The sequence below is a fragment of the Balaenoptera physalus genome, assembly GCF_965194825.1.
Source record: "Balaenoptera physalus genome assembly, chromosome: 15".
Classification (NCBI taxonomy): domain Eukaryota; kingdom Metazoa; phylum Chordata; class Mammalia; order Artiodactyla; family Balaenopteridae; genus Balaenoptera; species Balaenoptera physalus.
The window spans coordinates 91953239-92241596 of record NC_138894.1 but is presented as its reverse complement, the minus strand read 5'-3'; the positions used below and the strand labels follow the sequence as shown (position 1 = coordinate 92241596).

The 288358-nt window shown below is 41.8% G+C and overlaps 3 protein-coding genes and 2 long non-coding RNA genes across 24 annotated transcripts; 1 reads left to right on the top strand and 4 right to left on the bottom strand.

Moving 5' to 3' along the window:
- Window positions 1–8270: 8270 nt before the first annotated feature.
- Window positions 8271–11627, bottom strand: LOC309643751. Its single transcript, XR_014254053.1, has 2 exons — window positions 10704–11627; window positions 8271–9976 (listed from the first exon to the last, which is right to left on the bottom strand). It is a non-coding gene; the product is annotated as an uncharacterized lncRNA (long non-coding RNA).
- A 999-nt stretch (window positions 11628–12626) lies between these two features.
- LOC309643750 lies at window positions 12627–30801 on the bottom strand. Its single transcript, XR_014254052.1, has 8 exons — window positions 30739–30801; window positions 30308–30521; window positions 27523–28011; window positions 24251–24385; window positions 23955–24165; window positions 19138–19362; window positions 16633–19030; window positions 12627–14786 (listed from the first exon to the last, which is right to left on the bottom strand). It is a non-coding gene; the product is annotated as an uncharacterized lncRNA (long non-coding RNA).
- Window positions 30802–30964: 163 nt separating this feature from the next.
- ID2 (inhibitor of DNA binding 2) lies at window positions 30965–33380 on the top strand. Its single transcript, XM_082426337.1, has 3 exons — window positions 30965–31450; window positions 31776–31839; window positions 32616–33380. Exons 1-2 carry the CDS (start codon window positions 31103–31105, stop codon window positions 31830–31832), a joined length of 405 nt encoding a protein of 134 aa, XP_082282463.1. The 5' UTR covers window positions 30965–31102; the 3' UTR covers window positions 31833–31839; window positions 32616–33380.
- Window positions 33381–48441: 15061 nt separating this feature from the next.
- Window positions 48442–154230, bottom strand: KIDINS220 (kinase D interacting substrate 220). Of its 16 annotated transcripts, none has more exons than XM_082425809.1 (33): window positions 153266–153429; window positions 147104–147232; window positions 140886–140984; window positions 139750–139848; window positions 135418–135516; window positions 134385–134486; window positions 131999–132097; window positions 130078–130275; window positions 128288–128386; window positions 126260–126358; window positions 124874–124972; window positions 121910–122087; window positions 118368–118532; window positions 116484–116663; window positions 115530–115695; window positions 113705–113856; window positions 113253–113542; window positions 112289–112429; window positions 111321–111564; window positions 111068–111156; window positions 109437–109581; window positions 102281–102443; window positions 80631–80809; window positions 79318–79544; window positions 77090–77203; window positions 76281–76337; window positions 70496–70528; window positions 66175–66303; window positions 64123–64221; window positions 62342–62572; window positions 59809–59889; window positions 55129–55186; window positions 48442–54219 (listed from the first exon to the last, which is right to left on the bottom strand). In XM_082425809.1, exons 2-32 carry the CDS (start codon window positions 147209–147211, stop codon window positions 55130–55132), a joined length of 4221 nt encoding a protein of 1406 aa, XP_082281935.1. In that variant the 5' UTR covers window positions 147212–147232; window positions 153266–153429; the 3' UTR covers window positions 48442–54219; window position 55129. The 16 variants fall into 16 exon arrangements, with proteins under 16 accessions (XP_082281935.1, XP_082281936.1, XP_082281938.1 ...); XM_082425810.1 differs by having other exon boundaries at window positions 48442–54146; XM_082425812.1 differs by lacking the exons at window positions 48442–54219; window positions 55129–55186; window positions 153266–153429 and adding an exon at window positions 153970–154108 and having other exon boundaries at window positions 56842–59889.
- Window positions 154231–168676: 14446 nt separating this feature from the next.
- Window positions 168677–285715, bottom strand: MBOAT2 (membrane bound glycerophospholipid O-acyltransferase 2). Of its 5 annotated transcripts, none has more exons than XM_082425852.1 (13): window positions 285433–285714; window positions 244417–244562; window positions 239472–239549; window positions 205093–205188; window positions 195414–195469; window positions 194126–194180; window positions 188512–188695; window positions 184597–184789; window positions 184125–184228; window positions 181453–181517; window positions 180027–180159; window positions 177124–177275; window positions 168677–174772 (listed from the first exon to the last, which is right to left on the bottom strand). In XM_082425852.1, the coding sequence occupies exons 1-13, from the start codon at window positions 285505–285507 to the stop codon at window positions 174547–174549; spliced, it is 1563 nt and encodes a 520-aa protein (XP_082281978.1). In that variant the 5' UTR covers window positions 285508–285714; the 3' UTR covers window positions 168677–174546. The 5 variants fall into 5 exon arrangements, with proteins under 5 accessions (XP_082281978.1, XP_082281980.1, XP_082281979.1 ...); XM_082425854.1 differs by lacking the exon at window positions 285433–285714 and adding an exon at window positions 241801–241915 and having other exon boundaries at window positions 244417–244524; XM_082425853.1 differs by lacking the exon at window positions 205093–205188 and having other exon boundaries at window positions 285433–285715.
- Between the last annotated feature and the right edge of the window lie 2643 nt (window positions 285716–288358).

The following is a 288358-nucleotide window of genomic DNA, read 5'->3' as shown; positions in this document are numbered from 1 at the left end:
GGAGAGCAGAGAAGGCCAGGGGCGCCTGCAAATACAGTGTGGCCCCAAATACCTTGTCTTCCTGGGGCACCGGGATCTTCTCCTGCAGTTTTGCTCCCTGGCCTCATTGCCAGTGGCCTTGCTAATTTCCAGCTCTTCGCTGCTTCAGAAGACCAGATTTTCTTGATTAATAACAAAAGGTTTTGTTGAGATCAGAGCTGTTTCCCACCATCTCTATGCAAACCCTGGCAACACAGACTGTGGACATTAGCATTTCAAGGCGCTTCCTATTACGAATGGCAAGAAAAGCCCCTCTTGGTGGGTAAAATCCATTTTGTCCTCTCTGGTGACATCTGTTCTAACTTTTAAAGCCAGAAAGGAAACTAGATAATGCCAGTCCTTTGATTTACAGCACTTGTCCTTGTCCTTGGATGCTGGCAAGCTCACACGGGAGAACCCAGAAGTAATGCTGAACTTGCCGTTCCAAAGTTTTCTTTTTTTTGTCTTTTTCATGATTTCTTTATTACATGTTCAATGACTTCTACACCTCACGCAATTGAGTATCTTAAACTTCCATTTTTTTGGAAAAAGAATGTAAATGTTTATTGCTGCAGATACTATTGTGTTTCATCTCCAGGTCCCCCAAAGCTAAATTTGCTTTCGTGGAGTGAGGAAATCGAAGCAGATTCGATTAAGCAACTGAAATATGTATACAAATATGGAAGAAAAACCCCGCGAGTGGTAGGATAAAAAGGGAAAGGAGAGAAACCCGCCAGATCGCCACCTCCTCCTACCATCTGGGCTGCAAGCTCCGGGGTCCCTTACCCTGGTCATCCCCGAACAAAGCTGAAGGCAGATTCCAGCCGGTTCTCCATTCACTATTCATTCAGGGGTCCATCCGCTCCTTATGCATTCAGCCAACTGCTGCGCTAAAGGGCCTCCTCCCAGGATTGACATGGTAATGAAGTGCCCGTGCGGCTCCTGAAAAGGTCGCCCTAGGTATGTGCCCCTCTGACAAACCCACCCTTTCACCCCGCGGAGGCCCCCAAATTATCTCATAACATGACAGCATCTGCGCAGAGGGCTCCCGTCTTTGGAGCTGGGCACGTTTATCACGCGGCCGGGCTTCCCTTCGCCGGGTGGGACGGCCAGCCTCCCGGGTCCCCTCCTCTCGCCCGTCCCGCAGCCTCTGTGCTCCAAAGCTGCTGTGCCCGCAAGTGCCAAGGCAGCGGGGATGCTGAGTGCCTGGAATTCCTGTTTGATCATCTTCAGGTGTAAAGGTCAACCGAAGAGTTAAACCATGTCAGATGAACTTGCTGTCGGAGGACCTTATAAGTAGCCCGGCAAGGAAGCCAGACAAAACCCGGGGTGTCCGGGCCGGCAGTGGGGTGCAGTTGGTGCTGAGAGGGAGGAGAAGTTAGCTAATGAATTTTGCTCAGATTCCAGCAAATGACATTCGCTTGACTAATAAGTGTATCTGAACTTTATTTAAACTGGCCCAGGTCAATAAAACCTAAGAGGAAGCAGTGGAGTTGGGGGAATTTATAGAAAGTCTGCACCATCTGCAACTTATATGTGTTCTGCCCCGATACCATGATTTCATTTAATTTAATTTGACATTTAAGAGCCTTTTTGGAAAGAAAAATGAATATTTCTATATTCTATTTGCAATAACCTCACCTGACTCTGCACATAACCAAGAAGAATAAATGTCACATTCATGGCACACAGTTGCGGGCGTCCTGGAGAGGGGACCTGGGGCAGGGGAGGCGAGCAGGGCCCTCAGCAGCTGTTCCCCTGCTGTATCTGAGGGCCCGATTGGGCTCTGAGTGCTCAGGCTTGCTTTGTTTTGCTTCCCCGTGTCCAAATTCAAGTGATGCTTTTGGATAAAATGTTCTTGACCGCATGCAAGATGGATCTGTGTCTGCCAACCGGAATACGCAGAGCAGCCCGTTCGGACGGGTCGTGAGGAAGCCGTGCTTTCCTTGAAGAGCAGCAGGGAGACAGGCCAGCGTGACCCCAGCTTTCTGCAGGTGCCCCATTCCCTCTTCAGAATCTTTCCAAAGCTTCTAGGCCGAGATTGAGCTGTCCCGCCATCGCAGGACTTGGAAATGCATCCCTGGCAGACACGTATCCTTCATTCATCCTTGAAAAAGAGCAGCCTCTGCCTGCTGACCTCCAGGGGCTACAGGCTCAGGGGACAAGAAAAAGCAGGAGGCGGGCTGGGTGCATCCTCCCGGGAGGGACCACACCCCTGCTGTGCACACCCCAAGGCCCGAGGACCAGCTTTCCGTGGGGTGTGGAAAGGACCTGGGGTTCTAGGGCTGGGGCGGCCACAGGCCACTTGCGAGGGCCTTCACGATGCTGGATAGACCCAGAGGTGGGAAGCAGAGGAGAGACTGGAGGCAGGCAAGCGCTGCTGCCCCTCTCCCTGGGCCCCCTGAATATCAGAAGTGCGCCCACTCCCCTTCTACCCTGTGCCCCCATCACTCAGTCACCCTCCTCCTCCTCTGGGGGGAGCAGAGAGGAGCGGGGACGGGGCCCTGACCCAGGCCTCAGGGGTTCTTGCCAGATAACAGAAAGCTGTGGATCTAGGAGAATATCCTCATTCCTTGATTCTCCCAACAATCTCTCCCCAGGTTTATCACTTAATCAAGACCCGCTCTCTCACAGTGGCCGCGCCCTCGGGCAAGTAACCCTTTCACAGCGTCCAGTGCGTGGTGAAGAGGCCTTCTGAGCACTGCTGGGCTGTCCCCTCCGCGTGTGACCCGGGCAAGCTCGAGCCTCGCGTGGGAACCCCATGCAGAGCCTTCAACGCCACGGTCCTGGGAGCTGAGTTCCCGCAGGGGAGGTGCCTCCGGGGCTGGGAGCTGAGAGCCGTCTGTCACCAGGCTCCGCCTCGTCCCAGACTCTGTCTGACAAGGGCGTTATGCAGGGCAGAGGACATCTCCCCTGGGGTCACGGGACCCTTGGGCCTCAGCCAACCGTGTGACTCCCTCAGGCTAGAACCCTGCTTTGCATCGTGCCCCAGGCTCCCCTTCCCCTGCATCCCCCGACCCCTGACCTGCAGGATTCACAGAAACCGCAGCGTGCGGGACCACCTGACGTTTCCAGAGCTGAGGGGGTCCCTCAGCGGAGGGACGGCTGGAGGGCCTTTGTGATGGGGGTCTCCTAGTGCCCCAGCCCCTCTCCCCGGTGATCAGTCAGTCCCTTGAACCCAGCTCCCTCCTCCCCTCGCTCTGCCTGACACCCACCGTCAGCGCCCAGCCCTCCCCCCGGAATCTCACGGCTTGTGTTTCTGCAGGCAAGGACCTCACCCACCGTGAGTCCACTGTCACCGCAGAAGCGACTTGCTGCCCCCAAGGAGGATGGGGGTCCATGGACCAGTAGACGGCCTGGAAAGAAACTCAGGGGAGATGACCAGAAGGTGAGGGGGAGAGGCCGCACTCGGGAGAGCCGAGTACCCCAGGGAGGGCGTCCCCAGCTCCCAATTCCAGGCCCACAGAACTGTACCCAATACAACGGCTGTCATTTCAGGCCATTATATTGGGGTCCTTTTTCGTACAGTCCTAGATAACTAAACCGCTTTTATTCAGGCCTGACTCATTCCTTGGATTCTAAGGTACCACTGTTTTTGTTTTTGTTTTTTGCTTTCCGTTTTATGACCTTCCTAAATCATTGCTGACTGCTTCTCCAGAAGTCCAGCTTATAATAGCCAAACAGTCTGTGCACTGTAGTCTCATTACAAAACCTATCTATCTTCCTTAAATATCCCAGAGCAGTAAAACTAAAAATATTATCGAGTTATTTTGGCTGGAGTTACCAATAGCCTTTCCACAGCATTTAACTTCCTCATTTCTCTGACCCGAGCCTACAGGAAAAATACATGTGCAGATCACCCTGAAGATCTACGTTTTGGAAAGATGTCACCTAGTCGCCTCTTTCTGTCAATACCGTCCAGCCTCGGGGCCATTCGATGCCCCTAGAGGCCGCCGCATTCCCTGAGTCCCCCGACGGCAGGGTCCCCTGTCCTTCCTGCCAGCCTCCCCACCCTGCGTCCAATTACACCTGTGGTTTGAAAGCACAGCTCGCTTACCTCTTAGTCACCCGAACCACATAGCTGGTCAGCAGATATTTACTGAATGAGCTTCCTGGAGTGAGTGTTCCCACAACTTCCCCTCTCCCCCTCTTCTCCCCTCCCCATCCCGCCACAAGGCTTCCTGTTAGGACATTCCTGACCTTCCAAATTCCTACACTCCCAGATGTAAACACCTTGCCCACCTTAGCCCCACAGGCCACTGACCAGACACTGCTGATCACCAGACCAGCGGAAGGGCCCCATGGTCGCAGGAACAGGGCAGAGGCCTCACACCTGGCCAGTTCCTTTTTTCAAACTAACAGTTTATTAACACTCAAAAAAACCATCTTAGCACCCCGTAATTCCATTTTAATCATTCAGGGGGATGCCCACCAACCAAATACTAAGAAAACCAAGCAAGGCATAAATAAATAAATCATGGTGCCCAACCTTGATGTCTGGTGAGGAACACAGACGCAGACCCGGATATGGGGGGAAACTTACATGCAGGGAGGTCAGGGCTAGAGCACAGGTGAACACAGGTGCTGTGGGAGCTTGGGGAAGGGTGGTTTTCCCAGCGTGGGAGGAACAAGAAAGACTTAATAATGAAGGGCACATTTGAGCAGGCCCTTGAAGGATGAGATTTCACCAGACAGAAAAGGGAGAAGGGAGGTCCATGCAGAGGGGCCAGGGAGGCCTGAGTGAGTCTATTTCTTTACCTCCATCAGTGAACCAATGGCTAATGACATAATGGGTCAGCCCAGGGCCAGGACTGGGGTGAAGGGATACAGGGAAATGAGGCCTTGCGTGTAAAATTGAAGATGTCAAAAAACTCAGTGATCAAGATAAAACCTATTCCAGGCAGTATTTAAGAAGTCAAAATTAATGCAAAATCCATGGCTAACAAAATACCACACTGTTAAATAAAAACCAGACCAGTATTACTGATTTTTCCTTTTGTTTCTGGCTCATTTTCAACGTTAGCCTGCCACTTTTAAAGTGTTCCCAGCTATGGGCATTTGTGCACTTGTCTTTACCCATAATTCCCTTTACTTTATTTCCAGGGAAAATGAGAGAGAGAGAAAATACACGAGAATAGTTTGAACCAAAAGCTCATTCATCCCTGTCTTGGCCTTCAGCAAATTCTTCCGTCTACAAATTCCCTCCTTCTTTTGGAAAAACTTGAGTCTGGGAGCTGGAAGCTTTCCTTCATACTGAATACTGTTCAACACCCTTTTCCTCTGTTAGCCAATGAACAAGGCAAACGTGCACGCCAAAGGCTTCAAGCTGGCCTGGGAGCCTGCGGATATGTGTGCATCCTGCCGGAAGCTGCAGAACCGGGCAGGAAGTTGCAATTATGAAGAGGATGGGCTTCTGCAGAAGCTGAGCTGTGCTGGCCTGAATAAACCCAGGCTTATCAAAAGAAGGGATATGGGAGTGAATCTGGTAATTAATAGGATTGCAGGTTTTCAAAGGAAAAGGGAGGAGGCCAGGCCAGCTTTGCGGCGCCCAGCACTTTCCCTAAAGGCACAGACAGAAACAGGATAAACAGCCACGGGGCAGGCGGGGATGGACCACGTCCAGTTGTGGGGCAGGCTCTCTCCTCCTTTATGTCCTCCCAACAGTCACCTGTTTGCTCAAGACCCTTTCTCTTCTATCATTACTGACTCTTTAGCTTTTCGAGATAATTATCATTGGGGCTGAAGTTTCTTACTCTTGGATCCTAGCCAAGTGACCTTATTTTTCAGAGTTTAAGGAAGATTTTCAAATTTCTCTTGTAGGTTCCAATTTCAACTCATTTTTAACAAAATTCACTAGAAGCCACTGAACGCTGAAATGTGTATTTCAGTAAAAGTGAATCCATTTCGTCCCGAAGGTCAGACAGTGGAACACAGGAGAGCCTGGGGGATGCAGAAAGCCACACTACCGGAGATCCGCCCAGAGCCCGTCTGCTGTGCACTGAGAGTTCTCTGGGGACCGGCGCACAGCCAGCGTGGCTGGCCACATGTGTGAGCTGCTTTGCTTTCAGAACCACCCGCCAACCCACATGAGCCAGGAGCCTGGGCTCTCCATTCAGAGCCTACAAGTGTCTACTGAAGCGCAACAGGAAGGGGAAAGCTCAGAGGAAAGGGTTTCTCCCTCCCGTGACCCTGAAAGAGACCCAATTGTAGCCTGCAGGGCTGGATGGGAAGACTTAGACAAAAATCACAGAACTGGGAGGACAAAAGGTCACACTGGGGGTTTCTATGGCTTGGTGGAAAGCCAGCTCACCTCGGAGTCAAGAGAGCTGCCCTGGAACCCTATGACACACCTGCTGTATTTCTGAGGTCCACCCTGACCCTCGGTGTCCTCACTGGGACGAGGGCTGGGGCTGATGGAGTAGGTGACACGCCCTCCCTCGAATCCCCTCTCACTCCAGTCCTGTTCCCTGACCTGTTCCTCCTCCTCCACTCCCTCTGTGCGGGCTCCAGGGATCTCTCTGAAGAGTGAGTCATACCTGGTGACCCACCTGCTTCAAAATCACCCCTGACCACCCACGTCAAGCATTTACCTGCAAGGAGCACCACCGCCTGCAGGGTCAGCTCCGCCCTCCTGAGTCCCCCAGGATGTGGCCTGGCCTGAGGTCCTGCTCCTCGCTGCCCCTCTTCTGGTGCCCCTCCCCACCTTGTTTCTGCTTGAATTCCCCACCCTGTGTTCAAATTCCAAAAGGAATTTGAGGTAGTGCCCACCTCAAATGGAGGAAGGAACATAGAAGGCAGACCATCTAAGGCCTTTCCCTCACTATCACCATCGCCCACCACACCTACCATCTTCTAAGCCCATCTCCCCAGGAAGTCTCGTCTCCCATGACCCAGGTTATAAGGCCCCTGCTCTGGGCTTCCCAGCACCCCAGTCTTGCCCTCTCCTAGAAATCACCATGTGGCATCACGACGTACACATTCATTCACCTGCTTCACCTCTCATCTTTGCTTCCTATGCTTCTATTCTGGTAGCTGCCATAGCACTGATGCTCAAGATGAATGAATGAATGAGTGAATGGGAGAAGGGACACATCTATCCCACTGTGAGCGCACAGAGGTTCTTTCATTGTTGAGCCTCTTCTCAAGGACATCTGACGATGACAGAGCTCTCCCTGCTCCCCTAGGCTCCAAGGCGCAGAGGGTCACGAGGGTTCCTGTCTGTCCAGCTGCACCCTCCCTGCCACAGCTGTTGCCCACCCACCTTCAACCAGACACAGAGCAGAGGGTCAAATCTGCGTGGCACCAGCTTTAGGCCTCCTTTCACCTGGAACACTGACTGTTCAGCACATCTTCGCCCTGGAGATTCCCGCCAGCTGGTTCACAAAACCGAAGGGCTGAGTTTTCTGTACAGAGAATGTCTTCTGCTTCCCCTTCAGAAAGGAGACTGGAGTCTGAAGTTCCCAGCACAGTTCAGCTTAGCCTCTCCGCCTTGGAACCTCGTTCGTTTCCTCTGGGGCTCTCAGGAATAGGGACCGGGCTGAAAGCTCTCATGATGCAGCAGTGCCCTCTGCCACTCCTCCTTCCTGGAACTGAAGCTGAGTAGCTCTGTGCAAAAAGGGAGACGAGTGGGCTGACACCTTTCCTAAGCCTTGATAGCCACTTGAGACGGTCCTCAACCATTCCTGACCTTCCCCCAATTAAATAACCTCAATTCCCTGAACTTTCTTCAAAAGGATCATCTACTCAGCAAGAGGAGAGAAATGCTCAGAGCCTTCAGAAGGCAAGGAAAGAACCAGGCTCTGTCCTGATTGAAGACACAACCAGTGAGATTGGTAAGCAGAGTTGCTTTCTATCGGCAAGATTCTTTTTAATATTTATTTTATTTATTATCATTTATTTTTGGCTGCTTTGGGTCTTCGTTTCTGCGTGCGGGCTTTCTCTAGTTGCGGCGAGTGGGGGCTACTCTTCGTTGCGGTGTGCAGGCTTCTCATTGCGGTGGCTTCTCTTGTTGTGGAGCATGGGCTCTAGGCACGCAGGCTTCAGTAGTTGTGGCACACGAGCTCAGTAGTTGTGGCTTGCAGGCTCTAGAGCTCAGGCTCAGTAGCTGTGGTGCATGGGCTTAGTTGCTCCGCAGCATGTGGGATCTTCCCAGGCCAGGGCTCGAACCCGTGTCCCCTGCATTGGCAGGCGGATTCTTAACCACGGTGCCACCAGGGAAGTCCCAGAATTGCTTTATAGGTGAAAGGAGGAGATAAACATGAAGATTTTTATTTTAGTGCAAATTTCAGTGGCACAGCCCTCCTGGGGCAAATTCCCAACTTCCTGATCCATCACGGACTAGCTCTGAAAATGTCAATTTTCTTTAGGTGACAAGTCAGAAATTTCAGGGCCTCATAAGGAGTGCTCCCCAGAAATAAATTTTAGAAGTGTATTATCTGACATCACTACTTTAGAGGAGTGACATTAAAACTAATGAAAAAGGGAACGTTTGTTTTCCCTCTCCCTTTTGAAATGGCAGCAATAACATTCCAAATTAAGGAGATTTCCAAAAGCATCATACCTTTGGGCAATGCAACAGGAAAAGATATTCTGCAGAAGCTGATCATCTAATAGGTCACACTGTACCTGCTTCCCATCAGGCTGTGGTTTTGCCTTGTCTTGGGAAATGAATAAATCAGAGGCGTGATGGCAAACTAACATCTTTACCCTTCAGGCTTAGAAAGTCAGTTAATTAAAGCAACAAGGCGCTAACGGATGTTTGCACTTTTCTCTCCCTGCTTTTTGTGCATCACGTGTGCAAGTGGCTGTGTGGACCCCCACTCAGACCTCCTATTGTCCAAATGCACCATTTAGCCAGCAAACCTGGTGGCTGAGTGCTGACTTTCTCAAGCCCGATGTAGAACCTTCTAGAGGTAGAAGGTGTGTCAATTAAGTTAAAGTAACTTAATGAAATAAGGCAGTCAAGCTCTGACTTCAGTATATACATCCATGTCCTTTACTTTCTCCCGATGTCATGGATACCTGTGAACTGGTTATGCGTCTTTCATCCATTGTCTTATCTGCTGAGAAAAAAATAAATTCATTCACTCCATGAACATTAATTGAGGACTTCTAGGTGCTTGGCAGGGGCAAGGTGCTGGGCACATGGAACAAGAAGTACCAAGCAGATCCCGAAGAAGCTGGCAGTGCCCTGGCGAGGCAGAATTAGCAAAAGCCACGTGCCATACGCTCACCCTGCTTGTTTCAGCTTCGGGGGCAATCTACCCCAGGTAGGATGGGACCTTGAGGGAGGCACAGCCCTCTTCTAACTGGAGGGCTGGGCCACAAAAAGGCTTTGCAGAGGCAAGTCTCAAATGAGAGATCTTGCAGGCTATCCTGGGGAGGGGGCACGGGGCTCTGCGGAAAGCTGACAAGCACCAGGGTGGCCCGCCCCGGCCTGTTCGGGGAGCAGGGACGGTTGTGAGTGACTGAACGTTGGATGCAGGGACCCAGGGACCAGGCCAGGGGATCGGGCTGAAGAGGGAGGCGGTGGGCGGCCCATGGAGCTGCTGCCTTGAAGGGCTGGGTCTTCTGTCCCCTGGGGGGGTCCACCGAATGTGAGAGTCTGAGAAACTCCTCTAGTGGCAGCTGAAGAAGAGAACTGAGCAGGTTCCTTCCATCCCCTGCTCACCGTTTATGACGGGGAGCGCGCTGTGCGCCGCGGATGAGATTCCCCGGCCCCGGGACGGACACGAGGGCCATGCGTGTGCCCTTGAGCAGTCACTTCACCCAAGGTGGACAGGCCATCCCTGGGATCCCGCCGAGTCTGAGATTCCCTCACGCTGATGCGTCGTGTCCCTGGAAGATGCTGGAGGTGGCACCAGGCGGAGGAGAAGGATCTCCTTTCCTCAAGATCTGCGGGCAGACGAAATCAACCGCCTCAGCAGCCTTCTGAGAATCGTCTGCTCGGTGACAGTCACTGCGGAGGACAAGAGATGAGTAAGAAAAGGCAGCTGAGGGACTTCCCTGGAGGTCCAGTGGCTAAGTTTCCGCGCTCCCAGTGCTGGGGGGCTAGGTTTGATCCCTGGTCGGGAAACTAGATCCCACGTGCATGCCGCACCTAAAGATCCAGCCAAATAAACAAATATTTTTTTAAAAATGCAGCTGATCTCCGAGGTGGCACTTCCGTGCAGTGGGGCATTTGAGAGCCCTCCCCGCAAGGGTCTGACACAGAACAGAGCGTGGCCAGGTGTGAGGGCAGTAGAGGGACCTGCACCCGCCTGAGGGCGACCAGGAAGGCCTTCCTGAAGCGGTGATTAGGCAATGGGCTGTAAAGACCTCCCAGGAAACCGTGGGGAAGAGGCATCGCTGGGCCTGTGAGCAGAGGCGCAGGGGTGAGAAAGCACGGAGGCCAGCTGGGCAGAGGCCTGTGCTTCCAGGACAGGGGACCCACAGAGGAAGCCCTGGATGCAGAAGTTCTGCTTCTTTCTATCAACCGTGGGCAGCTGTGAGAGGCTTGGAGCAGGGGAGTGGCGGGGTCCCAGTTTTGCTGGGAGAAAATGGCTCTGGTCTCATTTGTATAGAATAGGCTGGCTGGGAGGAGACCAGGAGCTCTCCAAAACTCGTAACCGGATACCCGCTGTGTCCTTCTGTAGCCAACTGCCACCTTCTGTGCCAAACTGTCATTTATGTCAAATTCCACTCACCCTTAACCACGGGGCCGTGGATATCACCTTTCTGCTGCACGTAGATACTGGTCAGCACGGAGACGTTTTACAGCGATTCTGCGTTGTGTTTTTGCTTGGTTGCAACACGACAGTGGCAATCCCTCATAACTGCCCTCAACCAGTTCTGAGTTAGGTGACCCTGCCGCTCGCTTGCCCAGGACGGTCAGGGTTCACGCCTGCTATGCTGGCATCCACGGCTCCTCTGACAAACGTCCTGCTTCGGAGAATGAGTTATACGGTGACCCCAGTCCTGGCACCACTGCTTGGAAACCTGAGTTGGGGGAGGGGGCTCTGCGATGTGCATCTGTCCCCCGGGCGGCCCTGCCTGTGACCTCTGGAGGAGGGCAGGGGCTGGGACCCGCCCCGTTTTTATTTCTCAGCATATGGCAAATGCTGGATTGAGTGGACACTGAGTGCGCCTCTCCCCTTTGCCCAAGAATTGGGTTGAAACCAAAGAATAAAAGAAGCTGCGTATCCCCCATTCTTAGAAAGCCTCCAGCGATTGGGGTGGACTTATCGGAGGTGGCATCACTGCTCGGATGACTCCCCACACCCGTTTCCCTCGCCCCCAGCAGCCTAGGGGACAAGGGCGCGGGGCAGTCAGCCTTGGGGACCACGCTGTGCCGGCTGAGAGGCCGTCCTCCCCTGCCGGCTCTGAGAGCATCCCTGCTCCCGGCACTGACGTCTGCTGAGGACACAGGGAGAAGGGAGTGGCTGAGACCTCTGTTCTCAGCTGCAACTTTAAAAACAGCACAAAGTGGCCTTCAGGCTCCCTTTTCGGCAATTACATTTTATGAGCCCACGAACACAACAAATTACACGTCCAGGCCTGATAAGAAACAAGCTCCGCCCCCGGGATTCCAGGCAGCGTCCGCTGCTCCAGTCTTGGACCTTCACCCGGCACTTCTGTCTCCTCTGCTTCCCCAACCCGATGCCCATTACCACCCCCTCCCAATCCAGGCAGGTGTGCTCGGCTAGCAGCCCAGGGGCCCAAGGCAGTAGCTGATGAGCCTTTAGCCGGACCCACTGATGGACACTCGGCCCCCTTTCTTCCCCTGGTCTCCCGTGGGTTTGCTAACACTTGGTTTTAAGCTATGGGTGACAAACTATATCCTCTGAGTGTGCCTTCAGGACACAGGGGTCCCCCTCTGGTGGCTTTGGATGCTTATGTGGAAACCTGAGTGCACAGGGGACAGGGGAGGCTGCCAGAGGAGCTGCAAGGTATCCTCACCTCTAACATTCCCTCCCTGGCCCAGGGACTCTCATACTTGGCGAGCATCAGAATCCCGCCGGGGGGGCTTGTCGGCACTGACCTCTGCCCTCTCCCCAGGGCTTCTGATTCATGGGTCTGGGGTGAGGTCGGAGAATTTGCATCCCTGATGCTCCCAGTGGGCCCATGTCAAGGGCCACACTTTGAGCCGCTGCCCTAGCGCCCCAATGAGACGGGGACAGTTCTGGCCCCTGGACATGGCTCCACCCGCCGGGTCTGTGATGAAAGCTCCCTGCCAGGGCCACGGCCACCACAGTCCCTCTGCTGAAGAGCTTATAGGACTCGGCCGGGAAGCAGCTCAGCCCAGCGCAGGGGGCTCTGAGGGTGAGGCTCCGGGTGAGGGGGCCCAGGTGGGCCAGGGAAGATTTGGGGAAAGTGACACTTGAGACTGAGGGACAAAGAAGGGCCAGGCCACGAAAGGGAGGGGATGAAGGGAGCCCCAGAGAGGGGGACTGACGCAGGTACCCGCACCTAGCACAGGAGAGAACCCGGTGTCCCAGAGAGCAGCAAGCAGGTCGGGCAGGAGCTCAGGCTGGACAGTGGGCCAGGGCACGACCCGCCGGGCCTTCAGGACAGTCAGAGTCTGGACATGACCCAGAAGGCAGGGGCGGCTGGGAGGGGTCAGAGGGGAGGACTGATGCTTGGACCTGGACCCTGGGCAGCTGTGACTTCCCAGAGGGAGCAGCCCTCCGAGGGGCCGGGGCCAGGGGGCCGGGGACCCAGGATTGAGTGGGGAGAGTTGAAGGGGTGGGTAGCTCAGGCTGCTACCACAACATACCACAGCCTGGGTGGCTTAAATGACAGACACTTATTTCTCACAGTTCTGGAGGCCGGAAGTCCAAGATCATGACCTTGGCAGAGTCAGTGTCCGGGGAGAGCCCTCCGCCCTCCGCAGGGCTGCAGCCAGCTCCACACACGGGGAAGGGGCGGCAGGCCCCCTGGCGTCTCCTCTCATACGGACACCCATCCCATCATGGTGGCCCCTCCCTCGTCTAACCTGACCACCACCCAAAGGGCCACCTTCAAACACCATCACCCTGGGGTTAAGGCTTCAACATATGAATCTGGGGGGCACACAAACATCCAGTCCACAGTGGGGTGGGGCGGACGTGAGAAATCAGAGCTGGCATTTACTTCCGTTTCCAAAGGGCTTCACGTGGGAAAAAACCAGTACTGTGGAAGAAAAATTGGGACATCTTTGAGAAGTCCCGTGCTATCTTCCCTATACTCTGGTAAACAGCAGGTCATCTCTAACTACAATTTTCTTTCCAGAAGCAAACTGAAAGGAGGTACTGTCAGTTAAAAATTAAACAACAAAACGAAACTCAGACCATGTGAGTGTCACGCTTTTTTAAAAAGCAGTCAATTACTGGTTTTCTCTTGATCCCGACAGGATCAAAAAAACATTTGGTAGCATTCCCTGACGGTCAAAATCCATTCGTAAATGGTTACACGGTCTGTGCCTCGCTGTGGATGTCCTGTACTTCCGTGTCGGCCCCGTGTTCTACAGCTCTTCTTCTCCCTGGGCTCCTTGCTCAGCAAACATTTTTCAGTACATACACGCGGGCCTTCTCATTGCCCCTTTCCCACTGATTTGGGGGCAACTGGAGACATTGATCTCTTGTTTTAAAATAAGAATCAGTGAATGGACTTTGATGTAGAGAATTTGTCGTTTTTTTTAAATTGAAGTAGAGTTGATTTACAATGTTGTGTTAGTTTCAGGTATACAGCAAAGTGATTCAGTTATACTATATGTATGTATGCGTATATATATATGTATGTAGATATATACATATGTATGTATGTGTAGTGTATATTCTTTTTCAGATTCTTTTCCCTTGTAGGTTATTACAAAATGTTGAGTATAGTTCCCTGTGCTATACAGTAGGTACTTGTTGGTTACCTATTTTATATATAGTAGTGTATACCTGTTCATCTCCAACTCCTGATTTATCCCTCCCCGCTTTCCCCTTAGAGAATTTTTCATTGCAGCCAACATTTCAAATGCAGCTTCCTCCATCCCTTCTCATGGCCTGTGCCACGCACTGTTGTAGGTATAGGAGTACAGGGGTGCAAAGGATGAACCAGGCCCTGCTCCCGGGGAGCTTATTCTCTGGGAACATTACAAGGGCATTAGGTGCCGTTCAAAGAACCAGAACAGGTCAGCGGGAGAGGGGACGCCTGCCTGAAAGCCACCTGACCCATCTGACCAGGGCTTAACCCTGAGCCCAAGGCTGACCCTTCAATGCCGCCCCCTTAGGACCAGCTGGACATCCTGCAAAACCTCTCCAAGCCAACCTCGGGTTCTCATCTCTTGCTCTCAGAAACTTCAAACATTCAACACAGAGTCAAGACATTAAAACAAAACAAAACACACGCACACACACAAAAAACCCTCTTCCAGTCTTCAAGCTCCACTTTATGACCTAAAAAGCAAAATCTTTCTAAAGCATAACAAGCTACTTCAGATGAAGAAAACAACGGACTCTAAAAGGCGAGGAATCCAGTGTATGTTCTCTGTCACGTGAGCACCAAATACCGAGAAACCATCCCGGGACGAGGAGGCCGGCCCAAACCAGCTGCTTCAAAGAGTCTGTTCTTTAGCCGAAGGCTTAACACAATGACCCTAGAAATGCCGAGGGGAAACAGTCCGAGAGCTCGCACTGGCTTTCCAAGGAGGGATGCCAGAAGGTCCCTCTTGGCAGGATTCACAGCATCAAAATCCCATTTGTAGAGAATGCCAAGTGTCAGCGGCTGCGATGGCCTTTTTAAAGAGCTGTGCTTTCACGCCACTAAGAAAGAAAAAGGAACGAAAAGAAGCTAAAGATTCACTAAGCTTAAAAATTTGGAATAAAGGGTACCTTTCCCCCCAGTAAATAAAGCTGATACCGCCATGGTGGCAGTTGCGTCAAACCATTTGTGCTGCTTCCTTCGTGGCCGGCTGTTTTCTTTTTCAAGCCAGGAGGAGACACTACCATGGGACCCCTCTCCACATGGACACGCAGGTGTTACTGCTTCTTCCTCCCCCGCCCACCTTCAGGGCGACAGCTCTGCACTTGGGGCCCAGGGGGAGGATGCTTCCTCAACTCGTCCTCTGCATCCTTGACGGATCTCTCCAGTTTGGGTGTGAGGAAATCTGGGCCTTTTTCTTTTTCCCTGGTGTGTTTCATTTACAATGATTTTGCTAAGCAGTGTGAGTGTTTACCATATGCTGGCCGTGTGGCAGAATATTTTGGCTCCCCTAAAAAGCCAGGTTGCTGAGTCACGCTGAGTCACTTGCCCCGAGAAATCCCCGGGGGCAGGGCATCCAAAACAGCTGGGGCAAACACGGGGCCCTGGCTGGCCCTCTTCGGAGGGACGGGGGTGTGGGCGTGGACGGCGGAGGGGGAAGAGTCAGGCCAAGCTTCCACAAGCGGCTGAAGCACCGCGGCTCTCACCAAACAGCAAAGTCCTGTAAACGTTGAATTTCTAGAACTATGCCTACAGAGGAGAATAGCTGAGATGGAGCCAGAGCAATGACCAGGACTAAAGACACTTGTAGACAGAAATAGTGTTAAATAAAAACCCGAAAAGCAGAACTTGATCACTAGCAAAACACAAAAAGATTGCTTACATTTGTTTGTTTGTTTTTAATTTGTCCTCTCTAATATTGTGTAGTGGACATTCAAAAGTCAATGAACTAATTGATTTTGACTCTGAATAATTGTGTTTTTAAATGGAACATGGGTAAATGTGGGTGGTTATTTCCTACAGTTCCTTCAATGCCCCCAAAAGTCAGACCCTTCATGGGATGATAAAATGGCCACTTCTAATCACCTTATGGCCATAAGAATCATCTTATCTAAAATGCAGGTTCCGTAGTCATCGTTCCACCTCTGCTAAGAAGCTGGGGGTCCCAGGAGTATATCTTAAAACATGATCCCAGGATTGCCCAGGAATCTTGTGAAAAAATGTAAAGGGCTCAGCCCTATTCCTCACCCTACCCTCAGATTCTTATGGGATAGGTAAAGGTGGGAGTCTATAAACCCATATATTCCAGAAGCTTCCAGATCATTCCACTTGGGTTTTCCCTGGCTCTGCTTACAAGAACAAAACAGCAAAGTCCCACCACTGCCTAGATGACCCTCAATTTCTGAGCAGACATGAAAATGTTGCCTATGGGCTTTCGTTACTCTGTTCCACCTGAGAAAAACTTTCCTCACTATTTCTCCCATACTTGACTGAAAGATGCAGATACAGTGTGTCCATCATCCCTGTTTTTACTCCCTAATCCTGACACTCAGTGGCTCTGCGACCTTAGACTTGTTACTTAGCCTCTCTAAGTCTCAGCTTCTGACTCACGCTAAAACAGAGCCCCTAAAGCTCCTCTTGGGTTGTTGCTGGGATCGGGTACACACCCTTGTGCAGGCTGAACGAGTACCCGGCCTTCTCCTCCTTCACTGTACTCAGGTTCCAGCCATGTAAGCAGGGAGACTGCTTTCTTCGTCTCTCATCCAACGTCACCTTCTCCATGCAGCCTTCCAGGACCACCCGATTCTAAACCATTACTCTCGTACCCTGCTGCTGGCACTGCTCATTTCCATCCCTGCTTTATTGCCAGTCTTCACCATCTTGTAATAACCTCTGTGATTTACTCACCAATTTCGTTTCTTTGTCTCTCCCGTCTAGAATGTAGCATCCTGGTGGTCAGAATTTTCGTCTGTTTTGTTCACTGATGATTCCTAATTTCCTAGAAGAGTGCCTGGTACACAGTAGGTGTTCAGTAAATACTGGACGGACGGATGGATGGATGGATAGATGGAAGGGTGGATGGGTGGGTGGATGGATGGACGAGTGGATGGAAGGGTACCTGCCTTTGAGCTCTATTTCATCTGTGCCACCATTCACACTGGCTGCATGTCTGAGCTTGGAAAACCTGTCTCCTTTTTCAGCTGAGGTAAGATATGATTACTCACAAGCCAGTGACTTCCCTCTTTAAAACCAGCTTTGTTGTTTTACTACTGACATGTTTTTGCCAGATCTGTTTGCATGCTCCTTAACTCATGTAAACGTTAATAAAGAAAACTATGAAAACAGCTTCCTACATGTTTCCTGTTCCAGGCATAATCACGTGAAAATGCAGTGTGCCGCGCATGTAATGGAGTAACCCCCTTTACTGGGCTTCCAAATGGCAATCCCTCCCGGGGGAGACACCAATCCTAGATTTCTACATCTCCCCTTCCAACCCCAGTCTGTTCTGCACTTTCCCTGCATCACACACTTCCGGCCACGGCCTCGGTACTGGGGCCCAAGGCAGGCTCACTCCAAGGGCTCGGGCGCTGCCCACGGGGTGTGCTGCTCCGAGGACCGCCCGCACTCAGGGACGTTCCATCCTCAGCATCAGTCCCTCAAACCCCACTGACAGCGGCACGGGCTTCTGTTCCTATCGGCAATCATCAGCCCATAAGGGGACCCTAAGGCTCGGTGAGGATGGTGCAGAATATTTTATTTCTAAATGTTATGTTTCGAAGTCTTGTAAAATACCCATTGTCAATGTTTCCTTTTTTAAAGCAAGCATTCCTCCGGAAGATAATTAAATGGATTTGATACACTTTCAGAAAGCCTTAGGAAGTAGCTCAGGACAGAGATGAGACTTTGACGTCAGACAGGCCAGTGTCCAGATTCTGGCTCCCGCCTCCTGGCTGTTTTGACAGGACGGGTGACAGGGCAGTCTCCTGGCAGGTGAGGCAGGAGAGCGCTGTGGCCTGACCCGGAGGGTCTTGCGGGGGTTTAGGGAGACCAGGCCGTGAAAGGGCTTGTGCCAGGCTTGCGCTGGAGTGAGGGGGGCTGCGGGATGCCCCCCGCCACGCGGGGAAGAGGGCCTGGGGGGTGGGAGTCCCAGCCCCGCAATTCCCAGGCTCTGTGGTCTCAGCCAGGGGACCTCCACCCCCAGCCCGGCCCCGGCCCGCGTCTGTGACGTGGGACTCACGGCCGCATCGCGGTGCCCAGCACATCCCAGGCCTGCTTCCCACACACACAGGCCCGCTCCCTCCCCGTCCACAGGTGCTCCCACTCCCCGTGGGACAGAGACTGGACGGGCACCTTGGGGTTCACCTGACACCCGGCCCCGCAGCCCGGCTCACCTCTGCACTCCATGCTTCCTCTGCAAAACGGGAAGCACAGTGCCTGCCCTGCTGGTCAACGTGAGAGTCAGAGAGGGCAGTGCTGTTAAGTCCGCCCTGTGATTCACATGCTAGGAGTTGCTCTGCAAAGATGCTATTTTAAAGTCAAAAGCGGGAGAGCTCACACACCTGTGCTCCTGGCTCCTTGCAGAGCCCCCGGGGGCGGCGGGGGGGGCTGTCACTGGCGCTGGCTGCAGGCCTTGCTGTGCAGAGTCACCAGCAGCTCTGGTTCCCTGCAAGTTCTGCCTCAGTGGGTCTGGACCGGAGGCCGGCTCTGCCCCCCTGGACCGGAGGCCAGCTCTCTCACTCTGAGAAGTAACGGTCAGAGTTGAAATGCTCCGTCCCAGCCCTCCATGTGATGTGAGCCTCTTCATGCAGGTGCAGGAGCCAGCGGGGCTCACGGTGACTCACTGAGGGCAGCGGCGACCGGGGAGAGATGCCCGCGGGGCAAAGGGAAATGAAGGGCGAGGTCGCAGCTGCCCTCAAGGCCACGGGCTCAGGCTCAGGCGCGGTAGGTGGCGGCAGCTGCTCTTGCCCTCTCTGTGCCCCGCCAGCCCCTCTTCCAAACACAACGACAGCAGCAGCCACGGAACCTAAACACTTTCTGGTAAGCGTTTTGCTCTTCTGGGTTTCCTCCTCCCTGGGGAAGCGGGGCTCAGGACTTCAGAGCAGGACGTCAGGAACTGGAGCTGCACCAGCACACTCCCGACCCCTGTCTCAGGACCAGGAACGGCGTCGTGGGAAGACGGACCTCGGCTTTCTAGCAGCTGCCGAGGGCCACAGCCTGGGGGCTCCCAGCCCGCTTCCCGGTACTCAAGCTTCGAGTCCTCGCCCCAGCAGGGTCTTCCTCGGGGAAAACGGTATCCCGGGGGCCCCTGGAAGTCAAATCGGCAAGACAATGGATAAAGAGCCTGCCCCAACCAGGAAGCCTGATGGCTCCACACTCAAAATCATGACATGTAAAGAAAAATGCCAAAATCACCTTAAAATCTTGATGCTGAGAAGTGAGGAGATGTTTCTAAGATGCGGTTTCTGGAACGTCCAGAGGCACCAGGCGCTCTTACCGCCTCACCAGGGAAGCTGAGGGGTCCACAGGTGGCCACTTCTTCCCGCGCTCAGCTTTCCCATCCTCTCCAGGGCCCGGAGCCAGTCAGGCCATTCTTCCTGCTTGGTTTGGGTTCACCACACATGGGTATAAATTTTATACCTTAGGGGAAAGTCAGTAGGGATTCTGATTGGTTAAAAATAGACCCACACTATGTACCTGAGTATATACGAGACACCACGATGTCAAATAAAACCATGCATTTTTTTTTAATTAAGGCATTTTTGTTGGACATGGAGATAACGTTTATTTTGTGCACTATAAATCATTTGTTGTTGTAAAACTTTCAGAAAGAAAAAAGCTGAAGTAAGTTATCCGTGATTACAACTGCAATGCATGTGTAAGATTATACTTCGAAACTCTGATTCACCAATCATCCCCCCGCCATCTGTAATTTCTCTTTTGGTGGCCATTTAGTCATCAGTGTAACAAACTACATCAAAGTTTAGTGGCTCCAGACCATAGTTTCTTCTCTCACAATCTTATTGCTTGGATTCAAAGGCTCTCAGGTGAATGTGGTCAGTTAGTGGTTGGAGTGAGGTCACCTTAAGGCCTTTCTAGGCTGGACATCCAAGTTGTCTCCTTAACTCACAGTCAAGTGCTTAAATGGGATGGCTAGAGGGCTGGGGCTGGCCCCTCCCTCCCGTAGCTCTTTCTGTGTGGCCTCTTCACGCAGTGAGCTTGGACTTCCTCACAGCATGGTGGAATCCAAGAGGCCTGGATTTCTTCCATGGTGACTGTAAGAGAAAAGCCAAGAAACCAAAATGGAAACTAAAAGGCTTCTTTGACCCTAACCTGGGAAATCACACAGCACCACGTCCACTGCAATCTGTTGGGTTCATGGGGCCTGCCCAGGTCCAGTCTGGGAAGGATGACATGCAGCGTGAATTCTGGGAAGCATGGTTCATCAGGGGGCATCTTTTGAGAGTAGTGACCTCAAAAGCCACCAGAGACCTGTAGGCCAAGGTGAAGCGCAAGATACATAAATTTCAGGGCCCACTGTGAAGTGAAAATGCAGGCCCCCCCCATTCAAAAAGCAGAAAAAAGGATTCTTCCTTTCTTCCACAGTCTCTCTCTACCTGTCATGGTGTTTGTTTGTTTTTTAAATACCACATACAAAATCTGTGTTTATTTATATTAAATAAAGATCTTTCCAACATGCAACAGCTATCTGTTTTGTTTTGTTTTTTTAATTAATTTATTTATTTATTTATTTTTGGCTATGTTGGGTTTTCGTTTCTGTGCCAGGGCTTTCTCTAGTTGGGGCAAGCGGGGGCCACTCTTCATCGCGGTGCGCGGGCCTCTCACTATCGTGGCCTCTCTTGATGCGGAGCACAGGCTCCAGCCGCGCAGGCTCAGTAGTTGTGGCTCACAGGCCTAGTTGCTCCGCGGCATGTGGGATCTTCCTGGACCAGGGGTCAAACCCGTATCCCCTGCATTGGCAGGCAGATTCTCAACCACTGCGCCACCAGGGAAGCCCATGTCATGGTGTTTTTAATTTGTGATTTAAAGGCATACCCTCTTGGTCAGAAGGATACTTACGCAAATAAAGACACAGGTGCCCAGAGCCCTGGCCTTCAACTCAGCATGCGGGGTGCGCTCACCCACTCTGACCTTTCCTGCCCCCCGTCCTAGGCCCTCATGGGGGACAGAAGAGCGGTGGTGGACCAGCCAGGGGCAGGGAGCAGGTGGAAGCACCCAGGGAAGCATGGAGGTGGGACCACATATGGTCCAGGCTGCCAGCCTCCAGTACATGATCCACTGTCCCAACAGATGTCACTCACAAAACACAACCGAAAGATTAGAATTATTAAGAATCTCAGGGACTTCCCTGGTGGTGCAGTGGCTAAGAATCCACCTGCCAATGCAGGGGACACAGGTTCGAGCCCTGGTCTGGGAAGATCCCACATGCCACGGAGCAACTAAGCCCGTGCGCCACAACTGCTGAGGCTGCGCTCTAGAGCCCCCAAGCCACAACTACTGAGCCCGCATGCCACAATTATGGAAGCCCACGTGCCTAGAGCCTGTGCTCCGCAACAAGAGAAGCCACCGCAACGAGAAGCCCGCACACCGCAGTGAATAACCCTCGCTCGCCGCAACTAGAGAAAGCCCGTGTGCAGCAACGAAGACCCAACGCAGCATACATAAATAAATTTATTAAAAAAAAAAAAAAAGAACCTCAGGATAACACCTGCAGAGCATCAAACCGCAAGCACGGGGCCCCTCTGAGCTAGGTGTCCAGGTGACACGCCCACGGAGCTGGACCCGCCCAGGAGTAATGACAGAGGAGAAGCAGGCAGTAGCACTAGCCACACGAGTAAGACCCCTGCCGCGGGACGACCCCTCCAGCTCCCCTAGCTAGCCAGGACCCAAACGGTGCTAGTGGAATGAATTAGACTCAGTCTAAAAGAATTCCAAGCAACCCCCGCAGCCAAGGGTGAGGACGATACTCGTCTAGGCCAGGGATTCTACAGCCATCAGGCTTAATGATGCCTCTACACACCTGCTGTCAGGGCCAGGCTGGGCCTGATAAAACAACAGGTAAACTGTATTTTTAAAATCCATGACTTGATGAAATATGGTACACGGCAAAGTACTTTGCAAATGCAAACAGTAAAGAAATGTGAATCGTTTTCTTTAAACAGATACCACTCCTCCATGTTTCCTATTTTTTTTTAATCATCAACATATAGGAACTGCTAGTTCCAGATAAGATGGAGTAGATGTACTTCTCCCTGTTCCTCCCGCCAAGGAGAGCTAAAAACTCTAGACACCAGACAGAAAACAGTCATCAGCAGACCCTGAGACGTGGAGAGAAGGCAGACCGGCTGGTGACTGTGGGGCCCAAGGAAGGACACGGCGGTGTTTTCCCTGGGTTTTCTTTGTGCCTCTTATATCCTGGACCACGTGCTTATCCTGGACCACGTGCCCTTATATCCTGGACCATCCTGCTGGGGAAGCAGGCACCCAGAAACACCAATGGACACGGACAAGAAAGAAAACAAGAAAAGCTTGCCCTCTCAACCAACGGACCAGGAACGAGGCAGCCTGGCAAGACAGAAAATGTCTAGACAATAACTATACTACTCTAAACAAGCACCACACATACAACTGGGGCACCAACTCCACCCCCATCAGCAAAGGCCAAGTGGAGAGCCTACATTTCCACCCTCACCCTGCTGTCATGAGGCACCCCCATCTCAGCCTCCCTCTACAATAGGGTGGTGTTACAGATGGTGGGGTGGGGAGCAGAGGAAGCCGCCCTGCTAGTCAGCCATGAGCCCCCTCAACAGTGTTAACAGAGATCACGTGTGAGCCTGGACTTTCACCCTCACCCAGCAGTAACCTGGCACTGTTTCCGCTCCCCACAGGGTGGTCTCAGAGCAGGCTGAATGAAAAACTGGGGCGTTCACTCCCTTCCAGAGGTAAGAGGTCTTCAGCCCCCAGAGTGTAGGTACAGGAGGAGGCATCTCTTCCCCTGCCAGCCAGGGTAGTGTCAGCAGAGACCTGCTCTAACAGAAGATGTAAGTAAGATCCAGAGTCTCATAACACCCAAAAAGTCTAGGGTTCAAACAAAAATCACTCTTCATACCAAGAACTGGGAAAAGCTCAACTTGAATGAGAAAAGACCACAAGTGCCAACACTGAGTTGACATGATGCTGGAATTAACTAATAAGGGTTTTACAACAGCCATCAAAGTCTTTCAAGAAGCAATTATGAATATGCTCCAAAAAAGGAAAAAATTGAAAACCTCAGTAAAGACGTGGAAGATACAGAGAAGAACCAAATGGAAACTTTAGAACTAAAAAATACAATAGCCAAAGCAAACAATGCACTGGATGGGTTCAAAAGCAAAATGGAGAGGACAGAGAAAAGAATCACTGAACTTGAAGATAGAAAAATAGAAATTACCCAATTTGAACAACAGAGAGAGAGAGTAGACAAAAGAAAAAAAAAAAAAACAGACATGGCCTCATAGACCTGTGGGACTATAGCAAAAAGATCTAACATTCTTGTCATCAGGGCCCCAGGAGAGGAGAAAGAGGGAGGGGTTGAAAAAGTATGTGAAGAAATAATGGCTGAAAATTTTCCTAATTTGGCAAAAGACTTAAACCTACAGAGTCAAGAAGCTGAGAGACCCTCAAACTGGAAAAAGAAAGAAAGCCATGCCAAGATGCATCATGGACAAATTTCTGAAAACCGAACATAAAAAGAGCAAGGAGAAATAACACCTTATCTACAGAGGAAAAAGCAACTTGAAAAACAGCAGATTTCTCATCAGAAACCATGGAAGCCAGAAGGAAGTGGCACAACATGTCAAATGCTGAAAGAACTCTACCCCAGAAGTCTAGATCCAGCAGAAACGTTCTCCAGGAATCGAGAGGATCACAAGACCTTCTCAGATGTAGGAAAACTAAGACAACTGGTCACCAGCAGACCTACCCTTAAAGAACGTCTAAAGGATGCCCTTGAAAAAGAAAGGAAATGACAAAAGAAAGAATACTGGAACATCAGGAAGGAAGAACGAACACGGGAGAACGTAAAAATGGGGGTAAGTATAATAAACTTCCCTTGTCCTCTTGGGTTTTCTAAAAACAAATGTATGGGTCCTCAAGAGGTCCAAGATGGCTTGTTCTCACCCATAGGCAAACCGCACCAACTGCAGGATTGATTTAAGAGGCCAGTTGCTTACCTGGAGTGTGGTGCCTGCACCACCTGCATCAGTGTCTCCTCAGGCTGTTTCCTGGGCTACTCACCAAACCCAATTAATCAGAATTTCTAGAGATGGGCTGCAGGACTCTGCTTGTAAAGGTGATTGTTACATACACTAAGGTGTAAAGTCCTCAGGTCTGAGTTGAACTTTTGTTAATGAAGAATCAGGCTCAGTCACTCAGTGTTAACTTCTGAGGAAGGTGAGAACAAAGTGTTTTATAAATTCCCTGCAAGACTGGAACAAATTTTCAGGTAAAAAAGTAATCAATATCCCACCTGGGGTCAAGGTCACACACCTCTGGATCATCACAGGGTACTGTTCTAGGAGTGTGGGCTCACAGACGGATCTGTTATTCTTCTGTGCTTCAGTTTCTTCCTCTGTCAAACGGGGACAGCATCTGCCTTTCCTAACTGATGGGGTCAAGTTGAAGAGTAAAACAAGTGAGCTAAGATGGGCCTGTAAATGATCATTCTTACCCAATGTGAATGATTAACCTCCCCTTCTTTATCTTTTTCTAAATTTTTTTCATAAAATTTAATTTCATCTGTGTTTTTCACTTTTTATTTTTCATTATTTTTTAAAATTTATTTATTTTTATTTTTGGCTGCGTTGGGTCTTCGTTGCTGCACACGGGCTTTCTCTAGTTGCGACGAGCAGGGGGCTACTCTTTGTTGCGGTGTGTGGGCTTCTTATCGCGGTGGCTTCTCTTGTTGCGGAGCATGGGCTCTAGGCGCACAGGCTTCAGTAGTTGCAGCACACAGGTTCAGTAGTTGTGGCTCACGGACTCAGTAGTTGAGCTACTTGGCTGAGCTAGCTTGGTTGCTCTGCGTCACGTGGGATCTTCCCAGACCAGGGCTCGAACCCGTGTCCCCTGCATTGGCAGGCAGATTCTTAACCACTGCGCCACCAGGGAAGTCCCAACCTCCCCTTCTTTAAAGAGGGCCTTCACGTTGCCCTTTTTTCTTTGAAATATGAGGTCTCTATGCTCTTCACAAAGACTCCGGGAAAGGCAGAGACGGTTAAGATAAAATGTACCACTTAATCCCACTGGCCTTTCCTCCAGGGTCCAGCTGATGGGCAGCCCCAGCACTGAAACATATGAGGGCCCCGGCATCAGTGGCGCCGGGGAAGACAGCATGATCCTGGCTGAGCTGAGAATGGGTGCCCAGGGACTGCTCCAGCCCTAGCAGGTCCCCCCTGCTGGCTGGGTCCCCGGCACTCACCTCCCTGAAAATGCAGCCCTAGGTCCTGTCACCTCCCACAGACAGGGGTAGCAGTGACAGGTGACAGGCATCAAGGGGCTTGCAGAACCCCTGTGCTGTTTCCAGCTGGGGAGAAGCGATATTGTAAATTGTCATTTTTAGGCAAGTGGGAGGGTAGACTCTGGGAGTGAAAGCCTCAAAGACGTGGGGATGGTGAGGGTGAGGGCGTGGAGAGAAGTGTGCCACTACTTGAAAAACAAATTCTCTCCACCAGCCGGCTTGAGCGGCCAGTGATCAGAAGTACCCGTACTGGCGCCTCCTGGGTGCCACCAGTGCCCCATCGGCGGCCTCTCGGGTCGGGAAAGGGCAGTGGCCGAAGCACCGCGGGCGCAGGACGCGTGTCCGCCGAGCGCGCCCCAGCCCCGGCCTGAGCCCCTGACCTGTCCTCGGGACAGGGCGGCGGGGCGCGGCGAGGCGGCCGCCGGGGCCGGGCGCGCACGCGGTGCGGGGCGGGCGGGTTCCTCCCCTCTGAAGTCATGGACTTGGCGCTCGGCATCGCGGCCGGCGCGCAAATGTGGCTTCGGCCAAAAAGGGGAAAGAAGGAAAAAAAAGCGCACAATGTGTTTTTTGTTAGGGACTCGCAAGCCGGGCCTCGGGTTTTACTTTTGGTGCCGCCTTATAATATTAAGATGCAGCCTGATTCCGGACAAGCCCGCCCTTGTCGCTGGCCCGAGAGGGCTGCTGCGGATTCCCACGGACGCCGGTGGGCAGCCGCGGCGGCCCGGGCGCCGCGTCCCAGGCGGGGGGAGCACGGTGGGCGGCGGCCCGGGGTCCCCGCGGTGACCCGGGCTCCCCGCGGGGGCCGGACCCCGCGACGCGCGCCCCGGGGCGACGCAGACTCGGCGACGCCAGCCCCGCGCCCGCCAGCTCGCGGGCGGCCCGGGATTGTTTTGCAAGACCTTATCTCTCGCTCAAGTTAATTTTCTTTTTTAATTTGGTGACCGGAACAAAAGCCACAGGAAAATCCTTTGTGAAAGCCAAACGCGCCCACAAATCGGGGCACTTCACAGCATTTGTAACTAAATATTTGCCGTGCTGGTAGTTAAATCGGCCCCTCCGCCAAACTTTCCAAACTTTGCTTTCTTTGAACGGGGCTGAAAGGTGATCTCCCTAGAAGGAGATCAGACGGTTGAAAGCAATTGGCTTTAGCAAGGCGTTTTTCCTGGTGCTCTTGAGATCTCTGGGCAAACAGGACCGCGCGCGAATCCTAGAAGGAATTAGGGCCGGGATAGGGATGGCGGCGGCGCGGGGGAGGAATGACCGCTAAGCCATTGTAGTAGCTGAAGCGCTTTGTTAGTGCAATTTATTAGCTGTGTGCGACAAGAACGAGAAGAGGTTAGGCAGGTCTTCAAAACTACCCAAAGGGAGAAAAATAAACATCCCCTTGTTTGCTTTTTGTGGTTTTGCTCATTTTTTTCCCCTCTCGTTGCCCCTCATCTAAGGCTGTTTTAAACCCAAATTCGGTTATCTGGTTTCAGGGTAAGGGCTCCCTCTTGCCAAGGTATTAAATAAACAAGTAAAGCAAAAACTTGAATCCTTATGTAATCCAGATGCTGTTTCCTCGAAAACCACAACAAACTCCGCTAAACCAGATAACAGGATCGGGAACAGCACTGGCCCACCCCCGCGGTTTCGGGGCCAGCAGAGGACATTCATGTTCAGGAACTCCTCTCCGGGACAGACGATAAATAATTGCTGCTAACACTCTAAACTGCAGATGCGCACCCTTGAGGGATCCGGATGCCATAAACTGTCCGGGAATGTTGGCATCTGGTTCTTAAAATGGAACTTTCCCTAGAGATAAAGCCGGGACCGAGGAGGCGTCTGCGTCCGCGGGCTGACTTGGAACTTTCTGGCCTCTTGATGTTCTCAGTTGAAAACGCAGCACTGGGAAGGGGCTAAGCCTGCCCGTCTTTGTAGTGGTAATGAGGACGCAGACGCGGGTCCGCTGCGCTCAGAGGCTGGGAGCCGCGGGACCAGGCTGCACATCCTCCCGCCTCCCGGGGGGCGGGGTGGGGGGGCCGTTCTGGAAAAATCTGAGGGTTTTTAGCGCAACCTTCAAGGGTTCCGAGGAGGAAGGCAGGGGACAGTAGGGGTGCGGGGCTGAGGGGTCCTTCAAAGGTATTTTGGGTAGTCCAACATCAAAGTCATCCACGCGAGGATCCAAAGAAACAAATAAATCTCGACATCCACTAAGACAGTCACCTTCTCCCCAGCCGCCCTAACCCTCGCGCCAGCCCCACCCTGAACGCCTCGGTTGCAAAAACAAATAAAATAAAGCAAACCCTTTTTTTGCTTTGGCAACCTCTAAGCCACATTACGCCTCCTTCTGCACAAGGAAGATTTCTTTCTTCTCCCTCTCCCGGCTTTTTTTTTCTTCTCTCCCCAACCCCCCTTTTCTTTTCTTCTCGGTCGTCCTTCCTTCCCCCAAATCGCTCGAAACTTAAGACGTGTTGCGGCTGCAGGTGCTCGCGGGCCGGGCGGCCCGGCCGGGGCGAGCCTGGGACGGCCGGGCCTCGCAGGCATTGATCAGCTGGGCGCGCGCGCTGAGTGACGGCGCGGTTGCCATGGCAGCCGCCTGAGCGGCGCCGCGAGGACAAGGCTGCAGGGCGGCGTGAATGGGCGGCGTCACGCGCCTGGCGCCAGAGAGTCTGCTCCGGGGCTCCGGCTCCGGCCCCGCCGCGGCCTGGCCCTCGCGCTGCCGCCGCCGCCGCCGCTGCCAATTCATCACCTGTCAGGGATCACTCGGGGGGTCACGGGCGGAATGGACACAGCTGTGAGAACAAAACCGGGGGAAAGAAAGGCGAGCGCTCCCAATTGTGCCAGATGTGCAGGGAGGACCTTGAGACCGCCCCCCCCGGCCCCCCGCAGGCTCCTCCCGCCCCCAGTTGCATCACGCGGGGATTGCAAAGGCGGCCCAGCCGGCCCGGTGCGCCCGGCCCGGAGCTGCTTCTGATCGCAGAGAGGGGCTGGACGCGCTGGGAGCCAGCGGCCGAGCCCGGGGTGGAGACCGAGGGAGTGAGCCCTGGAACCAGGTTAGGATAACTTTCAGGGCAGGCGTGTGGCTTTAAGTGGGTGTGTGTGTAGGGGGGGAAATTGCATCTCCACCCCCCCACCGGAAGCCATTCACACCGTCCCACCACCCACGGATCCAGCAAATCCAGGGCCCTTTCTGCAGCTTTAAGAGTCCTCAAATGCAAACCCACTGAGACACCAATTGACAGATTTTTCAATGCCTTGTAACCCACCCCGAAAATGCTCCAACACCGTTTTCCCGATGAAAGCATAATTTTAAAGGTAATTTCGTATTGGGCTTGCTGAGACAGACATACTAGTAACTCAAGCCTTTTTTTTTTTTTTAATCATTGACTTATACAGCCTCATAATCCCCTTAAAATGATCTTTAAATGAATGTAGAACTGGGTAGCGTGCCAATCGAATCGAATTCAACACAGTCAGGCTGACTGGACTCTGACATGGCCGCTAAAGAAAGAAACACCAGAAAACTTTAACCATATTTAGCCATTTTACCGCATCAGGGTACAAAAATGATCATGGGAGAAGGCAGTGCCTCAATCAGCTTTGCAAGTGTGTAAAGTAGTCCTGCACAACGCTCATCAGGAACCAGCCCAGAGCCTGACTGTAGGGATAATGAGGCTGGCACGGATGCTAACATACCGTGTGCTTGGAAAAAGCTGGGAACGCGTCAGTATCTCAGAGCTGCAATGTCCAAGAATCACAAGTAATAATCTGAGAATCCCAAAGATGTTTGTTTACGTTGGCTATTATTGTAAAATAGTCAAAGTATAACATCATGAACCAAAATAGTGTCAAAACAAAATCTGTTCCACTGTGGCACGTATGTGACAGAAACACATGCACACAAAGTACATCAGAAGGCTCGAACTGTCGGGGACTCGGGTATGAAGTCATTTCCAGACTTAATATCAGAGAAGTGGTTGTTAATCGAATACCGTCAGGAACAGAGTCGCAGGCAGCCTTTGCCCGGCCAGGCCCTGAGCGGATTTCTCTGCTGGTCAGGAAACCACCATCTCCACGCTCCAAACTGAAGTGGCTGGATTTTCTGAAAGTGACATCCACCCTAGCGCCACCAACTCTCCCTCCCTAAAGAGAAGCGGTGGGGCAGGCACATGGCTGCAATTGGTGTCCCAGACCAGACCAGCTGGCTCACCGGCGAGGAATTAATCATTCACTGAAGAAAAAATACTGTGTCCCCATTATTAAGCTTTGCTTTTTCTCCAGTTCTGCTCTCTTCCTCTTTCTTAAATGCAGAGGAGATGGATGGAGATTGAGACAAAAAAGTAAACTTACCAGTATAATCTTTTCTCAGATTTTCTAGCATATTCTAGAGAAATATGATTTTCAAAACACACATTTACTGTAGTCTTAAGCTAGAATTATGTGTGAATTTACTGAAAAGGATTTGAGTAAATAACTGCAAACTTTTTATTTAGACCGCAGGAATGAGGTCTTAAAATATGTCTAGAAAAAAAAAGGGCGGGGGAGACACAAACTGAAGCTGCCGCCAGTCCTAGTGCTGAAAAGATTCCCAACCTGGTACCTGACAGATTTTTTTTTTCTTAAATAGTGTGAAGATAGCGACCAATGGCTGGGGCCACCTACCTATACAAAAATTTAAAAATACAGCAGGCGCTGGAATGTGATACCAGAAATCACGATTTGTGCATAATTAATCACCTTACTTTGCCACCTACATTGCAGAACACAGATCGGCAGCCTCTCAAGGGCAGCGAATATAAATACAGCTTCAGTATACAAGTTTTCCTAATGATTTCCGATTACTAGGATCATTATAATAGCCTTCCCAGTTCCAGAAAAGGAACCCAGAGTCTTGCCTCTCAGAGCTCCTTAGCGATCAGCATGGTTTCCGATAAGTACTCATTTTACAGAATTTACAATAATGCCTCCTGCGTTGCTCCGGGTTGCACGATCCCACACTAAACCTGTCGCTGAATGCGCGCGTGGGTGTTTTTGGTTTTGGTTTTGTTTTTTACAAAGCTTTTCCTTATCTTATGAGACCGAACTCACGCTACAGAAGTCACTTGTCGATGGCAAACTTATTTGCGTTTTCACTTTCTTCAGAAATGCTTTCTATCTTGATGACATTCCGTGAGGCGCAGGGAACGGTGGTGACTTTCCCTCTGCTGTGCAGACCTAGCCTGTGTCGCTGTGATTTTAGGGATGCTGAAAGCTCCGAGGTGTAGAGGCTTCGTCGGGGGACACCTTAAAGGGAGGGTCCTGCCTAGCCATTGGGAGTAGAAATAAGATGCACATTTAGATTCCCGGGGTCTCCGTCTCCCCCTCCCCCACCCTGTCCGCGACCGCCTTCTCCCTTTTCTCCGCTCCTCTCCTCCCCTGTCCTCCCCTCCCCCTGTGCTCCCCTCCGCGCCCCTGCGCTCCCCTACGCGCCCCTCCGCGCCCCTCCGCGCCCCTCCGCTCCCCTCCGGCCCGGCGCTTACTGTACTCTATTTACCACCCGAGCTGGGCTCGCGCCCACCCCGCCCACCCCACGGGGATTGGCTGCGAACGCGGAAGGACCGAGCGCTCGCCTCGCGCCTGCGCCCGCCAATGAGGGAGCCCGCCAGGCCTGATGGACACGCTGCCTTCCACCAATGGGGACGCAGGGAAGCCGGATCGTGTTGCCCCGGCGAGCCCTAATAAAAGCCGCCGGGCCGGGCTCTCAGCTTCATTCTGAGCCGAGCCCGGTGCCGAGGGCAGGTAGATCCGCAGGCGGCGCGGCGGCGGCGGCGGCGGCGGCGGCGGCGGACTGAGCCCCGGGGCAGCCCGCTCCCTCCTCCCGGTCTCTCATTCCCCGCGATCAGCATGAAAGCCTTCAGTCCAGTGAGGTCCGTTAGGAAAAACAGCCTTTCGGACCACAGCCTGGGCATCTCCCGGAGCAAAACCCCGGTGGACGACCCGATGAGCCTACTGTATAACATGAACGACTGCTACTCCAAGCTCAAGGAGCTGGTGCCCAGCATCCCCCAGAACAAGAAGGTGAGCAAGATGGAAATCCTGCAGCACGTCATCGACTACATCTTGGACCTGCAGATCGCCCTGGACTCGCACCCCACTATTGTCAGCCTGCACCACCAGCGGCCCGGGCAGAGCCAGGCGTCCAGGACGCCGCTCACCACCCTAAACACGGACATCAGCATCCTGTCCTTTCAGGTAAGACCTGCTCCCGATGCCCCGCTCGCTGCCGCGCACCCCCAGCGATGCTTGGGCTGCCCCTGGCAGAGCCATTGTCCAGACGGCCGGCCGTAGTCGGTGATTTACAGATGAGCTAATAACTTTATTATTTACAAATATGGTGTAGATTGAGTCGTGCGTGAAATTACTGGTAAGTTCTGACCTGTTAATGCATCTGTCTTTGAGTCTGAATGTAGCATTAACGTATTTAATGGAACTTGCTGTTTAAAAAAAAGCTGTTTTAAAAAAGGCCCTTTCTCTTTAAGATTGTCTAACGTTGTGCCTCTTATCTCCTTTCTCGCAGGCTTCTGAATTCCCTTCTGAGTTAATGTCAAATGACAGCAAAGCGCTCTGTGGCTGAATAAATGGTGAGTGTTTGCTTGTGCCTCGCGTTGAACTGGCGCTTGGAGTGTGTGTTCGCGCGCGCGCGTGTGTACTTGCGTATCTGTAAAATTTTGGGCTTGGTAAATGAATGTGTACTTCGTTGTATTACACGTAGTACATTGTTTACACGTACTCTAGACATGAAGGGGCCTCTAGCTCCTGTTACTCAAAATCCCACGACATTTTCCTTAAAAAATAAAAAAACGTGATGCCAGTAACTTACTCTGAAGGTGGTGGAGACAAATGTGTACTGGCTTCTGTGGGCATGTAACATACTCCGGCTGTTTTCTGCTATCGCTCTGGTACTATGAGGTACTAACCTCCATATAATTAATCTTATCGCCGCAAATTCCATAGGGATCCTCCTTCCCAAAAACTGCGGCCCGCTGGGATTCAGCTAACCCGAGCATTGCTGCCCTGTGCCTCAGACCCTGTGATGTGGGATTCCGACTTCCCTATCTGTTAACGAAAGGGCTGTTTTCAATCAAATAATTGTTACAAGAAGCAGACTGGCGCCTGTGAGCACTGCCGTTGGAGATCCAAATAGGAGATGGCGTTGGGAAGCTTTTCCCCCGAGTCTCTGCTATTTTTAATGTTGAATTTGCGCTGTCCAGGCCGAGTGTGTGTGTTACATCTGGACGCCGGGGTTTGCCCAATGTTTGAGTGTTTGGTTAAGTGTTCAGACTGCGGCTTCCTCCTGGCACCAGTCTGCCGCCTCTGCCCTTAGGTTGAAATCTCCTAACACCCCCTTCTCTCCCAGTCTTTTGCAGGCGCTGACTTTTTGTCTCCTTTGCACAATAACAACAACAACCCCACAGGCTCTTTTAAGGCGCTGAACTCACTTTTCAACCCTTTCCCAAGGAGGACAAGTCAAAGGGACCTTTTTTTAAAAATGGAAGGAAAACTAAGAATGATCAACTTCCCCAGGGTGTTTTCTGACATGGACTGTGGTATTAGTTATTTATGAAAAAGACTTTTAAATGCCCTTTCTGCAGTTGGAAGGTTTTCTTTATATACTATTCCCACCATGGGGAGCGACAACGTTAAAGTCACAAGGAATTGCCCAATTTAAGCAGACTTTGCCTTTTTTCAAAGGTGGAGCGTGACCCAGAAGGATCCAGTATTCAGTTACTTAAATGAAGTCTTTCGCTCAGAAATTACCTTTTTGACGCAAGCCTACTGAATGCTGTGTGTATATTTATATATAATTATATATATATTGAGTGAAACCTTGTGAACTCTTTAATTAGAGTTTTCTTGTACAGTGGCAGAAATGTATATTTCTGCATACAAAGTGTAACGATGTACTTATTCATGCTAAACTTTTTATAAAAGTTTAGTTGTAAACTTAACCCTTTTATACAAAATAAATCAAGTGTGTTTATTGAATGGTGATTGCCTGCTTTATTTCAGAGGACCAGTGCTTTGATTTTTATTATGCTATGTTATATAACTGAACCCAAATAAATACAAGTTCAAATTTATGTAGACTGTATAAGATTATAATAAACATGTCTGAAGTCAATACCTGAATCTGAATGATTTTTAAGATTCTCTTTCTGTCTCTATCGCGCCATTTTATTTAACCCCTCCTCCTTCATCCCTTCTATCACCCCCTAAGTGTTGGAACCTGTGTGCTGAGAAATGCCTTATCGGATGTGTGGTCAGGGCTATCGCTTAGGGGCAAAGGGCTGCTGCTGCTTTTTAGGAGATCTGACAGGGGCTGGGAAGTCTATAAACCCAGAAGTTTCTCTTAGTCCGTCAAGGAAAAATTGGTTCTATGCTTTGGGGTTGGGTTTCAAACCAAGAATTGCTGTGGTGGTGACCCTGAGAGTTTAGACCATTCAAATAAATGTGGACTCTGGAGGCCTACCTGTCTGTAGATGTCAAGACACTTCTGGAGTAAATGAAACTGCTGTGAATCAGAAGACAAAAGCCTCCATACAATTCAGAACATGATTTTAAGACTTAGAGGAAGGGCCAAAAAAAACCCTCAGTGCCCCTCTCTCCTCCTTATGACCCTTTGCCCCGGGAATTCCGCTGTAACCGGCCCTGAGCGCCAGCCTCTGCGTGCTGCCCCTGTGCCGAGAAGGACGGGGCCCACGTTCCAAGACAGGTGGCTATTAAACCGCCCTTCACCCTTGGCTGCGCCGCCGGACTGCCCGGCGAGGACGGAGAGCGGAGTATCAGCGGCTGTTTCCCCCGCAGCCCTCACGTGGCAACCTTTGGACCCGGCTCTGAAGTATATAGTTAGTATAGATACGGGTTTAAAATTCATATGTGTACGTATATTTATGTTCTCAAATTGGAAGACACTCCCGCAGGGGTGTGGGGGGAGCGGGGGAGGTTCTGGAAGCCCGGTCCGGGGAGGACCGGAACTGGAGACGGACGCTGGAGGGCAGGCAGGCGAGGATAGGTGTCTCATCTGTGGCCACTTTCTCAGGCCCAGCCGAGCAGGTGCTGGGTGGCGCCACCGAGTCTGACCTGGCGGCTGCGGTGTTTCCGGCCCTGACACGGAATCCATCACCAGTGAGCGGTGAGCGCGGGGTAGGGGTGGAGGATGGGGGGAGAGGCAGCCTGGGGATCTCAGCTCGAACCCTGCCACGTTCCCGCATCCTTGGCAGCGGTCCCGGCCCTGGAGCCTCCTTCCTCCTGGGCTGGGGCCCTGCAGCCGGCCAGGGCAGCTCTGGACACCACCCGCGCCCTGCCCGTCATCCCCGTCCTGGACCTCATCCTAGTCCGCAGGTGGGCCCGTCCTTTGATCCGGGCACAGTACCAGGGCCGTCGTTGTTGTTGATAATCATACCCCCAGGGAAGCAGGCTCTGGCTGTGGCACCTGGGCGCAGCCGGTCACCCGACCCACGCCTCCCTTCAGGCCTGTCGCCTGACCTGTCGTCAGCCCCTCCGGCGCCCTGCACGACAGGCCACCCTGCGTGGGGCTGGACCCGGGTGGGGCAAGGGCGGGAAGAGGGAGGACAGGTCGCTGCCCACCCCCGTCCTTTCCTCTGGGCGGGGAGGCGGGGGGACTGCGCAGACGCCAGCCCCGGGTCGCCCCCAGCCTCGGTGACCCTCGTGGGGTCGGTTCGGATGGCGAGGGGATCTGACCCGGCGGAGGGTCTCGTGCACGGGCTCCCTGGCTTTGCGGGGGAAGCTGTGTGGCCGGGGCGGGGCCTTTCGACAGCTGCACTGTCACTGGGAGCGGGGGACCGTTTGCAAGTTTTGGACGACGACCTAGAGTAGCAGCAGCGTCAAGGGAAAGAGGCACCCTTCGGAAGGGACTTTTCGCGGCGGAGCCCGGGCGGCCCTTTGGAGTCCGGCCGGTGGAGGCCGAGCGCCACCTGCTGGCCGGCGCGAGGAAGGCAGTTCGCGAGCGGGGTCTTTGGGGCCCGGGGCTTGGGGGCTTGGAACCCGAGTTAATCAGCGGGAGAGTAAGGGGAGAAATCACCGGGGAGACACAAGCTTTTGAAAATGAATGATGATGTCATGAAAGCCGACTTCTCTAGCATGTGTACAGTCGTTTCCACATGGGACTCTTATTTCATGTTTACTACTTCATAACTTGGATACGATCCCCTTTTGCAAACTAGTATCTACCACCAACTCTGCAGTAGGTGCTGTCCCGGATTTTAATAAAAGTATCAGACATGATCCCGGGCCTCAAGGAGCTTATAACCAGATTGTGGAGAAGAAAGAAATGTGAAGTCCAAGGAAAGCCGGAACGTTTTCCCATCTCTTTCCTCAAGTTTCTGTTTAATTTAATTTTATTGTTTCTGAATTGCTTAATAACCTTAGCCAGGATCTCCTATGTTATGTTAAAGGAATAGGGGTGAGTGAGGGTGGACATCCTTGTCTTATTCCAGACCTTAATGAGAACAGGTCAAACTCTGTCTGTTATGTGTGACCTGGCTCTAGGATTTTGCTGTAATATATAGTCTTTATCAGTTTTAGGAAGAACCCTTCAACTGTTACGGGTTTTTTATTTTGAGAATTTTAAATCATAATTTGGGGGTGAATTTGGTAAAATAGTTTTACTGTATTTATTGATATAATTTCTCTAATGTATGACACTAATTTTTCTGATGGTAACTACCTTTACATTTCTGCACTAAATCCTACCTGAACATGATGTATTATTACTTTTTATAGACACTGTTGGGTTCTGTTAGGCAACATTTTACTTGGAATTTTTGAGAATGAAATTGAGCTGTGGTATCTTATGCAGTTCTTACCTAATTTTGGAATCAAGGTCACGCTGACCTCAAACAATAAATGTGCGGGTCAGATTGCATTTACTTTTAGTCCTCAAAGCCATGGATAAATCCTCAGAGCTGGGCAGACATGTGGTCTCTCAATCCTACAGAAACTGGACTCAGAGATGTGACCTGAGTGAACAAGGGTACACAGCAGTCAGTGGACAGAGCAATTCAGCCCAGTGTTTTACTGGAATGGAGAAGGGGCTTCTGAATTTAATAGGAAATAGCATTCTTGTTAATAAAAAGCTGTGCCATGGAGCTTTTTTAAAAAAATTCAAGGATCATTATTTATGAGGCTCGCTCTCCACAGTGTGGGCACATAGCTCCAGGACCACCCAAATAGTCAAATAGCCTGACTCACCGCCCACCCTTCCCTTTGTGTCGCTCTCTGCTGGTGGAGGAGCGCCTCCAGGCTCTGAGTGTCCTTCTGGAGATGGTTCTGACAAGGCTTTGAATGTCCTTCTATTTCATCATAAAGATAATTTGGGACAGAGGCAGCAAGATCTGCTGAGAAGCTTAGCAGCAGGTGTTGTATTCAGTGCCAACTACTGACGTAGGCACTCTGAGGGGTACCATCCTGAGGTCACAAGAACATCAGGGAACCCTGCAGAGGACACGTGGAGCGAGCTGATTCAGAGTGAGGGGCGTGCACACATCTGTGGCCGTCCTGGGTGAGGGTGCCAGGCTCAGCAAGTTAGGGGCATGGGCCCAATAGGAATGGAAAACAAGGTTTTGAACCATGTGAAGCAGGACATTGCAACCGAGACCACCATGCAGAACCCTTGAAGGCCTGCAATCTCAGCTAAGGTATAGACTAAAAAAAATATTACTCACTAACCCAGGAAGATGGTAAGAAAGTCTGTCTGTCAGCCTGAGCGCAGGCGGGGAAAGAAATATCGCCCTTGAAAATTCATAGCCGTAGATCTGCCCTCATGGGGAATGGGGGTTCAAATATATACTACCCAGTTAGTTTCAGAAATTCTAATGCTGATAAATTAACATAAAAATGGATCCTGGCTGGTGATGCTTCTGGGGTGTTTGGCAGTAGCAAATACAAAACTTCTCGAGAGAAAAGCCCTCCATACAGACCGCACAAAATTCTCATATTTAATGGCTTGCTGAAAGTAAGTTTACAATTAAAAAATTTTTAAACCACTGGAAAACAATTTACCATGTGAGAAAGAGTCAGTAGATAGAATGAAGAGAAAGATTAGGAACAAGAGAACTATAAAGGATGAAAGTGACTAAAATGATTAAAGAAATCAAAGAACTAATTGAAAACATAAGACAATCCCAAGATATAGTTATTGAAATTGAAAACAATGCAAAAGTTAAAACCCAGGTGAAAAACCACTGGAGCATTTCTATACACAAACAATGAACAATCTGAAAAGGAAATTAAGAAAACAGTTCCATTTACAATAACATCAAAAAGGGATAAATACTTAGGAATTAACATAACCAAGGAGGCAAAAGACTAGTACAATTAAAAGTACAAAACATTGCTGAAGAAATTAAAGAAGACATTAAAAAATGGAAAGATATCCCATGCTCATGAATTGGAGAACTTAATATTGTTAAAATGACAATACCACCTAAAGCAATCTACAGATTGAGGCAATCCCTGACAAATCACAATGGTGTTTTTTGCAGAAAAAGAAAAATCCATCCTAAAATTCATATGGAATCTGAAGGGACCCTTAAGCTAAAACAATCTTGAGAAAGAAGAACAAAGTTGGAGAACTTACAGTTTCTGATTTCAAAACACTATAAAGCTCCAGTCATCAAAACAGTGTGGTATTGGCATGAGCACAAGCATAATGATCGATGGCATAGGCTAGAGAACCCAGAAATAAACTCTCACATATGTGGTCAAATGATCAACAAGGATGCCAAGACCATTCAATAGGGAAAGGACAGGCTTTACAACAAACGGTGCTGGGGAAATTGGATAGCCATATGCAAAAGAACGAAGTTGGACCCTTACCTAACACCATATACAAAAATTAACTCAAAATGCACTAAAGATGATAAACATAAGAGCTAAAACTATAAAACTCTTAGAAGAAAACATATGGCATAAGCTTCACAAAACTGGAGGTAGCAGTGATTTCTTGGACATGACACCAAAGGCACAGGCAAAAATAAAATAAAATAAAAATAGACAAATTGGACTTCATGAAAATTTAAAACTTTGTGTATCAATGGAGGCTATCAACCGAGTGAAAAAGCAACCTATGGAATGGGAGAAAATATTTGCAAGTCATATATCTGTTAAGGGATTAATATCCAAAATATATAAAAGGGATTAATATCCAAAATATATAAAAGGCTCCCAAAACTCAACAACAGCAACAACAACAGCAAAAACAGCCCAATTCAAAAATGGGCAAAGGACTTGGATAGACATTTGTCCAAAGAAAATATGTGAATAGCCAATAAACCTTGAAAAGATGATCAATATCACTAATCATTAGGGAAATGCAAATCAGAATCACAGTGAGCTATCACTTCACATCCATTAGGATGGCAGCTATCAAAAAAAAAAATGCACCAAACCCGACCCCCCCCCCGAAAAGAGCAAGCATTGGGGAAGATGTAGAGAAGTTGGAATTCTTATGCACTGTTGGTGAGAATGTAAATGATACAGCTGCTGTGAAAAACAGTATGGCAGCTCCTCCAAAACTGAACAATAGAATTACCGTACGTTCCGGCAATTCCACTTCTGGGTATACACCCAAAAAACTTGAAGCAAGGTCTCAAAGAGATATTGCATGCCTGTATTCATAGCAGCATTATTTACAATAGCTAAAATGTGGAAGCAACCCATGTGTCCATCAACAGATGAAGAGAAGGCAAAATGTGGTCTATACATACAAAGGAATGTTATTCAGCCTTAAGAAGGAAGGAAATTCTGACACATGCTACAACATGGGTGAATCTTGAGGACATCATGCTAAGTGAAATAAGCCAGTCACAGAAAGACAAATGCTGTATCATTCCATTTATGTGCAGTACTTAGAGTAATCAAAATCATAGAGACAGAAAGTAAGGAGGGTGGGTGCCAGGGGCTTGGGGGAGTGGAAAAGAGGGAGTTATTGTTTAATGGGTATAAAGTTTCCATTTTGCAAGATGAAAAGAGTTCTGAAGATGGATGGTGGTGATGGTTGCACAACAATATGAATGTACTTAGTACCACTGAACTATACACTTAAATGTAGTTAAGATGGTAAATTTTATGTTATGTGGGAGATAGATCTGAGGAAATATCCCAGAACGTAACACAAAGAGATAAAGATATCACAAATATGAAATCAAGGCCGGAGACACAGAGGATAGAATGAGAAGATCCAACACAGGACAGACTTTACTGAGGGTCGTGGCAATGGAGGGGAGTGAGCAAGCAACTTGAACTTGAACATTAGACATGTCTAAATAGTAGACAAGCCTTTAGTCAAGCTGGCAGGCCACACATATATCCGTCCTAAAACTTGAGAAGAAAAAGTTCAGCAACACGAGACAAAGAGTTCACAGATGAAGTAATAGAGTGGTCTTTAAACGTACGAAGATAGTCAGCTTCATTCATAATAAGTGCACATGGATACGACATGAGATATCAGTTCTCACCTAGCAGATGGACAAAAGTCCAAAAGTGGTCACGTACTGTGTTGACAAATCCTGTACATTGTTGATAATAAAGTGGTACAACCCCTATGCAGAGGAATTGGATGATATCTAGCAAAATTATATATGCATTTACACTTTGACCCTGCCATCCCACTCCTAGGAATCTATCCCAAAATCACAATGCAAAAGTATGAAATAATAGATGCTCCAGCTTAATAGATTTGGCATTATTTTTTTTTAATTTTAGTTAGTTAGTTAGTTAGTTGCGCTGGGTCTTAGTTGCGGCACGTGGGCTCCTTAGTTGTGGCATGCGAACTCTTAGTTGCAGCACGCATACCCTGGGTCCAGTGTGCAGATTTCCAAGCACTCCCCTCCCTGGGACCCCGGGAACCCTCCCCTGCGCCAGTGAGCAGCGTCCCCTCCTCAAGGCTTCTGGGTCTTAACCATTCCAACCATTCCAGCCTTCCTCCCTGTGCCCTCAGCCAGGGAGGGACATGCTTCCTGCAGTCACTACCTCCCTGCTACCTCCTTAGAGTTCTTTTTTTGCTTTTTCGGTTACCTAGTTAACCCTTGACCCTGGGTTGACAATTGTATTCTCTCTGTGGACGTTCCTGCCTGGACTCTGGCTGGTCCACTGGGCCCAACCCCTCAACCTCCCCGTACAATGTGGAGCCTGTACTGCTCAGAGGAGAACCTCCCATGGCTCACCAGCTCTTGGTTCGAAAGGGTACGCGCACCGCGATGTTCACTGCAGTGCTCTTTACAGTAGCCAAGACGTGGAAGCAACCTGAGTGTCCATCGACAGATGAAGGGATAAAGAAGATGTGAGATAGATAGATAGATAGACAGATATACACACACACACACAATAGAATATTACTCAACCATAGAAAAAAATGAAATAATGCCATTTTCAGCAACATGGATAGACCTAGAGATGATCATACTAAGTGAAGTAAGCCAGACAAAGACAAATATCATATGATATCAATTATATGTGGAATCTTAAAAAATGATACAAATGAACTGATTAACAAAACAGAAACAGACTCATAGACTTACAGAATGAACATATGGTTACTGCGGGGGGAAGGATGGGGGAGAGGGATAGATTGGGAGTTTGAGATTCACATGTACACACTACTATATGTAAAATAGATAACCAACAAGGACCTACTGTATAGCACAGGGAACTCGACTCAATATTCTGTAATAACATAAATGGGAAAAGAATTTGAAAAAGAATAAATACATGTATACGTATAACTGAATCACTTTGCTGTACACCTGAAACTAACACAACGTTGTTAATCAACTACACTCCAATATGAAATAAAAATTTAAAAATAAATTAATAAACGGCAAAAAATAAATAAAATAGAATTTTAGTGATATATTGGTCCTATATTGCTGCATAAGTAGGCCCCCCAAAACTTAGCAGCTTAAGACAGCAAGTGTTTCTCACCTTGTATGGTTTCTGAGGGTCGGGAATCAGGAGTGGCTTTGTTCGGTGGCTCTGGACCAAGACTCTTGACTCAAGGCTGACAACGCTGGAGAATCAGCTTCCAGACTCCCTTGTGTGGTTGCCTCTGTTCCTCACCGGCTTTTGGCCAGAGACCCCGGGGCCTCTCCGTAGGACTGCTCACAACAGGGCAGCTGGCTTTCCCCAGGGCGAGGCAGGGAGAGAACGTCCAAGACAGAAGCTGCAGCCTTGACTCACCAAATCTCGGCAGTGACGGACCACCACCTTCGGTCACACAGACCAACCCGGGTACAAAGAGGGGGGACCAGCAGGGTGTGGGTGTGAACAGCAGAAGGCGGGGTCCCTGGGGCCATCTTGGAGGGTGGCTGCAAGGTCTTTTTATTAAGAATGTTGGCTGGGGGGGTGGGGTAGGATCAGGGCCAGCCTGGGGGTCCTGATTCCTTTGCTGCCGCTGACAGTGGAGAGGACGCACCGTCTGAGCAGGAGCTGGAATCCAGAGGTCCCACAAGGAGGAAATGGCCAACTTCCTACCACAGGCACCATTTTAGAAGGTCTTTGGAAACATTTGGTGGAAATGGCAGTGATAATTTTGGCCGTGTGACTCCTCCAGTCTATCTTGCTGTGTCACTAAAACTCTCAATTTAGGAACTACGCTGGCATTTCCTCCAGCTGATAAGATGTCTAGATGTCAATGGACTACATGTGTATTTTTTAGTTGCAGCCAATACATTTTAAACTTATTAACAAGACCACAATTAACTTGGTTTTTTGAACTCAAGAAAAAATAACATATTAAGTAACCACATATCGTAGAGCATCATAACGCATTGGATCATTTTACTTTTCCCAAATATTATTCCCACCTGATTCAATACCTGGCTATAAGCAGAACCTTGAAGTGAGGTAAATAATATCTTCACTTCTACAACGGGAGGGATAATTTTGGCATATCTAAAAGACTAGATAGATGATAGATAGATAGATAGATAGATAGATAGATAGATAGATAGATAGATAGATAGACAGAGATAGGAAACCATACTATTAAATACTTTGGACTTGAGATGATTATTCTATTGATAAATGGAATGGCAAGGTATAACAGCCAAGGATAAAATTCAGTTCTTCCTTCCCCCTGCCCAGCTATCATATGTATTTTAATTACTGGAAACATATTATACACAATTGATAGTGTTCTTCAATCTCACCATTGAAAGTGACACCCTTCAAGTCCAAGTGATCGGTTGAAGTAGATAAAAGGACCAAAGTTCTGGAAATGTTGAAAGTGGCCCTTGGGCCATTTCCACACCTTTATACCCAGGAAGGGGGTAGCTTTTGTGAGGCATCTAGATAAAGACAAGGGACTTGAATTCTAAGTCTTATGTTGATATGCAATCTAAAAATAGTATATATTGATTCTTATACACTTCAACATTTTCTGTGTAAGGCCTTTACATTCTTAGTTATAGGCAAGAGCCCAAGTTTTCTGAGATTCCATAGCCAAACCATGAGTGAAATAGGAGGAAAAAAAGAAAAAAAAAAAAGCAACGCTTACTGGAAGCCATATGCAAGAGAGAGATAGTGACAATGTCTGAAAAGAAAGCCATTTCTATTTTTTACATCTTTTTCACTACAGTAAGGGTGTAAATTTTAACTGACATTTCCCAACGAAGAAAATCATTCTGCGGGGGGGAAAAATGGAGGCAATTACACACCAAAAGTATGTTGAAGGCTTCAATGTTAAGGGAAAATATCTACTTGATTTCAAATATTTTCAACCAAGACAGTTTCTTGCCCCAGACTAATCCTCACAGGCGCTGCGTGGAACACAGAGCTTCTGGGCAGCCCGTGGGAGAAGATGGGGCTGCAAGCATTCGACCCTTGGTGCTGGCGCCCCCCAGCCCCGGGAGGTGTGGGCAAGCACGTGCACTAACTAGGTCTCAGTCTCACTAGAAGCAAAGCGAGCGATCCTTTCAGCTCCATCATGCTCCCTGTAAGTCTCCTGCCCTGGGAAATGAACGGCTCTCTAAAATCAGGCTGGACGCAACCAGCATGTAACAGAGCTCTTTTTCCATCAGTTTTTCTGCCGTGATGGAATCATAGGAGAAGATTTATTTGTCTTCCTTATCCCTTTGGTGATCCGTGACAGTTTGTATTTTCCGAAAATGACTGCAAAAACATTTCTGGACCCACGTGCTCTTCTAGAACTTTGTCACTCCTGCATCAAGAGGTGGAGTCTGCCTTCTGGCCCTGAGCCTGGGCTGGACTTTGTGAATGCGACGGGGGAGGAGCTCTGTGAATTCCAGGGCCAGGTCATAAGAGGTGATATACCTTCTGCCTGATACTCTCTCTCTCTCAGTCTCAGGACATTCACCCTGGGTATGTAGCTGCCATTTTGTGAGGAAGCCCAAGCTGCAGAGAGAGAGCCTGTGTAGGGGTTGCACCTAGAGCTGCCACCCCAGCTGACACCATGTCACCCATCAGACCTGTGAGCAAGAAAGCCTTTGAGAGGCCTCCGGCCCTGCCACCATCTGACCACAGCTGCATGGGAGACCCTAAGTAGGAACACCTGGCTGAGCTAGTCAATCCCAGGACTGTGATAAAAATATTTATAAAATATATATATATATATATATATATATATATATAAAATATATATAATTGTTGCAGTTTTTGCCAATCAGTTTGGGGTGATTCCTTACATAGCAACTGATAACCTGAACATGATCTGAAGAGGTAAAACATCACACAGTTTAAGAATTATAATGTCCAAATTTTTTTTTGGTATAACCTCCTTCAAGGATTTTGAAAAACCATCTATGTGCTCACACAGTTTTTAGTTGTCACTTAAATTTTTGTTATAAGTTTGCAAAATAAATTTTCACACAAATTCATTGCACTACTCTCTTAAGTGTGTCTCCTGGAGTATCGGTGCAATTTGATAGCTGTGATTACCCATATTTAAAATACAAGAACCATTTCTTCTTTAGAAGTCAAAAATTTCACAGTTTCTTTTTCTCCCTGAACTAGTATTTCTAGTCTACTTCTCCCACAAAATTTTGTCCTAATGTAATTTATGTTTGCATTTTAAAATCATTTATTTATTACCCTATTATGCCTTTCTGCAAAAGAACATATATATATGCACATATATATATTGAAATTATAAACATTTTTGTTTCCAGTTATCACAAATCCTTCTTCATGTTTAAATCCTTTAAACATTTTTATAAACATTAAATAATATTTTACAGGAAATACATTTCTTAATGATATTTTCAATTATTTTAAGTATCCATGGATGAATGTTACTTTTGTATAGAACGAGCCAGAGTTCAGCATGAATTTTAATCCCGGTATTTTTGTTTGAATAGATTTAAGTGCCAAGAAACCTCACTCACACAAAGAAGTAGATGGAATTGGAAGCTGTTTTGATAGAACAACGTCATTGATTCTTTCAACTTCTTCCAAGTTATATGCTAGAAACTATGTAGCAATTCATTACCAAACTTTATTTTTAGTATTCTACCCCATGACAACTCGATTACATCTAGCTTCCATTTTATTGGTAACAAAGAACTGGGAATCACTGGGCTTGAACATTTCCCCAAAGATGTTCTAGGGAACAAAAGGAGGAGGGGGTTTGGATGGCCTTGGAAGACTTTCAGCCAACCTTCCATTTTTCATCCCACTTTCACCTCTGCCTCTAGGGGGCGTCCCTGGGCTCCCAGAGCCTTTCAGGGCGTTTGAGGGCCCCGCACATCACTTCTCTTCTCTTTAGGGGCCCGTTGGCAGGTACCCAGGATATAGATTGTTTCTCTGATAAGTATCCTCACCTCTCTGGCCTTTCTGGATTACAATATTTGTTGAAACTTCTCCCCTGCTGTCATCTTCCTTCCTGAGCTCTTTGACTTTACAGGTTGATACGTCAGGATGGAGAAGAAAGAGGTGCATGTGTTCATTCTCCCATTCCTGACTGGTAGTGAAGTAACTAGTAAACAGAAAGCGCGAGTACTGAGACTTAACCCAATGAGTGTCTTCGCCCTGAAGACCAGCCTCGGGTGGCTCTCCTCCTCTGGAATCATTTAAACAGGAACCCCATCGTTTTTTTTAATGTGCTCAATGGTGGATTTGCTTTATTGATATTTCCAGAAGTCCTTTGGAGGAAAGGCCTTAATTAAGCAAGGCCCTTTACAGGATGGAATACTGTCCTACACATTGCTTGGGGTAAAAAGGATTCGGGGTGGGATATATTTGGAAGAGATTGCACATCATTTTCTCTTCTTGGAGTTTCAAAATATACATTGAAAGCTCTAAGAAATTGTGTAACAAAAAAACCTAAAGACTGTCATACAGAATGAAGTCAGAAAAACAAATATCATATATTAATGCATATATGTGGAATCTAGAAAAATGGTACAGATGAACCTGTTTGCAGGGCAGAAATAGAGACACAGATGCAGAGAACAAACGTATGGACACCAAGGGGGGAAAGCAGTGGGGGTGGTGGTGGTGGGATGAACTGGGAGATTGGGATTGACATGTAGACACTAATATGTATAAAATGGATAACTAATAAGAACCTGCTGTATAAAATAAAATAAAATTTTTAAAAAAACTATTTGATTGGACTTTCTAAACTTATTGGACCACGAATCCAGTTTTTCGTGTAATACCTGCCAACATCCTCACCTAACCAGCCTTCCACAAACATCCCAAGGGAAAGGCTGAACTAAGTGATACATCTGGTAACCGATTTTGGCCGGAAACTGTTTCTCAGAAAGCCCGCTTTCAGCTGGATCCTGGATGTGGTGAGGCCGCAGGCCCTGTGCAACTCTCTGCTTTGTGAGCATCCTATGGACCGTCAGCACATGTGTGTGACGAGCTGGATTGACTCTCGACCTCCGGGTTTGAAGGCTCCACAGATGGCAGAGGGACAAAGCAACGGGCCTTTTATTTGTGACTTTGACATGTGCGCTTTTGGGGATATTGGGAATGTTGTAATTTTCCAGTGCAAACTTTGACACTTTGTTTCTGGGTCACAGAGAAAACACCACCTTTCATCACCAATTACTGTTTTCCTCAAATCCATGCTATTTTTGTCCAGTTTCCTTTGAAAGACCAGAACAAATGCTAAGCCTTTGATTTCTCCACTTGTCATTCGAATTCATGGTACAGATTTTAAAGTCTTATTACCTTATGTTCAAGTTGTCCTTCAGAATACGTGACTTGCTCCCCAAAGTTACTTCTTTTCTCAGCCCTTGTCACACTGCTGTAGTCACAGCTCTGACCTTTTTCATGATCGTGTAAGTGACTGATGCTTACTTGGATGGTCATCAATATCTCCTATACATTGTTTAATTTTCAAGGCCACACTCTCACTTTTGATGTCATTCCATTCCAATCAAATCCCTCTTTATCTATTTAAATTTTACATGAAAATTTGACTTCACATAATCTTTGATAGTCTTTGCTCCAAATAATGGTAATTCCTTTTAAGCCAGTGCATAATAATACATTCTTCTATTTTTTTCAAGGCTGCTAGAACAAGATTAATTTAGACAATGTTGAGATTAATGCTGCTGCAAGTCCAAACAAGTTGCAACATGCTGGAAAACACTCTGAGTCCCATTTTTAATTTACAAATTAAGGGTGTTAAGACTTGAATCTTTTAAGGTCTCTTTGGAGAGCTTTATACTTCTGTATGTTGCTAAAGCTCAAGACTCTTGGGCGTCCATAAGTTATGCAATAACATTCTTAATCGCTTATCAGTCATTAACTTTTTCTAAAATTCTTGAGATTCAATTATCTTTCAACTTATTGCAGCTCTTTCAGTAATAAATTCCATTAACTTGCTACACACCAAGTTCAAGTTTGACCTTTGGCCCAGTGTCTTGCATATGGCAGTGGCTGCATGCACGAAGGTACAAGTGGACACTCCCTTGGGTTGTGATAAGCTTTAAAGGATACCCCAGGCAATTATACTTCAATAGAAGATATTGGGCCAAGAAAGTATAGCATGTGAGGAAGAAGAGAGCACGCACCTGGGCATGGGAGGAAGTGAGGACAAACTCACAAAAATAAGGACCATCTGTGAATTTAGTTTCCTGAAGATCCTTGTAGTATTCAGGAAAAACGACGTAAATGGACAACTTTAGCTTAGAAATCAATTTGCACAGGAATAAATTGGGACCATACTTTGAAGGGCCTTGAACGTCCATCCAAGATTACTAGAATTGAATGACGGGGGTGGTCATCGCCACTCATGAGCAGGAGATGAACTCTGCATTTTCAGAGGCTCCACTGGCGTTTGTGGGCAGGAATGAAGAGGGGAGAGGTGAGAGGCAGGTGATGGTGGTGGCTAGATTCAAGGTGGAGGGACCCTAAGGGGATGGTCTGGAGAGACACTACCGAGAGGAGCTAAGAGCCTGGTGACTGATGGGACGAGGGGATGGGAGAGAGAGAGGAAGCGAAGGTTAACTCCATTTCTGAGCCTGAGTAATGGAGAGAATTATGGCACCAGTGACAAGGAGGAAAACACAGCGGGGAGAGTTGGTTTGGGGGATGGTCTTGAGCTCTGTTTTAGACAAGCTGTACGTGAGGTGATGGCCGACATCTGGGTGGAAACATTCAGCTGGCGCCGGAGGAGAGGGAGGTCAGAATTCTAGGGCTTGCTGGGCACGGGCACGTTCTCCCCGTCACACCCATCAGGGTGCCAGGGCCTCCACCACAGCTGTTTTCTCCTTGCATCATCCCAAGATAAAAGGTCCCGATTTTAGTCTGTTTCCAAATGACAACCTCTTGTGTTCACTCACTCCCGGCTCCTGATACCTTGGTTAAGGTTTCACGATTGCTGCAGCAGTCCAGACATAGAGGTACCCCCAGGGAGGTTTAGAGATATGATAAACCAAAAGAGTCTTTTCTTTCTGCAGTTTTCTTCTGATTGCAGAAATACGTGTTTTTAAAAATAACGCAAATCCAGAAATTTGTAATAAAAACTCCAAACTCTTGCACATGTACAACAGGAGACATGTAACGCATATTCATACAAACCTTGCAATAAAAATTGGAAACAACCCAATATCCAATAAGGTAAATAGATACGTTATACATGTTTATATAATAGAATACTATTCTGCAGTGAAAAGTAATGAATGGCAACTATGTACATCACCGGGGATAAACCTCACAGACAGTGTTTAATGAAAGAAGCAAGTCAAGGATAAACACTAACAGTATGATTTTATTGATATGAGCTCAAAACCAGGTAAAATTGTTCAAGGATACATACATAAGTGGTAAAAGCATAAAGGTAAGCAAGGAAATGATTATCACAAAGGCAAGAGAGTGGTATTTGAGGGGTACTTCCAGAAGAGACACACACGAGAGACTTCTAAGATGAGGTCATGGGGTGGAGCCCCCAGGGATTAGTGCCCTGATAAAAGTCACAGGAGAGCTCACTTCCTACCCTACCCCTGCTCTCTGCCACACCACGATACAAGGAGCAGTCAGCGGTCTGTAACTTGGAAGAGGGTTCTCACCAGAACCCGGCCGTGCTGGCACCCTGATCTTGGACTTCCAAACTCCAGCACAATGAGACTTAAATTTCTGTTGTTTATAAGCCTATGGTTAAGTCTATGTTTGTTTGTTACAGAAGCCTGAGCTAAGACAAAGATAAAATGAAGCTAAAAGTGGGGTGAGAGCAAACCATCCTATGTAGCACCAAAATATTTGTAATAATACGACCACTTTATAATTTCCTCATCTGTAAACTTGAGGGGCTGGACTAAATGACCAGAAAGATTTCTTCTCACTCTATGTGCTCATGTTCATCCCTTCAATACCTCCTAAATGGCTGCAAACTGAGCTCACATACATCACTGGAGGGGCAAAAAGGCACAGCTGGGGATACATTAACTCAGTGTTAGACCTGGCTTCCAATTTCCGCTCTAACCCATAATGGCTGTGAGCCACTGGGCAAGGTTTTTCACTTCTCTCAGCTTTAGTTCCCCATTTGTAAGACAGGAAAAGTATCTGCTTCTCAATATTATTGCAGAGATTAGGGAGCTAGTGACTAACATATAACAAGTAGCGGGGAAGTAGTACCCATTATCAAGGGAGGAAGCCCTCTTTCCTCCATCACATACTTTTAATAGATGAAGAAACTAGAGCCGACAAGTACATGGCCATCGGATAGACAGCAGAGGCAGGCCGTCCATAACTCCAGCCTTGTGACTCACTTTTGTGTTCTTTCACCTGCGACGTACTGACCAACCGACCCACCATTTCAGTGATGGGTCAAATCAGCTATCTGGCAAGGTCACATTTAAATACACACGTGCACGGGCACACGTGCACACACTCCCCCCTTCGCCAGCACCCGTTTAAACACGCTGCACTGGTTATGTTTATACCAAATGGACAGAGTTCAGTTCAGGAGATCTGGTCAGTGAGGACAGCAGAGCCAGACAGAGGGTTCGTTTCAAGATACACAAGGATTTAAAGGCCCAGATGGCCTGCAGATCTGGACTCCTTTACTGCCTGGCACTGCGGCTGCAGGGTTCACGGGGAGAGGACAGAAGAAGGTGATAGAGCTTCCGTGGGAAAACCCAGGACACATTCTCAGAGCCTGAAGACTCAGACGTGTTTAGTACTCTCCACTAACATTTTCTACAACAATGGAATATGGAAAACAGAAGCACCACAGACCCACGTAGGACAGAGTGATGAGTACTGGCGGAAATGAAGTCGGCACCGTGGTGGAAAAATCATCAGATTTGGAGTCAGAAAACCAGGGTTGGTGTCTTTGTTCTGTTTACTAGCTGAGTGACCTTGGGGGAGGGAGGGAAAGAGGGCTCTCAAACTCCCAAATCTTCAGTTTTCTCAAAATTAAGATAATGACAATAATGCCAGTAGTTTAGGGAACAGCTATAAAAATCTAACGCATTGTCGTCATGTAAAAGTTAAACGTCTGCGTCTCAGTCTCCTTATCTGTAAACTAGGGACAATGATAGCACTTACTTTATAGGCTCGTTAGGATTTAATCAGTTAATCCATGTGAAGTGCTTATAACAGCGTCTGGCTCAAGTAAGCACGCAAATTATTAGGCAGGTGATTATATTAAACGAAACTGTCACCTACCACCATCTCGATGCACTGTCTATCCACTATTCCAAATGTGTCTATTGGTTTCTTGCCGTTAGTGACTAGTTGTCATTATGAAAGACAAAGAGTTCCATTTTGCCTATTTTCTTTTCTTTTCTTCTTAGGAGACAGTGACCAGAATCATTAAAAAAAACAAAAACAAAAACAAAAAACCCAAAAAACCTCTACTGCAATAATGATTTTTTAAATAGACATATATTACTTATCTATTAACATTATTAAGCATTAATACTATTTAATAATAGAATATAAAGAAAAATACACATAGTGGTATTTAAGATTATAATCTAACACAGAATACTGACAATAGACATACAGAAGAGCAAGTGTTTGTATACGAAAGCCATATAACAATAAGACTGCAAGTAAAATGAATATATCCAACACTATGTACAAACTTTAATGTAATGGTCTAATTCATGAATAATAATGGGATAAAGGATGTTAAACACAAAAAGTAGATTTTTAACCAAAAATTGAACATCATTCCAAAATAACTAGTAGGAACAAAGATGTTTGATGTTTAAAAAAATGATTTTTCCCTATAAATACAGTTTACATGGATATAGATTTTTTTTTTAAAGACTTTTATCTTTCTTAAACCCCAAACCCTGGTTTAAAACAAGTAAGACAATGGTGATGGTACAGCAAATAAAGCTATAATTAAAGTGCATCTTGGAAAAAAATGTAAGAATTGACGTTAGCTAACGTCCCCAATTAGCTAAAGAACAATGAAGATAAATGTAATATAAAGAGTGGGCATTCTGGACCCCCACTGCCTGGGCTTGAATCCTGGCTCTGCCACTTCGTAGCTGTGTGACCATGGGAAATTACTTAATCTCTCTGTCTCTCAGTTTCTCATTCGTAAATTGAGGATAGTAGTAATTAAGTCATGACGTTGTTGTGAAGATTAGTTAATACATGTAGAGATCTTGGGAAAATGTCAGGCACATTGTGTTCAGTAAATGTAAACTTTTAAATTATAACAAATGCATAATGATACTTTAAATATCCAAAATGAATATTGAATAATAACTGATAAAATAGTCAACACAAAATGTTGAATTTGGGGGGTCAGTTGAACATAAATCATCACTAGTCCATTACTATTGCTAAAGATCACAACTCAACGTGACCATGGCATATATAATATTAAAGTAGTATCACGTTTCATCAATCCAAGCAAGACTCCATCAACCGCAGGATCTGTCGTTACTTTAGGAAACATTGAGGGGAAAATGCTGCCATTGATGCTGTGGCTTATATTTCAGAAAAATCAAAGTGTGAAAAAATGTGCACTTTGGAATTGATGAAATACCAGTTGGAAAAAAACTGGAAAGTGGTCAACAGCGTTAGATGGCAGACAGGTTTCTTTAAAAACAAAATGGTAGACATACAGTCTAGTTTTCCCGTTGCCTTCTAAGGGAGGGAGCTGTATTTCCTGGACGGGAGTGGCCACTAACATAAGCTTAGCTTCTCTTCAACTACCAATCCCTGCAGTGGGAGCAGGGGCCTCCCAGGGACTGCGTCCTGCCCCGCCTGCCAGGTACGAGGAGGAGGAACCAGGAGCCCCTGCGTCGCTCTAGGAGGAAGAAAGCTGAAAGGGTTGGTGGTGACGGCAGGTCTGTACTTACCATCAGATCCCAAGAGTCAGGGAGTCTGGGTGGCCTGAGTCTTTGGATTACAAAAAGGGTTCTAGAGAAGTTGTGAAACTTTCTTTTCCCCATTCCCAACCTTGCTTCATTCTTCCTGCAACCTGCTCCATATTAGAAATTTGTGAAGTTTCTGGAGATGTAAGGAAAGAACTGGCTAATTGAAAACTACCTTACTCTAAAACCCTGAAATCCTAAAAATCTTCCAGGTTAGGTGTTATGATTTTAACAGACTTCCCTACCAGAATGAAAAGCAAAATGTTAAAGAGATGTCTTCAAAAAACACTGCTACTAAGTTGAAAACAAGATGAGTCGCAGTGTTGAGTCTGCCATAGATCATCCACGTCAAGCACCTAAGTGGCCAGATGCCCACGAACTACAAAAATGTTTGCTCCTCCTCCGGGGCATGCAGTTCACCCAATTCCCCAGCCTCCCCTGCCCCTCAGCACGACCAGGGGACTTAGGAAGGCCGATGGAATGGGCAGACACCACTTCCGTGCCGGGACGATACAAACTTCCCACGCATGGTCCTCCACCCTCTCTCCTCCCCTGTGTATCAACAGGACACAGAAGATGGGGCAGAGGACTCTGAAGCCTTGGAGGCTGGTGGAGCCACAGAATGAAGGAATCACCTGGGTCCCTGAATCTTTGTCAACTTAGGTAACACTGAACTGTTACGGGAACAAGAAATAAACTTCAAATGTGTTAAGTCGATGAGATTTTGAGGTTGTTGTTACAGTGTTTAGCCTACCTTAATAAAGAAATTTTCAATGAACCCACAATGGCCCACTCATGTATAAAGGTCAGTATAGAATCCTAGTATAACACATGAATTCTAGTTCAAATTTATCAGAGTGGTCAACCTGAGATAAGGAATGAGAGACAGCAATGAGAGCTGGTCAATGAAAATAATAACTAACTAAAAAAAGAAAAGGTTGAAAAGCTGAGCCAGAGAAAGGGTAAACCTACCTACCGGATTCGGGGGCAGCCCTGACGCTACGTGCGCTCACTGTAACGGTTTACCCCGATTCGGGCTCAGAGAAAACAGGCTCACCATAGCCAAGTCATACCTAAAAACATTCTCAGTGTTCTGAAGTTAAATGCAGGACTGAACCATTAATTTGATTCTATAACCATATTAATTTATAAGATGGGCATCTCCACAAAGGACTAAACAAAGGGCTTAAGGCGCACAGCGGGTTTTAAAATACATCCATGTAGAGCAGAGAGCCCAGCACTTAGCAAGATGGGCTGTGGGTATTCTTCCCTGAGAGCTTTAAACAAAGCATGGTATTGTGTCCTGAGAGATTCCCAGAGTCATAAGCTGAGAAGCTTACAGGGCCAGACAGGTAGCAGGTGGGCATAAAGTGATAGGGAAGGGCGGGGCCTGTAAGGAACTACAGCACACACACACACAGTATGAAGGCATTCAAATTCCGCATTTTTACAATGTGTGGGCAGACTCTCCTAGTTTAGGTATACCTTATTCACTCATCAAGTACTGACTGAATGTCCACTGGCTATCTGAAATCCAGGATTTGGCCTTTCTTGAGGTTTCTTTCCCATTCTAATGCTCTGAAGAATGTTTTATGGTAAAACGGATGAATACATGACAACCAATACAAAACTGAAGACACAAAAAGAGAGAAAAGAACCCAGGTAAAAGATAGAGGGAAAAAAACACAAAGAACTCAAAAAGCAAATAAATTCTTTAAAAATAAAAAGAGTTAAATTCACATTAAGTATAACAACATACAGTCTACAAATTCTCAGAAACACAGCTAAAAAGTGCAAGTGTCAGGAACTATGGTAATTTGAAAATAACAATCTAAATACTTATTAGACATTTGACCAAGAAGATGCTATAAGATATGAAATGTCAGGTTATGTAGAGTTTGTTTACATGCATTTTGCTATACATTTGGGCTTCTATCTAAAATTTTATAAAAGGAACACTTCATTAAAACGAATTCAAAGTTTACAACTACTTGGAACAAAGAAAACTGGCCGAGGTGCTCAAGTCTCTCTTCTTCAATCGACTGGATAGCAGGATTACTGAGTGGCAGATAGAATCTTCATTGCCCCCTTGTGTCTGGTGAGGAAGCCAGCAACTGGGAGAAGGTAACCGAATTGTCAGGAGGAATGGTCTATGGGCGGGGAACTAAGATCTAGAGCCCTTCTTGCCTTGAAAGAAAATGAGGTAAATAAGTATAAAATGTATGTTACAATTAGAAAGTGATAGCGGGTAATCAAGACAATCTTAACTATTTCAAACAACTCCTTAATTTGAATAATATGGAGCATGTAGTTCTACACTCTTTTTTAAAGTAAAATTTTATTTATTCAAGTTCTAATAATTGTTTGATAGACTGTTTTGTGTTTTGTTAAATCCCGGCAAAACTAAGGGCTCGTAATATATATCACTGGTGTAAGTAACCCTACACCAAGCACATCAACCTCAGGAGATTAAGGACCTAAGCATACTCTTTGTAAACAGATGACTGCGGATCATCCTGTATAGACACTGTCAGAATATTCTGTGGACTTTAAAACAGTCACACTGCCTTTCTTGTACAGTATTATTGTAATTCACATTCTTGGCCAATCTTGGTTGGTCCTCACTCCAGCTAGGTCAAATCACTGGCATTTTTATTGACTTTTAAGGAATCATCCTACTAATAGTCTGGAAAGAATTGCTCTTCCTTCTTGACTGATCCTTTTATTCTTACAAATTCTTTGTTTTCTTAATGCCTCACTGTAACTGGAAACTCAGGATACAGCTCGCCACATAGCCAGCCAGGCCTATTCAAAGAGTTTTCTGCTCCAAGTGCTGGGAAGCCCCTTTAGGAAACCTCTCACCCACAGACCTGGGCACAGCAGACTTGGTGTTAACCAAGGTGGTGCTTTACCAGTAATTTTACTTAAAAAGCTTTGACCATGTAGGTGACCGTGGTTGATTTCTAGCAATTGTTTTCGATATTTCTTACTTAACTCTACTTCTTAAAGTGGTGAGAATGTAAATTCTCTAATTGGTGAGAACTGTTTCAACGGCGGCTTAAAACTAATTACTTGGAAAACTAATTTTTTACATACCTTAGCTTAAACTGGATCCCTCTGAAGATCTATCTATCTCAAGGGCAGCATTTTCTTCCTAGGCATGAAAGGGTTTAAAATACGTAAGGTTTTAAATTCTCTTTCTAGTTAATCAGTCTCAACCAAGGATTCTCAACCTTTCTCAAGTGATGGGCCACTCAAAGACCATCCAAGCGCAGGCTCTCACTTATAGATCGATTTCTTTCTATTTTTCAGTTCATTTGCATAATTATAGTCTATGCTCAGAATTCTGAGGTAGGGAGGGGTAAGGGGCACCACAACCTGGAAATTAAAAATGCAGTCATTTCAGACAGCCCACCCAGGCTGGTCCAGCCCCACCCCTACCCCAAGCAAAAAAGGCTCCCCGGCTGTTCGGCTGTTTCTTCCCTTCTGCCAAGTGTCAGCACGGTTCTAGAAGGGCAGGCGGCGAAGGAGCCTAGATGTTCAGTGTCAAGTGTTTGTTAAAGAAGTTAATTTCATTGCTCCTTCCCTTTTACCTGCTTCTTCCCTCAATGTCACTCATTCGTAGAGGGCACAGTGCCCTCTGGTTCTCTTTTCCTGGTAGTTACGTTGATTTACTCAAGGGTTAACCAGGAATTCAGGGATTTTTAAGCTCTAGGATACCTCTAAACAGGCTGAGAATTCCTGGTACAGCCAAAATCTATGTAGTTTTAAAACCTTTTAAATTTAGTATTTTATCCAGAAAGATAAAGGACGTAATTTCATTTGAAAGTATTTTCTAATGGTTAGTATTTGTAAGAAAAGAAATCATGATTACAAGTATATTTCACTCAGAACTATAACATGCAAGTGATCCAAAGAGTCCTCAATTTAAGAATTTTAGCAAATAAGTTCCTAAAATTATTTGGCTAGGCAATTAAAATTATTCTGACTGCTACAGAAAACTCACATAAATCAAATATAAGACAAAAACAAGTTTTCCTGTTAATACTGAAAACGTGGGTTATTATGAATTTCACATTTCTCCAGATGTGAGAGCTGGTCCTTCAACGCTCAGCATCCTGAAAGCTGGATCAGCTGAGAGAGAGCAACAGCTTCCACGGTGAATGGACCTGGCTTAACGTTATGGCACAGGAACAGAACTATCGGTGGCTTAAAGTAAAGGCAAAACGGTTTATAAAACATGGCAAGACTCTGAGGCAGAATCTAAGGGACTAGCAAATTTAGAGCACCAATTCTCTTTTCTATCATTTTTCACCCAGCTTAAAGCAGAGTTTTGCATATGTGAGAGTCAGGCTGAGCTATGGATTATAAATAGATACAGATACACATACACATAGACACACAGATTCAAAGGGATGATGGTGTGACTCAATAACCCATCTGGTTTGTCAATTTCTAAAACACTATGAAAAAGCAAACTTTTCCAGAATGTTCATACAACAATTAAATTGATACCCTCCCAGGATCTGGAAAACCTACTGCTTATAGTTACAGAAATGCACGCTACAGAGCTGTGCCGTGGGCACTAATGCTTCACAAAGGCACCATTCAGGCACTGAGCCCCGCTCTCTCGGAAAGACTAGAGAGGGCAGCTCAGAACACTCCTGCCAGCTGCACGACTGCTACATGCACCTGAACATCTTTAATGAACTTTAGACCTCTGACAAAACAAACACACAAATTATCTTTTATTTTTAATTGAATTGTGAATCATCGTCACTATAGTGAATAAAAATTCATGACTCAGAATAGCATGCAACTTTTTTTATTGTTTTCTAAATCTATCTGTACACTTAATACTCTGGTATTAACTTTACAAACAGAATAAAGAATACACTACAGTGATATTAAGCTGCATCTACTCACCTGAAAAGGAACAAAGTATCACCCCTGAAATAATTACTAATTACACAATACTGCAGGCTAATAAACACTGTAAGTACTAAAATGTTAACATTTCAACATACAATGTCAACAACATCCTGCCTTCTTTTTTAATTGGTTAAAACATTTGTTAAGGTCATGCAAAATAAACACTTTATGAAAATGTTAGATTACACTCAAACATCAAGGCAATGAAACCCAGAGGAGCAACTTCTTAATGCAACGACTGGTCAAGTAGATAAACTGCTCAGCATATTAATAAAAATCCAGTAAGTGAAAAACATCAAAAATATAAACACTAAATTTAGGTAACTGCTCGTCTACGATCTCACCACCTACAATCTTATCTGTGACTGAAGGTATACTGCCAAAATTGTTCTACATAAGAAAGCTATGTTAAAATGACCAAAAAAATGTCAGTGCATGATGCCAGGGTAAATGTCTAGTCCACACGATACTTAAACGTGATCACTCTCTTAACTCTGCCAACAGTAAATGAAAAGTCACACCCAGATTTATCTTCTTTTTACTCTTGCTTTGTTACATGTTTTTAAACTTCCGTCTACAAGTATTTCTTATGATCCTCCCCAAGAATTAACATGCTGATTTAGGAATAGGTGAAGCAGATAAACCCTGCCCTGGTATAGAAGGCAGTGATTTCGTTTTCCCTAACTAAATATTTCCTTGTCACTTGTCAACTGTCACTGACCTTTCTGCTATAGTTATGTCCTCAGTCTCCCATTCCAAAAAGATTTTTAGTGCCTATTATTATCCACGTCTCCCTGATTCTCCCAGAGGAAGAACTCATGTTTTTCCTCTCATCGCTCGGCTCACTAAGGAAAGCTGAGCACACAATTTAACGGAGTTACAGAGTAGACCAGGGCGGGTTCTCGGGCAGGTGGATGGTGCTTGAAGCCAGGTCTGGGATCTGGAGAGAAGAGCATCCAGGTCATAGGAAGGTGATCAGCCTCTCTCCACAGGCCACTCCCCTAGCAGCTCACAATGACCCAGTTACTGGGGCTCTACTTTGGGCACTGTTGACTCACTTTCTTACCAATTTTTAAAGCCCTCTTTATATTTTCTACTTAAAATTTAAAAACTCTTTGATAAGCGGATTTGTCTATTATAAAGAACACCGGTTCGCAACTTACAGAGCATTAACCTTTAGTCTCTAGGTTATTCCATAAGCTGTAAGTTCTTATCTTTCACCCCTTAAGAGCAGAATGTGCTTCTGGTTCATTTAACATCATGTCTTCCCTCAAATATTTAATGAATGAATGTTCTACGAAAGGGGTCTCTAGCTTTTAATTTTTGTTGGCGAATTAAGCCCTTTATACTTAATAAACTATTTCTGACCTATCTTTATACTCAGATCTTGTCTTGCAGTTATATGCCAACGAAAGGTGCAATAACAATATTGGGTTTTTAAGCTTCTACGTACAAAGACAACGGGGGCTGACAGATGAACCAGGCTATCTTATACTTCCCTCTGTTGTATAGTGTATGTCTCTTTTACCAAAGACCTTCTCATCCGTTAATTATTTGTGAGTGAAATGTACAGGTGATGTGCGTGGATGGATTCACGATAAAACTCAGGTCAGTCTTGTCACAGGGATTATAGTAACACTATTCTACTTTTGCTTGTTTTTCTTAAAGAATGCTTTCTCTTTCTTCTCCAAAGCCTGTACTATCAGAAGAGGCTACTGCGTGCAGCTCTGAAGAATCTTTTGAGAGCCTCGTATAACTTGAACGCTGGCTTCTCTTATGTGTCATGCTTTTTAGATTTTCGTTCTGAATGGCAGTTGAGTGGGAACCGGAACCAGACCTCAGAATGACTTGGGGCGTCTCCCGAATCCCCTCCACTTCATCAGAACTCTGGTTGGCTCTGTTCGCCGGAGCACTGTTGTTGTTCAGAGTCACCGTGCTGGGTGTGCGATTCAGGTTGTAGGCTTTGTGGCACGCTGGCCAGTTTTCTTCAGGGCTGCTGGCTATCAAGCTGCATTCGGAAGGGCTTTTCTTGTCTTCTGAACAAATGGACATCCGAGCTACAAGTGGGTCTTGCAGGCCACTCAAGCTGTGTGGTATTCCCCGTTTTCCACTGTGGCTGTCATCTTCGAGCTCTATGAGATTTGCCTTTTCAAGCTGGGAGTCATCAGCCGCTTCATTGTGAAGGGAGTGATTGGGAGAGCTCTCATTGGATCTCACTCCCGAATCAGATGAGTCCTTTTTGTCAAGGAGGGCGTCTGATAAATACTCTTTTGCCTTAATGAAGGTTCTAATAGGCTCTGCGCTGTGTTCTGGAGACTTCAACACTCTCTCTACTTTCCCTTCAGCTTTTTTGTCTCTGTCATCTTTGAGCAGCGGAGTATTGTCTGATTCTTCTGTCCCAGACTCATCTTCATCACTTGGAAGTTTCTGATAGCGCAGCCCACCTCCCTTCAGCTTCAAATCTGTCTGGAAGAGACTTGACCTTTCTGAGGACTTCTTGCTTGGGAGAAGCTTGCTGCCTGACTGATCAGATTTTTCATCTTCTTCAGTGATGGGATCCAGGGGTGAGGCATCGTTAGTGGAAACTCCTGATGAGGAATAATCTATAACATCTCCCCTCTTCATTAAAAATGACTTCCTTCCATCATCTGGCTTTGGTTCACTATCCCTCCCTTTCTCTGGTTCTAGAGTAGAGTGGATGGAGCCCCCGGATGAACTCTGGCCCACATAATACGTGCTGTGTGGAGAAGACCTGCCACTCATTGTTGTGGAACCCGTGCCCCCTTCTAACTGAGACATCTGGGCAATATATTCTCTATAGGCATCTCTATACTCAGCCTGCACCTTATCAGTAAGCTTTGAAATTTCAATACTGGAATCCTGGGAAGTGAGACTCGATAGACTTGGGGTTCTGCGAGTTTGTGACTGTGAAGACAAAAAAATAATAATAATTTAAGAATTCAAATAAACCCAAAAAAAGGCACAATAAACATCAGCTTAGGAAATTTTATATATATATATATATATATATATATATATAAATTAAAATATATAAATATATATATATGGACAATAAGAATTTTTAAAGTCCTTAAAATACCAAATTCTTTTAGAAGAATTCTGCATAACACAGCTTAACAAAAGCTGTGAACTTATGAATAATTTTACTGTTATTAGAAAGCTTTACACAAATTTTAATAAAATTCGTTTATTGTTAATATTTAAAAGTATAATTTAAGGTTATAGTGACAAATAACCTTAGGACTTGTTTTTATCATTTCAAACTTTTAAACTTATTTACGGAAAAAGTCACCTTCATTGATAAAATATAAAAGTTCCCCTTAGAAAAGAGAAAGAAGATGAGAGGTAAGGTATATCTCAAAAACAAAATACTCAAGTCTTTAAATGTATGTTAAATAGAACCTTTCTCAACTTGCACGACATGAAGTTTCTGTCAAATTCCAATTCAGAGAAAAAAAATGTACTCAAATGCAAAAAAAAAAAGAAAAAAACAGATTTTAAAAGGAAAAGTATAAAGTGCAATGGAAAAGATAAAAAGATAAATACAGGATCCAAATGAACAAAAATGGAAGCCTTGAGGTCAACAGTCAGGTCCAAGTAAACAGAAATAAAATATTTTTAAAAGTTTCCAATGTGAAGTTTTAGGACGAGAATTGCTATAGACCCAGAAAAGGTTAATAACGTGAGGAATAAAAAGTAAAGATTAGGAAAAACAGGAAGGAAATGGAAGAAAAAGAATCAAGGAAGTTTAAGAAAGGGCAAAAGCAAAGGTTGAAACGAAGCAGAAATAAAGCAGAGTCTTCCTTCCACCGGGAGAAAATGACCCAGCTCCCTGAGAAGGTTCCCTGAGATCCAGTTCAGGACAGTGCTGCCCTCACTCTCAAATGCAGTATGTGGACCCCTTCTCAGGGGATCCACGCGGTCTAAACTATTTTCCTAAGAATATGAAGATGACCTTTGCCTTTCCACTCTCATTCTCACAATAGTGTACAGTGGAGTCTCCAGAGGTTGCATCATGTGTGATCTCCCAGGAGATTCAATGCAGAAGCAGATATGGGAATCTAGCTGTCTTCTATAAAGCCAGGCATTAAAGAGATTTGTAACACAATATCATTTTCAGTAAATATGTTTTGTTTTGGAAAATAGTCATTTTTCATAAAAATGTTATTTATGTTAATATATAATTGGTTTAAGTTTCTCAGTTTTTATTTCTAATATAGTAAATACTGACAGATAAAACTTACATAAACGAAGACTCTTTGGGGGTCTTCGATAATTTTTAAGAGTGTAAAAGGATTCTGAGATTTAAAACAAGTTTGAGAACTGCTGCATTGATAGGAAGGCCGTGAGAGTTTCCAGGTCACGGTGGTAAATACCAAGTATGGAAAAGCAGAGGATGAGGATTTCTTAAGAAATGTTAAAAGGAATTCCAGGGAAAAGAAAGGAATTACTGTTGTTGAAACAGGGAGATAAACGGGTCAAGGGCGGACTTATCGTAAAATAAGGAAATTTTTATCTTAGCTAACACACAATAAAATGGCTTCTCAACTTAAAGAAATAAGATTGATAGTATGTAGGAAAAGATAATAACAACCAAAAAATATTTTTACTACCAAATCAAACACAACACCCTTAAAAATGGTAGACCTAACAGGTACTCCTTTCTCTAAATACGGCTCCGTTTCAGTAGAGAGTTCTTGGCAGCTACTTACTATGCTTCCTCCCTTGCTTGTCTTCTCTCTGTTCTGTACCCTGCTCTAGGTTTTTTCCTAGTTTATTTTTCTTCTTGTCCAGCCCTTACTCCTCACGTTCTCTCACTTTTGTTTTTATTCCTGAGCCTCGCCCCTCCTCCCTCTTCTAAGAACATCCAAAGAAAGAACTCACCCATATCTAACATCAGATAATAAAAAGAAAACGAATATCCATGAACAGCGTGCAACATACGAACTGAAAAACCAGGTTATGGTGCTCAAAGGGATAACACGGCAGGTTATCCAATAAAGATGTGTTTTAGCCGATGATTACTGAATTTAACAAGGAAACAGCAAGTGAAAGATGAACTCAGCTAACCACCTAAGTAGGCCAGTTCCTGTTCACCCTCGATGCCATGACTCTATTTCATTATTTTCTCAATTCTTATCAATTTCTGAAATCACGTTATTTTCTTTGTGTTTTACTGACCGTCCTCTCCAGAAGAACACAGCTCCTGGAGAACAGGAACTCCTCCCTCCATCCTCTTCACTCAGGGACTCACTAAAGATTTTCTGAATGACTATACAAACGCACCGACACAATCTCGGAGAATTAAATACCACCCTCTTCTTCGGTAATATGAAGAATGGCATTTAATAAATACCTGCCAGCTTAGGTTACTGTGGCGTGGAGCGCCTTCATCCAGGCCGAGTGTGTTGAGCTCCTCAAAGCTGAAGTTCAGGGTGTAGGGAGCCTGAGTGGAGAGCTCGGTGTGAGGCAGCTCGTGGGCCGAGCGGAGCGCAGATTCACCGTGAGCAACTGCGCTGCTGTTTTCACTCAGCAAACGTGGGTCCTCAGGGACCACCTGGTTTTCGGCATTTCTCATTTCTAGTACCTTAAGAGAGAGAGAAAAAAAAGTCATCAGTATCCGCACTGACAAATCCCATTTTAGAAGCTTTAGAAATTATCTTAAAAATTAAACATAAAGTTACTCTAATGGAAATGAGAAAGCATACTTCCTGTAAGTGAATTTCAAATAATTTGTCCTTATCTGCTTATCTTTCTATATTAATAATACAACTGACCCTTGAACAACACAGGTTTGAACTGCACAGGTCTGCTTACACGCAGATATTTTTCACTAGTGAAGACGGCAGTATTTTCTACATGGTCCAGGGTAGGTTGAATCCGCAGATGCGGAGGAACCTTGGATACGGAAGGCTGACTCTGTTATCAGTGGATTAATCTCTGAGTTGTTCAAGGATCATCTGTACTAAAAGAAGTACAGTCGGCCCTCAGAATCTAGTGGTTTTGCACCTGCAGATTCAACCAATCACAGATTGAAAATATTCGGAAAAAAAAATTCCAGAAAGTTCCAAAACTCAACACTTGAATTTGTCACACACTGGCAACTATTTACACAGCATTTACATTGTATGAGGCATCATAAGTAATCTAGAGGTGATTTAAAGTATACAGGAGGATGTGTGTAGTATGCAAATATTACTATGCCATTTTATATACGGGACGTAAGCATCTGAAGATTTTGGTATCCACGGGAGTCCTGGAACCACCCACCCACAGATACTGACAGATAACCGTAATGACCACAACCAGCACACATATACTATACTCTAATCTGACCACTGTGTTACTACTTTAATTTAAAATTTAACTTAAGAACAAAACAAAATGCAACTGGAGTGTGTCAAAGAGAACCAGAGCTGGACAGTAGCTAAAGCAGTAAAAACAGATTTTAACCAGGAACTATCACAATGGGGAAAAACGGACCTCAGGATAGAACTGGGCTCAACTCCAAAAGCAGCGTGGACACGTGGGCATTTACAGCCCAGGAACGAGGCGGGGATGAGTGGATGGAAAGTTGCTAAGAGGAAGCATCAGGGGTAAGGGGTGGGAGGGGGATTCTGGTTGAATTGACCTGACAGGATTCCTTCTGGAGGCAGGCCTGGGGTCTAGGACCTCACGGGGAGCGGAGGAGGGGTGGGGGATGAGGAATGTAATCGGATAGCGAGGGTGATCAGACACTGAGGGTGAGGTTCTTTCTCAACTGACTTAGCAGGATTCTTCCTACAACTGGGCGATGCAGGCCCAACGAGGACAGACACCAAGGTCGAGGCCTAGAGGCTTCGGGAAGCCTGACTGAGTGAGGTCAAGGAGAGTGTCCTGGTCAATGAAAGCAGGGAGAATTGGCAGGTGGCCTCTCTCCCAGATTTCCAAGTGAAATGCCCAAAAGGCAAATATTGCTAAGTGCTGCTGTGTATATTCTACATAACAGGATATACAAGAGTTGTACACGTAAATGTAAAATGTAATTTTTACATATTTTTTTTAAAATATAGGAAAATATCAGTTCAGACCAGTACTTACTGGCACTTGTTTTATAAAATGTTGTAAATAATTCTACAAATATTAAAAATATCTTACTGTGCTCCTAAAAAGATGCCAGTCTCCAAAATTCATATTCATTTCCTTCTTCAGTTCATCAATGTTACACTGAGCTAACACACGGCCATTTATGTTTGCCTGAATAAAAAAAAACACAAATACAAAGATAAACAAAATGTGAGAGATTCTGAACTTCTAGTGATCAAAAAGTACATTTATATTAGAGACTAGAAAATATTGACCTAAAGAAGGTTATCACCCCATGTAATAATTAATAAGCAAGTAGACTCTGAATAACATAAGCCACTCCATACTCTTGCAAGTGTCCTAGGCGCTCAAGTAAAATAAATCATTCTTCAGGGACCAACCCAAGAGCTAACCCTCCAACTATTTCCAAAACTACCTATTCTGCCATGAGCAATAACAAAACTGTTAGCTTTTTCCCTCTAATCATAAAACATGAACACGACGGCAAGCTGCTGGGAGGGGACAAAGACATCTGTCAGCATGTTGGTCACTGATGAACTTCTAAATGAAGTGAAGCGCAGACAAACTTGTTTATCAACTATACGAGATAACTTCAGCCACCAAGAACGTCCACCCACAAATTTCCCAGTCTATTAAATTCACAGAAAATGATCTTGTCACTATTGGGTCTCTGTAATTCTAGTCCCTTCCAAGTAAGAAATGATAGAATTTTCTTTATTAATAACAGGTAACTTACTTATTTTACAAAATACAAAACCTGACTTTATTAACTGTGGTAAAATTATGGAATACCTGGGTTTAAAACCGGCAGAATGCTCAGTTTCCAAGTTAATTCTGAAGAAAAGAATGTCCAGAGCAAGCCTACGGCAGAGGTCCTGCTGTAGAAATGCAAGGAGCTTAGCAGCACTTAAGAGACCAGTTGCTACAATCGGCTTCAAACAGCCAAGGCCTGAGAGTAAAGAGCTGAGTGGGGAGAGAACCACTGTCCTGAGGGAACCAAAATCGCCACAAAGGATCCATGTGGAGACCTCCCTCTTTCCTGACGCTCACCAAGCTGCCTTGAGGAGAGTCAGGTTTGTACCTTGGAAAGGCAGTGCTTGACACTTTCGCAAATGGGCATTAACACTAACTAGATCTGTGAGAAAACTAACATTATCCGAACCTTTCTGACCAAACATAGTTTAAGATTAGTGAAATGGTATATGTGCTCATAATTCTTTTAAAAACTTTTTAGATGCCAATCTTTAAAGTATGTAAATATTACAGGCTTGTGGTTAATGTTCTCCTTCACTGTATCTCTGATAGAAAAAGTATAACTTAGTGGAAGTATCTATTAAAACTGGGACTGGGTTAGCCTTGTATATGGGAAGCCTCCTCAAAATCCCAGGTTCGTGGTAGTTACTGGAATTGCAAGAAAAGATCTAGGAAGAAATAAACTTCCTCAAATGCATTAGCCTTGCAAACCCAAACCTCTGAGGTATTATCAAACGGGACATGATCAGAAATCCTCTAAGACATGAAAGTGAGAATTTGAGGAAAATGAAGCAAGTATGGTTTACTTGGATAATTATTAAGTCACAAATAAATACTATAATTAAAGAAAATGTAACATAAAAGAAAAGGCCTTCAAATGTTCTATGTTGCATATTGGAAATATAAGTTATTTTTCATCTTAATGTGAAATCCTTTAGAGCTTTGTACTTCTCATCAAAGCATTTTTGACTTACATTAGATATTTTTTTTTTTTTTTTGGCCATGCCACGTGGCTTGTGGGATATTAGTTCCCTGACCAGGGATGGAACCCAGGCAGTGAAAGCACCATGGCCTAACCACTGGACCGCCAGGGAATCCCCCCTTATATTAGATCATTTTACAGGAACGTTGTAATACAACACTTTATTTTCTTTTATCCGTTTCTAAACTAAGGGATAAAGGGGCAATTTTAGGATACAAATAGTAGGAAACCTGTTTCCACCTAGAGCTTTCCCATTTCAACAGAGAACTCGTCTTTGAGAAGCTAAATACAAAGTGCTCGCCATGCACTGAGCCCGCCACTGGTGCCCTCAGCCCTGTCTCGAGTCAGCGGGGAAACATGCTGGTCACCTTCTTGATGGTCGCACAATACTGAGGCAGCATGCTCTGGTCCAGCCCTTCTATTTGTTTCAGCTTCTCACAAACCGCATCCACATTCATTGAATTCAGTGATATTGTTCCTGAGGCTGGGCCTGATCCCTAGATAAGTCGTGGAAAAATACACGTATGAATAGCATTTAATGTCAGATATACGCAGTCACGTGACACAGAAACTTGTGACGTTACACTATAAGTACTTTGATTAACAATACATTTTCAAACTAAAGTAAAGACAGTGAATGTGTGCAGTATGGGGAAATGCCATTAGGGAACAGATTTAGCTACTGTTATACCTTAAGAAGTATCTTTTATTATAGCAGATAAAGCCTGATCAGAACCACTTTTCTAAGAAGACAGAACATTCCACGAGCCAAGCCGAGGCCAACTGCAAGAGAGCCTAACTTCAAACCGCAAGAGAGAAGGGTGTAGCCCTTAATAACAGAAGGACAGGGGGTTAAAAAAAGAAAAGGAACGGGGGGAATTACTGATGCCTACACTACAAAAATACAAAAAGTAAATGTATGAAATAATTTTAAAAGTGCCTATACCAAACAGCTTTAAATGTCTTTACAGACTACCTTAACAGTCTACGACTCTTAACTATCTGAAGTTTTCAGATCGTGACCACATTTTATACCCAAGGGATCTAAAACTTCCCCTTAAGAATCTATACAATAATCATGTCAATATGAAACAATAGTACTACTTCTTAACACATGTGGAAGTAAATATGATCCATTAAAATTTGTTCTCATTTAAAAGAAAAGTCAAAATAATAAATCTAGTATTTACTTAGAAGAAAAACATTTTCTGAATATGGTGACATACTAAAGAAGTATTCGCCTGTGGCCAACTGTATATGAAGCTCCTCAATTACAGATGTGGACACTGGCTTACAGAGAGGTAAGTTCTGGCTTCAAAGTCAAAGAATAAATAGCTAGTTAGTGGTAGGTTTGGATGGGAACCCTAACTTATCAGGTCTTATAACTTCCTATTTTCTTTGTTGCAACTGTCTATTTTTAAAGAGTTTATAGAAACTATAACCAAAATAAAGAGAAGACAAACCAACTAGTATAGAGGAAAACGCTCCAAATGACCTGTCTTGTTTACCAGTCAATCTAGTCTTAAAATAAATACAATTTATCCTATCCTCAAGTACGTGTAAACTTATATTTTCTACTGCCTCTTTTATCATTACCAAGGTAGACTATGACAGCCAAAACTGCCTGTTAGCTACCTGTTAAACATGATTTGTAACATGAAAGCATAACATAATACTCTATTATGAACTGATAAATAAATATACACACATAGTATATAAACAAAATATACCTATATTACATATAAATGTAAATACAGCTAGGAGATGAGACCATATTGAACAGACAGTGAGGCAGTAATTTTATGAGAGGGAGTCTTAGCAAGTTTACAAGTGTGAGACAGTCCCATAAAAATTTGTAAATTAATGCCTTGGAATATACTGCACAAAACACATTTATTTATAGTTTGTTTTCAATTAAATATAAATTTAAAATATGCCATATATTATACGGTCTGAGGTTCAATTACTTCAAAAATACTAAGAGCAAAACACTAGTTATTTCCAGAATTTAGTTTTCATATTTTTATACATAGTTCTGTTTTCTGCCTGGATGAGTATAGCCAATATTCAAAGTGTTAATTATCCAGTATCTACTATGGAAACTTAAACTGCTTTCTATGAATTTTTAATAACCATATTTGTTTTGTTTTTCTTTCTTTCTTTTAAACAGGTTTATTTGAGATATAATTCACATACAATTCTCCCATTAAAAGTATACAATTCAATGATTTTTAGTATATTCACATAGTTGTGAAACCATCACCACAATCAACTTTAGGACATTTTCGTATCCCTAAAAAGAAATCCTGTACCATTAGCAGTCATTCTTTATCCCTTCCAACACCTAGTCCCAATTCCCTAGCAACCACTAATCTACTGTCTCTGTGGATTTGCCTATTTTGGACATTTCATATAAATGGAACCACACAATATGTGACCTTTTGTAACTAGCTTCTTTCACTTAGTATGTTTTCAAGGTTCATCCCTGTTATAGCATGGATCAGTACTTCATTCTTTTTTATTGCTGAACAATACTTATCTTTCAAATGATCTTTAATACTGTCTTTCGTATGTTTTTATTCCTCAACCTAGCTCTTCTTTCTGGGTACATTTACACTTGTTTCCATTTTCTTGATTAGAAAAATCACAAACAAACAGTTTGATCACCAAAATAAATAATGATCATACTGGATTATAATTCATAGAAAAAAATATCCATGAATCCATACTGATATAAATAAAAAGTTGAATAAGTAAATAAATGAGGAAGAAGAGACAGCTTTTACTTATAGGATTCCAATTAATAAATGCAGAAGAAGGGAGCGGAAAATCCCCATCAGGAAACACACCACAAGTGGCTGTTCACAAGATGCGCCGGTGGACATGAAAGTTAATGGGCAAAAGTATGAGGAGAAACAGGATATTTGCAGAGTTTTAGAGTATCTCCCCCTAAATATTTACTCACTACAAAGGGAAAAATAAAACTTCACAGTGTTGAAATCTGGCAGATGCCACCTCAACCACACGACTGAGGTTAGCATGACCAGTGGGAAGATTCAGGCCCTCACAGATGCTCAACTATGATGCACTGAGAAGGACACGGCATCACTTCTGTGGGTCTCTTGCCAAAGATGTACAATCTTCTAATCATTAGGAAACAGCAAACAAACCCAAATAGAAGGACAGTCTACAAAATATCTGACCAGTTCTCTGCAAAAGTTTTAAGGTCATAAGAGACAAGGAAAGACTGAGGAATTGTCACAGATTAGGGAACTCTAAGGAGAAATAACAAAATACAACCGGATTGGATCCTGGACCAGAAAAATGACACTAGTGGAAAAACTGGTAAGATTCAAATAAAGTCTGTATTAAGAGTATTGTACAAATTTTCACTTCTGCTCTTGAGAAATACACTACAGTTAGGAAAGATGTTAACATTAAGGGAATGTTATTTTTGTACCTTTGAAGTCGAAAATTATTTTAAAGTAAAAAAAATTTTTTTAATCACAAAAAAACTCTATTTCTGATTGTGCTAAAAAAAAGCAAGTATAACAGACATGGAACAGATTAACCCTGTCTGCATGGGGTTGAGGGGGGGAATGTAAAATGTTAAAGAGTACCTTAAAGGAATCTGAGAATTCAGCAATGGAGACACATTAATAAAGATACTACCCTTTTCCTTTAAAACAAAAAACTCCACATTATTTTACTTTCATGATCCTTCAAAACTTTTACATTTTATCACTTGAAAACATATTTTGTCCCTCATTGGGGATTATGTAGAAAATATATATTATCTCTGAATGGCTTTGAGACGCTATAAGAAAAGACACAATGGATATCCCTGTAATTCCATGAAAGCTATAGTCTGACTATTAATTATTTGTGAGTTGGGTTTTATCAAGAAAAGGGGTAAATTATCAATAAATTAAAATACATTACAGTATGCTTCTTTGAATAAAAGAGAAATAGTGATTACTTGCCAGGTCTTTTCTAAAATAATCATATATAATAAAATTATTTTGAAACCAAATGAATCTTAGTAGCCAAAATAATGATCTTTAGATAGAACTCTCATAAAAAGAAGGAGAAAGAGTATAAAAGTGATAAGGAAAAAGCATATTCAATAACTCAATATGTAAATTCTTAATAGGAAACTAATTACATTACTTTGGCAATACAAAGAATGGTAACACTTTAAAGTTTATCATGCATTCTTACTTGAAATTTACTTGTTACAAGTCAAGAAAAGATCACTTCAGTATACATCACAATTCATTAAAACAATTTTTTTTCTAATACAGAAAACTGAATGCAGAAGATGTTAGTCTGTTTAAACTGTTAAATATAAACTTCAAAATACATACAAATCAGAATTCCTCCGGGTCAAAGTAAAGCTAGTAACTAGACAGATTTAAATTACTTTGATATAACTATATGATTTTATTTTATAAGTAGATTAAAGCTACACTCTGAAACATTATCATCTTTGGTAAATTTATTAAACAAGCACAGAATTGATTAGCCAGAAATGAGAGCCATGCAAAGGCTGAAAGCAGCTATTAAAATAAACCCAAGGCACCGAAATGAGCACAGATTTATAAACAGCCCAGCGTGAAGCTGCCAATGATTGCTTCTAATAGTCTAAAACAAGAAAAGTGAGTAAGATTTCACTGAAAGTTTCTGTACCTGTCTCTGTTTGTTAAACCCAGAGTCACACGGCTTTAAGGAAGGAATAAAACAGAATGAAGGACACGAGCTTAAAGTAAAACATCAAATACACATATGTAATAAAAACAGGCAGCACTTTTGTCACCCCTCTTACTTGCCCATGACTTCGAACACACCACCTCTACAGCAACACAAAGCAAGGAACACTCGCATACACACACACACAGTAGTTTCATTTCATTAACATGTGCTTGGTAATTTTAAAATTGTACCCTCAAATTTTATATTCTTTCTCTTAAAAGAATAAATCATGGGCCATACATTCAACAAGAAAACCAGGTAAATAAAATTTGCTACAAAAAGTCAATATTCCTACTATGCACAAGTTTAAAATTAATTTTTAAATATTCTGATAAAAAAACTGCCACTAGTAACTGCAGGCCAATTTAATAAGGTTTAAATACTTGGAATTCACATGCTCACTTCATAAAATAAAATATTATCTAGCCACACTACAGTTAACATTCAGAGATATACTTTTCAAGTTTGGGTTTTGTTTCACTGGGCATGTGGCACGTAATAGATGCACTAAAATACCATTTGAAAAGAAAGGCCCTAAGAGCCTTTCAGCTCAAGAAATCGTAAATATAACAGTGAAAAATATCTGCATACTGTGAGTAATGTAACTATTTTACTGATGTAGTTCTTTAAAACTCTAATTCAAAGCAGACACACTGCTACTAATTATTCTTCTGTACAAATTAGGTTGGTCATAAACATTCTTAAAATAGTTAAAATAATCTATAGATAACTGACAATATTGAGTCAAAGTTAATTTACAATGTTTTTCTTTTACTATGTCATTTTCTGGAGTACCTTACGGGAACCCTGTTTTCTAGTTTACATATCAACCTTATTATAAGTAGGTTTTTTAGAAAGTTACTATGTATATCTGTGGAGACTTGAACTACATGAGAAGTTTTGGGTTGGCCAAAAAGTTCATAACATCTTATGGAAAAACCCAAACGAACATTTTGGCCAATCCAGTAATAATTAGGTCAAAGTTGACAGATGAGGTTTAACACCACATGTAAGGGGGCAATCTTTAAGAAAACACAAGTTCAGGACACAATTTTGTTATTTTTTAACTTTTAACTGTACTCTAGGATTTCAATGATATCATTACTGCAGTATCCTACTTCTTCGATAATATCTCAATCAATTTAGTTGCAGTTTATTGTTTAGGAGAAAAGCTTTCTTGAGCTGAAGTCTGCCACAAAGACTTTGAAGCTGGAAGTGAATATAATTTCTCACTACATTACTAGAGAAAAAATATGTTAAAACTTTTCCAAATTGAAACAGATCAATAAAAAAGTGCACTCCTAAAATGCTTTAGAAAGTGTGAGTGAACCTCCTGAGAAAAGGTGCTGACTGCTGGCAGAGAGCACCTGCCCTAAGCCTGCATCTGCATGAAACCTGAAACGCGCCCTGCCTTACCCACGGCGTCTTTAGCTTTCTCATCCAAGTCTGCTCCTGAGCGATGAGAGACAGCTTGATTTGGACATATATTTGTTTAATAGGTTATGAGTTCTAAACCAGTGGTGGAAATAAAAATGATCTACAGTTGAGTCCCATCTTTTTTTCCCTTTTAACTTGGTCACGCCACCAACTGGGTCCGGTTTAATGAAAACCAAGACCTTCATTTTTAAGACTTTTATTAATTCAGTAAATTTCATCAATCTCTAAAAGTAAAAGTAACAGCACACTGGAAGGCAGGATAACTGTTATTAACACTGCCTCTGCAACTCTGAAGTTCTCTGCAATTAAACGTTGTGCTAATTATTTTCATGGCTTTTCAGTGAGGTAGCTGACCTAAATGAAGCTATCTAAAGGTATCTAGTAGACCCTGCGGCACAGAAGGTCGAGGAAGAATGACTTGGTAGCAACACTGATCGTTCCCGCTTGGCGGTCTCAAACCCATCACCTCCGTGAAGGCAGGATTTCCATCAGTTTTGTTCACTGCCACATCCCACTGTAACGGTGAACCAGTGGATGATCACACAGGCATCTGAAGGACTCAGTGCTAAATAATTCAAGGAAGGATAAGCGGGTAAAGAAATGCTCTATCACTCCTTCCTTCGAAAAAATGCTTTTCAAGGAAACACAGTTACCACCATGAGCAGCACACCCTAAATAAAAACACACTGAATACAACACTCATAAGAACAACTCTTTGAAAGACCACAACAAAATGCCACTGAGGAGACCTGGCTCAAGACAGGCCCTCCTTGGTGGGTCCTTCCCTTCATGGTCACAGAATGGTCTGAATGCCACTACTTCCTAGGGGGACCTGGACTGAAAGAAGGTAAAGGCACCAAGTAAACTTCTCCTGGGAAGCTTTCAAAACTGTAAAATATTTGGAGCATTCAGATAAGCTGGAAATCCTTCTAAATTCTAGGAAGACAAACCGACTCTAGGAAATCAATCCACCTTGTGGGCCAGAGAAGCATCACCAGATAAAAGGCGGAGTTAATCTAAACTGACTGGAGTGTTTATACACTACTCCCACCACTGAGAAGAGGTTATTTAACACAAAACAGTTTTAGTTTCTGAGTCTTTTTAAAGCTCCATGGAATTTGGTCTTTGGGACAGTAGTAATAATAACGATGATTAAGTAATTAAAGCATGCAAAGGCTGAGTAATCCTTAAATCAGACCTAGGAGGTAGGTCTGCTTTCTCCAGATGAGGAAGTTGAGTATCAGAGAGGTTAAGTAATTTCTCCAAGGCAAAGAGCTAATCACCAGGGCCTATTTAACTTGAATGACCAAGTACCTGACCAAGTCATGCTTAGCATTAACAGGGGCAAAGAGGGCAGCACGGTGGTGACAAACGGTCCACGGTAACAGCCACACGGATTCCAGGTCGGCACCTGGTGCTCCCCTCCTGGGAGCCTCAGGTAAGTCTGCACCGTGGCACTGGACTAGACCACGGGTACTAGCGTCCTCTGAGGATCCCCCAGAGGGAAGGCAAGTCCAAGGTGGGGGGCCAGAGTTCTTCTTTCACTGGTTTTGTAAACTAGAATTCTCATTAAGATTTCATTTCTAAAAAAGGCTTCTCTGCTTTGAAAGTTTGAAAAACACTAGTCCTTTCTTGCTCTAATATCCTGGGGATCATATCTTGGGCCCAATGTTAATACTATTTTTTTCAGTTTTATAAGATTTGGCATATATTTTCTCTATTGTAAAATCACAGTGGAAAAAAGCCAGCACAGAGGCTTGTATTTTACGTCTTCGCCTTAGTGAGACACTCGGACATCTCTATAATTTATCTGATAAGTCCCTGGCTGGTCTTCACAAGTCACGATCATTACAACGTTCCTTAATGTGAGAAAACTCAACTATTTTCATAAGGCTCTGCTTTATGAAGGTTTATGAGAAATTCCTTGAGGTAAAAAAAGATGGGACCACCTATATTGAAAAGACCACAGAGAGCTGGTTAACTCTCTATGATCTGGTTTTTTGGTGTGTTTTTTTTTTAACGCATTATTGTGTGTCCATAATGACAAGACAATTTGTCCAAAAATGTTTGCGTAGCTCCTGACTTATCTATAAGCAGCTCTTGTCATCAAGTGTTGCATACAGGAGACAGGTGAATGAGCGGAGATGAACTCACCTGCAGTCTTCTTATCTCAGAAAGCACATCGTTTTCTACTACAGGACTGGAAAACTATAGGAGCCATGAAAGGCTAAAAAAATTTTTGTATTATACTAACTACTTCTTTGTTGGTTCAGCTATAAAAATCCCATACAATGTTCTCATGTATAGATACTTCTCCACATTTCCACCACTGTTTTTAACACGGCTTTGAACTGTCTACTTGAACTAGTCTACTTCTAAATAAATTTTACATGCTATTGTCATTGTTAATTTCTTAAAAGCAAAGAAGGCTTGGGAAGCAACTATTATTCACTAAGCAGATTACAAAACTACCTTTTAATATTAAACGAACAGCAAATAGTATGGTTATTTTACTAAACAAAGGCACTAATATATTCAGAGCATTTTTACTCTTTGTTATTGCGCTTGTAAACACTTCTTAAGAATTGCATTATTTCCCCTTCCCCAAAAACTCATTTTAAAATTTGCCCAATGCTCCTTCACTGGTCCCTGAAATTACAGACACCTTTTACTCACAAGTGTTTGTCCTTAAGCATGGGAATAGCTACTACTTCAGCATGTCTCTGTCAGTAAGACCATCAAATTCTTCACAGGATCTAACTTTCATCAAAAGTTTGCGGAGGAATTTCAGCTCAGAGAAGTGCACTGCATGCACGAAACTATGTATTAAAGGCTCTCTGACTAAACTAAAAGTCATCCGTGCACACAGTGGCAGTGATCCATGGATCACATGTTCCCTCAACACCCAAACGGAATTACTATGGTTTATTGTGTCTACCATTCGTGGATAACTGAAGTCTCTCAAACACTTCAGCTAAAATGTTAATGCCTTAAAAAGAATCTTCAGCTCCTCAATGAAAACACCAAAATGGCTCTCTTCCTATTTCACTAATATTACCTCAAAGAAAATTAAAGTTAAAAAAAACTACTGCCTATTCAAATGTATGTTTTAAGTTAAAAATTATGCATAAATTCAGGATGCAATATTTCACCAAAGTCATTCTAACTGCTATGCTACATTTCTTTAGATTAAATTGATCATGTTTACATGGGCATAACATTCTGCAAATAAATCAACAGAACTTAAGATACAAACTGGGGTCTTAAATTCCACATTGATAGAATGAATGAAGATTTTATGGCTCGTCACATTAAATGTATTTCTTATTAAGTACAAAGCCTTGAATAAAAAATATACAAAGAGACTTCCTACAAAAGTTGGTTTTTTAAAGACACCCATCCTAAAGTGTTGGGGGGAAAAAGTTTTAAATAATTCCCTTTACATGCTGTACTAGCTCTGTTTATCTGGAAATTTTATCTTAATAAATACTGTTGACCCTTGAACAACACAGGTTTGAACTGTGCGGGTCCACTTATACGCAGATTTTTTTCAATGGTAAATACAACAGTACTACACGACCTGCGGTTGGTTGAATCCGGAGATGCAGAACCACGGATAAGGAGGAACTACTTCCGCAAGAGGGCTGACTATAAGTGACAGTCTCTGTTTTAGACTGCTAGGATTTTAGGCTGGTAGGAGGCTTGGTGCTCCTAACCCCTGCATTGTTTAAGGATCAACTGTATACAGATAAAGAAAAGTAGCGCTGTAGTAGTACTGAATTCACACCAAGCATGGGCACCTAGGTTAAGCATGAGCCACTAAGGACCCATTCCTGGTCTATACCGTCTAGCTCATAATGCCTTTCTGCACTCTCAAGGTTGATCGGAGATATTTTCAAACCTATTCTACATGTGTGGTACCAACGGCAGGCTTCAGAAAAACAGGCAAATGTGAAAATAAAGCCCAACATTAAGGAACTAATACCACCAACTGAATGCTCCTGACGACTGCTGGAAAAACCCCTTCCTTATTGGACGACAAAAAAAACCCCATCCCATGTCATTGAAAAAGGGGAAAAGCAGGAGGAAATGAAGGGTAAAGTTAAACATTAGCTTTTTAATTAATCCGTGAACTACAATTATTAGTATTCAGCTACTCTACAGCAGCTGCCCATCACACTGCAGATGCACAGTTAGTGAACTGCTGTCATCGTGATTAAGACAGTCGTTACTGCTGCAGAAGCGGGAGAAGCTCGCGTTCCACACCACAAGACTGCTCCGTTACCCGCGAGGAGTCTGTGGGTGAAGAAGGCCCCTCGGCAGCGTCCTCCTTGATAACCTCCTAACAACACAGAACGAGAGTGTGGGTAAAAGGTGAAGGGTGAGCCAGACAAGGACGATGAATGAACATGATGCTAAAATAATACATAACACTGAAACCTGGCCGTGATTAGATGTTTTTCCTTCAATGATAATATTTTAAAATTTAAATAACAGTTTAATTTCTATAGCTTTTGCCTCCTAATTTAAAAAATATATTAACAGGGAATTTCTTTTTCTTTTTAATTGTTAACCTACGTTTATCATCAGGAACACCTAAAATTTTAGGCACAAATGTATTTTGTTTTGGATTAGAGTTAATAGTACATTTGAATACTTCCCTGATTCTACTTAATTTCTGCTATTCAATCAAAATGTTCTTTCAATACGTCCTCTAATTTTTATACCATAGGGCTAGCATATATATAGATAGATAGATACAGATACCATATATGTATGTCCTTTAAAAAGAAATCAGAAATTAGCAGATGTAAAGGTTTAGGTTTTAAAAGTTTGATAACAAACATTATTGGCCAGAAACTCTGGTTGTAAAAAACTCATCATTTACTTCCTGACGCTGCAAGTCATTTTCCTTTCATAGATATTTACCAGAAATGAAAACAAAATACATTTTGTGTTAGTAACAGCTTATGTTTCTTAAAACTACTTATAAAATAAGTTGCGCTTTTACTACAGAAAGGACATAAGCAAACTTCTAATGCTGACTATGTTTCATATTAGAGTAATACTTTAGTTACGCTTTTTTATACTTACTAGGCCATTGCTCTGATCTCTGGGCAAATTCGTTTTTACTGATGGACGTGAGATGAGATGTTGGGAGCCGCCAGGGTAGTACCTTGGCGTGTAAAGGTAAGGGGCAAAGAATGGCTATGGAGAAAACACGTAACAAAACCATTACCGAAATCAAAGCAAAATGAGATGTAGCAAACGAAACTAACCAATAAAATACAACTCCACGTTTTTAATGTAAGTGACAAAACAAAAGAAAAAATGCCTCACTAATATTCTATAAGATATCAAACCCAAACTTAAGACATATTATTTAAATTTTTATATTGTTGATTTAATAAAGCTTTTTAAAAAGCAACTAAAGTTTTGTACCTTACAACTTGACACCAGAGTTTCTCTTTCCATTTAACAATTTTATGGGTTTACCATGTGTCAGGTTCTAAGTGATTTACAAATATTAACTCACACTCTCATAAAAAAAAAAAAAAAGCAAAATAGAATCTCAATAGAATACTATTCTTTACCAAAAAAAGATTAGCCTTAAGTAAGACCAAAGAAAGTCTGAATTATATGAGAACCTCCTAAGCATGGATTCCAGGAATACTGTTACTCTAAATTCCTAGAGTTTACTTTACATTCTATATCCTGGACTTTACTCTGTCTCCTAAATAAGCAAGCATATTTTTTAAACGGGGAATTCATTGTTTAGAGGAGATCTATAACTACACCATTTATTTGTATCCAGCTTCATATAAACAGGAGCTATCAGATTATATGGGCTAAAAATAAAGATTAAAACATATGAACTTTCATTACACTGATGATCTTCCCTTACGTTTTTCACTCCTGCCATTTTAAGAAAACTGTTCTGCTTTTAACTTTCAGACTAAAAACCTCAAATAACTAGAGCAAAAAATAATTAGATCTAAAAACATGAGAAATTTTTAAATGTTTTAAAAATAATAAAACGATATTAAAGCGTCACATCATTGTCATTCATGTGAAATTAGTGAACACACGGTCTCCACCTAGATGGTATGGTAATTTAATATTTAAAAAAAAAAAATTCTTGGTCTCAAAACTTCAACTGTCATCTAATTATCAATTGAACCATTTTATGAAAAAATAGAGCAGATTTTAAGACTGGCAAATAAAAACCCTGCATTTCACACTGCCTACCACTCAGTTAAAGTTTACAAGGATGAAATTATAAAATTCTATTATAAAATGCTATTGTTCCACCTTTTTCTCCTTATTTGAGTAAAAGAATGGAATAACATTCATAGGACCTCTCTAAACGGTAAACCTAATAACTTACATGGCTGACATTTCTCAAAAACTGGAAGATTTAGATTTTAGAATTCCCGCTTTGCCACATTTATTCAAATTTCTCTATCTTCCTAGCTTATATGAAATTTATTTAGGCATGCACTTGGCTTCTATGAATACTAGCCCCTGTGTTTTCTCAAATTAGACTAAAGAGGGAGAAAACAAAAATAAAGAAACTGCAAGGGATCTTAGAGTACAGTTCCAGAAAGTATAATACTAGAGCAGATGCTCCATTTTCCTATAGGAAATATTAGTGTTTAAGACCATTAAAATGAGGATAGCTTGGACCTACTAAACTTGATAGGGTCTGAATACTGCTGATAATTAATTGTGCTCTCATCTTTTGAAGTAGAAAATTATCATATTTATACTATGCAAATAATTATACAGGACTGAAGATAACTTGAAATAAAACTCTAGAAGTTGGCTACAGTGCTATTATTTGGCAATAGCACCTGAGTCCTACCAGCAGTATTTCCCATTATTATCTCACATTTAAAAGCTGTAACACATATTAAATACAGGTTTACTGAACTACTATAAAAATTATCATTGTTTTAAAGGCCAATATAAATTATTATACAAGAGTCAACAAATGGAATATTTGTTTATAAACAAACAGAAAAACAGATCCCTTTGAAGCATAGGATAGTCTCTGCTGACCCCGTAGAGTTCACTTTCTTATTAAGATAATAAGTAAAAGCAAAAAGCATCTCTAATGTTCAGACTCAATTGAGATCTAGAACAGTTAAAATTCAAAATTCTTCTGATTTTTAAAAAATCATACTGCATTCAAACTTAACACTTTTTGTCTTTAAAGCTAAAGTACAGTTTTAAAATAATAACAGACTCCATTAGCAGAAAACTTCTAATACTTCCCTGGAAGAAATTCTTAAAATTTAAGATTCCTAGCACTTGCTTACTCTGTTGTAGAACGGATGCTGGGGTCCCGTCATACCACTGTAATAGCTGCTATGGGGCTGTGGTGACACAACCCCTCCTCCAAACGGGGCATTGAAGGAGGTGGAAGAAGAGCAGACCGACGCAGGCTGACTGTAGCCCGACGGTGGTCTAGGGGGAGCTTCGTGCAGAGGTAGCGGGGGATACGCAAGTCCTCCGATATTAATCTGGTCTCTTGCAGCCCGAACATCTAAAAGATTAAACAACACCCCAGAAGGCAAAAGAAAATAGAACATTAGTATTTAGTCCAATTACCATTTCCTCCTTTAGGTACCAGATAGAAACATGACTGTATCACTCTTGCCAAGGATTTCAACTGGGTTACAGAAGTAGACAGGAAATTTTGAATACTCCATAGACATTTTAGCAAGAGAAACTCAACTACTTTGCATAAAAGCTTTTTTTCACCATTTGAAAAGTCACCAACATTTGGATTCTTCTCCTCAGTTACCAGAACTATAAATTTTTTTCTGACTTTTCAAGGTATTTGTGCTATTCTAACAGTTCTTGTGACTCATAAAGTTTTGTTCATTTTTAATAATTCACACTTGTGTAGTAAGTATAACGTTAGCTAAGATTGTGGGTTTGCAAGCTATAGGTCTCATCCACCTCTGAACAAGAACAATAAACAATTCCATAGTCACAAAATACACCTCTGACAACAGCCTTATGACAGGTATCTAAAGAAAGAATGCAGGAGTATAAGGCTCTCTCTTCATAATTCCTGGAAAATGCAAAGGTGGGTCAGGAGCACCTGCACCACACAGAAGATAGTACATTCCAGCAAAGGTTCTGTGTGTGTTCACGTGCATACAGCGGTGCCTCAAGAACAACTTAAGTTTCTCCAAACTCCTCATGTCACTGTCCGCAAGTTCTAGTCCACAGATTTCAGTTAAAATTTTAAAAGTGATATAGATTTTCTTACCCCTCTGGATAGAGATCCCTATTAAAGACAGAAGACTGGTGACAGAAAAATTACAATGGACTGACATCTTAAAGTGGTGACTGTACCGTTAAAAGGAACCTGATTCCAAAGAAGGTTCAGCTGTGTAGGCTGGGAAACATAAAAAGGTCAATTTAACAAACAGCATTTTCCTAGCATTCCCAAAAGATGTCAGACTGCCGGTCCTCGGTTTCATTAATTCTCCTGTGTAGTGCTTGGTTCAATATTTCTCGGTGTTTCATGGAGCAGGAGAAACTTATACAGCTAAGTTAGAAATAGGAAAAGTTTTCAGTACTTCAGAGAGGAAAAATTAAATTTATTACTAATACCCACCTGCAATTATTTCCCGTAGTTTGGGGTCTAGATTTACAGTGCATGGCAAAAAGGTTTTTACATCTCGAGCCACAAGAACTGGGGTCCTTGAAGACAAAAACACTTCAAAATTTCTTATATCTCCATCTATTTCCAGGAGTGGCTCAACATCTTTAGTTGTTGGAATATTCTTTGATATTCTTCAAATAAGAAACAAACAAAAATGGTCATTAATGTCACTATTAGGCAAATTCTGCATGTAACTTAAAATTTGTTATTTATAAAAATAACACATTATACACCTTGCTCTCATAATTTTTCTTAAAAAAAGAAAAGAACAAAACAAGTGGTACAGTTACAAAATTACTAAGGTAACAAGTGTGAGGTCAGAATTACATTGCCCTAATGAAAGGCAGGATTGGGGCTAGGAAAACAGAGAAAGGAAAGTAACATATTCTAGGTATGTCACATGTTAATGATCACCTCTCAGTGAAGACTAAATGAGTTACCATTTTACACACGTGAGCAGTAGCCTCAGACAGATTACACAGTCTGTCTAAGCCACACAACTAAGAGAATCTGACTGGCTCTAAAATCCATGCTCATTATAAAATACCATGGTTCTTGCCTTTGCAAAGAAAAGAAGAAATAAAGAATAATTTCTAAATAAATTACATGAACTAGAAAAAAAGCACAGATTTTTCCTTTTTAAAAAAAGGTTCTATTTTCTATTATAAAAGTAATCTGTGCTTACTATATAAGCATATATATAAGGCAAAGAAGTACAGAAAAACAGAAAGGGGGAAAAAACCACATCATTTTACCAACCAGACACGATAACTATCAATTACCGTGTCACTTAGTCTATTTTTTATTATGCATAACTTTTAACCTAGTTGAATTTATATATGTAAATAATTTTGTATCAGGCAGAGGTCTTAAATGTAAAAACAAGTGACATTCATTAAAAAATACTTAGTAAACACTTCTATGTTGAACTATATGAAACTGCCATTTTTATAGGTCAAAACGGTCAAATATTGACAATTCCATAGGGTTCAACCTACTACATGCCAGGCCATGTGCCAATCTGAGGCAGTGAGTAAAAATACATCACAGAGAGATAAAGGAATGGAAAATATGAAGGAGCTTAAAAGACAAGGAAGTAGATGACAAATCTGGATATAACCCAAATGTCCACTAACAAGGAAAAGATAAATAACTTGTGGTATAGCCATATAATGGAATACTACTTAGCAATAAAAAGGAATGGACTTATTTATATATGTAACATGGATAAATCTCACAGTAAATTATGTTGAGTGAAAGAATATAGCAAATAAAGAATACATAGTTGTATTTTTTTCATTTATATAAAACTAGAAAATGTAAACCAACCTATAGTGACAGAAAAAGGATAAAGGTTCCCTGTGAAGTCAGGGATGTGGGGAAGAGAAACGACAGGGAGAGACTTCAAAGGAATGGGAGGGGACTTTAGGAAGTGATATGTCTGCTCTCCTGACGGCGGCGACAGTTTGGTGGGGATGCGTGTGTGTGTGTGTATATATTTGAACTTCAGGAATTGTACAATTTAAATATAGCAGGTTATTGTATGTCAATTATATCTCATAAAGCTGTTTTAGAATCACTGTAAATCTGAAGATGTCTTCAAAACACTCAATTCCCAATTAGTCAAGAATATTAACTGTGAGATTATACTGAGTCTAGCTTCAGAGAAGCAGTAAGATTTTCATGCCCTTCAAAAAAGTGAAGTGGAATCTTACTCTAATACTAGTTATAGTTACGTTATTTCTCTGGGACTAGCACTTGACTACTCAGGCCCACTACTTGGCTAGTAGCCACTTATTAAAAGCCATCTAAAAGAAAATCCAGAGAACAAAATTAGCAAACAAGAAAAGAACAGGGTGCTGGTGAGAAAATAAGGATAGCAATTTTGTCTTAATGAATTTCAGGAAGTCCCTTTTATGGACTCATGCACACGTGCACAAAACAAAAAGCCCTCTGAAATGGGATTACTTCTTAATAAATTAAACTGGCTTTCAAACTGATTATTAAATATATTTAAAATGAAATGGAAAACTTGAAGAATGGTTTCACAGAATCATCTGCAGAAGTGGCCAAAATACCAGAGCTTAAACAGTTAAAAAGGTAGTTCATCTATTTCAGGAGTTTAACATAAAAGACTAAGAAGAGAAGCTAGAAAGATTTAGATGAAAACACACAGCTGACAAGTCACATGAAACAAATTAACTGGATTTTAACGCCAGCTCTGCTTAAGCTTGAATGTGGACAGTGTTCTCGATACGATGAACAATACTGCTGTTCACAAGCCAACAGTCTGCGGCTGGTTTCCAGATTGAAGTCTCTATTCTAACCTTTTGAGCTCAATACATTAAACTCTTCTACTGAAAGAGATATTTATGTAAATGATAATCTTTTGGCAGTAGGCCACCAAAATCATATGTGCCTTTATTTTTCAGATATTTTTCCAAAGGTTAGTATTTAGAGAATTTAAGCAACTTCACTTTTCAATTAAGAGTGAATTTAAATTTCCAGTATTATGAATCATGTGAATTAAAGTTGCCAGCAGTTAAATGGCCCACAGAAGGCATTATAAAACCTCAGGCATCAGTGATCTCCCAGTAAGTTTAAATGCAATCTCCTTCTATGCTACCAATCTAGCAGTACTTGTTAATGCCAACATCAATGTAAGTTAAAAGCATTTTGATTATAAATGACAGCAGTTTACAGAAAGTCCCTATTAATTCCTTGGCAGAAATTACATAAGCCATTCATATCACTTCCATTCAAAATAAGGTTTTAAATTACATAGAAAAAATTCCATTTTAAATCAAAATATAAATAGGTTCTAAGAGCATAATTTATGAAGGCATATTTACCTTACTTTGTCTAAAAGTAGCTGCCCAATAATGTCATTATTTAGTCGTAAGAGATTAAAAATTAAGATAAATTTTCTTTAAAAATTTAAAAAGGGAAAACTTTTAACTGCCTCAGAATTGAATTACTTTGAAACAATTTAATTTCCAGTAGACTCTCAAATACTTTCTATCAGTGAGTATCCATTTGTTAAATACTCTCTATGCACAGAACACTTGGAGATTCTGGAAGCTAGATGGAACACACAGAAAACAGCCACTCAGCATTGTAGCCAAAGGGTGAGAAACAAAAGATAAAATGAAATCCATTGTTAAGTCCATTACTATCTGCGGACAAAAACCCTGGACAACTTTGGAGCTAACCACACTCTCCCCTTCCGTCTTAACCAGGTTAATTCCTACTCATCCTTTGTCTCTCAGCTCAGCTCCCCCGCTTCAGGGAAGTCTTCCGTGAAATCACATTGCATTCCTCTATTACAAACCCTCATAATAGCACATATGCTTTCTTACATACACATGTCACAATTAGAATGTTACATTATTCAGTAGTAGAATTATTTTATTCATGTCTACCTCCCCCCACTACACTGTAAATTCCATTAAAGCTAAGAACAAGTTTGGTTTTGTTCACCACTGTATCTCCAGTGCTTAGCGCAGAATGCTGTCATATGACTTTTGCTTAATAAATATTTGTAGAGTGAACAAACTACACAAAGAAGTATCGTTCCCAAAGAACTCTATTCTTTTAAAATAATTTTCACTTTAATTACCCTTTCTGATATTGAAAAACAACCTTGTGATTGGGAAAGAGTACACTGATCCATTTCAGTTAATTTTTGTACATGGTGTGAAATAAGGGTCCAACTTCATTCTTTTGCATGTGGAAATCTAGTTGTTTCAGCACCATTTCTTGTAGAGACTATTCTTTCCCCCACTGAATGGACTTGGCACCCTTATTAAAGCTTAACTGGCCATAGATGTATGGGTTTATTTCCTGACTCTCAACTCTATTCCGCTGGTTTATATGTCTGTCCTTATGTCAGTGCCACAGTGTTTTGCTTACTCTAGCTTTGTAGTTTGTTTTTTTTTAACATCTTTATTGGAGTATAATTGCTTTACAATGGTGAGTTAGTTTCTGCTTTATAACAAAGTGAATCAGCTATACACATACATATATCCCCATGTCCCCTCCCTCTTGTGTCTCCCTCCCACCCTCCCTATCCCACCCCTCTAGGTGATCACAAAGCACCGAGCTGATCTCCCTGTGCTATGCGGTTGCTTCCCACTAGCTATCTATTTTACACTTGGTAGTACACATAATTCCATGCCACTCTCTCACTTCGTCCCACCTTACCCTTCCCCCTCCCCGTGTCCTCAAGTCCATTCTCTACCTCTGCGCCTTTATTCCTGTCCTGCCCCTAGGTTCTTCAGAACCATATTTCATTTTATTTATTTATTTTTAGATTCCATATATATGTGTTAGCATATGGTATTTGTTTTTCTCTTTCCGTAGTAAGTTTTAAAATCGAGAAAGAGTTCTCCAACTTTATTCTTTTTCAAGATTGTTTTGGCTATTTGGGGTCTCTTGCAATTTCATATGAATTTGAGGATCAGGTTTCTGTTTCTGCAAAAAAAGGCTACTGGAATTCAGAAAGGGATTGCACTGAATCTGTAGGTCACTTTGGGTAATACTGACAATATTTAGTCTTCCTACCCATGAACATAGGATATCTTTCCATTTATTTAGAACTCCTTTAATTTACCAATGTTTTGTAGTTTTCAGTGTACAATTCTTTACCTCATTGGTTAAATTTATTCCTGGATATTTTATTCTTTTAGGCACTATAGTAAATCGAAGTACTTTCTTAATTTCCTTTCAGATTGTTCACTGCAGGTGTATAGAAACTCAACTGATTTTTGTGTTAATCTGTACCCTGAAACGTTGAATTTATCAGCTCTAGTAGCTTTCTCGTGAAATTCTTTGGGATTTTCTACATACAGCATCATGGAATTTGCGATTAAAGATAGTTTCACTTCCTCATTTCCAAATGGATCCACTTATTTCTATTTCTTGTCTAACTGTACTAGCTAGAACTTCCAGTATAATGTTGAATAGCAGTGGTGAAAGCAGGTGACTTAGTCAACTCAGACTGCTATAACAGAATACCATAGACTGGTGGCTTAAACAACATTTATTTCTCACAGCTCTTAGAGTCTGAAAGTCTGTGATCAGGGTGCCAGCATGGTCAGGTTCTGATGAGAACCCTGTCTCTGATTTGCAGTTAGCTCTCTGATTCTTTTTATAAGGACACCAATCCCATCATAAGGACTCAGCCCTCATGACCTCATCTAAACCTTCTTACCTCCCAAAAGTTCCACCTCTGAGTGCCATCACATTGGGGGGTAGGTTTTCAACATATGAATTTTGCAGGGGACACATTCAGCCCACAGCATCAGGCATCCTTATCTTGTTCCTGTCTTTAGGGGGGAAGCCTGCAATCTTTCACCATCGAGAATGTTAGCAGTGCGTTTTTCCATAAATGCCCTTTACCACATTAAGTAAGTTCCCTTCTACTCCTAGTTTTCTAACAGTTTATCACGAAAGGGTGTTGCATTTTGTCAGATGCCTTTTGTGTATCTATTGAGTAGTCTGCAATCCTTTTTATTTTTGTAAGGTGGGTGGTAACATCCATATTTCTGATTTTAGTTAATTCTGTTTTTTTTCTTCTGTCAATCTAGTGAAAGGTTTGTCAATTTTGTTGATCTTTGCAAAGAGCTTTGGTTTCATCAATTCTCACTACTGTTATTTTATTCTCTATTTATTTCTACTCTAATCATTATTATTTCCTTCCTTTTGCTAGATTTGAAATCTGTAAAATTTGCTCCTCTTTTTCTAGTTTCTCAAGGTTAAAGTTAGGCTATTAATACAAGATTTTTCTCCTTTTTAAATATAAGTATTTATAGCTATAAATTTTCCTGTGTGCTGCCTTTGCTGCATCCCGTAAGTTTTAATCACCCCTAAAAAGTACCTGAAGGAATTCCCTGGTGGTCCAGTGGTTAAGACTCTGTGCTTTCACTGCTGAGGGCATGGGTTCAATCACTGGTCAGGGGAACTAAGATCCGCATGGCCCAGCCAAAAAATGAAAAAAGTACCTTGAAAATGATTCCACGTGTCACCTTTCATATTGTGTTGGAGAGAATGTTAGCATAGGGGGTCAGAAAAATAGACACTTTCCTTGCTATAGCTAAAGTAACAGAATTACTTTATTACTTCTGTTACTAAAGTAATTAAAAGCTAAAACTGTCCACATGCAGAAGGGTGTGCTGAGTGCAAAGCAACATTCAATGGAGCAAAGAACTTGTTGCAGAGAAAACAAAGAGGCATCTCCACGTGGCGGTCAGAGCTGATTTTCAAGACAACAGTGTGCACATTGTCAGGTTTGCTCACTCCTTAAAGTCACAAAAGTAATGTTGCATTTTATAGGCATCCTATTCAGTAAGCACACTAGGAAACAACAAACAAAGCACTTGCACCTGTGGCACACTGGGTATGTAATCATGCCAACCTTCAGGCTTGCTCGTTTGTTTCTGATGTCTGATATTTGATATGTGTGACTTGTATGCTCAAGGGTGATCTAATTAGGGTTGGTAACTACTGCAAACCATAAAAATACTTGTCCAGGTTGCCACAGGGATCACTGGCAGAGCTAAACAATGTTACTCTTTTACTTACTAGAAGAGCTTACTCTACATTTTTAAAAAACTATTTCCCATTGAGGGTGTTCATTTCCAAGGAGATCTATTTGGCAAAAATGTGAGGGCCCAAGATTACTTTTTTTTCACTAATGGAGGAAACATGTAGGCCTGTAATTTAATGGATAAAAGAGTGTTCAATATGCAAACTCAGTAGACTACCATTAAGACACACAATTTGTATATCTGTAGCTGGGCTTCAGCTGAGCTTCACCTGGGTAGCACAAGGTGTAACTTTGGTGGTAGAAGTAATAGGAGGAAAATTTTATGACCACAAAAATCTCATTCTTGTTTAAAAAAAAAAAAAAAAAGGCGCTGAATCATTTTGACACAAAGGCATTTACACTCAAAGAGAAATGAGGTTGTTCAATTGACTAGGAAACAAATGTAGTATAATCAAAGTCTGAGAGGGACAAAAATCCCCCTCTGAAGCTGTTATATAAACTTACTGCATATTTAAATGTTAGATGCTTCCCATTAAATTCAGTTTTAATAAAGGCAGTGATTTCTAGGAATACAATGCCTGCATGAAATGCAACTTAGCTGTATTCTGAAACAAAAAGCAGAGTGTTTACTGCAATGACTTTCCTTAGATCCAGACTTGATGATCTCAGATTCCTTAGAATAAGGCTGTAATGTTTGACAATTAAAATTAAAAGCAATGAGACTTTTTTAAGGCATAAAAATGTATTTAAAGGCTGGGTCACTTGTTAACTGTGTGTGATCTGGGACAAGTCATTTAACTCTCTAGACTCCAGCTTCCTTATTTCAAAGGGGCTGAGGCAGATTTCTAAAACCCTATCTATGGCCCTCCAGATGCTTCCCACGCCCCTGCCATGTGGGGAGATGTTCTTCCTCTCAAAGTGATGAAGGAAAGCTCTGGCCTACGCACAGATGTCCCTTCCACGTCCGAGCTCCCTTGATTTGTGGTGCAAACACGAGACACGTGAGCATAATTTTACTGGCTGTAAGATTGTAATTTTGGTAACTACAGGGATGAGAAAGGATCAACAGGGAAGGTAAAACATGAAAGCCCAAAGAAGTAACTAAGAAAGTATCTGCTTAGGCTCAACTATAATACTGGTAAGGCACTGCCTTCATTCATGTGTATTATGTAAAATGTTCTGAGTGAGGTATCCCTTTCTTATATAAAATCTAATAGAAAGGATATCTAAATGTTGTAAAGAATTGAAAGGAAAATTTTTTTAAACACCAGTATTTGTTGAATACCTACTGCTTGCCATTCTTTGAGCCAGATGTTTTATCTGGTTTATCTAATTTCCCAACGTTCCATGAGGTGTTATTTCAGTTTTTAAAATGAGGAACCTGAGGCTCCTCAGGAGAGGAGAGGAGAAGCAACTGGCCTGACATGGCCCGGCTGCAAGGGGCAGAGAGCTGGAGCCTGCGTCTGCCAGATTCACAACCCCGTACCCTGCTCCCTGCGCTGGTTCAAACCGAGTGCCACAGACATGGCTCACGATTCTTAAATTAATGATTTACCTGTTTTTAACTCCTTAAAATATAATAAAATAGAATGCTGTTACACATTAAATTTTAACACACTGAAGAAGACCAACATATAAGCCTGTGTTAGCAAGTTATCCTGGTTTTTTGTTTCAATTTTTTTGCAGACTTTGAAATAAAGTTTCTCCTCCATCTTCATGTATATATTCAAATTCCTTCATTGTTTTAAAATCCAGACCAGCACTTTTCCGTTAAAATTATGCAAGCAAGTACACTACTCCACCCTACGTGCCTGAGCACAGAGTGCCAAAGCTAGTTAGAAAATCTCAGTAATAATTCATGACATGACCCGGGTGACAGGACCTAGTCACAGAAGCAGCACCCAACACTTCGACTATTAAAAAAAAAATGTGAGCAACTGTAAAATTATATTAGTGATTCACCTAAGAAACAAAATCCCCAATTAAACTTTCAAGTTTCTGAATCAGATTAATTGAAAATATCCCATCATTGCAAAGCAAGTTTAAAAGTTGGTTAACATTTGCATCTACTCATGATTTAGAATTTTCTTGATATTACATTACCAAAACTAAGTATAGAAACAAACAGATGCTTGATCCAACATCGGACTGCAACAATCAACCACACGTTCTAATTTTAATATTCTTCAGAACAGCTCATCTTCCTAACTGAATTTATCAGGAAGTGTTATAATTTGAATCAATTAATTTATATTCATTCTGCTTTATTTATTGGGTTTCTACGTAAGATTGAATTTGCAACAAGGTTTCCACCAGGGGGGAAAAAGCCTGAAAAACCATGTGCTATAGCATGATGCCTACCCCATTATTCCCATGCAGGTGGTCAGATGATAGCAATTCAGATGACAAAACAGTAATTTCAAGCTAAGGTAACAGAGAAAACTTCAGTAAAGAGGATAAGAGAGGCAAAACATTTCACAACAGACAATATGAAAATAGTTATCTCTCATTAAAAAAGCAAAGCCCTAGTTTTTATATCAAGAGTTTATATGATGATATGACATTTTAAAATATTCTGACAAAAGTAAATAAGATCCAGTTTTCATAGTTGTTTGAGGAACACTAATAACATCGTGAGGTGCTAGCAAGCAATAAGAGATGTTCATGTTATTGTTTCCTTTAAGAAATCTTAAAAAGTGTTACACTAATCATATACAGGGCGCAAATGTTTTGCAGTAAAACTCTGAATAACAAGCAGGGGATGGAGGCTCTGAACTCAGAGTCTGCCTATAAATATGCCCAAGATTAAAGCAAAACTTTTATTATACGAGTTATCTTAAAGGTTTAACGTTTAATCAGCAAGGAACCCAAGATCTACAATGTTTAGGATTTAGTATTTTAATATATAAATATAAATTTGTAAGCAGATCAATTTAAAAAAACTCCTTGTTCTTCATATCCCTTTGCCCAATAGTAACTTTAAAAGAATTTTAGGAAAAAAAAATACTACACTAAACTTAATAAAAACTATACCATACGATCAGATAACCATTCATTTGTTTACGATCATGATTCTCAGTGCTCACAAAAGTCCTGTGAAGCCATTCTTTAAATAATAGGAATGAAAGTTGAACCTTAGACAGTTTAAAATGTTCATTAAACTCGGTGTTTTTCTTGTTTTTTTGCCATGGAAAAGGGAAAGCAAAACGCATTCACTCTTATTTCTTGGCCGACCGTGCTAACAATGTTTCTGGTGAAATACTCCCCCCTCGTGGACTTTTTGGACATTGCAAACAGAGGTCATGTGCCTCGTGGTTTTACATAAGCATTTCACCATTACCTTAGCACTTCAATTAGCTGGCATTTTTATTATACATTACTTTTGCTTATTCTCAAATTTTGAAGAGTCTTAAAAGTATTTTGATTTGAAATTCTGAAATCACAAACCTCTGTTGAAAAAAAACAATTTCAGGGAAAATACTGATATCTACCTGATCTCTAATGGTATATTTAATTTTTTTGACAAATTTGAATCCTTCAAAAATCTTATTTGTTTTTTAATGTAAATATGCATAATATTCTTACTGTATTATAAAATAAACTATAAACCTACATAGGTAATGATATTTTTTATTTTACATATTAAAACATATTTTAGAAAAACTGATTTTTTAATACTGTTTTCAAATAGTCTTAGTTAATATATTTTAGTTTTTCATGTTAAAGCTAGAAACACACAACTTTGAAACATTTAAAATTCCTTCTTTGTTCTATATTAGTATAAAATACTGAAAATGGCATTATGAGCTTAAATGAGAAAATATTTAAAAAGTCAATTTTATCCTATTGAAAACAAAAGAAAAGCTATTGAAAACGCTATCAAGAAAAAAACTACAGACACTTAGCGTACATAAAAATGGTATAAAGGCTTAAACACACAGATGTACCAGCTGTTTAAGTGCTAAATATCACAACTGCTTTTTTTTTTTTTTCAGTTTTCCGTACAAAACCTACTGCAGTTAGTAGACACAATCAGAACTGAATGAAGCACTGATTTGGGGTTTTACATAAGTTGGTAAGAAGCTTGCATTTTTTTAATGGAAAAGATAAATTCCATCCTCTAAAAAAATGTGGATTTGCTATAACATTCCCATTGATACACAATAAATGATTCTAAATATTCACTTGAAAATGAATAAATTATATCTGGAAATAATAAAATTAGTTCAGTTCTGCATTTCTAATATCTCAGACCCACTGCCTAGCTCTGTAGTCACAGACAGCCTCCTGGCTTCCAGAAATGGGCTGGGGAAGCTCCAACAGCTACGGCCGTGTGACCTTAGGTAATGCCCACTCTCTCTGCCTCCCAGAGTTACGAGTATCAAATGAAATAATCTAGGCAAATCCAATGTGTGGCATATATTGAGGGCTCAAGTAATACTAGTTACTGCTTTTATTAGCATGTGCCGGCAGGTAATAAACTCTATAAACATTCGGTTAATGAATGAACACAATCAAAATGTTTAGCATAACAAAAACGGAGTCCAGCTAAGTCAAAGGGCCTTTTTAAACAATACTGACAACAGCCTGTAAATAGAAACTGAAGAAGTGGGAGGAACCTGTCTAAAAGTGTGCCCATTGGAAGCAACACCAAACCGGGGCATTCATAAAACCATTACGAATGTAAGAAAAATTCCAAATGCAGCTGAACTCACCGTTACAGGGAAATGCCTATGAAAACATTGCTTTGATTTTACTATCACCCGACAAAAGGCAGAATCTACTAGGTGTCAGCTGAAATATGTAGTCACCATTTAACCTTTGTGTTCTGAGAACCTTCTATGTGCCTTGCCCAGGGATCTACTGGTATTAATGACAAAGGAAAATGTTTACCCAGGTTTAGAACCAGAGAAGGACACATCTGTATGGACAGTTATTTTTTTCAAGATAAAATGTGGCTTCTCATTTACCAGCCTCCCCAAATCCATGCTTTCCTCAATGCAAATGTCATCATCATATTTCTTTATTCTTTCAGAAATACCCACTACTGCCTACTCTATGCCAAGAATGTCTAGAAACAAGGAATTCAGAAAGGTTTAAGGAAGTTACATTTCGTGGAGTTAACAGTCTAGTTCAGGAAACAAATATTAAAGAAACAGCAATGCAAATATTTATAAAAGGTAACTATGGGAAGTATCATGAAGTAACATAGCAGTCTATAATGAACACATCTAATAAAATCTTGGAGACTGGGATATGCCTGGATACAAAAGGCTTCCTGAGGTAGTGACATTTAAGGTGAGACCAGAATAAGGCGGGAGAGGGGAGGAGGGGCCAGAGAGAAATACAGGTGGAAAGGTAAAAGGCAAGAGGGAGAAGGCATGAGAAGGGGCTGGAAATCCATGCTAAGATTGTTTGGAGCTCCAGATAAACCTGATTCCTGTATTTAGAATTTTGACCAACTATTTCTCGTTATCCTTAGAACCCAATTTGATATTGAAATGACCACCATTTCCATCTTACACTACTCATACATCAAATTCAATACTACTCTACAAGCAAGGTGCTCTGTACACCTATCAGTTTTCAATGCAACAGGCAGCACCTTTCATCCACTCTCAAGCAGGGGTTTAGATGTGAAGGGTAGCGGGGCGGGACAGGACATACAGTTGGCAACTCCAAAGGAAAGAGGCAGGTGAAAACACTGACCCAAAAAGCAGGCTTATAAATCCATCGTTTTATTAGAAAATAAAGAATAAAATGATCTTAAGAAACACGAAACTATTACAGCAGGAGAAACTGGCAGGGAAGTCATATAAATTCTTGCAGATGTTTAGAGTAACTAATGAGTTTTCTATCAGGACACTGCAACAAGACTATAGATGATGTTATTCATTTCTCAGCTTTCTCATATTCATGGAGTGCCACCATGGACCATTCTCTACCACTCATTTCATCTTTACTGTGCGACTGCCACCTACTTTCTCCACAACTTTCCATTTACCCTAATTTTTCTACCCAGTTTCACTGTTATCTTCTTCCCAGCACAGGATTCTGAAAATACACTCCCTTAGGTCAACAGGGTTCCCTAAGTCTGTTCCAAGTTATACTGATATGACCAAATAACAGGCACCTTAGAGCGTTCCGGGTGTGTGTACAATTTTTTCAAGACCCTGCAGTGGATCTCCATTTTACTCAGAGTAAAAGCCAAAGTCCTTACAATGGTCCTCCTAAAAGCTGTCGGTGACCCGCACCCCGACCTCCCTGACCTCATCTCCCCCGCTTCCCCCGACAGAATTCCCTCCAGCCACACCAGATCCCTTGTTGTTGCTGTTCCCCAAACATCCCAGGCACTCTCTGGCCTTAGGCCCTTTGTCCATACTGTTCCCTCTGCCTAGAAATGCTTTCCCTAGATACCTACTTGGCTAATTCTCTCTCTCCTCCTTCAAGTCTTTGGTCAATATTTCTCTCCTCAAGGAGGCCTACCCTGAGCCTCTTGAGCAGTGTGGACCCTGCACCACTCCTCCTCCCCCTAGCTCTGCTTTTTATTTTTTCCATAGCACTTGTCACCTTTTAACATGCTGTAGAGGTATGTGTTACAGAGACTGTTTGTCACTCATACCTCCCTGCCAGAGTAATAAGCTCCTCAGCTTAGGCATCTGTGTCTGTATTGGTCATGGACACATCCAGGCTCCTACAATGGTGCCTGGTCCATAATGGGTGCTCAATAACTATTTTCTGAATAAATGAATGAATTCTAAGCTTTCTCCCATTAATTCCTCTCATACCTTTGGATGTTGCTGTGAGTCTGGTAGCAACAATAGAACAAAGAAGTAGCAAAATATATAAATAGATAAACTCAAAAAACAGTCAAACATGTCTAGTTTTCATGCTTCATTTTTTTTCTCCGAACAACGAAAGTAGGCATGATTTGCAGGTATATCGAAGTAAACTAAAAAATTCTGCCCTTCACCTTTATTTATCTTTAGGAAACTGAATTTTCCAATCAATTTCCACAAAGACAATGAATAAAAATAAACAATGCATAATAAGAAATGCATGTTTAACTGTCAACATTACATCTGTTTATGGCATCTTTGTTCATGGTTTGAAGACTCAATCTTCACATTAAACCTGGCAAATATACTGTTATTTATTTTATCCAGTTAAAATATGATTTCTATTTTAGATTATATTTTATTTTTTTCAGCACAAACCTGCTTAGTTTCCTTTCCTATATGGAGAATTATTCATGATTTTGCAAAGAATTCGATCAGGTTTGTTTTTTTTTTAAAGATAAAGATATTGATAAAGTATTGAGCCCCTGAATAAAGTATTTACATTATATATACATTAAGGGCAAGAGTGTTTTGGAGGAAAAAATGGAAATAATAATTATACACAAGACAGTAATTTAATAATGGTGGAATGATGACAACACCAACACCTACAGAGAAGTCACATCATATCAAGAAGATAGAATTTCATTAAGATTCTCAACTATATATAAAAAACACTAGAAGAGCATAAATAAAACAGTATCGGGAATAAATATTTATAGTATCTCAAAACCTAAATTAAGAAAAAATCATCAGTACAAAGAATGTACTTTGTACTACAAAGGAGATAAGACTTCTTCACAAATCTAAACTAACTACTGTCCAATTTTTTTTATGCTATTCAAATTCATAACTTAAGTCCACATGCAAAAGAAACAAGCCTGTGCATAATCTGGGCCACATAATGGGGTAGGAAGGGTATCAGTAATCACCCAGAACTTCCAGGAAAGAGGAAGGCGGTTAGTGAGAGCTAAACAGAGGCATGAGATAACTAGAAGTGATAAAACTAATAAGCTTATGAAAACTTCGGCTGAATATCAGGAAGGAATATCAGACAATATGATGTTTTATTACGAAAAACGTCCTAAGTACAGAAATACTGCTACTTGAATAATTTAAAGATACTGAATTTAGGATAAATGTTACAAACTTGATGTCTGTAGTGTCTAGTCAGCAAGTAGTAGATATTTCCGCGAAAAGAAAATGGCTAAGATTCTGAGGTTCTCTCAAAACTTATTAAATTGTTTTAAAAAAATCAAAATAAAGGACCAAAACAAAGTATTGTTTGGTAAGGCATTATCCTTATCACAAAACTAATTCTGACCACATCATCCTAAGTAAAAGGTTGGTTGAGCAGTGTCAAAACAGGAATTTGAAACATTATCTTCATGAAAACTATTTAAATTGATCTTTTAAAAACCTCTATCATTGCTTAAAATGCTTACTGAAAAATATCAGAAATAAAGTTTTATACTAAAATATCTCAATGGTGTCTAAAACTCTGTAATAAAAGTAGACAGAAAATCTTTATCTACAGTTTTTATTTTACTCCCTTTCTTCTTACTAAATGTATGTTAACAAAAAAAACCCTCAAATGATCTAGACAAAAGCTTTTAGCTCAACACATAATTGCCAGAAAATTACAATAATTGTACCAATTAAAATAATCTTGAATGAACAGTATGTCATCTTAATGTTCCAATGGTTTACAGAGGGATCTACTTAATTAGCTGAAATTGCTTTCCAGTGTTAGTATCAAATGTCATTTGTTAAAAGTTGAACAATTTAGAAAATAATTTAACAAAGCAATTTTACCAAACACCAAGAACCAACATTTTCTTTTTCAGCTGAATAAAGCAAGCAGATGTGTCATCAAATTGCTATAAAAATAAATGAGGCTTTTTATGGATTAAAAAAATTTTACTACTAGTGTTAAAAATACTATTTTCTGATTGTTTTCACCAAATCAGATTTCTTTAATAAAATAAATGAATATCAATTATATACTGCTGCTTTTTGTCTGTTGTAAATAACACTTTTTATTATTCAAATGACAAGCAATAGCATCAAAGAACTCAACTATGGTTAGCTAGAAACAGTCATCTAAGTTATTCTAACATATTCCAATATACGATTTTTCAATATGTTGATCAAATTGGCTTCCTATAGTTTTTCATTAAGAAATCATCTTAAATTACTTTGTCAATTCCTTAATGAATTCTCAGATTCTTACTACATTGTCTTTTTTCTCTTCCTTAGACTAGCTACAAAGCAGTCTTTGTAAGTATTTACAGGCATATAGGACACAATTATTTCTTTAAAAAAAAAAGGCATCTCAAAATCACCCTGAATCCAGCCCATTCATGGATGGCAGGCCCACCAAGAGCTGAAGTCCAAAATAAGAGATTAACTTAATGGCAAAACAAAGTTCCCATTACCTCATTATACCTCTAATATATAACAGTCTATATTTATTTGAACAAAATAAAATATTCCCCCTACAAAAATTTACTCCAAGCTATTTTTATTATATGATTAAAAATACCCCCCCAAAAGCATTTCTTTGACAAATGTTCTACTGATATATTAATGAACAGGGTGAAAAATTACTATTATCTTTAAACTACAGGTGATACATTCTCTTTTGTCTGTAAGATATATTTTAATTAATTAAAAATATAAATTTTTGAAAGTTTCCTTGAATATTAGGAAGTCATATAAGCTTGAGGCTCAAATGCTGGAAATTAGGGTGAAAGTTTTAAAAGGTCAAGTAACTGCCTATTAGCAAATAACAGTAGTTTTAGCCTGAAAAGTTTTCTATCATCCAGAAGGCAATGTTTTAGCCTGATATTGATAAAAACCTGTTAATTGGCTGTTTGAGCCATCACATTTTTACTTTCCTCCAGTTGTTTCAAATATGTATGTTTTACCTTCAATCAGAATATAAGTTCCTCAACACTTGAGTATTTGGGGACAAAAGATATGTTGTATGTAATACACCCTCTAATGGTCTAGGGAAAAAAAAGGGTGTGTGTGTGTGTGTGTGTGTGTGTGGTAATGCTGTTTGGGGGAGATTCATGCTGAAGTATTTAGGTGTGAGATACACTTTTGGATGGTTTGGCAAAAGGAAAGTGTATGTATGTGTGTGTAGATATGTGTGTAAGTTGCTCAAGGGCCTAAGATGCTTTGTATAGTTGTCTCTCTATGTACCCCACCTCCTCAGCCAGCCCCTGGAACGCATGAAAGCACAAAGGACAACAATCTAAGCCCTGACCCATAGTAAGAACTCACACTAAATACACATTAAATGAAGAAAACTAGCTAGAATGGATAAACAAAAATCAAGGAAAGCCATTTAGGTCTCACACCTATTCATCTTGGTTTCTTTAAGAAAAGAGACAAGATTTCAGGAAGATATGTTTTATTCAAATGATAATAACTAAAATGAGACTGAAATACTCTTCATCCTTTTTATATCTTTTGTCTTCCAGCGACCATCTCAGCAAAAAAGTAACTAGAAAACTACAAAACCATGACTTTCTAATTTAAATTACTGCCAATGATAAGTTAAAAGCTCATTTTCATAAAAACATGCTCAATATTTTCTATATAGTTTGACAACATGCAGAAGAAATAAGATAAATTTTCTGCAAAGAAATTAGACACTGTGCATTTTAAAAAAATTTTTTAAATATATATGATTTTTCACCTGAATAGCTCATTAACCCAAGAGTTGCAGATTCTAATCATACTTGACCTCATTGATGGACTGTCCATCTTACTTCCTGCAGGATCAGAACTGGCTAACTTGACTTCTTGGCATTTGTGGATTGCAGGTCTTAAAATACTAATGAACACTGCACCGTCTGCATCCACTTGCTCCATGCCTTTTAGAGGTACCAGCTGATTCTAACAATAGAATCAATCCATCAATAAAGCATGGTTTGTGATTCATCCTGCCACCATGAAACAAAATGGTAGGTTTTTTTTTTTAAAGCTTTCCATAGAGCTATGTATATATACATAATGATTTTCAATTACACGTGGCATGTGTGTAAAGGTTACTAAAATCACATAAGTGCACTAAGGAATACAGTTCTTAGATTCATTTAATGTAAACTATGTCCTTAAGTAAAAATCTTAACAAAGCAACAAATATTTACTGAACAATCACTATGGAGAACAAAAGGAATGGGAAGAGGAAAATTTCTTAATAAGAACCAGGTACTTCATATTTGTATCCCTCCTCTCTTTTTATTTGCTGAAATCATATTTTAATCATTTACTGTGCTTTTCCACTGCTTTAAAATTTCTTTTTAACTCACAGAAAAGCTGAAAGAACAGGACAACCAACTCCCAAACACACCTCACCTAGATTCACAAACTGTCAACATAATGTCTCGATACACCTGCTGTCGCCCTCCTCCCCTTATATATGTACATGTATACACAACCACATAATATATACATAGGTATACTTACAGACATATGCACATCTACACACACATACATGCACCTTCCTTTTGCCAAACCATCTGAAAGTGTATTTCACACCTAAATACTTCAGCATGAACCTCCCCCGAATACCCTTACCATGCCTAAGGAAATTAACATTAATTCAAAAATTCTTACTCCCCAGTTGCCCACCAAATGCCCTTCAGTGCCCTGCTTTTCTTCTGATACAGATCCCTATCACAGCTCACACACTGCATTTTCGCTGTGGGATCTATCTCTTCAGTCTCCCCCAGTCACCAATATGGAATTCAAGCCAGTTGTCTTGTAGAATGTTCCACATTCCGGATTCATCTGGCTGCTTCCTCAGAATTAGAATCATAGTACAACACAGCTGGCAACTGTACCAGAAAGGTGATGTGGTACCTTCTACCGCATTTTATCTAGTGGCATATGATGCTATGCATCCCATTAATGATGTCAGGCTTGACTATTTGATTAAAAATGTGGTGACAGCTAGATCTCTCCACTGCAAGGGCATGTCTTCTCTGTAATTATATGTAACCTGGGGAGTGATATTTTGAGACCATGTGCGCCTCCTGTTCCCCAACAACTTTCCTCCAGTGGTTTCTGCAACCACCGATGATCCTTGCTTGAATCAATTATCATACTGGGGATTTAAAAAAATGATAATTTTTCTATTTCATTCATTCCTTCTACACTTATCTGCTGGCATTCTCCTAAAACAAAGAATTATTCCTTTTTCCTCTCTTCTAAGTATTACTATGGACTCATTGGATTTCTTTTGTTGATATGTTATAATCAATTACCATCATTTTTCTTTGTGATTCTCAAATGGGCCCAAGTTTGAAAGGTGCTCCTTCAAGCTAAGTCCTGTGCCCTTCTGTGCAGACCTCACTGTCTTTGAACAGTTCCTTCCTTGATTTCTGGCACATTACAATGCAGGCTCCCCTTGAGCTTTCCCTGCCTTAGACCTGGAATTAGCCATTTCTCCAAGGAGTCCCAGTCAGAAACCAAGATCTAGGCACCAGATGTGCTCACAATTTGGGGGTATTTTTGCTCCCTTTTGGTGGGCAAAACTAGAGGAAACCTCATTTTAAATTATGAGTTAACATTTAATATCTCCAAATCCAGTCTACTACCATAGTGCTCTTCCTAATTTCTTCCATTCAATATTTGTATCTCCCTTCTCCCATAGGGAAAACACCAGCTTCCAAAAATATCTATTAATTCATTTTTTACTCTATCCTATGATACATTCAAAAGGATTTCAGGAGTATAATACCAATACTATTATCAACAACAAACCTACTAAGCTCAAGATTTCTTTGCAGTTAATTTTGTCTTCAGTATATTACACTAAGAATAAAGAATCAGAGAGCTGAGTTCAAAGGTGTTTGAATTAATTTTTTTCTGTGTGGTTATATTTTCAATTTCATGTACCATTAGGATCATTTCTTTCTGTTTGTATTCAATATTAGGGTTTGCTTTTCCCATCCTTTTTGTTTCTGGATTATGATACGAAAGGCAAACTACATAAAAATGTACATTCAGAGATATTTCATTCCCCATCTAAGCATCCTCTTTAGGTAAACATTTTTATTAGTTTCTGGCTTACCCTTCCCATGGGTTTGTTTTATATTTTCATGAAAAATAATACATACCTACATATGTATATACAGATGTTCTTATTCCCCCTTTTTTCTTATACAAACAGAAACATGTTATATACTCTTTTGCACTTTACATTTTTCACTTACTAATATATCCTGAAAATTCCTCCATATCAAATCATAGTTTTTTCTCATTTTCTACAGCTACAAGGTACTCTATTATGGTAGCTGTGCCATAATTTATCCAACCAATGTTCCTATAAATGTGCATTTAAATTATGCTGCTACAGATAAGGTCACAATAAACAACCCTGTATAACCAGTTTTATAACTGTGGAGGTGTGTGTTTAAATTTCTACACGTGAGATTATAGGATCAAAAAGTAAACATGTATTTACCTGGTCGCCTTTGTACCTCCAGCATCAGGAGCAGGGCCCCCAAGTAGCAGACACTTAATAGATTTTTTTTGATTGAATTCAATTATGAATATTTTTGAGAGCTTTAAAAACTTTTTATTTTCACATCTCTTCTGCTTCTATTTCCTGAGGACACAGACCTTCTTTCACCAATTACTCACCCTCTTCACAGAACATGCAGAGGGCCCAGTGCTGGAAACCCTAAGCACACAGTCCTTAACATGTGAGAAACTTATCAATGTTCCTGGACTCCTGAGACACAATAAACTTCTAAGCATTATATTCAATTAAAGTAAGGTGAAGAGACTGACTTGAGTCCTATGTGTATCAAACCAAAAACTGTGCTCATCTAGCAAACATTCATTATTATACAGCACCTATGCTATGATGCAAACGTTTATTCATGAAATAATATTTTACTGCACAACCAAGGGAAAAATCAGTCATGTATCTTATAATAAAAAGATGATTTCTAAAACATCAAAGAGCAGATGCAATCAGTGACACTGCTCCACAGGCCCATGGTAGTTGTGTGTCGCTGCCATCTACGAGAGCACCTACTTGACACAGCTCACAGAATTCAATCTGTTTAATTTAGCACAAATTAAACAGCAAAACCTACAAGAGCTCAAGTCTGCAGACTAACACTACAACCAGCCTCTATATTCTAAAATCAGTTACTCACCTAGAAAATATTAGATAAAATATGCACATGAAAAATGGGGATTGGAAAATAATGAAAGCCACATGCTGACAATACTCTAAGAAAAATTACTTGGAATCTTAAAAGTTTTAATGTATAAACTCTACACTGAATGGTTCGTTAGATTTCATATTTCATTTCATGTTCAAAATAATAGTTTCAATTATACCAAGTTTTATACAATTGTATAGTTCCCTTGTATTATATTTTTTCTAAGAGGTACTTTTATTTAGAGTTGTAATTGAAAACTTTGAAGGTATTAAGTATTCTGGTAAACAAAAAGGATTATAATTTTATTTGTTTATTTGACAAGAAAGTCAAACTCTTAAAACTTGACATGCTTGACATTTCATTGAGCATTAACTGTATGTCTTTCCAGAAAAAATTAATCAATTTCTTTACCAGAGGTAGATTTAAAAAGTACTTCAAATGACTGACTATAAAAGAAAAATAAATTGTTCTTTTTATTGTTTTATAGAACAATTTATTGTTCTATAAAAGCACAATAAATTGTTCATATATTTTATAAATCCTTTATTGTTTAATGCAAAGAATGCTTTCCAGCCAGTATTCACAGTTCCCCAAACCCTCCAGATATAAAGCTGTGAATATACCTGCACTAATGATTTGGAAAATGTAACCTCCTTAATATTCTATAAAGACACTTAGAATAAAAAATAAAATAGAAATAAATAATAATGTTTTAAGGTTTGCATTTTGTATATATAAATAACATAGAGCTAACAGGACCTGGAAACATTTTTCATCATATAGGTTACATTGAGAAAGGAAGAATATAGACAAATAAAGCTGTAAATTTTACATAATGGGATATATACCTGTGCTAATACAACTCCAAATTATAACGGAATTAATGAGAATGATTAGTTGAACCCAGAACTCTACATTTTATACATTTTGTATTCATTTTGCTTTATATGCATTAACTTTCTTCTGAAAAGTCAACTCAGTCTAAGATAAATTTAAATATAAAGAGGTCAGATAAAGTACCTTTCATAGATGGTTTTTAATGTCATTTGATCTGGAATACCTTCAGTCTCTTCCAAATATAATATGAGCCATGAAGTTCGGTATGGCCACTGCTCAGTAAGGTTGATCCAGCTAGCAAGCCTGTCCCAGTTGAAACTTATCTGATTGGCTCTCAGTAATCGCCCTTTAAGGAATACAAAAAATGTTTTAAGTTAATAGGCATGTAATGTTAAGCCAAATATTCTGTATATTCAAAAATAATTCAACTTTAAATGTTTTAAAATTTGCCATTTAATTTACACTACAAACTGAAACCTAGTATTTATGTGGATATGGCTTAAACACAACTCTGTTTAATTCTAAAGTAATTTTTTTGTGATTTGCCATTGGTGCTATACACTGCTTTGATGACATTTATGCAGGCAAAAATCTTTCAGGATGGCATGTGAGACAGGCTCCACCCTACCCACAATCATACAGCAGAACATCAACGCACCCATGATAAGCCCCATCCTCCTATGGACCTTGAACAAATCCAAATATGCTAGTCCACTCTTTTTATTACGGGTAAATGTACAACCCCATACACTCTCATTTTTATGTACTAAGGGTGGCTTATGTAAGTAATCTATCAAGTGAATAATAATATGTTTCTAAAATTTGTTTACATATATTTTAAAAATCCTGTCTATCACCGGGGTTTCTTAGGACTCTAATTCAGTGTTCTACCATTGGGCATGCCTACATTAGGACACTTGCAATCCTTGAACTTTCAGAACAGATGATTTGTTTCATTGCTGCATCAATTTTTCCTTGATCTCGTTGGGATTCCCAACTGCTGATATCATTGCTTTTTACTTTTAAACACTGTCAGTTTTATTTCATCATTATCTAGACTAAGATATCGATTTGTTTTGGCTCAAATATGAATCATCCCTTTCCTTACCACTAACAGATGTAGATCTGTAATTCCCCCATCCAGTTCTTCCCATATCCTCAGACCCTCATTCCCTCAGCAAATCTGCTTTTATGGGCAAACCACATTATCATCACCGGATTCTTTTTTCCCTAGAAAATGGGATCTGGTCTGCTAAATCACTGACAAGGTCCTTACCTTCAATCCAAGCGAGCTATGGTCACATGCATTTGAAAGCTACAAAAACTCACTGAAGTATCACAATATATGGATATATGATACTAATGCTTAACAAAAGAGATATGATCCCAGCCTTCATGAAGCTTACACTCCAGTGGGCCAGACAAATAAATCAAACAAAAATCATGAAATGACTTAATCACAAATCGCGACGAGAGGAGATCTACCCTCAGTAGAGTATAAACAGGTTAACACAGAACTAAAAGTTTAAAAAACTAGGCAACTAGAAGCAAGGCATTAAAATGTGCTTGCAACATTGACAACATACTTCTTGAACTTTAAAAGATGAAAAAACTGGTGAAAAAAACTTTTAGAACTGAATTGGAGACATGGGTTAAAACAATATGTGAACTAATTTTCATCCCATAATGATTAGGCTTGATCCCCCAAACATTTGTGGGAAGGCAATGAAGGCTTCAAATCTAACTACAGTTGCTCTATTGAGTTTTTAAAACTCACTCATTCAGTATGTTAGTTACTGATGACAGACATAGAAGGCTTACTCCCCATCCTAAAAGAACTCAAGAGTGTACTGGAAAAGATGGATAGATAAGAAAACAATTACAATCCTAACAGATAAGACTCTACTGGAGATACACATATATTGTTGTGAGAAAATAAAAAATGCACCCCAAATCCAGAAGCAGCAGTTACGGGAAGGTTTCCTTAAGAAAGTAACCCCTAGAACTAAGCTATGCAAGATGAGTATGAATCAGTCTGATGAGGAAGGGCTGAGGCAAGAGGAGAAAGTTAGGGCAGTCAAACAAAGGGAACAACAAATGCAGTCATGAATTCATGAAACTAGCAGATACAGAGAACTGAAAAACTATTTTAAAAGTATGAGTGAATAAAAATAACGTTAAGTATTTGAAGTGTTCTAGCATACAACAGTTAAGAAATAAAGCAGTAGCGGGGGCTTCCCTGGTGGCGCAGTGGTTAAGAATCTGCCTGCCAATGCAGTGGACACGGGTTCGAGCCCTGGTCTGGGAAGATCCCACATACCACGGAGCAACTAAGCCCGTGCACCACAACTACTGAGCCTGCGCTCTAGAGCCCGTGAGCCACAACTACTGAGCCCGTGTGCCACAACTACTGAAACCCATGCACCTAGAGCCCGTGCTCCACAACAAGAGAAGCCACCGCAATAAGAAGCCCGTGCATTGCAATGAAGAGCAGCCCCCGCTCGCAGCAACCAGAGAAAGCCCGCGCGAAGCAAAGAAGACCGAATGCAGCCAAAAATAAATAAATAAATTTATTTAAAAAAAAAAAAAAAAGCAGTAGTGGGAAAAATTTTGCTCAATGGATGTGTCTACGGTTATCTTTTAATATTATCCTCCAAAATAATCCAATAAAACTAATTTTAAATAAAGCACATTTGATAAAATAAAGCACAATTTTAAAGTAGGAAACCACTTAATTAAATACTCACCAATACTTTATATACTAAAGTCCCAAATTATTTTCTGATATTAGTTCCATCCATTATATACCTTTCCTAATAGCAGCAACCATCTGCATAGTGTTCAACAGATAACATTATACATTTTTACATATAAGGGAATAAGAGGTACCAGAGGCTAATCAACATGCCCAGGGCTCAAACTCAAGTCTTTTGTCTTCAAATTCTAACCAAATAAATTATTTATCTAGTCAAATAAATAAAATGTATTTCCCTATATACATCTAACTAATGGTAGCCAACTGAGTGAAAAATTTATCATGAAAACTATCAAAAATCCATTAAAATACAAAAGTTTAAATCTGTAGGTTATTTTCAACATAACACTTTTATATTTAAGCAATGAAACTAACAGCACTAAGATGCTTTCATAAAATGAAAAACTTACCTAGAATCTTTCATTTTCAGGCAGAGCTATATTTGATGAAACAAAAATATTTCTGATGTAACAATCTAGAAAGACTGCTTATAGTCAAAGACTAATACTAGAGAAATTCTTACATTTAAAACAAGGCTTTAGGAAAAAACTTTGGTTCTACTCCAAAATGTGTACACATCATTATTTTTTTAATGTGTATCTAAATATCAGCTGTTAAATGATATTTCCTTGCTCATCTTTAGAGGGCCTAAAGATGTCTAAACATAATACAAAGTCCTTACCATGGATATGGGGCTTGTAAGGCCCACAATGAACTGGCCACTGGCTATTTCTCTGACATCACTTCCCACTACTCTCCCGTCTGCTCCCCAAACTCCAACCAGACTGGCCTGAGTTGGGATCCCACCTCAGAGCATTTACACTTGCTGTTCCTTCTGCTTAGAATGCTTTTCTCAAGTTATTTGTAAAGTTTGGTTTCCACTTCAGGTCTCAAACTCATTCAACAACAGTGTCCCAGACACTGTCCTGGGTATGGAGGAAAGAGAAAATAATACAGACAAAAATCTTGGCCATGTGGGTCTAACATTCTACTGAGGGGAGACAGACAAAAAACAAAATAAGTAAGTATGTTCATGTGTTAGAAGGTGATCGATTCTATGGAGTAAAATGAAGTAGGGAAGAAAGGAGTACGAAATAGGGAGGTGTAATTTTATATAAGATAACAGAGGGATGGTCTCATTGAAAGGCTGATAATTAAGCAAAGAATTAATAAAAGAAGGTGAGAAAAGCCATTATGCATCTCTCCAAAGAAAGATCCTTACAGACAGAAGAAATAGCAAGTGCAAAAGCCCTTAGGCAGGATCATGCCTGACGTTTCCAGGGAGCAGCAAAGAGGTTGGTAAGGGCTGGAGGAGGAAAGTAGATGAGGTCAGAGGTAGGGAAAGGGGTGGAGAGAGACAGATCAAACGGCTTGTAAGAAACTGTAAGGACTTAGATTTTTATTTTCAGTAAAATAGGGGCACATAATAGAGCTTTTAGCAGAAGCACAGCATGACTGGCTTCTATTTTTAAAGGATCTCTGTGGCTGCCACGTGGAGAATAGACTGTAGAGAAAAGACAGGAGCAGGGAGACCTGTCAGAAGGCTATTGCTATAACTAATACAGATGAGACATAATGGTGCGTTGAATAAGGGTAGTATGCTAGAAATGGGAAGAAGTGGTCAGATTCTGGATATAGTCTGAAGACAGAGCAAAAGAATTTAATGCAGACTGGAGAAGATATATGAAAGAAAGATATCAAGACCTCTTTTTCCAAGGAAATGGAATAGGAGTGGCACTAACTCAGAAGGTAAACTATGGGTGGATTAAGTTTGTGTCACAGGATCTAAAGTTCATTTTTGGACATGTTAAGTGTAAGACGTATATCAGACATCATCAGGTATCAATTAGGCAACTGGAGAGCAACAGGGGTGAAGATATGTATTTGAGAGTCTTCAGCATAAAGATGGTACATCTGGTTTAGACAGAAAGAGAAGAACCAAGGACTGAGCCAAGGGCATTCCAATGCTAAATGGTAAGGGAAGATGAGGTTTTATGGCATTTATCATTACATGACTTTACATCTGTTTTCCCCCAAAGGGTAAGAATTTTATCTTGTTCACTGCTTATCTCCACAATGCTTAGACCAATACCTAGCATATCTAGACACTCACTATATATTTGTTAAATGACTACATAAGTATTACTGATAATATACTAAAACATTTCCATTGTAGAACATAATCAAGTATAATGAGGTCTGTGACCTCACTTAAAGGAATTTAGTTATCAAAAAATTATGAATATACTTGATACAACCTCAGTTGCAATATAGTTCCACAGCATGCACCCAACATTAGTATAAAAACAAATTTCAGTGTAACTATCATAAGAGAGTTAACACTGGTCAATATTACAAAGTACCATTCAATATCATACAAAGAAAGAAATATATATTTTACAAATATTTATATTTATAAGTAAGCATTAACATGGTGGAGAGCAGAATTCCATGCAAGGAATTCAGTCACAAGGCAATAATCCTTAATTTTCTTGTCAATATTTTTATTTAAAATATCACTTGAAAACTAAAATAGAAGTATAGAAAATCTGAATTTCAACATTTTAAAATATAAGCTAATTAAGACATCTTATGTTCATGGATTGGAAGACTTAATATTGTTAAAATGTCAATATTAGCCAAAGCAATCTACAGATTCAATGTAACCCTGTCAAAATCCCAATGATATTTTCTGCAGAAATAGAAAAACCCATCCTAAAATTCACATGGAATCTCAAGGGACCCTGAATAACTAAAACATCCCTGAAAAAGAAGAACAAAACTGGAGGAATCACACTTCCTGATTTCAAAACTTACTACAAAGTTACAGTAATCAAAACAGTGTGATATTGGCAAAATGCAGACATACAGACCAACAGAACAGAATAGTGAACCCAGAAATAAATCCTCACATATATGGTCAGATGATTTTTGACAAGGGTGCCAAGACCATTCAATGGGGAAAGGACAGTCTTTTCAATAAATGATGCTTGGAAAACTGGATATCCATATGCAAAATAATGAAGTTGAACTTACCTAACACCATATATAAAAATTAACTCAAAATGGTTCAAGGACCTAAATTTAAGACTTAAAGCATTAGAAAACATAGGATAAAAACTTCATGATATTGGATTTGGCAATGATTTCTTGACATGACACCAAAAGCACAGGTAACAGAAGAAAAAAACAGACGAACTGAAATTAATAAAAATTTAAAATTTTGTATATCAAAAGACACTATCTGTAGAATAAAAAGGCAACCCATGGAATGGGAGAAAATATTTGAAAATCATATATCTGGAAAGGGATTAATATCCAGAATATACAGAGAACTCCTAAAACTCAACAACAACAGCAAAAAAAGTCCGACTCAAAAATTGGCAAAGGACTTGAACAGACATTTCTCCAAAGAAGATATATTAATGGCCAATAAGCACATGAAAAGATGCTCAACATCACTAATCATTAGGGAAATGCAAGTCAAAACTAAAATGGGATACCACCTCACACCCACTGGGATTGCTACTATCAAAAAACCAGAAAACAACAAGGTTGGTGAGAATGTAGAAAAATTGCTTGTTTACTGTTGGTGGGAAAAACTTCTTTTTTAACTATGGAAAAAAGTATGGAGGTTCCACAAAAAATTTAAAATACAAATACCATGTGACCCAGCAATTCCACTTCTGGGTATATACCAAAAAAGAATTGAAAGCACTGTCTCCGAAACATATTCGAACACCCGTGTTATAGCAGCATTATTCACAACAGCTAAAAACATGGAAGCAACCCACATGTCCAACCCACATGTCCATAATGTTAGCAATGGATAAGCAAAACTTGGTATATACATACAGTAGAATATTAGCCTTAAAAAGGAAGAAAATTCTGAAATATGCTACAACATGGGTGAACCTTGATAAAATTATGCTAAATGAAATAAGCCAGTCACAGAAAGACAAATATTGTATGATTCCAACTATATGAGGTATTTAGAGTAGCCAAAATCACAGAGACAAAGTGTAATGGTGGTTGCCAGGGGCTGGGGGGAGAGGAGCGGGAGGATGAGTACAGAGTTTCAGTTTTACAAGATGAAGAGTTACGGAGATGGATGGTAGTGACGGCTACACAGCTATGTGAACTGTACCCTTAAAAATGGTTAAGATGATAAATTTTTATGTGTATTTCATTTAACACAATAAAAAAAGAAAAAATATATATCATTTGAAAACAGAAAGAGCAGCATGTAAAATCTGAATTTCAACATTTTAAATTATAAATTAATTATACTCAGTTATACAAATTAGCATAAAATTATATTTATACAAAGAGAAAAATTAAAGCTGAGATGAAATTTAAAAATTTTTAAATCATCGAGTTTTAAAATAACAGTAGACAACTGGTAGTTGATTTTCATTGTCAAAGCTAATATTGGTTTTATTAGACACACTTAATGCAAATAAAACTGGTATGCAGCAGTGTAAACATATAAACCCAGTACATCCTTTTGTTTCTGAAATTGAATTGCTTTGTTAATGTTAAAACTTATTATCTACCATACAATAGTAAGAAAACAAAATTCACCTGTCACAGAAACAATATTAAGTAATCTTCTCATGGTCTGAGGACTTATGTCACTGAACCAGTCCTCTGTAACCAGCAGTTTTGTAAGATCAAAGGACATCTGCCGAGTAATCGTGCGCTGCATCTGCCTTCTTCGGTAAGTATCCTGAAACAGTGAACCCATACTTCGAGCCTGAGAACTTAAGGCTTTTTGAGAAGTTAATATATGTTTATGTCAACAACAAAAACAATCCAAAATTTTAGTCAAAGAGGAAGACTACATAGTAATAAAAAGTATTATTATTACTTCCTGAGGCAAAATATTTACAGAACAGTTATAAAGTAACATTAGCAGCAACTGCATCGAATGCTATGGTTTAGCTTCAGATGTATTTTGATTTATAGCTGTACAGAGAAAGCTCGATGCCTTGAAGATCATAAATAAGCAGAATTGTGTAAAGAAAATTCAACTCAAACTCTTATGGGAGCTCAGTATTTATAGGAACCCTGAAATAATAAAGCAAATAACCCCTCCTCTAGATTTAAGGATTACAGCATTTTGATTTTTAGGTTATTTTTAAACGTATGACACAGCTGCTCTAACTAGCCTCACATCTGCATAAGAATTAAAGGCTCTCTCCTGGCTGGGGTGGGGCAGGGAATCCCATCTAATCAGAGGAGGAACAGGCACAACAAAGGTGCGTTCTCATCTAAGGTCCTGAGACAGGGGAATGTGGATACAATTACAGGGAACCCAAGAGTCCAGACTCCCAGGAGAGAAATTCAAAACTGTAAATCACACCCTGCTCTTCATTTAGAGCTGTCAACTGTCATTCATAATATTATTTTCACATCCATACTTGTACACGGTAGAGGCATAAAGTCAAAATATCACTGAAGACACATTTTTTAAAATGTAAAATGTCCCAATTTAATGTTAGCAAACCAGGGGGAAAATAAACGGCGCCAATGCTAGCCCAACCTAGCCATCCTTAAGCAGCACTACCACCATAACTTACCTGCAAGTGGACATCTTCCTGCCTTGTAATACTCCCTTATTCTTTACAAAAGAAGGCTCCTAAAGATAGGATAGTACAGGGAAACTACGGTGTTCCAGAAGAAAACCAAGGGACTGGGAAAGGCACAAAATCACTACGTGGGGAGAAAAAAAAAGAGTACACATCTCACAAACATCAGGGAAGGAGGAAGGCCAACAGGAAAACAAAGCAAGGAATTGTTCTCACACTACTAGCCTCTCTCTCCCTCCCTTACAGCTATGGTGACATGGGTCCCTGGAATGAACACAACTTGATCTGGAATGAACCCAGTGGTTCTCTAACCCTCGATGAAATCATCTGGGGAGCTTTAAAATCTCACTCTCAGAGGTTCTGATTCAATTGGCCTGGAGTCTGGAATGGCACCTGGGCTGAGAGCAGGCTGGGAGAGGACAGGCACTCCTATATAATTTACAGTTATTATGGCTCTAGGTGCAGACATTCCTTGAAACACCACCTGAAGCTGAAAGGAAATCCAATGATAAAATTTACTTGATGAGCTCAACGCAGTATTTATAAAATATTACGTGGCATCACCTTGGTTTTACTTAAATAATAGCAATACAAACAAATGGCTCAAAACATAAGGTAACTTACCCGTCTATTAAGGGCCGTCTTACTACCAAGTTTTGTCATCTCTCCAAGGCTGTTTTGTGAAACTCTCCTGTCAGCATCTTCCTGCATCCCTTAAAGAATTTATCAAGAAAGCACCATTGTATTAAAACTCTGTTGTATGTGATATTTAAAGAGTAATGAAATATGAACAATATTTTTCAAGGTAAAAGGAGATGCACCATAAAAAACTACAGAACTACTTCAAACCCAAAGTACCTGGGAACTTGATCTTTACCTGTATTATCTGAGCATGGAATATCTCCATTAGTTGTTGAAGTTACAAGAAATTTTCTTGCACTGCTTAGTCCACGACTATTGAGGAAAACAGGTAGATGAACTATGTTGCGCATATAGTCATGTCCATTGATGTTTGAGTCACGAAGCACGCTGTTGAGGTTCTGGTTAATTGCCTTTATAATAATATGTGGATCACTTGCAAAAATAGCAATGAATGGGCCTTTTGAAAACAGAACTCGGACCTGTGGTAGAAGAAATGTATAGTTATGATAAGATAAAAATTTTAAATTATCCAAAGTAATAAAACACCTTTTCAAAATCTGTGTTGTCCTTTGGTGACTATATTTTTAAAATAACATTTCCTTTTCATTCAAGTATTATTCTATATGAAAACAAATTTTACCAAAGTCTCAATCTGGTTTGTCACCATCTGACAATTTTTCAACATTTGACAGTGATAAGATCTCCAGAGAAAACAATTAATCCTGTCATATTTCGAGACACTTATGGTCTACATAAGAGGTAAGATCAATACACGTGAGAAATATTCATAAACATATATGACGTACTAAACACATTGGTCTCCGACCACAGTTACACACTGTTGCTTATAACGTACCTTACAGAGAGCCACTGACGTGCCCTACTTTAACAGAACTCTACAAATTCTGTGGTTTCCCTACCCTTATCTCTATTCTAACCATAACTATCTGCAAAGAAAAGCTGGAGTCACACTATGGACTTTAGAGACCCTCTATTCACTTTTTTCTCACACTGCCGTTAAGCTAGAATTGTTTAAATCTGCTTGTGATGAAACTTTTACTCTTGCTATGTTTCTGCATAAAATATGGTTGTTTTTACAAAAGAAGTATTATTATTCAAGCTCCACTTGAGATATTCATGAAGCGATTCCTCTCAGCTGCCACATATGTGACAATGACAAGTTTCAAGTCGGTGAAGACATACGGTGTCCAGCATCTGGAGTACTTTGTCCTGCTCACAGGCATCTAACCCATCAATGATAACCACCAGCCTTGTCTGATTCTGAGTGAAGCTGTCAATGGTTTTTGCCATCCTGGCCATCAATTCCACTTCACACTTAAGAACCTGTGCAAAAGAAAGGATACAAAGCACTGAAATCTGAGAAAGTTAAGCACATTTCTTAAAAAGCCTGACAGAAAGTCAGCTAAAGGAAGAAAGGAAATCCGAAGTCCTCACTGCCAGTTGTGGTTCCACTTAAAACTGTAGCCGAGTGTTTCACCTAAATTAGAGCATTTATTACAATAAGGTAGACACTGTCATATCCATTTTAAAAGGACAAACTTGGTTGAGTGACTTACTTGCTAAGATCACATGCTCTGAATGTCAGAAGAATATTTGAATGCAAATCCAAATGATCTAAATACCACACTACATTTGACTCCCTGATGGCATGTGACCTTGATCAAAGTAAGGGGCTGCAGATAATTGTATAAAGCCCTTTTTTGTTCTAAAAGTATGTTCCTATCTTATATGTTTTGGTGGTTCAATCTGCTTACTCTACCAGGCTCTAGAGCAACCTGTATTATTAGGTAGTAATTACCAACTGTGGAATAATCTGCAACTTTTTGAGTATCTTATAAAAGTCTGTTTTATAAAAATGTTATTTTTGTAACTTTTCCCACTACACATATGTATTTTCATAGGAAAAATCTAGAGTAAAACTAAAAACAAATGCAACACTTTAACACTTAGAGAATACACTCCCTAAAGCCCCATGGTCATGGGGAGCATATTCACATTAGGATTATTTTCTGCACGGCTTGTGGGATCTTAGTTCCCCCCGACCAGGGATTGAACTCCGGCCCTCGGCGGTGAAAGCGCGCAGTCCTAACCACTGGATCACCAGGAAACTCCCAGGATTATTTTCTAAGAAGCAGTGAGTGCTTACTTTCATGAATCCTTCACTTTTCAATTTGTGCAGTTTAGAGGCAGCATTATGGAGGCGTTTCCTTTGAGAATTCAGGAGAGAGTCCAGCACCTGCCACCACGTACGACAATTCAGCACCAAGGCCAATCCCACTATTGACGCAATTGATATGAGGACGGCATTCACTGTCAGATGCTTTGGGTCAACTCTGAATATAGTCAGAAGAGTAATTCCAGCAATAATGCAGCCAAAGATAAAAAGGAAGATGACAAAAGATGGGAGACAACACGTTTTTTTCCATTTATTTTTACCTGTAATACAACAAATGGTTTTAACATGTCAAGCATCCAGAAAATCTCAATCATTACGGTGACAGCATATGATGAATCTGATGTTCAATTCATGTTTTCATGCATTTCATCCATCCCATCCTCAAGCCCTACATACACACAAAGAAGAGAAGGAGGTCCTACCCTGCGTATCTTCAGTCTTGAATACTCGGAAAAGCCTGGTTGCCAAAAAGCCAAACTCTCTTTCACAAGCATCCGAGAGGGTGGCAATCATTTCAGCCATTGATGTTTCTCCACCTACACTGGACAACCTATTATAATCTGTAAACAAAAACCTTGGGGAAAGGGGAAAGAAAATGTTACTCAGCTATCTAAAGAAATGATTTCAACATATGTTATCTCTATCATTTAGCCTGTATTTCTTCATGTCTCTTTCAAAATGTTGTTTTTAAAATTCTAAGGAGGAAAAACAACTTGTAATTAGGTATCTTCCATTTCTAACATCTTATATACCTTTCTCAGGAAAAGGCAATAACAAAAGTTAAATGTGGTAGACTTATATGAAGTAATTCTGACTGAAGGCAGAAAGGGAAAAAGATTATGACAGCTTAGCCAAGGAATCAGACATCTCAACAGATCTCATGATACAACGATTAAAACGATTAAAAGGTGACACCCCATATCAGCCAAAAAATGCTGCATAAAGTTTTCTAAGCACCAACCGAAGAGATTAAAACCTTGAGAAAATATTATAGTAATTAAGAATTGAATGCCATTTAAAAACTTAAGCTATAGAATGTTTTATTTATAGCTTAAACATCTACCAGGGATTTAGAAAGAAGCTATAAACTATTCATTTCACAGTTGTTCTGCAAAATAACTGAATTATTTGTATTTTGAGTCTCTGAATGGATATTATGTCTGCATTAGTTCCTTTCTTCCCTTCTACCCCTAAACTAAACTCTCATCTCAATCCTGTAGATAGGCATTGCTTTCAAAATACAATCTAGGATCACACTGTACTATGTATATGCATGCTAGTTTAATTGTTCTAATTTTTAAAAAAAATACCATCTCATTAAAGTGTTTTTATTTTATGTAAAAATATCTTCTCCATTTCTTTTATTACACTCTGCATGTTTTCTTTTTACGCTTTTCATTTTAACTTCTCATTTTAAATCCGTTTCTTAATACTTACTCCTATGTGCCAAAGCTTACTTGTAAGCTTTTATTTTTATCTTCCTCTCTTATATTATACTTTTGATGTCTTATCTGGTTTGGCCTATTTACTTTCAGCTTAACTTAAACATATTTTATCTTATAATAATTTTTAAATTCTTAATCTTTTAGTGCATATTTAACTAATTATTACTAATTATTTTACTAATTTCTATTGAATTCCTTTTGCTTTCAGTGTTCTAAACTTTTTTTTTTTTTTCATTTTACTTTCCTCTGGAGCCCTCTAGCTTTCCTTTACTCTTTGACTTACATGTTTCTCATCTTTTCTGAACTGTTTTCTTATACATTTCCTATTTGATATTAATAATAATTTTAGAGGAGTGTGTAAATATATTTCCGCAGGTGAGGAAAGAGCAGCTCGGAGCACAAGCTGAGGTGCCGAAGTTACACCCTGATGTAAAGAGATGCCAGGACTCTTTTCACTCTTTTCAAATAGACCAGCATTCTTTTCAAATTTGTCCAAAGGTTGATAACAGGTGTCATAAGGGGGGGAACGTGGGTTTATGCTCAAATAAAATATGGTAAATCAAAGTTAAATTGATTTCTTTATGAAAAGGTGTCTCTGATCCTTTAATGTACAAGAGGGAGCTATAATATGAAGTGCTTCCCACACAGATTTGACCAGGGAGTATTTGTTTGCTTTATTTCTAACATTAAAAAGTTTAAGGGACCAATGTTTTTTTGGAATATACATTGAGAAATGATGCATTATAAACTTTTACTTGCTTCATCTTATTAAAAGTTACTTCCGTCAAAGGGACCAACTCACCTCACAGGTAAAGCTTTAGTGGTTTGCTCTGGCAATTCAGGCGGATTCACAAACATCAATTTGAGGAGGAGCTCCAAATACCCAATATGTCTTGCCAATCTAGTACTGAGGACCCAGGCCCAATTCCAATTCTCTCCTTCCCTTCGTCCACCAAAGTAAACAACAACTGAAATTCACGGTTTAAAACAAAATTATCCAGAACAATCATTAGTCAAGCAGCCTCTTTTCTCCAAACAGTCAAGTATCAAGTAGTAACAGGTAGACTTACATAATTTTCATGGTCCCATTCCATTTCCTAACTACTCCTCAAAGAATTCCTCAATTAATTAACCTCCCCCAACATACATCAGGTATGTGAAAAATGGAAAGTAAGCTGACTAAAATATGACATAAGAAACACAATCAGAAAGATAATGCCTTAAACAGAAACATAACCCTTAGTTCAGATTCAAACGTAAAAGACTGGTTTTATCACTATTTGCAACTGCTGAAGTTACCAGTAGTTCCTCCAAAGGTAAATCTATTTCCTTTCTTGCAACTGAAGACACTCCTGAGAACAGGGATTATATATATTTATTACTTTGCTTTTAGATAAAATAAAAATTACAGTCATGGTCAAAATGGTCAAGAGCACGCCATGACAGCTATAAAAACTTATTTTCAGAAAAAGATTTAAATATAAATCATTAATTAACATATAAAAGGGAAAGTATAATAAATAAAAGTTCTGCTTCAATATTAACAAGTACTGCACTAGTTTTTAAAGCTGTACCAGCCAGGCTGGGGACAATGTTCCTCTAGGCCAACTTACAAAATAGCAAAAAATCAATTTTCTCACCTAATTATGAAAACCTCTTAGAGACTTTAGGAGAAAGATATAGATACAATTTTAAGTAAAACAATGAGTTTTCACATTCTCTACATTTTTGAAAAAGACAAAAGGCAAGGACTTACTAAAAAATATATATAAGAGAGCCAAGAAGCTCAATGACACTGCTATTCCAAGATTTGGGTCAATCGTAAAAGCAAACAATAAACCAAGCCCTCCACAAAGGAGCAGGGTCAGAAATACTATAAGCCATGAAAACTGAAAAAGAGGTTCAATCTGTTGTCCTGCAAAGGTTTTCATTTCATCTGAAAGAGAAATTAATATGAAAACATTATTTCTGTTCTATTTAAGAAATACAACTTCAAACATTTTGAAAATTTCACATTTTCAATATAAACATTTACTGAGCACTTACCAAGTCCCTAGATAGAATGCTGCTACTTAACCATTTTAACCAATGTTCTCTTCTGATAAGAATCTCATTCCCTAGAGGTACCTCTACCCTTGACCCTTGTCCTACCCACTCTCTTGCTTCCTACTGAAAATGCACAAAATCCTCTTTCATATATTCCCATCTGTCAAGATTTTGTTGGTATTTATTCTTGTGCTTTGTATTATACAATCAACAAGGTACTGTTTCCAGATATAAAACTAAAAACTATTACTCTGTTATGTGTCTTCCAACTATTATACCTAGCTAGCACCACCATTCCTCTCTGCTCCTCACCCCTCCTCCCTCCAATTACATTTGAGGATCACTGCTCTTAAAGGTGTGCGCTCAGTCCAGATGAGCCCTTAACAAGGCATTCTTACTACAAAACTTAGCAAGAATTTAACAGGCAATACTGACACCTGTCCTTGAAGAACGAGAGAGATTTTGCCAAACAAAAGGAGTGGGGCTTAGCGGGGAGGTGGGGGACCTGTCCAGGAAGCTCCTAGTAGAGGAGGCCACTCAGGAAGGGTCTAGTGGGCTCGTGTGGGCGCAGAGAGCCCCTACGCGTACAGCCCTGAGCACACACAGGGGGCAGTCCCAGCAGGGGTGCTCACGCAAACTGACAGTCTGTGAAGGGCCTGGGTAGGACGGTTATAAACAGCATTCGCAGGGAATGTGCTACGAAGGGGTTTTAAGTATGCTATAACACAGCTGGATCTCTGTTTTAGAAAGAGAACTCAAATAACGGTGTGGAGGATCAACCACATACCCATACATAAAACTCTTTTCTACCATACGACCCAGCAATCCCACTACTGGGCATATACCCTGAGAAAACCATAATTCAAAAAGAGTCATGTACCAAAATGTTCATAGCAGCTCTATTTACAATAGCCAGGACATGGAAGCAACCTAAGTGTCCATCAACAGATGAATGGATAAAGAAGATGTGGCACATATATACCATGGAATATTACTCAGCCATAAACAGAAACAAAATTGAGTTATTTGTAGTGAGGTGGATGGACCTAGACTCTGTCATACAGAGTGAAGTAAGTCAGAAAGAGAAAAACAAATACTATATGCTAACACATATATATGGAATCGAGGAAAGAAAAAAAGAAAAGGTCATGAAGAACCTAGGGGCAAGACGGGAATAAAGACACAGACCTACTAGAGAATGGACTTGAGGATATGGGGAGGGGGAAGGGTAAGCTGTGACAAAGTAAGAGAGTGGCATGGACATATATACACTACCAAACGTAAAATAGATAGCTAGTGGGAAGCAGCCGCATAGCACAGGGAGATCAGCTCGGTGCTTTGTGACCACCTAGAGGGGTGGGATAGGGAGGGTGGGAGGGAGGGAGACGCAAGAGGGAAGAGATATGGGAACACATGTATATGTATAACTGATTCACTTTGTTATAAAGCAGAAACTAACACACCATTGTAAAGCAATTATTTTCCAATAAAGATGTTAAAAAAAAAAAAACCTCTATTCTTCTTTACTTAAAAAAAAAATACACAAGAGAAAACTTTGTTATACATGCAGACTTTTTACAAACATGCCCTATACCTTCTAGTTTCTTGAGCAAGAAGGATTTCCCACTTCCCCACTGTGCATACAGCCCCACACAAATGGGCGGCTGCATGGTAGGTTCACTGAGAATATCTGCCAGGGCACTGCTATACAAATCATAACCAAGCATGTCACCATCTGTTTCCGTAGGAGACAAGTGTCCTGTAATTATAAACACACCATATCCTTGCATTAAAGACATTACTATTAAAAAGGAGCATCAATTTTCATTTATTAATTGTTTACTTAATTGAGGAAAATCACTTATTTTAAATGGTTAGACCTGTGTAAAAATAGGTTCAGAGGTGCTTAAGTTAATACCATATTTCATAGAACTTAAGATACCTACTAATTATAAGATGCATCATTATTATCTACAACGAAGAAAGAAAAAGTGCTGCCAAATTATGACATGATGCTTTCTTACCCATCAATTATAAGACATATTCCAACTTCAGGGATGCTAAAATGTGGAGTAAAGTACATTTTAGAATCAATAAAATGATTAAAACAGTAACTAGTCCCTCGGAATCATTTTAATATGTATAATACCTATCTAAAGGCTATGTTAGTGAAAATAATAATAGATAACCAGAGAAAAAGAGACATTCTATGGTTCCAGGCAGAAAGGTTCAACGACTTAAAAAGAGCAATTCTCTCCCAAATTAATCTACCACTTTAAGGCAATTCCAATAATAATATTCCATGAGAGTATTTTGAAAAACTGAAAAGCAAGAAGAACATGCAAAAATAGCTATGAAAAATAATTTAAAGACTACCAAAAAGTAGCTGTCTTTGGAGAAGAATCAAAACACATTATCCTAAAGCTACAATAATTACAACATCACAGAACTCACACAGGATATTAACATGTGGCATTTCAAATCAGTGGGGAAAGGATGAATTAGTAAGTGGTGTTGGGAGAAGTAAGCCATCCATTTTTTTTAATAAAATTAAAACTCTGCATCTCATACTTTAACAAAAATAAGTTTCTGAAACATTAAAAAATTAAATGTAAAGAGTAAAACTATAAAAGTACTAGAAGAAAATATAAAACAAAAAACTATAAAAATCTTTGTGTGGAAAAGGCCTTTCTTTCTCAATATAATACTAAAGCCAGAACTGCAGGAAAAGACCAACAAGTAAACTACAAATTTATATAACTTTTGAATGGGGAATTAAAAAACCCCATCACCATAAACAAAGAATAAGCACAGGAGAGAGATATAATATATAGGCTGGATCCAGGATCAATATCCTTAAAGACACAAAAATCAATTTTTAAATAATTTTAAAAACTCAAGAAAAAAGAGAGCAAAGGATACAAAGAGGAAAATAGCAAAAAATGCAAATAGCCTATGAACATAGTAAAAGATCTCAATCTCACTAATAATTTTACAATGCAAATTAAAATGAAATTTTTTCTTATTGATCTGATCAGGAAGCTTAAGGAAGCCAGAAATATCCAGTTTTAGCAAGGTTGCAGGAAACTGCACTATCATGCATGCTCTAAGGAAGGAGAAAGTGTTACAACCATTTTGGAAAGTCTATCAAAACTGAACATCCACTGACTTGCCAATTCTACTTCTGGGAGTTTATTCCAAGAAAATAATCCTAAAAATAAGAGTTAACGGATATACGTACAAAAAAGATGTTCACTTCAGCGTTAGCTTTTTTTTTTTTTTAATTTTTATTTATTTATTTATTTATGGCTGTGTTGGGTCTTCGTTTCTGTGTGAGGGCTTTCTCTAGTGGCGGCAAGTGGGGGCCACTCTTCATCGCGGTGTGCGGGCCTCTCACTATCGCGGTCTCTCTCTCTTGTTGCGGAGCACAGGCTCCAGACGCGCAGGCTCAGTAATTATGGCTCACGGGCCTAGTTGCTCCGCGGCATGTGGGATCTTCCCAGACCAGGGCTCGAACCCGTGTCCCCTGCATTGGCAGGCAGATTCTCAACCACTGCGCCACCAGGGAAGCCCAGCACTAGCTTTTAACAGCAAAACAAACCAAATATGCATCAATAAAGAACTGAATGTACTATTAGAACTTAGAATGAAAGATTATGCAACAATTAAAATATGGTATAATTCATTATTTAAAACTTTTATATTATGGTATCTCAAGTTTTTTAAGGCTATATACATAGTATAAAACATTTTTAGAAATATAAAGAAAATCTTGGCAAGTCATTCAAACAATTACAAATTAGGAGACAAAGGACAATGGGAAATTTGCACTTTCTACTATATTCGTGTTTTAATCCTTAAAATTTAATGTGTGCATTATTATTATCATCAGAAAAAAATATTTTAAAATACAACTCATAATGTTGAATAGAATCATACTTGCTTATGTAAGTAAACAGCTAAACTGGAAAGTGGCAGGATTCTACTATCTCCTGTTGGTTTCTCAGACTAACATATCTCTTTTTTAACTCTAGTAGAAAACTGTTCCGTATTTCAAAAGACCACATGTGAATGATTACATTCTCATGTGCATCCTTTACAAGCAAAAACTATTTCTGTACAACATTCAAGGCATTATGTGCTAGATATTATAGAGGATACAAGATAAGAAGAAAGAATCCCTGCCCTGAATAACTTGGAATCTGGAAGGGAGAAAATTCTAAAAGAAGTAAGGGAGAAAATTTTAAAAGAAACAAAATAGGGCTTCCCTGGTGGCGCAGTGGTTGAGAGTCTGCCTGCCAATGCAGGGGACACGGGTTCGAGCCCTGGTCTGGGAAGATCCCACATGCCGCGGAGCGGCTGGGCCCGTGAGCCACAACTGCTGAGCCTGCGCGTCTGGAGCCTGTGCTCCGCAGCAAGAGAGGCCGCGATGGTGAGAAGTCCGCGCACCGCGATGAAGAGTGGCCCCTGCTCGCCGCAACTGGAGAAAGCCCTCGCACAGAAACGAAGACCCAACACAGCCAAAAATAAATTAATTAATTAATTAATTAATTAAAAATGCAACTGCGGGGGAAAAAAAAAAGTTTAAAAAAAATAAATAAATAAAAGGCCATTATAATAAGTATTAAAAAAGGAAATATAAACACAAATGCTTAAGTATTTAAATGAGGCAAAAATTGTATCTGGTTAGGCAGATCAGTTAAAACGTCACTGAGAACAAGACAACTGACTCCAGCCTTGGAGAGAGCCGATTTTAACAAGAACATTCATGGGGATGGAGAGGACACAGCACAAGCAAAGGTAGAGAGCCACACTCTGAAAACAGAGTGCGTTTTGATAAAAGCACAAAGTGTACCTGAGAGAATCAGAGGGGGAAGAGAGTTTTAGGAAAGTAGGTAGATTTCTAGAAGTCTTAAAAGCTGACTGTTGACTCTGAATGTACTTAATGTGAATGCTACAATATAATCCAAACAGCTTTAGACAGGGAAAAGTTATTTTTCTACAGTAAAGTAATAACTTTCTTAACTTTCATAATCTTCAGTTAAGTGAGAAATGCAAAACTGCTGGAAGTCTCTTAATTTTTTCATAGACATTCATTTCTTAAAAGCCCAGTCAGGTACAAAACCCAATACTTACTGGCTCCAAATATTTGAGTTAAAATACTTTTCTGATGGCTACAGTCAATGTTGTAGGGAGTCTCGCCTGCTTTGTTGGGCCTATAAAGTAACCGTCCATCTTTGGGATTTCTTAAAAGAAGTTCTGCCAGTTTCCGACTCCTCCCACGAATAGCAATATGCAAAGGAGTGTCTCCTTTCTGTAAAATAGTGGCAGGAAACTTGAACTTTCACATTTCTTACATATAGTATATACAGAGTAACAATGTTCATGTTTCTCTAAAATAACAAAAAATCCAAACTTTTCATATTTTTCATATAGAATGTATAAATAATGTGAATTTTTATCTCTGTATCCTCCCCACAATTTCTTTCTCTAGTTCCTTCCCTAGCTTCCCTCAGGTATGACTTCTCCCACAGCCTTCTAGAACGAAAGAGGACAAGCAACAGGCTTTTTCCTTGTGGCTCCTCCCAGGCCCTGGATCCACCCCCATCACAGGTCAGTAACCATCTATCATCCAGATACTTACTGTCCACAGATGTCAACCACCTTCCTCAACTAATTTATATGCTATTTCACAACGTGGTCTCCATTTGTCTAGAAAGCTTCCCAATCCATGCTGATATTCCACTAGCACGAGCGACCTCGTCCTTCCCCACGCCCTTTGTCACCATTATGTTAGTTCCCTACATTCTCTTCCTTGGAGTCCTCTATGTTGAATCCATCCTTCTCTGGCTACTACAACTTCTTCCGTTCTCCTCAGCTTTCACGGCTCCCTAACATCAACCTGCCTTCTTCCCTTATTAGAATCTCCATCATATTAGTATTCGCATCCAACACTAAGGAAAACTAATACGTAAAAAAAAAAAAAAAAATTCAGTCCTCAAGGTGTTCTCCACTTTTTACTTCACAAACATCTCTCTTAAAGACAATGACCCACAAGTTAACAAATGAAATTCTCAGTTCTCACCCACTCACTTCCTGTGGCTTCTATAGCACAACCTTATAGTGATTTTGAATCTCCTCTTCTGCCTCAGGTCTACTTCTTCCTTTTCTAGATTCCCTTCCTATATCCTAAATATGGCACAAAAGCTACATATTGAGTTCACTATATAGTAAGGCACTGAGCTGGATACTGTGGGGGATATGGAGATGATAGACAAAACAGTCCATGGCCTTAACTAAGTTACAACGTAACAGGAGGAGACTGGATAAACATGCACAATCATAAAACAAACTAGAATGTGACACACGCTGTAAGGAAAGTTTGACCTCAGCTTTCATCTTTCTTCCAAACTGATGATCTTAGTCACTCCCATGCAGCTCTTATCTCTTGGTAACAAACTGTGAAATTCCTATCACCAGCCTTGATTTCTTGCCCAAATTCAAGCCCTATCGGTCACAGCCTCCTGAACGCCTTAGCCTTCAAACTAAACACATCTAAACTGAACTTCATCATCTTATTTCTCCACCTGAACTCCATTTCTTATCCCCAAACATGTGAGAAGGAAGAAATATCATCAGTAACATTTCAGCCAGACACAAAATTTCTGAAAATGCAGAGAAGACATCAACACACCCTGCCACTATGCTGAAGATAAACAGAGATTGGTGATGGGCCAGGTAAAAATAACATTAACCTTTATTCTTAAATTTTTTTTTATGTAATCCTTTATGAAGAGCCAGGTTCAAGACTTTTACAAGTTTGTATTCCAAATTCGAGCAGGACAGCACCTTATCCATCCTTTGTAAGTACGTGTGAATGAATGCACATTCACTCCAAGAACATTCCAGGTATCACATGTGCTTCTCAGCAAGTATGTGCTGACTCAAGACAAAGCACACACAACAGGGTGCGAGACAGGGTCCTTCAGGGATTTTAATGAGTATGAAACAGTTATTTATAAATGGCATGTTACAGAATTAACGAGGCCATTGGAACCTTAAAGGGCACGTAGTCCAGTGGTTCCCTTTTGCAAATTAGGGGACCAGTGCCAGAAAGTAGTCAACAGCAGAATGAGAAAAACAGGCAATACAGAAGTTTTCTAGAAAGTTAAGTATATTCAATTTCAACAACTTCTCTTTGACTTTATGCCCTAACTTTTAAGATTAAAATTTTTCTTTATATTTTCTTCCTTTTATATTAATATGGTATTAATATACATTAATATATATACCATATATAAATACATTAATATGGTAATAATAGGTGGGAGGTTTTTTTGTGCTTTTTTTAATAATGTTGTTTCTTGATAAAATAAAAGGCAAATATATATTAATTCTGTGTCTTTTGTTTAATTGCCTCATGAATAATAAAAAGATAAACGTCAATCTATTATGGATTAGGAGAGCCCAAATCATATTATATACTCAGAGGGAAAAATTGTATATCTTAGTTCATACATAAATCAATTCACTTCTTTTCTGTGAGGAAATCAATTTGAAGTAGAGAAAGAATCCTGCTTAAAATGTAGACAAACTAAAACCAGGAATCAATTCTACATGAAGTATTAAGCAATTTAGAGTTAAATTTATTATGGAAAATATGAACATTCCTCTAAAAGGATTAAGGCAAGGACACATGGCAGAACATCTCTCCTGCTGGTGAACATGAATGCCAGTCTCCTTTGAGAGTCTATCTTCTCCAGCCCCTTTTGGATTCTTTCCTCCTGTTTCTCTGAACAAGCTCCACACCTGATGACATCCTCCTTGCATGGTGGTCAGTGCAGCTCGCCGTAACTGATCTGAGCCATAGAGGGAAGCTCTGAAGCAGCTGCTTTGCTGCATACGGAGCCCACCCACTCCTCAGCATGCTCTCAGAACAGCCAAGAAGCTCTCACAGCATCCAAATCCCACACAAATAGCCCCAGCAAGTAATCTCTCCCTCCACAAAACAAAATCAGACCCCCATTAAACCCACCGGATATACAGTCAGTCTACCTATAGCCCTCAAAAAAAACCTGCTCTCTACACTGATGTTTTTACCTTATCTATGGCAGATACTTTAGCTCCTTTATCCAGCAGCAGCTCTACTACTTCTATATTTCTCATCTTGGTAGCCTTTATAAGAGGAGTTTCGCCATCCTGTGGGCACACATAAGAAAGTTTGTCAGATTAATACCTTTACTCCTAAATCTTTAAAGTCACATAAACACACGTGTCAAGAATTCAAATATCTGACCAGTCTATATTGAAAATGTTCTCAAGAAAACATAGTTGGAAAAACTAACAAGTGCTTTTCCTTTCACAACCAATCACTTGTATCAAAATACTTTTATATCACTCAGCAGAGCAAGAGATGTGCCCCACTACCTATCAGCCGCTTCTGCCCCTCACCACTAACTGTCTTTCCCCAGGTCCCACCACTGACATCTGGGGCAGCTCCGCCAGAGGCTGCTTCCCGTTCTGACCACCTCACCCAAGCAACCCACTACCTAGCCTGTCAATGTCCAGGCAAGCCAGCGTCTAGATTTGTCAGATGTTTTTACCAGCGCCTCTGTGCACCTCAGGACCTGTGTATAAGGGGGAAACAATCTGATACAAGCAGTATGCCTTTGGGAAACCTCAAAGGAGTTTACAATTGCTTTCAAAATCAAATTAAGAAAAATAAGAAGAGACCACAGTTCAGCACTGAATTAAGAAAAAGCAAAATCTGGTCAGAAGCCACGTGTGGTCACAGTAGCTGACACAAAGGTCTAAACGAAAAAGAAACAAGATTCCAAGCAGCCACCACCTGCAAAGCAGAAGGTATCCCAGGAAAAGCTCTGCCCCAGGGCACTGAGGTTACCACCACTGGTTTAGAAGATGCTGCTCCAAATCTCTAACGGATGAAATAGGATTGTCTTACGGGTGATTCCGTAAGTTTGCTTTATTCATTCCTGCCATTTCAATCCAGAACTCCAAATATATTTTCCCCATGGACAACTATTACATGTAAAGCCAAATACAATCACTAAAGTCTTATACAGTTTTATACTTTCCACATGATTTGAGTAAAATAGACTAAAAGTGGTTGGTTTGGGGAACCAATAACCACACACAATGATCTTTTAAAAGGAAATGTGTTCTGCATTCCAAACAACAGGAGCATAAAATAACTCTGGGGAAATGATCTGTCCACAATTTATGAAGGGCTGATACTGTACTTTCTGATTAAAATAAATGAAATAATAATTAAAATAAATTACACACTGCATTTTGCTGTGAATACACAACTCCTGAAAGGATATAAACTTCCTCCTCAATTTAATACAGAACACTTCCACTTAAATCAGTATAATTCTAATATCAAACTGTAAAAAATTGAAAAAAATAAGCAGTACTAACATTCAGCACTAGGTATTGCTAAGAGAACAGAAATGTCGTTGATACCTTTGTGCATATTTCAGTGTCAGGATTGCACTGTAAGATATCTCTCACCATTGTTGCATTTCCTTTCTCAACAGCCCAATACAAAGCAGTTTTATTGTCCTGTATAATAAAAAAATCAACAATCACTTCATATAAGATATAACATTAAAAACTTCTATTTGTAAATATAAAACATTATTAACATTTCTATTAAAGCATTAATATATCTTACCAAGAAGCAGCATGGTGGAAAATAACATTAATCCTTATTCTATCTTGCATTTACTTGTGAGAAATTCTTTATGAAAGAAGCCTAAGAAAACTCAATATTTCTTGACTGAGAAAGCAGCAACCCCACATAGTCGATAAGGTAAACTATGCTTTTGGAAAGCGAACAGGTTTCAGGACCCTGCACTGTGTTGGAAGTCATCAGTACCTGAGCTCTGTATCCTGTGATAAGTCACATAAATATTCTGACCTTTGGCTTTTGGCTTTTCAACTGCCCAATCTTTTCAAAAGATAATGCATAAGAGTGTACTACACAAACATACGGTGAATTGTTTTTTTACCATGTTTAGCTTTCTTAATCTCTACACTGCACCTATATACTGATCTTCATCAGATCCTTTAAAATCCTATCTAGTTCCAAAACCAAAAACAAATCCATGTGGACTTTCAACGCAGAGGTAGAGAACAAAAAAACTGACTAAAACATAGGAAAACAAAATTGACAGACACAAAGGAGATAGGTAAAAGTCTAAATAGGTGATCCAGTCACCAACTTTTAGTGAAAATATGATTTTATCCCAAAAGACAGTGAATGACTCTCTGCCGCTGCCACCTCAATTTTCCTACAGCAAGATTTCCCCAACGCAGTTCCCTTCTCGACACTGTACCCTAGCTTCCGGCCTCTCTGGCACTACATCCCTTTCTATTTCTCTGTCTCCCATCCCACCCTCCCCGCCATCCCGCTGACAACCTGATTTATTCACCAACTAAGGAATACAGTCTTTCACTTTCCCTTCTTCCTAAATTTTCTCATCCCATTATTCCACTATCCTTGCCTGAACTACCGAGCCTTCCTTTTCTCTCCCTATCTAACCCACTTTTTAAACTTAGCTCAAATTCTACCTTCCCTTAAAAGCTCTCCTTAAATGCCCACTTTCCCCACCTCAAGACTCTTACATTTGAACCTTTCACGAGGCAATCAATCATATACTATCTTATACCAAAAGTGGCATCACTTTTTATGTTTACATAAAAACATAAGAATAAATATAAACAAAACAAACTAAAACCTTCCTAACTAAAACACATGTTTCTTCAGGCAAGGGACCCATGTTAAGACCTTCATGGCATTTGGCATAATATTTATCAGTTTGATTCAAAAGTGGATTTGGATAAAAGCTAAATACAAGGAAAAAGCTGAGCAGAAATGTAGACTCTCCAACCACAAAACAGGCTGTTCAGTACAGATTTTTTTTAATCTAAAGCTCTTGACATATTGGATAAATTCTCAACTTTAGGGAAGCTTCTCCCTAAAATAAATAACCTTTACAGCTCTGTGAGCTATGACTGCCTTAAGCAAAAATCCATAGGCACTACCAAGTGGTCCTGGGAAAGGCTAGCAAATGGGGGAAAAGGAGAAGAAAGATGAAACAACAGAAATAGAAGAACAATATATGGATGAAGAAGACAAAACAGAGGAAGCATACTAAAAAAAATAAGCCACATGCACTCAAAGTGCCACCAACTGTCTCGGTATCATAAACTACTCATGTCAGAACTGAATATATTTAGACATTAGTAAGGGAGGTGTATTTGAAAAACATGAGTTTCATTATGCTTTACTTCTATCTAAATCTAACTTGACATCAGTACAGAAATTTCATAATAATGGCAGTGAAACTTAATAATACAGGCATCCATTAAACGTTATTAGGATTTATACGTTTGTCTCCATAGGAAAACTGGAAGAATGACATTATGATCAGCCAACATATATAAACAATTATACTAAGATAACAACAGCCCTGTAATCACACACACCTGTCCTCTAATGTCTATATCAGCATATTTTTGGAGAAGTGCTCGAACAATTTCCACATGACCACCTCTGACAGCACCAATTAAAACAGTATCTCCACTCTAAAAGGACAAAAGAAAAAGAGGTGAATTGAAGATGAGAACAAAAAAACACTGTTTTGAAGTTAAAATTAGTCATGTATTAATATAACAGATTTTTTCTGAAAATTTCTTGGAAAAAATTATCTCTAAATAACAGAAAGTTAACTAATATTAATACCTGATATTAATAGCCTTCAGAATAAGGGACAGAAGACTTTATACCTCAAAATGAGGACATTTATACCTGAAGTTCCAGGACAAAAGTTTAGAAAGATAAGTCACCCAAAACAATAAGCCCTTCTATTTGAAGGTAACCTCCCATTACAAATGTAAATTAAATAAAACGACACCGTGGCTGTCAATGAACCAGATGAACATTTGGAAATTACATAATACAAATCCCCTGGAATAATGCTATATGACAAAAGCCATGGATTCTAAAAAGAAGGGATATAAAGCTAGAGCCATCTGTGGGTTTATAACCACATTTAATTAAGGGAGAAGGTTGGTTCCCAGAAGAGCATCTATATTCTATCAATTTGGCATTACAGGCCAACAGTGCACAAGACTGACTCACCCCCCAGTACAAGGCTTACATGAAGTTCATGACCTCATAAGGACATCGCTGCCCTGAAATTATATCCACCAAGCAATAATCATTATTAATTATATCTTCCCCTAGTTCAAATACTGTAAATGGCCTTTTCTTTGACTGCTAAATTACAAATCAGTTGTATGAGTTTGGGTTGGTGATTCCATGAGCTACAGCTCGTCTCAATCCTAAGTGGGCCCCAGTGGGCTCTATATCAAGATGCAGGTCCTCGAGGACTATTAAGTGTAGCACCATGATGTAGTGCCTTAACTACTACATTAAAAGTGTAAATAAACCCATGGCAGACACATTTTAGTTGAGAATATTAGCATTAATGTAGGTTCAGACTAGTAAATTAATAAAAGGTCATAAATATTTCATTGCTTACGATGTGCCATGCACTGTTCTAGGCACTAGGAAATAAGATAGACAAGGTCCCAGCTCTGAGAGAATTTATAGCCTAGAGGAGACTAACAGACAACATACAATAAACACAAATAAGAAATCAGATAAATGTAATGCAAATAAAATACAGTGATGTGATAGAAAGTGACCGGGTAGCTACTTTGGATTGGGTAGTCTTGAGAAATCAGGACTAATGTGTAGGATTTGGTGCTTTAACAACAGGATAGATGCTGGTACCACTTACTGAGAGGGAGAAGACTGAGGGAAAAGCAGGTGTGGGATGAAACAAACAAGACACCTGTTTTGCTGTAAGTTAAGAAGCCCATTAGACATTCAAGTAGACAGTTCAAGTGGAGTCGGACAGACAAGTGTAGACTTCCAAGAAGAGGTGAGAGCAAGAGATACCAATGTGAAAATTCTAGGTGTAAGGGTGGGAGACTTGAAGCCTTGGAACAATGAATAACACCAGCCATGAACAACACCTATAGTTATGATGGTTTCAAGATCACATTTTCAATAACAGCATTATTTTTGAAAAATTTAAAAGAACACCCTTCACAAAGATTGGACAGGTTTTAACTTATTAGTTCTAAAGGCAGAAATAAAACATCTTAAATGTATGTCATGCAGGAAGAATCTTGAAAGGTGGTGAGAAGTTACGGTAACCTTCCATCAATGTCACCACTGAAAGACAAATTCTAAATAGATAACCTACCCTATCAGGTATGTTCACATATGTTCCAGCATCAAGTAGATCCTGTACAATTTCTGTATGTCCCTCCTTTGATGCAATCATCAAAGCTGTATTTCCATCCTTATCGGTTAAATTTACATTTGGATTCCTCTTCAGAATTTCTTTTACTGACTGTGTGTAGCCTCCTTTTACTGCCACAATAAGTGCAGTCATTGAATTCTACAAATCAAACAACACCCAAGAAATTAGTACTTTCAGAAAACATATAATTTATTCTATAGTCAAAAAACTGATATTTTCAAATAGGTGGCCTATTATTAACAGTTATTTTTGATAATAAAATGCCAATATAAATAACCAGAAACAGACCAAAAGTGGCCAGAAGCATATTTTCCATTTTTGAAGATACATTAATTCTCTTCAGTCAATAGGACTGTTAACGACATTCAATTCTTTAAATGATAATCCAAAATTGGAGTCATTTACAATGAACAAACCCTCTCACTAAAGTATTGACATATAAAATAGCTGACAGGATGATTCAAAATTAAACACATTCTAAGTTAAATAATCCAAAGTAAGAATCAATCAGACTTCAAAGAATTGTCTATAATAAAATCTATATGAAAAACTGAAGTAAAACAATGAATTAATAAGCTATAGAATATTTCAATAAAAGTATAACATAGTCCTCTGTTTTCCACAATGATCTAGAAACCACATTTTCAAAACTGTCTTATTTTTCGTGGTTCTTTTAAAAACTGCACATTTAATTTATAACAAAATCACATAATAGAAGAATCTGACTCATTACAAAAGAAATATTAAAATTTATTCTTGAGATTTTGATCTAGTTTGAGATACCATGCAATTTCCTTATAGAAATATTTCAGTTATTATATCAGCCCCCAGAACTAAGCCATAATTCTCTCAATATTAAAATAACATAGCCTTTTCAGATTCCTCAGCAGTCAGTAATCATAGAGACAAGCCACTCATCCACTTGATAAACTGTCCAGAAAGGAGGCAAGTGAAGGGTATGACTTCCGTGGCTGGGTAAGAATCATGCTCTATCTCCGCACACCACTGAAATATTATATACCCCTTGAAGGTCATCAATGAGTAGCTTCTGTCAACATGGACAATAGGAGGAGGTGGTTGGTATTATGCCAGGAAGTCACTTTTGATGATTCAGAATTCACTTTTGTTACACTGCAGCCAGAGATTTGGTAGCAGCTCTTCTCAGAATCCTTTATGATCCATCTCACATAATAACTATAATTACGTTAACAGAAGTCTGTATTGTTTCTTGTGCATAAATGTCATCTCCTTTACCTATATTCTTACGAGCTCAAGAGAAGAGCGATATGACAGGCTTCTCCAGTGTCCCCAGCACGTCTGGCACAGGGCTGGGCGGACAGTGGGTACTCAATAAGGAATTCATAACTGCTGGACTGTAAGATACACTGAACCAGTGTTTAAGCTATATAGGTTTTGACCACTGATTTTTGATATTTTTACATCTGTCTATGCGAGAAAACAAGTCACAGATTAAAATATCAAAAAATTATGATATTATTTTAAAATTTTAAAGAAAAGGTATTTTAACAGAATAGAAACTCTTTCCACAATAGTAATTCAAACAATCTGATTTGGGGAGTATTCTAATTTATACTAAGATTACTAAAAGATATTCCATATAGTTTTAGCCTCCCAAAATTTATGTGCATTAGCAATAAATCCTTAAAAGCACATATGTGTAATACATAATATCTATAGTATAATAGATTTACCAGGATAACAGAAGATGTTTGTTTTTCTAAGTATCGTTTAGAAACTATAGGGGAATTTTTCTAGGTATATACTAAGGAAAAAGTATTCTCTCTCTTAAAACTAAAAACATCTCTCTACTACCAGCAGTTAAAATAGAAAAGATACTTACAGCTCCTTCTTGATCAACATCAGCTCCCATAGCCAATAAATGTTTTACACATTCCAAATGACCCTTTCGTGCAGCCCAAACCAAAGGGGTGGTTCCATACTATTAAAGAAATAAAAAATTTAAAATTATTATCTAAGGTATATTAAAAGAAACTAGCTCTCACCATGAATTTTGATAAAAATCATACTTTGAGTATTTTTAGATTACGGTTTATACCAATCATAATTTTAATCCTAGATAAATCATATTTTTCCCATACTATTTCTCCTGAATAGATGGATTAACCACTGTATGAAATATATTTTAATTAACTTTAACTTTTACAATCAGTGACAATTTTTCCATCATAATGTCATACAGCCTCTAATTTCCAACAAGCTTTCTTTGCTTCCCATATCTTGTGAAATATAAAGTCCAACAGTCTGAAATAGTAGCAACCAAGTGCCAAATACAGTTCTAAACAGTTTACACGAGTTAACGTGTGTAATCCTCATCAGAAGAATAAGTACAAATCGCAGTATCACATTTTAACAGATGAGCAAACAAGGCCCTGAGAAGTCCATTACAGGCTCGAAGTCACAAAGCTGCTACGAGGCGGAGCAAGACCCACGAACCCAACAAGCCCGGCTTCAGTCTGTGCCCCTAGCCGCCACCCCAGATCGGCCTCTGCGCCCGACAAAATAAAGGTCCGCCTGGAAACTGCACTCACAAGCCCCTTCTGCTGGAACGTGATTCAAAAGACATCAGAGGATGTAAATCATGCATAAAAGCAATGCTTTATCTTTGGGGAGATTCATAAGGCAATGAAGAGACACAGGAATACTCACAGTGACATTTAACTACGTGGGAGACTGCAGATTGAAGTGAACGTTTAATGAATACCTACCTTTATAACGGCCTTGACCAACAGAACTCCTGTGCACTAGCGGAGGTGTGGACAGTGAACACTGGCTACAGAAGACGGGGCATCTAAGGTGACTGGGTAAGTTAAGGACACTTAACAGAGAAGCTAACACCTCAACTGAGCCTTGAGAAAATAAATAGGAGTTCATCAGGCAGAGGAGGTCATAACATTCCTAGCAGAGGGAACAGGGTAAACAAAGACACGCACTTCATAGAAATTCATAAGAGTTCACAGAATGGGGCTTCCTTGGTGGTGCAGTGGTTAAGAATCCACCTGCCAATGCAGGGGACACGGGTTCGAGCTCTGGTCCAGGAAGATCCCACATGCCGCGGAGCAACTAAGCCCGTGCGCCACAACTACTGAGCCTGTGCTCTAGAGCCCGCAAGCCACAACTACTGAGTAGTAGTGCCTCAACTACTGAGCCCGCGTACCACACCACTGAAGCCACTGAAGCCCGCAAGCCTAGAGCCCGTGCTCCCCAACAAGAGAAGCCACCACAATGAGAAGCCCACACGCCACAATGGGTAGCCCTGCTCACTGCCACTAGAGAAAACCCGCACGCAGCAATGAAGTCCCAACGCAGCCAAAAATAAATAAATAAATAAATAAATAAAAGAAAAAAATTCACAGAATGGTAGACTATCTTCTGTATCCAAAAGCTTAGTGCATATGGAGACGAATGGCAAGAAGTGAACCTGGGAAGAAAGACTGGGGTCCAACTGAAAAGTCTGGGCTTTGCCCTGAAACCACAGAAGCTATCAAAGCTCTCCAAAAGCAAGAAAGAATGAAATAATTAAATAAATATTTATCAAATATTTGGGGTATTAAGGATTTTAAAAAAATGAACAGAACAAAATCCTGGGGAGCTTTCTGGAGCTGGTGGCACATGAGCTGAGTGTGAAGGATGAACAGAAGCTAAAGCAGACGAGGATGCGAGGGCACTCCACACTGTGAAAGAGCACCTGCAAGATGTGGAGGGTTAAAAACAGGTGGACTCAGGAACCTGCATCATTTGATAGTTGAGCAAAGATAGTCTGGGGTAGAGAGAGTAGGAGAAAGGGTAGAGAGGGAGGCAAGGATTATCTTTATACATCATAACAGGGATTGATGCCTTTCGGATTTTAAGTATGAGAGAGAAAGAACAAGACTTAAATTTTCATCATCTGGCAACAATACAGAGAAGGCAGATAGGACCCACAGTAGAAAGAAGAGCTACAACAGAAAATAATGAATATAGGGAATCAACCCTATCTATTTTCCTGAGAATGATGAATGTGATATAAAAGACAATGGAAGGACACTTAGCACGTATGTAATACCTAGAAGGAACCCATCTATGTGTGTCTTTATAAAATATATTAATAAATATAAACATAAGATACATCAGAGCAGCCACATGAGATCATATGAAAATCCTTGTAAGTTAGACACACTGAGTGGACATAGTATGAACTAGAAGCTGGAAAGATCCTGCTGACCTACCTTATCGGAGCAGTTGACTTTAGCACCATTTTGCAGTAAAAGTTGCACTATATCTGCATGGCCTCTCCCTGCTGCCCAGATGATTGGGTAAACACTGTACTGCTGGGAGGTAGGCAGGTGGGTGAGTAGGTACACAGGGAGGGAGGGAAGGAGAGAGGGAGGGAGGGAAAGAAAAAGTCTTTTAGGTGGATATTTACAGCACACATTTGCTAAGAAGAGTAAACAACAAAGGGAGCAATATAAAGTAGTATTTTACAAAATCAAGTTACAGACCATTCTCCACTTTAAAAACACATGTAATAGTCATAATACATAACTGGGAACTGAGATGCACTCAACCTTAAATAAATATATATTATGAACACATCTATTTTTATAGATTCAACACACAATGTAATTATCTAACCAACAGGTAAGACTAATAAGAATATAAAACCTTTCTTTATAGTCCGTCCATTAAGTTGAATAAAACCGTTTCCTTTTTTTCAGCTGTACTGAGGTACAACTGACAAACAAAACTGTAAGACATTTAAAGTGCGTGTAATGATCTGACACACATGCATCGCGAAAGGAATCCCCCATCAATAAAACAATTTCTTAATCTGCCGTCTGAGATCCAGTCTCAAGCAAAGTACAATAGTAATGCATGTATTACCACCTATAAGAATGCATACAAAAGTGGCATGGATATTTGGTAAATGTTTCTTTTCTTTAAAAGAGTTTAGATTAAGAACACATACGCACAGAAAACAGGTAAGATGACAAGGATTTCAAAATCTCCTTTTGAAATATTATATAGTTATAATTAACATTTAAACTCTAAGAGTTGCCTTTTTGTTGATAAAAATTGAGAAATAAGCTTAGCCTCAGAAAAAAATTCTCATTGTGTTTTGAAACCACATTCTGCATTATTATCTTTAGTAAGATCTAGATCATTTTTATCCACTATGAAGTCCAAAGCATAACCAGCCTGAAGCATTCCCTAAAAGAACTTACCACTTATATTACAGATGGATTTTTTGTTAACGCTTACCAGACCAGTAACACTTGGATTGGCACCATGAGAAAGAAGCAACTCAACCACTTCAGTATGGCCTTTATAACATGCCCACATAAGAGCGGTCCATCCTCCCTAAAGAAAACAAAAAGGTCAGGCGGCGGAGGGAAACAAAACACTGGATTGTCTCTAAGCACAAAAATGGCATTAATGAAGTTCCTTTTGTCAGCTTTATTCTTTATAGAACCATTATTTTAAGAAATCACTACTATGTAGTTTTAAATACCCAAGCTCCCCAGAGAAATACACAATAGTATCTGAAAAAAGTCAAATCTCTTAAGTCCAGTAATGATTACTCCAAACTTTGTATTATATTTTGGAAATTGGCATAGGGAACATTCATGTTGGACTCTTTCCAAATTTCCAAGATTTATTTTGGCTTTATAAATACTTTCCTTCAGTAAACATTCTATGTCTCTAGATATTCTCCTCCTGGTATGAGTCTAGACTTTTTCCAGAGAGCGATTCCAGCAACCCTATTCAACTCCTGCATCTAAACCCATCCTATAAATTCCAGATCATTATCATACCTCTTGCTAAAAAACAGAGGATGAGAAGGCAATGATCTGTAGATCATGATTTCCAAGGGTGGGCAAAGTCATTAAGTATGAGTTAGCGGCATGATAACTTTCTATTTTTTAAGCTACAGGAGTAGTGTTCTTGTTTTGGCAATGTTCTCTTTAGCTGTAATGCAATTCAATGAAAGAGACAAATGTAGTCAAATTATACTAAGAAGTGAATGTCTTGTTTGCTTTTTGTTTTAAATCAGTATTTGCACCAATCCAAATTTGGGTTCAAGAATATAAATCACTTAATCCTTCTGATTCTGTTTCATTGTCACTAAAAAAGAAATTTTAAAAAATACTTGCCCTAATCCGAAAAAGGCAAAACTATAGAAAGGGAAAGCAGATCCGTGGTAGCCATGGGTTGGGGAGTGGGTGGAGGGGCTGATTATGAAGAAGCAGCATGAGGGTACTGTTGAAATGATGGAACTGCTCTGTACAGAGCTGTGGTGGTGGACGTATTACATCATGCACTTGTCAAAACCCACAGAACTGAACACCAGAGAGACGAATTTTACTGTATGTAAATTTTTTAAAAATCACCTAGAACATGGGGAAGAAAGACAGAATATAGACTGGGATGAATTAATTATATTACAAATGAATCACATAATTACTTAGAAGCTGATCTAGGTAACTCTGGAAAGCAATATTTTGACTGAAATCTGTAATAATGCTAAAGACAAAAAGAACTGAACACAAACAGTATATTTAGTAGCAAATCTGTTTCTCTCAGGGTATGGATTAGAAATTCTGAAACTACTTTATTTGTATACTAGAGTTGAACAAATAAGTAAATATATTGTGTAGATAGTGAGAGCCAGATTTCTCACAGTCAGAGGAGAGTTACAAATTAAGAAAAGGGAGAAGGCTACAGTGGATTGGGTTCATGGTTATCGACCTAGTCTACTTAAAAATATATATATATATGTGTATATATATATATATATATATATATATATATATATATATATATACACACACACACACACACACAGATACAGAATAGATGTATATGTATGCAAGAGTTAATATACAGACATGTTATTTCCTACATCTGTCCACTGAGAAGGGCTACAAGCAATGACATCCCAGTAACAATAAGCATACCTAACCCCTAGATTACTGGTTTCTAAATATCATTTTCGAAAAACAGGAACTAGGGTTCCTTGGAAAACTGATTGATTCCAGGGCTGATAATCAGGGAAATAAGGCAGGGAAAATATAAGATGAACCTGAGCCTGAAGCATTTTGTAATGCCAGAAAGTAAGGAAGTGCTAAAATGTTTATCTACATATATCTATATATAGATACATATTTAGAGAGACAGAGAAAGACAGAGACAGAGTCAGAGAGAGAGAACTCTTCTTTACAGAAGAATTCTAATTAATAAATGTAGATGGAATGATGAAAATAGAAAAATCACCATTATAACACCACAGTCATAACTGCTGCATGCAAGATGCATTGATGGATGCTAAAATAAATGAATGAAAGTTTAATCAAAAGCAAGATATTTGTATAGTCTCAAAGTATCTTCTCTCAAATATTTAGGAATTACAAAGGGAAATCTGACAGACACTACCTTAGCCAAGATACATCACCAGTGATACATTCTGCTGATGTATGTACCTAGATGTGGTACACTAAGAAGGGCATATCACCTCCTTCCCAATAAAGCACAACCTCAATCTAATCATGAGAAACATCAGACAAATCCAAATTGAGAGACATCCTAAGAATGCCGGACAAGAAGTCTTCAAGTGTCAAGGTCATGAAAGACAAAGAAAGGCTGACATAATTTATTTAGGTCAAATTATAGAGCTGGGCATTTAGTCAAGTCTTAAACACACCAATATTTTAATCTGTAAAATTCCTGCCCAGAATTGTGTTAATATCATTCCCTCATTTTAATTTGTATAGTACCACCCTATGCAAGAATCTCTGAGATAAAAACTTAACCTTGAGAAACCTATGCCCAAATTTGCAAAGTGAAAAGATTGGAACTGACTGCCTATAGCAATGCTGTAGTTTGGTGTCCATTAAAGGTCTTCTCAAGGAAGAATCCTCACTAGACTTCCTGACATTATATCCGGGAATTACTCCTGAATCCCAGACAACCCCTGGTACACTCTCCTCTCCTCACACAAGTCCCAGGAACTCTGCCTTCCCTCACAGTTCAGCAGCTGCCACCACCCACCCAATTCTCTGAGCTTAGGGTCTCTCAATACTAACTACTAAGGGAGACACAGTCCTCAGTTTCCCTAATTTGGGGTGTTACAAAGCCAAACACAGAGGCCCTTTAAATGTTAAAATGTTCTGTGATTTGATAAGTACTTCAGGGAAATGAAAAATATGGAGAACTAAGAAAGTTTAAGAAACCATTTTTTACACATCTTGCCAAGTTTTTATACATTCATAATGTATACTTTATAGTTCCTAACTCCCTTGCTGATATATATGGAAGAATAATAAAGGAGAAAGCCTTTGGAGTAAGCAGTCCTGGGTTCAAAACTCAGTCTGACTGCTTAAGAGCTAAGTGACTTTGGGCAAAGAGTACTTCTTCCAGTCTCAATTTCCTGAACTATATATGCTGAGAACAAAATTAACCCTTAGCCCGTAGGATTCTTCTGAGAAGTCAATTAATGACAGAGAGGCTAAAAAGCACCTAAAGGGATCAGGCATACAATAGCTACCTAATATCAATTCATCTGATAAAATGGTATGGTGCTTTTAAAAAAATATGGAGAACTAGGTAATTCCATGAATTTCTCTTCTGCTTTATATGCCAGTTAAGATAAGAACACTGCATTTTACTCCTACCTGCCATATCCATCCTTTGCCTAGGTTACTGACATCATTACCTTCTCTCCCTAAATTTTTATAGCAATGTACTTCAATTTCTTTTCAGAAATAGGGAGGATACAAATGGTTCTGTATCCTTCTATAAAAATAAGTATACCAACCACTTCACTAAGTTTTAAGAATAAATATAACACTGTAGAAGAACACTGTGCAAATTACATCGTACAATATTAAGTGCAAGCTGGTGGAGTGCTGCAGTTTCTTAAAAATTCAGACCACCTGTACTTCATAAAGCGTCATCAGCAAAGTAATACATGTTTTCTATATCAAGGCAGTTCAATTCCTTCTTTTTTTCCCCTGTTAAAATTAATCTTTGAAAAGGCTGAACATTTTGCAGAAAAAATAAGCCAGAAATGATCCCTTTCTTCACCTTTATGCTTTAAGCAAATGCCAAGATCAAATAAGAGCTAAGATAATTAAGAATCATATCTTGTTAAACTTGTAATGTGTACAGATGGCATTATAAACACAATTACATTTTGAAAATAAGTTTATAAATATTATTCTGAAAATCATGACTTTAAATAACTGAAAATATTTTTAAAACTATACTATGTCCCTCTTAAAGTTCTCCTTAAAGGGAACAACTCTCTCATGAGTTCTAAGACTGATACATTATAAAGAGTAATAAGTTGTTTTAACAACATTTCAGAATTAAAATTCTGAAATAAACAGAAAATAATGACTAAGAATATTCTAAAGGAGGTGCATTATATCACCGGGTTTTAAAACATTCTTGAGGGTCATTTCAATGCCCGATCCCAAATCCTAAAAACATTATTATAGTATCACCTCACACATAAAAATACAAGACTTAACACATATCCCTTACTGCTAATAAGATCCCAGCTGATTAACAATGGATAAAGAATGTCCATACCATATCACGGTGCTCCAGGTTAGCCCCACATTTAAGCAGTTCTTCCACAATGTGCAGGTGCCCTTCTTTTGACGCTGATATAAGTGCTGTCCAGTTATCCTTGAACACACAGACACAAATGTTATCAATTCAAAACCAAAAATAACATTCCAAAGTGAGGAAAAATAAATTTGAATTTACATACCAGATGATCATACCAAATTGACATGACCCAACCCACTCTAAACTACTCTGAAATTACACTGAAGCATAAGCTCTGTTAAGAATTTATCTGTCTACCTGTATGACTACAATGGTGTAAAAACGGTTTCACAACTGCGTGTTCAGTCTTTTCACTGGCCTTCTAATCACACACTGTGTTTTTACAGAGGAGAAAAGGTGACTATCGAAGCCTCAAAGCTAATCCTTGCGGTTAGCGACCATTACTATAAACTGAAATTAAAGAGCCTGCAATCAGACTTAAGAGCACATTTACAAACTATTAAACTCAAGCGATCCCATATGATGAGTTCAGAAACTGTATGATAAAGAACTATTCTTTATTTTTTTAAATAAAGCCTACAAGTATCCTATCCTAACTTTTATCCATGAGTGTACTATAATTTAATTCAAATGATCACTCAATTAAAATCACCAATTTAATATCATCAATTTGAATCATAAAAACAAACAGAAAAACAGATGTAGCTGTGTGACCCTGAAAAATAATTCCCGGGAAACAGAGGAAGTAAGCCTCTTGGAATAGTGATTTATCCCTCACAAATGATATCAGAAGGGACCACATCTTTCTGGCCTATCATATGTGATATTTATAATAATAAGGTACCATTACGGGGAGTTACTTAACAATATGACTCATACATATCTTCTAGGCAGGCATTTAGTTTTAAGTATATGTGCTCCCTATTCAACCAGTGCCATCTATACATAAAAAACCTGAAGCGCTGAGAACTTTCACTGAAAGTAAAAATTTCTCTCCTGTTATTACCCCTTTTAAAAAATTGAGTTAGCATATTGTTAGGCAAAGTCGAGAAACAGAAGAAGTACAATCTATAATCTATTACTTTTGAATCATTTCTTAAAAGCAAAGTTAAGGAAAAGAAAAAGACAAATGAGTAAATTATTTCAATATATACCAAATCTTCCAGATTGCAATTAGCTCCATTCTTAATTAATTCTTTCACTATTTCCAGATTGCCTTGTTCAGCAGCTATCATCAATGGAGTCTGGCCACACTGGAGATATAAAAGACACAGAGAACTTGTCAAGATGCTGTACTTTAGCTGAAATACCAGTTAATTATAGCACACTTACTTTTTCCTGATGTTATGTTAAGCGCTATTTACAGTATTTCATTTAGAAACACCTCTGAATTCTTAAGTTTTCAGTTTACTAATAATGTAAAAGTCAAAGAGAAAATGAGACTTTTTTTATGACAGCATTAGCAATCTGTTTTTGGCACTGCAATTGTATTCAAAATAAGTAAGCATGAATAATACTAGGCACTGAAAAGTAATTACCACAATGTATATAAAAATCTTAGGATATCTGTGGTAACCAAATTCTCTACCAACACAGTTAGAATATGATACAGAATGTGGTTTTATTGTATGTATAAGATGTGTTATCAGGACTAGAGGGAGGAAAGTAAAGCAATATGCAAAAACAATACAGGTGCTGTATATATTATGTAGTTTTTTTAAGCCTTCCCTTTTAACCTTAATTCATTAAACTAAAGCCCTACTAGCTACCTCAGAGCTGCCCAGCCTGTGCCTAGAATGAGTCACAGCATACGACACAGTGCTCCCCAGCCCTGAGACAGCAGGGCAGAGCCTGGGCAGCGGGATCCTGGGACAGGTTCCCTCCAGCAGCAAGCCTGGCTATTGCAAGTGCAGCACACACATGATCATTTTCTGTACATGCCATGATAGCAAACAGGTTAGATGCACTGGGTTAAAGGTGCTGAAACATACTAAGGTATATGAATATTGCACCAAAAACTAAGTTCAATTAGAGAAATATTTATCTAAGCACCTACTTACTGAATGTATATCAGTGGCGGGGAAACATCAGTGATTTTTTTTAAATGCTAATCTGACAATATTCCACTGCTTAAAACCCTCAATGGTTTCCTACTGCTCTTTTGGATGAGAACCAAAATCCTTACGTGGCCTGTGGTCTAACGATGGAGAGACGACAGCAGGCCTACCCTGAAGCCTGTGCCAGGCCATTCCCTCTTCACCAATGTGCCCTCAAGTTCTTTCCCGCCTCTGGACCCTCAGACAAAGTCTTCCCTCTACCCCACCCAGTTAACCACCACCCACCCGGCAGCTCTTGGGTCAAACATCAACCCCTTAGGGAAGCCTTGCTGACCTCCTCTAATTTCATTTACTATACTAATCCTTGTTTGTAACTACACCTTTATTTGTGTGATTAACAACTGATTATTGTGTTTCCTCTAAAGGCCCTGAGCTCCCAGAGGGCGGGAAGCATGCCGGTTTTGTTTGTGTAGTTAGTACTGTACAGCCCCAGCGAGAGGGACAGCCACGGCCACACAGGTACTCAACTATTTGAGTGAATGAGTGCGCCAAGTCCGAAAGAATTTGAAAATCCACTAACGGCAACATACAAACCAGGAAATAATTATGGTAACAGGCAATGTACAACAGATGCTACTGTAAGAATACAAGAGAAACACAAATATTGAGTTAAAGTACAAAAGTAAATCGAATTAAATACAGACACTCATATAATGATGGATACTAAATTATATGTGGTAGTCACCTGTCATTCAACCAGGGTCATTAGGGAATGAGATATTATGCATCAATAGATTTTCCAGGTGAAAAAGTTTATCCTTTAAATATTAAATTTGATTATAACTTTTATGATTACCATTTTTCTAAAAAGTAATACACACATTGCTACTTGTTAAACAGATTAACTTAAACACTATGTTTATGATTCTGAGTCATACCTACAGACATCAATTATTACACCAGGCTTGCCTCTGTGAGCTCTAATGTAATGAGTTACTTTCTACAGCATGTTCCTCCCTTCTGATTAGATTAACTGGGATAAAAAGTGAAATATCAAAATCAATGGTATAATATATAAATTGAAGCCAACTAATTGAATCTATGGCCCTAAGGATATATGACTTGTACATCAGTTTTCAAAATTGTAATTCCAAAGACTCAGGAGCTTTCTGTTTACTTTCTGGGGTCACAGTCACATTTCAGATAGTTCACAAAGACAGGTGCTCTTAGAGTATGAGGGAAAAAATAAGTTAGATGTGTATTAAAATCCATAACACAAATAAGACAGATGGTGTAAACGTGAGTAACTAGAAACAAGCCAAATGAAAGACTTGAATAGTCATAACTTTCTCTTGCAGAAACTATTAGTTGTCTACCCAGTACCTAGAGCGACAGGATTGTGTTGGGGGTGGCAGCACGCTCAGCTAAAAACACCTACATTGTTCGGCCTTACTTGCAGTTGGAAATAATCCCTGGCACCCTCTGGCTAGGTCTCCCAGGAAGGCTCAGTAATTAGACTAACTCGGCTGGCCCGTTCCCTTTTCCTTCTTGTCTGATATGTGGACACAATGCTGCAGTTGTATCAAGACAGCTGATGTGAAGTAACAAGCACACAGAGAGGAGTGGCCAGAAGGGCAGAAGGAGCCTGGGAAGATATCCTGACGCCATCATATCAGCCTTCGAATGGCTCCTCCAGCTTGTCATTACATGAGAAAAATAAGATCTTAATTTGATTAAGCCACTATTTTGGGAGCTGTTACATGCAGTCCAAAGCAATCTTTAACCTTTTTTAGCTACACTATCCAAATAGATAAGTGATTTTCAGGAAAGGCTGCCATTAAGTTTTATTAATTCCCTTAAGGTAGAAGGATATTTACCTTATAAGTTGTGCCTTATCACAAAACATATTTATTCTACTAGTTCTTGCTTAGCCAATCTAGTAACTACAGTTGTGGAGATAGAGTGACTTAGAAACAGTCACGACGACTTTACTCTTTCACTTCAATATGAATCACTAAAGGGCCCTTCCCTACCTAACCCCACATACACATCCCAGCAAATCCCAAACCCATTTCTTTCCAAAAAATACAGGATCACATAACTCACATAATACTCTGTTGATAATGACCTCAAACCAAAACACACCAAAACAGAACACTGCGCGCCAACTAAGGTTCTGCACCACAGCTATCATATTTTATCTCAGCTTCCCAGAAGCTACAGTGCAAAAATATGTCCTATTCAGCATCTTTTTGCTCTTCCCAATTCCTAGGTAGTCCCACTTCTATTTATTCAGGTGTACTGGACCTAGATAACCATTGCCCTTTAAAGCAGTCACCTTTGGAGGATCAATACGTCTTCCAATAATTGCAGTGAAACTAGAACATTTTTTAATTCTCCTTTGAAGCTTCCTTCACGGTCTACATTTGCAAGCACGTAAGAAAATTCACCTCCTGAATTTAGAGCCCTGTTTCGTTTTCTTAGACAGGGAATAATGTCCACCGTCAACACTATATCCTTGTATCAAGGAGAGCTGAGAGTGCTCTTTTCAAAAATAAAGTTAAATTAAATTAAAGCCCTTCACTGATCTACAAAGGGCAAAGACTTGCCATCATTGAGAACATTCAGAGGCCAAGAGATTTATCTAGTTTACAAATAAAGTAGAAAGAAAAAAAGGAAGGAAATTAGCATTTATTAATTGTAGCCCATCATATGCTAAGCACAGCATCAGGCAATTTTCCCCACATTATTTTATTTTATTGATGTAACATTTAAGAAACTTTTTGAAAACTGATAACCAAACATATTAACATGAGGTGATTAAGTACTTCACTTTTTAAAGGCAAGAAAGAGGGAAGGTCTAAGCAACTTTTTAGAATTCTATAAAAATTAAATTTAATCAGAAGCTGTAGAAGCAAAATGCTAAAAAAGGCCTTGAGAAAGCTACTTTCTCCACAACCTTCACATTAAGCCATAATGTAAAAAATCCCAGGTTGTTTCAAAGTATTATTTTAAAATTCCAATTTTAATTTATAGAATACTAAACTAGACGTAAATATCACTAATAACCATTAAATGCTACTGCATGCATGATGACAAGTTAAGCTCTATACCAAATACACTTCATTTTTTATGTGAATAAGATTAATCTAAGTTTATGCTTATTATGTGCTATTTTTCTCCTTCCAAGTGAAGCTATTTTCTCAATATTCCCAAAGAAACTGTCTATGAAGTAAAACTTAATCTTTTTAAACTATCATTTTATTATTCCAAATATGCTAATATATGCTAATAAAATGACTACTTCCATAAGCAGTTCTTTTATAACAATGAACAATCTCCAACTATTAATTTTATCTCATTTATGCATAACAATTGTTGACTATTCAAAATCATAGAAGGAAATAATGAGGTCAACTAACCAAAATATAGTTTGTTTAATATAGAAACACTGAAGATATAGACATTATCATTAGATGAACATAAGTTAGATGAACACTGAAGATATAGACATTATCATTAGATGAACATAATTATCATTAGATGAACATTATCATTAGATGAACATAAGCTTAAGACTCAAAGACAAAAGAGCATAAACAGATCATAGCTTGTTTGAAGTCGAACAGAATGGGTTCAATTTGGATTTCACCAGGTAATATCTTGGATAGGAAACTGAAGGATTAAGTCATTTATCTGTAAGTCAAGATAAATAAGAGTATAATTTTTTATGGAGTTTCTATGCAAATTAAATGAGCTAAATATACAGAACCATTACCATATCTGCATAAATAGTCAATAAAAACATTAGCTATCATCACTGTATTGCAATAATAAAAATTTTATATCACGATTTCTTTAACAAGAGCTAACATTTAATACAACTAAGTACCCCATGCCAAAAATAATAATAATAAAGTAATAACTGTTGATTCAGCAGCTTTCAAAACATTTATAATATTTGCATACCCATGTTCATAGCAGCAGGATCTACAACAGCAAAGAGGAGGAAACAACCCAACTGTCTATCAATGGATAAGTGGATAAACACACCATGGTATATACATATAATGGAATATTATTCGGCTTTAATAAGGAAGGAAATCTTGTCACATGCTACAACATGGATGAACCTCGGGGATATTACACTAAATGAAATAAGCCAGTCACAAAAAGACAAACACTGTACAGTTCCACTTCTATGAAGTACCTAGAGTAGTCAAATTCATAAAGACAGAAAGTATAATGGTGGTTACCAGGGGCTGGGGTCGGGGTAGGGGGAATAGGGAGTTGTATAGTAGATAGGGAGTTTCAGATTTGAAAAAGTTCTGGAAATTTTTCACAACATGTGAATTACTTAACACTACTGAACACCACTGAACTGTACACCTAAAAATGGTTAAGATGGTAAATTTTATGGTTTTTCCCCACTGTAAAAAAAAATCATAAATAAAACTCTGCATGTCTACACACACAGATACATATATGTGCACACATATACACATATACACACATATACATTTGTGTAAAACTAAAATCAGTCCATGTTCATCTTATTCACTGGCAAAAAAAAAAAAATTTACACTGTATTAAAATACAGTTCTAAGAAAAAGCATTATTTTTCTTAAGTTTTATAAAACATACATACTTTGCCACTTAAAAAATTCATACAATAAGTTTATTAGTCCCTAAAATGTTGCAGCTTGGCTGTTCACAATAAAATAATCAACATTTTACTTGCTTGTATTGTTGAACAGAAATATCTAATACGAGTTAATGAAAATGATCAATATATACTTCCCTGTCTCATTAAACAGAACACATGACCTATTTAACTGTCTCTTAAAGATGTAAGTCTTTAAAATCCCAAGGCGTGTGGAATGAACAACTTGGGAAGAGGGTTGAGGCTCCAGGAAAGAAAATATTTTAGAAAGTCCTAATTTTGTCTGGTTAATCTTTTTTTGGTTAATCTACTTATGAGAAGATTGGGTCTAGAAGCTCTTCTAAAATTTCCTAGAAACACTTTTGATTTCAGTAATTAAACTTCTTGAAGAGTGACTGTTCTATCTGGAAAAAAGCCAAACATAAGTCTCAATCATAAAGCATAAATTCAATATTCAATCATTTATATAAGTTCAAATGTATTCCAACAGTACAGAATTCAAAGCACTTTTACCTATAAGAAATTATATCATTACTGAGGGTGAGAACTACAAATTTCTTACTTACCTTTATCCTTAGCACAGTGCCTCGTACATAGTGGGTAGTCAACAAATATTTGTAAGAAGAATTTAATTTTAGAAACTTGGTCTTACCTCATTTCTCTCATCTACATCTTTGCATTTTTCAAGAAGAGCTTTCAAAGCAGGAATGTTTTCTTCTTCTACATAATTTATTACGCTCTGTGATATGAGAACTGACATTTTCACAGAAAGCTACAATACCTGTTAAATCAGATCATAATTTGGGATTAGGAAAAAAAAGTTACTACTAACTATATTACTTTCCTAACCTTAAACTTGTACAAATACACCTCCACTGGCAGGAGTAAAAACAAGGCCCCGTAGCTCAGCTCTCAAAATGCCCACCCCTCTCTTCCCAAGACTCACACTCATCTCTCTCTTAACTCATCCAAACCCCAAACTCCAGACCCATCCCCCAAACACTCCTCCTCACCACCACCCACAAATACAAGAAAGCGCTCCACTGCCTCTCCTGCTACGTTCTCCGTCTCAGTAAACGGCCACTCCAGCTCCATTCTTCCAAGGTCAAAACCTTGGCATTATCCATGACTTATCCCTTTACACTCTACATTCAATCTATTAGCAAATCCTTTGGTTCTAACTATAAAATGTATTTCACATCTGGTCACCCACCACTCACCACCTCCATCACAACCACCCTGGTCCAGCCACCGTGACCTCTCACCTAGATCCCAACTGCTCTCCCTTCCTCCATTTTGCCTTCCCCACAGTCTATCCTCCACAAGGCAACCAGGTGATCTTTTGAAAATGTAAGTTGGACCAGAGCTTCTTAAATCATAATATACATCAGAATCACCTCGAGCTTGTAAAACACAGATGCCTGGGCCCTTCCCTCGGAGATTCTGACAAGCAGGTCCTGATGCAGCCCCTGAATCTGTATCTTTCACATGCTCCACATACCTGCCTTTGCTCAATTCGCCCGCTGCATTTGGAACCCACTCCTAAATCACTGAGTCGCATCTTGGCCATGCTGTGCTCCAAACTCCCCAACGGTTGTCCTCTCACTCGAAATAAAAACCCCAATTCCTTATCAGAGCCCAAAAGGCCCTGCTTGACCTACTCCAGCCCCTTCCATGTCCCTGAGCTTATCTACCACTCTCTTTCTCCTTCATTTTGCTCAGGCTACGCAGGGTTTCTGTTCAAATGTCACCTGATCAGCGCGTCCCTGACCACTGCGTATGAAACAGCCATCACCCCCACTATCATTCCTCATGGCATAAGCCTGCCTTACTTTTCCACACAGCACTTAGCATTGCTCAAGAAACCTTTGTTTTTTGGTTTTTGGGTTTTTCGTCTGCCTCCTCATTGCCCATCCCACCTCAAAAATGCAGCTCAATGAGAGTAGAGACTACTTCTGTTTTGTCTGATGCTGAATCCCCAGCATGTAGAACAGTGCCCGGCACACAGCAGACACCAACATCTAAGAACGAACGAGCATGCCTACACTGATCCACCCACCTGGAATTCTTCACCCGTCTTTAACTTTCCAACAAACCGAAACATTCCTTCAAAATCCACCTCAGGGGGCTCCTCCTCTGGGACCTTCCCCCCTTTCTTCCCCTCATTCTGTCCTGCCCCGCCCTGGTCAGTTTCACCCAGTACACCTATATGTCATGCATACCTGCAGTATTACACTTATAATAACATATCACAATTATTCATTTACTTTGAAATCCTTGAAAACAAGATCATGTCTCACCTTTTCATCCTCAGCAACTAAGGAAAGGCTTGGTACATCATCATTAAATGGTTACGGAATTAACAGGAATATTTTATAATTACAGAGGCTATGTGCACCCTAAATTTTAATGTTACACCTGGTGAATCTGGTTAAGGTGTAAAAGAGAGTTCTTTGTACTATTCTTACAAGTCTTCTGTAAGTTTGCAATTACTTTAAAATAAAAATTTTAAACACATGCAAATGTCTGACAAAGTCCTTATTTAGAGCAAATATTTTTCCTCACTATAATATCACACAAGACTGGAATGAGCATAGTAAAGAAAAGTAGTTATAGACACTGACCTCAGTTGTAAAAAAAAAAAAAAAATTGAAAATCTTAAGATTTTAAAATCTTGTTACCTCTCTCCCCCAATCTGTTATGTGGATGGTATGTGTATAACCTTGAGATACATAAAACTTAAAAAGTTATCACTCATAGATTGTGACTAATATTAAAAGACTTTAGACTTAGATCCCTTTAGACTAAGATTAAGCAGAAAATGGTTAATAGTAAAAAAAAAAAAAAAAAAAAATTGAAGCTGCCTTGCCTTAAGCCACCTGAAAGATATTCTTTAAACGACTCTATTAAGGAAAGGTGATCTACCTTTGTCATACAGTTCTGAGAAAATGCAATTCTACACAGCCATAATTGAATAACAGTTCGATCTAACAGTAGTCTGTTGGAAGTCTGTAATTTACAATGCTTCAGGTTATCACTGACAAGTTGAATAATACACTGTTTCTGCCCTGTGGAGACTTAGGGCTCTTTAAAGTACTGGAGGAGAAAAGAGGTGACTGGGGGAAGAGAGAAATGGCTGAAATAAAATTGGTTGGCTGGAGCTGGGGGATGGGTACATGAGGGTTCATTACGATTCTCTACTTTGTGTATTTAGGGGGAAATATTAGAGCAGGCTTTGCTGATCGTTCAGCATTACACGCCTGGAATTCTGGTAATCTCTGCATTCATCCACCCATCCCTTCTTTACTGTTAAGTTTCTTACCAGGAGGAACTTCACAAGTCTTACCTTCACAAATTCAGAAGCGCCTAAAACCGTTTCTTGTGCATATTAAAGAATTGTTAAATGTTTCCTGAATTGAATTTGATCGTCACATCACATTTATTAATTTAACAGGAGAAAACAGTCTACCACAGCTGACAGTTATAAAATGATTCCCATGAGCCAGGCTTCTAACAAATCAAGAATTTGATCTCAAGTGTGCCCAGTAAATCAGATCATGTTCTTCGATGGCCAGGTCTCCCAATCCCTCCCTCAGAGGCTTCACTTTTGATTAGCCGTGCTTTCCCTCTTAAATGAATCCTTTCAACAGGTTCCATTCTCACCTAAAAACAAATACCCTCACCGCCCACGTCCCATCCTCCGCTCTTGTCATTCTCAGAAATTCCGTCAGCTTGAAGCCATCCTCCCCCTCCCCCTCACAAGGACCAGGATCTCCTCCCCATCATCCCGACATCCCGACAGACACGTATGCCCAACCCACCAACAGAGAGTCTAGAGGTCTCAATTTAAAAGTCACTTCCCCCAGTGAGGCTTCCCTGACCGCCCACCCCCCTCCCAGACCAGCTTAGGGCCTCCTCTCTCCCTCCTCCTTTCTCAGTCTTCCTTAAAGATACACTGCACTTCATTGCAGTGACTGTGTTCCCAGGCAGGAAGCATGTCTGCTTTGGTCACCACTGTTTCCCCCATGCCTGACACGTTTCCAGGAACAAAGGACAGGCTCAATAGGCATCAGGTGAACGAAGGCAGCCCAGGGGGCAAGATCTCATCTGTTCTGCAAATATTTCCAGGGCACCATCATGTGCAAGGCCTGTGATAGCCTTTAGTGGATTCCTATCAAGCCTTCAACAAGCTTACCGTTCACTAGGAGACATAAAAGAACTTCATCACGAAAAGAGCATTTACACGTCACCTTATAGTTTATGAGATGCTTCTATATCTATGATCTATTTGATTTTCCAATAATCTTAAGTATTATTTCTCATTTTACAGATGAGAAAACAGGTTTCATACACAAGTAACTTGCCCAACATAATTCAAAAAGCAAATGTGTAGTATCCAGATAAATCCAAGTCATAATTTAAGGTAGAACAGTGCTGGAGAAATCCAAAGTGCTATGAGAGTTCTGAAGAGAAGTTCCTACTCTTACTGGAATATCACGGAAGTATCACTTTGTGTTGATCCTTGAAGAATGGGTCCACTGGTGGGAAATGGAAGAAGGGCATACCAGGCAAAAGGAACAGAAGGAACACAGAGCGTGCTGAGTGACTATGTAGTGTGTGTCCAGGAAACAATGAACAGCGTGGATAGGGACGGTAAGTAAAAAGTTAGAGCTAAGGCTGGAAAGTGAGGGTGGTTAGATCTGTAATCTCTGCAAGATAAGGGCTGTCTCTCTTTTGTTCTTATGTCCCCAGAACCTATTACAGGTCCAGGGCAAGTAGAAACATCGAAGATAACTGCCAGACTGAATAACTGCATAGGTGTACTAAATACGCCTCTTCTGTAGGACTCTGCCTGCCCACAGCTCCCGCTACCCTCCACAGCCATGTTCTCTACCATCAGCCACAACCAGTGACGAGCACATGAGGACAGGTGACTGCTCACAAGATAAGCTGGGCCAATGAGATTCCTCTCAGCCAGTCAGCAGAGAGGGGATCCAACAGATGTGAACAGAGAAGACTCCTCCTAAGTGAGAAGACAAACGTGGCCCCTGAGAGGTCTACAGAAGGTGGAGCTGCCTTAGATCCCGATTTCCTTCCGATTCTCAGTCAGTCCTGCAAATCTCCTTCTCCCTGAGGTAAAAGAGTACATCTCCGTCCCTCGCCTTCTCAACAGCCCTGACTAATATAGCAGCAGAGAAACTGAGCAAAAGCAGGAAGAGGCGGATGGCACACTCACATGATCCTAGGAAAAATTTCCCCCAGCAGTGTATGCGGCCCAGAATCAGAACCCTGGATGCCAGTCAGACAACCACCAGAAGAGCCCACACGAGAGGGGACAGGCGGTAGGGATGCAGAAGAAGTGAGAGATATGAACTTGAACAGTATAAAATCCCCCATATTGGACCCTTTGACCTACCAAAATATCCAGAAGAGAGATTCTGGATGTAGAAATTTTAAAAATTTTGTGACCAGAAATGAAAGAACTGGTCAAAGATGACTAGATACCAAGCATAGGTGATGAGAGGATGGTGGTGTCACTAACAAGAAAAAAGTGAAGTCCGGAGAAGGTCAGGACCTTCCTCTGTTTGGTTAGTATCTCCTCCTTCCCCACCACTCCTGCATGCTGAACGTGAGGTGCTCGAAAAAACCTGGGTTGGAGAATCCACCCAGTTTTTGGAAAAACAGACCTGGAAATCACTCGCACAGAGTGTAAAACAAAGATTCTCAAACCTGTGTGCATCAAAGTTACTCAGGAAGCTTATCAATACACAAATTCCCTGGGCTTCTCCCCCCAGAGAATCCTATTCAGTAGATCTGGGGCGCAGACACTGACATTTTAACAAGCACCCCAAAATGATTCTGATGAAAGTGTCCACGCTCGTAAAGCTAGAGAACAAAGAACACAACCTTGCTGCCGCATTTCTCACCCTTGGCTCTGCATCAGTGTCTCCTAAGGTGCTTTAAAAAAATTTAGATGTCTGATCCTCAGTGTCGTCAAGGTGGGGACAGTGACAGAACGTATCACAGTCACCTGTCTGAAGGGGTGATTCCTGAGCCACACCCCAGGCCCGCTGAATGGGAATTCTGAGGGTAAGGCTAAGAAAGCTACATTTTTAACCAGTGCCCCCTAGCGGCTAGCAAAGATGGCTCCATAAATAGTTATTAATAAGAAAATATTCTTCACTGGTTTAAACCTGACTATGTGTCAAAACAATTTTAAAGAAAAATAATCCAACGTTACTGGCTGACAAATCGCTTCCCTATAAATTAGTCAAGGAAGCGTCGTAATCAATGGCTTGCAGATATTTTGCTGATATAACGGCCTGCACAGGACAATGGCGTAATGGAGCCCAATATGAAAGCAAAGGGAGAAAAACCAACCACCTCCTCCGTGGAAGCCCAGGGAAAGAAACCTCGAACGCCTGCCCTAGCGGTACCAGCTAAGGGGGTTCTTGAGGTGGTGGGTGTGCCTGCGGCTGCTCCGAAAACCAAACCAAAAGACACTTGTTTCACTAGCATCCCCCATCTCACCCCAGCAAAAGGCTGACCACCTGCGACAGCAAGTCCAAGACCTTCCCGGCGCCCCAGCAAGCGCGGACCCGCCCGGAAAGCCGAACACCGGCGCCCCCCGGCCCCACCCCGCCCCCTCCCTCCCCTCCCTCGACCCCGCACACGCACTCGGCCTCGCGCCCCCCTCACCCGGCCACGGCCCCTTCCCCACACCCGGCCTCACCCTTCCTCCGCTCCCTCCTCGCTCGGCCTCGTCCCCCTACACACCCCACCACGGCCCCTCCCCGCCGACCACCACACCGACCGTCTCAGAACCTGGACCCAGGACGGCTTCCACAGCTCGGGCAGAAAGGGCCCGCTTTGCCGCAGGCGCTGTCAGAAGACTAGAAAGGGAGAGACCGCGGCTTTCAGCGCGTCGCCCTCACCTCAGCCGGCGGCCATTTTTCCCCCCAATCTCCGCAAACTGACAGATCACGTGACCCGGGCTGAGGGGCGGGGCGGCGGGTGGCCACGCCCCGTATCCGCCCCGGGAGCCCGAAGGAGGCGGGGCTGGGTGGGGATGCCGGCGCCGGCGGGAGCAACGGGGGGTAGGAGGGCTGGGGCGAGGGAAGCGAGTCACCCAGCCCTGCCGCCCTCGGCACCTTCTCTCTGGCCTCCAAATTTTGGCGTATTTTGGCAAGCGCCCCAGGCAATATTTTCTTCATCTTCAGTGTCACTCTTCATATTATGGCGAGTTTCTTATCCCAGTTCACCATTATCATCAAAGCTTATGCAGAGAAATAAACCGCAATTATAACTTCAGACGACTCTGCAAACATACTGCGAATGGAGGCTAGCTGAAATCCCGTCCTCCTGAACCCAGAACACCTGTGGGATCTAATCTCCCGACCCAGAGAGCCCACCGCCTCCCCCGCTTCCTCACTCCCCCCTCTGCAGCCCGGCAGCCCGGCCTCACCCGGGTCTCTGCAGAAGGAACCTCTGACCTGCCGGCGGCCAAATGTGACTGACCTTTTTTCCACTCACAGTTTCCCTCGCGACTCCCTCCTGGAAATGTTCACCTCCCTCGGCTTCTGTGACTCTGATTCTCCTCGTTTTCCTCCCATTTCTCTAGCTGCTCCTCTCAGATTTCACCTCCCTGCAAATTGGTTAATGTTTTCAGAGTTCATCTCAAAGCTGGACTCGTCACCCTCCCGACCTGGTGTGATCCTCCTGTAGTGACACTGTCGGGGGACCTGTCTCCTGCCCCCATCCACCGAGGCAGGAATTGGGAAGTCATGCACCTCCCTCCGCCCCTCCCTAACGTCATCCAATCAGCCCACACCGCCTGACTGCAGCCACTTTCATCACCCCTGAGCTGCTTAAAGGCTTCAGAAGCTCCCCACCAGGACTATATATCAAAAGCCCCCAACTACCCTCCCTGCCTCTGCTGGTGCCCCACTAACCATCTCCCCAGGAGATTGGGATCATGTCACTTCTTTGATTAAACTCCTCAGCAGCCTTCCATTTCCATAGAGCAGATTCCCAAATAGTACTTAACAGGCAAGGCTCCTCTGGAGCTGGCCCCTGCCAGACTTCTTGCCATTGTACTGTCCACCACTCTCCTCCCATCCTGCCCCGCCCTAGGCTGGCAAGTTCAGTTCCTGGAACATCGGGCCATGCTCTTTCTCGTCTCCATTTTGTTTCCAAAGTGTGGTTCCCTCTCCCCTGGATAGCCTTTCCTGCCTCTTGTCCAGCTGAGTCCAACAGATGAATTCTATTTGTCCTTTAAGAGGCAGCCTAAGCAGTCCCCTCTTGTGTAGCTTTCTGCATGACCTCAACCAGAGTTCATCATCCATCTTCTGTATTCACCTTCTTACTCCACAGTCCTGGGGCACAGTAGGTGTTCCAAAAGTATGTGTTAAGGCATATTTAACCTGTTTCCTTGTCTCGCCCCCACTATAAGGTTCACTCCATTCTGGTTCCGCACCAGCTTCCCTCACCCTGTTTAGAGCAGTGTGTGGCCTTGGAAAGCCTTTAAGGAAGAACGAGCACCATTTATGACCTCGTCACACGCTTTGGGGCGTCCTCTCATTGCCCATGCACGCCACACCAACATCTGATGGAGCCACGTGTTGGCTCCTTGTTGGCTTTTTCCATGAGTTGCCAGCGTGATCCATTTCAGATGCTTTTCAATGGTGCCCAAAGGTGGCACATCAAAATCATCCGTAGATCCTTCTAAAAGTCAAAACTCGACCCTTGCTGGGGATTTTTAAAATATCTTCCAACGGAACACCGTTCTCAGACGTGGTTTTTGTCCCATTGTGTCCAAATCGGTGATAGCAGATATAAATATCCCTTTTCAGTGTCAAGCAAGTTTTCGAGGACCTACACAGTATAGCAGGCGGCCTTTTAGTAGCCACTGGTTGTGAAAGCGACATGGGAATTGGAATCTGTGGTTTCACAGGGATCTATGGCCCCAGCGTGGGAGCCAGGGCTCTATCATAAGGAACCATCTGAATCATCAGCAAGGCGTTTGAAAGGCTTTCTTTTTCGTTCTTGTTATTTTTGGGGTGGGGGGTTGTTTTTTAAATATTTTAATGAGTGCATTTTAATATTATTGGTGTCTTTTGTAATCATATTGATTTTATTTTTATCTATTTAAACACATTCTGAGAAGGCAGTCGTAGGTCTTACCTGTCTGCCAAAAAGGGCTACAATACAAAAGTGGTTAAGAATCCCTGGGCAAAAATATTAAAAATGAGATGAGACTTCCTACACTTCCTGACACCTCTGGGTTACCATGTGTGAAAAAGCTGCACTCTCATCCCACGATGGTTAGATTTGTTTCCAGGATTCCTAGTACTGGGGCAAATCTGGGTTGCTCTTCTTGCAGGAAAGTTGTCTGTACATTAAACCTTGTCTTTGAGTCTCTTGACCACTAGCTACTCTCCAAGAGATTTGCTCTTCCCCTGGGATGTTGACGGGCTTTCTGGATGAGCCTGGGGACACAAAGGGAAAATGTGGATTCCATAGCAGAGATTGGGCCCTGCAAGATCTCACTGAGGTGTGTCCGCTATGAAATGGTGACTCAGGGAGAAGGGGTCTTGAGTCCCTAAGTGCTTCCCCTATGGAACACCGTTTTGAGAAGAGAGCTGCCCCCGTGACAGTCCTCACCGTTCCAGACCGCCTCACCACGACCACCCCCAGCCGCTTCACCCCGTAATTTCTGTAACTCCAGGAAGCAACGCCTGGTTGGTGAGCTGGCCTCTCCACAGCAAGTCCAGGAGGCTGGCTCATGCCCAGCAGGCGTGAGCCACACTGAGCAGCAGTGAACCAGCGCCACCAGAACGTCTCTCTTGGGGACGATTGGAACATAACAGAAAGCAGGGGGGCGGGTGGGACAGCAAGCAGTGGTCCTCCAGCTGAGGTGGTCCCGAGCACCGCTGCACCGCAGCTGGGGGCTTCTCGGTCAAGGACTTTGCAAATCCCGGTCTAGAAGTGGGACATTGAGTCCCAGACACTAAGACCATCACCCACACTACCTGAATCCCCTCCCCACTTCTTCTCCCCAGATAGAAATCCTGAAGATATTCGGTGTACACGGTGTCCCTTCAGGCACATTTTAAAAGCAGTCCAGATGACAGCCTGGAAAGAAGCTACTAGAAACAGGCTTTCCTTTGGCAAATGTTTGAATGGAAGATGAGAGAAGGGTCGGGTTCAAGGATGGCAGGAAAGGGGAGAAGCCTGGAGCAGGGAATAGGGTTATCAGCTAGGGTCCCCCCTCCATTGCAGGCCTGAACTGGGGACGGGAGAAATCTTACGTTCGGGGTTTTATTAGTAGTCCAGGCCAGGCATTTCATTACTAAAATGAGAATTTTTAATGACCAAACGTGACTAGGTGATAGTCAATGATCCAAGAGTAATGAGAAAAATTACAAAAATTATGAGACCTATTAGAAATTTTGTCTGGGAAACAAGAAGGAGAAGGGAGCATTTACAGGAGCTGTCTTGAGGAAAGATAAAGTTGCTTTTTTTTAATTACTTTTTTTTAAAGTATCGTTAATTTACAATGTTGTGTTAATTTCTGTTGTACAGCAAAGTGATTCAGTTATACATACATATACATTCTTTTTTTATATTGTTTTCCATTATGGTTTATCGTAGGATATTCAATATAATTCTCTGTGCTATACAGTAGGGCCTTGTTTAAAGTAGCTTTTTGATCCCACTGTAGCCCATTCTTCTTTATCTACATTATGGTTACATTTAATAAATTAAATATTTTCCAACTTCTGCCAAATGCTGTCGACTCCTTTCATATTTATGGACTCAGACTCTGATCTTGCGATGATATGACTTGTAAAATAGAACTGAAATGCTTCCTCCTCAGTTTTGTTTCAAATCCATCACTCTCTCCACTTTCATTGGTCTCTTTACGGTTTATGCAGCTCGCCTAAATCTTTCTGGCAGAGGCATACTAAGCGTTTCTTGCTTCAGCAGAATCACTCAAATCACTTCAAGAGTCTGGCTTTTTTACTTGTCATGTATTATGGAGGAGGAAAAATGTGAGTTATCTTTCCATTCCTCACCACTCTCCCCACCCAAAACTGTAATTTTAATCACGCTTTCATCTTTTTCAACAGTATCAGCATCTTGGGATGATGATTTCAGCAGTCCAATCTTTTTACATGGTTTCAGTTTCATTGTACATCAGATTTTCCATGGAAATCTTAAGATGTTTCACATACCATCTTGCTTTAAAAAATGTTTTTCTCTGACTCTAAAAGGAATATGTGTTCATTATAAAGTATTTGGAAAACACAGAGATATTTGAAGAAGAGAGATCTCCCCTAATTTACCACTCAGAGTCCTCTGACGTCTTAAACAGAGATTTGAAACAAAAACTTTATGGACCAAAGTCATTATTTTAAACATTTCTTATTGAGAAGGGGATGGGTAACAGGGAGGTTCCTAAGATGTCATTTCTTGCCTTGAGGAGTGATGGTTGTCGCTATCATTTCTCTTGATAGCTTTGCCAATCTCCTCCCTGACTCATTTAATCAGCATGTTCCTGCTACACAAAAAACAGGTGGAAGGACATTTCCTCAACTCTGGGATGGCGCCAGACGAAAAGGAACACACTCCCGGACAGAGCTAAGCACAGATTTGAGAGGCAATAGAAGAGGGGCAAATATAAAATCCTGCCTTCAAGTGGGGGGCGGGCAGGGAGTGGTGGAAAAAGAGTCAGACGAAGAGTTGGAGGAAAGAGAAAGAGTTATAACTGAATCAATATAAAAACGACTTTGGGTTTTAGAGGTTGGCAAGCTCAACCTAAGTCAAACGAAGCTACCAGCAGGGCAGACACATGTTGGTGTTGCCAACCCATTGCCTTGCCATGGCTGTTTTAGTCTCTCTAAAGCTCTTTTCGATCATCAAATTCTTTGGAATTCCCTGGCGGTCCAGTTGTTAGGAATCAGCTCTTTCACTGCCGTGGGCCCACATTCAGTCCCTGGTGGGGGAACTAAGATCCCGCAAGCCACGTGGCATGGCCAATAAATAAATAAATAAACAAATAAATAAATAAAAGTAAAATACTAATTTAAAAAAAAATTGCCAAATTCTTACTCACTAACAGAGATTGAAGATTCGGGGCCCCGCTATGAGAGTTCAATCCAATTAGGGAGATGGGTAATATGCTAACAGAAAATACTATCAGCTCCAGATGGCATAGGCTAAGCCCCAAGGACATGGTAGCTCAGAAGAGCGAGCGGTGTCTGGGGATTGGTGGGAGGAGAGCAAAGCCCTCTAAGCAATGAGGAGAGTCAGCAGGGGTCGGGGAACTACATCGACCAGGAGGTGGGAATGGGCGTTACATGGTCAGGAAATCCTACTCAAGGTTGACACCCAACCGTACTCATTTTGAGTTTTATATCAAAAGCATTTTTAGGGCAACCTTAAGTTAGTAAGAGGTCTAGTGCTTTGTTCCCTTCTTGAAAATGTGGAACTCTTTCCATTTCCAGGATCTCAGCATCTCGTTCTAGCTAAGTTGGAACCTTGAATCCCTCCTAGCCTCTGAAGCCAAAGTTCACTCATCAACACGGATTCCCATAAAAGGGAACAAGAGCGGGAACAGAAAGGGATAGTTAATATTGCATTCGGTCCACTGGTTGATTTTTTCAACCCCTTCAGCTGGATGAGACTATGAATTAATGTTTAATTTTATTGTGCCATAAAAACTATGTAATTCAGATCTGCTAGTTGGTATATGTTTTGAAATTACACCTGTCTCTTACCTTAATCATGAAATTTAGTGTCATTTTTTCATATTTTAAATTATCAAGCAGGTTTTGCTTGCTAAAGATACATTAGAAATTTAGGATAGCACATCATTTAACATAGCATTAAATTCAACTCCTCTGTTACTAATGATTCTAATCATATAACCTATAGCTTTCTTTAAAACCAACATTTGGGGGGGAGGGGTAAATTAGGAGTTTGGGATTAACATATACACACTACTATATATAAAATAGATAACCAACAAGGACCTACTGTATAGCACAGGGCTATACCCAATATCTTGTAATAACCTGTAAGGGAAAAGAATCTGAAAAATAATTAATATATATTTATATATATATATATTTATATATATACACACATGTATATATGTATAACTGAAACACTTTGCTGTATACCTGAAACTAATACAACATTGTAAATTAACTGTACTTCAATTAAAATACTTATCCTAAAGATAGCTGCTTTTCCATGTGTTTCTTATGAAGTATTAAATCTTTTCTCCTCTACTTCCAAACTGCTTACCAAGTGGTTCTTTATTGAGTTAAATTGACTTCAACTTGATTGATTGATGCATTTGCGTATCCTTGAGCCAATACAACACTGCCTGAATTACTATCACTTTATAATAAATTGTAATATTTTTTGGGATTACCCTTCCTGGCCCTTTGAGGTTCCACTGTTTACCCGTAAAGTTCACAGTAACTGACACTTTTTATCAACATCAGACATTTCTCTAACATCTCTCTTCTCCCCTTCTGGGACTCCAATCACTCACAGGCTAGACCTTTTCACCATATCTTCTACAGCTCCGACTCTCTTCTCTGTGTTTTCTAACTCTTTTTTCTCTTCATGCTTCACTCTGGATATTTTGATGTATGCTGTGAAAAGGAAGAGAGACTACAATTTGGAGGAAGCTGGGAAGACTTCTTAGTCAAGATAAGATTTGAGCTGGTTCTTCCAGCAGGTAGAAGCATTTTAAGCAGGAATGTGAGTGAGGTATAGTCAAAAAATGACGAATACAGTTATATAACCAGAGTATGGGAGGGGTATAAAGAAAAGTAGATAATACCAGCCAAATAGCAGTGTATCAAGGTATCTGAAAACTAAGCCTGGAACAATGTGCAGTCAGTATAAAACTTTGGTAACCCCAGCTAACAGAACCCCCTGGAGACCTACTAGGAGATTACTCACAAGAAAATAATGAAAAAGCTACAGGATGTCTACTTAGGGATATACCAGGAATATCAGTAGAGGCTTTCAGTTGTAGGATCAGGCTCCATTCACTCACTCATTCATTTTACTCACCCAAACTCATGAACCCCTGTTACGTGCCAGATGCATCTTGAATAAGTGAATGAGCCACTATAAGCTTCACTCAGCACCCTTTTAGATGCCAGGGATACAGCAGTGAGGATAAAATCCCTACCATCTCCCCTCATGGACCTTATATTCCAATGAGGAAGACAGACAACAAGCCAACAGTCAGCAGACAGAGGTAGGTGCCATGGAGAAAGGGAACATGCAGCAGATGGTTAGGGTGCGCAGGCGCAGAAGCCAGGCACTGTTTGGAGGAGAGGCAGTTCAAGTGCACCATCTGGAGGAAGAACAGTTCCAGCAAAGGGGACAGTAGATACACAGCCGCAGAGGTGGCCACGTGCTTGGCGTGTTCAGAGAACAGCAAGGGCAGGGTGGCTGGAGCAGCATGAGAGAGATGGGAAAGGAGGAGGTGATACCCCAGAGGCCAGGGTGGGCAGGGCCTCTTCTGCGACCACAAAGATGAATTTTACTGCCCGTGAAAATAGGGTTTTGACGGAGAAGGAACACACCTGAGCTGTTTTAGAAAACTCATTCTACCTACTGTGTGAAAAATGGACCTTCAGGGGTAACAAGGGAGGGACATAGGAGAACATTTAGGAGGCTTTTGTAGTAACACAAGTGAAAGGTGACAGCTTGAACAGGGGCACCTAGTAGTGGCAGGAAAGAAAGTCAGGTTCTAGGTGTATTTGGAACAAGATGTCCTGGGATACCCAGCATTGAAGCATCTGGACGATGGAAGACAAGGTCTGTAACAGATGGAGCCAGAAGCTAGTCTATAAACGTTACTTCTAACACTAGGCAGGTAAAATTGTAAGCAGAAGATCTGCACCTTCTCAAAAAGGAAGTCCTCTCCTGTCAGAATATGTTCAGGAGAAAAACTTCAGGCAAATTCCCAATGGAGAGACGTTCTGCCAAATACCTGACCGGTAGTCCTCAGAGCTGTCAAGGTCATCAAAAACAAGGACAGTCTGAGAAACTGTCACAGTCAGGAGGAGCCTAAGGAGACATAACCACTAACGTGTCCTGCAAGGCATCTGGGGACAGAAAAGGGCGTTAGGAAAAAACTAAGGCTAAGGAAATCTGAATAAAGTGTGGCCTTTATTCAGCACTGGTTTATTAGCTGTGGCGAACGTACACACTAACGTAAGATGTTAACAGTTGGGAAACACTGTGTGGGGATATGTGGGAACTCTGTACTATCTTCACCACATTTTCTGTAAATCTAAGACTATTCTAAAATTAAAAGTTTATTATGTATCTAAACTATTTTATATACATATATAAAATAAACTTTTTATTTCAGAATATATGTATTTTTTTACAATGATTCGGCACTTACTTCATTCTTCTTTTTTGCTGAATCACACAATACAGAATTCATCAGAATCCCTGTGCTTTTAGGACAGAAGCCTGTGGCAGTCTACAGGGCTGTAGCAGTAGCATTACTATAAACTAACTACAGAACAGAGAGTTTAAGCAGGGTAGGGAAGAGTGAGGACATGGGCTAAGATCACTGGAATATAAGCATGTATGGTGGCGTCAAAGAGTTGATGGAGTCTGTGTACTAGAGGAAGTGAGAGGGCAAGTTGGAGGGGGTTGGGAGTGGAGTGCTGGAAATGGAGACTGTTGGTGATAGCAAGGTCGGGGGGCAGGTCAGGGAGCTGGGAGGCCAGTGTTGGCAGGCTCTTCTCTAAGGATGTTGACATCATCCAGGGCCTTGTGTTGGAGAGTGACAACAGTCAGCCTCTCATCTTCTCTGGCGGGGAGTCACCCAGGGAAGTCTGGAGATGGAGGCAGGAGAGAGGGATGACAGGCGCTTCTAAACTCCAGTGTTTCAGGAAGAAAGCAGGGACCACTGTCTGCACGTGACAGTGAGCAGGAGGGAGGGCACCTACCCCACCTCCAGGCCCAGTGATGAGCGAGGGAAACCAGCTACTACTTGTGAGGTCAGCAAGGGATGTCACGTCCTGGGAGAGACGTGGGTTTTCATTAGAGCAAAAGGTGGGGCTTCCCTGGTGGCGCAGTGGTTGAGAATCCGCCTGCCAATGCAGGGGACACGGGTTCGAGCCCTGATCTGGGAAGATCCCACATGCCGCGGAGCAATTGCGCCCGTGAGCCACAATCACTGAGCCTGCGTGTCTGGAGCCTGTGCTCCGCAACGAGAGAGGCCGCGATAGTGAGAGGCCCGCGCACCACGATGAGGAGTGGCCCCCGCTTGCCTCAACTAGAGGAAGCCCTCGCACAGCAAGGAAGACACAACACAGCCATTAAAAAAAAAAAAAAAAAAAAGGTGGAGGAAAGAGTTAAGAGGAAATAGGGGAGACTTTACTAACAACGTGCCATGTGTCCCAGGAGAGTGGCAGGTTTGGAGGAGTTGGGGAAAGATGGGCTGTACAGAGCTGCAGGGGGATAGCAAGCTTTCTATTTTCAATAGTGATGAAAATGGAGATGACTTGACAAACATAAACATGTTGAAATGCTATGACTCCAGACATAAATGACACTTCGATGTACTCACTGTGGCAGTATGAAGTGCAAATTGTTTAGCCATTCACAGAGGAAGTTGCACCATCATATACTAAAAATATTTACTCACATTGTGGTTTATGGGTCCATATTTCTAATGGAATAAAACGTCAGGAGCACATGATTATTGGCATAAAATTCCTTAGTTCTTCATTATTAGTCAGTCTCTCCCCGAGCAAACTGATTCAGAAAGTCAGATGACAGTCATCTGGGCTGTTTCCTTATATTGGATCTATCTTGAATCATTCCATTATCCACTTTTCTGTTCTTGATGAAAGTTTATAAGAGTTTTAAATGATTTTATCTGTATATGGCCTAATGTGCCCCTGAAAGAAAAGTACTTTCAGGAAAATACTATGCACCAGTATAAAGGGAGAGAAGCAGATGTGACTTATTCTCATCCTGCTTCAAATTCATTTATAAATGAACCTGACAACTGATTTTCTGTTTTTATGGGTTGGAGTAGGGTTCAATGAACATGTGGTTTATTTAATCTGCATATTAACTACATCCTTCATTTCTCTCTTTTCTTCTTGGTATTGCCCCTCTAAGTAAACTTATTAGGTGAAATAAGGAAAGAGAGGTACAAAATATCAGTGAAAAATGAAGCTTACAAAATTATTTTGCAAAATACACACGTTTATCTAGCAACAGGAAAAAAGACTAGAAATACCCCAGAATATTAAAATCGGTTATCAGTGACAGAATGATGGGTGTTTGTTTGACTTATTTGAATACATTTACGAGCTACGATGTGCCTAATATAAAGGTGGGGGGGGGGACAATCAGTTAGTGTGGGTGTGGAGGAACCGATGAAATAATTCCTAATCCGAAGGTCTGGATAGAAAATATTTAATCTTGCCTACAAAACACCTTCGGTCTTAGTGTTAAGGTTTTTGTTTTATTTTGGGCCATACTGAAGATTTTCTAAAATTAATCAAATTCCACAAAACCTTGTTGCTTTGTGTGAAAGGCAATTTATTAGTATCAAGCAGTAGAGGTTGTTTCAGTTTAGCAAATGCGTAACGATGACTGATTTTCTAAATGATTCTGTTTATACCCATAACTGAGATGTACGTGGTCCTTGTGCCTTAAATGTGGCCTCCAGGACTTAAGCATCTTAGTTTGTGTCTCTACCACGCAATGTGGAGACTTTGGGAATCTATTCCTACATCAACCACAAGTTGATGGTAATGAGGGTCCTTGGAAATGGAGGTCCTGCAGCTAAAGGAATTAGTTTATGAGTCTGGGGTAAATAGCAGATAATTATGAATTTGTATATTGTTCTGCATTCATCACTCTACTTCCTTCTTTGGTTGTGCAACTCTGAACAAATATATATTATATATTAAAAATTATAGCACTGTGTGGTGAGTGTAAGGTGCATATGAGAATAGAGAACCTGTGACGGGAAGGTCCAGGAAGAGCTGCCTAGAGAAAAGCATCTGTTTGACGCTTAGCATTCATCTTAGTACCTGGCATACAGCACAAGCTCACTGAACGTTTCTGACTGTGACAATCAGGCTGCATCCCAATGATGAAGCAGGAGTGAGCTGGAGGGGAGAGGTGGGGAGGATGCGGTGTAGATGGTAATTCTGGGTAAAAGGAGCAGCAGGTAGGAGGCAAGGGAGAGAGACTGGAGGAAGTATGATTACCCAGCGTGGCTTGAGCATAAGCTGCCTTAGTCTGTTCAGACGCGGTTAACAAAGTACCAGAGACCGCGCAGCTTATCAACAGCAGAAACTTATTCCTCACAGTTCTGGAGGCTTGGAGCTGGAGACCAAGGTGCCAGCATGGTCAAATTCTGGTGAGAGACCTCTTCCAGGGTGCAGACTGCAAACGTCTTGCTGTATCTTCACATGGTAGAAGGGGCAAGGGAGCTCTCAGGGGTCTTTCTCATTTTTTTTTAAAATAACTTTATTTTATTTATTTATTTTTGGCTGTGTTGGGTCTTTGTTGCTGCACGTGGGCTTTCTCTAGTTGCGGCGAGCGGGGGCTTCTCTTTGTTGCGGTGCGCGGGCTTCTCACTGCGGTGGCTTCCCTTGTTGTGGAACACGGGCTCTAGGCGCGCAGGGTTCAGTAGTTGTGGCTCGTGGGCTCAGTAGTTGTAGCTTACGGGCTCTAGAGCGCAGGCTCAGTAGTTGCGGTGCACGGGCCTAGTTGCTCCACGGCATGTGGGGTCTTCCCGGACCAGGGCTCAAACCCGTGTCCCCTGCATTGGCAGGGGGATTCTTAACCACTGCGCCACCAGGGAGGCCCTCAGGGGTCTTTTTTAAATTGAATTTTATTTTTGATTTAAGTATAGTTGATTTACAATGTTGTGTTAGTTTCAGGTATACAGGAAAGGGATATCTATATATCTATATATATTCTTTTTCAGATCATTTTGGAGTCTTTTATAAGGGCACTAAACCCCATTCACGAGGGCCTCCCTTCATGACCTATCACACCCACAAAACCCCACCTCCAAATACCATCACCTTGGAGTTAGGATTTCAACATGAATTTTAGGGGGACAGACTCAATCTACGGCAGCATGTGTGTACTGGGAGGGGTGTAAGTCAGGAGAGAGAAGCATGATGAAGGGTAAGCAGGGGTTAGATCATGGAAAGTTTTTTTCCACCATACTTAAGAGTTTGAATTTATCACAAAGGCTTTGGTTAAGTTTCATTTTTGAAGCAGGAAAATAAAAACCCAATTTGTTGACTTTAGAGAGATGACTCGAGGCTGCATGTTACAGAATGACATGCTTGGAGGATGCAGGACCAGTTGGGAGGTCCCTGCCGTGAACTAGGTGAGGAAGGAGGAGGCAAGGCCGGTGAGATGGAGTCAGCTGTCTGGGAGACGGGACACACGGGAGCTGGCGACATGTGATGGTGGGTAAGGAAGAAAGAGTGAGAAGCGAGAGGGTGCTGCACAGGCTTCTGACTTGGGTAACGAGGGAAATATTCACGACATTTAATGACATGAGCACTACGAGAGGAATCACACGTTTTGCACAGTTTTGGATGTTCTGAGTTTGCTCGTGATTTCCGGGTGCAGATATTTAGCTGGAGTTGGTGGGGGGGGGGGGATGTTAGGAGACAGAGGTCAGTGTTGAAGGTAGGGCCAGCACAGAGGACCTATGAGAACAGACAAGTGTGTGAACTGGGGCCAGGACGAGGGGTCTCGGCTGACTTAGATCATCCAGAGGCAGGAAGGAGGAGAAGCAAGGAAGGACAGTTTCACAGACACTGAGAAAAGAATCTCAAGAAGAGAGTGGTCGACATTGCCAAATGCTGCAGAGATTGAGCGACGCAAAGATGGAAAACTAAGCATCACATTCAGCAACAGGCAAAAAATGACCCTTGCAGAGTGTAGGAGACAATTAAGGAAGCGGGGTGCTGCTCTGACGACTCTTTTCCGAAGATTTATAGTAAAGGTTCAGGACCGTAGGATGGATTTCCAGTACTCGCGAATTTCTTCTTTAGCCTCTTCTTAAGGCTGATGATTCGTGCATTAAAAAAGCGTGGAGAGAGAAACAGGAACTCAGCTTTCCGGGGCACTGGCGGCCCCCCTGCAGGGCCTCCTCTCCTCACACGCCCTGGGTCTCTGGGTGCCGGGCAGCCAACTTCCCCGCTGATGGCTGTAAGCAGCTGGCGGCTAGGCTCAGATCCTAGGCCTGTTTGTATAAGGCTGCGCTCATGCCCACCCTGCAAAATGGGATGGCAATCAGTGCGCGGCACCCCTCTCCTGGGCACAGTGCGTCCAGCTCTGCCCCGGCTGGCGGATCCGGACCTGCCCTTCTGCTGGCGGGAGTCTCAGGCTGTGCTAACGGACACCATGGGTATCACTTGGGATGATGTGACAAAAAAAGAAGACACAAGCACAAAACAAAGCATACCTGAAAAATAAAAATCCATCGTAATAGAAAGGATTTTACCAGTAAAGAGAAATGCCATCTTTTAATGACATATAAAATCTGAGCTGACATCTGATTCCAGCAACCAGCAGACCGAGCCAACACAACCCATCTTGCTATAAACACCTAGAAAACTGTAGTAAATAGAGCACAAAATTATTTTAAAAATCACATAGCTAAGCTTATAAGGTGACTAAATGAAAAGCTTACCAAAAAAGGCTCACATTGACATAGTTGTGACCTCTGAGGAGGGAGGGGGAAGGCAAAGGTTGGGGCAGGTATACTGGCCTCGTGTGCAACGTTCTTTCTATGAAAAAAAGACAAACTTTAAACCTAATGTGGCAAAGCAGAAACAGCTGTTCAATCTGAGCAGTGGGCACTAGAGTCTGTTTTATTGTTCTGTACTGAACCATATGCTTGAAATAGTTTGTAAAGTCTCATTTCTTAAACATTGGCTAAATTCAATGTTTTCCTATTATTCCTTTTTCTACGTGGGGGAAGATAAGTTATTGTTAAACAGATAGTTGGCACACAGTAGATCAAAACTTGCATAACTCCTGTTGTTTTTATTCTACTTGTGTAAACGCTATAAAATCGTTGACGTATGCTTTTCTTTCTTCCTCTAACTCACCTCCCACCTCTTTGTCGGCGCAGTAAAACGCTTTCTCACAAACCCAAGTGCCACTCCTCTGTGCAGCTACCCCAGCCTCTTCCTGAGCTCCCCACCCCTCTAATAGCCCCAAGACCCTTGTACTTGCCTCTAATAAAGCACTTACCATATTATATGGTGACTATTAGCTCCTCACAGGCAAGAGCCGTGACTTGTTCTTTACTTACCCAGGACGTTCGGTTGGAAGTCATTTAATGACTTTCGTAAAATACGAAACACCTTACAATGTTCATCTATGTACAATAGGAGTCCTGTTATCACCTGGCCTCCTGGCCTTCCTAACCGTGGAGCGAATCACGTTACCTTCGCTGTCACGCCTGTCGGGACAAGCACGTGTAAGTGCGGTGCTGGCAGGCAGCTCCTGGGTCCGTGCTGCTCCCGGTCGTGGCTCACTATCATGAATCTCAAAATGGGGTCATTTAAATCTGCCATCAAGTCCAAGGCCTTCCAGTGAGAAAGCACCACAACTGGACTTACTCACACGTGTTCATCTAGCAACTCTGTACAACAGTACAAGTTAATAGAAGATGTTTTCCCCCCAGCTGTTCACGACAGCATCTAGAAGAGCCTGGAAGTGCCCCCCAAGGTTCCCTTAAGTCTGTAATCATGGTACCGAAACCGAGCGGCCGTCCCAGTGCTCTGCTTCTCAAAAGCAAAGACCAGATCCATATACAAGGCCAATGAAAGTGCCAACCGCAGGACTGGGAAAGCCAACTCTTTTTCTTTGTATCTGAGAAGAGTCAGCACCCTCTTCACTTTATAAGTCTGTTTTAAGAGAGAACACAAGATACTGTATACTAACCTAAGGTTCTTTTAATTGCCTCCCAAAATGTTTATAACGTGACAATAGTTTCTTTTAAAGAATTTTTAACCAGTTAAAAAGTCAATGACTCCTGAGAGTATTACCATTCAACTGAAGAATCCTTCCATGAAAAAAGACCATTGCTTCTCAAGACAGGCCTGATATTCAGATCTAGAGGTGGAATTTAAAGCCTCTGAAATCAGCAAACACACACATATATTTTTAAACTACTGTTTAATCATTTTTAAAGACACACAAATTAGAAAAAAAACATATGTTCAGTTAAAAACATCTTTAAAACCCAGCAATAAGCCACCAGTGCAGCTCTGAGGACACAGACGAGAAACGAGTGGTTATGAAATTATCACATCACAGTGTAACTGACATAGTGGTCATTTTAATTTACCGTACAACAGGAACTACTTCATGGATCTGTCGAAAAATAACACATCTTTAAAAAAATATTTTGGAATCATACAAACAGAAAGCACAGACACCACGTTCTATTCTCCCCCAGCGAAGGCAAATGAAGGGCTGTGAATACCGGCTGCTGGAGCTGGGGCCCCCCCTCGTGTTGGCGTAACAGTGTTCAACTACTCCTACGCAGAGATCGAGATGCAAGCTTTAAAGGAAGGCAGGAATGGAATCCCACGTCTTCACTCTGCATGGAGGAGGGTTTCGCTTGTTCCGCCGGGATTATTTTTACTCTCGTTCCTACTGCTTTCCATCGTGCCCCTTGGGGCTTGGGGAGGCAGGTGCGGACAGAAGTGACAGAGTGACAGAAGATGGAGCATGGGTGCTGGTTGATTCCTCTCTCCTGCGATGAAAAAGTCAGGAGCAAACGTACTTTGTTGACGAAGCCGTAGATACAGAACCAAAAATACTTAACATCGGAAAAGAAGCATATTTGAAAGGTCTGTCGGACTCTTTACACGTGTTTGCCCTTTAATAGGAAAAACAAAGAGGGATATTGACAAATCAACTTCTCAAAGTTACCCCAAAAATAGAGGCTGGGCAGGATACAGTCACTTACGACTCCAGTAAGAGGCAGCCAGTCACTTTTTCCATTTCAAACACGTTATTAAGAAAATGGTGAGTCGTTCTACTGATGTTCCTCTGTAACTTCTGGTTTTTCATTACATTTCCATTTCTTTTTATAGTAGCAAACTTTGATAAAATGTGACTGGAGAGATGGCTATCATCACTGAGGAAGTTAGACAGGGGTTTTGCATGGATCTTTACACTCTTATCTATAGATCATACAGTCCTGGGGTTTCTTTTGTTTTGTTTTGTTGCTTTATAAAAGGTATACTGAAAGAAGACAGTTATAATCAGCTTTAAAGGCAAGACATATTAGTTGGCATAAAAGTGTGTCTTTAGGCTCCATTTCAGAAAGTCTTCCCGATCAATGACCTCTAGAGCTTGTCAGCTCTTTACTGGGGTTTGCATAACGTTAAAAACCTATTAAAATAAATATTATTTGAAAACATATACAAAACTTTATTAAGCAGCCCACCAAGTAAAATGTAATTGGCTGCATCCTCTGTACAAGAGCTCCAAAAGCAGCTTAGTTGTTGATTCTAAGAGCAGTCCTACAAAATGCCAACATGGAAAATTTCATTTAAAATTTTCTTCTATAATGAGTTACTATAAATAGATTTGACTAAGTGGTGCTGCAGGAAAACACGGTAGAGACCCTCTGCATCCTAACAGACCCCCTGCATCCTAGTCTTTCAAATCCATATTTCAGAGTGAAATTTCTTTTTTTAAAGCAAATCTTTTTCTTCAGCATAAGGAGTGTGCACTGATATAAACACACTTTTACAAGGAAGGGCTGTAGAAAGCAGAACTTTCAGCATCTAATTTAAGTGTCTAAACGATCAGCTACTCGTTAAATGTACACCGGGTTAAGTGTAGTTTTTATAAAGTCCTGGAGGGCAGTTAAGATTACATTTCACAGTGTTACTTAGAATTCTGCACCTCTGTTAAATATGATGTATTCAATATCAGCCAGGATGGACTATTCGTGGCTGAATAAAACTCTACGAAATACTGGTTCATATCTAAAACTCTGGACAAATGCTTCACTGACACAGCAATAATAGGCACCATTCTGAAACAATTATTCTCTCAAGTAATTTTTTCTTTCGACTAAAATGCAGAACTCTTCAAATCAATCAACGAATAATTTTGGACAATTTAAAATAAGGAAACAAAAAAGCACAAATGTCCAGAGTTGTTCATGAACTTACAAATGAAAATTTACAAGGTATGCATTTTAAATAGGAAAGATTTTTGTCCTAAGTGTAATCTAGTCCTCGAAGAAAAGTATAAATTTTATAATTATTTTAATGTCAACATTTTAAAGTAATTTTTTCTGTAGTTTAAAATAAGGTATAACTAAATTAAATATTCTTTAAATATCTTTGAATGAAATAATATTTGAGAAGTTATATGGTGGCAAACCCTGTCCAGTAAAATTGATAATTCATATAACATAGTTTTCAGCATATATATTCCTCAGTTTTACACAGCACAAACAGAAACCAAAAAAGCAGAGAAATCAAAAAGAGAAAATATTTTCCTTCAGTGAAGACTATTTCGTTATGAAAGATTCATTTTAAGGGCTGTATTCAGTAGAAATGGTAGGCTGCACGCCTTCTGACTGCCTCAAAAAACTTTTGAAAAGTCAGGGCTTTGAGCTCAAGTAGTAAAAATAAGTGACCATGAAGATAATCTTGATGGTGAATCTGCCCTGGTTCGTGACTCTTACAGATCTTGCTAATGGTTTTCATTCATTACAAACACAACTGGTCACAAACTTTTGGAACTAACCCTTTGGGCTTATTAAGGAACTTTCGGCTGGAGGACAGGTCACTCGTCCAAGTCACAAGGCTCACTGATGACTGAGCCAGATGAATATCCAGGTCTCCTCCTAGGACAATTAGTGCTTCAATGTGGGTTACCTCTACTTTTTAAAACCATTCTTTTCACTGAAAAATTTTTCTCAAAACTGGTATCTGTGGAAATCCTGTATGTGAACATCACACATGGTGGGAATCAGTAACAAAAATACTTTTTAAGCAAAGGTATGGTGGAGGCATAAGGGGTGGCTGGACATTTTGGAAGCCAAATAAACCTTCTCTATTATGCTGGGTATTTTAGACGCTAAATAAATTTCTTCAATTACCCTGAGTTCCAATTATAAATGCTTATTTTAAAAACCAAGAATAAGCGGGTTGTAAAATGGTGACAGCTGAGATACATCAAAATAAATTAACTGCTATTGTTTCAAAAAAATAAAATTGCGGGAAAAGTAAGTATTTTGTTCATTTTTTCCCTGAGTAGTATAATAATAACCAAAAATATTGATATAAATATGATGCTGATTGATCATCTCTGGAGTGGTTTCATGGCAACTGAAGAGTGGAGAAATAATATAAATATGCACTGAATCCTATTCTGTTGATTAAAAAAGAAGCAAGCACATATTACAATGAATCCCTTTAAGTTTAACATAGTAGAGATATACCAGTCTTCAATTCTTCTGTTATAATTAGAAGTATTAATCCTTACAACACTCCAAGTAGATATATTCAGTTTATAGAGCACAAAAAGTCTCTTCTTGAGGAGGAAGGTCAAGCTGAGAATTAAAATTATTTCTTTAGTTTTTCTCCTAGATTGTATACCTGTGATTATAATTTCTCCAAAATTAAATAAAAGCTATTCAAAACCCATATCATACAAAAAACAAAAAAACAAACAAAAAACCTAGATAATCCAGGGGGATGGAAATCAGTCAAATTGTATATATAAGGTATTATCTTCAAAGTAATTGGAAAATTCATCAATCATCTTGCTTTCTAGATGGTAGTGCTATGATTACCTTCACTGAGCAAAAAACAGATAACAGTGATATTAGGTTTATAGGCTGAGAAATAAAAAATAGTCAGGTAATAGAACTAAATCATGATTATTTGTTAATGGCTAGGTAGGCTGAAGAAAAAGAAAAGTTTTTAATGCTCTTTCTTGTTTTCACTTATGACATGCCTAGACTTGTCTTTTAACCTCTAAATTTGTTTACTTTTTCTTAATAGTGATCAGATTCTCTGCAGCATTAATTAAATGGAGGAGACATTGTGGGGGGCAGATACTTTCCATGATTATTCTTTTCTAGCCTCTCACATTCCACAGTTCGCTTAAATTCAATGCATGGGAAACAGAAAATTTATTTAGCAATCCATCTTTTCCTGGGAGGTAACAGGGCATGGCTAACACCATCAGGTGGAAAAAAAAAAAAATTACCTTTAGAAAAATAAAAACATGTCATATAAACAAAGAGGAGGCTATTTCTAAAGTTCTGGGAAGGTACACTGATATTTTTGCTGATTAGACCTCAAAAGTTCCAAGTACATTTGCTTTTCCTTTCGTCTTTAATTGAAATACTACACAGCTTAAGCCAGGGAGTTGTTCTGTCCTTAACTTCATTTGCAGATTTATTAATGACAAAAAAAAAAGAGAGACTCATCATAGATAGACAATTTGCATTTCATTTAAAAATTTAAGGCAAAAAAGAAAATAAATTCCACAAAAGATGGGTCACAGAAAAGTGAAGTCAGAAGGCCCTGCCCATCCTTCTCCCTTTCCGCCCATGATTCATCATCTCCGGCCGTGGCCCTGATGCCAGGCTGGCATCACATCCCACTCCTCTGCTTTCAGCTACTGCAGCATCACAAGACTGTGGGGTTAAAGGAGATACCCAGCAATTCAGGCGAAATTAATTATGGTGAAAACAGCCCATAAGATAAAAGCACATTTTTCTACTTAAAGAATCTGAAACTCATTAACAAGAGTTAGTGGCAAAACTTTTATGTGAGAAGTTAAGAGTTTGGAAACTAATTTATATTATTCTCTACAGAGGTGGTTCAGACCCAATGACTTTAAGTTTTCATTTTCCTAAAACTTTCCCAAATACAAATTAAATTGTCAAGGATAAAAAAGTGATTAGCTAGAGAGTAATTTCACTCAGTGATTTCTCTTTCAAAACCTTCAAGCAATCTCCCGCTATTATTTTCACAATCCTTTTATCATTCTATGTAATTTATGCTTGATACATTTCTTTTAAAAGTCCAACGTAATAAAAAGTTATTAAACTTTTATGTCTTACAGAATCACAAAGAACTCAGATAAACAGGGATGAAGAGCACTTCTGCAGAGCATTGGTCACCTGCCCTGCACACCTGTGTGCGCTGGTCACAGCTGCCACTGGCTCAGGCTACAGCCCCCGCAGTGCTTTCTTCATTCATGTCTTCCTTCTTTCCTTTGTCATCTTCTCTCTCTCTCCCTTTTTTTTTTTTTTTTAAGAAAAATAGCTTAAAATATCACATTACCAACATTTAACTATGTTTAAGAAATCCTTCCTTGAAGGGCTCTCTGTCTGACACAGGGTAATTAAACTCTCCAGGAAATTGGCATCCATCACTTTACAGTTGCACAACATACTGTAGTCATTTGAGATACTTTAAGAAAACCCTTCAAATACTGAGATGTTTATTGCATTTTAAAGTATCCACAGTCTTAAATAGCCTGTTCAAATTCCTCCGGAATTCCTGTGCAGCATACAACATCAAATATTGAAATAGTGTTCTCACAATATTACACTTGAAAATACCATTTAGGAAACAATATTTTAGGAAATAGACAGTTTAAGGCAAGACATTCATTTGGAAAAGTTAATTTTTCTCAATCATCTAGATTGACACAATTATCTTTCCATCTCTTCAGTGCCTTGGGATACACAACATACATTCAGCAGCAGGGCACACTTATGACCCTATGGACATATGCTGAGGTCCTGAGTGCCCATTGAAATAATGGAAACATTTTTGATAAGGCATGGCCCACAGGGACATGGCATGGGAGGGGTCTTTCACTCCATTTTCAAGCTGGTACACAGGGCATTCCCTACCTAAAACTGTCCGATTTCCCCCCACGTGATCTCTTTCCCAACAGACACAAACCCCTTGAAAGGTGCTAAGATTGGTTTCTGTTAACATACAAAAAATAGCCATCCGAGTGCTTTCCCCATCATTGCTTTAATGATGAATGTCTAGAGGCTATTTCCTGATTCTGATTGCAAACATTGTTTGTTGTGGAAAAACTATTCTGTCCCAAAGAATTTTCTCTTTCATCATACTTTTTGGATCGTGACAGCTGAACGTTTTCATGTGTATTCTTTCCTCTTTGAGTTTTTTTCACCGGAAACAACAATAATACTAAGATACTAGCAGAGTGAAGGCTGTAATACCAGGAGCTAAAAGAAAAAAGGAAAACTTTACTTTATTAAATTCTGATAATTAGCAAGACTTAATTTGACATTTGTCAAAATGTCACAAGCCTCACCTAGGATGTGTGTATTTACTACACTATTCTTTTTTTTTTTAATTAATTTATTTAATTTATTTATTTTTGGCTGCACTGGGTCTTCGTTGCTGCACACGGGCTTTCTCCAGTTGTGTCGACGGGTTTCTCACTGCGGTGGCTTCTCTTGTTGTGGAGCATGGGCTCTAGGCGTGCCAGCTTCAGCAGTTGTGGCGCGTGGGCTCTAGAGCACAGGCTCAGTAGTTGTGGTGCACGGGCTTAGTTGCTTAGCAGCATGTGGGATCTTCCCGGACCAGGGCTCGAACCCATGTCCCCTGCATTGGCAGGCGGATTCCCAACCACTGCGTTACCAAGGAAGCCCTACACTATTCTTTTACTCATCTCCCTTGGATGAAACTCTAACCATGTATGCCAGTGGGTATTTATAAAGCACTCACACTAGATATCATATTGCATTCCTTTGTAAAGGTCATAAGGCCAGGACTAAATAGAGCAAAAACAAAAATGTACTTATTAATAGCTGCAGAGATCTGAAAAAAAACTCTAAAATCCATAGAATCAAATATTGAGCAAACTATGCAGGTAGTAAAGGGAAAGTAATAGCCTTGCCTGTTATTTACTGTCCTAATTAAGTTACAAATATTCCAATGATGAGAGTAATAGATAAGTAATATTGCTTCTTGATGGTTACTGTCACAAAATGAAGGTCACATTATTAAAGATATTATTAGAAGTATCATGCCTCAAATTAAATATAAACCAAATGTGACCTCCTGGTTCTATAGCTGTAAGTGCCAGTGCCTGTTGAACAAAGTACCTGAGACAGAAAATCCAACCAATAGCTCAGTCACATTTAGACACATGTAATATTTCTGTTCAAATGGACATTTTAGCAGGAGTTACTTATGTCTTCCTGTATGATTATTATGACTCTGTGCTGTCATTCTAAATGCTAGGGTAATGGAAAATAGTTTTTGATCTCAAAGATATCACTATCTACTCTGGGGAGAGTGGAATTTGGTGGGGGAGGGAGAGAAGATAAACATAAACAAAATATGGAATTCAAAACAATAATTTCTATCATGTAGAGATGAAAAAGTACCAATGAAATATAAAAGAGTGAAAAGGGAACCAATAAATGAAATACAAGTAATTTATTATCTTTTGACTGAAGAAATTAAGAGAATTAATAATTCGTTATAAAGAACAAGCTATACTGTTTTTTAACTGCTTCATCATATTCTTTATTCTTCATCTTTTTTAAGTTTTCCTTTCCTTTTGGAGTTACCAGTCTAATAGCTGAACTCTTGTTCCATGGACTTTACCAATAGTTACTGGTGACTATCAGGGGATATATTTTACTTCCGCCCCTAAAATATCCCTAGTGACTCTTAAGCCTCTGCTTTAACAAATAAACTCTTAAACCCTGGCTCTCGAGCAGGGGTGAGCAAACTACGGCTTGTGGGGCAAAGCTAGTCTGATGTCTCTCTCTTTTTTAAATTGAGATATAACTGACATATAACATTATTAGTTTCAGGTGTACAACATAATGATTCGATATATGTATATATCATGAAATGATCACCACAATCATCTAGTTCACAACCAAGTGTAGGAAGAAGAGCTCCACTTTCCAGTGTAACCTTTGAGAGATCTGAAGCAGTGGTTACCCAGCTGATATTCCTCACTGTAAATCACACTCTCATCGGAGGTCTGAGTGGTGTTAATCCTTCCATAAATAAACTTGTGACGGCTTGGTTTAAGATTTAAAAGTAACTGACAATGCATTTAACTGCAGAAAACAAGCTAGCGTACTATTTTTCTATTCTACCCAATAGCAAGAAGCTCTCTTTTAAAAATAAATTAAAATGAAAAATAAATAAAATAAAATAAAATGATACAAAGGAACTTAGTTACAAAACAGAAATAGACTCACAGACACAGAAAACAAACCTATGGTTACCTAAGGAGAAAGGGTGGGAGAGGGATAAATTAGGAGTTTGGGATTAAAATACGTACACTACTATGTATAAAATAGATAACCAACAAGGACCTACTGTATAGCACAGGGAACTATACTCAATATCTTGTAATAACCTACAATGGAAAAGAATCTAAAAAAGAATATATATATATATATACACACACACACACATGCATACATACATATGTAAATAACGGGATCACTTTGCTATACACCTGAAACTAACACAACATTGTAAATCAACTATATTTCAAAAAAATTTTTTTTAAATTTCCGATATTTTTAAGAGTAACACTTACCTGTAAAACTTGAATGATGGTTTTATAGAAAGAAGAACGAATGGCACAACTGTGTAACTTATTGCTATCTGAGTTGCTACCCATGTTATGACATCATACAATAATTTAAGTTGGGGAGGTTCGATGAAATGATGTCTAAAGTTATTTCTCACCTGAAATAAACAAAAATATTTATCTTTAACACTGCTTATAAAATTACACTGACTATATCAACTGTTTCAAGGATGTGGAATAAGCGAAACTCTCGTACGTTGCTGGTGGGCATCTAAAATGGTACTGCTACTATGGGAAAAGCTGGATCTGGTTCAGAAAAAACTAATACATGTATATGTATAAAAAATATGGAGAGCGCATAGGGAAGCACGTGAGCAAAATGTGTGAATCTGGGCAAAGGGCGTATAGGAGTTCTTGGCAATTTTTCTGTAGATTTGAAGTGGTGTTAAAATTAAAAGTTCCCCCCCAAAGTTAAAAATTACACTTCCTAGAGCTCCTTAAATCATATTTTGTAAACTATAGTACAGGCACACCTCGTTTCATCGTGCTTCACTTTATCATGCTTCGCAGATACTGCGTTTTTTACAAACTGAAGGTGTGTGGCAGCCCTGTGTCAAGCAAGTCTACTGGAGCCGTTTTTCCAACAGCGTTTCCTCACTTCTTGTCTCTGTGTCACATTTTGGTAATTCTTGTAATACTTCAAACTTTTTCATTATTATTATATCTGTAATCGTGTTGTGTGATCAACGACCTCTGATGCTATTACTATGACTTGCTGAAGGCTTAGATGATGGTCAGCATTTTTTAGCAATGACATATTTCTTAATTAAGGTATGTATACTTAGACATAATGTCATTGCACCCTTAGACTACACAATAGTGTAAACATAACTGTTATGTGAACTGGGAAACCAGAAAAATTCGTGTGACTCCCTTTACTGCAATATTCACTTTATTGCCGTGGTCTGGAACCGAATCCGCAATGTCTGCCTATACGTAAATAAGGTTCACTCCGTGATTAATTTTTCTACTACTATGAAAGGAGACATCCTTCCTCTTCTTTAACCTCTGCATTTGTGAAAGACAGCTATTACACACTGAGCTTAGGTCAAAGAGCACTTATTAAAATGAATGGCAATTACACACATCATTCATTAGGGGAAATTGAGAAGGGCTTCTCAGGAAAAAAGTGCTTTCTAATAACCACTATTTTAATATTTTTTTAGCTTCTAAAACAGTCAAAACATTTCAATTTGGAAATGTGCAAACTTAACCAAACACTAGTTTTTTTCTCTCGTGTCCCGGCTTTTTTCGTCTAATACGTTTATAGGCGAAGCGTGGCCCTGCTCTGAGATGCCACGCGAGTTCTTCAGAGGGGATGCAGTGTGAGGTTAGTGGCTCTTCCACACACAGACCAGCACTCTCAGTGGCAGGACCCTACCCAGGTTTCCTGCCTTGCTCAAGGCGGCAAAGGCTACCTGCACCCTCTCCCCTTCTGTCCACCAGGGGCAAATCCACTTCCCAAGGCGTGGCTCTCAGCATCCCATCCCCACCCTTACCCACCCTCCCTGACTCCCTGATGTGGGACAGATGAGGATTAGGCTCTTCCCCAGTTTGCTGTTCAAGTTCTCCTATTACTGGCCTCTTCCTCTCTCTCCAGCCCCGCCCCCCCCCGCCCCCGCCCTTTGCCTTTCCGGGATCATCCCCCCTTTAGACACACATGAAGGCTCTGCTCCAACCAGATCTGCTCGTCATTCCCAAGTACACCACACACTTCCTAACCTGGTTTTGCTAATGTCATTTCTACACCCAGAAAGGCATTTTCTCCCCCCATTACGCTTCAGTCACTACTGTCAGTCACTACTAAAATAACTTTCATCATCATCATTCAAATAACTTTCGTCATTTCTACACCTAGAAAGGCATTTTCTCCCCCCATTACGCTTCAGTCACTACTGAAATAACTTTCATCATTCAAAGCCCAAATCCAAGCACACTTTCCTACTGGGGCCACCTCTAGTCAACCCAACCAAAAGGGATTTCCTTCCCTCTAAACACCTATGGTACTTACTATCCATAAAAGCGATAGAATCTATCATATATGCCTTGTGGTATATGCACCCACACACACACCACCATATACAGACAGATACCTACACACATACATACACCTTATGCCCTTAGATTACAAACCACAGAAGAATAGCCTTTAGTTAATACTTCTTGACATTTACCTCATACATCTCCAAGGTACCTTAAAACTGAATACAATAAATATCTGCTAGTTTGTTAAATGAAGCCACCTCACCTGTAACTGACATAATAAGCCTGTTCAAACACTGTTTTTGTCATGTCACTTTCCTCCGATTGACTTCCAAGGACTTACACTAAACTGTCCCTCTTCTTCCCCACATCACCAACCTAATTCCTCAACTGTTTCCCAAATAATACACCAGGTCTCAAATACCCTACAGACCTGCAGCCTGCTTCGCACGTGGTGTCCGCCATGGGGAATGGCCCGTCCGTGTTATCTAGGCCTGGCCACGGTCCTCTCTTCCTCTAAAAGAGGACTCAAAGGCTGTAGTTTTCAGGAAACATCTCTAAAATAAACCTACTCGTCTGGTCATCTCTGTTTCACCCAGTTTTCAGCAATCCTTCCGAAGATTCTGTGACAACGAGGAACACGCTGTGGAGGCCTCTGTGGGCCAGGCCTTCCTCTCAGATGAACCAAGCGTGCAGCCCACGAGGCACACTCAACACACATGCCAGGCACACCCCACGCTCCCAGCCAGCCCACAGCACTGACCCGGCCAAAGGAGCAAGGCTGCCCGGTAGGTAAGAGGCTTACTGGGCCTCTGACACCAGGTCACGTGACCAGCACCGCAGGACGAGAAGGAACTCATACTCACAGCTCGCGCTGCCAGCGTCATCACCACTCCCGTGAGGAAAGTCAGGTAATAGCCCGGGTACACCCCATGCCAAATGGCAGAGAGGATGAACGTCTGGATGGTTGGACTCAAGGAGGTGCGCTCATAACACACCCTGGAAACCATGGAAAACATGAGCGATCAGAGCTTATCAAGTCCACAACGATCACTCTTACTCCTGGTCAGGATCTAGGAAAACAGCCACAACTGATTCTGGGCATCAGCTTGATCTGTGACTTCACGGAGGTTACGGCTATTGGGGATCAGATTTATGAAAAGAAATTTCATTTCCATCTCTTTACTGGTACACGTAATGGCCAAAATGATCATTTCTAGTGTTTGGGAGTCTATACTATGCACAGAAGAACTTTAACAAATATAAAAGTTATTTTTATTTTACATTATTTTATTATTTTCTCTAGTAACATTTAGAACTTTCAACTGATCTAACAATAGTCTTCTGGGAAGTAGGCTGTGCTTAGTGTAAAGTGTTCTTGTCACAGGCAGAGAACTCAGATGAAGATAAGATTTTCCTAAGGTATCAAATTTAAAATACAACAACAAAAAATAACACAACAGATTAGCTCGGGAAATCTCCACCCACTGGGGAGACTGCAAGGCACCATGAAGCGATGATAATGTGTTTCCGATATTTCAAGAGGTAAAGGGATTGAACTTGTCATGAGTAAAGGACATGACAGAAGAAGGCTTCTCTACACAGAACGGTGCTTAGAGCCCTCCCATCCCAGGAGCAGTCTTTTATGAAATAAGCTCAAGATCGGGCAGTGTGTCCCATCAAGAACAAGGAGACCGGACCACTGGGAGTTGTAATCGGTCCTCTGCCTTCCCCGTGTGCACGTGACAAGCCCTCATAATTCTCGGCACAGGCGCCTCTTTGCCCCTCGTTCCCGCACGCTTCCCACTCACTCTCTCATCATTCTCGACAGGGAGCAGCACATGGAGATGACTACCGAGTTTGTACCAAGACGGTGACCTCCCACTGCAGAGGCTGGGTCTCTGCAGCCTGTGCCCAACATATAAAGGTCTGCTGTCCTGAAATATTTTAAAACTGGAAGTGTTGTGCAAAATCTAGGGCATACGTATGGTGGCTGTGTAGGCATTTTTGTTTGGCCAAATCTCCCATGAATGAGGGACATACTGGTGATCTCAAACCTTGGTGGGCGTCTTTCAAGGCAGGCTACGAGGTCAGTGGGCTACATTCATGACTCAAGCCTAAACAGTTCTCTGACTTGGTAGCACCCTGCTTCGGACGACATTAACTCTGATTCCCGGTTAACGCAAGGTCACAGCGTGAATTTAATTTAGTTAAGAATGTGAACCCCGTGAAGCTCAGCCTCAAGAACTAGAGGCCAAAGCTCAGCTGATGACGGTTCTTGAAGGAGCTTACCTTTTGAGCCAAAGAGCTGTCTGAATATTCCAATTATCAAGAAACATCTTGAAACTTGTTGACATCTGAAAAACAAAGGAACTTTCTTCTTTGGTCGACAAAATAATGAACCTTTAAATGTAAGTAACGTCTTACTGTGCTAAGAGAACATTACTTGACAATGATGGTAGTGTACGACCTCTTTCCTTAACACCGTTTTTTCTAATAGAGTAACATCATTCTATAAAAGGAGTTACTGGAGGGAACATCTGTGAGGTAAATGGATTCTCACCATTTTCTCCTGTGTGTTAACACTTACAGGGGTTGCCATGGAATTATCCCAAAGACACTCCTGATGGAGCAGCTGAATGGCCTTTCAGTGGCCGTTAACCGGGGGCCGGAGTGGACACCCCATCAGGTGCAGCTTCACTTCCTTCAGTGCCTCCCTCCCCGGCCCCTGGGAGTCTTGGCCTCCCGGGACCTGCTCCCCCTGGAGGAGTGGTCTGCACATCTTCCTACCTTTCCAGGGCCTCACTCAAGCTTCCCCGACTAACGCCACCCTCCAATCTCAGAGGGAAGCTCTGGTCTCCTGGCCGCGACTCCTCCCCTGGGAAACCACCCCTCCTCGGCTCTGCACTTCTCACCACTTTAGATTCTCTGCTCCGTTATTTATTGCTCTCGTCAAAATCTGAGGATGAAAACTTTTTAAGAGGCAATAAAATCTTACTCTTTTATGAATAAGGCACATATATACATATAGGATATAAAGAGATATACAATATATCTGTGATATTAAAATTTCATGGGGCCTGATTAGGAAAAAAAAAAGTCTCAAAACCTCCTTAGCTGGCAATAATGAACAAAACGTTAAAACACGGCCATATATTCATCACCCAATTTCCACAATTATCCATTTTCGCCTGTCCTTCCCCATTTTATTACTGACACTGTTAAGAGTATTTCAAAGCAAATACCAGACATCTTATTTCACCTGTAAATAGTTCAGAATTTATGTCCAATAAATAAGGACCTTTAAAAAAAACTATGATCAGGGACTTCCCTGGTGGTCCAGTGGTTGAGACTCCGCGCTCCCACCGCAGGGGGCTCAGGTTCGATCCCTGGTCAGGGAACTGGATCCCATGTGCCGCAACTAAGAGTTCGCATGCCACAACTAAGGAGCCCACAGGCCGCGACTAACACCCGGCACAGCCAAATAAATAAATATATTTTAAAAAAAGAATAAGAATAATTTTTTAAAATGTTACAAAAAAATAAAAATAAAAAAATAAATTAAAAAAACTATGACCAAAAAAAAAAAAAAAACTATGACCAGATCTAACCAAATTAACAATAATTCCTTAATATCATCCAATATCCATTTTGTATTCAAATACCCCTGACGGTTTAAAAACACGGTTTTCCAGTTGGCGGGGTCAGTCAGGATGCAAACACATGGCACGGCTGGCTGACGTCTCTTTTAATGTGTAACAGCCCCTCTCTGCCCCCCGCTTTTCCCATGCCGTGCGTTTGTGCGGGAAATCGGGTCACTGGTCCTGTGGCACTCCCCGCTTCTGGCCCTGGTGTCTAACTTACTTCTCTATATTCTGGGTCCCTTCCAACGGCAGAAGGATCTAGGGACCTGATCAGGCCTGTATGTCCTGTGGTCCCACAACCGCAGGTGCCAAGGTCCAGCAGTGGGTCCGGCTGCTCCGCTCACTATTCGTTCCCGGTCAGCCTCTCACCCGAAGTTCCGGTAACTTCTCCCATCGGGAACAGCCCCTCACGCAGGCTTGCAGAGCAATGCCTCCTCTTGGTTTTCCTCTCTTCTCTCAGCTACCCCCCCGCGTGCCTTCCTTTGCCTGGCCTGTAAGACGGGGGCTCCTCTGGGGGCTCTCGTCTCTTCCCACCCCCTCGGTGTCCCTCATGGCTACTCTCGTAGTTCCCCCCAAAACCTGAAGTGCGATGGTTCCCAAATTACAATCTCAGCCCATGCCTCAGCATTCACTGGCCGGCTGGACCACCCGGGTAAGTCTGCCATTTGAACACACCACCTTTCCCTTCAAACCTGCGCCTACCCCTTGCTCCTTACCCCAGTGAACGGTACCACGGTGAACACAGCGGTCTGAACCAGACCTCTGGGCATGATTCATAGCTCGTTCTCTCTTGCTGATTCCAATGTATCACCAAGTTCTGCTGAGTCTCTTAAACAGTGTCCAGTGTGTTTACGTCTTTCCAGCCCCACTGCCACGACCCTGGTTGAGGTCACCATCATGCTGGACTAACACAGCACCCTCCTAACAGGTCACTGTCTCAGGAGGGCGACGCCTTCCGCCTGACATAGCCCCATCCTCCTAACGCACACACACACACACAATCGCCTCACTAGTCTAAGCTGGCCTCCTATCTTAGAAATGCCCTACATCTCTCTGATCACAGCCAATCTTTCTGTATCCCTGTAACCCCCACTCGATTAAAGTTCCAGGAGAGCCCAGATTGTACTGATCTTATTCACTGGCTCCCCAGGGCCTGGGGCACATGGTCGATGACCAATAAATATTGGCTGATTGAAAGAATGAGTATTATTATTACAAATCTTTCAGGACCAGTCTTGGGACATCACATCATAACCTATGAAGGCAAATTATGTTACTTAAAGTGTCATATGGTAACCAACTTCTTAATGATTTACTAACCTCTATTTGCTGAATTCTCAGATTGGAAATTAAGTCCCAACGAGCTGCTCCATTTTTGTCATATCCTCTGAATCCAAAGCCTGCCGCATTATTGATAGCGTCAGCTGTGATACACAAAGGAAAAGAAACTATCACAAACCTATGTAACAAACTACTATGTTCTCCCAGAAGATGTACGTTATCATATACTATCATCTTTAATTCTTAAACAGTCAAAGTAGATTCATTCTCATTTTTATATGATATAATAAAATGGGCCTTGATCCAGTTTTTAGGCTCTCCTAACAGTTTTTAGGTTCTATCCTTATATGTAGGACATGAACTTTAAGGTTTGTTTCTCCTGCATAGATGACCCTAGTTTTTCTCATTGGTCTTAACTATATATTCTCAAGAGGGTATTCTCCCGGCTATCACCAGGGTAAGATTTATACTTCCACACATTGACACGAAGGTTTATTCACGTGTTACTTACCTAACGTCCATGCAAAATAGTATTTGGGTCTGGCAGCCAAAAGAGAGACGTATAGATAGATAACCTTGGTCGGCCATGAAGCTGTAGCTTGAAAATGCTCATCAATGTTATATGCCACAGGTAATGTCTTAGAGATGGTCAAGTGAAATAACAAGGAAAGTCCACAGACTAAGAGCTTCTGAATAACTGCGAGCTGAAAGCAAGACAAGACTTCGTAAACTTAATTGATACGTATTTGCGTATTATTGCCACATAACTCTTCCTGAAGGTCGTATTAACCCTGTAACTCCATCCAAAATCCTGAACTCAGGCGTGCTCAGAATTTAAAGCCGCCACTGTCTCAGTCTGAACACATGAAGCCTTATGTCTAATGACTGCCTCTGGGTTATGGCTCAAATCACACTAGAAACCCCAATGTGTATTTTCAGGACTTTCAGTAAACTGAGAAAAACTAAAAGCAAACACAGGTGTTTAGGGTGACTATGTAAAAATGTTAACATTAATAAGTTTTGGTAGTGGATTTTATGTGACCACACACACACACACACACACACACACACACACACACACGGCTTATTTTTTCCATTGTGCTTTTTCCCTATTTTCCAAATTCTACGTATTTCATAGAAAACTATTTTTACAATAAACAACTTTCACGTTTCTTTAAACCTGGAAGTTCTTTAAAGCAATTTTGTTCAAATGATAAAACCAAAAGAGCCACACCCAAGAAAACAAAAAGATCTGCATAAAGATTCTGATGGAAAGAAAAGGACAATCTTTATTCTGGTAAGGTTAAATTACCTTGAAAAACACCAACTCATGGTGTTTTTGTGTTTTCAGTAGGCTAGACTATTTCAATCTGATTCAATATAAAGGAGATTTTACAGGCTACAGAGGTAAAGAAACAAACAGAGGAAAGAAAAGGCTGGATCCAGACGAAAGAATGTAATAAAATACTTGGATTTAGTGTCCTGCACAGTAATCAAATAGTATTCAAATTAACTACGGTAATTTGCAGATGAACACCTGTATTTAACACTTTCTGTAACGGGGCCAAAAAGAAAGGCTCAAAGGCGAGAGTCAGAGCACATGCCTGATTCCTGCACTTTCGAAAAACCTTTATTTATTCTCAGGAGGCGCTGGAAGGTCAAGGGTTCTTCGCTGCAACTGTTCTTATTCTCATTTTCCTGGTCGTCTTTCAAAGCTTCCTCCAGTAAAGTAAGGCTACCTTTTCTTCACTCCTACCTCCAAAATATCTAACCTACACATCTGAATTTGCAACAGGTAATTAGGGAAAAATTATAATTATAAATGAAGTGAGATGAACCGAATGACCTCATATGTGAACCTAAAAATCGGGTACATCACTTTAGTAACATAATGAGAAGTACTGTGGCCATTAGACTGTACACACTAGTTTCCAGGTCTCAGTTTAAAACAAGTTAAAGGAACATATACCTGATCTCAACTACCAGCTGGCGCACACACCAACGAGAATCCCCAAAAAACCTCAGTCAATGCGGGATCAGGAACTCTGAAAGGCAGGGTGAGGGGGCCTGAAGCTGGGAAGCCAGGTGTAACCCCCCCGTTCCCACAGCCTCCTCTCCCCCATGCTGGCAGGAGGCCAGAAGTTAACTCTCAGGGAAGCCTAACCAGAAAAGAGTCAGGCTTCAGGACGCGGGTCCAGAGTGGGGCTGGAATGAATGTGGAGCCTGCGGTGGATGCATCCCGAGAGGCGATGTCTGCAGCCCCTCCCTCCCAGCTCCACAGACCAGCAGTCAAGTCTGAACACCCCGGGCAGAAGACGGGAGAAGCCCGCACTCAAGAAACCAAACAGCCTCAGAGAAAAGACCTACAGGCATCACAGCAGAGACTGACAGGTGTTCCCCAGGAGACGTGCTCCCCTTCTTACATAGCAATGGATTTTCTATTTGGGCACGGTGAAGTCTAGCTAAAGACCACACGTCACAGCCTCCTTTGCAGTTGACTGTAGCTATGTGGTCACAAGTAACATGGACAACTTCTGTGGCGAACCATCTTAGACCATGAGGATGAGGGAAACGCCCTAAGGATGGCCAAAACGGGAGCTTGGCTCCCCCGCCCGCGGAGCTGCCATATTACCCATGGACCGCTGACACTTGAGCTGTCCTGTAAGAGAAGAATAAACTTCCACCTTGTTTAACCTCCTGTTATTTTGGTCCTTGGTTCAGCAGCCAAACCTGTATCTTAACTAACGCAGATAAAGACAATTGGGAGGCCCCCAACAAATGGGCCGCTGGGTACCTGACTGACCCACTTTGGATTCAAAGAGTCTACACACCCCACTCATAACACAAAGAGCTTCTAAGTGCCTCTGAGTGATCTGTAAATTAACGACCACTATTTGACTGTGTGAACTATGTACATATGAAATTTAAATTTAAAATATATTAGAACAGTGAGATAATATATTAAGAGTATTTGCTATTGTCAACAATCTCTTATTTATGATGTCCATAACCTGAAGGAGGAAAGTGACGTTTTCTAAGAGCAAATCCCATAAAAATTCAGAGTGAGGCGACAGAAGTAATACATAAATTTGTACTGCTTTTTGTTGGGTTTGATTTACCACTACTTATATGTTTGTTGCACTTGATATTTTTCCAGCATTTTACAAAATTAAGTCTAGCATCTTAATTCCTAATTTCCTAGTTAGGAATTTCTAAATTCCTAAATTCCTTACTAGGAGTTTCCTAAATTCCTAATTTCATTCTCTTCCCAGTATTCTAGAATGAACCTCTGGGATATCGAAGCTGTCTATTAACTACCTTGAGTTCCTCCTACAGCAGTGAGGCCTCTGAAGGGTTAAGTGGTCAGCCTGACACAAAACAGTCAGCGAAGAGATCTGAATATACCCAGTTTCCCGTCCCAGTTTGAGCTGGCATTTATCAGTTAACACTTGGCCAGTTAACGGAAACTGTGAAGACAAGAGCATCTTTCTGGTGTAAAACACAATGAGTTGCACGGCACGAAAGAGAAAATACGAGATATTTTGCAGATGAGTGCACGTCTTCATTCACTCTTTGTTTCATAATAACTTAGAAAGGAGCTGGTCCTCTGTTCCAAACCCCACATTCAGAGAAAGCATACTAGCCCCACCTTTTTGTCTCACAGACTTGTTGACTGGCCTATTTCTCATGGACCTTTAGATTCTACCAGATCAAGTCCAGCAGAACGTGGCCTGCACAGAGCTGCACAGGTTCCCTGAACAAGGAGCAGCAGTTGTTCCAGGGAATAAAGATTACATTCGGGTGTGAGGCTCAGACCGCCTGGGCTTGAATTCCGGTTCTCCCACGGCCACCCTGGGAAACCCTGGTCAAATTACTTAGCCTCTGAGTCTCAGCCTCCTCATCTGTGAAGTCGTGAGAATAAAGCAGCTGCCTCGCAAGACTGTCCTAAGGGCTGAAAGTGCTGTGAAAGTGTTCACTATTATTATCTTTTTTATTGTGAACACTGGACAAGGTTTTATGGAAGAGGTGAAATCTGAAGTAGGCCTTTAAAGAGGCGTGAGATTTCAACTGGCAATGGTCGGCATTAGGAGAGACGTAAGGTACAGCTAAGGAAAAAGCCTGGAAAATGAGGCTCGGTCAGATCCACGAGATGGGCTTTTCTGCAAAATACTCCATGACTACAAAGCATTATCCTCACTAAGGAACGCAGCACGGCTTTTAAAGTAACGTTACTTTTGTTCTTCAATCACGACTGTACTTCTACTAGGCATCACCACCGGGTACTGTGTGAAGGGTCATTTACCTCGAAAAATGCTTTTAAAGAAAAAGATGGGTAAACTCAAAACTTGAAAACATTAGTATCTTGAAATAAACAAGGCTAATCAATACATGTTAGAGAGGCTGCAGACGAATCTCATGATCTTACATTTGGAGATGGCTCTGTCTTTTCATACTGTATCTCTTCTTTTCCATGTTCGCCTGATTGTGTCATATGGTACGATCTGCCTTCGATGAAAGTGATGTAGTCTTTGTAAGAGCAGAGTGGGCCTGCCAGGATACCCATGAAGTTGCAGTTGTAACTTAAATACTCCAGAAGGCTCGGCATGCGTCTGCAACGAAAAGACACGCAACGTGTGAGATGGAACGTTTGCTTCCAGAAAATGTGACAGGAATGATCTTCTCCAACCTCACTTCTCTTATCGTTTCCAAAATAAAACAAGCTTTGATTTTCATTTGCATCCTAACAATAAGAAGTTAAAGGTTCAGGATGAAGGAATGAGCAACAGTATTTCTGGATAGAAGAGTTTCCATACAGGTCTTCGCGAGCAACTACGAAGGGTTTCTACCTAACTCCTCATGATGAAACACACCCGAGGAGGACGAGACATGGCAGCAAGAACCATCTCTTACTAGTCAACCATTCGCTCATTTAACAAACCTACGTGGGCACCGACTACTACACACACGCTCCAGGCTCTAGAGATAGCGCAGTAAATAAAACAGAGGAATTCTGCATTCATAGAGCTTACAGAACAGCTGCAGAAAATAAACAATTAAAAAAAATACATCACGTAACTTCAGAGATGCTAAGTGCAAGGAGAAGGGGGCATTTTGGTGTATTAATGAGTCAGAGGAGGCCCCTCTGATCAGGAGACGTGTGAGTCGTGTGACTGTCCCGGACAAGGGCTCCAGGCAGAGGGAACGATGAGGGCCAAAGCCCTGAGCCGGGGGCAGGCCCAGCAGCAGGCAGCCCGGTGCGGCTGGACGGGCTGAGCCAGGCAGAGAGGCAGGAGGGGAGTCAGCGAGCCGAGGTGAGGTAACACAGGGCCTGCCTTGCAAGGCGCGGCGGGAACCTTGGATTTTATTCTGAATGTGCTGAAAAACTACGGTCGGCTTTTAAAATACCTATGTTTTGAAAGAATCCCTCTAGCCCCTGGGTGTGGACAGAGAAGGGTGGAAGGGGGAAGACTAGTCAGGAGGCCGCTGACCTCCAGGGGGAGGTGACGGGGCTGGGGCCGCGGAAGAGCAGCGTCTGCCTGCATTCTGGCAGGACAGCCCTGGGGTCGGCTGGCGGACCGGATGTGCGGCCTAAGGGAGAAAGGAATCAAGGATGTCGTACAATGTTTTTTTTTTAATTAATTAATTTATTTTTGGCTGTGTTGGGTCTTCGTTGCTGCACGCGGGCTTTCTCTAGTTGCGGCGAGGCGGGGCTACTTTTCATTGCGGTGCGCGGTCTTCTCATTGCAGTGGCTTCTCTTGTTGCAGAGCACAGGCTCTAGGCGCGTCAGCTTCAGTAGTCGTGGCTCGCGGGCTTCAGTAGTTGCGGCGCACGGGCTCTAGAGCACAGGCTCAGTAGTTGTGGCTCGCAGGCTTCAGTAGTTGCGGCGCACGGGCTCAGTAGTTGTGGCTCGAGGGCTCTAGAGCTCAGGCTCAGTAGTTGCGGCGCACGGGCTTAGTTGCTCCGCGGCACATGGGATCTTCCCGGACCAGGGCTCGAACCCACGTCCCCTGCATTGGCAGGCGGACTCCCAACCACTGCACCACCAGGGAAGCCCTACTGCAACATTTTTAATTCAACTGCTCTCAGGTCAGTCCAAATGGCACACAGTATCTAAAGTGTACCAAGCATTCCAGTTCTCAATGCAGGTAACCGGGAGAAAAACAGTTAATAACGTAGGAGACAATGCAGACCATGTATATCATCATGTAAATGCATCAGAAGTGTATTTTTTTTATTTTTTAAAACCAGCTCCATCTGTGAAGTCTGCCATCCACTGACAGCTATAAACTACCACAAATAAAAGAACAGCTACACCCGGGGAGAGTAAGTAGGCTCTTGAATGTGTGACAGCCCTGTCTTCCTCTCTAATATGACAGGTGATCTGCTAAAAAAGCACAGTCTCTATGGCCAAGAGGAGTCGACAGAACCCCCTCATGTATATTTTTATTAAAAAAAACAAAGAGAAAACAGTGCTTCTGGCCCAACTGACACTCAGCTAGGTCACCCCTTAGCCAAAACTCCTTAAAATTTTTTTCCTGAATTACTTTTCTACATTTAAAAGTTTCTGGAACATTAAGTAATTTTTCTTGAGGGCTCACAAGTGATTGGGAGCAAAATGTTTCTGGCAGATTTTCTCTTGTAGTTCTTTCCATGTAACACCGAAACAGAGGGCCTTCTCACCACCTCGCACACCTGGACAAGTGCCCCGTCGTCACAAAGCTGCCAAAGAGCCCCTTGTGCTCAGGCAACAGAGCCCCATTTTCAACACCACTTATTTCAAGACCAAAACAATGCCACGTTGTCAAGGCGCATCTCAATCTTACCACGTCCAAATATGTATCATAATTTGCAAGGACAGATGATTCTGAACCATGAAACTTGCTGACATACAAATGACAAGTCACGTTAGGAAAGAGGCAGATAACTATAATACGCGCTATGAAATGAGAACTAAGTATAACCGTAATACTCTATTTATGACATCAAGTGGAAGATTCGTTCTTCATTCCATAAATACTTATTTGATATCAACTGTGCGTCATCCCAGCTTAGGGCTTCTCAGTCTCAGCGTTACTGACATTTGGGGACAGTATTTCTCTGTTGAAGGGGACCGTCCTGTGCACTGTAGGACGTTAGCAACACCCCTGGCCTTGACCCGGCAGAAGTCAGGAGCACCACCCCTCTCCTTCAGTGACAACCAAAAATGTCCCTGGCATTGGCAAATGTCTCCTGGGGGCCACAAGCACCCCCAGGGCGAACTGCTGTTGAGGAGATGGGAATGTAATGATAAGGAAGACGAAGGTCTGTCCTCCTGGAGCTGACAAGTGGGGGACAGGGAGAGGGTCAATCCCAATAAATATATTAGAAAACATCAGACAGTGATACATATGATGAAGGAAAGTAAAGCAGGGCCAAGGGCTACAGGGTGCTGGAGGGGAGGGCTGTGCGGTAACAGGTGGGCTGAGTAGGGAGGAAAGGAGGCTACGGCTCCTGTGGGACCTGCCACGCGGCCGTCAGACCTTTGTTAGTTTATTCTCGATGGCATGAGGAGCCACGGGAGGGTTTTCATCAGGAGAGGGTGATAATATAATCCAATACGTAGTAAAAGAATCTCTGGCTGCCGGATGGGCAGGAGAGAAAATGGAGACCAGCCAGGAAAGCTCTGACAGTGGACCAGGTAGAGAGCGAGGTTAGGCTGGGGTGATGTCAGGGGGAACGGTGCTGAGAGGCCAGCCAGATTAGAGACGGCCAGATGTCATGGTCAGGTGGGAGACAGGTTTCAGAGGAAGAGTTCACTTGACTTGAGGGTGAGGTGGATTTGCAGTAAGAGAAAGGAAGTTTGCCTAAGTTTTTGCAACTGGGAGGGAAGTAACGGTGGAAGAACAGACGGGGATGGGGAGTGGGAGAAGGGACACGGAAATCAGAAGTTCTATTTCAAACAGGTTCCATTTGAGACATTGTTTACCCTCCACGCCTGGACGCTGCAATGGCAGGTGGACATACGAGGCCGGGGCCCAGGACAGAGGCTGGATGGGGATATAAACGTAGCAGACTTCAAATGTGTGGACGGTATTAAAGCCAATGGAAGGCCAGTGATCGCCCGGAGAAGATGGAAAAGTCCAAGGATGTGCCCTGCAGCACAGGAACACTTCGCAGTGAGGCAGAGGAGGAGGATTCAGCAGAGACCGAGAGAAGCAGCCGGTGAGGCAGGAGGACACTGAGGAGCATGTGGTGGCCCCGATGGTAAGCGACGAAGGTGTTCCACGGACTGAGCGAGCCAACGGGTCACGTGGTGCTGAGAGGCTGGGCGGCCTGCAGACCGAGGCGGACCATTAAATCTGCCAAGGTGAAGAGCAACCTTGAAAGAATGGTGGCAGACAAGCATCGAGGACAGAAACCTGACTGCAGTGGGTTGGGGAGAGAAAAGGAGATGAGGAAGTAAGAATAGAGAAATCCTTCAAGGAGTCTTGCTCTAAAGGAGTGGAGAGTCATGGGGTGGAAGCTGGAAGGGGCTGTGAGGTCAAGAAGGAGTTTTTTCCCTTTAAGTTGGTGGGCATGAGCCCACAGAGAGGGAAAAATTGATGAGTGATGATGCACAAGATGGGATAACTGAAGAAGCAAAATCCTTGAGTTTTGTGCTCAAGAAGCAACTGGACTCAGCGCTGACGTGAAAAGTTGGCCTTGGGCGGGACTGCGGACGGTGTGTACGTGGCACTGGGAAGGAAAGGAGAGTATTCTGTTACAGACACAGGCAGGCTGGTAGGTTTGGCGGTTGCAGAATGAAGTAGAGTTGCCTTATTTTCTCCAAAAAGCAAACACCATTCCACGTGCGCGTCGGGGACGGGGAGCTGGGAGTGGGGGAGAAAGGAGGACGCCGTTCCCAATCCTGCAGCAGGTGGAAAGTGAGTGGACGGCGGGGAGGAGGCAGGGGAACTGTGGTTAATACTGAGCTCCGTCGTGTTAAATCTGGGGTAACAAATCCGAAACACTCCAATCGGCAAGACAACGTTTTTCCACTCTGCCTTCTTCCGCTGTTCGGGCGGGCGGAGAGTTGAATGTAACCGGGTTTGGGGTCTTGCCAGGTGGCCGTGTGGGAGGGAAAGGAGGGACCAGGGCCGAGTGGCTCCTGACGAGCGGTTCCTGGGATGGACCGAGGACTCATACAGATCACAGAGCCCAGGTCAAACTAACCTCTCAGCAACTAAATAAATTCAAGTGCGCATTCGCTGATATATAAAGACTGGCTATAGTGAATATCAAAATAGAATAATTTTAAAGATGGGGAAAATATAAGAAGATCCTCAAGACATACCACCTGGGACCAAAGGTGAGCACTTAGGGTAGGTAGGGCCTTCCTACTACACAAACAATTTCATTCTTCTGACAGCCAAGAATATATTATTAGTTCCAGGTTTACAGGAAACAAGGTGCTTGTGGGAAGTTTTTCTTTAGGTAGATTGAGTATCTGACCTCTAATTACATTAGATTAAGATCGGCCCTGCCAAGAAATTAAGCTATTCTCAGATGAGTCCACAGGACACACAATAAACAAAGTAGCAGCCTATCCCAAAATGAATTCCTCAAGTACCAATGAGAATATCTTGCTGGTTCTTCATTATTTCAAAACATGGCATCTCTGTGCTATATTAACACATCTAAGCCCAGCACCTGCCATCAGGTCATTGGTCTATAAATGGTAGCTGTGATTATGACTCATAATTACTACGTGAAGACCAAACAATCTTCCTGCCTTCAGGGAACTCAGAGCCTCGCAGGAGAGACAGAAGATTTCGCAGATGCCTTGTGGCCTTACAGGAGGTGCATGCTGCATGATGAAATACTCAAGGTGCTATGGGAGTCTTAGAAGGGAGGCCCAGCCCAGCCAGATTTCGTGGCGGGAGGTGTGCAGACGGAGGAATGTTTGGTTTTCATGAACTAAGAGCTTCTAGGAGGACAAGTTAGCCTTGGCCATGAGTAAGTGTGTGTCCCCAGCAGGGACAGCATGAACCTCGGCAGGAGACGATTTAAAGGCACATACCTTACCGCTAAGCCTCTCTGTGACGGAGTCAGTTCTTCATCCTTTCGAAACATCCCTGAGAAATAAAAATAGGCAATTTATCAATTATGATTTCTCCCAAGAAAAGAATGGTATTTCTTCCCATTCACACTTGCATTACTTTCCTCATTTGAAATTCATGTTATAATCCCAATTCTGGTCTATTTGGTATAACTAGTCCCTTTCCTTCTCATTACAACACAGGCTCAATCATGTGAAAGGACCATCACGTAACCAAACGCGTCTGGCTCTGGGCAAGATAAATAACACATGTCAGGGAACTAATCTGACTCTTTTCTAAAGGAAAGTATTATTACATTTAAAAATTCCCCAATGCTAGCATATTTAATAGTAAATGCAATGACTTTTCAAAGGGAGGCATGAAAATGTTTCTGTTATTGGACGATTCCAATGACTAATCTCAATGGTACAGACGGTATAAAGCAAGGATGGATTTCCTCACTCCTACGTGACTCTAGTGAATGAAACTGAACTCAGTATACCATCTTCATCCACTTCTTTACCTGTCCTCCAAACAGGAGAACGTTACCTATGATTACACATCAACTTACTGAATCTTAAACCCAATTTAAAGGCCAGAGGAGGTCTAAGAAGCAACAACACACTTCGAAAATTCTTGTGGGTCTGCCCGAGCAGGTGGCACAGGATGGGTGATGGGTACTATGAGGCTGCAAATCCATCCAGGCTGCATATAAATGATTGCCCTACAGAGACTCCTCCTTCAGTCTCTGAAGAGACCAGAGTCTAACTCTTAGGACTCAGAGTCCTGACTGCCAGCATTTGCCATGGCAAGGTGTCCATTCACTGAGGATACAGAATATGAATATGTAAGTATTTGTACTAAAAGGAGACATAAATGTGTGTGTGTTCATGTGTATAAGGGAGAGGGGCAGGGGGAAAACATGCAAATTTTAATAAAAATGTAACACAGAGATGAAGCAGGGATTAATAAAACTTGATTTAGACCAAATGTCTATTTCCTTCATATTTTAAATTGCCACTGATGTGGGTCACGTGCCTGACTCACCCTATTTTACTTTGTTTTTGTCACTGAACTGAATGCAAAATTAAGAATAAACAGTGAAAGAAAACAAGCACACTTTAGTAACCTTAAGCAGAGTTCAATATTTTCCCTATCTTACCGCCATCCCTTTCTTTCCTCTAATAGAAAGTTATCATAATCTCTCAAACAAATGATGCTTGGAATATAACCTTTTCAGCGATGAAAAATTAATTTCCAAATTCTTACCATCATGAATTTCATAAGCCAAACTAGTGATCTTCTGGGTAATTATCATCATTGGGCTATGACAAAACAGAAAATAAATATTTTAAAAGAAGAAATTTAAAATAATACTTATGATATATGAAAGAGTTTTTATTCTGCTTATGACTACAAAACCCTGAAATTTTTTTAATAAAAACAAGACCCCAAGGAATTTCAAAGAGAGAACTCCAGGGTTGCTGTGTTTGGGGAAGCGACAGAGGACAGGGGACCTGGGCTTTCTCCCTCGCTTTAAGAAAAGGCTTATCCTCTAAAGGAAACCCGTGTGAGCAGAGATGCAGCCCCACGTCCTCACTTCCTGCCTGTAACCTGAGGCCAGAGCTGAGGACCACACAGCCGCCAGATGGGACCCCATCACCCCATTCTCGTGCAGTACTTTTCAATACTCTGTGCTGCCTTTTGCCTCAGGGCTGAATTTAAAGATGGAAAGTAAGTCGCCTGGGAAAAGGGGAATAGGTAGAAAATTAAAGGAGTTTGGGTGAGAAATGTGGAGCAAAACAGAAAGATGGAAATGGGCAAAAAGAGAAAGGACGACATCTATGTCCCTATTCCAGGAACCAGGCGAGGCGGGGGAGCAGCTGTTAAAACACCCTGGAGCTGCACAAGCCAGGCTACGCGCCACGGAAAGAGGACTTTCGATGTGTGTCACATGCGAGAAAATGGCCACCGTTTCCCCATATTTCATCATCTCTAATTGAATGGATACCTTGCGAAGAAAAAAAAAATCCACATAAGAAAACCCACCAGGCTACATTTTTATCCTTTACGTTAGTTTACAGACATTAGTATTAAAGAACAATTAACCCTAAGTTACTTGTTTATATGTTTGGAATCTCAATAAAACCAGGAGGAAATCATGGAAGGCCCATCGCAGCCGGGGAGCGGGGCAGGGGGGCTCAGACCCACCACGAAGACCCTGAGCTTCCCCCCTACCCTCCCAGCCCCGCCCCTCCCCGTGTCCACTGCTCAGAGCACAGACTGCCACCTTCACCAAAACAACCAGCATCTTTAAACATGTAAAGAAAGGAGGTGATTTCTCACCGTGTCAGCAACGCCAGCAAGGGTTTGTTTTAAATGGTCCGACCACTGGCATGAGATGCACAGACCTGGGCCCCCCGAGAACTTACAGCTCACTGGCCTCACCTAACAGGCAAGATCTCATAAAAAACCTGTCAGATGACGATTGCTCTTAAACTCAAAGTACTAACGGAGAGGATTCCTCTTGAGTTCCCTTAAAGGTCAGTTCCTACATATACATCACTCACTCTCAGGAAATTATTCCTCGGCTAACCTATCCCCCCAGGCTGCTTTCAACACCCAGTTGCCATTTTTTTTTAACTTTGCAAGATATTTTACATGCCTTTGAGGATTATAAAAATACCTTGTAACTCCCATTTCCCTGGGGGAAAAGAATCAGTTTTCTCACCTGCCTAATTCTCTTCATAGTTCAGTTAAAAATGGATGAGAAAATACTCTTCGGTTCTAAATTTTAATTCTCACATCACCTTAAAACATCATAAAAACACCTGATAAAATAATTATTAACTTTATGCTATCAACTCAGTGATGTACTAAATTGTTAGGTCCATATACATCAGATGTTCTCCAAAGGCAAGTATGTGCTTCTTGAGTGCGTGCCCTTACTGTGCCTACTGGCAGCCCCGTGCAATTTCTACTCTATCAGGTGTGTAGGGCGCAGGCTCTCATGGAAGTGAGCTGGGCTGGGGGACGGAGGGTTCCCAGGAGCATGCTCTCTAACAGAGGTGGAAAGAAGGCGGGGAGCAGACCCACATGCTCCAGACTCTTCCCCAAACGTTGCTTCCTCCTGGAGCTGCTTTGCAAGGAGATCCCCGTCCCCTGCTTCAGGCCTCAGCTTAACAGTCACTCCGTACAAGAGGCCCGTGGGCAGCTCTACCCCAGGAGCCACCTCTGCCCAAATGCGACACACGCCCTTCACTTCATCTCAGCGTCTTGTTTATTTCCTTCAAAGAATTTTTCACATTCATGGGTGTTTCATTTATCCAGTGGCGGCTGTGTTTTAAAATCTGTCTTCCCTCTTTAGAAGGTCGCTGCTATAAGGAGCTCACAGTCTTTTTCACCACGGACCCTCCAGGGCCGAGCACAGTGCCTGGCACAGGATGTGTGCTGAATAAATATTTCTAAAATACCACATAAGCTGAATCTTCTGAGTATCAAGATCCATCACTCCTTCCGTAGGTAGATGATGTTCCCTCCCTCCTGTCCGCTCTCCTCTGTGCTTGAAAACAGGTACCAGACTGCTCTGTAATTACTGGTTGATTTTCCTGTCACCACAAAACCCACGGACTACTTAACAGCAGGAACACTGCCCTGTTCACCTCTGCACCCTCGGTACCTGCTATATACTCAGGCTGAAAGGTCTGGCTGGCTTGTAAAAATGTCTCACATGACTTTTCTGTTTCCTTAACTGATGACCGTTATCCCTGAACATTTCCTTTGGTTTTAAAGAGGTGGCCATTCCACAGCCTCTGTTCCAACCTGTCACAGGCTGGGGGTCAGGGAGTGGCTAACGTGACAGTAAAAGGACAGAAGACAAAAATCATTACAGAGTGACTATGAAGGGGCCCTTTATGAATGAAAGCAAAAAAGTACTAGGGGGAAGCTCAGCACGGGAGGAAGAGACTAACGAGAGCTCAGAAGAGTAAACCAGAGGGGAAGGCAGACCGACGGGTCCCACACAGGCATGAGCCTGGCCGGGAGACAGAGCAGAGAGACGGAGGTAGGGCTGGTGCGTGCGGCGGCCGCCCGGAGCACACAGAACCCAGCGTGCAGAGGGGACGCTTCTGAGTGGAAACACTCCCAGGGTTGACAAAGAGGTGAAGTGCAGTGGTTTTCCTAACAGTGCCCTTTGTTCACAAATACCTGAATGGCGACAGAGTGACTCATGCAATTTTCACTTACACCTTTATTGACATTTTAACTACCTGTTTGCATCCAATATCTAATCACTTCCCAGGTCCTAGGAAGTCTGAGATAACGCGACGTGAATCAGACTCTCCTGCTTCCCTGGGGTGGAGGCTGCGGGGTGCAGTGGGGAAGGGCAAGCAGTCGGCTTTCGGGTCTCCATGGAGTGAGGCCCGGGCCTGGATGGAACCACCTGCACGTTCTGTACCACGACGTCGCTAGATTTAGGTGGGACTACACGTACTTCTCCCCCGGCGCTCTGCCAGGAACATGGAAAAATGTGCCCTCTAGCTCTTCAAAATAAATACCTCAACCGATGAAAGAGCTTCAGGTAATATAAAATAAGATGTAAAGAACTAAAAAACTCTAGACTTCTTATAATTTTTTTAAAAGGGTACAAATTAACTTTGCTTTTTAACTAAAACATCTACATGCATTTTTTTTTTCCTCTACAAAGAAGGAGAATAATGGGATTTACTTCTATCACACAGTGAAACTCAAACTGTAGTTAAACATTATCAGAGAATGAATACTAAAAAAGAACAATCACTTTCTGGATTGTTCCATTATTTCAAGGAGACTGCTAAACTCTAACAATGCTGCTACAAAGCAACTACGAGCACCTACTAGGTAAAAGGTCAGTCTGTCACCAGGGTACAAGTGACCTAACAGAACCAAACTTACTTCTCCACTCCCAGGCATGTCTAATACACAGGTGTTCTCTCCTCCAAAACAGCAAAACCCGCTGAAACCAACAAACCCCACGGACCTAACACCAAAGGAATGTGCAGTGAGAGAGGATGGAAAAGGCTTCTGAGCCATCCATCCGTCCCCTTTACTCCCTCACTCGGAAAACAAGTATCTAATGAGCACCTGCAAGGCACCAGGTGCTGGGGACACAGCCGTGAACGAGACAGGGTTCTCGTTCTTGTACTGGGGAGGGACGGATAACAGATGAACCTACAGGTAACTATATCGTACGCCAGCTCTTGCTCTCCTGCTCAGCAGGGTGGGGGAGAGGGAGTGCCAGGACGCAGGTGAGGACTGGCCTCACCCGGGGGTGACGTTTCACAGGGAACCTGAGTCAGGGAGCAAGCCCTGGTGAGGCAAGTTCACCAGCCCCCAGGTGGGTGTGACTGGCCTGCTGGAAGGCTGGTAAGGACGCCGATGTGACTGGAGCAGGCAAGTAAGGACAGGAGCAGACGGTGAAGACAGACGGGGGGCAGGGGTCAGATCTAGGAGGCTTCTGCAGGGCGTCGTGAGGACACAGGCTGTGACCCGAGACACACCGGGAACTGTGGAGGGTGAGGGGAGAGAACTAACTCGGTTCTAAATGGGTATATTCCAGCTCTGGGTGGAAAGGACTTTGGGGTGCTGGGATGGGGCTAAGAGACAGGCGAGAACGGCAGCCCAGACCAGGGTGACAGCACAGGCCTTGTGAAATGGATTCCAGCCACCTTCTGATGGTAAAGACAGTGAGATCTGATGATGATTTGACGATGGATCAGATACAGGGTTTGAGACCTGAAGCCACCAAGGTTTTTGACCACAGCAAGAAACAGAAGGATGGGGCCGGCTGAGAAGCAGTGCAGGAGGAACAGGGAAGGGAAATTGGGAATCCTGTGTTAGGCAAGTTCAGTGTGAGATGCTGACCGGACAACCGGGCGGAGACGTGGGGAACAGACAGGTGGACCCGCGAGTCAGAAAGCAGCTCACGTCCTGACTCCAGTACTTATCAATTGTGGAGATGGGGGAGCTATTTAACTGCCCCCCCAAAAAAAATTATCGTCTATAAAATGGGGATAATAAAGCCACCGTGTGGATTAAATAAAACAGCAATAGGACAAATACCATGAACAGTATCTGAGGTACAGCAGATGTTTGATAAAACCTTTGTTCAATAAATACTGGAACTGCTGCTCAACAGAAGGCATTGGAGGGCTGCAATAATTAACTGTAAAGTACTGTCTCTGAAGGAGCTTTCTCACTAAATTAGGAGCTAAACCGGTACACGAAGAGCTGCACAAAAAAGTGTTAAGTGCTGGGACTTCCCTGGTGGTGCAGTGGTTAAGAATCCGCCTGCCAATGCAGGGGACATGGGTTCGAGCCCTAGTCCGGGAAAACCCCACATGCCACGGAGCAACTAAGCCCGTGCACCACAACTACTGAGCCTGTGCTCTAGAGTCTGCGAGCCACAACTACGGAGCCCATGTGCCACAACTACTGAAGCCTGCGCACCTAGAGCTCATGCTCCACAACAAGAGAAGCCACCGCAATGAGAAGCCTGCACACCACAACGAAAGAGTAGCCCCCGCGCGACGCAACTAGAGAAAGTCCGTGCGCAGCAACGAAGACCCAATGCAACCAAAAATAAATAAAATTAAATAAAATTAAAAATTAAAAAAAAAAAGTGTTAAGTGCTAAATGAGATATTTGAAGAAATGTGTAGAGAAATGAGAGATAACTTCAAACTAAGCAAACTGAGGGGGAAACACCTCGAACAGGAGTCACTTCATCTGGGCCTTTAAGAGCAGGGAGGTCTGGATATGCAGGTAGGGTTGAGAAGGGTGTTCCGGCATAAGGAATCTGAGGGGCAGAAGTGTGAGTACATGAAAGTGGCTGTAGCATCAGACGAGACAGGCTGAGAGGTGAGGCTGGGCACACACATGGGGGCTTTGAAGGCCAGAGATCAACTTTTTAGAGTCTTAAGAGAACACTGCAGATTCCTGATAAATACCGTTATACCACACTGCTTTGTGAACAAACATAAAATCGGGGAAAAGGCTCAGGTAGGGCGGGGAACAGACATACCAAACCATATAACAGACCCGTGCCTGTTGATTCCTGGTAACTTGAACTACATCAGTGGCAGCTGGGCGGAATGCTTCCCCTAACCAAATGTAGGTCGAGGTGTCGGGAGACGCTCCCACAGGAGGAAACAGGATAAATGGAACACTGCGGTTTACGGGCTGAATAATTTACATCAGCCCTATTTACAGCACAGGCACTGGGCACAGCAGAGCGGAGGACGGTGCGGAGCGGCAGGAACCTTCCAGGACTCAGCCCAGTGAGCACAGAGAGACGGAATGAAGCTTTTAGACCAAAGGGTCTCTCCCTTCTTCTGCTTGACAGCACTGTCTCCTGCAAAAGTACTTAGCACCCAGCGAAACGTACAGCGCATGCTCAGTACATCTTAGCTGAATGAACACACGGGGGCAGCTGGTAATAAGATACTTACTGAGCATCTGATACTATCTGGTTAGCTCTAAAATATATTCTTGATTTCAATGGAAAATACGCCACATGTATCTTTTTTTAGGTGGATGCTTAACCAACCCTTCAGCTCCACAAAAATCGACATACTCCAATCAGAACTCATTATCTTCCTGCCCCCAAAATATCTTTTTCTGCTTCCATCTACAAGGGTGCAAGTATTTACATTTCTTTTTCTGTCTCACTACCATTTACTGAATATCGAGAGGGGCTTTCCTCATGGACCTATACTCCCAGCATTTTCATTCTGTACATTTATTTCCCAGATCCACGGGTCTGTTTCTCTATGCTGGCTTCTTGGATTTGGCTATTCCTATGTCAGTCCTACAATATTTAAATGACAGCTGCTTTACAAGCAGTGTATGTTTTTATATTGAACTTGCTAGTCTCAAACACTTCTAGAGAAACTTTTCAGTGTGTCTAATTTCCCTCAAAAACCTCAACTTAAATTGCATAACATTTACAGATTAACTAGAGAAAAAGGACCATCTTTACAATACTGACTGTTACTGTCTGAATAAACAAGATGTTTCTCCAGTCAGTCTTCTTTTATATCTTATAGTAAAGTTTCATAGTTTTCTATACAGAGGTCCCTGCATTTCTTTTTACATGTATTCTTAAATATTTCATAGTTTTTACTGCTTTTGAAACTAGGATCCTTTTTCCATTATATTTTCTAACCGGTTATTGCTGATATAAAGGAAAGTTATTTCATTGTTTTATACTTCTCTTGTATCTATTTTCTGAGGCCAATGTGAAAGCTAACAACCTAGCTTTTCAACCTTTCTGCAAAAAGAAGCTTCTATTAAGAGGTGAGTCCCTTTTATCTAATCAACATTTTAAATGTATATTGAACCTATTTCTCTCTCTCTCTTTGCACACACATACACACGTGCACACACACACACACAAAATCAGTGTTCCACACCTCTGCAAGTAACACTGCCCTGTACAAAACAGTTCCCATGCTATTCCTCAGCAAGAGCTTGGCTTCCCTTTTCTAACTTCAGGGCAACGGGACAGCTTAGCACAAAGAATGGTTCCCTTTATTCAGTTCTACCTTCTTCAGACAGCCAACATTTTGGATGGCTACCATATCTATCCTAATTAGGATCAAGTCAGGATCTTTTCTGCTCATGTGTTGTAACACACTCAAGGCTTCTAAATGCTTCTTTTCTCTTCTGTGCCCATTAAAAAAAAGAGAGAGTCCTTTAACTTAGTTCAGCCTCGATGGTCTCCTTGAGCTGATGTGTCTCTGTCTAATCTTTATCAGTTCACTGATAATGGTCAGATGTTTTCTCCTAACGGATAAAAATTACACATTAAACTGGGAGTTTTATATCAGGTTGTCCACCTTTAAAATGCTATGTTATTTCTCTTTGACTTCTCTTTGAAGTCTTTAAAATACTTCAATATCTTAAATTATACTTAAACATTTAAATGAAAGTTTTAATTTCACTAAAATACTTAAAGCCATGTCACACGCATTTTGTTCTTAATGTAAATTATCCTCTAAATTGTGGGGTCATGGAACTAGCCTTTTCCAACAGAATGGGAGAAAGCATGGCATGTTCTCTCTTTGCTCAACTCACTACTGGACACGCCCCCTCATCTACTTAATCAAGAGGATTCCAGAGACCCTGAAGGAGGTAGGGCCACAAGAAAGAAGGAGCCTGGTTCCCTGAATGACCGTGCGGAGCAGAGGCTCCCTCCTCACTGGACTGTACTGTGAGTGGGAAATAAACCTTCATTATGTAAAGCCACCGAAATGATGTTGTTGTTTTGACAGTGCTAGCCTACCCCTAGCTAGAGAGTGACATGAGTTTAGAACAGCAGATAAAGGAAATAAAAAATGACCAAGATTAAAACGAAGGAGGGGTTACAAGGATCCAGCAAATACTGGGTCTCACGAATTTGTACTTGTACCAATCCATACTAATAGACTCAATTCAGCTATGTTAAATTACTTATTAAATCTGGCAGTTTAAAAATATAAGCAGCTAGTTCCTACTTTCGTTATACTAGGATGACAACACGTGACCTGGGTTACCTCTTCAGGTTCACCAAGATTTTCATGGTGGCCCAATACATTTATTGATTCTGCTCAATAGCTCTTTTCTTCAAGAATTCCTATTATTTATAAGCTAGATCGCCAGCATCTATTCACTTTTTCTGAATGCCAGGTGTATTTCTCAATTCTATTCAATATATTGCTAATTTGACTAACTAGTGTTTTAGTGTATTTAATCAATTTCGTTTTGTCTGGGTTTTGTTTGTTCTTTTGGATGCAGTCTCCTTTCACCCAAGCCTATTTTAAAAATCTGTTTAATAAAAGTAAAATCCACTTTGATCTCATTAAGGAGAAAAAGATATTTCATCTTCTGAAATTCTCTTGTTTTATAACAGTGATTTTTCTCTAAGCTCATACAACTTTGGACCTTTTCTATTGTTGAACAATTTTTTTCATAGATGTCATGATTTGTTTTATTTTTTCCACTTACTTATCCTTAAGTTGGATTTACTGGTCATTTTTTATCCTGTCCAGATGACTCAAGACTGACTTAAAAGCAGGTCTTCTGTATCTTGTTCAACAGAGAAAGCTGTCAGGCTTGACATAAAGACTATAGAGTTTTACCTTCAGCTTCCCCACCTGGTACCTAGGTGTTAGCAAGTGTCCCTTTATAAAGATGGTGAGCAAGTTCATTGGTAAGGACTTGGACTGCATTTATCTCATAATAGACATTCCATCAGTTTTGCTACAGGGAAAAGACCTCTCCAGTACCAAGGAGGTACTCAATCTCCTTTGAAGGAATAAAAGCCAGAAGTTATTTCTACCACTCAGTAGAATACTGAATATAAGAATGTAAAACATTCCATAGAAGTGAAATGCATAGAAATACATGCTCAAGTGCCCTCTCTTGGAAATTCAGAATGACAAAGCTAGTCCGAGGCCCTCTGGTCCAAAGAAAGTCCCACAGTGTGCTAAGAAGCAAGAACAAGCAATCAGATGTTACACAGAAGCTGGTGAAACGATTGTATAAAAGGGACTCCAGAGAAAGGAAGAAGGAAGGAAAGGAGGGAGGGAAGGGCGGGGGGAAGGAGCGAAGGTAGCAAGGATGCAGGTTCAAAGGGGCTGATTTTCATTAGTTATAAGTGATTGCAGAAATTTCTAACAGAATTAGAAAATGTTTTCAATATCAGAATGCTGTACAACAAATTTAATTGCCATATATTTAGAAATTTTGTATAAGTCAATTTTAAAAACCAGGTTATTTTTGTGACGTATGTAGCACTATAAAAGACCACTTTACAAGAAGAAAAATGCTAAATTCATAAAAGAATTTTCAACTAACAGAGCTTTTGAACCACTAAATGCAACTATATTTTGTCCTTTAACCAACATGTTAGAATAGATAAACAGGCTTACCCTGAAAAATCCGCGGAATATTGTCCATAATCAAAGATATAGACTCTAGTAATTTGGCATACTGTGAGGTAACCCAAAGCAAACACAAAACAATATCTGGAAAACAAAAATAAGCTAGATTAGTGAAATAAAAAGATTCATTTTGTTAAAGAATATATTTTAAACTAATGTATTAACTATATGATACAGTTCAAAAAATTAAACATTACTAGATCTACTCCACAAATAGCTTTCTTCAATAAGTTTAAAAAATCTTTACTAGTGTCTGCTTCAGTTTACTTGAACTTTGTACCGTCTTCAATGGTAAGTGCATTTAGTTCCTACCTTTATTCATTTTTTCCTTCTGAAAAAACTCCATACACCAAATTATGTATCTGAAAGTCATGCTCACAGCATGAAACTGAATATGTTGAGTATTGATATCTGTTCTATTTATTCCTCCTTCTTTCTAGAAAACAAAATCTAGTATGAAAATATTTGGCTGAAATATACATTAAACAAGTTCTTAACAGGATTTTTAAAACTTGTCCTCAATTGTCTAAAATCATAAACACTTAGTGTGGGTCAGGTGGTATTTACTCACATTTTAAAACATGAACGTTTAGTAATTTTCAGTGTTAAGATGTATGGGAGAGAGTTACAATAATTAAAAACACAGTATGGGAAAAAGAATTTACATATCAATAGAACAGAAATCCACAGACTCCAGAATACATGACATTGCATAAAATGAAGGCTGCAATGCAAATTAGCAGGAATGGATTGATTATCACCTAATTAGTTAACGATCTGGCTGGGGGAAGGGAGTTGTATCTTCATCTAAACAATTCTAGATGGATTAAAGAATTATGAATACGACATAAAACCAAAACACATAGGGGCTGTGGATAAATATTCAAACATTCTCAAATTGGCGAAGGACTTTCTAAACATATATAATGAAGAAATCAATGGAAAAAGACCAATGTATCTGGCTAAGTTAAAACCTTAAACTTCTCAGGTAGGCAATTCAGGAGGTTTTATGAAAAGGTCCTTTCAAACTTTATAGCAGTAGGTAATTCCGATCTACTTGGATTATTCCTGAGCAAAGAAAAAGGGAGGAAAGCTTCCTAATTCAAATGATTTACAGAGTTAATATATTCCTGATAGCTATATCTGATAAAATGGCACATGTGCATACTCATACACAAAACGCTGAGAAATCAAACCTAACATAACTTCTAAATATCATGTGGCAGATTGCATTTTCCAAAGAGGGCTGCAACAAGGTCCCCCACTTCACATGCTCTTCTACAACCTGCCCCTCTGTTCCCTCATCAGGAGGAGGAGTCTTTCTCTACCCACTTTGAATCACGGTTGGCCCTCTAACTGCACTGACCAGTAGACTACGGTAGAAGTAACACTTTGCTAGTTCAGGTGCAGCCCATAATTAGCCTGGCAGTCTCTCCTTCCTGCCTTTTGGAAGTTGTTTGTCAGGAAAAAAGCATGACTGTCCCAAGACCAACACATGTACAGGGTTCTGGAGGAAGGGAGTGTCAGGGAGTGAGGTGCCAGGGAGCACTAAGTCTTTAGACATGTTACGTGAAGCTGAGGTCAGGTGAAAAAGAGGGCTCGATTCAGTTGAACCTTTCCTGAATTCCTGACCCACAGAACAGTAATAAGCGCTTTATTTTAAGCCACTGCATTCTGATGTAGTGACATAATCAGAACAGAAATTGGTAAGTGCAAACAGGGTGCTACCATAGGAAAAACCTAACACACACTGGCTTTAGGACAGGGAACAGGTGGCAGCAGGAAAGGTCTGGAGGAGATTGCTACTGAAGACCTAAAGAGCTGGAGGGAAATTAAAATTGGAAGCAGAGAAAAGGCACCCCAGGTTATACAGTGACTGGGGAACTCTGCTGCCTGCTGTAACATGGAATATAAGAAAAATACCCAATAAAAGCGCTGAAAGGTTTCTCTTAGATGCATACAGCAAGGTACGGGTAGAGAGAGAGGAACTAAAAAAGAAAATGTGCAGGGTTTGAGCAGAATTTAGGAAAATAGAAAGGGCTCAGGATAGTCTTTCTTGTCAGCAAAATATTCTTAAAGTAATCAGAGTAAAGATGAAGTCACGAGTGCTCTTGATGACACCTCAGAAAGATTTAAGGACACAACTTTATAGAACCTCTTAGATTTAAAAAAAAGAGTTTCTAAGAATCTTAAGGGTATATACCTCATAGACTCTCTGCAAGGCAACATTTTTAGGAACCTTAAGGATGTTGTCCCACAGCACTTTCAGACCAAATTAAAAAGGAGACTATCAAAAAGAGATCTGTGGGTGCAGCTTTTGTCTAATGCAGGGGGTTATAATTAGATACACAGGAAGCCCACATCATTTTTAAGGGAGTTACATGAGATTGGACTGAAAGGGAGAGACAGCTCAAAATGAAAACAAATCTTTGGGTGCCCAACTATCTACTGTTGGGTAGTAGGCTAAGAAAACTATTCAACTGTAAAATCTGGCTATTTCTTATGAAAAAGGAAGGAGAGCTCAGGGTGTGGAGTCAAGAGTCTAGAGGGTGAAGCCAAGAGCCACAGAGAACCACTTGCAGGGACTAGGTCTGGGCCCTAATCAAGGAAGTGATAACAGGTGTCCGTCTGGAGTTCACAATTGTTACAGACCGGGGATTGCTAAGTGACTTGCATTCCCCTCCTATTTGAACAGAAAGGTCCACTACAGCTATCCTATTCACTGTTCACCACTGTATACTGGGTCCACCAGGGGCCTCTTTAGTTTACGGTCCTCAGATGGAGAAGAATTGTACTTTAGGAACCACAGCCAAGAAGCCTCATTCTTACTAGACCTGACTTAGATGACGAGATAGAGATCTTGAGCTTGATGCCATAATGAGAGGAGACTCTGGGGGATCTTGGGAGCCAAGTAAGTGCATTTTTCATGTGGGATGACTGTGAACTGTGGAAGCCAGAGGACAGAAGGGCTCCTAAGATTGCTGCCCCCAGTAACAACCCTCCCTGTGGCACATGTAGCTCTGCACCTCAAGAGTTGGAATATAATTCTCCTCACCTTGAATCTGGTCGAAATAACTTGGTTTACCAACAGAATGCAATGGAAATGACTTCCTGAAACGTCAAGGCTAGGTCATAGGAAGTCTTCCTGCTTCCTCCTAGGTTTCTTGGAAGGCTTGTCCTTAGCACACTCTCTCTGAGCCCAGCCATTACCTGTGAGCAGCTCAAGCCCACACGGAGAGGTCACATGCAGGTGCTCCAGTCAATCATCCCAGCTGATCTCCCAGCCAGCAGCCAACGTCAACTGCCAGCCTTAGAAGGAAACCTTCTCGGATGTCAAGCAGTCATGCTTTCAAATAACTGCAGTCCCAGCCAATATTTAATAACAGCCACATGAGACCCTAAGCAAAAATTGTTCAGCTGCGTCTACTCCAAACATAAAACCATGAAAAATAATAACAGATCACTGCTAAGACACTAAACTTGGGGTGATTTGTCCTGCTGCACTAGATAACTGAAATAATTCCTTAAAAAGAGTTTAGCACACTAAAACTGATTGTAATTTAAAATAAGATACCTCGACCAAGCAGGGCTTATTGGATAAACGCAAGAATGACTCAGTGTAGGAAGACTAGTAATGTGTATCATCATAGTGGTGAGTCAAAGGGGAAAAATAGTTATAACAGGTACATAAAAAGGCATTTAATAGAATTCTATAATGTTTCCGCAAAACAAATAGAACTCAATAAACTAAAGGAAGAGGATGCTTTCCTAACATTAAAAAGATCTATCAAAATATTCAGTACTTTGCTGGCCCTGAAACACTAGTAATTCATGGGGGAAAGCATATGAAAGTTTTTGAAGTGGGAAAGAAGAGGTATATGTGTTAGTGTAAAATAACTTACTTTTAGACTTATTTTGAAAATTCAAATAACATTAGAGTCCACTCTCCTCAAATCTCTAAATTTAGCATCATAATCCCAAGCAAAATCCCAACAATACTTTTGGTGGAACCTGATTAGTTGACTTGCAAGGTCTTCTGGAAAACTAAACAAACATATGATGGGGAGGACTTGCCCTCTCCTACCAGATAAAAGAATATGTCACGGTGATTTATAATGCAGTATTGATGCAGAAACAGGCCAAAAGATTAACCTTACAGAGAAGAAAGTTCAAAAAAAGACTCACGGTACAACTGAAAGTTTTGGTCATTATAAAGCTGGCATATAAAATTAGTGGGAAAAAGATGAATGAGGCAAATGAAGTGTAAAAAGTTAGCTCTCCTTTCAGAAATAAAAATAGTTTTCGAGTTCACACTACACACACATACAAAAATCCAGTCAGACTGTGAAAAAAAATAAGACAGTAAAAAGTCTAGAATAAAACACAAAAGAATATCCTCAAATTTTTGGAATTGGGGAAACCTTCATAAGCATGACAAAAATCATAAATGCCACAAAGTGTGACAATATTTATTATATAGAGATTACTGGAGAAATTTCTGTATGAGAGATGACAGAAAATTAAATAAGTAACAGAAATTAACTACTACACGTAGGTTAATATCCCTAATGATGAAATTCTACAAGTCAACAAAGAAAGAAATTAAGAATTCAAGTGAAAAAATGGATGAGAATGTGAATGAGCAAATTATAGAATAAAGAAATTATAACGGCCAGTCCATTTAGAAAAATAAATTAGATTCATGATAAAGAATGACCAGGAAATAATAATAATAATCCAGAAATGCATATTAGAATTATAATATTTATCCAATATAAAAAGTTTAAAAGTAGATAATACTTTAAGACTGGCAAAAGTTTAAAAGTAGGGACTTCCCTGGCAGTCTAGTGGTTAAGCCTCCGTGCTTTCACTGCAGGGGGCACGGGTTTGATCCCTGGCTGGGGAACTAAGATCCCACATGCCATGCACAGAGCAGCCAAAAATAAAAGACTAGTAAGACTGGCCAAAGTTTAAAAGTAGATAATATCCAGTTTGGGAGGGAAAAACAGGCATTCGCAAACATAGCTGGTAGGGATGAAATTTTAAACATCTTTTTTTGGTAGGTGATTTTGCAGCATACCTCAGAATTTGTACATACTCTTTGAACCGCCAGTTTCACTGCAAGAAGTCTACCCTAAAAAATAAAAATACTTATATATATGCACAAGGATACATACAAAGATATTCACTAAACCACTGTGTTTAATGATAAAAATGGAAAACGAACTAAATGTCTCCAATGATATTAGCTATAATAAATGGAAATAATAAAATAAACAGAAAGCCTCCCTATAGCATTCAGTAACAGTGAATAAAGAGATATCTATATGTACACACAATGAAAGTCAGAGTCAAGTGGAAAAAGTAAGCTAAAGAACAGTGTGCTTAAAATGCAATCCCATTTTAGGTTCTCTATATATGTACACATCTGTATGTGTATATATAAACATATACAGATACATCATGGAAAATGTTCTAGAACAGAACTGTAGCAGACACTCTAGGCTGACTCACTCCATATGCATTTCCATCTCTGTTCAACCTTGCTTTCCTTGCCTATAGAGGCCAAAGGCTAAATATTCCATTTCTCAGCCTCTCTTGCCATTAGAGGTGGCAAGAGACACAGCTCTGCCTACGAGGTGTATGCAGGTGTCTGCTGAGGCTCCTGGGAAGGTACGCGTCTGTGTGGCCCATGGTGGTGGCCGCCTGCAGGAGTGTCCCAGATCTGGTTCATACCAGCTTATGAAAGCTGTTAATTTTTCAAGAGTTTTTGTAAAGTGGTTGTTAAACTCAGCCATTACTAAAAACTCAATGATATAAACATAAAATTAAAGAAATTATCTTTCAAAGGTATTAAATGTTCAGACTCATCACTTCTCAATTACTTCTTGACTTTTGCTATTTTCTGTGCTCTTGAGGTGATTTACATATCCTGTATCTGTGTGGTAGAAATAGTATGTAATTGTGAGCTACTGAGCATTTCTTCCCAATTCCACATTCAGGGGCATCAAGTTAGTAGCTTTACGTGGTGGAAGTATTTACACCTTGAAAATTGGCAAACACTGTAGAATGTTTAAAGCAGGGATCATCAAACTGAAGCCTGTAGGACAAATCTCGCCCCCTCCTTGTTGTTACATAAATGAAATTTATTTGACCACACCTATGCCTGTTTACATACATATTGTCTATGCCTGCTTTTGCCTTAGAAGAGCTAAGCTGAATAGTTGCAACAGCAACTGCACAGCCCTCGAAGCCTAAAATATTTACTATCTGGCCCTTTATGGAAGAAGTTTGCTGAGCCTAATTAGAAGTAACGAAGAGAATGCCAATAATGCATGTTAAACTCTTAAAAGTATGTCATGACCTGTAGCCACTACATTGTGAATAGCCCAAAAAATAAAAAGAGGAAATCTTATTCTTCCAGTATTTAAAAACTGTTATTCAATTCAGCAAAGAAGGTGCTCTTACTCACATTACGGACGAGAAGAGTGAAGTGGCAACATATATCTTTATTGCTTCACTTTCAATGTACTCATTAACGTAAACAAAAATATCAACCGACATTCATAATGGAACCACATTTGTTTGCCCATGATGTGAGGAACTTCTTTACTGAACTGGAAAAAAATCTGTCGTCTAATTCTGTCAAATCATGGTTGAATTGCAACCATAGATTAGTTATGAGTTGGTCAAAAGTCAATGAAAGCATTCTGTGAGAATCAAAGAAAAAGAGAGGATACACGCAGCTGGTGTGGTGTGAATTAACAAGAAACCTGCTCCTTTAATAAACACTGCTGAGCAGCTACACTGGCTCTGAATAACCTAAGTCCAGAAAAAAAATCTCAGGTGGTGTTTTTTTTCTGCAACTGAAATGTATTCCTAACTGATACCAAAGCACACCAAACTTTTGTTTTATCTTTTCTTTTGAGATAGGCTGCAGGAAAGGGTGATGGGGAAAGCCCCCGATTTTTCAAGTTCACACAACAGCAGAGGAAAGCAGACATATAAGCCAATACATACGTGCACACGATATTCTTATAAGTGCTATGGTCACTGCGTGGGTTTCACTGAATGTCTTCAAACAGAAAATTATGCATGCAAATAAAATCCAGACAGACATGATCTAGATTTAAATAATGGCCCCATCACTTTTTACTCCTCCTATCTGTGTGATCTTAAGAAAGTTTCTTTACTTCTGAACCATAGTTCTCTCCCTTATAAAAGGCAGACACACAGGGACGGAGCCTGACTATGGTAGCTGAATCACCGTGGTCTCGTCCTCCTTGCAACCGACCAGTTTACATGTGGGCATAAAACTTAAGTATGGTCAAGGACACATGACACAGAGCTTTTGGAAAGGCTTTCTCCTTGAAGTAGGACACTTGCTACTGTCATGTTGATAAGCCCAGCTTATAAAAGGAGCTAGCCTACAGACAATATGCTGACATAGCGAAGCAGAAAAGCTAAAGAGAACAAAAAATAGAACCTTCTGATGCCCTCATTAAAACTGAGTTGCTGAGTTAACCAACAAGAACTGCCTTGCCTCAGGACTTCTTGCTTCAAGAGGTAAATCTTCCTGTACTGTTATACCATTATACCACTATGAGCTGGGATTTCTGCTCTCTGTAGTTTTTCAAAGCAGCCTGATACTATCATCACTCGTAACAAAATTAAATCAACAAGATTTGAAGAGTTCCAGAAAGAACCTTTTATTATTTGTTAAAATATAAATGTTGAATTACTGCCCCATTTTAAAAAGAAAAACCACATCTAAAATACCCATTCTCTAGATATTAGATACAAATTGGAAATTGTTCAGGGAAAAACAAAGTGCTCAGGGACTATGGAAACTGATGGGCTAGCAATGATGTGAACTGAGAAAGAATTCTCCCCAAATGAGGGAAACAGGCAACATCAACAAAAGGTTCAAAATCTTGATGGGAATAAAGACAAAAACTAATAAATGAGTAGCTGTTTTAATGTGCTGAAATCAAATTAAACTGTTCACTTTCCAAGGTGCCTGAGCTCAGATGGCTTTGGGTGCAGCCCAAATTCAGGAAAGGCCTGCATATCTGAGTACTAACTGCATTTTCTCCTTATTTTGCCTTCCCCACTGTCTATACTCTCCAAGGCTCTCTTTGAAATCTTGAAATCAGGTAGCCTAAGTCCTCAAACTTTACCTTCTCTTTCAAAACATTCTGTAGTCTTTGCATTTCTAAGTAATTTTTGAAGCCACTTTAAAAATACAAGGAACACTATAAAACAAAAAGTATGTAAGCAAACAGAGAAAAAAAATTAAGGAGACGGGCCTCCCTGGTGGTGCAGTGGTTAAGAATCTGCCTGCCAGTGCAGGGGACCCGGCTTCGAGCCCTGGTCCGGGAAGATCCCACATGCCGCGGAGCAACTAAGCCCGTGCGCCACAACTGCTGAACCTGTGCTCTAGAGCCCGCGAGCCACAACTACAGTGCTCTGAGCCCTCGCGCCTAGAGCCCGTGCTCTGCAACAAGAGACGCCACCACAATGAGAGGCCCTTGCACTGCAGCGAGGAGTGGCCTCCGCTCGCTGCAACTGGAGGGGGCCTGCGCGCAGCAACAAAGACCCAACGCAGCCAAAAATAAATAAATAAAATAAATATATTTTAAAAAAATTATACAATGGAACTTTAAAAAATAATTAAGGAGAAAGTAAAGTTAGTATTCAGATGTTACAAGTGCTGTGCACGTTAGACACGTGGATCAATGAACAGAACAAAGAGTCTAGAAATAAAGTCACACATATATGGTGAATTGCAACTCAAAACAGAAAACACGGTATGTGGACAAATAGTGCTGGGACTAATGGATACATACACAGAAAAAAACTAATTTCAACCCTTACCTCATAGCACACAAAAGAATTAACTCGGAATGGATCACTGACATAAGCATAAAAACTAAAACCATAAATCTTCTAGAAGAAAATATTTATAACCTTAGGCAGGCAAAGACATCTCAGAAAAGACACAGAAAGCTCTAAAGTATCAAATAAAAAATTGTTAAATTGACTTCATCAAAACTTAAAAGTTCTATTTGTCAAAAGTCACCACCAAGAAGACGAAAAGGCAAGTCACAGATTGGGAGAATATACCCATGTACCTGCAAAAGACTTACAACCAGAAAACAGAAAGAATGAAATATAAGATAGTAATAAAATTCAAGTCAGAAGGTTCGAATAAACGTGTCCCAAAAGAAGATGTACACTTGGTCAAAAGGGCAAGAAAAGATGCTTGACATCATCAGTCATGAGAAATCTAAATTAAAATCATAGTGAAATTCCACTGTACACACATTAGAATCACGAACATTGAAAAGACAGATAAAACCAAGTGTCGATGAGAATGTAAACAACTGGTACTCTCACACATTGCTTGTAGGAGTGCAAAATGGTATAACACTTTGGGAAAGTCTGGCAGTTTCTTATATGATTAAACATACTTTTATCCTATGTCCCAGCAAATCCTCTCTAGGTATTTACATAAGAGAAATGAAGATGTATATCCATAAAAAGACTTGTACAAGAATGTTTTAGAAGTTTTATTCCTAATAACCCAAATTTGGGTTTTTTTTTAAATACATACAAGTTTTTTCTAAAGACTTTTTTTGATGTGGACTTTTTTTTTTAAAGTTTTTATTGAATTTGTTACAATATTGCTTCTGGCTTTTTTTTTTTTTAACATCTTTATTGGAGTATAATTGCTTTACAATGGTGTGTTAGTTTCTGCTTTATAACAAAGTGAATCAGTTATATGCTTCTGGCTTTTATGTTTTGGTTTTTTGGCTGCGAGGCATGTGGGATCTTAGCTACCTGACCAGGGGTTGAACCCACACCCCCTGCATTGGAAGGCAAAGTCCTAACCACTGGACCGCCAGGGAAGTCCCCCAAATTTTGAAATAATCCAAATGACCATTAATAAACAGGTGAAAGGATATGTAAATGGCGGTATATTCACACAATGGAAGGGTACTCAGCAATAAAAGGAACATACTGTTGATAAACACAATGACATGAATGAGTTTTAAAACATTAAGCTGAGTTTAAAAAGCCAGACACAGAAGATTACTTACTATATACTTCAACTTACATGAAATTCTAAAACAGGCAAACTAATCTATGGTGATAGAAAGCAGATAGCTGGCTGCAGGGGACTGGGCTGGAATGATTACAAGGGGAATGAAGGAACTTTGGGGGATGAGTGAGGTGTCCTGTATCTGGATTTGGGTGGTAGTTACACAGGTCTATACATTTGTCCAAACTCACTGAACTGGTGGTTCTATTTTGTTTTAGGTAAATTTTATCTAAATAAAGTTGATTTAAAAATTATTTGGAAACAAATTTTACAATCTCCATTGCAGATTCCTTCTCAACCTGGGGTCCCAGGGTTCAGTCCTCTTCTCCATTTGCACCTATTTCCAAAAGGATTTCATCCAGTTCCATGATTTTAAACTATGTAGGTGTTTACCTACTGCTGTATACCGACAGCACCCAGATTTCATATCTCTAGATTAGACGTGTCTCCTAACCTCCAAACTCAAACAATCAGCAAGCTACTTAACATCTCTATTTGGCTGCCTAACAAGCATCTCAAATTCATCACGTTCAAAATAGAAATTCTGACCTCACCAAAACAATTCCTCTCCCTAGTCTTCTCTGTCTTTATTAATGGCATCATCTTTCACCCAGCTGCTTTGCCCAAAAAACTAAAGTCATTTTTGGTGTATCTCTATACTCACATCCCATGTCCAAATCTTCAAATCCATCTTCATATTTCACATCATGTATGACCCACATCCATATCCAAATCTATCATCAAAATACACCCTGGACTGAGTAATTCCCACCGGAAGCAGGTCCAGGCCTGGACCACTGGAAAAGCACCCTGACTAGCCCCTGCTCCCACTCCCTCCCGAGTCTGTTACACACACAGCATCCAGAGTGTTCAGGACTTGCCAGCAGCTACCCCCCACACTTAGAACAAAATCCAAATTTCTGCACGAACTTTTGTTGCCCCAGAATCTAACTTAAAAAAAAAAACAAAAAAAAAACAAAACTGAGTTCTTTCTTTGGTTCTACTGGATGAATGAAACACATTTACATAGGCTTCTATTTTGATAACTTAAGAAATAAAGAATTATTTAAGATAGATGAAACTAGAATATCACCGAAGCTTCGAGAAGCCTGGCAACACTGAGATCACCCATCATACATGCACACAGGTGATCACTGGAATTCCAGCAACTTGGGGGAGGATGAGTTAGTTACCATCAGGGTTGTCTCAGGTTGGTCATGATTTGCTGAAACAGGGCTCCATTTCACTTTCAGGATAACTGTGTTCTTTTATAATCGTGTCTTGCTAAACCGTCCTGAGTCTTATTTGATTCCCCTCCCTCTGTCTCGATGGCCCTGCTAAGTGAAAACTGTAAAGCTGATAGAAGGTAAGCTCAGGTTAAAACTGCTAGGGGGTCACAACAGCCTTTAAGTCAGGCGTCAAGTTTTCTTCCAATTGGTATCTCCAAACCTTACCTCTACTTCCTGGCATGTAACCCTGCATATCATGGGTTATTATGTAATTTTGAAGAGAGACTCCACTCAGTTTAAAAAGCAAACACCTCTAAGTAAATACTTCTCCAAACCTACACTCCGTTCCTTTTAAAATGTATTCCAAAATTACTATCCACAATTACACATTTCCATTTCTAGAATACACCATTTCAAATTAAATAATCAAAACTATAATTCACTTAATCTAGTTATTTCTACATTTTAATCTATTTAAATAGCAATAAATGTAAGCCAAGAACTGTTGATACAAAAAAGCAGTAAATATTGGCAGGGGGTGGACACTAGATTTAACTCCAAAGATGGCACTAGTGAGAAACAGAGTTTGCAAAGTACTTAATAAATGATTTACAGGATCTTAAAAATAGACTTTGGTAACAAGTAACCAGAAAACTGTACAATACTCACATTAACTAACCAGAGAGACAATTGGCTAAAATGCTAAATATGTACACAGGTAAAAATTTTTGCACTAAAAATACAACAGTCATGTGAATACAAACACAATTATTAGACATAATGAGAGTTTGCTGACCTACGGGCGAATGAACTTAAAGCAAAGGTGAGTGTTCTATTTCTGGGTATGTTTCAAAACAGGATCTTAAGCCTGATAAAGTCAGCAGAGACCTGGAAAGATGACTGCTTAAAAACTGTTCAAGTTTCCTATGTAAAAATTTATGATTAATCAAGTCTGTTCGTTTTCATTTGGTGGCTATTATGTGCAAGGCAACCTGAAGAGTTATTTTTCTATGGGGTGGCATTCGGAGGTGGCCTAAAAATGAGGCTGTTATTCTAAAACCGGCATCCCGGAGTGAGCTCGGCTTTTCCTTCACCTCTACTTTTATGAAAGTAACACATGCACAGTTTCAAAGTCAAAGGGTCCGACACCGGTCACCAGGACAGAGCCTTCTGCAGCCCGACACCCCACATGCAGGCTCTGCTCTCCAGAGGCTGCCAGGCCAGTTCCCGGATCCGCCCCTGGACTTGGCAGGACAGACTAGCTGGTTCTCAACAGCACCATCCTCGCAGGCACTTAGGTTTCGGCTTCTTATGCCATCTCCAGCCCCCGTCTTGGAGTTTACACCTCTTTGACGTTTCACTACCATTTAAGTGGAGTTTCAGATAAATGTGTGTGTTTAATCTGCTACAATTAACTGGAAGTCTCAAAACTTAGTTTTATAACCATCATCAAAACATCTGTTTTCTAAAATCTTTTTGATAGTATCTGCATTTTATTCTAATTGGCCAGTCATAAATTTAATGGAATTTTAATAAATGTGATCCTTAACGTTTCTTGTTCTTTTTACTTTGTGTACAGTAACACATTCTAAGATACATTATTTCTGGGACTTCCTGGTGGCGCAGTGGATAAGACTCCGTGCTCGCAATGCAGGGGGCCTGGGTTCGATCCCTGGTTGGGGAACTAGATCCCACGTGCATGCCACAACTAAGAGTTCGCATGCCACAACTAAGGAGCCAGTGAGCTGCAACTAAGGAGCCCGCCTGCCACAACTAAGACCTGGTGCAACCAAATAAGTAAATATTTTTTAAAAAATAAGATACATGATTTCTGCTCAAGTATTAGACCCAAAGGTTAAGTTTATCCTCAGTTAACCAATAGGTGACTATCAACTATCTAACCACATGATGTCTTTAAGAACCAAGTTGAAAGGCTCCTTCCACTATCACATTTATAAAGACACCCTCTTAAAGATACATGGTAGCCACTCTTCACATTTTTAGATCATGTGTCTCATCTCTTCGCAGAGTTGGTTTGTTAAAGATGTCACTTTGACTCCACACACTTGCCTTTTATAGAAGGAACAGTAAGATACGGCTTCTCCATCTCAAGAACCTGACATCGAGCCAGCAACAACGGTCACAATGTCTGGCAGCCGATCGTGACTGCAGTGCTGGGTTTCCCAGGACCAGCCATCAAAATGCCAGTCACCCGTCTCACTATGTCTATTTCGAGCGTCTTAATCACATTTTGTGAAAACTGTTCTCTTAGATGTCCGTATCCTTCACTAGACCGCACTCCTTGAAGACTTCAGACATCTGCGTATCTGAGCCTGGCGTGGTGCCTGACAGAGAGGAGGCGTTCTGTGAAGAGGCAGAACACAAGCAGCGTGAAAAGATCATCGCAGGCCGGGGAAGTAAGTGCAGGCTCCCCTCAGGAGGACAGCAACATCGCCGTAGCTGCAAACACGGAGCAGGAGGGACACAGAAAAGATGACAGCGCCCAGCCAGGCTGAGTGCCCAGGGCCAAGCCTGGTCAGCCTGACGCCTACCTAGTGAAAACTGGGAGAGACAACAGGAAATAAGCTTAGTGGGTAAAACGGATTCAGAGTATTCTGAAGGGCCGTGAGTTTCTTGAGTATTGCGGCTATTCTCCCATAGGCGTTCAAAGATTTTTGAACAAAGAGCAATACGATGAAATCGTTTTTAGGCAAATAATAAAGGCTAACCCATATATATGATGGATGGTAAGAGAGAAGGCTGGGAGTCAGAAGAGCACTTACACAGCGGGAGGAAATAAGTTCCGAGCTAAGACAGGGGATGGGACAGCAAATGCTAAGGATTTCCAAGGAGGAACTAAAAAATAATCTCGTAACATACTGGCTATAGAAACTAAGAAGAAAAAGTCAGGTTTGTAAATTAGGGTGTATCAGGAGAACACAGAAGTCGATTCTGGAGTGAAGACTGGCCCAGCCGGAAAGCTGGCTTGATCTCTTCCCAGCTGGTGACTCCAGCCAAGCTGTTAAATGAAGCCTCAGTCCCCTCCTCTTTTCCATGTACATTTTTTCTTAGATGATTTCATTGAATTCTAAGGTTTGAAAGCCTAACACCAGGCTTGCCTGCCTGCCGTCCCGACACGAATATCGAATGAGGCCTCTCAGACTTAACCTGGCAGAGGAAGCCCTCCTGCCCAGTAAGCGGCTTCTCCCCCCAGCCCCCCCGTTCCTACCTGACACAGCCCCCCCGGCCGCTGGGGCCAGAAAAAGTCGATTCCCCCCTCGTCGTCACACCCCACAACCAATCTGCGATCCAGTCCCCCTAGTTCTACCTCTGAAACCGAGCCCGTATCTACCCACCCCTCCCCCTCTCCACTGCTACCCTCCTGTCTCCCATCTGACTTGCCCGCTGTCTCTGACTGGTGGTCCTTCCACCACGCCCACCCTCTAACAATCCTATCCACTCAGAGCAGTGGGAACAGTGTCGTGACATCACTTAGAATTCCCTGGTGGGCTCCCACTCCACTTAAAACTACAATCTGTTACAAAACAGAAACAGTTACAGATGTAGAAAACAAACTTATGGTTACCAAGGGGGAAAGGTGGGGGGAGGAATAAATTGGGAGGTTGGGATTGACATATACACACTACTATATATGAAATAGATAACTAATAAGGACCTACTGTACAGCACAGGGAACTCTACTCAGTACTCTGTAATGACCTATGTGGGAAAAGAATCTAAAAGAGACTGGATATTTGTATATGTATAACTGATTCACTTTGCTGTACAGCAGAAACTAATACAACATTGTAAATCAACTATACACCAATAAAAATTGATCAAAAAAAAAAACAAGCTAACTAACTGCAATCCAGCTCCGCCTACCTCTTTGACTTCATTTTACACCACTGGAGACCTTGGCCCACCAGGGACCAGCAAGGCTGGAGCCCTTGCTGGGCTCTGAATACACCCAACACCGGACTCCTGAGACCCTGGCCCAGGCTCCTCCATCTGCCTCAAGGGGTCTCCCTCTGGTTCCATGAATAACTGACTCATTTGCATCATTTAATTCTCAACTCATCTAAAATAGCAGCCATGTTCTTTCATTCATCTCAGTCTCGGAAATAACATTGATTGAATGTGGTGTTTACCTGCTTATTGTCTGTCTCGTCCCATGTGAACAATAGCTCCAGCAAGGCAGTCCTTCAGCAGTCCTGCTCACGGCCACTCCTCCCACACCTAGAACCGACCACGGCACAAAGAAGGTACTTGGGTACTTAACGCGGACTTGCTGACGATAGCCCCAAGTTCCCCATTTTTAAACTGGGTTGTCTGGCTTCTTATTATTAAGTTGTAAACGTTCTTTATATATTCTGGACATAAGTCCTGTATCAGATATATGTTTTGCAAATATTTTCGCCCAGAGGCTTGCCTTTTCGTTTTCTTAACTTTTTTTTTTTTTTTGGCCACGCAGCTTGTGGGATTTTAGTTCCCCGACCAGGGATCAAACCCAGGCCCTCGGCAGTGAGAGCGCAGTGCAGAATCCTAACCTCTGGACCGCCAGGGAATTTCCTTTAACGGTGTCTTTTGAAGAACAAAAGTTTTAAATTCTGATGAAGTACAACTAATCAGTTTTTTCTTTATGGACCATCCTTCGGGTGTCATATCTAAGAAGTCTTTGCCTAATCCAAAGACATAAAGAGTTCCTTCTATATTTTCTTCTAAAGTTTTATAGTTTTAGCTGTTATATTTAGTAGGGCTATGATACATTTTCAGTTAGTTGTTATATATGGTGTGAGGTAAGGCCCAGGCTCATTTCTTCACATATCCAACTGTCCCAGCACCACATGTTGAAAAGACCATCCTTCCAAATGAATGGCTTTGGAGCTTTTGTCAAAAATCAAGTGACCACAAGTCTAAGGGCTTATTTCTAGACTCTCAATTTTGTTTAAACGATTTACATATCCATCCTTATATCATTATCACAGCATCTTTATTACTGTAGCAGTACAGTAAGTTTTGAAACTGGAGAGTGTAAATCCAACTTTGTTGTTCTTTTTCAAAACTGTTATGGTTATTCAAGTTTCTTTGTATTTCCATATAAATTTTATGACTGGCTTGTGAATTTCTACAAAAAAGCCTTCTGGAATTTCTGTTAGGGATTACAATGAATCTGTAGATCAGTTTGGGGAGAACTGCCATCTTATCAATATAAAGTCTTCCAATCCACGAATATGAAGTACCTCTCCATTTACTCTTCTTTAATTTCTCTCAGGGATGTTTTATAGTTTTCAAGTGTACTTGCATTTATTAAACTTATTCCTAAGTATTTTATTCCTTTTGATGCTCCTGTGAGTGGAACTGTTTTTGCACTTTCACTTTTGGAATATTTGTAATATATAGAAATATAGTTATTTTGTATACCCATCTTGTATCCTACAACTTTGCCAAACTCATTTATTAGATCTGGTGGTCTCTTCTGTAGCCACTCCAGCACTCCCTTGATGACGGTTTGTGAGATATATCTTTTCCAATCTTTTATTTTCAAGCTGTGTCTTTTCATCTAAAGAGTGCCTCTTATAGAAAGCATATGCTTAGATCTTTTATTATCCAGTCTGCCTTTTGATTCACATTTAATATAATTATTGATACAGTTAGATGTACACCTGCCATTTTGCTATTTGTCTTAGGTATGTCTTGGGTCTTTTTTGTTCCTCCTTTACTGCCTACTTTTGTATTAAAAAATATTTGGTAGTATGCTATTTTAATTCCACTGTTGATTTTCTTCACTATATATTTTTTAGTTATTTTCTTAGTGATTGCTCTAGGGATTACAGCATGCATATTTCAGATTGATGCTGACTTAATTCTGATAAAATATAGCAAGTTTGCTCCAATACAGCTCCGTTTTCTCCCTTGTCCTTTGTGCTATTATCATTATAATATGTATGGCATCTATGTATTGTTATAATCCTAACAATACAGTGTTATAATTACTACTTTATACAGCCATATGTCCTTTAAATAAAAAAAGAGAAAATATATATTTATACCATTTTTTATATTTATCCCCATATTTACCATTTTTAGAGCTCTTCATTTCTTCCTGTGGATTCAAGTTACCATCTGGTACACTACTTGCAACCTGAAGAACTTCCTTTAGAATTTCTTGTAAAGCTGGTCTTTGTTTACCTGTGAATGTCTTTACTTCACCTTCATTTCTGAAGGATAGTTTTGCTAGATATAGAACTTGTGGTTGAAAATTTTTTCCTTCAGCATTTTGGATAAGCCATTCTACTCTCTTCTGGCCTCCACTGTTTCTGATAAGAACTGCATTGTCCTCCGTCTGCAATGAGCTATTTTTCCCTTTATGCCTTCAAGATGTTCTCATTGTCTTTTCTTTCAACAGTGTGACTATAATGTATCTTAGTAACCATCTGTTCGTTTATCCTTCTTGGGGTTGTTGAGCTTCTTGGACCTGGAAATTAATGTTTTTCATCAAATTTGTGATACTGTTGGGCATCATTTTTTCAAATACTTTTTCTGTCCTTTTCTCCTTTGACTCACCTTTTGGAACTCTCATTACCCATTATGTCGGCATACTTGATGTCATCCCGCAGGTCTCTGAGGTTTGTTTTTCTTCAGTATTTCTTACATTTGTTCTATAGACGGGCTAATAGCTACTGATCCATCTTTAAGCTCAGTGATTCTTTCTTTGGCCATCACAAACAACTATGTAGCACATCTAATGAATTTTCATTCTAGTTATTTACTTTTCAACTTTAGGAGTTTCATTGTTTCTTTTTAATAGTTACTATTTCTTCATTGATATTGCCTATTTGTTGAGTCATGGTGATCATAACTTCCTTTAATTCTTTGAGCATATTAATAATAGCTACTTTGAAGTCTTTGGTAAATTCAACATCAGGGTCCATTTGGAGACAGTTTTCAATTGACTGCTTTTTTCCCGTTTCTCATAACTTTTTGTTTAAAAAGGGACACGTTAAAATAATATAGTAACTCAACTTTGTCTTTTTTCTTGAGCATTGTTGTGCTATTTTGTGTTGAATCTCTCTCACCCATGGTACACAGCGGCTGACATCTCCACTCAGTTTTTTAAACTCTTGGTTTTATTTTTCAGCCTCACTCGAGGAGTCACCTGTGTCTGTAATCTCAGTGGTCAGCCAAGGGTTGGTCAGGGCTTGTGTTCAAACACCTGCAGCCAGTAAGGCTTCTGCCCTCTGCCGAGGGATCTACGTGTGGGTTTGAGAGCTCATTCTATGGTCCAGCAGGTCTCAAGTCCGCCCCCGCCTTCCCTGTCCCTCAAGCCTTCCCAGACCTCCCCTGGCATGGATGCGGTCTCCAGTCAGCCAGGGTTGCATTGAGATCTTCTCTAGTCCCTTTATAGCTCTCTCACTGCCAGGATCTCTCTGCTAAACGTATGGACCGCATCCTCAGGACAGGAGAGCTGACGGCATCCTCTGTGAACCACTGCATGGGTTTTCTGCCTTCCACTCCAAATCAAGTCAATCAAAGCTGCTGTTTTTGTGGCCATCCCTGCCCCAGGAGAGCTACTCTGCCAGGGAATGAAGAATGGAGGTAAGCCCAGGCAAGAACACCACAATTCCCACTGTTCTCACTCAAAGGTCACCCGTTTTCTTTTAAATAAATGCGTCTCAAATTGTTGTTTACTTTTGGTCAATTTCCAGAGCCTTAAAATGGTTTTGACCAGTTCATCCAGTTTTATCGCTGTTCTGGGGGGAGAAAATTTGCAGACCTTCTCATTCCTCAATAGCTGAACATCTGTCAATTAAAATAGGATTTGGTAGGCTAGCATGGAAATATTATTTCTGTGGGGGGTAAATTCAAGTTCTAAAATAGATCCAGAAAATCAGAAACATATCCACACCTAGAAAAGTCCTGGTGGCAAGAAGAGCTTGCCAGCCCTCCATGGGAGAGTCAGCTGAGCTCTGTTACTGGGAAATCGCCTCTGTATTTGTGACTCTAACAGAAGAATTTTGAAACACTTTAAAAAACCAGCTGCTCTACCAGCAAAAGCCAGCCATGCCGTCTTCATAAAGATTCAGAGGCCCCCCTTTTGTTCCCAGTCACTAATGTGCCCCTGTCCTCTGTGGGGTCAGTAACCTCCTCCCCAGGGTCCCCACTTTAGGCTTTTCCCTGGATATAGAGACACCAGATTCTGGAGTCCAGGGACCAGCGCACACTCTTGATTTCTTCTTGGAGACCTGCAGGTAATCTCTGTTCCACAGTAAAACTGCTGTGGCTCGGAAGGCAGGGCCTGCTGGGTTCCCTGCCCTGGCGCTCTGCCCAGGTGCCCTCTCACCTGGAACCACGAGGTCTCCACAGGTTACAAATACAATAAAAGTCGTGAGGGACTGTGTTTGTTCTTTCACAAAGCCTTATTCATGAAAAAAAGGAAAGGAGCTTAGCTGTATTCACTACACCAGACACAGTGACATGGATACATGAAGCCACTCGATTCTTCCCTGTCCTCACTTTGTTTATGGATGACAGAAATGACCCAACCCTCCTGGCTACCGTTCAGCTCTTCTAAGAAATCTAACTCCTCTCCCACACCTGGCTCTGTAACACAATGAAGTCACTTAATTGTGTTTTTTTTTTTCTTAATTGTGTTTTATAAAGAAAATTTCCAAAGTTGATTCAGATATACAAATAAAATTGGGTATTGGCTGTTGGTATTAAGCAAGATTATTTCATCGTTCAAAATGCAAAGACTTCTATGGGACTCCCCTGCAGTCCAGTGGTTACTACTCTGCGCTTCCACTGCCGTGGCTCGGGTTCAATCCCTGGTTGGGGAACTAAGATTCCACAAGCCGCGTGGCATGGCCGGAAAGAAAAAAAAAAAAAAGCAAAGACTTCTATAGTTTACATCAAGATTTAAGACCTCTGAATTGTAATTCAAAATATCATCTGATTAAATAGTCCTTAAGTCAATAAATACACAGAAATGAAAATTTAAAGTTTTTAAAAACATCAAAAACTATGTCTGGCAGACAATGTAATGACAGAATCTTGAACTGAGAAAGACAATTACCCACAAAAATGCATCCAGATTTCAGCCTATTCTAGTTGCTACTAAAACCAGGACCATGAAAAAAAAAAGTTTGGAAAAGGCTTCATGTCACCCCTACCACCCCCAAGTCACAGTTCCTGGGCCCCTCCCAACTGGAAGGCCAGGAACCTGTCACTCTCTGTTCTCCAGGGCTGCACTGTAACAAAGGGTCCTGAGCTCCCTCCCCACTTGCATGAAAGGTCACTCATCTTTCTTCTCTTATACTTCGGGGTGAAAAATACTTAGGTGGAAAAGGAGAAAAGGAAAAAGGTGATCCAATTAATTCTGTAAAGATCTTCAAAGCAAGGGCAGCAAGGAAGATGATGAAAGTCCAGCTGTGCGATGTGATCTAATGAAGCGGCTGGAGCTGCAGAGCAACAGCGGACTGCAGGGGTCAGGCGGGCAATAATTACAGCTGACGGGCACCACCACCGACTGCGGGCTGACCACGCCGGGCGTGGCTTTCAGATGTCTCAGCCTCAAAACAACCCAAGAGGAAACTGAAGCAAGGTTGTTCTCCGTGATGGCTAACACGCAGGAGAAGAAGGGAGAAGTGAGGATTTATCCCAGTGGCCTGGCTTCGCTGCTCAGCTGCCCGAAGAGGGTGTAAGCGAGGGAGGAGAGAGCTGGGGCCCAAGATGCTCTGGGTGTTCATCTCGGGCCGCAGTGGAGACGGGCAGGACCAGAGAGCGGGCAGCACCATCTCTGCAGGGAAGGAACACCTGCAGGCCACTGACTCACGTCTCCTCCTGCCAGGGACGTTTCCCCTCCTCCTTTGTCTCCATTTCTGTTACTTCTAAACGCCTTACCTTGCATCTTTAAGGACTGTCTCCCAAGAAGTGTCTTTATCTTCAACTTTTACTTATGAATTTATGTTATCTGCTAAGCGTGAGTGGATAAGGTGAGTAGATTTAAAGGTGGCTAAGATTTACACTAATATTTGAAAAGAATGGGAAAGGGAACTGAAAAATGTCAATTCAACTAACTTTGAAGAGAACTGAAGGCGTAAGTGAAGGAATAAATCATGAAGCTGTAGCAGCCCAGAACCATCACATGGGTCTCTCTCCAACACTCTGCTGCCCAAATACGACAGGGATCTGTGCCCACCCCAGACTGGGCATCTGCCTGGTGTACAGAGTGACACGGGAGCAAGAGTGGCAGAGACGATGTACAGCAGGAAGGTGAGGTCAGGAAGACACTGAGCAGGAGAACACGTGGAACCAGCATCCCCTCTAGCACGGCCTGTAGGCTCTCAACCCGTCTCTGTCGTTTCACTGCACCTCCGGGAGCACGTCCAATCGTGGAGGAAGGGAGTAAGGAAGCTCGGGTACAGAATCTGTGGTCTCAGCTGGCAGATTTCAGAGGCAGAGCGGCAGCAGGCAAAGAAGTGGACGGCGAGGGCACGATCACAAGGAACTGTAAGAGCCCAGATGGTTCTGGTGACAGGGCCAGGTTACAAAAGGCATGAGAGAATTCTAGACCAGCTGTCCTCAAGCTTTTTGGCCCCAGGGTCCTCTACACTCTTCAAAATTACTGACAAGACCAAAGAAGCATAACCCACTTAAATAATCGCCACTGATATTTACCATATGAGAACAAAACTGAGAATTTTAAAAATATTTGTTAATTCAAGAATAACGACAATAAACCTACGATGCTAGGTTTTCATGAAACAATGTTTTTATGAGAAATAAGTATGTTTCCCAAAACCAAAAAAAAAAATTACTGAGAAGGGCAGAACTATATTTATGCTTTTGCAAATCTTTTCAATGTCTGACTTAATAAGAAGACAGCTGAATTCGCAAATGTTTCTGCTGCAGCATCACACATCATGTAGCGTCGGGAAAGCCCCACTGTACATGCAGGGGGGAAAGAAAGTGAAAAAAGCAAATCATATCTAAATATTATTATGAAAACAGTTTTGACTTGAGAGCCTCCTAAAAGGATTGCATGGACTCCTGGGGTCTCTGGACCATACTCTGCAAACTGCTAACCTAGAGAAGGGTAGATGACAGCACTTTGGAGGGACAAACAACAGAGCGGCCAGATAAGCCCCAAGATTGGGAAAGAAGTCGTGGGGAGGCAAGAGAACTTCCATCTGATACCAAATTTGGCTAGCACCTTTTCTGTTTTGTTTTTGTTTGTCTGGGGGAGGGGTGGATGGAGTGGGTCATATATCAGAATCACTATCCCATTCTTTATCCCAAAGAGGTGAGAATTACAGCTATAGCAAATACTATTCCTGACAAAAGTATGTTCTGTTGGGTGTACTGGGGGCGAGAGAAATGGTTAAGAATCACTGATTAACTTAAGGCTCTTAGATTTAACAGGAGTCATGAAATGAAGCCTAGATAAGTTAAGAAACTAACCCAAGAATTAGAATTAAGAACTTTAGCCTCCCAATTCAGCATTCACAGTAAGATTAATTTATACTACTTGCATACACACCAATTAACAGTGAGGGAAAACAACCCCAAAATAAAATGGCTGGGACACAACATTTCCCACGGAAAATCCGCACGTTGATAATGTTGGGGAGGCGCCGATTTTAGTGGCTGCATGGGGCTTTTTTTTTTTTTTCCACATCTTTATTGGAGTATAATTGCTTTACAATGGTGTGTTAGTTTCTGCTGTATCACAAAGTGAATCAGCTATACATATACATATATCCCCATATCTCCTCCCTCTTGCATCTCCCTCCCACCCTCTCTATCCCACCCCTCTAGGTGGTCACAAAGCACCGAGCTGATCTCCCTGTGCTATGCGGCTGCTTCCCACTAGCTATCTATTTTACATTTGGTAGTGTATATATGTCCATGCCACTCTCTCACTTCGTCCCAGCTTACCCTTCCCCCTCCCCGTGTCCTCAAGTCCATTCTCTACGTCTGTGTCTTTATTCCTGTCATGGCCCTAGGTTCATCAGAACCATTTTTTTTTTTTTTTTTTAGATTCCATATATATGTGTTAGCATACGGTATTTGTTTTTCTCTTTCTCACTTACTTCACTCTGTATGACCGACCACAAAGCTGAGATACAATTATTACAGTACAGTCAGCTGTAAGGATTGCACGGGAATGCACCTCAGCATTTAACATGTATCTGACATAGGATTTGTGTTTAATAAACGTTAGCTATTTCTGGCAGTTTAGCTATTAAGAGTAACTTATTTGCAATTAAAGTTGTCTATTGTCCTTTAGGGGTTTCATCTTATTCATTTCCTAACTTTTATCATTTTCTTCATTGGATTTTATTTTCAAGTCTTTAAGTCCACTCTCTATACATTTTAAAGCTCTCGTGTCTAAGGAAAAATGCTTTGCATACTATTCTAAATAAGAGCTCTCAATTCACTCGTGTTTTGAAATGAAACTATGCTCCAACAAAATGAGTTCTATACAAGATTTTTTAAAACTTTGAAAGGCAAATAGTGCCAAGCCCATCCTGAAACCGTTATCTTCTTCCCAAGGCAAGTCTTGGTAAGGCACATACTCTGTACTATCCCAAGGTTAATTTCCAGGCCAGGAAAAGATGAGCAATCCCATCTCTTTTCTGGGCCTTGCTAAGTTTAAGCCACAGCTCGGTTTTCACTGTGAGAAACAGATGCCCAGGCTCACTTGCTGTAACATCCTTTCACCAAAATGCCCAGACATTTTTCAGGTCATCAGATATTTCCCCTATTACTCTTTGTCTCTCTCTCCATAACTACTCTAAATAAGGACTCTGTTTAATAAGCCAGCAGCAGCAGGTAGGACAAGGTCAGTATCTTTCCCCTACACAAATTAATTTATCAGAAAGAATTTTAAAATTCTCTTTTTAGTCAACTGACATTAAAATAGTATTTTAAAGTATAATTTTTTTTAATATTTATTTATTTATTTGATTGCACTTGGGTCTTAGTTGAGGCAGGCGTGCTCCTCAGTTGTGACACGTGGGCTCCTTAGGTGTGGCTTGCCAGCTCCTTAGTTGGGGCAGGTGAACTCTTAGTTGCAGCATGCATGTGGAATCTAGTTCCCTGACCAGGAATTGAACCCAGGACCCCTGCACTGGGAGCACAAAGTCTTAACCACTGCGTCACCAGGGAAGTCACTAAAGCACTATTTTATAGTAGTATTTACAACATCATAAATCAACTCTAATAAAATTTTTTTAAAAGTCTGTATTATGGAGCTTCCCTGGTGGCACAGTGGTTGGGAGTCTGCCTGCCAATGCAGGGGACACGGGTTCGAGCCCTGGTCTGGGAAGATCCCACATGCCGCGGAGCAGCTAGGCCCGTGAGCCACAACTACTGAGCCTGCGCGTCTGGAGCCTGTGCTCCGCAACAGGAGAGGCCGCGATAGTGAGAGGCCCGCGCACCACGATGAAGAGTGGCCCCCGCTCGCCACAACTAGAGAAATCCCTCGCACAGAAACAAAGACCCAACACAGCCAAAAATAAATAAATAAATAAATTTATTAAAAAAAAAAAAAAAGTCTGTATTATGTATTTGAAATAATATCAACCTCAAGCATGGAGCTTGTAAAAATCTGAACAATTTTAAATAAAGGAAGATTATTTAGAGAATAAAATCACTACTATTCAAATATTTCTCTAAAGGGTAAAGCCTTTTAAAAAGATCCCAACACCGCATTCTAATGAAGACTAAGAAAAAGCCAGTCACAATACAATGTCTCCATTCTTGCTATTTTTCAAAAAATAAACCAGGCTGTTTATGCTATCTTGTAAGCAGGTGAGAATCTCTTTTTGTTTCTCCAATTTAAAAAAAAAAAAGAAACAAAAAAAACTTTAAAAGAATCTCAGTAAATCAATAATCTAACAACAGAAATTAATTTCACAGACTTCCAGGGCTGACTGTTACCGGTTTTGTTACTAGTTCTAGCGACCTCACATTTTGGAACTACCGTTTCCTTCTCTGTACAGTGGAAAATGACACCCCTACACGGGACTGTAGGCACAGTTAAATGGAATATTTATAAAGAGTACTCAGCAAAGTGACTGAGCATGGACATCACTCCACCATTCAAGCTCCAAAGTCCAAGTCCAAACACCCTATTAAATCACACTGTTTCTAACACAGTGAAGACAAAACCTGCCCATGTCAAGTCTATAAATGTACTATAACAATACACCACAAGCAGACTCAGCATTCAGCAAGCCCTAATTTTCCAAAACAATTTCCTCATTTCTTACCTAAAAGTAAAAAAAAAAAAAAAAAAAAAAAAAAAAGACCATTCATGCAAGCTTTTTCTCTCACAAAACTTCAACACGGACCACATATTTTAGGTAAACAGCATGGTGTTATGACACATAACTGAATGATTCTGTTCATCATTTTAACAGATGGTTACAGGGGCTTTAATTTTTCCTTCAACATCCTATCAAGGATTAGGATCTTGTTGTAAAAGATTAGTTTCCAGAGGTACCCAAAATGAAAAGGTGAGTCCTTGTACTTTGCCAATGAGAAGTACATATTCTTATTTTTAATTATTACAACTATCTGGTTATGTTTATTAATATATGAATTGTTATTTTCAAGACAAGAAAGATATGTCATCTAATTGGATAATATCTTCAAAACTCCCTTTTGTTTTTTAATTGATTAATTTGGAGAATGAGCTATCAAACTGGCATTTTAGACAGACCTGACCTGGCAGGGCCCCATTACATGAGTCACCTGTGCAAACCTCTTCCTGCGCTAACACATTCGAATATAACAGCAACACCCAAAGTAACCGCGTTATTTACCAAGGGATGGGTGTTCGCCGTGTCGGCATCCCCACGTCAACGTAATCCTCCTACTTCGTATGGAAACCCTTAATCCAAGGAGAAAAAGCTTCCCTTCCTGGCTCAAGAATGACTGGAGCCTTAACAGAGGTCCAGTTTACAACTGGAAACACAACTCAGAATTCAAATACCTCCCAAAGAGATACTACAGTGCCTTAATGGTGTAAAGGAATCTGAATCAGACCCTTTCCCGAGTGCAGGATTTGATGGTATGATGGTATGTCCTAAAGCTTCTTCAGAATCCAACAGGGTCTGGAGATCCTACTACCTCTCACCGAGTAACGGGTTTTCCTTCCCATGGGAATTGAGAACGTTGAAAAACCTCAGATCCTAAGCACAATATGCCAAAAGGCCACTGCATCCTTTTGGATAAAAATATCGGCATCTTTGCTCTAAGGAAGCGTAACCAACACATACAAATCCCTGCCTTTGTTCAGGACCCTGAGGGCTCCCATTACCTCTCCTCAATCAATTCAGGGTATTTCTATTTAACGACGCATTCTCCTAATCATAAGGCTTAAAAAAAAAAAAAAAGCTTAATGCTTAGAAGTACTAAAGTGCAGAAGCAAAAAGCTTGGGTGCTGGGTGCAATCAGACACACCCAGCTCTAATCCCAGATTTACCTCCTACTAACCTGCTTCTGGGGAAACAGATCTACTGCGCCCACCTCCAGGGCTGCTGCTAGGATTAGGTGACAATCCATGTGCTCTGCACGGTGATGGATACGAATAATTACTGAAACGTCAACTGTTGTAAGGATAAGATAATGTAAAAAATCAATTTTAGAATTACTTACGGTTTTCCAGTTGAAATCCGGCTCTTAGCTCAGGATAGCACAGCAATACCCAAAGGGCCTGTACCTTCATTCCAAGCCACCGAAAGGCTTTTGAGTACGGTCCACAGAGAGTGGAAAAGAAAACGTCTAAGAGTCCAGTTTCCTTCCTGCCACATTTTATTCCCTCTCATGGGATTATGGGGTTGTCCTTGGTGAAGTTAATATTCTCCCCACAGAGTTCCTGCCGTGCCACTAACTACTGCTCGTTAACTTCATGAGGACAAATCTTCAAGTGACTTGAGGCTTCTGCCCGCCAGACGGCATTTCCGAGATCTTCATTCCTTCCTAGTAGACTTCAAGCAGTTCTTCACGATATTGCTATCCAGATATCCGTATTGCAGGAGTCTCGGTGGCACCGGCAGATGACAGGTGAAAAAGGATCCCTGTCCTCCCTGCTCGTCAGGGTCACGGACGATTGAGACAAAAGCACATCAGCTGAAACTGTCTGGTCCTTCCCTAACCTCACCCCCAGGCCCAGGGCCGCTGCTCTACAGCCAGCGTCAGGGGGAGAAAATCAGGTAGGGAGCAGGAAACACCACTGACTGCCAGTCAACCCATCAAGCTTGCCATTCAAGGCCTGCTGCACAGATGAATATAATCTGCTCGGAAATACCCAAACAAAAAGAGGTGCAGGGCCTTCTCTGGTGGCGCAGTGGTTGAGAATCTGCCTGCCAATGCAGGGGACATGGGTTCGAGCCCTGGTCTGGGAAGACCCACATGCCGCGGAGCAACTGGGCCCGTGAGCCACAACTACTGAGCTTGTGCGTCTGGAGCCTGTGCTCCGCAACAAGAGGGGCCGCGACAGTGAGAGGCCCGCGCACCGCGATGAAGAGTGGCCCCCGCTCGCCGCAACTAGAGAAAGCCCTTGCACGGAAACGAAGACCCAACACAGCTAAAAATAAATAAATAAATAAAATAAAAATTAAAAAAAAAAAAAAGAGGTGCAAAAAAGCCTACAAATATTCACTCAACAGAACAGAACAGAGAACCTCTCTTCCAGAGCTTCTATCATCCATACGCTCAACAATGGTATTATAAAATGAGGAAAGCATCCCTGCTGAGGAGTTCATGGTCTGGGAGGAGAAAAAATAAATTACAGCGACTGCGTGAATACTGACAGCAAGCTCTCACGTGACATCAGCAGGGGCAGCAAAACCCAGCAGAACACTCGGTGACCAGGAATGGCCTCTGAAAGCATTTCCCCCACAATGTGAACCCTCTTCTTGGCAGCCGAACCCTGTATGCAGACGAAAGCTTACCTGGGCTCGCCTGGGCACCCACGTGCTCCTCAGCTGAGTCACTGGTTTAATGCAATTTAGACTCAGAAAGGTAAGGTGACTTGGCTAAGGTCCCAGAGCTAATGAAATGTAGCAGAACCTGAATTCAAACCCATACATATCTGCCCCTATTATTCATCCAATGAATCACTAAGGCCACCTGGGGGAAAGTCGGAGTTTGGAGGTGATCTTCTCTCATGTCCTAGGCCTGCTGTTCAATCTTATACCAATACAAGAGGATTCTGAGGAACATGGTTTTTAATATTTCCCCATATTTAAAAATATATTTTAGCATAATTCTACTTAACACCAAACATCGGTACTCTGTTTCCAACTGTTTCATTCTGCTGAGCACATAGTAAGTGGCTGATGTAGATACACTTTCTTCTTTTTACTGCTTTCCAAGCTGGTCACTCCTTGATGCCTCCTCAGCCCTGAGGGCATCAGCTTTCATAACAGTAATCACAGCGTGATCGGTAGTTTGACAGTAAGTCTCTTGCAGAGACGGAGCATGTCTTCTTATCCATCACTGGGCCCCAGCATCACGTAACAAATACTTGTTGCATGACTGACTGTCTTAACATCTCCAACTCAGCGGTGCCTATCAGAGGGTAAGGACCACATCGCCACTGTCTCTGAGTTTCTGGAAACACTGTGGCACACAAGGTGTTTGTTCAAACTGGTGGGTAGCTGAGCCATGGGACGGTGGGGTTAAAATCACCTTCTTACAGCTTTTACAATATCATCCCATACAAAGCTTGGCAACCCATTCACAGATGCAGGTTTACTCTATGTATCTACCTCTTTTTCATGTTTTCTTTACGTCATTTGTTTTGGTGAAAATTACTTGCCAGGTTATAAAGAAAATACTTTTCTGCTTAACTTCTCAAGGTTATCAGGCTCTCCTGTGCCTCCCATGTTAACTATCCCACATTTCTGCTGTTTATATTTAAACAAGGGCAGTTGCCTTGTGCCGTGTTCCAAAATCTGAGACTGTTTTTTGGAACTCGAAACAAGCTTCCCCGTAGAAAAGTTAAAAAACAAAAAACACAAAAATGCAAAACTAACATGAAGGGCACTTAGGTTCTCACGCCCAACCACAAAAGCTTATTGAGCTCATCAGAACACCACGGGACCCAGCCACACTGCGCTACCTTCTCCAGGGAAAATGCCTCCCAGCCCCAGCTGCGAGCACCTGAAACGCATTGATATCCTCCTTCCTCTTCTAACCAAGTGAGAAAGGCTCTCCCTCCACCCTTTCCCCCATCCCCATCCCTTCTGTTTCTCCCCTACACTCCACTCTCCCTGGGAACAGAGATCCAAGCAAAGCCCGGGAGGTGCTCAGTTCTGAGAATCAGGGCGGCTACAATGCTTGCTCACAAAATTCTCACGGGGCAGCCCTGAGCTGGTGCACAGGGATTCCAAAGGAGGCAGAGACCACGGGGCAGCCCTGAGCTGGTGCACAGGGATTCCGAAGGAGGCAGAGACCACGGGGCAGCCCTGAGCTGGTGCACAGGGATTTCGAAGGAGGCAGAGACCGTGGCCCAGAAGCAAGAGCTCTAGGAGGCTACTTGGAAAGGGCTTGCTGTCATGCAGAAGTCAGGTTATCATTCACTCATTCATTCAGTAGACACCTACTGGGAGCATACAACCTCCAAGGTGGTGTACGACATTCAGAAAACCAAACAGGTAGGACATGACTGCCGTCACTGAATTTGTGGTGTATGAAGGCAAAAGACATTACTCCCCTAAGCATCTCACTGTAACTGAGGTCATCCTTCCTTGGGTCAAAAATGTGCATCTTCATACTTCGCCTAGCAGGTACCAATTCCATCTCCGGATTCCTAAGAACAGCAATATATACTCCCTTTAAGCATCTGAAGACAGCTTCACGTCCCCCTTCAACACCTAGATTTCCTTCCTTCGAGGGCACTGCAGGTTTTCAACGTTCCTTTCGACCCTTCATTCTTATAACTAAACTCAAGAAAACGTGGATGCATCTGAACATCTATAAATTTGCCTAAAGGAGAAAATATACAAAACTCTTGAACCAACTTTCAGAAAGCACGCTACTTTAAGACTGATCTTCCTTCTTGCACCTCCCTTTACAATGTTTTTTATCTTTTTAATAGCTTTATTGAAGTAAAATATACATGCCATCAACTCACCTAATTTAAGTGTACAATTCAATGAATTTTAGTGAATTTATACAGGCAGTTTTGCAACCAAAAGCCTGCTGGAATTTTGACAGGCATTGCATTGACTCAATGGATCAACTGTGAGAGAATTGCCATCTTAACAATACTGAGTCTGCCAACCCATGAATGTGATGTCTCTCTCCGTGCTTTAGGTCTTCTTTCATTTCTGTCAGCAAAGATTTTTATTTTCAGTTTAGTGGTCTTGCACTTCTTTCAATAAATTTATTCCTAAGCATATTATCCTTTTCGATGCTACTGTGAATGAACTTTTAACAAATTTCACTTTTGGACTATTTCAATATGTAGAAATAAAAAGAATTTTTGTGTATTGCTCTTATATACTGTGATTTTACTATTCCCTTTATAATTTTTTTGAATAAGATATTTTTCATTATTGCGCTAAGTGTTAAACATCAAGTCCTGAGTCCTGCATTATTTCACTTCCTTTTCAAGCAAAAGCTATGCCAAGAAGGCGAAAATTTCAACCAGCTTTTTAGAAACCATCTGCTTCAGAACAATAATCCAAAGTAAATCATTAATATACAAAGTTCATTATTCCATTTTTTGTGCTGTAGCAAGTTTAAAATTACCACTTGGCAAACCTTATTTCATATTTTTGAAACTAGCAGGAAGAGTGTGTGTCTGCCTTCCTCTCTTTTTTCAAATCCCTGTGGCAGGAGTGTGCTTAGTATATGGTCCACCCGCTTTTTTGGTAAAGGAAGTCTGATGGAAGCACAGGTCAAGTGCGTTGTTCACATACTGTCTATGTGCGCAACGACAGAACTGAGAAAAGCCGTGACAGAGGCTGTGTGTCCTGCAGAGTCTAAAATATTTGCTATCTGGTCCTTTACAGACAGTTTGCCAACCCCTGCTCTCAGAAACGCTGGTCAAATCTGTGAAAGTTAAATTCTCCCCATACTAATTAAGGTGAATCAATATCCTAAGATATAGGACCTTCTATCCCTAAATACTCTTTTTCTTCTTGCCTCTAACACTTAAGGTTTTCAATTTTTTTTCCTCAAAAATTTCAAAGCTTATATGAAAATAAGCTTTGAATTCTAGGATAAATTAAATTTTAATGGTAAATTAAAAAGCACTAAATTCTAGAATAAATTAAATTTTAATGGTAAGTTATCTAATTATGGATCAGAATAAAACAGCATACATATAAGTGTGAAATAAAGGGAGCTACAAAAATAAAGTTTATATTAAAATATTTTAATTTACAAATGGATTTGTTACAGAGAGTGCAAAAACTACACTATGAACAGCTTACAAAGTATATAAAACAAAGAGATCCAAGAATTTTTAAACTGTTAAATACTCAGGGAGTCCAAATCCTTCACTTAAAAAGATTTAAACCCTTGTTGTTCAAAGAAACATATTACACATACCATGTAAAACTAGACTGAAAGAAATAAACAGAACTGTATTATACATAAATAATAACTCTAGACAACAGAGTAATGCTATAAGCCCCATCTAGTATATTTGAATGAAATTCTGAAGTTTGGACCCATTAAACGTTTTAAATTAATGTAAAGGCCTAAGTGAAAAGGGGGAAAAAAGCATGTACGGATAACAAGAAAAAAAAACAAAAAGGAAAAAGTAAAGTCAAACAGAAAAACACATAGGTATAAACTGAAATTGAAGGGAGCTAAAAGAGATTAAAATACACACTTTCTAACTTAATTACTCACCTACTCTTTATTGCCAACACTAGCAACTAACATGGCAAACCCATTTATAATAGCCTGCTCCGTGGATGGTGTCAAATTCTAAACACGGGCAACATATATGCAAGTAGCACTTTCCTCCTGATCACTTACTGTAAAAGAGCAACAAAATCAACTGTACCCAACTGTGTGTCTCTAAGGCTGCACCTTCCAACAGAATTTTCTATGACCACAGAAATCTCCTCTGTCTGCACTGCCCAGTCCAGTAGCCACCAGCCACCTGTAGCTTTGGAGCACGTGCCATGTGGCCAGTGTGGCTGAACGACTGAGCTTTAGATGTCAATTAATTTCAATCTACAGGCCACATGCAGCTAAGGGCGCCATACTGGACAGGGTCTGAAGCCTTGAAAGTTAACTTCACAGACTGCCATTGCCTTTCAGAAAAAGAAACAATTTCCTTTGACCAAATATGAATCTACTAGCCTTTCAATTTAAAAGGCTTTTGTTTACACAGGGAAACACAAGTTACCTGTTTTCAGTAATCTAGCCAGACTTTCCTTCTTCTTCCAGATTCAAAACATACAGCTCCTTTTTTCAGATATTAAAGATAGTACCGCTTTGAACCTGCCATCTGTATGAGATTTTATAAATAGGGTCATGATGGTATAAAAATTGCTTCAAATGATACACCATCAAAATATTTTACTCTTGGGGCTTCCCTGGTGGCACAGTGGTTGAGAATCTGCCTGCCAACGCAGGGGACATGGGTTCGAGCCCTGGTCTGGGAAGATCCCACATGCCGTGGAGCAACTGGGCCCGTGAGCCACAACTACTGAGCCTGTGCGTCTGGAGCCTGTGCTCCGCAACAAGAGAGGCCGCGACAGTGAGAGGCCCGCGCACCGCGATGAAGAGTGGTCCCCGCTCGCCGCAACTAGAGAAAGCCCTCGCACAGAAACGAAGACCCAACACAGCCATAAATAAATTAATTAATTAATTTAAAAATATATATATATTTTACTCCTCTTATAAAAATTGAAATCAAAACACCAAGAACCTGGAGTACTGCAGTACAGAAGGGAGGGGGAAATCAACGCAGCTGGCACCAGTGGAAATTGAGGGAAGACATTGGGTCAAAACAGAGTGGGTGACCCATGAGTCAAACACCGAAGATGCAAAATAGAATGAGATTTGGAAAAAAAGCTAATCGATTAGTTACGAGTCCATCGTTCCTTGCACAGAACTCTTGGAGCCACATGTATGTCAGAATTCAGAGACATAGTGCACCACAGGTATCACGGAACAACCCCAGCAGGATCGGCCAGCAAGACCTGCGGGTACCCGGCCCCTGGGTGTTCAGCCAAGTAAGCGTTGCACACCTCGACTTTCCAGTGCACATCTCTGGCCCAGACCTCCACACCACCTCCCCAGCATCGATGAACTGCCTCACAGACACCCCAAAGTCAACAGGCACTTATTCAGCTAATACCCAGAGTGTTTGCTACATATGAAGCACTGTTTTAGATGACTATATACCTGTTTGAAACGCTTATCCCCTACACATGCTCCCCACCTCCAGCGTTCTCTACACTCAGAAAACAGTGCTTCCATCTACCTGGCTGTTCACACCAGGAACCTGGAGTCCTCCTGATACCCTTCTTCCCCGTCAATCACTAAATCCTTCCAAATGTACCTTCTAACTCTCTCTCCAATGTGTCAGACTCACTCCAACTCTCCACTGCTGCCACTCCTAGACTAAGCCAATAGTCCTTACCTGGAGGTGGTTATGCCCCCCAAGGGACCTGTGAAAATATCTAGAAACATCCATGGTTGTCACAACTTGGGGAGGAGGTACTACTGGCATCTAGTGGGCGGGGGCCAGGGAAGCCGCTAAACAACCTACAGGGCACAGGCCAGTCCCGCGCATCCAAGAATGATCCAGCCTAAACTGTCAATAGAGCTGAGGTTGAGACACCCTGCTCTAAGTAAATAGAAGAGTGCTGCATACCAAGGGTTTTATTTTTGTATTTATGACAGTTCTTGAAAAAGTGATCACAATTTACAATAATTTTTATAATTATTATTAAAAATAATAATTTTTAATGTAATAAAATTCTACTTGACCCAATTCTATTATGTTGGAATACGTATTATATGTGAATAAAGCAAGCACTTACGTGTGCATGTTCTCCACTCCTATTATGATCATGATACAGTAGGAAATTCCACTTTGTACAAGAAAATGTAAGGCATACCTGTAAAAAGTAAGAGCACTGTTAGAAGAGCCCACTCACAAACATCAGATTGAAATAATTTAGGCTAAAAAGTGCTTATCTATAACACACGACACTGCCAGATAAAAAAAAGGAAGCAAACCTCCAAAGCCTAAAATTCTGTGGATACCCTAGAGAGGGAGTCCCATCCCACAAGCCCCACAGGAGCTGGAAAAATAAGACAAAACCCCATAAAGCCACACTTGGTGCCCTAGCATTCCACGTTTACCAGCTACATGAAAGCTCTATGGGGTCCTGAGGCTCAAGGTTTACAGCTTTTTCTATAACTCAGGAACAGGGATGAAAAGGAGTAAGAAACCTGGATTTCAGAATAGTCCTGACAGAACATCAGTTTTTGGCTTACCCAAACTAACTTCGTCGATACAGCTTTGTATCTGCAGTTATCTTTTCAAGTATTACTTACAAAATAGCAAAAAATACTAAATATTAGAATTCACTTAAAAGCAGGTACACCCAAATTTATTTATTCTGAAAACATGATGGCTCAAGTCAAATAAGCTTCCTTATACAAATCCAGTCAATCCTTAATTTGCAGTAATCTATCTACAAAACGTTCTCACTGAGATGACACAGTTTCTTCTAACGTTCTAATGTAGAAATCTACCATTAAATGAGAGAACTAACTTATCCTCTCATGTCACAAAATTCATGCAAAACATGACTCAGATCTCTGGTTTTAAAATCCATCCAAATTATCCCTAAGATTATGCATACATGTGCACACACACACACAAACACAAAATTTCCATCTTCTTTCCTCTTTGACGGCATGAATAATGCATGAAAAAATTTTCAAATCATTGTATACAATTTAAAGTATCAATAAGTATCTTAAGCTATGATTAAAATTACTTTCTAACCTAATCATCACAGAATAACAGGCACCTCCAATGTGAAAAAGCTACTTAATTTTTTTAAATTTTCCATAGAAATATTACAAATAAGAAGTAGGCTCCAAGGCAGGCCCATAGAAGAAACTTATTTTACTCATTGTACAAAGAATGTCTGTCAGTCTGTCTACTTGTCTCTTCCTCTGCCAAACACACACACACACACACACACACACACACACACACAGAAACAATGTTGGCCTGGAATGCTACTATATAACCAAAGGACCAGGAGGCAGCAGAAAAACATATTTGTGTATAAACTGAAACAGAAACAAGCTAAGAAAACATGATTAAAACACACACTTTTCGAATTCATTACCAGCTCCTATTTATTGCCAGCACTAACGGACTTCATGTGAAAATGCTGAAGTGGCCTGCTGGACACCTGCACAGGCTTTATTAATTAGAATAGAACTCATTAACGATAAATGTCTTAAATGAAAAAAGATTTTGAAGACTCTTGGGGAAATATCTTTCCTTTCCTACTGAATAAATTTCCTTGGAACATGAGGGATATGTGACAACTTACAAGCTAAAAGTTCTATGCTTCAAATAGCGACGTGGTTCCTTCTATCACTTTGAGACGCCCACTCCCCGGGCATCGCCATTCAGGTGACAAGCTTAGCGATCTTCTGGAGTGCAATATGACACTCTGCCAGTTGTACAAGCCTTTGTTCCTGGCATAATATAGGTCTATCTGTACAGAGTGGACCTGCATTGCCCTCTATTTCACTGGCCTCCACAACAAGCATCAAGTTGCCTGTGCACTCAATCATAGCACTGGTGACTTTCCTCGTAATTTCCCATCCGCAGCTACTCTACTTGCCCTTATTAGAAAAATGAGCATAGTAAGTACACAGTAGCCACCTAGTACTTTTCAGGATTAAAAGATAACACACGAAAAGTGTTGACTGGGTTATCGGGCACACAGTACGCTTTCAAATATTAAGTATTATTAGGGAGGTAAAAACACAAGCAAGAAGGTATCTTAGAAGTGTATTATAATCCAGCCCTCATCATCTTAGAGTCGAGGAAACTAAGTCCTAACATATACCCAGTTAGTACCCTAAGTGACACTGAGACTCAAGTTGTTTCCTCCTGGGCAGTTAGCCACTGGCTGGTTCTTCACAGGGCAAGCCGAGTGGAACCCCATGGGCTGTGGATCATAGTCTTCCAAACAAAACAATCCTTTATCCCCAAACTTCAGTTTGTTTTTAGATTATCACATTTTACATATGTTGAATTTCAAATCACACTAAAGGCAGGTATAAAATTTATTTTTAGCGAAAAAAAAGAGTTTTAAAAAGGTTGAGAAACACCTCTTCGATTGTTCCACTGATCTTTACTGAATGTCCATTTTCCGAAAGGCACAGTACTGGCCACTGGGAATAAAGAGTCAGGGGATACAGTCTCTGTCCTCAGAGACCTTCCAGTCTAGAGAGAAAGACACACTTTAATACTGTATGATAAACTGAGGACGAGATTGGATAAACATAAACATTTCTAATCTGGACCACCGACTGGGCAATGGTAGCAACAGACCATAGTCACAATAACGGTCTTGACCCTGAGTAACTTTCCCTGCTCACAAGGAGCTGGCTACTGTGCTGAGCCCCTTTCTGCAGTATTACATCTTTTAGCCATCACAACCATCACTGGTTCCATTTTACAGATGAGAAAAGTGATGCTAAAGAGCCTGAATAACATGTCCAGTCACAGGGCTGCTGCCGAGGCACCCAGAGTGGAATGCAGGTCTGCTGGATTCAGAGTCGAAGCTCCAGTCTGTTACTCTACACTGCTGTCAAATAGCTAAATAAGTAAATAAAAATATAAAGTAATTCTCAGTTAATAGAAACTTATAGATGATGGTTCAAAAAAAAAAAAAAAAGCTGAGGCCAAATACAATTAGGTAAAATAGCCAATTATATTTAGACAACTCACTAACATATGTCTTCCAAAATAGAAGTTGTCAAAATCAATAGGAGACAGGATTACCTTTGAGCCTAAAAAACAAAGTGCTAAAATGCAAATCAGAAGGATACGCTACTTCCCTAACTCATTCCGATTAGCAGAGTTTATCTTTTACCTGGCACAGAGGCACAAACAAACTCTCTTCCCAAAGAAAGGAATATAAAAATTTTCTCCTCCAAGAAAAGAACAGAGAACTCTATTTAAAAAAAAAAAAATCCTGGCTCTCACATATAATTTGAAATACTTAGGACCACCTGACATTAAGGTGGGTTCCTCGGGACACTGTGATAAAGCACGTGAGAAGGCTTCACAGCAAGAAAGCACCCCGTCGGTAAAGACCTCCCCTCTGGCAGTCCTCCAAGTCACACGGCCCCAGGAAACACAGCTGACATCTCAGTCTTCTACTCTGTGTCCACAGACTGCAACGTGAAGGGTGTCCCAGAGTTGGCCACTCTGGACGGCAAGCCTTCCCCGACCCCTCCTCAAAATATGCTGCCGAAATACACACTGAACACCAAGTATGTACGGGTGAAATGCGTAGACTGGGATATGCTTGAAAATACTCCAGAAAAATACGTTGGAGAAAGAATAAAATAAGAACGGTAGAATTTTAATAATCGTTGAAGCTGGACAATGGATATAGGAGGGTTCATTATATTATTTTCTGTACTTTTGTATTCGAAAGGCTCCATAACACAAAGCTAAATACACACACACACATACACACTACCCCCATGACATGATTTACAAGAAGTTTAAATAGAATCACCTGAGACACCTAAGAAAACTTTGATGACATAAATTTGATGTTATCAAGGAAGTGGAGAAACCATGCCTAGATCTGATTTAAGAGATCCCATTGAAACCCCAAGGACTCCACACACACCTACCACTGGCAGGGCCTATCAGAGGACTGGTCACAGGGCAACATGGCAGAGACTGAATAAATTATCTCTGATTTTTCGTGAGTTTCTAGGACACATGTGGAATTGCCAGAGGCAGAAACTAGATTAAGAAATACCAGTATATTTCAACCCGCCCAAGAATCAAAAACAACCTCCTAGAACAAATGCAGAGGCATTGTCAAAGTCCAACAGTCCACAGCCCACAACAGAAGCTACTAAACCACAGATCAAGCGACTACATTTCCATCCTCTCAGGGAATTTCCATGTCCAACAACAGTCTGCCGAACAGCAAACCTAGAAAGCCTTCTCTGGGACTGTGTAAACATAGCAAATGAGCAAGCAGCATAAGCTCTCACTTATGAAGAAGGAAAATTCGGGAGAAATCATAGAGCAGAGGGTCGTTCCACTGAGCGTCTCTGCTGTTTCGTGGAGACACTGTGCTCTTCTCCTGATTCCCTCTGTCACATACAACCACCGTCACCTGGGACGAACAGGAAGTGACAGTGTTTCTGGATTGATTCACAGCCCTGACAATTAAGAAGGGAGCTAAGTGAAGGAAACACACGTACACACAGCATCTGAAGGGCCATAAATAAAAGCTTTCCATGCTAAGTAATTCTTCCCCGTCGAAACCAACCAAACAAAAAACCTCTTTTGGCTAATGGCAGAATCTAAAGAATGGTAATAGAGTTCTATCAATGGGCTTTACCAGACTCTTAAAAGCCACTTGCACAGAAAGAAAAAAGCTGTTTTGAATGGATCATTTATCTTGGCATAAAAGACCTGCAAAACAGGTGAAAGAGCTACTCATGACAGAATAAAATGTCTTTATATCCTTTTTCTTCATCTGTCCTTTTTCATAAGTTATAAATAATAAATTGCCCTCTGAACCCCAGCTGAAGAGACAGAGCCCACTCTCCACTCTTTTTTTTATATTAAAAATATAAAACTTTTTAGGTAACTATAAGAACAAAACCCTACATAATGTATCCTTCTACACACTCAATTCACAAAGACGTCCAAAGTCTTCATTAAATATGATCAAAATAATTACTTACCATCCAAAGCAAAAAAGTGCAAGATAAAGGCCCAAAAGGGTAGCAACGACATGTCTTATAAAAGAGCTAGTTTTGCTTGAATGTAGGTAAGTTCGAAACCAAATGGCTGCTAGCAAGGCAAAGAGTTGGCACACTACAAAGTTGACCTGTAAAGAAAAATTAAAATTTCATATTAGCAACACAGACTTGAATTTTTCACTTGATGTTACATTTAAATTCTCAGGACAAAAACACCAAGGTTACAGAAAATTAAGATCTCCCAGTTTACTAAAGAAACAAAACAAAAATCGGGCGTCTTCCCAGGGATGACAGCCTCAAGTTCAAAGTGAAGGGCTGATGCACACGTGGATGCTACACTTGGCAGGGACGTTGGCGCCCAGCGTGGGGAGAGGCCTGGGGGGGCCCCTGGAAGAATCTGGAAGACACAGGGATGCAGACGCAGAAATGGAAAGCACGGGGTACCCTATGGTTTGAGGGAAAGAGAAACTTATTTTAATGACTTGGGCGACCCTGTAACTGGTGGAAAAGAAGAGCTCTGAGTTTCTCCAAAACTCCTCTGGGTCAAGATCTGGTCAAGATCCCCGAGAGTCTGTAGAATGCACCCTCCTCCATTTGGAGTTCCGTACCATCCCTGGCGAGGGAGTCAAGGGGATGCTGCTGGTCTGAAACCACCACTGAAAGGAACCAAATGTCTCAGCTCTGGGGGCCTCAAGCACTGGTCCAGGAGGCAAGCAGGTGAATAAGAGAAAGGAACCTCCAGAAAGCCATGAGGGGTAGCGTTCACCCCCAAGGCCACCAAGGCAAGTTCTTAAATGTCCTCATAACTCACCAGGAACGACATCGTTCTCAATTTTCAGGAATGCATACAAGCTGGCAATAGTGCTGCGGCTCTTTTCTCTCCCTTAACATTACTTTTGCCCTTGCAAAATGATAAAATAAAAAACTACAAATAAGACTCCTGTGGTGTTTAAAGACTCAAGAAAAACCTGCATTTCTATCTCTTATGAAGTAGATTCTCATAGAACGTTAAGGAACACATGCCTTAGAATCTACAAATACAAGAAAAATCCATTTGACATTAGGAACTTGTAAGAAACACATTTAACAACAACAAAATCACTGTTGCAGGGACCTAAATTAGGAACAAATCACACTATCTACATGTCGGTGCTGCCACAGATCCACAGAGATATCTCTGCCTAAAGACACAGACAACTATGTGCTTTTTCTTGCATTACAAGGAGAAAAACAGTTGAACATTGTTGTACATTGTCTGAGAGACCATTGTTCTTTGAAACAGCTAGACTTAATACAAGCAAAATGTCATTCCAACAGGTTCTAAGCACTTTTTCTCTCCTACAGGGTTCCAACAATATTTTTTTAATTAAGCAAAAAGTAGATATACCAGAAAAATGAATATTGACATTAATAACTACTCACATCTACAAAACTTCTTACAGTTTAAAAACTTTCAAATATCTCATAACTAAACAAAAACGTATGGAGCATCTACTCTGGGCAAAGCATGGGAAATCAAAAAATGCATAAGCCCCGCGCTAGCCCTGGATGGCTTTAGAATCTAATGAAAAAAGCAAATACGTGCACAAGGAACTTCAACTCAGTTATTAAAGACTATACAGAAAGTGCTTTGAGGACACGCCAAAGGAAAGAGCATGAAGGGCTGACTGTCACAAAGTTGGGGACATAAGACCTAATGACAGCTGATCTCCACAAACATCCAAGGAGTCGCTCCCTCCCACTCCCTCCTCCTCTCTCTCTCTTTTCATATTTGTCTAACATAAAACAAAGTGTGAACTAATACAGAAGCATTCTAGAACCACTGACATACAGAATTCTGTATCTTTGTAAACATCCATTTCAACGTTGTCGTCTTACAGAAAATGAGACCAGATCTCACTCCAGACACTGAATCAAAATCTTTGGGGGCAGGCACAAAAGTCGATAATTCAAAAAGAAAAACACAGGTCCCAATCATCCTCCAGGTATGAGAACCACGGTGTTGGAAAATTAGAGAAAGGGCATTTTCAGCAAAAACAAAACAAAAACAAAAAAACCCCAATGTGAAGGAAGCACTGAGGCTTGAAAATGCAAAGCAGCAGGGTATAGTGGGGACAGCGGGAGATGACGTCAGGATGGGGGTGGGTTCAGAGAGAGAGGGGCTTTACATGTCGTGCCGAGGTGTTTAAAGTTGAGCCCATAAGTGATGAAAAAACACTGACAAGGACTTCCCTGGTGGCACAGTGGTTAAGAATCCGCCTGCCGGATGCAGGGGACATGGGTTCGAGCCCTGGTCCGGGAAGATCCCACATGCCGCGGAGCAGCTAAGCCCGTGCGCCACAACTACTGAGCCTGCACTCTAGAGCCCGCGAGTCACAACTACTGAGCCCATGCGCCACAACTACTGAAGCCCACGCGCCTAGAGCCCATGCTCCGCAACAAGAGAAGTCACCACAGTGAGAAGCCCGAGCACCGCAACAAGAGTAGCCCCAGCTCGCTGCAACTAGAGAAAGCCCACGTCCAGCAACGAAGACCCAATGCAGCCAAAAATAAAATTAATTAATTAATTAGTTAATTAAAAAAAAACACACCGACAACTTAACATGTGACCCAAGCTCTGCTTCTGCAAAAGAAGGACCAGAATAAGGAGTGTGTAGCAACAGGGTGCAGGCCGCTGCTGTTCCAGCCTCCTTGAGAAAGCAGGGCAAGGAGACAGAGAGGAAAGAGCCAGTTCGAAGGACACTCAGGCCACAGAGCCACCAGGACTGTCCACTAGACCAGGGCCTGAAGGAAGAGGAAAGGCCGCGAGTCATCAGTGGATGACGACATGAACCAACGCGGGGAAGCGTGGGTCCTAGAGGAGAAAGAACCCCCCTCGAGCACGCTCAGTTTGAGGGTGTGCAGGGGGCAAGCACGCTCGCTCAGACGACGTCTGCGAGGCGGGTCTGGAGCCAGCAGAGCAGATGCGAGTCTGGGAGCGATGGACACGGCGGAAGGAGAGCTGTGGACAGACAAGGGGGCCCAGGGCAGAATCCCACAGCAGGCAAGTCACAGCCGGGCCAAGTCACAGCAGCAAGAACGGGCACACTGTGCGTGGGCGGGGCAAGAGGAGGCTCAAGAGGCCATGGTCACGGTCAGGTCACAGGGCACAAGATCCAAGAGAAGCCACCTACCTTGGCAACTGCACCTTTATCAGTGAGCTCGGTGAGAGCATGCCCAGAGCAGAAAGCCACATTTCACAGATGAGGAAGCTAAGTCCCAGTGTTTAGGTAACCCGTCCAAATTAATACAGCCTACGAGTAATTCATACGTTATCCACTAGTGGCCAGGACAGCTGTGCAGGAGACACAAGACGCGTGAAGCGGGGTCCTGCTCTGAAGCACGCAGAACTAGGGTACAACTGAAGCGCCAGGGAGAGAGCCGCGGGAGCAGGTGCGATTAAGTGCCCCGACCTGGGGGAGCAGCCAGAGGCACAGCTGGTATCCGGGCCTTGCAACTGGGCTGCCAAGAAGAAGAAGGATTCGGCCCGTCAGACGATGGTGGCGACTCCAGGAGGAGGGAGCAGCAATTCGTATCAAGAAAAAAACCCTGTAGGAAATCCAGGTGGGGAAACCCAGACTATCTGTTGCTTTCCATGGGAAACAACAGAATGGGTAGACACCCAGATGTTCAAATAGCTGTTGTGAAAGGTCTTAAAGGTAAAACTTTCCCATATCTTAGTCATTCTTTCACGGGTGGGGTAGGGCTGGGGAGGCAAATGAATACTGTAGACGGAGATAGAGCAAGAAAGAACTAACAGACCTACAAGGCACGGACATCCATCACTTCACGGGCTGGCACTTTCCACTACTTCCCGCCTTCAATCCTTGAAGCAAGGTGCTACTTCCCCGAGTTTACTCAGCCAACTCAAGGTCACTTACAACACAGGTGAGTACCCCAGGCTCTAATCCATGTCTGAGTCTAGGCTGTTCCATGGCTGCCTCTCTACTTCTAGAGAAGGTCTGAAGGTCCAACTTGATTGCTACAGGCAAGACCATATAGAGAATTTGCGATCCGCAAAATATGTCCATCCTAGCTAACAAAATGCCACCAAACGGCTACTTCCCACACCTAATACACACAATAAAAGAGAAGCCATGTTGAGCTTGCGTACATTTGTTTTGGTTTGTTACAGGTCAACCCTTCATACAAGCTTTCTTCCAAATGGAAAGAAATATAGACCCAAAAGACTTTATGTTCTCTTTTTCAACACCATTTTGTTGAAAATGTACCTATACAAATGACCTGACGTACCTTCAAAGAAGTGCCCCCAGAAATTTGGGAGTGGGGGGTGGGGTGGGAGGGGAGGCAGGGCACAGGAAGGGCAGAGAAGCAGGGGTGGAAAATCTAGCTAATTTAAGATTTTTTAAATTAAAAATTTAACTTTTGTGAAAAGTTGCACACAGAAGTACCTATGAAAGCAATTGTTGTAGGCCAACCAGAGGATGCTCTCTAAGGAGCACGTTCCACATGACGTGGTGAGAGAGGGATTTTCTTCGACACCAAATGACGTGGTTCAATCTCACAATTAAGTCAGTGTCCAGGCGTGCAGGGTGAAAGCTTACTGCTCAGCAATTTATGCCACTCCAAAGAAATAGCAACAAGATTCACTTATTTTTAAGGATATTCAAAGAAATTATTAATAATACCCCCAAACAAATTTGCAGAAGCATTTAGGGAGGGAAGGGTCCAAGACAGTGACATCGGAGGCCCCTCCGCTCACGTCCCTCCACGGACACACCAAACCAGCAGCTATACCTCTTATGAAAAAGTGTATAAACTGCCACCCATGCCACACAACAGTTAATTACCGCCACATCAGAACTAAGCATTCTATAATAAGCCAACAACTGACTTATAGTAAGTTGAGAGTGAAAAAACTTAAATTTCAAGGCAGCTCAAGACGAACAAATACCATACGATATCACTTATATGCGGAATCTAAAATATGACAGGGCTTCCCTGGTGGCACAGTGGTTGACAATCTGCCTGCCAATGCAGGGGACACGGGTTCGAGCCCTGGTCTGGGAGGATCCCACATGCCACGGAGCAACTAGGCCCGTGAGCCACAACTACTGAGCCTGCGCGTCTGGAGCCTGTGCTCCGCAACGAGAGGCCGCGATAGTGAGAGGCCCGCGCACCGCGATGAAGAGTGGCCCCCGCTCGCCGCAACTAGAGAAAGCCCTCACACAGAAACGAAGACCCAACACAGCCAAAAATAAATAAATAAATAAAATAAAAATTAAAAAATAAATAAATAAAATAAAATAAAATATGACGAGTGAACTTATCTACGAAACAGAAACAGACTCACAGACATGTGGTTGCCAAGGGGGCGAGGGGAGTTTGGGATTAGCAGATGCAAACTATTATATATAGGATGGATAAACAACATGGATAAACAACAATGTCCTACTGTATAGCACAGGAACTATATTCAATACCTTGTGTTAAACCGTAATGGAAAAGAATATGAAAAAGAATGTATATATATATGTATAACTGAATCACTTTGCTGTACAGCAGAAATTAACACAACATTGTAAATCAACTCTACTTCAATAAAATTTTTTTAAAAAGATGAAGTGCAATACTCAACAAATTAACAGAAGTACCCCAAAATCAACTGCTGCCTCCGTATCTCTATCAATGGAACATAAATTACATCTGATGTTACTTTTCAATTAGTATAAATGGCTGTTGGGTAGCATACTTACATTCTTAGCCAGTGGCTCCCAAGGTAAACAGGCAGTCTCTGGGAGGCCCTGTATGGGCGGAGCTGGGGGAATGAGGCACACAGCCCGTGGCCAGGGATCACAGGGGTTCTCAAGGCCCCACAGATACATCCTCAGTACTGTGCCTCAGTACTTTAGCATCCTCAGTACTGTGCCTGCACCTACCGGTGTAAGTCCAGCTGTGTAATAACCACCTGCATAGCTGATGAGAAATAGATTCTTGAATACTAGCCCCAGAATTTTTATTCCCCTGGTCTGAAACAGAACCTTGAATTCTTTTTTTTAATTCCGCAGGCAAAACTCGTGTGCTCTATGTTTGAGAAATGTGTCCTCGCCAACCAACCTCAAAGTCAAGTAGATACAGGGGGGCCCAAAGGCAAGGCAAAGAACCACTTGTATCTTCAGGAAATAATATAAATTAAATCCATATAAGATACCATTATGTATCGACCAGACTGACAAACTTTTTAGGTCTGACAATACTAAAGTAGACTACGGTGTAGAGCAATGGGTCTCACACACGCTAACACAGCCACTTGGGGAAACACCTCAGCACCTTCTTACAGGACTAAAGATACTCACACCCTAGGACCCAGCCACTCCACAACTTAGAGGTATAACACGGGGACCAGGAGACATGTTCAGGAATGTTCAAAACTGTGCTGTTCAGGAATGTTCAAAACTGTGCTGTTCATAACAGCCATATGCTAGAAAAAAACCAATGCCCATTAACAGTAAAATGGCTAAATACATTGAGGTGTATTCATACAATAGGCAACACACAGAACAATGAAAATGAAAAATTACAGCTTCTTACGGCATATGGACTAAACTCAACACACAACGCTGTATGAAAGAAGCCACACATCTCTTGAATTTAACTCAGAGGAACACATACAACATAAAAACATATGTTTATAAAAAGTTCCCCCAAACAAGCAATAAACCATACTGTTTGGGGATGCCCGCATGAGTGGTAAAACTATAAAGAGCATGAAATGAATATCACTGAAGTCAGCAAAGTGATCATCTATGGAGGAAGGGAACAGGTCACAATGAGAGGCATACAGGGGGCTTCTGTGTGCTGGTGATCATCTGTTTCTTGCTCAGGGTGGTTACAAAGATATTGGCTTTTTAATTTTGTGTTAAACTTTACGTAATAGCTGTGGTAACATTAGGTGCTGTAATAAACAGACACACACACAAAATATGCAATGGCTCCAACAAAACTGAGGTTCAGGTAACAGTCTAGAGCAGATATGCCTGGTCAGTGGGCAGCCCTCCCGGGCAGATGCTTTCGGGGTCCTGCCTCCGTTCTGTGATGCCATCATCCAGAACCTCATCGTCGCTGCATCCGGCCTTCGGAAGGGAGACGTGAGAGGATGGAAAAGGCACACTTGTTTCTAAAGAGCCCTCGCCTGAGAATGGGACATGGCTCGCTGTCACTCATACGCACGCCCAGAGCTGGTCACAGAGCCCGACCCGCTGCACGGCTGACCGGGAAGCGTGCCAGGACAGGACAAGCACTGACTCCTGGGGAAGAGCTAGCAGTCTCTACCACACCATTCTCTGGAAGGAAACCCCAGTAACTGGTAACAGTGGTTGCCCTTCAGGGTACAGGACAGAGGTAAAGGGAGACTTATTTGTCATTGTACAGCCCTGTCCAACTTTTTATTTTGCACCATGGACATGTATTATCTACCCCCAAATAAATGGTTTAAAAGTAATTCACGCTGGGACTTCCCTGGTGGCGCAGTGGTTGGGAATCCGCCTGCCAATGCAGGGGACACGGGTTCGAGCCCTGGTCCGGGAAGATCCCACATGCCACGGAGCAACTAAGCCCGTGCGCCACAACTACTGCGCCTGCGCTCTAGAGTCCGCGAGCCACGACTATTGAGCCCACATGCCACAGCTACTGAAGCCCACACGCCTAGAGCCCGTGCTCCGCAACAAGAGAAGCCACCGCAATGAAAAGTAGCCCCTGCTCGCCGCAACTAGAGGAAGCCCGCGCTCAGCAACGAAGACCCAACGCAGCCAAAAATAAATAAATAAAATTGATTCTTTAAATAAATAAAGTAATTCATGCTTCTTTTCAAATTTCCAAACCAAAACCTGAGCACCAGGACTGAAGACTGTAATCTTCTCATCTCCCTACACTGAGTCTGCATCGCTAGCTTCATTCTACTAAATTTAATACGACGGCAGCCCCGTCTTACGGCATATAAGCATTTTCAAACATGATTAGGCCACTGCCACAGAAAAACAACTCTTTCAAAAGCATAGGGTAAATGAAACTCCACTCCTACTAGAAGCAACTTTGGTAAATTAAACTCATTTCATTCAACAACCACAACCTCCCCATAAATAGTAAAAGTGAATCCCAACCAAAACTTTGGGAAACAGGTTTCTATAAACCGCCATAAAAATCTACAGATTCGCCAAAAGAATGACATTCTGCCCAAAATTCAAACTGGACACATGAACGGAATTCTTCCCTGCATCCTCGTCTATCTTATCATTCTACCCAATTGGCTTGTTTCCTCCAAGGACGCCTATCTTAGTTAACGGGATCTCCCCGCTCCTCGAATAGAAACTATGGAACCGGTACTCATACTTTTGGGCTTCCAGAACACTTTTTAAATCAGTTCTATACAGCACTTGTCACTTACTGGCCTATTAGTCTGACTTTCCCTCTAGACTGTGAACTTCTCAGGGCTTGGGAACAAATTTTATTCATCTGTGAATCCCTACCCATCCCAGACTGCAATGCCTGGCTCCATCTGTGCTTTTAATTTACTGAAAGAGTGGAGGAAAAAAATATGCTTCAAGAGTTTGCCTAAATAGTATAGACTATTACGAATTTAACAGCTCATATTTTATCTTCTTCCTTAGAGACTTGAAGCCTTAATAATAATTGCTCCAATTAGAAACTCCATAACAAGAAATAAGAAATAAATATGTAAGCATAAAGGTGCATTCTACTCAACATTCTGTAAACACCGTTTAGGTAGAAGAAAGCACAGACATGGCAGATTCTGCACTCATAAAACTTAGAGGTGGGCAAGAAGACACACAAATGAACTATAACAACGGTGGCGGCCAGGCAGGTTGGGAGGTAGAGGGCATGCCTCTCGGGGCTCCATCCTGCCTCCTGAATTACATGGTAACTGCCTACCCTAATCCCACATAAACAAAACACACTGGGTTTAGCCAGCAAAGCCCCGTGTCCACCAGGACAGGGCCGGCCCTTAGATACAACTTTCTCTCCTCTTCCTTCCCAGACAACAGCACAGAGAGCTGCAAGGCGAGAGCCCAGACATCCCCTAACCTCCTACTCTGTGCTAAATTTGACGACGTTAAAAAGAGCCAGACTCCCGGGGGTTCATTAACTGACAGATCCTGAAGTATATTCTCAGATCATCCACAGAAACCAAAAAGTAGTAAGCTTTTTCAAAGGCACTGAAACAGAAGCAGAAAGCAAGTGATTCAATCAAGACACCAGAGATTAAAAGGACACACCTCTTACCTACAAGGTTAATGACAGTTTATTTAATTTCAGTCTTGCCATCTATATAAGATTCCTATGAACTAAGAAGGAATTTATTTCTACCTGCTTGTAAAATTAAAAGGTGCTAGATTAATTGCATCCACAACTGCTAAATTATGAAACTCAAGTAAAGGCAATCTACGGAAATAAGCTGAATTCAGATGAAATAAAGTCACCATACACACATCCCAAAATATCACACAGAGCACAGACACAAAGAAAGGGTTGATCTGCTTCACATCAACACCACTTGTCAAACGTACTCCGACAAATGACTGAGGAGCTCATTCCTAAAAAGGATAAAGGGGAAATAAATATAAGAACAAGGAACCATCTCCCCTTTTATTAGGAGCATTTGGGGCGAGAGAGAGAGAGACTCAATATTTATCTCTTAGGTGGTTACAAATAATATTAGCACATCAGAAGACTTACTAAAGGGAAAAAGGAAGAGGAGTCTATATTCACAATGATGTAATAAACAAATCCTAGTACATCCACCCAAGAGGATATTGCTTAGCAAGAAAAAGGAATGAACTATTGTGACACTCACAACATAGATGAATCTCAAAATAATTAAACTGAGTAAAAGAATTCAGAAAAATGAAGAGTGCAACTCTATTTATACAAATTTCTGGAAAATGCAAACTAATCCATAATGACAAAAAGCAGATCAGTGGTTGCCTGGGGATGCAGGGCAGGGAGAAGCAAGAGGGAGGTATTACTAGGGGACACAGGGAAACTCTGGGGTGATGGAGACGTGCATTATCTTTATTGCAGTGGTGGTTTTATGGATGGATGCATATGTCAAAACATTCAATTTTACACTCTAAAAAGGCACACTTTATTGTGCGTCAATTATACCTCAATAAAGCTGTTTAAATTCTTTTAATAAAAATAAATTCACATTGACCATCATTTGGGTTTAACTGAAAACCTTAACAATGTGATTGAGATTACCTTTGCTTTTGGAAAGATATTTCATTTCAGTTATATATCCTGCTTTGTGGACAAGCAATTGACAAGCAATTTTGGAAGGAATACAGATGTGGAATGCTTAAACGCCTGTATTTCCTTCCCATTCATCACTTTCACGGTTTAAAAAGCTGAAAGAATTTTAGTGAAAACTCCCATCGCTTCAAGTTTCTCACAGACAGCTTCTGTGACTCAATAAATGTCTGATTTTCAGAAAGAAGGAAAGACCATCCAGTCTGACTTCCTCAACTTAAAGGAGGAAACTGAAGATTCCATCCTCTCCCAGGAATTCATGTCTACGCTGCTGACACCTAACTTTGTAATTTTAATCTTGACCTCTCCACGGAGCTTCAGACTCGTTTTTTCAGCTGCCCACTCAACCACCTCCTTGAACGATAATAAGTATCCTAAACTCGCTGCAGTCAAAGGGGTACTTAGTCATCCAGGCAACTTCTCCCCCAGATCTACCCATCTCAGCCAACGCACCAGCACAACTTCAGCGGCTCAACCGAACACCCAGCAAGCACCCACTCCTTACCAGCTTCCACGTCAAATCCATCCCTAAGTCCTTTTAGCTCTGTCTCCAAATTGCATGTGCCATGCATGCCCTGTCTCCATCTCCACTGCTGCCACCTCTTCTTGCCTGGACGACCAAGCCCACAGGGGCTCCCTATGTCCCCTCTTGCCTCTCCAAGTTGGGCACCACACTACAGTCATGTGACCATGTCAGTCCTCCTCTTTCAAACACTCCAGCAGCCTGCCCATCATGGTCAACATAACATCTTAACTTCTTACTCTACCCTCAAAGAGCCGGGCCCCCTTTCTAGCCTCATCTACCACTGTTTCTCTCGCTGGCTACCTTTCAACGCGGGATGTTCCCTAACACACCAAACGCACCTCCGCCTCAAGGCCAAAGCCTCCCCAGCCCCCCATACCTGGAATGCACAAAATGCAGACACTTCGCCCTTCACATCAGAACTCAAACATCATGTCTTCAAAAGGCCCCTGTATCTTGCAAGCTAAAGCAGCATCCCAATCAGTTTTTAACATATACTCTATCTCATTTTACTGACTTTACAGTACTCATCACTATCTCAAAGTATCTTGTAAATCTGTTTACTTATTTATTATATTTCTAATACCCATTCGTTCATTCATTTCTGCAATGACTATTAGAAGCTTTAGTCCAAATAAGAATAGTGACTTAACTTGAAAGCATTCATATCCAGGGGCCTAGGTGCTACTGGGTAAAAAGCACCCACCCTAAAAAAAAAAAAAAAAAAAGTCAATTTTAGCTATCCTATTAATTACACAAGGCTTCAAATGATGCAAAGAACTCACTTTTCTCCTGGACTACCTCATTATCGTCAGATTTCAGTTCAATACAATACCAACTTACAAATATGTTGATTTGGTTTTGAAATTACATTGCCTCCCATCAAAAATAGTATACTTTTCAATAACAATCATGTCAACATAAAAAGTATTAACTTTTAATGATTAGCTTGGGATCTGAACACCCTGCCTTTGGAATATTTAGCCATTAAGCATTTAAACAACACATTATCTGAATGAGCCAATGTAAGCATGTTTAATTTTTTTTTAGAACTTTTAAAGGTTTCAGACACTGCTACCCAGAAAATCACAATTGATCATTACGCCTGTTAATGTCATGTAGTCTGAATTATCCTATAGTAAATCATTAAGATAATCACTAGAATGTACATTTCATGAGAACAGGGATTTCTATCTATTTTGTTTACTGTATTCCTCAGCATCTATTTCTGACATATGACCAGCATGTAACACGTGTGTTAAACACTTGCAAACTCATATTTTGTTTTATCTTATTCTGATCGCCATATTATTCCAAATTTACGTGTCATCGTTTCTTCCTATTGCTTGATGTTATTTGAATACTAAGCAGGAGCTAAAAAGTAATTCTTGTATCTAAATCACAGTAAGAATTTTACCTCCAAACTCTGCAGTGTCATCTGGTAAATCAATCACAAGAGATCCACCTGGGTCCTGCCACGCAGGCTGTCCTGGAAGGCCAGACTCCCCCAGTCTGATACACTGACTGAGCCAGCAAACTGCTAACAAGTTTCTGCTCTCTGGCTAGGAAGGAAGCCACAGCTGGCAGACCATCTGTACAACACAGATTATCAAATATTTACACCAACTCCGAGGTGAATATTAAGCAGCACCACAGAGCTGATAAAGTCACATAATTCAGTCATCAAAGGCAGCGATTTCGACTTATAGGAGGGGAGTCTCTTGAGGTGTGTCACAAGTACGTATTACTAATGAAAATTAAAGTAGTCAAGTTTGTGAACAACTGACTTTAATAAAGTTTCTCCTCAAAGGAAAAGGCAATCGAGATGCAACTAGTTTGCTGGGAACTACACATATCAAAGAGCACAGAAACGGGACCATGGTGAATGGCACCAAGCGTATCACAGCAGGCCGATGGCTGTGGGTCTAAAGTAAGCAGCTCATTACTACCTAATAAACCATAAACACAAATCCCTGCTCCGGCCCTGACCAGGTAGTCTCTGGCATTCATTACCTCTTTATGCAATAGTTTCTTAATATGAAAAAAAGAATACCCTCTATCTACACTTCTAGATTATGAAATATACCAAACCCCCCCCAAACAAACACGATACGTACTTCTGATCCTTGACCTGACATGGTCTGCCTAGCTGGTCAGCTGGTTCAGACCCCATGAGGGGAGCTCCACTTACATGAAGTATCTAGAATAGTCACACTCATAGAAACAGAGAGTAAAATAGTGGTTACCAGGGGCTGGAGGAGAGGGGAAACAGAGAGTTGTTTAATGGGTATACAGTTCCCATTTTACGAGATGAAAAAGTTCTGCAGATCTGTCACACAATGATGTGAATATACTTAACATTACCGAATCATACAGTTAAAAATGGTTAAGGTGGTAACTTCTATATATTTATATATGTTATCACAATGTTTTAATTTTTAAAATTACTTTTTAAAATAAATAAATAATCGAGAATGTCTTCATTGAAAGACACCGTAAGGAAAATGGAAAATCAAGCTACAAACTGGGAAAAGATATTTTACAATACATATAATGGAGAAATAATTCAAATCCAAAACAGAGAGAACCTGTAAAAATCAAGATGAGAAAGGCAAACTACCCAATTTAAAAACAGGCAAAAGACAGGACTAAGCATTTCACAGAAGAGGAAATACAAATGGCCGGGAGCTATATGAAAACACACTAACCTCACTCGTTCAGGAAAAATGAAAATGAAAATCACAAAAGATCTTTTCATACCCACAAGACTGGCCAAAATTTATTAACCTGGTAACAACAGGAGCCAGGTGCTGGTGTGGATGAGGAACAAAAGAACTTTTAATACACGGTCGGTGGGAGAGTATTCTGGTATAACCACTCTGGAAAACAGTTTGCCATTATTTAGTAAAGTTAAAGATACAATCTCCATGACCATAAGGCCACCAGTAGGGAGATAAACTTAGAGAAACTCTTGCACATGTGACAAGGACACATGAACAAGAACGTTCAGTGCAGCATTGTTTATACGGTAAGAAACCATAAACCATGCAAACGTCCTTGGACAGGAGACCACAAACAAGTGAGAGTATATTCACACTAGTCCAGAGTGAAAATGTACAAAACACAGCTACAGCTACCAATGTAAATAAACATAACCTGATGGAAAAAGCAAGACTCAGAAGAAAACACACAGTATGAATCATTTACATAAAGATCAAAATCAAAACTGAGCAAAACTAAACGTGATGTTGTTACAGATACACACGTTTGTGGTTAACACTATGAAGAAAAGCAAGGAAATGATAAACCCCAAACTCTGGAAACCACTCCTCTCCTGGATGAGCCCTAAGAGGGGCACCCAGGGAGGTTGCAAAGGTTCTCCTGAAGCTGGAAGCATGAGGGAGGGTCTCACCATCCTCTAAGAGTACGTGGTGCTGGTACACAATCTCCTGCAAATCTGATTTTTATAAAAACTCCCCAGAAAAGGGAAGACGTACTGGTACAAAAAGGATTTAAAAACAAGTAAAGAGCTTTGGGGGAGAAAAGGAAAAAAGAAAGAACTATAAATTCCCCCAAAGTTTTCACTTACTCCATTTTCTAAGTGATAATGGACCAACTTCTATGTATATAGCAACTTAACACTTAAGCCATCAGTACCGCTGGTCAAATGTTACGTAATTTGATGTGTAACTATCAAAGACCTTTAGAAAGTCCTATTACGGCGCCAAATAATATAAATCCCTCAGTCTCCTCTCTTCATCATCACCAGGAAAGGAACCAAGACAGGAAAGTCGGTCACCACACTGGTCACAGGAGAGGGAGCGCAAGCAGGAGGGGTCCAGAAGGGGCCACAGGGCCGGCGCTCTGCCCGAGAGAAGACAAAAGCCACAACGGCGACCGCGTCAAAATCCAGCTTGCGGGAGGCCTCCCACTCCTGCTGGCTTCCCTCTAAGAAGGAGGAAATGTAATGCACTGCACGCTGGCTGTCTCTGAGGCCCCCAAAATACATGTACACAGTTCCTCGGGGAAAAAACGAAGACATCCAAATCAAATTCTGAATTTTCCACTGCTCAACTGGCCGTAAAAGCTGGGACACAGGGCTACTGATGCTGACCAAAATCAGCATTTCTTCTTTTTGTTCACGACGCTCTCAGAAAGGACATTTGTTTGATTTTAATTTTTCTCATCATTCTGATCAAACTACCACAGGCTCTTTATTCTACCAAACCAAAGTCTTAGTCTGAAAGCACAATGGAATTCTTGAACTGCGTCCTGAGCCCTGCCCTCCATCCTGAACTCCAGACTCACAGTCAATGGTCTACTCAGCATTCCTTCTTCAGGTCTAACAGGCTCCCTAAGCTTAACACGGCCAAAGGAGACTCTATCCTTCCCTTCCCACGCTCCAAAAGCCATATCGCCCCTGGAGCCCCCATCATTGACCAGCTGCTTAGGCCAACCACGCAGGACAGGCGTCGCCCCCGACTCCTCTCCCTCACGTACATCCCTCACCAGTAAGTCACGGCAGCTCCTCCTTCCAGGAGCCCCCGGGCAAGGCCGCTGCTCACACACCACACTCTGCTCCCCTGGTTCTCCTCTAGCGCTCCACACACTAACAAGATCTTCCTAAAGGGAAACCAGATGAGCTAATTCCTCTGTTCAGCTCAGCAGATGGCCTGCCCCCACGTGCGGGCTGCCCAGATGCCCTCTTCCAGAGGACGATGTGGAGAGTCAGGGTAGAAAAGAGAAGCGTCCCTGGAGAGCCCTGACGAGCACCATCTCAGCCAGGTGACAAGGCTGACGTCAACAGCGCTAAGTCCGGTTGAAAGACGTGCCCTGGTTATGACGTGACGGAAGTGACACTGCACCTCTGTGCTCTGCTTCCCAGACATCCACCAGCCAGACTAGTCGTGAGGAAAACTCTGGACACACCCCACCTGAGGAGCTTTCTACAAAATCCCTGATGACTCTCAAAGCTGTCAGGTCACCTAAAACAAGGGAAGTCTGAGAAACTGTCAGTCCGGAGGAACCCAAGAAACATTGACGACTAAATGTAAGTGGGAATATCCTGCACAGGGTCCTGGGTCACAGGCAGGACCTTGTTATGGACTGAATATTTGTATACCCCCAATTCATACAATGAAGCCCTAACCCCCAATGTGATGGAATCTGGAGATGGAGGCTTTGAGATGTAATTAGGTCATGAGGCAGGGCCCTCATGATGGGATTAGTGCCCTTATAAGAACAGACACCGGAGAGGGAGCTCCTGCCCTTCTCCCTCCCCAGACACCCAGACACACACACACACACACACACACACACACACACACACACACACACACCAAAAAACGTCCACATGAACACACAGCAAAAAGGCAGCCATCCGCAAGCCAGGGAGAGAGGCCTCACCAGAACCTGACCACGCTGGCACCCTGATAAGGACAACTGTGATAAAAGACCATTCTAATGTAACACATTAACAACAGGAAAAAGTGAATGTGGGTTATATGGGAACTTTCTGTCTATCTTCACAACTCTCTGTAAATTAAAAGAGTTCTAAAATTAAAAGTTAATTAAAAGGGGCTTCCCTGGTGGCGCAGTGGTTGAGAGTCCACCTGCCAATGCAGGGGACATGGGTCCGATCCCTGGTCCAGGAAGATCCCACGTGCCGCAGAGCAACTAGGCCTGTGCACCACAACTACTGAGCCCACGCACTGCAGCGACTGGGGCCCGCGCACCTAGAGCCCGTGCTCCGCAGCGGGAGAGGCCACCGCAATGAGAGGCCCGCACACCGCAGCGAGGAGTAGCCCCCGCTCACTGCAACTAGAGAGAGCCCGCGCGCAGCAGCGATGACCCAATGCAGCCAAAAATAAATAAAATTATTTTTTAAATTATTTTTTAAAAGTTCATTTAAAAAAATCCAATGGCTTCCTATCCTATTTATATTCTAACCAAATTCCTGCCAATCTCTTTCAACTCAATACCTACTAGTCTGGTCTACCAAGATCACCTTCACAAGGGTTAGTCACACAAGAAAATACCTATGCATCTGTCAAAACTGACCAAACTGTACACTTCAGATCTGGGTATATATGTTATACTTCAATAAACGTTTTAAAAAAACAGGATTGCCAAAATGAGAAATCTGATGACATGAAAATTACCCTTGAACTTGGCGGCTTAAAACAATAACATACCTTTTGCTCTTGAACCTGCAATTTGAGCACGACTAGGAAGGGAGAACTTATCTCCGCTCTCCTTGGCATGAGCCAGGGGCTGTAATTATCTAAGGCTCACTCACTCTCAAGTCAGCTTCACATGGCCTGTGTGCCCTGGGCTTCCTCACAATACGGCAGGTGGGTTCAAGGACCAGCATTCTGAGAGAGAGAGACAGACAGAAAGAGAGCCACACACACCCACAGCAACGGAAGCTGTAGCCTTTTAGTGACCTAACCCCCAATGTCACACAGCATCCACTGTACTCTCTCAGCTGAAACAGTCACAAACCTCGCCAGGTTCAAGGGGAAAGGAAATAAATCTCATCTCTTGATAGGGAGTGACAAGTACCAGAAATATTGCTGTGACCACTTGTGGAAAATAAAATCTATCATAGGTTGGAATATAAAGTTGAGGGAAGTCTCCAAAAGACTCAGGTAGCAAGAGAGACAGAATTCATCCAAGAAATCAATATCTAATAGATAAGAGTTCCAGGAAGAAAACAATGACAACAACAAAGAAAACACAAGGAAGAAGTTATCTAAGAAGTAATGCCAGAGGATTTCCCAGAGATAAAGAACATGAGTCTTCGATCTGAACAAACTTACCAAGTATCCACACAGACACAATGTGAAATTTAAGAACATCAAGGAAAATGGAAGATCCTACCAGTCTTCAAGAAAGAAAATCAGGTCAACTGCTCGTTAAGAGAATTAGACTAGCATCAGACTTCTCATCAACAATACTACACGCTGAAAGATAATGGCACGATATCTTGAAAGTTATAAGGGAAAGATATTTTCAACCTAAAGTTGCATGAAGATAATTTCTAATATATAAAGAGGCAGAAAACTTACTTTCCATGTAGTCTTTCTTGGGAAGTTACTTGGAGATGCCCTTCAGCAAAAGTAAAAGTCTAAACCAAGAAAGAAGGCAAAGATTCAAGAAATAATGAGTTTGGCTCATAGGTGCAGTAAAAGGAAGCTGTAGAATGCAAACTGTGCAGTAGGCCAGTGGAACAGTCACCCCACATTTGAGATGGAAAGTGAAAGACTCTAGAAGACCACTATCCAAGGAGAGAAAGATAAATTCTCGAAGTGCAGATGTTATCCCTAAGGGTGTGGAATTCAAATTCTATGTTAATAATATACTTTCCAAATTTCTACAATGGGCAAGTATTGTTAATTCTAATAACAAAAAAAAATTTATATAAAGAAAATTTTTAAATAGCAAATTTAAATGACAGAAAACTATCTTTAAAGAGTTTTAAAATTTGCCTGCTTCTCTGCCTAAAATTAAGTCTTTGGAAGTTTTTTTCCTCCCCAAAGAGAAACAATGACCATTAAAATCTTACGCTCCCCAGCCCACAAAACAAAGAAAATAGTTTTCTTTCCCATTTAACTGCCAACAAAAATGATCAGTTTTTAAGGGTTCCATTCTGTGTCCTACTAGAAGTGATTTACCAAACAAACCCGTAATTCTAAAAAAGTTATCCACTAAATAGTAAATGCACAAAAAAATTTAAAAAAAACCTTTCCATGATATACTTTTTTTTTACTTTATTGAAGTATAGTTGATTTACAATGTCATGTTAGTTTCAGGTGTACAGCACAGTGAGTCAGTTTTATATAGATATGTAGATAGATACTCTTTGTCAGATTCTTTGCCCTCATAGGTTATTACAGAATGTTGAGTATAGTTCCCTGTGTTATGTATTAGGTCCTTGCTGGTTATCTGTTTTATACATAGGAGTGCGTATGTGTTAATCCCAACCCCCTAATTCATCCCCCCCCCCCATTTCAGAAGTAACTGACTATCCAAAGCACTTACTGGCACGTGTGCACATAGCCGTGGGAGCCACGCAGCACAAGTGTCACCAGCGCTGGGGTCTAGTCCAAGGCCTGCCACTCACCAGCCAGGAGGCCTGGGAGGCACCAGGCAGCTGTGCCCTCGTGGTCTGTCTGCAGCCAGAGCCTCGGGGCACGGTCAGGAGGGGCAGTGGAGTGGGTGGAGCGATGAGAATGAACAGCACGTGCCCAGCACAGGCGGGCGCTCACCGCGTGCCGGTGATGTCACACCATCTGCCCGTATTCCGAAATGTCATTCGTTGAGCAGTTGGAACGTGCGAGGAATCTTACATCCTCCATTAACTGAATAACACTCCCAGTAACCTGGGAAATAGTCACTATTCTCCCCATTTTAAAAACAGGAGCTCAGAAAATTACTATTTTCCAATACACAAGTGCTAATTCTGGACTACGGGGCTGAAAGCGCCTGGCGTGTCCAGGGCCCGTGCGGGTGGTGTGCTGCAAGGGCCCCGCCAGGGCCACGTGCTCCAGGCACACCCCTCCCGGGGAGGCAAGGGGACTTCTGGGCTGGCACCCACCCACCCCCCTGCAGCCACGGGGAGGCGCGCTTGCCCGGATGTTGAAGACCAGACCTGATCTGGAGAATGTGCGGTATGACATTTTAATCTGCAAGTGAAATCATGACTGGAGAAGCCCAGGGAAGCCCCAGGGTAAAGAAAGAGAAAGGCTGTCTCTGTCAGAGTTAATGCAGGTAATATTCGCCACAGTGAAAAAGGAGCACCAACATCATTACAGCCTTCACCGTGTCACCACGCGCCGTCAGAAGAGTATGTGACAACGCTGTCACGGCACAGAAACGGCCGAAACTAAAGCATCGCTAAGGACGACAAGGAGCTTGGATTCAAGGACACCTAATGGGGGAGGCAGACAGGAAAGGGCTAACAATTGTCTACTAGTGACATCTGCCCTCTTCTTAAACTCTGTGAACATATGCACACCTTCCCATAAAACATTCACTTACTGTTCATATTGGGATATATCAAAAAAGACCTCACTGTGTATTTCAATAATAATTTCTCCTACTTTGTCCTTGCTTTTTTTTTAATATATAAATTTATTTATTTATTTATTTTTGGCTGCGTTGGGTCTTCGTTGCTGCGCGTGGGCTTTCTCTAGTTGCGGCGAGCGGGGGCTACTCTTCGTTGCGGTGCACGGGCTTCTCATTGCAGTGGCTTCTCTTGTTGCGGAGCACGGGCTCTAGGGCACGGGATTCAGTAATTGTGGCACACGGGCTCAGTAGTTGTGGCTCACGGGCTCAGTAGTTGTGGCTCACGGGCCCAGTTGCTCCACGGCACGTGGGATCCTCCCAGACCAGGGCTCGCACCCGTGTCCCCTGAATTGGCAGGAGGATTCTCAACCACTACGCCACCAGGGAAGTCCCTGTCCTTACTTTTTAATTAGAAACACATCCTAACATGCGTAAACTATCCGTCACTCTGCAGGAGCCTAACTTCTTTACCACCACCTATGAATGTGAAGAAAAGAAACCTAGCGAAACCTAGATAAACTGAAACATTTTGGGTGTGTGCTATTTTGTTTAGCTACTTTCTTTGATGAAGCAGAAATTGTTTCAACTACTATTGTTAAAAATCTTAAACATACATATATTAGTCCACTTTCCTTTCTTGGTATTCACTCTTTCTTATCTCCTCCTTGGTCTAAAAAGAATTTAAAGCAGATTCCCTTTTTCTGACTCCAAAACCCACATTCTTTCCAGTAAGCCATTCTTCTTCTCAAACAAATATCCATTCACTGACTGCTACAAGCCAACACTAGCTAGTCTAGCATTGGAGATTCAAGAGATAATGAAGAGTTCCTTCCCCCAAGAGCTTCCAGTCTACCCTAGTGAATAAACATTAAAGAAAAAACAAACACCTATTATAGTCCAGTACGATAACTGCTGTAAGTAATGACATGCACAGGTGTTATAATAATAATGGCTAATAGGTATTCAGCATTTGCTATGTTCCAAACTCTTTACAGAGAAAATATCTTACAGAAGTCCTCCCCACAATAGGTACTACCTGCTTGGGGGACCCTCCGTTGCCCGGGCCTCCTGTTTCTTCTGGTGCAATGCTCCCCTCTCCCCCCTCCCCATCCTCCCCATCCTCCCCATCAGAGGAGGAAAGACTTCACTAAACCTTTGGGGCTTTCTTTAGACCTGCCAGCCTCAGCCTGCTTCACTGTGTGGGAAGTTAACTAGGGAAGTTGCTCCTTCTGGGGAACCTGCAGGCGCCCAGCTCTGCCTGTGTTGGAGGAGTTAACCTAACTCAGGAGTAAAGTACTGGGAACTCCACGGGGCAGGACCCCTGAGTCACACCCTCCAATTCAGCTTTCATCAGTAAGGCTGACAGTTTGATCCACGTCTGACTCTTGTATCTCTCTCTCTCTCAGCCAGGGCTAAATTTGGCAAGAAAGGGTTATTAATTACTAGAACCTGAAAACGCCAACATGATCATTATCTCTATTTTATATATGAGGGAATGGAGGCTTCTACAGCCGAGAGAGGTTAAGTTTCCTTCCTAAAAAGCGGCAATATCACCATTTGAAACCACTGCCTCACAACAAGAGAAAAATAAGTTCCCAAACTGGTATTGCATTAAGCTTAAGCTGAAATTCCAAAAAGGAAAGAGCAGTTAATGCTAAAACAGGTCATTTGTTCTATCATTTGCTGCTGTAAATTATATTCAGTTAGCATCAAGAAATTAAAATCTAAAAAACACATATCATCATCAGATTGATAGTTCTCTAATATAATAGACAAATCCGTATTGAGCACCTGCTATGTGCCAGGCACTGCTCCAGGCACTAGACAGTGGAAAAAAGAAAAAAAAACAAAGTCCCTGCTCTCATGGAGATTACACTTTAGTGTGAGAGAAACAGACAATAAACAAATAAATGTATAATGTCAAAATGTACAAAAGAATGTAAGGTCAATATTTTAAAAAATAAGACTGACAAAGAGCAAAATGATAGGAGGTTCTATTTTGGGGATGGGGAGACCAGAGGAGGCCTCCTTTAGAAGGCCTTGAGCAGAGAGCTACAGCAAGTGAGGGAGCGAGCCAGACAGACATCTGGGGAGCAGGAACGTCAGGGCAAAAGCCCCGGGTGGGAACGTGCTCACAGTATTCAAGCAATTGTGAGAAGGCCAGTGGAGACAAAGTAGAGGAGAAAAAAATGGTAGGAAATGAGGTTAGAGAGGTTGGCAGGGCCGAATCATGGCAGGACCTGAGGGTCCATTCCAAGTGAGAAGAGGATTTCCCCACAGCGGTCTGAGCAAGGCTAGGACATATGATTTGCACTAAATGCCTACCATCACTTCCTTTACAAGATTAAAGTTATGTGATAATTTTTTGTTTCTTCTTCACCTACAAGTAGAGAAATCAAGAGAGCGGAGTTTTCCCTGTTATTCTCAGGAACATCAAGTAGGGCTTCTAAAAGGAGGAAGGAAAAATGGGAGTGTCTGCTCTATTAACCATGACCCCCGCTGGCAGGGGCTCAGGACCTCGGAGCACGAGGCAGGCAGACGGCACCAGCAAGGTGTGCAGGCGGCAGACACCAGTCTCCAGCATCCCTAACAGTACCAGCCGACCCGCCAGTGGTATGGTTCCTCTTCATGGTGAGTCTAACTCTCTCAACACTAAACCAACTGGAATGGGAGCCAAGCCTGCAAGGAGAACTGGTGAGCAAATGCTCTGAATAGGTTGAGCATAAATCCTGCTGGTAGACTTCCAGATGGTTCGGAGTCTTAAAATGAATGTAATGTCATTTCTCTAAAAATTAGAAATGTAATCATCATAAACTTGTATGCAATGTAAACATCTGACAAATGCCTGCAGAGGGAGGGCACCAGCAATGGAGAGAAGGAAGATCTGTCTAGTGGGGGAAATAACCTAGTAAACAGACACAGAAACAGAGCAGAAGACGCCCAGAGGCAAGGGAGAAAAGGAGGCCACGCCTCTAAGGCATAATCTCAATCCTTTCAGCACTTGGTAAAGGCAGTGGGGAAAGCACAGCCACTGGACCAGAGCTGACACCACCCAAGCTGGGGAGTTCCGGTAACTTTCTGACTCATAAAACATTCAAGTACTGAAGAACAAGGCAATGTAACTTCTAAAGGGTGCAAGTATGAAGAAATAAAAAGTGAAAACAACCTAAAATATTAAAGGAGAAAATAAACTGTAATAAATTAAAAGCAAAAGCAAAAGTTCTAATAATTGTTTCAAAACCAGTGATTCTGCACATTGTTTCAGACTCAGGAAACTTCTTTTCCTAAGGAAATAAACAGATATGCACCAAACGAATATATAAAGAAATTTACTGCAATATCATGATAGCAAAAAATTGTACACAACAGGGGAATAATTAACTATTTAATTAATAGTTAACTAGTTAATAATTAATAATTAACTATATCCAAATGATGGAACATTATATTGGTTTTGAAAATCAATTGAATAAAATTGGAAGTGACTCACAAAGTGTTACGTAAAAACAAAAGGTTACAAAAATCTTACATTCAGTATGCAGGCAATTTTGTTTAAATATACACACACTAAAAAGAAAGGTAGCAAAAGGTGAAGAACAATGAGTGATTTTTAAATTTTCATCTTATACCTTTCTGTGTTTTATAAATTTTATACAATGAATATATATTACTTTTAAAATCAGATAGAAAACACACAAACTATATTCAGTTCCCTATTAGGATACAAAATACATTAGTGAAAACACACGAAATTGGAAATGCACAAATGTCAAACACATCTACATGTTATAAGAGAAGGATCAGCTCCCAATGAGCAAAAAAGAAAACAAAAAAAAACCCCTAATTTTGCCAACTTTTCAAGTTATAGATGAACTAAAGTTTGGTTTCACCCTGTTATTCAGCCCAAATCCACAATTTTGCTTTGCTCTGGATCTTGGCCTGTAAAAGGACAAAAAGGCCTAATGCCTTTTTCCTGGTCCTTTCTATCTAGCATCCTTGAATTTCACACTTATCTCAATTTTATCACTTGAGATAGACTAATCTATCATTTCTTTTTTTTTTTAATTGAAGTACAGTTGACTTACAATATTACATTACTTTCAGGTATACAACATAGTGATTCAATATTCTTATAGATTATACTCCATTTAAAGTTATTATAAAATATTGGCTATATTCCCTATGCTGTACAATATATCCTTGTAGATTATTCATTTTATACATAGTAGTTTGTACCTCTTAATCCCCTATCCCTATCCTGCCCCTCCCTGTTTCCCTCTCCAGACTGGTAACCACTAGTCTGTTCTCTAGATCTGTAAATTTCTTTTTATTCATTCCTTTCATTTTTCAGATTCCACATATAGGTGATAACATACAGCATTTGTCTTTCTCTGTTAGACTTATTCCACCAAGCATAATACCCTCCAGGTCTATCCATATTGTTGCAAATGGCAAAATTTCATTCCTGTATACACACACAAACACACACATATATATCCTCTTCTTTATTCATTCATCTGTTGATGGACACTTAGGTTGCTTCCATATCGTCACTGCTGTACATAATGCTGCTATGAACGTTGGGGTGCACGTATCTTTTCAAATTAGTGTTTCTGTTTTCTTCAGATATATACCCAGGAGTGCAAGTGCTGAGTCACATGGTAGTTCTATTTTTAGTTTTTTGAGGAACCACCATACTGTTCTCCACAGTGGCTGCACCAATTTACATTCCCACCAACAGTGTAGGAGGGTTCCCTTTTCTCCACATCCTCACCAACATTTGTTATTTGTGGTCTTTTTGATGATGGCCATTCTGACAGGTGTGAGGTGATAACACTGTGGTTTTGACTTGCATTTCTCTGGTGATTAGCGATCTTGAGCATCTTTTCATGTGGCTGTTGGCCATCTATATGTTGTCTTTGGAAAAATGTCTATTCAGGTCTTCTGCTCATTTTTTAATTGGGTTTTTGGTTTTTTAATATTGAGCTATATGAGCTGTTTATATATTTTGGATACTAATCCCTTATTTGTCATATCACTTGCAAATATTTTCTCCCATTCAGTAGGTTATCTTTTTGTTTTGTCAATAGTTTCCCTTGCTGTGCAAAAGCTTTTAAGTTTAATTAGGTCCCATTTGTTTATTTTTGCATTTGTTTACTTTGCCTTCAGAGACAGATCCAAAAAAAGATTATGACGATTTATGTCAAAGAGTGTTCTGCTTATGTTTTCTTCTAGGATTTTAATGGTTTCCAGTCTTACATTTAGGTCTTTAATCCTACTGTCATTTCTGATCAGCAAAATAACACCAGTAATATAAACAGTGCATGTCATTCATATCTATTGTTCATAAATGAATATTAACTTTCAAATATATATATATAGATAAGAATTTACATTTAAATTGGTGTGAAATCATCTTGTGTGCCTATATATTAATATTCTATCAGTTAAAATATGAATATGTGCTTGTTATCATGAGAGTAAAATGCTGTTATAACTGATGAGTATGAAACAATTAACAGGAAAGCAAATGAGTTAATGTGAGAGTTGAGAAAGGGTTCATTTATATGACAGCTTTAGGAAGAACATTATATTCACTGAGGAAAATTTTTATAAAATTTTTTATAAGTCAATAGGAGATTATAGCATTTTATAATTATATTATACTTATAAAATTGTTTAGTGTACTAACATAAAACAAAATAATCTTTAAGAACCGTATTCGATTTTTAGTTATTTAGTTTTAAATCATGAAAAACTGACCTTTTTTAATGAAAAAGCTCTATTTGGGAATTCTATACATCTTATGCCAATGAATTAAAAGCAGAATAATTAGCTCTGCCATCTCAATTTCACAAGGAGAAAGAATGCTAAACTCACACACAATAATATCCATAATGAATCATACATATGTAATAAAAATATATAAGGAGTATGGAAAAAAAGGAAAGTATTAAAGAGAATTGGGGTTCCCAAAACATGTTTTATTCTGACTAATTAATCCTGAGATCAGTAGTCTTCATAAGAATGTTTTAAAGAGAAAAACAAATACCGTACGCTAACATATATATGGAATCTAAGAAAAAAAAATGGTTCTGAAGAAGCTAGGGGCAGGACAGGAATAAAGACAAAGACGCAGACGTAGAGAATGGACTTGAGGACACGGGGAGGGGGCAGGGTAAGCTGGGACGAAGTGAGAGAGTGGCATGGACTTATATACACTACCAAATGTAAAACAGATAGCTAGTGGGAAGCAGCTGCATAGCACAGGGAGATCAGCTGGGTGCTTTGTGACCACCTAGAGGGGTGGGATAGGGAGGGTGGGAGGGAGACACAAGAGGGAGGAGATACGGGGATATATGTATACATATAGCTGATTCACTTTGTTATACAGCAAACACCATTGTAAACACACCATTGTAAAGCAATTATATTATACTCCAATAAAGATGTTAAAAAAAAAAAAGAATGTTTTAAGAAGAGAATTCCTATTGTTTTGAATCTACAAAGAAACAACTGTTTGCAGAAATGATTACAGGACACCATCAACCATTTTCAGGAGTGGAAGACAAAGAAATTTTTGAGATTTGTCTGGATAATATTCAGCTTTAACTCACTACTGATTTTAACACTCAGCCATCAGACATTTGACCAAAATTGTGATTTGAGGGAACCCTATTTCAAGGCAACCTTAGATAACACATTTCCAGCATTTCATCCACGTTCTTCAGTGATGCTCTCTTTCTCACGCCTGAACACAATAAACCATGAGTACCAGGAGTCCACCGAGCCTAAAGAAGTGGTATTCGGGGGCTTCCCTGGTGGCGCAGTGGTTGAGATTCTGCCTGCCAATGCAGGGGACACGGGTTCGAGCCCTGGTCTGGGAAGATCCCACATGCCGCGGAGCGACTAGGCCCGTGAGCCACAGCTACTGAGCCTGCGCGTCTGGAGCCTGTGCTCCGCAACAAGAGAGGCCACGATGGTGAGAGGCCCGCGCACCGTGATGAAGAGTGGCCCCCGCTTGCCACAACTAGAGAAAGCCCTCGCACAGAAACGAAGACACAACACAGCCATAAATAAATAAATAAATATTTAAAAAAAAAAAAAAAAAAAGAAGTGGTATTCGGGGTACGCCTAGTGGTTTCTATCAGTGTCTCAAATATCACTGTCTCAAAGAACATGCCTATTACCAAATCAGCAATTTTTATTTTTAGTACACACTAGCAAATAATAGAGGCAAAAAGCAATAAATCTTCAAACAAGTATGCAATGCTCTAAAGAGGGCAACCCTTGGAAACCAGACTTTCAGGTGCAGGGCTACCCATCCCAGAACAGCTAGAAACGTTCACTCATGAGCCTCTGCATTTCCAAAGTAGAAGATTTAGGGGGAGCAATACCTAATTTACTAAAGTGTACTTGTTCATAAGCCAACCATGTGAAGACAGACGGAATGTCCCCAACAATCCAAAAGGTGACCATGAAGAAGTGGGCTTATTCAGACCACTTCCGGATTGTTCCAGAAAGTCTGTAAGCACCAAGATGACAAACATTCTAACCATGACAGCTACCCAGAAATGGCCTTGGCTGCCCTAGCGAAGGGAGCAAGCTCTCCAGCACAGATGTGTTCACACAGAAGCCAGAAGGCCATTCACCAGAGACTCCCATGAGGATTTCGTTTCACACGAGCAGTTCACACCAAAGGTGCGATGACCATGATCGCTGACATTTACAGAGTGCTTCCTACCCACGAGGCTCAGCAATGCAGATAAAGCAAGGTTCAAGCCACTCACACAGAACCACAGCTCAAATCTAAGCTGATTCCTGAACCCACGGTCTTAACTGCTAGACTCTTAACACACGAAACCTGTTTGCTTTTTAATCAGCTGCATCAGACCCTGCCCATCTCCCCTCTAGTCTCTGCAGCTCGAAGCCTCACAAAAAGCCTGGCCATCAATCAATACTTATTCAAGGGGCCAGCCTGCCCTGCTTTCCGCTTTCCTTGCTTCCTTAACTACAAGTGGCACTTCTGCTCTGGGATGCCAGGAAAATTTATCCTTCAAGATTCTGGCTCAGACATTACCTTGCCCTGACCAATCCAAGCCCGAGTTACAGCTGTTTTTCCCTAGAAGATGCCAGCATGGTGGAGCCTGCCCTGCCCTCCTACAGACGAGCCACATTTACTAGCCCTCACCCCACCCACATCCTTGCTGTGACCTGTGGCCATGTGACAGAGCTCTGGCAAAAGGAAGGACGGTCAAAGTAACACGCATGTGCCACTTCTGGCCCACACCTGCAGCCACAGGGGTTCTTTCCCCCCTTGTCTGCTGGAGGACTGAACCCCCTAAGTTCTCAAGGTCTGGCTGCCAGACCAGCAGCAGTAACGTCACCTGGGACCCTGTCACACTTGCAAACTCGGACTTAACTGAATCAGAAACTCTGGTCATAGGGCCCAGCAACCTGTGTTTTAACCAGTGTCACAGGGGATGCTCATGCAACCTCACGCTTAAGGGCCACTGCCCTCGACAAACCAGCCTCAACTGCAATCAGGCGATGAGGCCCCAGGTAGCAGAACAGTGTGCTGGAAGGAACACTGGTCTCTGGAGGACCAGGAGAAGTGGAACTATCCACCAATCTGGACCATTTACATCAAAACTTACGTGAGAACACAAGTAGTCTATTACCTTTAAAGGCCCTGACTTATTGGTGGGGCTCCCTGCAGCAGCTTTATCCAAGCTAAGCCCAGCATCTCTCTTCTGACACACCTTTGCATGCTGTGCAGATGCGTCAGTCCTTCTCTTCCGTCTGGACTAGAAGCTCAGGAGCCAGACCAGCTCTCACTCATCTCTGCATCTCTCCAGGGCCTAGAAAACCCCTGGCCTATACCAGGTGCTCGATGAACAACAATACCTACTTACCCTTTTCCATCTTTACTGCCAACATGGTAATTCGTAATATCTAAAATGATACCAATAAGCCAGCAACTTCCTTTTACAAAAATGTTCTGAAAGTAACAACACTCACTATAGACTAAAACTTTCCAACTCTACGATTCTCAGAATGATGCCAATTTGTCAAAGGTCTGTCTTCGGCACTGCTACTACCTCGTTTCCTGGGGTGCCAGTGTGAGAGAAGGCTCTTAATTCTGATCCAGTCCATCCTCCCTGATATATAACTTATACTAATACACATTTGGTTTTCCCTTGCTGTACCTTGCCCTGCTGCTCACTGTTTACTGTCCAACGTAAAGATAGCTTATCTCCTTGCTACCCACGGTGCTAGCCTAGCCAGGGCGCTGGTCTGTACTGATATTCTCCTTCATTTTACAAGAGCTGAAAGGTGCATTTACCAAATCTGGAGTTAGGGACAAAATGGGCAAAAGCAATTTAATATTTTCATTATTTTCCAGAGGTTCCTGCTTTCAATAAAATCAATACAAAAAGGAAAACAATCCAAGACCAGCCTTCTGGCACTATTCTAATCTATTTTGTCTTTGCTGAAATGGTCCCAACATCCTTCTGTGTTTAATATTCCGAGCAGGATTTTTTTTCTAAATCGACTCACATGTTTCCTACCAAATGCCACATTCCTAACAAAGTTACTGCATCAATCATTTCATGGTCCTATGTGCTAAAACTGAGCCTGTGCCAAAAACCTACTTGGAACAGCATAGTTATTTCCCCATTAATTTATATTCCCTATACCTTAAAAAAGAACTCGAACTCTTTAGAAATGAATTCTTCCAATCCATATGGAAAAGTGTAACAAATACCCAACAATACCGACAATACCCAAAAATTCTGTTCTTTGATTTTGACTAGTTTATCAGAATTTCCATTCAAATCTAACGGAAGGCTGAAGCTCAATGTTGTGATGCCAAATATACCAAGATTTTCCTTTACTATGCGGCTTTTAAAATATTTTCCAAGAACAAAAGGAGAAGACGTAACTAGTCTCATACTACATGAAAGCTACAGGGACCGCATAGAAGGATGATAATCTTAGACTGAGGACACTTAGCCATCCCCAAAGATACTAAATACCAGCCAAAGGGTACTTCTACCTTGTCCTCGGCTCTATGCAGACACCAAAAATCTTCGTGACTTCTATCCTTGGTAAGCAGCTAACATGAACAGCTGTGCCAGTCCCAGTATTAGAAAAGGCACCCTAACACTTGCAGTGAAACGCACTGTAGATTAAACTTAAACTCCAAAGCCTGAACAGTTATCACGAGATAAAATATGCTGGCCAAAATTCAACGTACACTTTAAAAACCTGAAAAATTGGTAGGGGCTTATTGGGCAATCAAGACCTTTCCATGAGACTTTATTCTCTACTAGCTAGACATTTTTTTTTAACATCACACCCATAATATAGCCTTGACCACTTAGGCCAGTTAATAATTGAAATACTGGATCTGCAAAAAGAACAAAATGATAGCAGTGTGAAAGTCCAACCTTCCCACTTTAATGGGATATTAACTTTCAAGATTATTTCTAAGGTGTGACCCTCTCCAAATGACTAGAACTAGTCAGACAAAATTTAACCTGAAATCCTGCTGGCCAGTTTAAGGACGAAATTACTAAGTGATGAAATACGAGAATTACATCTTCAACAATCCCATGACATGGTTCCCAAGGCTTCTGCAGCCCTGACTGCCCTGCTGTGGTTATAATCGGGCCTGTCAAGGTTCCTTCGACATCTCAGAAGAGCACAGTGCTGCTCAGATTGGAATGACCGCCAGCAACTGTAACAGACACTGCTACCTACTTCCTGACGGCCAATGAGCTAAATCTGGCCTAGCTATGTTGTTTGGGCTCAAAAAACAGAAGACTTAAGAAAACTTGAGCCAAAGTTTTAAAAATCACAAATTTTCACCAAAAAATCCAGAATTCCAGCTTCCCTTGAAAAATCAGCTTTGGTAACCATCAGCAAATGTGAGGGGGGGCTTTCCTTTTAGCCTGGGCATGGGATTTCCATATGGTCATGCTGTCCATATCTCAAAAAATGGCTGCATCCACATTCATATCCATTCATGTTCCTTGCCCGGCAACCTCTAGACATGTGAATTTGGAATTTATGTTGGCACTAACTACTTCACCTAAGCCATGACCTCATCGGGTAACAACACCTTACAGTAAACAGACACTCCCATGGTTTATTCATAAAATTTAATCCTGGTCTCAGGCAAGTCTCCTTCTATACAGTTAACTTCGAGAACTTCACTGCAAGTCTTTACATTTATCTTTGAAATTTGATGTTGTTAAATTAGATACATTGAACTCAATCACTATTTATTGTGCACCCAGAGGACGAGCGGTTTTGAAACTAGTGGTTTTGCAAAAGGCAGAGCCTCGGGCTTCCCTGGTGGCGCAGTGGTTGACAGTCTGCCTGCCAATGCAGGGGACACGGGTTCGAGCCCTGGTCTGGGAAGACCCCACATGCCGCGGAGCAACTAGGCCCATGAGCCACAACTACTGAGCCTGCGCGTCTGGAGCCTGTGCTCCTCAACGGGAGAGGCCGCGATAGTGAGAGGCCCACGCACCGCGATGAAGAGTGGCCCCCGCTCGCCGCAACTGGAGAAAGCCCTCGCGCAGAGACGAAGACCCAACACAGCCAAATAAATAAATAAATAAATAAAAATTACATTAAAAAAAAAAAGGCAGAGCCTCTCTCTCTAGTTTTAACAAGGTATCACCTGAATGTCTTTCATATGCTTAGTTTTACCTATAATCTACCTTCAAAAAGAAACTGAAAGGATTCAGAATTTTTTGTTTGTATAAGCTGGGAGCTATTTATTTTAAAATAACACGTAACTGAGTAACTTAAATATGTCTAAAAGTATATATTATCTACAACTCTGACCTTCTACAGATATCTAGTTTGGCACAGAAAACCTCTAAAAACTAAAAAAGTTTCTATGGGATTATGGATTAAAACAGAAAGTATGTGGCATCTCTGTCCGATGCCGAGACAGGAGCAAGGCAAGCTGGTCAGAGGCCCACACGTTCACGGAAGAGGGAGGTCCATCTAGTTGGCAACTGGGCTGGCCCCTGGCTTCCTCACTCCACAGGGACACAGGCCGCCCAGGGAGGATCCCTTGATGACACCTGCTGCCGGCCAAAAGCCAGGCTTCCCCGGGGGACAAGGGGGTGGAGGGGTAATATCGGCAAAGAGCCCTCTTGCAGGGCCGCCCCCCACAGGGCTGTAAGGACAGCCCTTTGTTCTTTCTGGAGAAAGACAGTTCTGCACTCTGAAGGCTTCTTTTTTTTCTGAATAGCTTGATAACAATGCTGATAGAGCTTCTCTTTCCAGTCACCCCTTATCACCCAACGGTGTAATGACAGTGTAATCGTTAGCTGGGGATACTGGTACCTCTCACAGTTATCTTCATTTTCCTTTGAATCATCAGTCACATTCCTCCAAAATTCTTCAATGCTTTGCACATCTCCTTTTAAGTAACCCTCCTGAGGAAAATAAAAGTCAGCCAGAAAGGTTTACACAGCTTCCTTCTAACCCACGGAGATGTACTGTGCAGTCCTTTACGTAAACACTCACAGCAGAGGCACCCCGTAACTCTCGCGGCTGCGCAGCTAGGAGGAAGCACGGCAGTGCCCACACGGAGGGGCCGAGTCACAGTGACCTGACCCCGATCTGCGGAGCTCGGCCAGCTGGGGAGCCAAAGGAGCGCCAGAGACAAGGCAGCACCCCATCCAGGGAGGGGACGCCACTGCTGTCCTGACCCCGCGACCAGCCTACCAGCCGGGGAGGGTGTAGGTGCCAATGAAAGACGCTGGAAAAGTGAAGTGTCCCCGGGAAAAGGATCCCCGAGAGCCCCTGGCGCAGGGCTGCTCAGAAGCTGGGCACGGGTATCACCCCGGCCGGGAGCCTCCGCCTGGCCGCCCGGCCAACCCCTCTGGTAGCTGCTGCCTTGAAAAGTGTGAGAACCACTGCATTAAACCGCAGCCACCTTCTCCTCTGTATCCCGCACGGCCGGCACGCTGCCCGGCACACGCCGGCCACGCCAATGCCTGCAGGACGCATCACGGCAAACGGGCACTGCAAAGCCTGCTGCACCCGAGGCACGTACACACCGTGTCCTCCACAAACCCCGGAAAAGCAGCCCGGCAGCTGCAACACCCAGCACGGACTGAGCTCCGCGTGCTCGGCCCGCTGCCGGCAGGACCCCTGATGCCAGCCTCAGCCCTGTGGGAGGGGCCTCACCCGCCCCGGGATGCAGACCAGGCACCTGCCGCTTAGGAAAGCGCAGTGAGTGCCTGGAGCGCCCCGCCAATCAGTGATGAGCGGAACTTTAGCAGGTCTGTGCTCCTCACCACGCGAGCCGCTCACTCCGGATGCCCTCGTGCCCACGGCGGTCCTGAGCGCGAGAGAGGCAAACCTGAGTGACAGGCCCTGTGCCTGAGGAACTTACACCCTGGCAGGGAGGCGCGCGAAGTAAGCAAAAAAAATGACGTGCTGCAGGTGCCATCAGAGCAGGGAAAGCCGAGGCAACTCCCCCGAGGCCCCGACTGACAAGGACAAGGGCGACCAGATCACGCCAACCAGCGGGGGTTCTCGGACCACCACTTCCGAGAGCGAGGAGGGTACACACCCTTGACAGGCAGCTGTGGAAAGGGGCAAAGACCCCCAACATGTGCCCCTTACCCCACTCCTGAAAGAGCCAGATCGAGGCGATGCTGGGCTCTTGCTTGGAAGACACAGGAGAGGCTGGGGGAGCCCAGAGCGAAGGACAGAGGTTGAGCAAGACGACTACCTGTCTACCTTCTCTTCGAGCTTCTTCTGCAGCGCCAGCCTCACTGCAGAACCGCTGCCGAGATTCGAGAAACAGCTCCTGGAAGGGGCTCCGCCGGGGATGCCCACAGCCTCAGGCAGCAGCATGTACTTACCTACCGCTTGTGCCCGCGTTAGACGCGCACAGTGGCCCCATGGGCAGTGACGCGCGACTGGAAAGGATGGGGCAGATCTTTAAAAGCTTCACCCAGGAGGCATAAGCTTTAGCGGAGTATCGCAAAATATGGCTTTGCCGACCCCAAGGAGTGTGGAGGGGATTCCAGGCAGAGGAAATACTTTGATCAAAGGCGTGGAGTTAAAAGATAAGAAAACGTATTAGGGGAACTTAACTGGTTCTGCAGGTCCTTCGGGCAGCAGACCAGGACTGCACTTCCAGCCCGGCCACTGCCACGTGCATGGGGGCTTCTGGCAATTTCCCGCTCCTCTGGGGAGAGAGTGTGGGTGTGTGAGGGGTGGCCAAAGTAGGGGCGGGGCCCGAATAACAGAAAAGGAGCTGGCAGCCATATTCGGGAGGTTCTAGGCCTCTCCTGTGGGCCAGGGGTTCCCAGAGGTGAGCAGGCCTGAGAATGGGTGGGGCAGGCCTCTCACAGGGCAGGCCTCTCAGCCCAGAAGGACCCCAAAGTTAGACTTCTGACATTTTCTACACATGAGGTTACACATGCAGTCACTAGAGATACAATGACAGGACTGGAAAGGGACAAGGACATCATTCAACTGAAAACTGGGGGCCACACTGCCTAGTGTGCACTTATGAATTTTATTCTTCCCGTATATTGTGACTATATTGTCAATAGCACAATTACACTGCATGACCTTTTGGGGATTACAAGTTAGTCGGTTAAATGCAAACATTTTAAAAATGTGTCACACTTTGATAACCTTTTAGTAATATGGAGAACCTTAAAAAAATGTGGCCAGGTAGCTCTCTACCTCTGATGGTAGGAGAAGGTGGGTAAGAATGAGCCTGCTTAAAAATGTAGGTTCCCTGGCCCTCACTGGGTAGCTCTGGGTAGAGCCTGGGAATATATAACGACAATCCCACATGATTTTTGATACAAGTGGTCTCACAGCCACACTTGAAAAAGCACTGCAAAGGGCAGCAGGGAAGCTGGGAAGAGGTTTAAGCAAGAAGTAACTAATCAGTATTACACAGTTTGCCGCTGGATGTGGCTATTAGTGTGGCAGGCAGAAGCCTGATTATAATGGTTGTGAGAGTGAGCAGAGATTAGCAAGATTCAACTGTTTTTTCAAAACGTGCGACTGAGAAGAAAGAGACAGAATAAGGATGTGCCTTAAGGGCCTGACAAAGGGTTTTTTATTTGTATTCATCACGTAGAGAGATGAGTAACACTCATGTAAAGGACATACCAGTAATCACAATGTCCTGCACAGGATTTCCACGCCTCCAGACCCACTCTCTGTGTCCCCAAAGTATCAACTTGCCCTCTGAAGGAGGCACCAGCAGGAAAGAGAGGATGGGAGGGAGTGGGGTATTCATCTCCCCTCACCCCCTCCCTCAAGCCCACCGCAGGCTGGATGGGTCCCTCACTGGGGGCCACAGCTGCTCCTGGCAGGAGCCCCTACAGCTCCCCTCGTGGGGTTCTGATCCCCTTAGGGCTCTGCCCTTCCTTCCTCTGGCCCCTCCAGGCCTAGAGGAGCTGGTCCTGGGAGACCACCCTATTCCTTGCTGATTTCCCTAAACCTGCCCATATCTTAGTAAATGGTTCTTAAAGTCTCCTTGGTTACCTAGTTCAATCTGTCTCCTACCAGAACCCTGCCGGATACATACAACATTAAGCAGAATATAAATGCCAGAACAGTGCCAAATCCAAAATGCTACTGTGGTTCAAATACAACAGCAGTCACATCAGATGGGATTCAGGAAAAGATTCATCTGCAAGGTACACTGGATGCGGGCTTGGAAGAACAGTGAGGGTTCTGATAAGCAAAGGAGGGGGGCACATCATTGCCGCCTATTCAGATCTCCTGAATCCGAATTCTATCTTTCAACACATCGGCTATCCCTCCCCTTTTCCAAACCCTACACATTTACCAAAGCAGGACCCATGTCATTTGTAAAATCATTAAAAGATCACTCTGCTGGGGGCCCTGTTTACAGCTTGTTTTATTTTAAAGAAGTCTTGCCAAGTTCTATCATCGTAGACTCCCACCTGTTAAATCGACTGCAGGCAAAGCTGTGTGTGAGCTGTTTTGATTATTTCCCTGGAAAGTCAGCCCTGATGGGCCACAGTAAACAGAGACTAGGGTTATTTGAACCTATCCAGGCAGTAATAACACAGGAAGCATTTTTAAAGCAGGGGACAAAGAACTCTTGAACAGTGAGGAAGCAGAAAAACCACTTTTGACTCCAAATTCAAAACGAGATTTTAATCCTAGTTTAATCACTGTGTGGGGAATAGGACTGAACCTGAGCCTGATATTTCCCTTCCTAAAAAGGAAGTCCTAGAGATTTAAAATGGAATATATGTGAACAGATGTTAACTTCCCAAAAGAAAAATAGAAGACAAATTCCAAATATTTCATAATTTGTAAAGAAGGAAGGAACGTGCAGCAGATGTATACTAGAAGCCAGGTACTTTACATAGATTATGTATTTTAATCTCCACAATAATCTACAAATAGCTACTATTTATTATCTTTATTTTATAGGTGAGGAAACTAGGCCTTAAAGAAATATACAGTAATTTGCCAACAAGCACAAGGCTGGCAGAATCTGGTTCCAAGCCAGTCGTCACCACGGCATGACTACTTCCTACCGATGAAGGGAAACAGACACAGGGAAACCGACACGGACTACAGTTTAGGGCACGCGGTCCTTTGCCTCACTGCCTCAGATTAACCACAGAGGCGGTTTCAACTTCAAAATTTATTAGTCCATTTTCCTCCCCTGAATTCATATTTATACTCCCTCCAACTCAGTCCAAAAAGAATTTGAGGCAGCTTGAGGAAACAAACACAGAATCATGGGATTTTAAAACTAAGTGCAACACACATTTTACACAGGGGGAAACTCATTTATGTAAAGTGACATTTCTAAAATTAGGTAACTGACAGGGCCCAAAATACAGATTCAAGATTCTCAGGCCCATATGCTTTCCTGATGAAAAGGAATCTTCCACAGCAGATTGCCTCAGTATGGCAGGGCTCTCAGGATGAAGGCTGAGGCTCATTACGGGCGTAAAAGTAGACAGGAGCGACAAATGAGTTAAATATTTATGTCCAAAACCTAAAGCATTCAAATGGCAACTTTAAAATAAAATAGACCTTTGATTTGCTTGTTTTGTTGCCATTCACCTTCTTCTCCTAAAAGTCAGCATCTTCAAAAGGCTCAAAACTGAGAACGTCATTTATTTCTTCATCTATAAAATGGGGTTCATCACAGCACAGAATCGTCAGAGGATTAAGGCAGTTAATGTTCTAAACTATTCTTTTCCCTAATATACTATTTCACTTCATTGGTTGTTTACATGGCATGGGGCGGGGGAGAATATACAGCAACCCGTCAATCAACGAAATGACCAAAAAGAAGGAAACGAGGATTCTCCCCCCGTACACACACGGCTTTCCCCGCTCCAGCCATCACCACCAGCACTTGAGTGTTGGGAAAGCCCTTCCTCTCCACCCCGTCCTCCAAAAACACACTGGCAACCTGTATCTAAAACATGGATCTGTCAAAATGATTTGCCACGTGTTCAGAAGAGAAATTGAAATGGACCTTTGACTCAAATGCTTAATACCATACGTACATACGTACCTGAAGCTAACACACTTCAGGACGTTAATTTTATCTGACGTCATAAGGTGTTGTGAGGACGCAGGAAAATAATATAACGCATGTGGAAGAGGTTTGAAAACTGTAAGATGTTACCCGTGATCATTATTACCTGACTTGGCAGGATTGGTTACAACAGCTGGTCCTTCTTCCTCCCTCCCCCAAACCTTTCCAAACATCTCGAGTCTCCCTCTTGCCCCCTCTCCCCGCCCCAAAAAGTTCAGCACGTCATCTCTAAAACAAGGACCATGTCCCCAAACAGGACTGTTCGACGAGGTCAGTCTCCTCCCTCACTGGCTGTCGGCCAAGTACGCCATCCTGGACATCACCTCACCAGGGAATCTTACTCCAATTTCATAGTAATTACAGCATCAAGGGAAATAAGGAAAGAAAAATGGTTTCAACGGAAAGGAAAGGAAGGGTAAAGAGAGGGAGGAAGAAGAGGGCTAGAGAGCCCCTCAGTCTGATAACTCAGAAGTGAGGTAAGTCAAATGCAATAGAACATATATATTCAGGATAAAAAATAAAAACAAAAAAACCTCTTAAAAATAATAGGTTGATCTGGACACAATTATTCTCCCTTGTTTGGTATTCATGTTGGAGTTTTTAAAAAAGTCACCACATAGCCAACTAAGAAAGAATACGATTCTGTTCAATGACACCTGATGTCTTCTCGATAGCACGTTTGGCCCTTGTCTCTCCCTCAGTCCAAATCCCCCCAGATATTCCTTTAATGATAACTAACCGCCCTAGAAATAAAGTCGCCTGGAATGCAAGGCCTAGAAAGGGGAAACATCAGATGCTAAACACTTCCCGTCTTAAAGCATCATCGAACCTCACTAAATACCAGATTTTATATTTTTATTTAAATGTAAGACCTACTGAACAAATACTACGGTTACCTCAAGGTCACTCCAGAGTTCTCAGAAAATATGAAAGAATCCAGGAGCCTAAGGCAGGCAAGATCTTTTGTCCCTGTTCCTTGCCTGGTCTTTACTGCAACATATTTCTTCCTTTCTCTCCTACCTGACCCTGCAACCTGCATTCTTCTATTCCATACATACCAGTACTTTCTATCATTTCATGAACTCCACACTCACTCTAGTAAAAAAGTTTAACTATTTTCTGGCTCTAAGGTCCTTCTCTTCCTCTGACATCAAATAACTGCTTTTATAATTTCCTAAATTTTCAAAACACTGTCAATTAGTGCATACCAAGTTAACACACTAACAAGTTATATTTTTACACTTTTCATTTCCTGATTTGTCTTTTTCCTGTTGAATCACACTATTTGATTACAACTAATTCTTAGGCTTTCTCTCAACTGGGACCCAGTTATTTACATATTACCAAAATTCATTTCTATTTTGCTCAACTTCAAAATAATGGCTCAGTGACTACTTATTCATCCAATTTTACTAAATGAGTTTCAGTTATTCCAAGTGCTTTATCAGCAAAAAAGTCAATTCTTTGGTGCTTCAGAGAAACAGTTTATTATTATCATAAAAAGTTAAGGCTTGTGTGGTATTAATCCAATAGTCTTAAGACTTGCTAAGAGAAAACAACCCAAAATACAAGCGGCTATGCAAATTCAGAATGGTCTCAAGAGAACAAAGGTGTCCAAGGTACCAAATCAAAACCTGTAGATAATAAAGGAGGAAAGTCAAAATTTTAAGTCCTGTCCCCTTCCCTTGATTCTCCTGCTTATGTCAGCACTAAAAAGAACTTGCTCTGGATTGCTGAGATTTTTAAATGAGGTTATTATATTAAATCACTTTTAAAGGCACAGGCATTATATACATTAGAAGGCATGAGCACAGTAGAGAAAATATTTCATCGTGATAGGGAGAGAGAAAATGAAACAGAGAGAAAGAGGGAGAAAGAGGGCATAATCTTGTTCCCTAAAATAAGTGAAAAGCTATAGGCCTATCTATCTTGCTCTCATTGGCAAAACAATTTTTAAACAGATACCTACCCTGCATTTGCTGATACCCTGGCAGCAACCTACTTAAGTCAAGGAGGGTTGTAATACACTAAAAGGCTTCACTTCAGAAAAGTGAGAATTCTCCACAGGGCTGAGAAGACGAAAAACCGTAAGTTCTGATCAGTTTATTAATAAACAGAGAAGACTACTTTCTTATAGTATGCGATTAATTTCACTAGTGGCACTTTAATCTGTTAACAAGATTCACATTATAACTGTAGTTCAAGATGTATGGGGGATAGGTATTTACTAAGAACCAACAGCTATTACTGAGCTATAAGTAAGGAATTCAGATCTGAACAGAGGTAGAATTTTTTTATACTCATTGAACATACTTTTATTTTACTTTTTAAAACACTGAAGCACAGAGCACTTAGTGTCATAACGTTAGACACAGGGGTCGTTTCCCGTCTTGCTGCTATGAAACGGAGTCTGGACACAGAGGAATCCAGTATTATAAATGAAATCCCTGATGACATCAATGACAGCAACACATTCGGGAGGACAGTGAACCCGGATCCCTTGGAAAGTGCAAACACTTCTAGATCAAGTCCACTTGAAATAATTTTAAGCAAAATTTTCAGTGCACTACCTCTAGCCTGGGGCTAAAGCAATTATCTCTGCCCCACCAACTACCCTAAATGTCACTCTGACAAATACTCCCAAACTTTCTTTTCTGAATAAAAATGGCGCTGCTTTTCCCACACAATCCTGTTTATATCTCAGTAACCCTTAGGCCCTTCATGCAAACTCAAAGTGAGGACTTAAATGTCACTCTTCCCTATACTGTGTCAAATGCTTTTTTTGGGGGGGGCGGGGGCGGAGGTGTTTCCATCTACAAGGTTGCCACTTTCTCCGCTAGACACCCTGGGATCATTAACTCACTTTGCCTTTTCTTCCTAACCCCTGCCTGCCTTGCCCCAAACTGTTGCCTCTCTCTCTTGAATACGCCGCACTTCCACGCAAACTGTCCCAAAGAGCCGGTCGCCGACCCCTGAGCTGGCCTCCTCCACGCCACACACGTCGTGTCCAGCGCACCCTCCACCTAGGCACGTCCATCCTTTCCCCGTGGAGTATCGGGTGCCACGCGCGCAGGGCACAGACACCCCGGCTCCCCCAAAGCACAGCCTTTCCACGCACTGTCTACACCCGTGCCCACACGCCCTGGAACCGGCTTCGGGACTCCGATCGCCGACTACGAGGTGCTCGCACGCCCCGGGTCGGGCGCTGCTGTGGCAGGGAGCAGGGCCAAGCATGCACGCGCGCACGTCGGTGCCCGGAGCCCCCCCGGGCTGCCCGGGCGGGGTGGGGGCTGGGTGGGCAGCTGTGTGGGGGGGGGGGGGCAGCGGGCGCCAGGCGGACAATAACAAGCGGGTCGCCTCCTCCCTTTGCCCCCGCCCCAGCCCGCGCCCCGGGTCCCGGGTCCCGCGCGGATGGCACACGGCCGCGGAGGGGGCGGCGAGGGCGCGGTGCCAGCGGGGCCGCCTCGGGTACCTGGTCGATGGGCAGCTGCACGGCGTTGCTGAGGGGCTGCAGCAGGGTGGAGCCCGTGGTGCTGGTGGTGGCCATGGCCTGCCTGGCGCTCCGGCCGCCCGCGCCGCTCGCCCGCGACTGAGCCGGGCGACGCCGAGGACCGGGAAGCGACCGGCGCGCCTGCCCCCTGGCCGCCCGCGGTCGGAGCGCGCGGGGCGGGGCCGGGGAGGGGCCGGGGGCGGTGACCCGCTCGGCCCTCCTTCCGCGCCCCCGCGCCCCCGCCGCGCCCCCGCGTCCCCGCCGCGCCCCCGCGTCCCCGCCCGCGCCCCCGATTGCCCGCGCCCGCCCCGCCCCCTGACTTCCAGCAGCTTCCAGCCGCCCCCTCCCCACTACGCGCGCCCTCGCGCCAGACAGCCCCGCGGCCCAATCGCGGAGCGGCGCCCCGACGCCCACAGCCAATCAGAGGGCGCCGGCCGCGCTCCGCCCCCATCCCAGGCCCCGGCCTGGGGGACGAGGGGCTGTCTGGCCACAGTGGGCGGGCGGCTCGCGGGGATCGCTCTCCGCAGCCAGCGGGGAGATCTCCGCCTCCTCATCCCCTTATTCCTCCTCCCCGCCCGAGGTCGGCGGCCAGCCCACCCCTCTCTAGGAGGAACGGTGGACGACAAAGGGGAACGGGTTGGCTGCCAGACGAACGGGCGACGTGCGGGGCGCCGTCGAGCCAGCGCTGGGGGAAGTTGGGAACAAAGCTGGGGGCCGGGAGGAGGAGGGCAAAAGTGACCTAGATAAGAAGTCCCTCTGTCTTCAGGGTTGCTGTGGAAAAGCGCAAACCTGAGTCCAGTGCCGGGTGTGTGTGCCTTTCGGTCACCCTGAAGCCCACCTGGGCCTGGCGGGCTGCGACCGGTCCAGTTCGACGCCGCGATGGCGGTGTGTGTGTGTGTGTGTGTGTGTGTGTGTGTGTGTGTGTGTGTGTGTGTCCGGTCCAGTTCGACGCCGCGATGGCGGTGTGTGTGTGTGTGTGTGTGTGTGTGTGTGTGTGTGTGTGTGTGTGTCTCCTTACCTGCCGTGTGTGTGTGTGTGTGTGTGTGTGTGTCTCTCCTTACCTGCCCGGTCTCTGCCGTCTTCCTCAGGACGAAGGCTCAGCATCTCATCACCCCTGAGTCGCCAGCTCCCCCAGACTCTTCCATTGTGCTGTTTCCACGTACCTTCGGTGTGCGGTGGTGTGTGTGTTATGTGTATGTCTCATCTATTTGTCGAAACTCCGTGAAAATAAGCCATTTGAGTTCCTTGCAAATGCAAGCGTCGACTTTGTGGAGAAGATTTCAGACGAGGAGGAATGTGCTGGAGGAGAGCATCAGGAGAGCTCAAAATTCAAGGAGTTAAGAGTGTTAAGTTTTTGGTAGAAATAACTAATGGTTAATGAGAGTTCAACCGCATGCTTTAATTGCTGCGTTAAAAGTATAGTAAATCATTTAATCCCCACACCAACCACATGAGGGTGGTACTGCTACCACCCTCAACCAAAGAAACTGAGTCACAGAGAAGTAACTTGCCCAAGAGAGCACAGCTAATAAATAGAGACAGGATTGGGATCCAAGATACGTGCCTTCAGAGTTTTTCTTAATTGCTAGGCCCTCTTCTTCCTCACACTTAAACCCAGTCCAGAAATTTTCATCAGCTGTCAGGTGTGCCATTTACTTGATAACTACTGTAGAGTCTTGGATGATGAGACAGCACAGATTTATATACATGAGCTTCAGTAAATCACTCTCCTGGAGCTTAGTTGTCTCTCTGAAAAGGAGGTGGTTGAACTGATTGGTTCAATTCCTTCCTGCCCAACTTTCTTTGTTTGGTTAACTTAATCCTAACAACCAAACTGAATGAGGGATAGAAGGAAGAATCAAAAAGCCAGGACCTTCATTCTCCTTGGGGTAGTGATTCAGAGGGAGCTGTAATCAATTAGAGACCAAACCTGCTCAATGGGCTGCTCATTCAAACATATTATCCCCCAAATCTGGAGCCCTCTATTAATCTCAGAAAAAAATTTTTTTTCCTTTCCTCCACTTTGGAGAAGTGTAGAGACAGCATGCAGGAGGCTGAGCATACAAACTGAAGGAAAACTTGAAATACCATTTTAAAAACTTAAAAAGTGAGTGTTGGGAACATACTGCAACCTAAAGTAGCATAAAGATACAATCTCAGGTCTAGAACAAATAATGTCTATGAAAAGGAGTTTGCTTAGACTGAATTTTTGTTTTAGTAGGACTTGACAGAACAGTTCTCTATTTGGGGTAACCACATGAAATTAATGTCTACAATGGGGAGGATATTAGCCATCTGGAAAATTTAGCTGTGTCAGAGCTGTAAAGGTATAGGTAAAATATAGTGTAGTATTAATAACTTAGATTTTGGAGTCACACAGACCTAGATTTTCGGCTGTCTCTGCCTTTTATTAGCTACCAGATCTTGGGCAAGTTACTTAACCTTGCTAAGCCTCAAGTTTCCTCATGTGTAAGAATGAGCATAATAATAGCACCAACTCTGAGTTATGAGGTTATAAAAGCTTACCTAAGTGAAGAACTCAGAACTGTGCTTTGTATATGGTAAGACTGAAGAAATATTAATTACCATCCAAGAAATGTAATGTGATTCTGAAAATGGAAACTATTTTTCTCATATTAAAAGTACTACATCTTCATGTTTTTAATGAAGAAAATGAGGCCCATATTTTAAGCTAATAGCTCAGTGACGATAGCATAAATTTGATGCAGGCCTTCTGACCAATATCTGCTAATTAGACCTGAAGCTCTTAAACTGTGATGAAGGGGGAAAGAATTGAATTAATTATATACGATGCCTCACTGTCCTACCACAGATAACATTCATCCTATAAAAATGATTCTCACGTGCTTGATTCTTAAAAACAAACATTTACTGAGTGCTTGCTATA

Coding starts and splice junctions, on each gene's coding strand:
- ID2 (XM_082426337.1), top strand. CDS start 31,103: ATGAAAGCCTTCAGTCCAGTGAGGTCCGTTAGGAAAAACAGCCTTTCG. Junction 31,451..31,775: donor TCAGCATCCTGTCCTTTCAG/GTAAGACCTGCT, acceptor CCTTTCTCGCAG/GCTTCTGAATTCCCTTCTGA.
- KIDINS220 (XM_082425812.1), bottom strand. CDS start 147,211: ATGTCAGTTCTCATATCACAGAGCGTAATAAATTATGTAGAAGAAGAA. Junction 115,696..116,483: donor TCTCTTATATATATTTTTTA/GTAAGTCCTTGC, acceptor CGTGAATTTCAG/TTGTTGTTTACTTTGGTGGA. Junction 102,444..109,436: donor TAATATTGTTTCTGTGACAG/GTGAATTTTGTT, acceptor TATTCCTTAAAG/GGCGATTACTGAGAGCCAAT.
- MBOAT2 (XM_082425852.1), bottom strand. CDS start 285,507: ATGGCCACCACCAGCACCACGGGCTCCACCCTGCTGCAGCCCCTCAGC. Junction 244,563..285,432: donor TGCAGCTGCCCATCGACCAG/GTACCCGAGGCG, acceptor TTTTCTTTACAG/GTCAACTTTGTAGTGTGCCA. Junction 194,181..195,413: donor GGCTTATGAAATTCATGATG/GTAAGAATTTGG, acceptor TTTATTTCTCAG/GGATGTTTCGAAAGGATGAA.